General features: G+C 38.4%; 9 protein-coding genes and 4 pseudogenes across 9 annotated transcripts; 7 read left to right on the forward strand and 6 right to left on the reverse strand.

Moving 5' to 3' along the window:
- Positions 1–9,164: 9,164 nt before the first annotated feature.
- Positions 9,165–10,112, forward strand: LOC102960438 (olfactory receptor 56A3-like). The gene has a single exon (XM_007083135.2). The coding sequence runs from the start codon at positions 9,165–9,167 to the stop codon at positions 10,110–10,112; it is 948 nt and encodes a 315-aa protein (XP_007083197.2).
- Positions 10,113–25,667: 15,555 nt separating this feature from the next.
- LOC102953009 (olfactory receptor 56A3-like) lies at positions 25,668–26,627 on the forward strand. The gene has a single exon (XM_007083269.2). The coding sequence runs from the start codon at positions 25,668–25,670 to the stop codon at positions 26,625–26,627; it is 960 nt and encodes a 319-aa protein (XP_007083331.2).
- Positions 26,628–37,121: 10,494 nt separating this feature from the next.
- LOC102953303 (olfactory receptor 56A3-like) lies at positions 37,122–38,069 on the forward strand. The gene has a single exon (XM_007083270.2). The coding sequence runs from the start codon at positions 37,122–37,124 to the stop codon at positions 38,067–38,069; it is 948 nt and encodes a 315-aa protein (XP_007083332.1).
- A 24,247-nt stretch (positions 38,070–62,316) lies between these two features.
- On the forward strand, positions 62,317–63,250 carry LOC102960726 (annotated as a pseudogene).
- A 6,409-nt stretch (positions 63,251–69,659) lies between these two features.
- Positions 69,660–72,831, reverse strand: LOC102953591 (annotated as a pseudogene).
- Positions 72,832–85,341: 12,510 nt separating this feature from the next.
- LOC102954174 (olfactory receptor 56A4-like) lies at positions 85,342–222,323 on the reverse strand. Its single transcript, XM_042959034.1, has 9 exons — positions 222,155–222,323; positions 195,328–195,594; positions 187,997–188,082; positions 187,162–187,193; positions 171,143–171,257; positions 151,296–151,365; positions 130,171–130,299; positions 94,019–94,999; positions 85,342–85,501 (listed from the first exon to the last, which is right to left on the reverse strand). Exons 4-8 carry the CDS (start codon positions 187,178–187,180, stop codon positions 94,022–94,024), a joined length of 1,311 nt encoding a protein of 436 aa, XP_042814968.1. The 5' UTR covers positions 187,181–187,193; positions 187,997–188,082; positions 195,328–195,594; positions 222,155–222,323; the 3' UTR covers positions 85,342–85,501; positions 94,019–94,021.
- Positions 118,866–120,584, reverse strand: LOC102953883 (annotated as a pseudogene).
- On the reverse strand, positions 144,940–146,049 carry LOC122230412 (olfactory receptor 52L1-like). The gene has a single exon (XM_042959035.1). The coding sequence runs from the start codon at positions 145,933–145,935 to the stop codon at positions 144,940–144,942; it is 996 nt and encodes a 331-aa protein (XP_042814969.1). The 5' UTR covers positions 145,936–146,049.
- Positions 167,417–168,382, forward strand: LOC102961305 (olfactory receptor 688-like). The gene has a single exon (XM_007083137.2). The coding sequence runs from the start codon at positions 167,417–167,419 to the stop codon at positions 168,380–168,382; it is 966 nt and encodes a 321-aa protein (XP_007083199.2).
- On the reverse strand, positions 186,129–187,199 carry LOC102954457 (olfactory receptor 52L1). The gene has a single exon (XM_007083272.3). The coding sequence runs from the start codon at positions 187,122–187,124 to the stop codon at positions 186,129–186,131; it is 996 nt and encodes a 331-aa protein (XP_007083334.1). The 5' UTR covers positions 187,125–187,199.
- On the reverse strand, positions 193,923–194,985 carry LOC102954741 (olfactory receptor 52K1-like). Its single transcript, XM_007083273.3, has one exon. It carries the CDS (start codon positions 194,883–194,885, stop codon positions 193,923–193,925), a length of 963 nt encoding a protein of 320 aa, XP_007083335.3. The 5' UTR covers positions 194,886–194,985.
- Positions 215,770–216,734, forward strand: LOC122231313 (annotated as a pseudogene).
- Positions 222,324–230,035: 7,712 nt separating the features above from the next.
- Positions 230,036–231,001, forward strand: LOC122231346 (olfactory receptor 688-like). The gene has a single exon (XM_042959118.1). The coding sequence runs from the start codon at positions 230,036–230,038 to the stop codon at positions 230,999–231,001; it is 966 nt and encodes a 321-aa protein (XP_042815052.1).
- Positions 231,002–250,649: the final 19,648 nt, after the last annotated feature.

A 250,649-nucleotide genomic window follows, 5' to 3' on the forward strand; every position in this document is an offset into this window, starting at 1 on the left:
CATTGAATGCATGAAAAGGGCTACATCAGGGGATTTAAAGCATATACCACCCAAGACTGAGAAAATTTGACACGTGTTGTCTTCCAAACTAGACAGTAAAATTTTTACATTTAAAACTTATATTTTTGAAAGTTTTATATTGTGTTTATATGCAACTTTTACACATTTATGGCTCACATCAAAGCAGTATTGACAGATCCATTTGAGAAGTTCAAAAGATTAATGACGGCTTTATCCCACTAAAATAATTGATACTAAAACAGTGCTGTCCAATGTGAGCCACATCCTTAATTTTAAATGTTTTAGTCACCACCATAAACTATAAAAAGAAATTAAATTGAACTTAATTATGTGTTTTGTTGAATCCAATATCTAAAACTTAATTTCAACATAATACATACAAAAGAATTTAATACTAACATATTTTACATTCTTTTTATGTATGCTAGGTCTTTGAAATCCAGTGTGTATTTTACATTATGTTGACAAAGTACAGCATCCATTCATGATAAAAATGCCCAGCAAAGTATATTTATAGGGAAATATCCTCAACATAATGAAGGGTATCTGTGAAACACCCAGAGCTAACGTCATCCTCGACAGGGAAAAACTGAGAGCTTTTCCCCTATGGTCAGGAACAAGACAGAGATGTCCACTCACCACTGTTATTTAACTTAGTACTGGATGCCTTAGCCTCAGAAATCTGACAACAAAAAGAAATAAAAGGCATCCAAATCACCAAGGACTGATGTCAGAAACAAAGGCAAAAGAAAAAGTTAAATTTTTCTTTCAACTTACAGGCCACTGATAAGTCCTTTAGACATGCAGAGTCACCTTCCTCTAGAAACTCAGCTGCCTCAATGTTGACACTTTGCTAAGAGCAAAAGGCAATCTTAGCTTAACATTACCCCAACCCCCACGATCTTGTGAGTCTACTTTAAACATATAGAAATGCCTTTGGAAACTTGCTTTACCTCTACACCCCAAGATGTATGTTGGCAAACATCCTCCAAGCAAAGGCCCACTGATACGTATCTGAAGGGTCTCTGTCTGAGGGTTTATTAAACAGCAATAAATGACCTTTTTCCAACAATACCTAGACCCCTCAGTGTCCTGGAAACTTTGTTTCCAAAATAGAGACCTGTGCTCTCCCTATTTGAAGTTATACAATCAGTCACCCATCACGACCCCAGTGCAGCTCTTTCTGCCCATGGGTACTATCCCCGTGCTTTAATTAAACCACCTTTTTGCACCAAAGACATCTCAAGAATTCTTTCTTGGCCACTGGCTTTGAACCCCAACATTTCCACATCAAGAAGAAGTAAAACTTTCACTATTTGCAGATGACATAATTCTCTATATAGAAAACCCAAAAGACTCCACCAAAATATTGCGAGAACTGAAAATCAAATTGAGTAAAATTGTAGGACACAATTCAATGTACAGTGTTATATTTCTGTACACTAATATAGAAGCAGCAGAAAGAGAAATTAAGGAATCAATCTATTTACAATTGCACCAAAAATAATGAGATATCTAGGAATATACCTAAGCAAAGAGGTGAAAGACCTGTACTCTGAAAATCATAAAATATTGATGAAAGAAACTGAAAAAGACACAAGGAAATGGAAGTGGAAATGAGCATTCGATGCTCATGGATTGGAAGAAAAAATATTTTTGAAATGTCTATATTACTCAAAGCAACATACAAATTTAATGCAATTCCTATCAAAACACTAACAGCATTTTTCATAGAGCTACAGCAAATAATCCTAAAATGTGTATGGAACCACAAAGTACCCTGAATAGCCAAAGCAATCTTAAAAAGAAAACCAAACCTGAAGGCATCACAATTCCAGATTTCAAATTACATTACAAAGTTGTGGTGATCAAAGCACAAAACTGGCACGTAGATCACTAGAACAAAACAGAAAACCCAGAAATGGACCCGCAACTATAGGGGCAATTAATTGTCAACAAAGCAAGAAAGAATATCCAATGGTAAAATGACAGTCTTTTCAACAAATGGTGCTGGAAAATGGACGGCAATATGCAAAAGAATGAAACTGGACTACTTTGTTGCATCATGCACACAAATAAATTCAAAATGGATAAAAGACCTAAATGTGAGACAGGAAACCATAAAAATACTGGAGGAGGAAACAAGCAGTAACCTCTTTGATGACGACTGGAGCAATTTCTTACTAGATAGGTCTTCTGAGGCAATGGAAACTAAAGCAAAAATAAAACTACGGGGACTTATCAAAGTAAAAAGTTTCTGCATAGCAAAGGAAACCATCAACAAAAGTAAAAGGCAACAGATGGATGGGAGAAGTTATTTGTAAATGATATATCTGATAAAGGGTTTATATCCAAAATCTATAAAGTTTCAAACTCGGGGCACCAGGGTGGCTCAGATGGTTAAGTGTCTGACTCTTGATTTCAGCTCAGGTCATGATCTCATGGTTCATTGAGCCCCACATCCACACTGTCGGCAAGAAGTCTGCTTGGTATTTTGTCTCCCTCTTTCTATGCCCCTCCTCTGCTTTCTCTCTCTCTCTCTCTCTCTCTCTCTCTCTCTTTCAAAATAAATAAATAAACTTTATAAAAACTCAACACCCAAAAAACAAATAATCCAGTGAAGAAATTAGCAGAAGACATGAAGAGACATTTTTCTAAAGACATCCAGATGGCTAATAGACACATGAAAAGATGCTCAACATCACTAATCATCAGAGAAGCACAAATCAAAACCATAGTAAGACACCACCTCACAGCTGTCAGACTGGCTAAATTGGGGCATCTGTGTGGCTCAGTCAGTTAAGCATCTGACTCTTGGTTTTGCCTCAGGCTATGACCCCAAGATCCCTTAGACTGAACCCTGCATCGGGCTCTGCACTGATTTTGGAGCCTACTTGAGATTCTCTCTCTCACCATCTGCCACTCTCCCTGACTGAAGCTCTCTTTCTAAGTAAAATTTTTAAAAATTTTAAGGGGTACCTAGGTGGCTCAGTTGGTTAAGCATCCAACTCTTGATTTGGGCTTAGGTCATGATCTTGTGGATCCTGAGATCTAGCCCTGTGTTGGACTCTGCACTGGCAGCATGATTTCTGCTTAGGATTCTCTCTCTATCCCTCTCTCCCTGCCCTTCCCTCACTCTATTCCTCTCAAAATTAGGTAGATAAACTTAAAATTTTTTAAATATAAAAATAATAAAGTAGTAACATATTCACCTAGGTTATTTTTTAAAGGTCACATCAAATGGTATAAGGAATGTGAAAATACACTTCAGAAATTTCTAGTGAGATTTTTAAATATTTTGGAGAGATATTTGGTAATTCCTAGTAAAATTAAATATTTTTGTATGCCATAAGTGAAAACACAAACCATTCCTACACACACTCTAAGGACTCTAAGAGAAGCATACAAATATATTAACAGTAACAATATTGTTAAGAGTTGATTGTAAGTCATTTTGGTATTGATTACTTACATAAAAAAAGAAAATACATATCATGGGAATTGAACAGCAATCAAAAAGAATGACTTACACAGAACAACATGGACAGTTGTTAAGATTTAGTGTTGAGTGAACACAAAGAATAAGATCAGATTTATGATCCCATATCATTTATAAAATCCAATATCCAAATAATCCTCCAATAGATGAACATGTAGTTGCATAAGCATACATGAGATTAATTAGAAAGACATATTTTAAGAACACTGGAGCTCTCACTTTCCTAAATAGAAGAGAAATAGGAGTGAATTGAGAAATGCCGTTGACAGAGAAATTAAAATAAAGCAAAATAAAGCCTTTAAAAAGACTGATGCTGATGGCACACCATTACCCTTGGTCAGGGGTATTATAATTGTGTTCTACGGTGGTAGAACACAGGTGGTAGGTGGTAGCTGCACCTGTGGTGAGAACAGCATAACTGTATACACTCGTCGAATCACTATGTTGTACAGCTGACAGTAATGCAACATGGTGTGTCGGCTGTAATCAATTTTTTAAAATGAAAAATAAGAAAAAAAAAGAAACTAATGATGCTTGCTCCCATAATTTGAGGATGTGAATAATTCACATAAATCTCAAAATGAAAATGAAAAATAAATTGTGTTCCCTAGCATACAGTTGTAGATACATCCTATTTGAAAAGTCTTTCAATACAGCAAAAATCACTGTAGGATTTTGACTTTGAAAGACACATTGCATTTTCACAGTATTATTTTTTAAATTATTTTTATTAATTTAAATCTTAGTTAACATACAATGCAATATTGGTTTCAGGAGCAGAATTCAGTGATTCATCACTTACATACCAAACCCTGTGCTCATCACAAGTGCTCATTTTAATACCCATCACCTATCTAGCCCCTCTTCCACCCACCAGCAACCCTTAGTTTGTTTTCTATCACTAAGAATCTCTTGTGGTTTGTTTCCCCTCTTCTCTTTTTCCTCTACTTTCCATGTGCTCTACTGTTTTATTTCTTCAATTCCATAAAAGCGTGAAGTCATATGGTATTTGTCTTTATCTGGTTGGCTTATTTTCTTAACATGATACATTCTAGCTCCATCCACATCATTGCAAATGGCAAGATTTCACTCTTTTTAATGGCTGGGTAATATTCCATTATACAAACACACACACACACACACACACACATATATATATATGCGCCACATCTTGTTTATCCATTCATCAGTCAATGGACATTTGAGCTCTCTCCATAGTTTAGCTATTGTTGACAACGCTGCTATAAGTATTGGAGTGCATATACCCCTTCGAATCAGCATTTTTGTATCCTTTAGGGAAATACCTAATAGTACAAATGTAGGCTCATATGGTAGTGCTCTTCTTAGTTTTTTGAGGACCCTACATACTGTCCTGCAGAGTACCTGCAACAGTTTGCATTCCCACTAACAGGGTAAGGGAGTTCCCCTTTCTCTGCATCCTTAAAAACACCTGTTGTTTCTTGTGTCGTTAATTTTAGCCATTCTGATAGGTGTGAAATGGTGTCCCATTGTGTTTTTGATTTGTATTTCCCTGATGATGAGTGAAATTGAGACTGTTTTTATGTGTCTGTTAGCTGTCTGGATGTCTTCTTTGGAAAAGTGTCTATTCATGTCTTCCTTCCATTTCTTAACTGGGTTGTTATTTGGGGGGGTGTTAGGCTTGATAAGTTCTTTATAGATTTTGGATACTAACCCTTGTGCCCTCCATGGGTCCAATAAGCTCACTCAGAAGTTATTATTGGCTTCGTCCACATGATTGTTAGATAGATACCTCCCAAACCATACTATCAAATGGATTGATGTTAACTTATCATGACTTGTATGATGGCATCATAATGATAATAATGCTACAGTAACTTGAAAAAAGAATCTCCTTGCTTTTATAGAGAAAAAAAATAATTTTTTTCTCCAACCTGCCTGCTTATCTGTCCTAAGAGGATCTTTTAAGAACAAGGAAGAAGGGATTGGAGAAGTTCCCAGAGGGTAAAATCCCTTAGGCTCTGGAGTTATAACTACACCCAGATATTTCAGGAACTAACCAGAACTCCGATATCAGTGGACCCCAGCTTCACATCCTCTGTAAGTGAGTCTGGGTATAGAGGGTGCCTGAGAAGCAGCTATACCAAGATTAGCCAGAGCACTGGGGATGGGGAGAGGAGACACCTTTCTCTTCCATCAGATCAGTGCTCCTTTCCATTCCGGAGTCAGTACTGCTGAAGTAATCTGAAAACAGAGTAGTAGAGACTGAACCCTGTCTTACATCAGGAAGCACAAATGAGAACCTGTACGAAGGGACTTTGCCTTCTGCCGCCTCTTGCCTTTTTGGGTCTTTTGCTGGGTGGTACCAGCGAGGCAAATACGCAGTACTTTGTCCACAGGAGATGAATGGGAATGGGAGCCTGGAAAGGGCATTATCTACAGCTTAGTTTAGATGATTTGGAGTTATCAACTGTACATATTGAAACACAGGGACTTTAGGGCAAAATATCTGCCTACAAATGCTTGAATCATGGTGGAGGAATTAAATTAAATCTAGCTAACATTAGAGGTTGAAGACAGAGACGACAATTGGGGATCAGAGGGAGTAATAAAGTAATTCCTCAGATTAAGCTCAATCTAAAGAATTTCTACAAGCTATGCTGTAAAAACAAAAAATTATGCCCAGAAGATAACTGAGGTACCTGTCACTGGTTGCACTCAATAATTTCGTAAACAATATTTGGGAGAAATGGTTCAAGTTCTGTCTGAGTTTCTGGGGTTATGTGGTCCTGACAATACTACTACTACTACTACTAATAATAATGATAATAAACAGTACTATCGGACACAACATAAAAGAAAACTAAGAAGAAAATTGCACTCAGAGCAGTGAAACCAGGAGTCAAAATAGTAAGTGCAAGGAAAAGAGAGATTCCAGATTTCTGGAAAAGTGCCTGAGGATTTTATGGGCATGTGCATGGAGATGAGAGAGAGAAACCTAAAAACATATAAAACAAAATGCCAGATAAGATATGTATTTCTACATCACTTTGGTGACACAGGAAACAGATGTATTCATATAGTCACTGGCTTTAGACCTAACTTTCATTTCTTCCACATCCAAACCCTATTAATTAAACTGTGAAAATATACACAATATCAATGAATTTCAATTTGCCCATTTCAAAAGATAAATTGTTAAAATGGTCAACCTAACCTACGTACTTCAGAATGTTATGAGTCACACATGAAATGTTTAAAATTCATCTCCAAATCGCCAGTCATTACTAACTTATTCTTTTTTTTAATTTTTTTTTAATGTTTATTTATTTTTGAGACAGAGAGAGACAGAGCATGAACGGGGGAGTGTCAGAAAGAGGGAGACACAGAATCTGAAACAGGCTCCAGGCTCTGAGCTGTCAGTACAGAACCTGACGCGGGGCTTGAACTCACGGACCGCGAGCTTATGACCTGAGCCGAAGTCAGCCGCTTAACCGACTGAGCCACCCAGGCGCCCCATTACTAACTTATTCTATTAGCAAGAGAAAAAGAATTGGAAAGCCATCTAAATCTCTTCTACTTATCATGTGAGAGCCATGCCTGGCAGGTGCCAGCTGCACAAACCCTTGCTTAGGAAAGCAGAGGATCAAAGAGAATAGAGGAACCCTGGAAGGGAATGCCTTATTCCCCCTCTGAGAGTAAGTCCCAGACACTAACAGGGTCTCCTGATGCAGAGAATCTAACAGCAGCCAGGTGAGCAAGACTGGAACTGCCACTGGGGAACAGAAAATCCTAACTGGAACAAAAAAAAAAAACCCTATTTGAACCACCCCAAGAAAAAAATTACTAAAGGTATGAAAATATCATTCATCTTTGAGTTCACAGTTTTATTGTAACTTCCCTCATTGCCACCCTGTCCCCATTCCAACACTATTTCTCCTCCATCAGATTCAGTTATCAAAAACATTCATTGTATCATGCATGAAGCTGTTTTCTTTTTTATAGAATTGATGGGGTAAACACATTTTCATACAATTTTTCATGAGATCCAGAGGAATCCTAGAAAATGCTCCAACCCAACTGTATTAAGCAGGAAGATCAGTGTAATACAGTGGTTAAGGTTGTGAGATATAAATTCCCTTTTTGGTAATGTGATATTATAACATATCTCACTACATGCTAAATAACTCGAAAGGGATGAAGTCCTAGGACATTTCAGTACAGTTAGACGAAATGGTAAAAGTTCCCAAATTAATATGCAATTTATGTTGTATAGTGAGCCTAAAGAGTAATAAACAGGGAAGTACTTAAAACCTCTAATGAAAAAGTGTTTCTAAACCCATAAAGTAATGGTTTAACAGAGGCCTTGGTGCATGTAGACAGATTAGCTACAATGGACTGAGAGATTTGAAGTACCCCACAAAGACCTGATCCTTACCTTTGACCAGACTACAGCCATCTTTCAAATCTCTTTCACAATTCAGGGGGACAACCATATTGGAATCCTTCACCCTTAATGTAAAGGAGAGAAGCACCTCACTATATTTACATTGTTTCAACAGCCAATGTCCCTTGTACCTTGTCCCATATCAGAGTTACTCAGCCTCTCCTTCACTCTCCTAATAGTTTGTCAAGACCTGTCATTTGTTCTTATTATTACTCATTGCCCCCTGAATGGTTTCCTTTTACCTCCTGAGAGTAAGGACAGTGTCTTTTTCAATGTTGTGATCCTAACACCTAACAGAATGCCAGGGGAGGATGTTAAGTGATAAGAGAACATGGCAACATTGAATTGTGCTTGGAAACAGAGAAATGTGTACCTGATCATTATACTGAAGATGGAAAAATAAAATTAAAATGGGATGCAAATCTTTAAAGTTAAGACTTCATCACACTATTGCAACCAGAACAGATTTTCACCTTTTCTGATAGCAGGTATGGGTCTCACATAGCTATGTGAAATTTCTCCTTTTCCTTTTAAGTTTCTTTCTTTCCAAAGTTAAGAATCCTACAAATGTGAAGATGTATAGAGGAGGAAAAATTTGACTATTTGGCAAGATCCTCACCTACCTCATTAAATGACTGTTTACAGATTATGAAGATTAAGTACTTTATCTGCAGGGCATCATTGTTTAAATCTGTAATTAATGCAAACTACAGCTGAAAACTCAGAACAGGAGTGGCAGGGAGAGCTAGGGACACTTATCTGAATCCCAATTTTGCCAGGCTGTACTACTTGCCTGCATATATTATTACACTTCAGTTATCATGTGGTAGTCTATATGATAATTAAAGAATAAAACACAAAAGGAAGAAACTTATAAGAACAATTTGGGACACAACAGTCCAAAAGTAGTTTTCTAGGCAATTCTCTCCTTCTCTTTAGTTTCTGCAAAGAAATAACATGTTTGAACAAATCAAACATGTCTAAACAAACCATATATCCTCAGTCCTCTATACTGCTTAAATTGTTAGGATTATCCCAGTAGCATGGCACAAAGGACAAACAGATGAATTCACATGACTCTGGATGACTTGCTAGGACTCAAGCATATCACCTAGGTGAAGCAAATTGTTCTAAATCCATGTGTCATGTGTCACTAGCTAATTTTTATCCTAATTTTACAGACCACTACAAGAAAGCTGTAGAAATATATGACAAACTATGACATCACACCAAAATGGCACCATCTCCTCTGAGGTTTCAGACTTCCTCCTGAATTGTTTTGTCAGGTCCCACACCTGGCAGCTCTGGTTGTCCCTGCCACTCAGTCTCCTCCTCTTCCTGGCCATGGTGGCCAATAGTGTTCTCCTGATCACCATATGGGTGGAAGCCTCTCTGCATGAGCCCATGTACTATCTACTCAGCATCCTCTCCCTGCTGGACATCATACTCAGTCTCACTGTCATTCCCAAGGTCCTAGCTATCATCTGGTTTGACCTCAAGTCCATCAGTTTCTATGCCTGCTTCCTCCAGATGTTCATCATGAATGGCTTCTTTGCCATGGAGTCCTGTACATTCATGGTCATGGCCTATGACCGTTATGTGGCTATCTGTCACCCACTGAGGTACCCATCCATCATCACTGACCAATTTGTAGTCAAGGCTGCTGTCTTTATTTTGGCCAGGAGTAGTATTGTTACAATGCCTATCCCCATTCTCTCATCCCGACTCCATTATTGTGGGAGAAAGGTCATTGAGAACTGCATCTGCACCAATATGTCTGTCTCCAGGCTCTCCTGTGATGATGTCACCATCAATCGCCTTTACCAGTTTGCAATAAGCTGGACTGTGCTAGGATCTGACCTCATCCTCATCTTTCTCTCCTACACCCTCATACTGCGAGCTGTGCTGAGACTCAAGGCAGAGGGTGCTGTGGCCAAGGCCCTGAGCACATGTGGCTCCCACTTCATCCTTATCCTCTTCTTCAGCACCATCCTTCTGGTCTTCGTGCTCACTCTTGTGGTGAAGAAGAAAGTCTCCCCTGATGTGCCAATCTTGCTCAACATCCTCCACCATGTTATCTTCTCAGCCCTCAACCCCATTGTGTATGGGGTGCGAACCCAGGAGATCAAGCAAGGAATCCAGAGATTATTAAAGAAAGGGTGCTAATAAGGACAACAGGATCTCTGCATTCCTGAGTTTTGAATCAATAATGGGTGAGGGGGTTGAAATTCACATCCACGAGTTGCAATCTCAAAGTGGGTAAATTGGATAACGTGTCTTCTTTAATAAAACTTAAGTTTCATTGTAATTTCTTTTTTTTCTCACTTCTCCCTTAGAACTATCATTGACCCCTTTTGATTTTCCCCCAAAATATCCTATTTTGACAAAATACTGGGAATCCTTGGGGGACAGGTTCTGAAGTGAGAAATTTATGTTCCTGAGTATACAGCTGTTAATATGTCATGCCTCTGGAGTTGAATATACAACTGTGGACATTTTGGCTTACAGTTGTATAATATGTAATTCATTCTTATTCTTATTTCCACAGAAGGGAGCATATTAAAGACAAAGACATAGGCGTGAAATTTCAGTCCTGAATGATGGATCATTACTGCTTATCCTAATTGGGTCTCCATTTGGGTGGTGATTCAAAATGAGGTTTGTAAGAGGACAGAGTTTTTGGATGGATTTGTCACTTGTGCAACAATTAGCAATGTATTTGATTAGATTTGAGATACTCATAAATTTTCCTCCCCAAAGGGTTTGTGCTTTGGACGTTTATCTTTTGCATTCAGGATGTCAAAATTTATGGTATCAAAATACAGTTCCTCTGATGAGTTAAAGATTGCAAGAATTGGGCGCTTGGGTGGCTCAGTCAGTTAAGCATCTGATTCAGTCTCAGGTAGTGATCTCATGGTTCGTGAGTTCCAGTTCCACATCAGGTGAGCTTGAGCCCCACTTCAGGTGAGCTCTGGTTATCACTCTTTCCCTCTCGCTCTCTCTGCCCCTCACTCACTTGCATACGCTCTCTCTCTCAAATAAAATAAAAACTAAAAAAAAAAAAGTTTGCAAGTGTTGTTATGTATCGTCCTGTAATAATAATTTAAATATGAAAAATATAATATCTGAACATTGTTTTCATATTAACTGTACAGTTTCTAAGCACTAGATAGAGACTTAAGGTTTGAATTGTAAGTCTTGCACAACTACCAAAAAAAAAGGGGGGTCTTTGGGAACAAATTAGGTGTTCTCGTTGTGTTTCATGGTATATACTCATTGGCTACCCCTGAGAATAGTGAACAATTTGTTTTAGAATATCCTTGCTTTTTAAATTTTTTTTAGAGACAGAGAGAGACAGAGCATGAGCAGGGGAGGGGCAGAGAGAGAGGGAGACACAGAATCCGAAGCAGGCTCCAGGCACCGAGCTGTCAGCACAGAGCCTGATGCAGGGCTTGAACTCACGGAGTGTGAGATCATGACCTGAGCTGAAGTCGGATGCTTAACCGACTGAGCCACCCAGGCACCCCAGAATATCCTTTCTAAATATGAGCTTTTGTGCCTCAATAACAACTTATCAGTGTGTTTCCTTGTTTAGACCATGGAAGGAAAATCTCTTAACAGTCTAAATCAATACTCTCCCCAAACCTGGGTCTTTCAGCCTTAACTGAGCACCTGGATTCATCCTTAGACTACTTAAGCTTTCACTCAGCACAACTCTGTCTGTTTCTTCATCTTCTCCATCTCACAGTGAAGAATAATAAATTGGTGTTTCATTCCTCTGCTTCTGGATATCACTATGAGCTACTATTTGAAAAATAAACCTGTACACACATAATTAAGAAATAATAGTTAAGAGAAGCCTGGGTGGCTCAGTTGGTTAAGCATCTGACTCTTGATTTAAGTTCAGGTCATGAACTCACGGTTTGAGGGACTGAGCCTCCCATATGGCTCTGCATTGAGAAGTCTGCTTGGGATTCTCCCTTTCCTTTTCTCTCTCTGTCCCTCCTCTCCTCATATGCTCTCTCTCTCTCTCTCTCGCTCTCTCTCTCTCTCTCATTCTCAACAAATAAATAAATAAATACAATACCATAGAATACTTAGAAGTACATAATCAACATTCTATTTAGGAATAATATGTTTCTCAAAAGTAAAAAAAAAAAAAAGTCAAGATCCAATTAGGTTCATACCATAAATAACCTCTTTCTTTGTCACTTGAAAAAGAACTCCCCAAAATCCCATTCTCTTGCACATTTAAACTTTAATAAAATGACATGGTTTAAAATGTGAATAACTGGATAGCAACAGGAAGGTCTTATGAATATGAAGATATAATGTGCTAAAGTAAATTTATCCTACTATCTCTAAGGAGCTAATGAAAATCTACTAGCTCAAACACTATCATATATTAACATCTTCTCATCAAGGAACTAAAAACTTTCAGGACTAATCTCTACTAGGGTCACATTGTATAACAAACCCAGAGCTCTCCAATTAGCTGTTAGAAAACTTGAACATTGAATGCATGAAAAAGGCTACACCAGGGGATTTAAAGCATATACCACCCAAGACTGAGAAAATTTGGCATAAGCCATGTCTTCCAAAGTAGACTAGCAAAATCTTTATATTTAAAACCTATATTTTTGAAAGTTTTGCATTGTTGTGTTTATATGCAACTTATACACATTTATGGCTCACATCAAAGAAGTAGTGACAGGGGCGCCTGGGTGGCGCAGTCGGTTAAGCGTCCGACTTCAGCCCGGTCACGATCTCGCGGTCCGTGAGTTCGAGCCCCGCCCCGCGTCAGGCTCTGGGCTGATGGCTAGGAGCCTGGAGCCTGTTTCCTGTTTCCGATTCTGTGTCTCCCTCTCTCTCTCTGCCCCTCCCCTTTTCATGCTCTGTCTCTCTCTGTCCCAAAAATAAATTAAAAAACGTTGAAAAAAAAGTTAAAAAAAAAAAAAAGAAGTACTGACAGATCCATTTGATAAGTTGAACAGATTAACGATGGCTTTATCCCACTAAAATAATTGATACTAAAACAGTGCTGTCCAGGACAATGTGGGCCACATACTTAATTTTAAACATTTTAGTAGCCACATTAATCTATAAAAAGAAAATAAACAAACTGTAAAAAGTAAAAATGATCTTACGTATTTTGTTGAAACCAATATATCTAAAACATTATAACTTCAACACATAATAAATATAAAAGAATTTAATAATAACATATTTTATATTCTTTTTAGGTATTCCAGGTCTTTGAAATCCAGTATGTATTTTACATTTACGGCATATTTCAGTCAGGACAACTGAGTTTCAGGTGCTCAACAGCCACATGTGACTAGTAGGTAATATATGGATCAGTTCAGCACTAGACATCCAGCTTCAAAAGGCAAATGAAAAATGGGTAGGAGAGCAGTTGAACTGAGGAAAAATGTATCCTTCTCGGAAAAGAATTAAAACGATATTGTTTCTTCTTGGCTGTGACTTTATTTTTTTTTATGTTTTTCCATATGGAGGAAAGGAAGCCAGTGTTTTAGAGGATGAATAATGATTTCCCTGTCTTAAAATCTTGCATTACATGAGTGCTTATGTCTTAAAGACCAGTGTGAGAAGGGTAAAGTAAGAGAAAGCCCATCTATTACTTTTTACAATACACAGTCCTCAAATCCTGGAGCAACAGATTTGAAATACAACCATATAAGGCCACCTGGGTGGCTCAGTTGGTTAAGCGTCCTCCTCTTGATTCTGGCTCAGGTCATGATCTCACAGTTCCTGGCATCAAGCCCTGCATCAAACACTGTGCTGACAGTGCAGAGCCTGCTTGCGACTTTCTCTCTCCCTTTCCCTCTGCCATTCTCTCTCTCTCTCTCTCTCTCTCTCTCTCTTTCTAAGAAAGAAAGAAAGAAAGAAAAAAAGAAAGAAAGAAAGAAAGAAAGAAAGAAAGAAAGAAAGAAAAAAGAAAGTCATATGTAAACCTTGGAAGTTACAGAAGCTAAGAAAAAAATGTAAATAAAGACTTTACTGATGATAAGACAGGAATATTAGTGCTAGGGGAAGCAACAGATGATAGTGTCAAAGGTTTATCAAAAGTTAGATGTTAATAATCATACTCTGTCATTCCTTAAACTACTCATAACACTATTTACAGGTACATATGTATGAGTATTTTAAATTAGTTATTTTCAACTCTATTATTTTAATAAAGTATATTTTATTTGAAATGCTTAATAGTGAAAATGGTATAATTATTCAGTAAAACATAGGAGTAGGAAAAACAGTCTCTTAAAACCTAATACCCATATCCACAAAATGTTACAGCTCAGATTTTGTTGTGAGACTTTTCAGTTTACTTACTTATTACCCACAATTAGACCCTTCCTTCAATGTGCAGAGAAAGTGAGACAAATATTTGGGGGCAGACACAGCTGACACCAGAAATTGTGCCAGAAGAACAATGCAGAGCACAACAGAGAAAGGTAATGGCCCTTCAGGCCAACAGTCAATATTATATTATCTGCAAAATATTCATTGATACCTAATATAGACATCTTTGTTATGGTGCTGGGGTTGCAGTAATGAGCAGGACAGTCAAGGTCCATGTTTATAAGTGCAAACGGTCTGTGCCTGGAGGAAGGAGAAGTCCAAGAAGCAAAGGGAAATGTCAATATGTAGGAAAGACATAGCCAGAGAGACTCTAAGGTAGAGGTCTAAGTGGCAGTGGCCACTTGGCAAAGTCAGGACCCAAATACGGAATAGGATTTGAAGGACTAGGCAGAATATTGCATTAGGAACTTGAGTTTGAGCCAAGGAAGTAACACAATCCTATAAACCGAAGCTATACAAGCACTCTCAACAATAGCCAAATTATGGAAAGAGCCTAAATATCCATCAACTGATGAATGGATAAAGAAATTGTGGTTTATATACACAATGGAGTACTATGTGTCAATGAGAAAGAATGAAATGTGGCCCTTTGTAGCAACGTGGATGGAACTGGAGAGTGTTATGCTAAGTGAAATAAGCCATACAGAGAAAGACAGATACCATATGTTTTCACTCTTATGTGGATCCTGAGAAACTTAACAGAAACCCATGGGGAAGGTGAAGGAAAAAAAAAAGAGGTTAGAGTGGGAGAGAGCCAAAGCATAAGAGACTTTTAAAAACTGAGAACAAACTGAGGGTTGATGGCGGGTGGGAGGGAGGGGAAGAAGGGTGATGCGTATTGAGGAGGGCACATTTTGGGATGAGCACTGGGTGTTGTATGGAAACCAATTTGACAATAAATTTCAAAAAAAATAAATAAAATTTAAAAACTGGAAAACAAAAAAAAAACCAAAGCTATACAGAGGAAATTGGGGCTGAAAAACAGGATTCCCTTCATCAGAACCAGGCACGATCCAGAGAAAATGTAGCACAGTACAGTCTAATAGAAATGATAACTCAATGCTAAGACCTCTACCTTCCAAAATATTATTCAAATAATTATACTATGAACCCAGCATGCTTAGATTAGATGCCACATGGGGGAAAGCTGAGACAAGTCATAGAATATTAGATCTGACTGCACACACTAAAACCTAGGAATAAAGTAGCTATCTAATTCCAGGATGCAGGACACATTGTCCTTTGTCAGTGAGAGTTTTCAAATGTCTTGTAGTTACAAAAGTACTTGTTTATATTTTCCTTTTTGTGTAATTTAAATCTTGCTTGAATTTTGTGAGCTCTATTTTGTATATATGAATATGGGGGTACTTGAAATGTATGATATAGTTAATATTTCAATTCTTAAAACTGGTGCTGCCTGTACACAGACTTTGATAGCAGATTTGACAGTATGGGGGGAAAAAAACAAAGAATTTAAAGGTATAGAAATGTAAACTATTTAAACTAAAAAACATAGAGAAATAATGCTGAAAAAAAAAAGTAGAGTGACCTGATGACAGATGAGATAATATTAACCAGTCTAGTATTCATATATTTGGTCATTGAAAGCATAGAGAGGAAGTAGGGGAGAAAAACATAGTGACAATGTATTAGAGTTTATAAACTATGTAGAAATAAAATGTGTGGTAAAAATAGAAGAATGATATGGAGGGGTCAAATGGAAATAAACCTTTATAAATTCATATCTTATATATGAAATAGAATAATATTATCTGAAGGCTGACTGATAATAGAAAGATGCATATATTAAACACTAGCACTGAGAACAGTAGAAATTTTCTTTCAAAAGCCCAGATTTTTAAGGCCACGTAGTTTCTGTTGCAGCTATTCTGCCATATAGAGTAAAAGAAGCCATGAATGGGTTCTAATCACATCCACATAGCAAATGTCTGTGGTTGAAGAAGTACCAGACATTGGAGGAGTTAAGCTGGAGTAGTTGAGGGACCCAGGGCTTGCTCGTCCCTTGAACACAGCTAGATCAACTTCAAATCTTGAACACCTAGTAAATCAATTTGAGGACTGGGAGAACAGTCTGCATAGTTTGAGAGAGAGAACCAGGCAGGTATGAGGTGTGGACACAGGAATTGGGGGAGAGAAAAGCCATGGTGCCATGGAGGGTAGGGAGCTCTTTTCGAGATGAGGAGAGATGGGAGAGAGGCAGCATCTCATCAGGTTAATGCAAGAAAAGCACTCCCCCAAAACCACTGTCTGGGGGACTGGGAAAACTCCAGAAAGTTCTTGCGAAAAGTAGAGATCAAATTCCTAGGTTTTGGAGGTCCTTACCATTCCCTGGAGTCAATTCAGGTGGGTCACAGTGCTTCAGAAGAGGAGGCCTGAGACCTGGGAGCAGATAGCTGACACCATGGGATGGGGATCCTCTGGGTCGCACGTTCCCCTTCCTGGACTGCATTTGGAAGAGGGCATATTGACTCTACAAGGACGAAAGACCCAGCTGGAGCCTATGAGCAGTCTTAACAGCAGGTGACAAAGGCACAGGCAGATGCTCTGCTTCACCATAAACTTCAGGCACCTGCGCAGCAGTGCGACTGTCTTTCTGGGACAGAACAGCACCAGGTGCAGCACTGTGAGGTTCACCTTGGGAAGAGGGCAGTGGGTCTGTATCTTGCCAGGTCCTTTAAGATTTGGAGTTATAAAATCCGGACACGCACCAGAGATAAAACATAGGAGAGCTGTCATGCCAGCCATGTCAACAGCCCAGGCACAGATGGGTTGAGGGCAAGGATCTAATGGAGGTTTGAGACACAGGAGGGGAGATTGTTTGCTTGTCTGTGAGGGCTCTCTGATCAGTGGAAGGCATGAGCTCCCCACCCCAGGGAAGAAAGAGCAGGGTGACACCATCTCCCCCCACCCCCAAGAGTGTGGTTGGACTTCAGTGAGCAGCACAGCACCTCCAGTGGAAGCTGAAGTCACACCAAACCCTGCCCCGATGTGCCCTGCAGGACATCTTTACAAGGGCAGGTCTGACTATGAGCCAGTGCAATGGGCCTCTCACCCACAGGACCAACACAGGCACCCCCGCATGCATGAAGTCTACTGATCATAGAGTTCTCCAAAGTCTCAGCTTCAGTTCTTCAGCTCTGGAGGAAATAGGAGCAAGATTTTTTTTTTTTAATTTATTCTTTTCTCCTCTCTCTCTCTCTCTCTCTCTCTTTAATCAGGCTTATAGTTTTTCGTTCATTTGTTTGGGGGTTTTTGGTGTCTTTTTATCAGATTTTTGGATTAGTCTTATTTTTTTCTTTCTTTCTTTATTTTTCTTTGGAATCAGGCTTATAGATTTTTGTTTGTTCGGGTTTTTTGTTCCTTTTCCATTTTTTTTGGATCAGGCTTTTTTTTTTTTTCAAATCAGGATTATTTTAACAAACAAATCAAGCCACACCTAGTTAAAGTTCCCAAAACCCTCCAATGTAAGCAAGGAGGAACTCTGCAGAGGACTGATTCAGGGGAAAGAGCAAACAAATCACAATAGCAGAGTATACACAGATAACACCAGAAATACTTTCTGAAGTGCTAGGCCCTGGACACTCTATGACTGCCTCCTAATATACCATTATTCTCAGGAGCCGTAAACATGAACAAGCTTTCATGACATGCAAAAGAGAAACCTAGACAAAATGACAAGATGGAAGAATTCTCCCCAAAATAAAGATCAAGAAGAAATCACAAATAGGGATTGGCTCAAAACAGGTAGAAGTAAAACAGTTCAGAAGCAATCTGAACAAGAATTTAGAACAACAGTTGTGAGAATCCTTGCTGGGCTTGAAAAATACATAGAAGACACCAGAGAAGCCCCTGCTGCAGAGATAAAAGACCTAAAAACTAGTCAGGCCAAAATAAAAAATTCTATACCTGAGATGCAAAATTGACTGGATGTAATCATAATGATGATTGAAGAAGCAGAGAAATAAATAGGTGATACAGAAGATAAAATTATGGAAAATACTGAAGCTGAAAAGAAGAGGGAAAGAAAACTATTAGATCACAAATATAGACTTGGGAAACTCAGTGATTCCTTAAAGCACAACAGTACCTGTGCGATAGGAGTTACAAAAGAGAATGAAAAAGAGACCAAAGTTTTATTTGAAAAAAATTAGAGCTGAGAACTTCCCCAATCTGAAGAAAGAAACAGGCGTTCAAGTCCAAGAGGCACAGAGAACTCCCCTAAAAGTCAACAAAAACATGTCAACACCAAGACACACCATTTTGAAACTTGCAACAGACCAAGATATGCATACCAAAAGCATCAAAGCTTAGAAAGGACCAGAGAACACCATCAGAAACTCCAACTCTACAGGCAACATAATGGCCATAAATTCGTAACTTTTCGTATTCACTCTAAACGTCAATGGACTCAATGCTCCAATCAAAAGACATAGGGTAACAGAATGGTTAAGAAAATAAGATCCATCTATATGCTGTTTACAAGAGACCCACTTTAGACCTAAAGACATCTTCAGATTGAATGTAAGGGGAGGGAGAACCATCTATCATGCTAATCGTCAACAAAAGAAAGCCTGAGTAGCCATACTTATATCAGACAATCTAGACATTAAAAGAAAGACTGTATCAAGAGATGCAGAAAGGCATTATATCATAATCAAGGGGCTACCCACCAAGAAGACCTAACAGTTGTAAACATTTATGCGCCAAATGTGGAGCACCCAAATATATTAATCAGTTAATCACAAACATAAAGAAACTCATCGATAGTAACACCACAATAGTAAGAGACTTCAACACCCCACTCATAGCAATGGACACATCATCTAATCAAAAAAATCAACAAGCAAATAACGGCTGTGAATGACACACTGGACCAGATGGACTTAGCAGATATATTCAGAACATTTCATCGTAAAGCAGGGGAATACACATTACTCTCCAGTGCACATAGAACGTTCTCCAAAATACACCATATACTGGGACACAAATCAGGCCTCAGCAAGTACAAAAAGATCAAGATCATACCGTGCGTATTTTCAGACCACAATGCTATAAACTTGAAATCAACCACAAGAAAAAATTTGGAAAGGTAACAAATACTTGGAGACTGAAGAACATCCTACTAAAGAACAAATGGGCTACCAAGAATTTAAAGAGGAAATTTAAAAGTGTATGCAAGCCAATGGAAATGATAACACCACAACCCAAAACCTCTGGGATACAGCACAGGCGGTCATAAGAGGAAACTATATAGCAATCCAGGCCTTCCTAAAGAAGGAAGAAAGATCTCAGACACAAAACATAACCTGACCTTAAAGAGCTGGAAAAAGAACAGCAAATAAAACCCCAAACCAGCAGAAGACAGGAAATAATAAAAAAGAGAGCAGAAATTGATGCTATTGAAACCAAACCAAAACAAAACAAAACAAAACAAAATAGTAGAACACATCAATGAAACCAGAAGCTGGTTCTTTGAATGAATTAACAAAGTTGATAAACCAGTAGCCACTTTGATCAAAAAGAAAAAGGAAAGGACCCAAATAAATAAAATCAAGAATGAAAGAGGAAAGATGACAACCAACACACCAGAAATATAAACAATAATAACAGCAATTATATGAGCACCAATATGAGAAATTATATGCCAATAAAATGGCAATCTGGAAGAAATGGACAAATTCCTAGAAACATATACACTAAATATATACACTATACCTATACACAACTTATGTGTATATACCTATACACAAACTTAAAACAGAAAGAAATAGAAAATTTTAACAGATCCATAACCAGTAAGGAAATCGAAGCAGTAATCACAAATCCAAAAAACCAGAGTCCAGGACCAGATGGCTATCCATGGGAATTCTATGAAACATTTAATGAAGAGTTAACACCTATTCTCTTGAAGCTGTTCCCAAAAAATAGAAATGGAACGAAAACTTCCAAACCCATTCTATGAAACCAGCATTAACTAGATTCCAAAACCAGAGTCCCCACTAATAAGAACTATAGACCAATTTCCTTGATGAACATGGAGGCAAAAATCCTCAACAAGATATTAACCAACCAGCTCCAACAACATTAAAAAATTATTTACCATGACCAAGTAGGATTTATACCTGGGATGCAGGACTGGTTCAATATCCGTAAAACAATTAACGTGATTCATCACATCAATAAAAGAAAGGACAAGAACCATATAATCTTCTCAGTAGATGCAGAGAAAGCATTTGACAAAATACAGCATCCTTTCTTGATAAAAACCCTCAAGAAAGTAGGGACAGAGGGATCATATGTGAAGATCATAAAAGCCATATATGACCGACCCAATGCTAATAACATCCTCAATGGGGAAAAACTGAGAGCTTTCCCCCTAAGGTCAGGAACAAGACAGGGATATCCACTCTTGCCAATGTTATTCAATATAGCATTGGAAGTCTTAGCCTCAACAATCAGAAAACACAAAGAAATAAAAGGCATCCAAATTGGCCATGAGGAAGCCAAACTTTCACTCTCCGCAGATGACATGATACTCTTTATGGAAAACCCTAACGATTCCAAAAAAAAAAAAAAAAAAAACTGCTAGAACTGATTCATGAATTCAGCAAAGTTGCAGGATATAAAATCAATGCAGAGAAATCGGTTGCATTCCTATACACCAACAATGAAGCGACAGAGAAATCAAGGAATTGATCCCAGTTCCAATTGCACCAACACCCATAAAATACCTAGGAATAAACCTAACCAAGGACGTGAAGAATCTATACACTGAAAACTATAGAAAGCTTATGAAAGAGATTGGATAAGACACAAAAAATGGAAAAAGATTCATGCTCCTGGATAGGAAGAATAAATATTGTGAAAATGTCGATACTACCCAAAGCAATTTACATATTCAATGCAATCCCTATCAAAATAACACCAGCATTCTTCACAGAGCCAGAACAAATAATCCTAAAATTTGTATGGAACCAGAAAAGACCCCGAATAGCCAAAGCAATCTTGAAAAAGAAAACCAAAGCAGGAGGCATCACAATCAAGGACTTCAAACTACTACAAAGAGGTAATCATCCAGAGAGTAAGGTACTGGCACAAGAACAGACACTCAGATCAATGGAACAGAATAGAGAACCCAGAAATGGACCCACAAATGTATGGCCAACTAATCTTTGACAAAGCAGAAAAGAATATCCAATGGAATAAAGACAGTCTCTTCAGCAACTGGTGCTGAGAAAACTGGACAGCGACATGCAGAAGAATGAACCTGAACCACTTTCTTACACCAAACACAAAAATAAACTCAAAATGGATGAAAGACCTCAATGTAAGACAGGAAGCCATCAAAACCCTTGAAGAGGGTTTTGACTTGGCCGCAGCACCTTCTTACTCAACACGTCTCTGGAGGCAAGGGAAACATAGCCAAAATGAACTACTGGGACCTCATTAAAATAAAAAGCTTCTACACAGCGAAAGAAACAATCAGCAAAACTAAAAGGCAACTGACAGAATAGGAGAAGATATTTGCAAATGACATATCACATAAAGGGTTAGTATCCAAAATCTATAAAAAACTTATCAAACTCAACACCCAAAAAACAAATCATCCTGTGAAGAAATGGGCAAAAGACATGAATAGACACCTCTCCAAGGAAGACATCCAGATGGCCAACGGACACATGAAAAAATGCTCCACATCACTCATCATCAGGGAAATACAAACCAAAACCACAATGAGATACCACCTCACACCTGTCAGAATGGCGAACATTAACAACTCAGGCAAAAACAGATGTTGGCAAGGATGCAGAGAAAGAGGATCTCTTTTGCATTGTTGGTGGGAATGCAAGTTGGTGCAGCCACTCTGGAAAACAGTATGGAGGTTCCTCAAAAAACTAAAAATAGAACTACCCTACGACCCAGCAATTGCACTACTAGGCATTTATCCACAGGATACAGGTGTGCTGTTTCGAAGGGACACATGCACCCCCATGTTTATAGCAGCACTATCAACAATAGCCAAAGTATGGAAAGAGCCCAAATGTCCACCGATGGATGAATGGATAAAGAAGATGTGGTATATATATACAATGGAGTAATCCTTGGCAATCAAAAAGAATGAAATCTTGCCATTTGCAACTACATGGATGGAACTGGAGGGTATTATGCTAAGTGAAATTAGTCAGTCAGAGAAAGACAAATATCATATGACTTCACTCATATGAGGACTTTAAGAGACAAAACAGATGAACATAAGGGAAGGGAAACAAAAATAATATAAAAACAGGGAGGGGGACAAAGCATAAGAGACTCATAAAAATGGAGAACAAACAGAGTTACTAGGAGATGTGGGAGGCGGGATGTGCTAAATGGGTAATGGGCACGAAGGAATCTACTCCTGAAATCATTGTTGCACTATATGCTAATTTGGATGTAAATTTTTAAAAAACTAAAAGAAAAATAAATAATGCTAACAACTAAAAAAAAAGTAGAATTAATTATTGATCATTTGGGTGTAGATCATTTACATAAAAAAAGAAAAGTACATAATTGTAATTAAACCGAAATCAAAAAGAATGAAGTGGACTTACAAGAGTAACAGGGATAGTTGTTCATGATTTACTGTTGAGTGAAAACAAAGAATAACATCAGATTTATGATCCACTATATTTATAAAATTCAATCCATTCATCTTTCCATAGGTGGACATATAAGCATATTTAAGTATTCCTAAGATTAATTAGAAAGACATATTTTAAACACACTGGAGCTTTTACTTTTCTAAAGAGAAAGGAAATAGGAGTGAAGTTGAGGTATTCAGGGACAGGGAAATAAAAATAGAGTAAAAGAAGACCTTTAAAGAAACTGATGCTGACAGCACAGCCCAGGGAACACGGTCAATGCTACTGTACTTGTGTTATATGGTGATGGCTGGTAGCTATACCTGTGGTGAGTGCAGTATAACTTAACTGTATACACTTGTCGAATCACCATGTTGTACACCTGAAACTAACGCAACATTGTGTGTCAACTACAATCAAGTTTTTACACTGAAACGTAAGAAAGAAAAAACAAACTGATGATGCTTGCTCCCATAATTTGAGGATGGGAATAATTCACATGAGGCTCAAAATGAAATAGAAAAGACTCCTGTTTCCTAGTATACAGTTGTATACACATCCCATTTGAAAAATCTTCCATTACAGCAAAAATCATGATAGGACTCTCTCTTTTAAAAACACATTGCATTTTCTCAGGAATATTTTTTCCAAGTTACTCTTGCATTCTTATCATTATAACGCCATGATGAAAGTCATTATAAATTTACATCCGTCCATTTAATAGCATGGTTTGGGAGGCACCTATCTGCCAATGGGCTGCAGGAAGCCCATTGGAACTTCTGAGTGAGATTATTAGACCCATGGAGGACACCCAGTGTGCCTGTGCAAACGAGTGTGAACGTGGATGGATGGAAGGATGGATGGATGGATGGATGGATATAAGACCCCGAGCCCCAGGAGACCAACTGCCTACAGGACGCAGTCAATGTTGGGCTGGATTACCAGATCTCCTTCCTTTTAGAGAGAAAGAAAAACATTTCCTTCTCCTACCTGCCTGCTTGTCTCCCAGGAGGGCCTTTTAAGCACAGGGAAATGGGGATGGAGAAGTTCCCTGAGGGCAAAGTCCCTGATGCTCTGGAGTTATAACTACACCCAGCTATTTCAGGAACTAGCCGGAACTCCAATATCAGTGGAGCCAGACCCCTGCTCACATCCTCTGTAAGTGAGTCTGGATAGAGGGTGCCTGAGGGGCAGCTATACCAGGAGTAGGCAGAACACTGGGCATGGTGGGGGGAGACATTTCTCTTTAGTCCAGATCTGTGCTCCGTTCCATTCCTGAGTCACTACTGTAAAAGTAGTGCAAAAACAGGATAGGAGAGACCGCATGCTGTCTCAGATCAGGAGGCACGTGTGAGAAACTGTACTCTGGAACCTTCCCTTTTGCTGTTCTCTTGCCTTTTTACGTATTTTTCTGGGTGCTTCCAGAGATGCAGAGGGGCAGGAATTTGTCTATAGGAGATGAATGGGGATGGGGGTAGGAAGCCTGGAGAGTGTATCATCTGGCGCTTACTTAGATGATTCGGAGTTTTCAACTGTACACGCTAAAATGTAGTGGCTTTATGGCAAACAATCTGCCCACAAATGTTTGAATCATGGGGGAGGAATTAAATTTAATCTAAATAACATTAGACGTTGAAGACAGAGACCACAACTGGGGTCAGTGGGAGTAAGAAAGTGGTTCCTCAGTTTAAGCTCAATCTAAAGAATCTCTAAAGCTATGCTGCAAAAACAGAGAATTATGCCCAGATGATCACTGAGGTATCCATCACTGGATGCACACAATAATGTCCTAAACAATGTTTAGGAGAGATGTTTAAAGTTCTCTGAGAGTCACTGGAGTTTGGTGGTCCCTACAATAAAAATTAATACTAATAATAATAATAATAATAACAGAAAACAATAGACACAACATGAAAAGAAACTAAGAAGAAAATTATACTCAGAGCAGTGGAAGCAGGAGTCAGAGTGTAAGTGCAAGAGAAAGAAAGATTCCAGATTTCTGGAAACCTGCCCAAGGATTACATGTGCATGAGGGTGCATGAGAGACAGTCATGTATCTGAGTCCTTACTTGGCCCAGGTTTTGCTACTTATCAGGGCATATTGTGTGCTTATATGTCATATGATAGTCTATGCAGTCAAAAAAAAAATAAGGAAGAAACTTACAAGTACAAATTTAGACACTCAGCTAAAACAAAGGAGTTCCTAAGCAATTTTCCCTTTCTTTATGTTTCTGCAAAGAAATGACTTTCTATTTAAAAGAAAATCAGGGGTGCCTGGGTGGCTCAGTTGGTTGGGTTTGAGCCCTGTGTTGGGATCTGTGCTGATGGCTCAGAGCCTGGAGCCTGCTTTGGATTCTGTGTCTCCCTCTCTCTCTGCCTCTCCTTTTCTCATGCTCTGTCTTTCTGTCTCCAAAATAAATAGACATTAAAAAAAATTTTTTAAAGAAAAAATCTAACACGTATAAATGAACTATATTATCACAGTCATCTATTGTTTAGTACTAGAATTTTCTGAGTAACATACCACAAAGGATGTACAGATGATATCAAATGGATCTGTATGACCTGCTAGGAATCACAAGTTTCACCTAGATGAAGCAAACTGTTCTAAATTCATGTGTCTTAAGTCAGTAGCTAATGTTTATCCTAATTTTATAGGTCACTAAAAGAAAGCTGTAGAAATATATGACAAAATATGACAGCACATCAAAATGGCACCATCTCCGTTCAGGTTTCAGACTTCCTCCTGAATTGTTTTGCCAGGTTCCCCAGCTGGAAGCTCTGGTTGTCCCTGCCACTCAGCCTCCTCTTTCTCCTGGCCATCGGAGCCAATAGTGTTCTCCTGATCACCATCTGGCTGGAAGCCTCTCTGCATGAACCCATGTATTACCTGCTCAGTTTCCTGTCACTATTGGATATCGTGCTCTGCCTCACTGTCATCCCCAAGGTCCTGGCCATCTTCTGGTTTGACCTCAAGTCCATCAGCTTCTATGCCTGCTTCCTCCAGATGTACATCATGAATTGCTTCCTTGGCATGGAGTCCTGCACATTCATGGTCATGGCCTATGACCGCTATGTAGCCATCTGCCACCCACTGAGGTACCCATCCATCATCACTGACCATTTCGTAGCCAAAGCTGCCATTTTTACTTTGGCCAGAAATGCAGTTCTTACTATATTCATTCCCATCCTCTCTGCCCGGCTCCATTATTGCAGAAAAAATATAATTGATAATTGTATCTGTGCTAATCTCTCTGTGTCCAAGCTCTCCTGTGATAATATTGCCCTTAACAGAATTTTCCAGTTAATCATGGCCTGGACTCTTCTGGGCTCTGACCTGACCCTCATCATCTTCTCCTATGCCTTCATCCTACGAGCCGTTCTTAGACTTAAGACAAAAGGGGCAGCTGCCAAAGCTCTGAGCACTTGTGGCTCTCACTTCATCCTCATCCTCTTCTTCAGCACCATCCTGCTGGTTTTTGTTTTTACCCACATTGCCAAGAAAAAAATTTCCCCTGATATCCCTGTCTTACTTAATGTGTTACACCATGTAATTCCTGCAGCTCTCAACCCCATTGTCTATGGGGTACGAACTCAGGAGATTAAAGAGGGGATTAGGAAATTACTGAAGAGGGCAAGAGAGAACAGAAAGTAATCATGCTCTTGCTTGGCTCTTCTCAAAACCACAATCAGAAGGCAGGGACAGGGAGATAGAAATAGTCCTAATCTTCTCATTGGGGCATGCCTGATGATGAAAACGATATGGTTTCCCTTTACCCAGTCACATCACACTTCTTACCCACCATGGGTTTCTGAAGAGACTAAGGATATGGCCCTCCTTTCCCTACCTGACTTTGTCCTCAAGTCCTTTGGTCAGAACTGCCTCCCTAACAGCTTCTCAAAAACATGAGCCACAGTTCCATCTCTGGAACTATTTGCTTATTGTTCCTCTGTCTACATAGCTCCTTCCCTCAGGTCCAATGGGTCTCTATGACCACAGTGTTTAATACCTAACAATATTCCCCCAAAGCACAGAATATGTCCCAACATCTTCTCTGTTTCCCTGTTCTGCACAGCATTTATCACTATCTAATGACCATAAAAGTTCATCAACCTGTTTAGTCAGCCTACATTCACTAACGTTTAAGGAGCACCAGGGCAAGAATTTTTGCCTGATGTATCTCCAGCCCAAACAGTGTTTGGCGTATGGTATAGACCCATGATATTTGTGAATTAATGGTTTAATAAATGTTGGAGAAATAATTGAATGTAGGCTAGTTCCTAGGAATATAATTCAGATATGGTCTGTTTTCTATGTGAGTTTTTGTATTAGGTATCATGTGTGAGGGAGACCCTATTTCATGCCACATTCCATGATCTGAGCATTGTATGGAACATCTCCATAGGGCAGGTGGGGGCTTAGCCGTAAGAGCAAAAGTATATTTTTAGGAACTTTGAATTTGAATACACATGGGATATTCAAGTGGAAGTGTATAATAAATACTTGGACTTATAGGTTTCATACTCAAATAAGATGTACCCTTGGAAGAAATAAAGATGTGCACTTGGGATAGACCACAGATCCTCGTTGAAGCCATGGGAGTAGATGGAATGGCCAAAGGAAAGAATATAGAATAAGAACATAAGAAAGCACACCAAAAAGACCCCATATCATCCTTACCTTCTGGTATCAAGAGATTAACATGGAGATAACATGAAGTAGTGGTCAGTGGATGAGAAGAAAATACAAGAGAATCCCAGAAGAAAGCACTTCAAAATAGACTGTGATCAATTAAGAAGCTACAGTCAACTTTATTCAAGGTTACCTGTAGAAGTATGGGGCCCCTGTGTATATAAACAACTTAGTGTGTAAAATGCATTACAAAATGTATGGGCCCATGTGGTCCCATTATAAAATGTAAGGGTTTATCAATGAAAAGTTAGAACAACGGGTAGAGAAATAATTCTTACGTATGTATCATTGTTCTGTCAGTATACATAAAGATATTTTTGTAGTTTCAAGGCACCATCTTAACAAAAGAGAGGACATAAAATATATTTGAAAAAATTATGGCTGCAAGTTTCCAAATCTGATAAAAATTATAAACCCAGAGTTCCAAGAAGCTCAATGAAACCCAAAAATAAGAAAAATGAATATAACTATACTAGGGGTACATCATAATCAAACTGCTCAGAAGAAATGATAAAGGAAAAAAATGTAAATCCAGATCAAAAGACACATCACATTGGTGCCTGGGTGGCTTGGTTGGTTAAGCCTGGGCTCAGTTCTATTGCCATTCATGGGTTAAAGCCCTGCTTCCAGCGCTCTGCTATCAGCCCGTAGCCTGCTTGAGATCCTCTGTTTCCCTCTCTCTCTGCCCCCGTCCCACTCCCTCTCATGCTCTCTCTCTCTCTCTCTCTCTGTCTCTCAAAAACAGATAAACATTTTTTAAAAAGACACATCACAATTGTCTAAATTTAGGATGACAGTGGATCTTATCAGAAACAATGCAAGTAAGAAGACAATAGAGCAATATCTTAAAACTGAAAGAAAAATCTTGTTAAGCTAGAATTCTGTATCTCTCAGTAATACTCTTAAAACAGATAAATGCTTTTTTTTTTAAACAAAAAACCAGAATAATTTTTCTATAGCAGGGTCACACTACAAACATTTGTAAAGTTTCTTTATCCAGAAGGAAAATATTATCAGATGTAAATATAGATCTAAACAAAGGAATGAAAAGCATTAGAATTTGTTACTACATGGGTAAATATGTAAGGTTATTTTATTACTTAAATGCCTTTACTTGCTTTTTGCAAAAATAATAACAATGAAGTATTTAATTTATAACATACAAAAAAGTACAATGTATGAAAATAATAGCATAAGCCAGGAAGGAATTAGATCACTGTTAAGTTATTACATAATACACAAAATAATATATTATCCCTTGAAGATAGACTGTAATTAGAGATGTGAACTATAATCTCTAAATCTCTAAATCAATCTAATCTCTAAATCTCTAAAGCAAGCCTCCAAAATAGTTAAAACTCATAAGAAAAGAAGATAGAATGAAATGTTTTAAAGAATAATCCAAAAAAAAGGAAAAAGAGGAGAAAAGAAAAAGAGAAAGCCAAAATGATACATTTGAACCCAACCACACCCATGATTCAAAATAAGTATAAATGAACTAAATACCCAATTAAAAGGCAGAAATAGTCAGACCAAGGAGAAAAAACAACTCATTTAAGCACTGCTCACATTAAATGCACCTCATACAAAAACAAACATGTTAAAAGTGAAAGGATGGGAAAATATACAGCACTAATAACAACACCAATGTAAAGAAAAAAGAAAGAAACAAACTAAGAAACAGACTCTGAACTATAGAAAACAAACTGATGGTTACCAGAGGGGCGGTGGGGGGGGGGGGGGGATGGGTGAAAGAGGTGATGGGGATTAAAAGTACACTTATCCTAAGGTGCCTGGGTGGCTCAGTCAGGTAAGCAGCCCACTCTTGATTTTGGCTCAGGTCATGATCTCAGGATTCCTGAGTCTGACCCTACATCGGGCTCCACACTGACCATTGGAGCCTGTTTAGGATTGCTTTCAGTCCCTCTCTCTGCCCCTCCCCCACTCATGCACTTGTGCACTTTCATGCTCTCTCTCTCTCTCTCTCTCTCGCTCTCTCTCTCACACGCGCCCACTCTCTCCCTCTCAAAATAAATAAAACAAAAATAAAACATAAAATAAAGATTTTAAAATTTAAAGAGTACACTTATCAAAATGAGCACTGAGCAATGTGTAAAATTGCTGAACCACTGTATGTACACCTGACGCTAATACAACACCGTATGTTAACAATACTGGAATTAAAATTAAAAATTAAAAAAGAAGAAAACCGGAATGAATATTATAATACCAGAAAAGATGAATTTCAAAGCCAAACACAACAGTAGAATGTACAATATTTCAAACACACTGAACATTTACCAAAATAGGTCATATTCTGGGCCATCATACGAATTCCAGTACAAGTAAAAGAATTCATGCAGCATATATTTTCTGACTATAGTGGAATGAAATTAGATATCAATATGAAGTGATCTCTAAAATAAGACCAAAATATTTGAAAATTTAAAAAGACACTTCTAAATAATCCACGAGAGAAAGAAATCCAAATAAAGAGGCAAAAGAATTTTGAACTAAAAAATAATTAAACTACAACGTGTGAAATTTTTAAAATGCCACTAATGCAATAACGCTGACCCTTGAACACTGTCAGGGTTAGAGGTGTCCATCCTCCACACAGTAAAACATTCAGGTATAAATTCTGACTCTCCAAAGACTTATCAACTAATATTAACTAATATCAACTAATATTATCAACTAATAGCCTATTGTGACTGGAAGACTTGCCAATAACCTAATCAATCAACCAACTCACATTTTGTATGTTATGTATAATATACTCTATTCTTACAATAAACTGAGCTAGAGAAAAGAAAATGTTAACAAAATAAAAAAAGAGAGAAAATACATTTATAGTGTTATATTTCATTTATTGAAAAAAAAATCCCCCTAAAGGACGTCCCCACACTTCAAATCCATTTGTTCATGAGTCAATTCTACTGGACACACATATGTAGCATGAAATTCTTATTTCTGAAACACTACACCTGCAAACAATGACCAAATTCAACCACTAAAAACAACAACATAAAGAAGAATAAATTTAACCCAAAATAAGGAAAAGAAACAAACAATATAAGAGGATCAATGAAATAGAAAAAAGAATATAATAGTAAAAGTTACCAAACCAAAATATCCTACTTTGAGAGGAGTGATAAAATGTCCCCAGAGACTTAATGAAAGATACTGGAAATATGAAGTTGGATATTCAGTTATAAGAAAAAAACTAATTGTTTTAAAAAATAAAGCAGTTGCTATAAAGCAGTCAGGGGATGAGCTGAATAGCAGAATAAATAAAGCTGAGTGCATGTTAATGAGTTGGATCAGACCAAGGACATTTGTAGTCCTGTTACATAAAGTTCAGAAGACACAGAAAGAAGGAGGAGAAAATGGCTGAGAGATGATATGAGAGCATGTCAAAATATAATTTGGTCTAATAAGAGTCACATAAGAAGGTAAATAAATACAACAGGAACATACTTAAAGTGACATGAATAACTGCTCAAAACTTTTTAAAATGTAAGACTGAAGTTGAAAGTATTGTAAAGAAACAAATCAGGTGTTAAAAAAAAACCTTCTGGATATATTATGGTATCAGAGGAAAACAGTCCATTCTAAAGGTTGAGTGAAGGTCACATACCACCTTTGGTGACATCCTAAATGGACTCTGAGAGTCTGATGTATGCTGGTGGTATTTTGGGGATTGGAAGTTGAAAATAAAAGGATGGGTTGGGGTGCCTGGGTGGCTCAGTCGGTTAAGCGCTGACTTTGGCTCAGGTCATGATCTTACAGTTATGGGTTCTAGCCCCACATCTGGCTCTGTGCTGACAGCTCAGAGCATGCATCCTGCTTTGGATTCTGTGTCTCCCTCTCTCTTCTGCCCCCCCCCCACCTGCTTGTGCTTTGTCTCTGTATCTCAAAAATAAATAAACATTTAAAAAAAACTTTTTAAGAAAAGGATGGAGTAGAAATAAAAGTAAGTCAGAAATAAAGCAATTTTAGAAAAAAACAAAAAAATGATTTTAAAAAGAAAAATTAGCATCATATATGGAGGTTTTAATATGGCCACAAATTCTTTAACACTCCTCCCATACAGAAGCTGAGTCCAGTTTCCCTCCTGCTCAATCAGCGCTGACTCCAGTGACTCACTCGTAACCAAATGAATAAGGCACAAGTGATGCTAATTATAAAACACATGTAGAAAATAATAATCTACCAATTTTTGTAAAACCTAAAAATGTTTGGATAGATTCAAATGGGAACTCACCCAACCATAGAATAGTACATACAACAAAGCAATAGTAATACAAATAATGTGGATTGCTGTAGTAAGTGAAAACAAACACACAATGATGGATCATATACACAGCCATATGTGCATGAAATGTGGTATACAATAAAGCAGACTTCTCAAATTAGTGGGGAATCAAATATCCACCTCTATATAGAGTTAGAAAGTTAAAAATATACACAAGATAAAGAGATAAAGATAAGAAAGACAAAAATTAAGTTATCAGTTAACACTATAAGCAGAACTGGTACAGCACCTCCCTCAACAAAACAGAGGGTGTTCAGACCATGCACTGTAACTGCCATTGATGGACCCCACCCTGTTGGCAGTAACCCACACTTCAGGGATCATGAGAAGTCTAGTAGCCACCAGAAGAGTGGCCAGGGTAGTGCTGAGGTACTAGCAGACTCAAAGTAGACAATATTTATAAAACAGGCAACACAGTATTTCATATTTTCACAGTTGTTTTGAATGTATCAGTTTGTAATAACCTAATACCACTCTTACTCTTCACAATGTAAACCAGACTTAAATACATCAATATGAAACCTAATGCACTGAGTTTTTAAAAAAATAAATAAATAAAACCAAATAAAAGAAGCATCTTTGTGATCTTGTGGAATGTTCCCTAAATAAGATCCATGGAGAAACTCTATTCCTAGAAACATAGAGATTTTGCCTTGGTCAAATTGAGAGATGTCCATTGAGTAATGGACTGCAGACGCTAAAATTGAAGGCTTTATAATAGACTAGAGAAGGTATTAGCAATATCTATCCATCAAGAGGCTCTAGTATTTAAAATATGCAGAGGGGAACCAAGCTGGCTCGGTCCATGCGACTCTTGACGTTGGGGTCATGTGTTTGAGCCCACATTGGGTAGAGAGATTACTTAAATAAAAATAAATAAATAAGAATAAAAATAATAAATAAAATAAAATACGCACAGAGTTTTATAAGTATGTAAGCAAAACAAAAATTAATAGAAAAATCAGGTAAAGGATGTGGACACATAAGTCACTGCCAATAATGGCTGAATAGTATATGAACAATGCTCACTTATCAGATAGAAAAATAAATTAAATATAATAAGATACGAATTACATCCATCTAGTTTTTTTAAAGAAAAGATAATAGCATCAAATGGTGTAAGGAATGTGTAAAATAAAGAAAATTTAGGATTTCTATTGAGATATTGAAATACTTTGGAGAGAAATTTGGTAATTCCTAGTTAAATTAAATATTTTTATGTTATAACTGAAAAAATCCTCCACATCTGTCTACTTTAGGTCTATAAGAGAAGGTGTACAAGGAAATTGACAACAACATTATTTTTAGTACAATTATAGTTCACTTGGGTGTTGACTACTTCCATAAAAAGGAAAAATGCACATATTGGAAATAGAACAGCAGTCAAAAAGAATGAAGTGGGTGTACACAGAAAAGCATGGACAGATGTTTAAGATTTAGTGTTTACATCCGATCTATAACCCAATGACATTTATATAAATCCAACATCCAACCTTTTCTCCCCTAAGCATACAAGTAGCTAAATAAGCATACTTAAGATTAATTAGGTGTATTTTAAGAATCCCGGAGTTTTTACTTTCTGAGGGAAAAGAGAAATAAGAGCGATATTGAGATACACAGAAGAAAGAATAAAAATAAATCAAAAGAAGGGCTTTCAAGAGACAGATGACAATGACACATCATAGGGAATATAGTCAATGGTACTGTAAAAGCTCTGTATGGTCACAGATTGTAGCTACACTTGTGGTGACCATAGCATAATGGATAGGCTTGTCAAAACACATTGTTACACATCCGAAACTAGTGGAAATTTATGTCAACTACACTCAAAAAAACTAATGAAAATAAATATATAATAAAGAAACTAATCAATTTGCTCCAATTATGGAAGAGTATGAAAAATTCACATGAAGTTCAAAATGAAAGTTAAAAAAAGGAACAATCATGGTTCCTAATACACAGTTATACATACAACCTACTTAAATTTTTCTCACTAAAGGGAACATTTCTATTGACTTTTCTCTCTGAAAAACATACTGCATTTTCTCAGGAATATGGTTTTCAGGTTTCTCTTGCATTTTCATCATTATAATGCAATGAGAAAAGTCACGATAAGTTAGTATGAATACATTCATTAGGATGGTTTGGGGGGGTACCTATCTAAAAATTGTGTTCTGGAAGCCCATGAGAACTTCTGAGTGAGCTTATTGGACCCAATGGAGGGCACCGAGTGTGCACATGCAAATACTGTGAACATGGATGGATTGATGTAAGACCTCTACCCCCAGGAGACTAACTGCGTACAGAACACAGTCCATGTTGGGCTGGATTACCAGAGCTCCTTCCTTTTAGAGAGAAATAAAATCATTTGCTTTTTCCACCTGCCTGCCTGTCTGTCCCAGGAGGACATTCTAGGCACAAGGAATTAGGGATGGAAGGTTCCAAGAGGGCAAAGTCCCTAAGGCTCTGGAGTTATAACTATCCACAGATACTTCAGGAACTAAATGAAACTCCAATATCAGTGGAGCCAGACCCCTGCTCCATGCTCTGTAAGTGAGACTGGATAGAGGGTGCCTGAGACACAGCTATACCAAAATTAGCCAGAGCATAGAGGAGATCTTTCTCTTTAGTCCAGATCTGTGCTCCATTCCATTCCTGAGTCAGTATTGATGAAGTAGTCTGAAAATAGGGCAGTAAACACTGCATCCAGTCTCAGGTCAGGAGGTACATGTGATAACCTCTGCTCTGAGACCTTTCCTTTTGCCCTCCTCTTGCTTCTTTGGATCTTTTCCTGGGTGAATCCAGATATGCAGAGAGTAGGAATTTCTTCATAGGAGATTAATGAGTGGAAGGAGTCAGGAAAGCATATCATTTGGAGCTCAGATTAGAAATTTTTGGGTTTTCATCTGTGAATATGAAAATTTAGGAGTTATGGGCAAAGAATCTGTCCATAAATGCTTGAATCATGACATAGGAACTAAATTTAATCTGTACAACTACAGGACTGAGGACACAGACATAGTTGGAGCGTTAGTGAGAGTCAGAAGATAGTTCCTCAGATTTCAGCTCAATCTAAAGAGTTTCTAAAATCTACTGCTGCCACAAACAGAAAATTATGCACGATCATAGAGGTATCTGTCACTGTTCAGATCAATGATGTCTGAAAAAGTACTTGGGAGAGATGTCTCACAATTCTGTCTGAGTTTATGGAGTTAGGTCGTCCCTAAAAAGCCTTCCCTTCTTCAAACAGGGCTTCCATAGTGTTATGCTGGGGCCTGTCCGGCAGCCTGGGAAAAAGTTTGCCCTGCAGGTTCTCTGCTTTTGTCATTGACCTTCAACCTCACTTGGCTTCTTCATTCTGTCTCTACCTGGAACCAGTAGTTATTAGCTCTAGGTCCTCAGCCCTCACGCTTCATTGGCTAGCTCTGATTGCAATCCAAGATTGAAAGAGAGGAGAAGAAAAACATACATGGTCTCAGATGCTTTACTTCTAGGGTAGGTCAATGCTTGTTGAATCAATTGTAGAATGAAGAATATGTAGGAACATTCCAGAGAAAAGAGGAGAAAGAGTCAGTAAGTAGAAAGAACAGATAAAAAAAGTCCTCCTAGGCTGTCCTCAGAAATTCTATCCTGGTGCTAGACACAATTATCCCAAAGTACTTCAGGAGAAAAAGAGAACATACTTCTTCCTCTTTACTTCTCCATGGATACTCATGTCTGAATTGCCATTTCTTCCATGTGGCTGTACTCTCCAAAGCCCATTTCAAGACTTTTACCTCTGTGCATTCAAAGAAACCCTAATTCGTTCCAAGAATACTCTGACACCCTTGAAGAAGGAAAACTTCTTGGAGATGGTAAGATTTGTGTCTCTCTTGCAAGGGTTAGTTGAAACAATTCTGTAGAGAGTAGAATCAGAGAATACAGTAAGCAAAGATCAAATGACTAAACCTAAACGATGAAAATGGTGTTTAGGGGAATATTTTAAATTCAGCAGCCTGATATTGTACACGCTGTGGGTCACTGTGGCAAAGACTGGTCTGAGCTAGTGCTATTAGTTATGCCTCAAACCTATATGTGAATGAATCCTATGAGAAGTTTGACAGAAAGACAGAGTTCAATGAACATAGCGTTCAAGACAGGAGAAGGACCTTAGGTCAAAACTGAAGGCTCAATGTTTTTTCCTATGGGTTTTTATCTTCAGAAATCTCCTGCACTTCCAGTATCTCCCAGCCTTTGTGGCCACTCCACCATGGCAAAGCATAGAACTACTAGACAAGAAAAAATGGATTATTATATTGAAGATATAAAGAGAAACAGAAAGGGAATAAAAGAACTTTAAAGGTAGACTTTATCACCTTCACACTATTGCAATCAGAATTATCAAAATTCATCTTTTTCCATGACTGGTATCACTCTCTCATACCTATGTGTGATTGCCTAGGCTCCTTTTAAGACTCTTTCTTCCAAAAGTTAAGAATCCTACAAATATAAACATGTATAGGGGAGGGGCAGTTATTTGGCAGGACCATACCAGCCTAATTACAATCACTTTTTAGACAAAATGAAAATTATCCTACGTTACTTTCAGGGTACCATTTTAAAATATAATTAAACTCCATTTGAAAACTCAGAATGGGGGTGCCATGGACAACTAGGGACATTCACCTGAGTCCCTATTTGTGCCAGTTTCAACTACTCACCTGCACACATTGTTATGGTTAAATTATCATATAGTAGTCTATGTGGCCATTAAAGAAAATCAAAACCCAAAGGAAGAAACTTGTAAGAACAAATTTAGCAACTCACTGGTCACAAAGTAGTTCTAAAGTAATTTTGTCCCTCTCTTTACTTTTGGCAAAGATACAACAATTCTATTAATAATCATCCTTGAAAGAATCAAGCATGTATAAGTAAACCATATTACCTCTGTTCTCTATACTGTTCACTGGTAAAATCATCCAAGTAGCAAGGCACAAAAGATAAACAGATGAAGTCACATGGCTCTGGATAACCCGAGGCTCGTGCATTTCACCTAGGTGAAGCAAGTTTTCTAAATCCAGGTGTCTTGAGTCAGTATCCAATTTTTATCTTAATTTTACAGATCACTAAAAGAAATCTATAGAAATATATGACAAAATATGACAGCGCACCAAAATGGCACCATCTCCTCTGAGGTTTCAGACTTCCTCCTGAATTGTTTTGCCAGGTCCCCTAGCTGGAAATTCTGGTTGTCCCTGCCCCTCAGCTTCCTCTTTCTTTTAGCCATGGGGGCCAATAGTGTCCTCCTGATCACCATCAGACTGGAGGCATCTCTGCATGAGCCATTGTACTACCTGCTCAGCCTCCTCTCCCTGTTGGACATCATTGTCTGCCTCACCGTCATCCCCAAGGTGCTGGCCGTCTTTTGGTTTGACCTCAAGTCCATCAGCTTCTATGCCTGCTTCCTCCAGATGTACATCATGAACTGCTTCCTTTCCATGGAGTCCTGCACATTCATGGTCATGGCCTATGACCGCTATGTAGCCATCTGCCACCCATTGAGATACCCATCCATCATCACTGACCAATTTGTAGCCAAGGCTGCTGTCTTTATTTTGGCCAGGAATGGCATTTTAACAGTACCTATCCCCATTCTATCATCCCGACTCCATTATTGTAGGACAAATGTCATTGAGAACTGCCTCTGCGCCAATATGTCTGTCTCCAGGCTCTCCTGTGATGATGTCACCATCAATCGCCTCTACCAGTTTGCCGTAGGATGGACCCTGCTAGGATCTGACCTCATCCTCATCTTTCTCTCCTATACCTTCATACTGCGAGCTGTGCTGAGACTCAAGGCAGAGGGTGCTGTGGCCAAGGCCCTGAGCACATGCGGTTCCCACTTCATCCTTATCCTCTTCTTCAGCACCATCCTTCTGGTCTTCGTGCTCACTCTTGTGGTGAAGAAGAAAGTCTCGCCTGATGTGCCAGTCTTGCTCAACATCCTCCACCATGTCATTTTCTCAGCCCTCAACCCCATTGTGTATGGGGTGCGAACCCAGGAGATCAAGCAAGGAATCCAGAGATTACTGAAGAAATTGTGGTAATAAGGACAATTAGATCTCTGCATTCCTCACATAAAATGAATTTTGAATCAATAATGGGTGAGTGGGCTTAATCATATCTATGAATTGCAATCTCAAAATGGGTAATTTGAATATTGTGTCTTCTTTAAAAACTTAAGCTTCACTGTTAAGTTTCCCTTTTCTCACTTCTCCTTTAGGAATATCTTTTGCCCCCTTTGCCTTTTCCCATACATATTATCCTATATTGACAAAATACTGAGATTCCTTGGGGGAGGTTCCAAAATGAGAAATTTATGTTCCTGAATATACAGCTGTTATTATGTCATGCCTTTACATTCTTAAATACACAACTGTGGCTATTTGGGGGTAGAGTTGTGTAACATGTAATGAATTCTTATTCTCATTTCTACAGAAGGGATCATATTGGAGAAAAAGATATAGCAGTGAAATTTCACTCCTGAATATGGAAGGTTGCTACTTCTCTCTAACTGGGTCTGCAGTTGGGTGATCATTCTAAATGAGCATTGCAAGAGGACAGGGTTTTTCTGTCCTGGATTTCTCATTTGTGCAACAATTATCAGTGAGGTCGATTATAGTTAAGAGACTCTTAAATTCTCCTCCGCAATGGATTTGTGCTTTGCACATTTATCTTTTCAATCCAGAGTGTCACAGTTTAGTTCGATCTAGGGTGTGCAAAAATAGTTTAACTAATGAGTTAAAGATTTCAAAGACTGTGTATATGATCCAGTAATAATAATTTAAATATAAAAAATATAATATCTGAACATTTTTTTCATATTAACTGAACAATTTCTAAGAACACTTTGTGTCCTGGGAATTCTGTTAGCTATTAAGACTCAAAAATATATAGAAAAATGTGGCTTTTGGGAGCTCAAAGTTTTCTTAGGAGGAATAAAATATGAGTTCCAGGAATATATTCTCAATGGGAAAGAATGGGGAATGGGGTAATGTACCTACTGGTAGTAGAGTACCTGGAAACTTAAGAAAGCACTGGATAGAGAGTTAAAAGTCTGAATTACAAGCCTTGAACAGCTACCAAAAAAGGATGGCTTCTTGGAAACAAAAGAGGTGGTCTCATTGTGTTTCATGTTACTCATCAGTTACTCCTGAGAATAGTGAACAATTGTTTTAGAAAACCCTTTCTAAATATAAGCTTTTGTGCCTCAGTAGCAACCTATAAGTAAGTTTCCTTGTTTATACCATGAAAGGAAAATCTCTAAACCATCTAATGCCAAAATTGTCGCCCAAATCTAGGTCTTTCAGCCTTCACAGAAAGCACCTGGATTCATCCTTGACCACTTAAGCTTTCATTCAGCACAAGTCTGTTCATTTATTTTAGTTCTCTGCCTCACAGTGATGAATAACAAGTTGGTATTTCATTCCTCTGCTTCTGGTTATCACTATGAACTACTATTTGGAAAGTAAACATGTACTCACATAATTAAGAAGCAATGGTTAAAAGCATACAATCAACATTTTAACTGGGAATAATATATTTATCAAAGGTAAAAAAAAGAATGTCAAGATCTAATTAGGTTCATACCATAGATAACTTTTTTCTTTCTTACTTGAAAAAGAATTCCCCAATATCTCATTCTCTCACCCATTTCAACATAAGAAAAATGACTTTGTTGAAAGTGTGCATAACCAACAGAAAGGTCTTATAAATATGAAGAAATAATACGTTAAGATAAATTGAAGCTACTATCTCTTAGGAAATATTACAAGTCTACTAGTTTAAACACTATCATATATTAACATCTGCTCATTAAGGGACCAAAAACTTTCAGGACTAATCTCTACCAGAATCACATTGCATAACAAAACCAGATCTCTCCTATCAGCTTTCAAAAAATTTGAGCACTGAATGTATAAAAAGGGCTACATCAGTCTCCAAATTAGACTGATAAAATCTTTGTATTTTAAACATATATTTTTGTTAAGTACTGGGTGTTGTATGTAAGTAATGAATCTCTAAATTCTACATCTGAAACTAATATCACACTGTGTGTTAACTAACTGGAATTTAAATAAAAACTTGAGAAAAAAATGTTTTGAAAGCTTTGCTTTATTGTGTTTATACACAGCTTTTACAGGTTTATGGCTCACATCAAAGCAGTATTGACAGATCCATTTGATAAACAATGGATCAGTATTGACAGATCCATTTTATCCATCTGATAAACAGATTAACGATGGCTTTATCCCATTAAAATAATTGATACTAATAAGTATCTCCTCTAGAACAATGTTGTCCAATGTGAGCCACACACACAGACTTAATTTTAAACATCTTAGAAGCCACATTAAGATATAAAAAGAAAAGCTAAATGGATTTTAATAATTATTTGTTGAATCCAATATGTCTAAAATACTATCATTTCAAAACTTAATAAATATGAGAATTTAATAAATATATCTCATTCTTTTTTTTGTACACTAGATCTTCTAAATCGAGTGTGTACTTTACATTTATAGCATATTTCAGTCAGGACTATCACATTTCAGGTGCTAGTAGATAATCAGGACTATCACATTACATGTGCCAATAGATACCATATGGATCAGTGTAGCACAAGACATATGGATTTAAACAGCAAATGAAAAATGGCTATGAGAGAAATGAATTGAGGAAAAACATATCCTTCTTGGGAAAGAGCTAAGCAAAATTCTTTCTTCTTGGCTGTGTTTTTCTCTTTTTTATGTTTTTCCACACGGAGGAAAGGAAGCCAGTGTTTTAGAAGATGAATAATGACTTCTTTGTCCTAAGATGCTGCGTTATATGAGTGCTTATGGCTTAGAAACCATTTCTAAACCAGTGTGAGAGGGTAAAATAAGAGAAGGCTAATCTACTGGCTTTATACAACACATAGTCCTCGAATCCTGCAGCAACAGATTTGAAATAGAGCTATGCTTGCCTTGGAAGTAACAGAACCTAAGAAAAAATGTAAATAAAGACTTTACTCATGATAAGGCAAGAATCTAAGTGCTAGGGGAAGCAATAGATGTTAGTGTCAAAGGTTTATCAAAAGATAGATGATAATAATCACACTTTGTAAGACTTTAAACTTTTCTTACCAGTATTTACATGTACTTATGTAGGAACATTTTTTTAAGTTTATTTATTCTGAGAGAGAGAGAGAAAGTGGGGTAGGAGCAAAGAGAAAAGGAGAGACAGAAACCCAAGCAGGCTCCACGCCATCAGGGCAGAGTCCAACACATGGCTCCAAATCATGAACGGAGAGATCATGACCTGAGCTGAGATCAAGAGTCGGATGCTTAACTGACTAAGCCACCCAGGTGCCCCCATATTAGTATTTTAATTCGTTATTTCGTGCCCTATTATTTTAATAAAATATATTTAAAATGAAATTTTTAATAGTGAAAAGTGTCATAATTATTCAATAAAACATATGAGTAGGAAACCAGACTTAATACCCCAATCCACAAATGTTAAAGTTCAGATTTTGTTGGTGAGACTTTTCACTTTTCTCACACATCACCATAATTAGACCCTTCTTTCAATGGCTAGAAAAAGTGAGACAGATATTTGGGGGCAGATCCAGCTGACACTGGATATTGGGCCAGGAGAACAATGCAGAGCACAACAGAGAAAGGTAATGGCCCTTCAGGCCCACAGTTAACATCATTTTATCTGCAAAATATGCATTGACACCTATTATAGACAAACCCTTGTTGCAGGGCTGGGGTTGCAGGCAAGGTCCATGTTTATAAGTGCAAAGGGCCTGTCCCTGGAGGAAGAAGTCCAAGAAGCAAGGGGGAAATGTCAATATATAGGAAGGACACAGCCAAAGAAAGGCTAAGGTAGAGGTCTAAAGCAGTGGCCACTTAGCAGAAAGTCAGAACTCTAATCTAGAATAGGATTTGGAGGACTAGCTAGAATATTGCTTTAGGAACTTGAGTTTGAGCCAAGGAAGTAACACAATCTTACAAACTGAAGATATGTAGAGGAAATTGGAGCTGAAAAACAGGATACCCTTCATCAGAACCAAACACAATCCAGAGAAAATGTACCACTGTGTAGTCTAATAGAAATAACTCAATACAAAGACCTCTCCCTTCCAAAATATTATTCAAATAATTACATTATAACTCCAGCATTCCTAGATTAGGTGCCACATGGGTAAAAATTGAGACAATTTGTAGAAAATCAGACCTGACTACATACACTATAAGCTAAGAAAAGAATAGTGATCTAATTCCAGGACACAGGACACATTGTCCTTTGTCAGTGAGAGTTTTCAAATTTCTTGTAATTAACAAACACTTGTCTATATTTTCTTTTTGTATAATTTAAATCTTGCTTGAATGTTGTGAGGTCTATTTTGTATATATGAAGATGAGGTTACTTGTGATACTGTATAATTTTAGTGAGTGTTTCAATTCTTATAAATCTGGTACTGCCTATAAAAGGGGATTTGATAGCAGATTTGACACTGCAGGAAAAAATACAAATACAGGTATATAAATTTAAGCTATTTAAATTAAAACATAGAAAAAAATAATGCTGAAAAAAATATAGAGTGACCTGATAATAGATGAGATAATATTAACCAATCAAGTATTGATGAACTTAGTAATTGAAGGTATAAACAGAGAGGAATTAGGGGAGAAAAACATGGTGACAATATAGTCGAGTTTATAAAATCAGTAGAAATAAAACATGTAGTAAAAATAGAAGAAGGATAACAAGGGGTGAAATGGAAGTAAACTTCTATGAATTCGTATTTTATATGTGAAGTTGAATAATATTATTTGAAGGTTGACTGTGTTAATAGAAAAATGCATATTTAAATACTACAATTGCAACAGCAGAAATTTTCTTCAAAAAGTTCAGATTTTGGGGGTACCTGAGTGGCTCAGTTGGTTGAGCATCTGACTCTTGATTTCGGCTCAGGTCGTGATCTCACAGTTCATGTGATTGAGCCCTTCCTTAGGCCCTAGGTTGGGCATGGAGCTACTTGGAATTATCTCTTTCCCTCTTCATTTGCTCCTCCCATGCTCATTCATTCATTCTCTCTCTCTCTCTCTCTCTCTCTCTCTCTCTCTCTCTCTCTCTGTCAAAAACAAATATTTTGGGGCTCTTGGGTGACTCAGTCAGTTAAGCATACAGCTCTTGATTTTGGCAGTCTCAAGTCATGAGATCAAGCCTGGCACTGATTCTGCCTGCTTAAGATTCTTTCTCTCCCTGCCTCTCTGTTCTTCCCACCACTTCTCTCTCTCTACAATAAAAAATTTAAAAATAAAAGTAAATAAACATTTAAAAACTAAATTAAAAGCCCAGATTTTTAAGGCTGTATAGTCTGTTACAGCTACCATGCCAAATAGAGTAAAAGAAGTCATGAATCAAGGTGCCTGGGTGGCTCAGTAGGTTAAGCTTCAGCTCAGGTCACGGTCTCCTGGTTCAGTTTGTGAGTTTGAGCCCCGCCTTGGGCTCTGTGCTGACAGCTCAGAACCCAGAGCCTGCTTTGGACTTTGTGTCTCCCTCTGTCTCCACCACCCCTCCCCTGCTGGTGCTTTATCTCTCTCTCAATCTCTCTCTCTTTCTCTCTCTCTCTCTCTCAAAAATAAATAAGCATTAAAAAATTGTTTAAAAAAAGAAGCCATGAATGGACATTAATCACATCAGCATAGCAAATGTATATGGTTAAATCGATGGATCAGGAAGGGGTGGCAATTTTGACCCCCTGGACACATTTGCCAATGTCTCAACAATTTTGCTCATTACAACCATGGGAGGCAGAGGTGAGGATGGAAATGTGCTGACAACTAGTGAGCAGAGGCCAGGAATGCTGTTGGATATCTCACAATATATAGGACAGATTCACACACACAACAAAGAATTGTCTGACCAAGATGTCAATGCTACTTGAGAAACCCAGGTCAAAATAATCCGAATAAAAGCCAGAAATAGACATATGGGATTTGGAAGGGAAAAAAAACAAGTGTCATCTATATGCATCCAACTGGACATCCATCTGCAAAGAGATACATGATAGTTAGATGACTGATTGATACATAGATAGATAATAGGTAGATAGATGATAGAACGATGATAGATAGATGATAGATAGATAGATAGATAGATAGATAGATAGATAGAGATAAATAGAGACAAAGACCTTCCACCCTTCACAAAAATTTACTCAAAATGGATCATGGACCTCAATGTAAAATGAGAAACTATAAAAGTCCTAGAAAGTAACATAGGTCAAAAACCTAGATAACCTTGGGTATGGGGATGCCTTTTTAGATGCAACACCAAAGACACAATCCATGAAAGAAGAATTGATAATCTGGACTCATTAAAATTAAAAACTTCTGCTCTGAGAAAATCAATGTCCAGAAAATGAAAAGACAAGCCATACACCTGGAGAAATAATTCCAAAGAGAACACACCTCACCAAAGAAGATACACAGATGGCAAATAAACATACGAAAAGATGTTACACATCATGTTATCAGGGAAATACAAATTAATACACCAAGGAGATACCATTATACACTTATTAGAATGGCCCAAATCCAGAACATTGACAACAACAAATGCTGGCAAGGCTGTGGAGGAACAAGAATCCTCATTCACTGCTGGTGGGAATGCAAAATGCTACAAGCCATACTAAGTAGATGGGTGGGTGGTTTCTTACCAAATAAAACACACTCTTACTGTTTGATCCAGCAAGTGCACTCCTTGGGTTTTACCCAAAGAAGTTGAAAACTTATGTCTATACAAAAACCTGCACAAGGATTTTATAGCAGCTTTGTTCACAATTGCCAAAACTTGGAAGCAACCAAGGTGCCCTTTAATAGGTGAGTGGTAAATAAACTGTGGTAAATCCAATGGAATATTACTCAGGTCTAAAAGGAAATGCAGCTATCAAACCATGAAAAGACACAGAATAATCTTAAATGCATATACTAAATGAAGAAAGACAGTGTGAAAAGGCTACATGGTATATGATTTTTTCTATATGACATTCTGTAAAAGACAAAACTATGGAGACAATAAAATGAACATGGGCTGCTGGGTGAGGGGGGGAAAGTGGTGGGAAGATGAATAGGCAGAGCACAGAGAATATTTAGGTCAGTGAAAATACATAATAATGTATGATATTATAATGATGGACATATGCCATTATTCATCTGTCCAGATCCACAAAATATACAACGTGAAAATTGGACCCTAAGGTAAACTATGGATGATTATGTTGTGTCAATGTAGGTTCACCCTTGGTAAAAATGTATGATGTTAATAATAGGGAAGGCTATGCATATGTGGGGAGCAGGGATTATATGGGAAATCTCTGTACCTCCCTCTTTATTTTGTTGTAAACCTAAAACTGCTTTAAAAATATTAACTTTAAAAAATCAGAGTAGTAAAAACTAAAAAGGGGGGGGCAGAATATACACAAAAGCAAATGATCATAAGAAAGCTGGAATGGTTATACTAATATCAGACAAATTTCCAATTCTGATATGGTCAGATAAATTCCTAGCAGGCCTGCTAATCTTGCAGATATCCTCTATGTATCTCAGGGCTGAAGGCACTGAAGGGTGAAGGAAAACATGAGGACACTGGATGGAAACCGAGCCTGAGGGAAGGAAATGGTGTGGGCAATTCATCATTTCTTTTGACTTTAGCTTGAATGAATAATAAGGTAAGCACAAAACATGGAGTAATTAAAACCAGAAGTCTTCTTATCTCTCCTAAAAACCTAGAGGAAAGTTTGAGGCAACAACAGCTACTGGAATAGGAAACAAGAATCAAGGAAAGGAGAGAGAGTGTGGAAAACCTAAATTCTGTGTATGAACTCTTCCAAGTCTCTAATTCCTGAAACATGTAGGCACACAGCAAATACAAAGCAGGTCAGACAAAGATAAAAGAGCTGAAGTAATATTTGAGGTGTTTTCCAACACAAGTTTCTATTTCAGGATCAAACCAAGTTAACTGTCTGCTTAAACAAAAGCTTCAAACCTCTTTGGAAGACTGTAACAGACCCCACAGCCTCCATAACATGATATCCACAATATCCAGCATAACCGAGGTAAGACTGAAAATCAGTGAAATAACCATTTTACTATTTACTCTACAACAGTAGAGAAAAAAATTAATGAAACCAGAAACTGATATTAAGATAAATAAAATTAATATATGACTAAGCAAGGGGCACCTGGGTGGCTCAAACAATGAGCATCTGACTTTAGCTCACGTCATGATCTCACAGTTCATGAATTTGAGCCCTTCCTTGGGCTCTGTGCTGACAGCTTGGAGCCTGGAGCCTGCTTCAGATTCTGTGTACCCCCCTCTCTCTCTCTGCCCCTCCCCTGCTTGTGCTCTCCCTCTCAAAAATAAATAAACATTTAAATATGTATATAGAGAGAAGGTGAGTTTGGTGTCTTCCTTTGTTGCCATCTTGTACTGGAACTCAAGAAAAAAAGGAAGAGTTCCAGTACAAGTTAGAAACACAGGAAGACTCCAAACTCACCTCCTCCATGGACACACCAAATCTAAAGCTATTTATAGAGCAATTCCTCCTAAAGAAGAACTGAGTGCTAACTGAACAGCTTATACACAACAAAAGGTATGGAGAACTCCAGGAGAGATGGAGATGGTAATGAAGAGAACCTCCACTCCCAGCGCTGCGAACTGCAGTTGAGATGGACATTACTGAGGGATTAGGAGCAGATATATCTGCCCTGGGGCACAGGGGGGGAAAAAATCCTGAGGTATAAAATAGCAATTTATAAAAGATCCATCCCTAGAAAGCTGTCAAATGGCATGAGTGCTGCTGAAACACGCTATGGTGGAAAGGACTGGCAAGCACTACAGTTTACACTCCCCCTCTACCTTGAAAGGGAAGACTAGGGCAGGGTCTGGAAGCTATAGCCAGCCTGCTATCCCTCAATAACCACTGGGTTTCTAGCCCACACCAACTCCAGACACACGGACACAGAAGAAAAGCTGCGATTTAAAAGAGCAACTAGCATAGAAAGAAGCCAGCCCTAAAATTCCTCCAAATGGCAGGGGCAACTGCTGGAACTCTCTCCAAGATGGAGGGGCTGGCAAGAGCCCCAGCTTATACTCCCTCTCCAAGATGACATCATGAATTGGAGTAGGGTCCAGCCATCCTAACCAACCTACCCAGTGAGCCCAGGGCGCCTAGCCCACACCAGCTGCAGCCATCACACCAAGATAGCCCCAGGGTGGTGAACACCAGGGTACCTCTGGTCAGTGCTCACTACAGCTCCACCCTTCATGCCGAGGTGACACGTGCTTAAAGTACCCTGGAACACTTTAGGTACACACTGCTTCAGCTTCAGATGGCTTACTAGGGCGTCCCCAAGGCAGAGCACTCCAGGACCTCCTAGCTGATAACTGATTAGTCTCCAGCCACTTTCCAGGGTACCCTCATGTGGACTGCCCTGGGACACCCCCACTCATACCAGACTCAGCGCCAGTCACCTCACAAGGGCACCTATGTGCTGAGTACCCCAGGATATCCCAGCTTGAATCTCTTTCAGCTTCAACCGTCCTACCAGAGTGACTTCAGAGTTGAAAGCCCCAAGACACGCATGTTTGTCTCCACCTTTCACCTGTCCTTCCAGGGCACCCTTTGCACAGAGAAGCCAAAGACTACACAAGACCATACCCACTTCAACTACAGCTGTCCTGCCAGTTCATTCAATGAATAGAAAACCCAAGGACCACCCAACCCACAACCTGCCTTGGCTCCAGCCACGCTGTTCAGGATATCCTCTGAGCAGAAAGTCCTGGAAAACTCCAGTTTACATCCATTTAAGCTTTAGTCATTCTACCAAGGAGTCCTCTCTGCATAGATCTCCAGGAATCCCCAACCCCTGCCACCTACTTCAGGTTCAGCTATCCTGCCAGGGCACCCTCTGCACATAAAGTCCAGGGAAACTGCCCCCTCGCCCCAGCCTGCATCCACTTCAAGTTCATCTGTCCTGTCAGGGGCCTTCATCCCTTTCCATCCCACCAGTGCAGCCCCAGCACAGAGTGCCCCCTAACCCTATCCCACATCAGCAACAGCTCCAGCCAGTCAGTGAAAATCACCGAACACACTTGGGCTACACAGAAAATGATCACACACAAGACCATTCCTTCATGTTTAGGAGAAGTAGCAATTCCATCTAATTCATAGGAACAAACATAGAAAGTCAAACATAATGGAGAGACAGATGAAAATGCCCCAAAAGAAAGAACGAGATAAAACCTCAGAAAAAGAACTGATTGAAATAGAGTTAAGCAATATGCCTGATAGAGTATAAAGTAGTGATCATAAATATGCTCACTGGCCTGGAGAGGAGAGTGGAAGAACTCAGTGAGAACTTCAACAAAGAAACAGAAAATATTAAAAAAAAATCAGAGTTGAGGAATACAATAGCTGATATGAAAAACACATGAGAGGGAATCAACAGTAGATCAAAGGATGCAGAAGAAAGGATCAGCAATCTGAAAGATGGGGTAATGGAAAGCACCCAAGCTGAACAGCAAGAAGAAAAAGAAGTTTTTAAAAATGTGGATAGGTTAAGGATCTCTTGGACAGCATCAAGTTAACACATATTTGCATTGTAAGGGTCCCATAAGAAGGAAAAGAGAGAAAGGGCAGGAAACTTATTTGGAGAGATAACTGAAAACTTCCTTAGCCTAGGGAATACAATAGACATCCAGGTTCAGGAAGAACAGAGTTCCAAACAAGATGAACCTAAGGAGGTCCACATAATAATACATAATAATTAAAATGTCAAAGCTTAAAGATAAAGAGAATTTTAAAAGCAGCAAGAGAGAAGCAAGATTACATACAGGGGAAATCCCTCAAGGCTACTAGCTGATTTTTCAGCAGAAGCTTTGTAGACCTGCAGAAAGTAGCATGATATAGTTAATGTGCTGAAAGGAAAAAACTTGCAACCAAGAATATTCTAATCAGCAAGGTTATCATTCAGAATTGAAGGAGACACAAATAAAAGTTAAAGGAGTTTATCACCACTAAATCAGCCTCACAAAAAAATGTTAAAAGGATGTCTTTAAATGGAAAAGAAATGACCATAATTACAAGTAATGAGACTATAAATAAAATACAAAATATGACAACATATACATAAACAGTGGAGAAGAGAATAAGAAAAAGGTTTTTTTTTTAGAATGTGTGTGTTTGAACTTAAATGACCATCAACTTAATATAGACTTATATATCCTTAGTATGTTATATATAAACCTCATGGAACCCAAAACTAAAAACCTGTAATAAATACACAAAAATATGAAGAGAAAGAGAGCTAAACATAACACTACACAAAGTCATCAGTAACAAAAAAAAGAGAGCAAGAGAAGAGAAAAATAAACAGAGAAAGACAAAAACAACCAGAAAACAATTAATAAAATGGCAATTAGTACAAACTTATCAATAATTATTTTAAATGTGAATGTTCTAAATGCTCCAATCAAAAGACAAAAGGTGGAAGAACAGAATTAAAACAAAGAAACAAAAACAAGACCTATCTATATGCCACCAATAAGAGACTCATTTCAGACCTAAAGACACATATAGACTGAAAGTAAACGGCTTGAAAAACATTTACCATACAAATGGAACAGCAACAACAAAAAGCCAGGGTAACAATACTTATATCATAGAAATAGACTTTAAAACAAAAATTGTCCATATATGCAAAAAAAGCATTTGACAAAATACAGCATCATTTCTTAATAAAAACCCTCAAGAAAGTCAGGATAGAAGGCACACTTTAGTATCATAAACACCATATATGAAAGGGCCACAACTAATATCTTCAATGGGGAAAAACTGAGAGCTTTCCCCCTGAGATCAGGAACACGACAAGGATATCCACTCTCAACACTGTTGTTTAACATAAAGTTGGAAGTCCAAGCCTCAGCAATCAGACAACAAAATGAAATAAAAGGCATCCAAACTGGCAAACAAGATATCAAACTTTCACTTTTCACAGATGACATGATACTCTATGTGAAAAACTAGAAAGACTCCACCAAAAAGCTGCTAGATATATGAATTCAGCAAAGTTGCAGGATGTAAAATCAATGTACAGAATTCAGTTGCATTTCTATACACCAATAATGAAGCAACAGAAAGAGAAATCAAGAAATTGATCCCATTTACAATTGCACCAAGAACCATAAAATACTTAGGAATAAACCTAACCAAAGATATAAAGGATCTGCATGCCAAAAACTATAGAAAACCTATGAAAGAAATTGAAGAAGACACAAAAGAATGGAAAAAAACATTCTATGCTCATGGATTGGAAGAACAAATACTGTTAAAATGTCTATACTACCCAAAGCAATCTACACATTCAATGCAATGCCAATCAAAATTGCACCAGCATTCTTCTCAGAACCAGAACAAACAATCCTAAAATTTGCATGGAACCTCAAAAGACCCCAAATAGCCAAGTAATGTTGAAAAAGAACACCACAGCTGGAGGCATCACAATCCCAGACTTTAGCCTCTACTACAAACCTGTAATCATTAAGACAGTATGGTATTGGCACAAAAACAGACATATAGACCAATGGAATAGAATAGAGAACCCAGAAATGGACCCACAAATGCATGGCCAACTAATCTTTGACAAAGCAGTAAAGAGTATCTAATGGAAAAAAAAGACAGTCTCTTTAGCAAATGGTGCTGGGAGACCCAGACAGCAACATGCAGAAGAATGAAACCAGACGCCTTTCTTACACCTTACACAAAAATAAACTCAAAATGAATGAAAGACCTAAATGTGAGACAGGAAACCATCAAAACCCTAGAGGAAAAAACAGGCAACCACCTCTTTGGCCTCAGCTACAGCAACTTCTTACTCCACACATCTCTGAAGGCAGGGGAAACAAAAACAAAAATGAACTATTGGGACCTCATCAAGATAAAAAGCTTCTGCACAGCTAAGGAAACAATCAACAAAACTAAAAGGCAACCGACAGAATGGGAGAAGATATTTGCACATGACATATCTGATAAAAGGTTACTATCCAAAATCTATAAAGAACTTACCAAATTCAACACCTGAAAAACAATTAATTCGGTGAAGAAATGGGCAGAAGACAGGAATAGACACTTTTCCAAAGAAGACATCCACATGGCCAACAGACACATGAAAAGATGCTCAACATCTCTCATCATCAGGGAAATACAGATCAAAGCCACAGTGAGTTGCCACCTCACACCAGTCAGAGTGGCTAAAGTTAACAACTCAGGAAACAACAGATATTGCCAAGGATGTGGAGAAATGGGAACCCTCTTGCACTGCTAGTGAGAATGCAAACTGGGGCAGCTGCTCTGGAACACAGTATGTATGTTTCTCAAAAAATTAAAAATAGAATTTTTAATTCTATGACCCAGCAATAGCACTACTAGGAATTTATCCAAAGGATACAGGAGTGCAGATTCATAGGAGCACATGTACCCCAATGTTTATAACAGTGCTATCAACAATAGCTAAATTATGGAAAAGGCTTAAATGTCCATCAACTGATGAATGGATAAAGGAGATGTGGTTTCTATACACAATGGAATACTACTTGGCAATGAGAAAGAATGAAATCTTGCCATTTGCAACAATGTGGATAGAACTGGAAGGTATTATGCTAAGTGAAATAAGTCAGTCAGAGAAAGACAGATATCATATGTGGAATTTGAGAAACTTAACAGAAGACTATGGGGGAAGGGAAGGGGGAAAAATAGTTTCAAACAGAGAGGGAGGAAAACCATAAGAGACTCTTAAATACAGAGAACAAACTGAGGGTTAATAGGAGATGAGAGGGAGGGGAAAATGAGTGATGGGCATTGAGGAGGGCACTTCCTGGAATGAACACTTGATGTTGTATGTAAGCAATGAATCATGGGAATCTACTCCTGAAACCAAGAACACACTGTATACACTGTATGTTAGCTAATTTGACAATAAATTATATTTAGAAAAAATAAATAAATAAAAAGAAAAGAAAAGAAAAATCCATCCTAGTAAAAGCCAGTGGAAGAGGCTTAAAATTATGAATATTAATTTAATTCTTGTCCTATCTTTCTTACCGTTGTTGGTGAACATTGCTCTTGGGTGAGCAAGTTTCCAAGTGCCTCAAAACAAATAAAATAATAATAATAATAATAATGCAAAAACTGTAATAATAGACAAAGAAGGGCATTACATAATAATAAAGGTAACCACCCAGGAAGATATAACAATTGTACATATCTATGTACCAAACACTGAAGCACCTAAAAACATAAAGCAAATATTATGGACATACAGAGAGAAGTTGATGGTAATAAAATAATAGAATGGAATTTTTTAATGTTTATTTATTTATTTTGAGAGAGAAAGAGAGAGAGCAGGGGGCACAGAGAGAGAGAAGAGAGAGAATCCTCAGCAGGCTTTGCACTGTCAGCACAGAGCCCAACACGAGGTTCAATCTCATGAACCTTGAGATCATGACGTGAAGCAAAATCAAGAGTCAGACACTTAACCAACTGAGCCTCCCAGGCTCCCCAGAATAGGATTTTAATACACCAGTTACATCAGTGGATAGATCACTCAGAAAATAAATAAGGAAACAATGTTTTTGAATGATACATTAGATCGGATGGACATAGTAGATATATGCAGAATATTCCACCCAAAAACAACTGAATACACATTCTTCTCAAGCACACATACAACATGCTCCAGGATTGATCACATGTTCGGCCACAAAATTCTCAGTAAATTTAAGAAGACTCAAATCATATCATGCATCTTTTCCAACCACAATGGTATGAAACTAGAAATCAATTACAAGTAAACACACAAACACACACAAGAAGGGTAAACATGCTACTAAAAAACGAATGGGTTAACAAAAAATCCAAGTAGAAATAAAAAAATACATAGAGACAAATGAAAATCAAAAAACATGTCCCAAAACTTTGGAACACAATGAAAGTAATTCTAAAAGGGAAACATATTTGTCTTTCTCTGTCTTATTTCACTTAGCATTATACTCTCTAGCTCCATCCATGTCATTGCAAATGACAAGATTTCATTCCTTTTAATGGCTGAATGGTATTCCATTGTGTATATATACCACATCTTCTTTACCCCTTCATTATCAAAGGACACTTGGGCTGCTTCCACAATTTGCTATTGTAAATAATGCTGCAATAAACATAGCAGTGTACATCCCTTTGAATTGGGGTTTTGGCAGTAAATATCCAGTAGGTGATTACCAGATGATAGGGGTAGTTCTTTTTTTAATTCTTTAAGAAACTCCACACTATTTTCCACAGTGGCTGCACCAGTTTCCATTCCCAGCAGCAGCGCAAGAGAGTTTCTTTTTCTCCACATCCTTGCCAACACTTGTTTCTTAAATTTTATTTTAGCCATTCTGACAGGTGTAAGGTGATATCTCATTGTGGTTTTGATTTGCATTTCCCTGATGATGAATGATGTTGAACATCTTTTCATGTGTCTGTTAGCCATCTGCATGTGTTCTTTGAAAAATGTCTGTTCATGTCTTCTGCTCATTTTTAATTGGATTATTATGGGGGGCAGTGAGTTGAGAACCATATAAAGTTCTTTACATATTTTGGATACTAACCCTTTATCAGATATGTCATTTGCAAATATTTTCTTCCATTTTGAAGGTTGCCTTTTAGTTTTGTTGATTGTTTCCTTTGCTCTGCAAAAACTTTTTATTTTGATGTAGTCCCAATTGTTTTTCTTTACTTTTGTTTCCCTTGCCTCAGGAGACACATCTAGAAAAATGTTGCTATGGGCAATTTCAGAAAGATTATTGCCTGTGCTTTCTCCTAAGATTTTTATGGTTTCAGGTCTCACATTTATATATTTAATCCATTTTTTAAATTTATTTTTGCTTATGGTGAAAGACAGTGATGCAGTTTCATTCTTTTGGATGTAGTTGTCCAGTTTTCCCAACACTTATTTGAAGAGACTGTCTTTTTTCCCATTGGATATTCTTTTTGCTTTGTCAAAGATTAATCATCCACACAACTGTGGATTTATTTCTGGGTTTTCTATTCTGCTCCAGAGAGCTATGTGTCTATTTTTGTGCCAGTATTGTACTGTTTTGATTACCACAGCTTTGTAATATAACTTGAAGTTTGAAACTGTGTTACCTACAGCTTTGCTTTTCTGATTTCGCTCATGGGGAATGTAAGAAACAAAGAAACAAAAAGAGAGAGAGAGAGCAAAGAGAGAGAGAGAGAGAGAAAGAGAGAGAGAGAAACCAAAATACAGACCCTTAACTATAGAGAACAAACTGAGGGTTACCATAGGGGAGGGGCGGGGTGGGGGCAAGATGGGTAAACAGGCAATGGGGATAAAGGAGTACACTTGTCATGATGAGTGCTGGGTGTTGTATGGAACTTTTAAATGTGTGTACCTGAAACTAATATAACAGTGCATGTTAACTATACCAAAATTTAAAATAAAAATTAAAAAATATAAAGTTTTTAATTTAAAAATAATAAATAAATAAATAAATAAATAGGAAATACATAGCAATAGAGGCCTACCTCAAGAAACAAGACAAAGCTCACATAATCTCACCTTACACCTAAAGTAATTGGAAAAAGAACAAAGAAAGCCCAAGGTCAGTAGGAAAAAGGAAATAATAAAGAAATAAAGAAAGAAATGACAGAGACTAAAAAATCGACAGGAAAGATCAATGAAACCAAGAGCTCACTCTTTGAAAAGATAAAATTTAAAAACCTTTAGCCAGACTCATCAGACAGAGAAATACAAATACCATATGATTTCAATTATATGTGAAATCTAAAAAACAAAACAAACAAATAAATAAACAAAAAGCAGAATCAGACCTGTGCAGAAAATAAACTTATGGTTGCCAGAAAGGAGAGGGGTGGGAAGGTAGGCAAAATCAGTTAAGGAGGTGGGAGATACAAACTTCTAGTTATGGAAACAATAAGTCATAGGAATAAAAGGTAAAGCACAGAGAATTTGGTTAATGGTATTTTAATAGCATTGCATGGTAATAGATAGTAGCTACACTCGTAGTGGGCATATAGAGTTGTTGAATCACTATGTTGTATACCTGAAACTAATGTAACATTGCATATCAACCATATTTAAAAAAAGACAACCCACAGAATAAGAGAAATATTTGCAAATTATGTACCTGATAAAGGACTTGTATCTAGAAAATATAAAGAATTTTTCCAATTCAACATATAAAGACAACCCAATTAATAAATGGGTAAAGGATCTGAATATACATTTTTCCAAAGAGGATATACACATGTCCACTAAACATGAAAAGATACTCAATCTCATTAGCCATCAGGAAAATGAAAATCAAAACCATAATTACATACCATTTTATTCCCTCTAGAATTGCTATAATCAAAAAGGCAGGTCAATAGCAAGTGTTAATGAGGATGTGAAGAAACAGGAAACCTCATACACTGCTTGCAGAATGTAAAATGGTGAAGGCATTTTGGAATACAGTCAGATAATTTCTCAAAAGGTTTTAAAGACTTACCGTATGACCCAACAATTCTATTCCTAGGTATACACCATATATATATATATATATATATATATATATATATACACACACACAAATATATATATATTATATATATATATTATATATACAAAACTGTTACTCAAATGCTGATAGCAACATTATGCATAATAGACAAAAAAGGAGTCAACCCGAATGTCCATTAATTGATGAATGAATGGATCAATAAAATGTGGTATATCAATATAATAGGATATTATTAAGCAATAAAAACAAATGAAATACTGATACACACACTACAACATGGAAGAACCTTGAAAACATCACACTAAGTGAAAGAAGCCAGTGTCAAAAAATCACATATTTCATGATTCCATTTACATGGTATGTCCATAATAAGAAATTCTGTAGAATCAAAGAGTAGATTAGTAGTTGCTTAGGGGGTGGGTAGGTTGGGGGGCTTGGGAAAAACAGGGACTGGTAATGGATATGGGGTTTCTTTTTGGGGGTGACAAAATGTTCCAAAAATTATGATGATGATTGTATAACTCTGAATATATTAAAAGCCATTGAATTTTACAGTTTAAAAAAAGGAAAAGGAAAAAAATCCCACAAATTTCCAATATTTGGAATGAAAAAAAGGATATCACTACAGGGTATACAGACTGTAAAAAGATAATAAAAGAAAATTATCAGCAGCTTTGTGCCAATAAATTTTACAACTATACAAAACGGTCAAATTCATGAGTGGCATAAATTATCAAAATCGATTATGATGTTTAATTTTATTTGTCAACTTGAATGGGCCATCAAATGCCTAGAATTTTGGTCACATATTATTGTGGATATTTCTGTGAGAATGCTTTTAGATGAGATTTACATTTAAATAAATGGAATCTGTGTAAAGCAGATTGCCCTTCATAATATGGCTGGGCTTCATCCAATCAGTTGAAGGCCTGAATGAAACAAAAAGACTGGTGTGGTGCTAAGCATGAGAGAATTCTCCAGCAGACTGACTCATCTAATTTGGCTTTATCTGATTCTATAGCAGATGGCCTTCAGATTTCAAGTGGAAGATTAGCCTTTTTGGATCTCAAGCCTGCCGACTCACCCTGCCAATTTTGGACTTGCCAGCCTCTCTATACCCATGTGAGCCAATTTCTTAATAAATTGATTAACTCTAGCTAATACACTAATACAAAGAGAAAAAGAAAATCTGAATAAAGTTTCATTTATTGAGAAATTTTATTTTACAACCCGTCTACACACACAAAAAAAATTTCGTCACACATGATGTCCATAGTGAATTCTAGTAAACATTTAAGGAAGAAATGGTACTAGTTTTTCAAAAACTCAGAAAAACAGAGTAAAGTAAAAAAATCCTAAGTCGTTTTATAAGACCAAAATTACCCTGATATCAAAACTAGAAAAAAATATCACAAGAACTTTTCAGACTAATTTCAAAATCTTAGCAAATAAAGTATGTACATTTAAAGGGAAAATATAGTATTCCAGGCAGGATTTATCCCAGAAATGCAAGGTTGGTTTACCACTCAAAAATCATTTATTGTAACTTTTCACATTAACTAAAACAATTTTGGGAAACAGAATAAAGTCCAATTCTCCTTTCCAGATATTAATATATTTCACAAGGCAGTTGTAACAAAAACATTGTAGAACTGATTTAAAAATGGTCAAATACACTAACTTAGATAATGATGTGAAGAACAATAGATTCTTATATATGAGAATATAACAAATTTCATAGTTGACCACACAAATCAGTATTACTAGATATCTATTTCTAACCAGTACTAAATAACCATTATTCAGTAAATTGTGTTGACAAAATGGGTTTCCCACTTGCAGAAAGCAAAGTTGATTGAATACTTCAGAAAAATCACAGGTAATATTTAAAATATTTAATAACTAGTATAACAAAATGACACTAACTGATCAAAGTGAATTGGCATCGTGACACATAACTAAAAACTATCAGCTTTCCAAATATGTAACCCTTAATTTCTCGATCCTAAATACATAACAGACACCAGGGCAGTGGTGGGGACAGTCACCCAGAGACATCAGAATGCAGATTTTTATCAACTAACTGTCTTAATGACCAAAATGACTATACCAGAGTAAACAACTTGATATCAGCCCCATGATAGACAGCACAAACCATAAAGACATAAAAATAAACATAAGACTTAAGAGCTTATAGAAAATACAGAGTAACAACTTTGGGACCTTGAGATGGGGAAAGAGTTCCTAAACAAGAGTCAACAGTAGGAAGTATCAGGAGAGATCTAGACAGGGTTGCCTATAGCAAAATTAAAGATTTCTATTAAAGTGGTAGTCATCAAAACAGTATGGTACTAGCACAAAAACAGACACATAGAACAATGGAACAGAAGAGAAAACCCAGAAATAGACCCACAACCCTTCAACAAATCAGGAAAGAATATCCAATGAAAAAAAATCTTTTCAACAAACGGTGTTGTGAACGCTGGACAGAGACATGCAGAAGAATGAAATTGGACCGCTTTCTTATACCATACCAAAAATAAACTCAAAATGGGTGAAATATGTAAATGTGAGACAGGAAACCATCAAAATCCTAAAGAAAAACACAGGCAGTGACATCTTTTACCTCAGCCATAGAACCATCTTACTAAACATGTCTTCAGAGGCAAGGGAAACAAAAGCAAAAATGAACTATTGGTAAAATCCTTCCACACAGTGAAGGAAACAATCAACAAAACTAAAAGACCACCTACAAAATGGGAGAAGATATTCACAAATGACATATCTGAAAAAGGGTTAGTATCCAAAATCTACAAAGAGCTTAATGGGGTGTCTGGGTGGCTCAGTCAGTTAGGCATCTGACTTCAGCTGAGGTCATGATTTCACCACTCATGAGTTGTAACTCCTCATTGGGCTCTGTGATGACAGCTCAAAGCCTGGAGCCTGCTTCTGATTCTGTGTCTCCCTCTCTCTCTGCCCCTCTCTCGCTCATACCATGTCTCTCTCTCTCAAAAATAAACATTAAATTTTTTTTTAAATAAACATTTTTTTAAAAAATTAAAAGAAAGAACTTATCAAACTCAACATCTAAAAAACAAATAATCCAGTTAAGAAATGAGCAGAAGATATGAACATTTTTCCAAAGACATACAGATGGCCAAAAGACATATAAAAAGATGTTCAACATCACTCATCATCAGGGAAATACAAATCAAGACCATGATGAGATACTGCCTCACACTTGTCAGAATGACTAAAATTAACATCACAGGAAACAACAGATGTTGGTGAGGATGTGGAGAAAGGGGAACCCTCTTACACTATTGGTGGGAATGCAAACTGGTGCAGCCACTCTGAAAAACAGTTTGAAGATTCCTCAGAAAGTTAAAGATAGAACTACCCTATGACCCAGCAATTGCACTACTAGGTATTTACTCAAATGACACAAAAATACTGATTTGAAGGGGCACATGCACCCTGATGTTTACAGCAGCATTATCAGCAACAGCCAAATTATAGAAAGAGCCCAAATGTCCATTGACTGATAAATGGAAAAATATGTGGTATAGATAGATACATGTAGATAGATGATGATGATGATGATGATGATGATGATGATAGATAGAGATTATAGAGATACATATATAGATATAGACGATATAGATGATATAGACATAGGTATATACAATGGAATATTACTCAGCCATCAAAAAAGAATGAAACCTTGGGGCACCTGGGTGGCTCAGTCAGTTAAGTGTATGGCTCTTGATTTTAGTTCAGGTCATGATCTCATGGTTCATGAGATTGAACACCACGTTGGGCTCCATACTGTAAGCATGGAGCCTGCTTGAGATTCTCTATCTGCCCCTCTCTCTTTATCCCTCCCCACTCTCTTTCCTTCTCTCTCTCAAAATAAATAAATAAACATTAAAAAAAAGAAGAATGAAATCTTGCCATTTGCAATGACATGGATGGAGCTAGGAAATAAGTCAGAGAAAGACAAACATATGATTTTGCTCATGTGTGGAATTTAAGAAACAAACCAGAGGAACATAGAGAAATGGAAAAAAAGAGAAAGAGAAGGATGCAAACCGTAAGCAACTCTTCACTACAGAGAACAAAGGACAATGTTCTCTATACATTGGGGTTGATGGACAAAGGTGGATGGGAAATGGACAATGGGTGTTAAGGAGGGCATTTGTTGTGATGAGCCCTGGGTGTTTTTTGTAAGTGATGAATCACTAAATTCTACACCTAAAATCAATTGTACCATATATATTAACTAACTAGAATTTAAATAAAAATTGAAATTAAAAAGTACATCATGTTCAAAAATAGACAAATGTGTGACAGATTAGGAGAGGATGTTAGCAATGTCTAAAACAAGAATTAAATGTTCTAAAACTTAAATTTTTTAATATAAAATTATGTACATTATCAAGAAAAAAGAAGAGCAAAAATGAGTAAAAAGTATAAGTAGATAATTCAGAGAAAGGAAAACCAGAATGACTAAAAACTTCATTTAAAAAACACTAAGCAGGGAGCCTGGGTGGCTCAGTCAGTTAATCATCTGACTCTTGATTTCAGCGCAGGTCATGATCTCACAATTCAAGATTTCAAGCACATTGATAATAAATGATTTTATTATTAATATTAATAAATAAAAGCATTAGCATAAAGCTATATGAAGGGCATGATATTAGTATATAACAATGTGAAAAGTGTGGCTATCTCAGTTCAGGGCACCAAAGTCCCCAAAGGAAAATAAAGGAAGGCTTCATGTTTCACAACAATTATTAAGTTAAAATCAAATTACATTTTGTAAGGTCTCATTGTAACAAAAATACTTTCACATGGGTATCCTCTCTGGAAAATGTGTTTCATTTCAAACCACTCTGAAATTTACCAAGGCATTGTTAACATGTGCTGTCCTTAAAAACAGGAAAAGGAGTGGGAGCTTGTTTTGAAATTACTTTTGCTTCCCAAGACAGACACACAGTTCCTGGCAGACACTAATAGGACAACACTCCCTTGGTTTTGAAGCAGAACATCAAAAGGAATGAAGAGGAGTTGGCGAAGCAGAGGGTAATTCCTACTACCTTTCTCTGACCCAGCAATTCCCAGGGCCATTGGTAAGAAGGGTTGAGGTCTAACAAAAAACAAAGTGATCAGGACAGGAAGTGTGGGAGCAAGGACATACACAGATGAAAACAAATGTGTCATTTTAACAGCTACATCCAATGGCTTCTGATCATTGAAAACTAGTTTCAGTTCTTGGTTCATACTTCTATTAAAAATCCTTTCTTATCACCTCAGCCTCCATTCCAAAAATGCCTCGCTATGATGGTAATCAACTTTCAAAAATTGTTGTTACCCTAGGGGGATAGGTTTCTTTTTACAGAGATTGAAGAACGAAACACAATATCATGGCATTATATGGCTCAGGAATTCTGACAGACTATCTAACCAATGTTCCTTTGCTGATTAGAAGTAATACAGTATAGGTGGCTAAAAATTGGGTTTTAAACGAAATAGAACTTTGCATCTAGACTGAGTATTATTGTAAGTGATCTTGGAATTTTCTCAACCTTTCTTCACCTCATTTCCCTCATTTGTAAAGTCAGGTAAGACATACCTCACATAGTTGTTTTAATCTCAAGTGAGATAATGCTCCAAATATAGATTAACACAGTGCCTAGTAAGTATTGAAAATCCATTGAATACACTGCAGACATTTTTATTTTCTTGTTAGCTAAACAAATGCAAAACAGTTAAGTTTAAATACTGAGGAAGCAGAGTAATTTCCACACATGGGATGACATCTGAACAGAACACCAGTGCCAGGTGAACAAATCTAGGGACCCTACACAGCATGATTTTTAAGACTCCAGATATGCTGATCTCAAACATGTTGCAGGCATCTCTCACTGCAACAGGCAACTCTTTTTCATGACTTTCTTTGGACTTGCTTTTAAAAGTCAGCAGGAGAGGAGTCCTGGGAACACTTCACTTTCATGTGAATGAAGTTCATCTTCACCTACCCCCTCTCAAAATATTCTGCATACTGCTCTGTCATGATTCTTATCATTGTCTTTATATTTATCTAACCTTATCACCCCCAGTGGATTGTCACTTCCTTGAGAACAAAGATAATCTTTGTGTCTCCTGTATATAAAGGGTAAATAAAAAGCACACAGAAAGAAAGGAGTCACAACACTGAGCAGTACCTGCTGTGGAAACTGGGGACATTATCTAGGCAACTGGGTAGAGAGATTGAGAGAGGAATTACTGAAGACAAATCTCACCACCTTCACATTGCTGAAATCAGGGGGGTCTATTTTATCACAATGTTCAAAAGTAAACATGCTGCTCCTAGCTAACTGAAATTACTAATTCGATTTTATAAGATTGTTTCATTAAGAAATTAGAAATATTCAGGAAATGAGGAGAAACAAAATTTGCTGAAGATTTAAATGAATTTCTTTTTCTGTATGTAACATGCAAAATCCCCAGTTAAGACAAAATAACCTGCTGGAGCCATAAGTTACATCCAATGAACTCAAATTTTTTTATTTCATTTTAACCACAGTCAGAGGTTAATTTTGATCCTAATTTTTTAGATCATCAAAGAAAATCTGTAGAAACAGAATCCACAAGATGACAACTCATGGAAATGACTCCACTAGGATTTCAGACTTTCTCCTGAATTGTTTTGTCAGGTCCCCCAGCTGGCAGCTCTGGCTGTCCCTGCCCCTCAGCCTCCTATTCCTCCTGGCCATGGGGGCTAATGTTATTCTCCTAATCACCATCCAGCTGGAGGTCTCTCTACACCAGCCCATGTACTACCTGCTCAGTATTGTCTCCCTGCTGGACATTGTTGTCTGCCTCACTGTCATCCCCAAAGTCCTGGCCATATTCTGGTTTGACCTCAGGTCCATCAGTTTCTATGCCTGCTTCCTCCAGATGTACATCATGAACTGCTTCCTTTCCATGGAGTCCTGCACATTCATGGTCATGGCCTATGACCGCTATATCTGCCACCCACTGAAGTACCCATCCATCATCACTGACCAATTTGTAGTCAAGGCTGCTGTCTTTATTTTGGCCAAGAATGCACTTCTTACTGTGTCCATTCCCATCCTCTCTGCCCGGCTCCATTACTGTGGGAGAAATGTCATTGAGAATTGCATCTGCCAAGACGTCTGTCTCCAGGCTCTCCTGTGATGATGTCACCATCAATCGCCTCTACCAGTTTGCTGGAGGCTGGACACTGCTAGGATCCGACCTCATCCTCATCTTCCTCTCCTACACCCTCATACTGTGAGCGGTGCTGAGACTCAAAGCAGAGGGTGCTGTGGCCAAGGCCCTGAGCACATGTGGCTCCCACTTCATCCTTATCCTCTTCTTCAGCACCATCCTTCTGGTCTTCGTGCTCACTCATGTGGTGAAGAAGAAGGTCTCACCCAATGTGCCAGTCCTGCTCAACGTCCTCCACCATGTCATCCCTGCAGCCCTCAACCCTATAGTTTATGGAGTGCGAACCCAGGAGGTCAAGCAAGGAATCCAGACATTACTGAAGAAAGGGTGGTAATAAGGACAACAGGATCTCTGCATTTCTAATACATGATGACTTATAAATCAGTTAATGGAAAATTGGGTTGAAACTCATAGCTCAAATAAATTGAGATAGTAAGTTCAAGGAAAGAAGTAAATTTAAATCTGAAACAATTTCTTGACTCTATCCCTCTGCTTCAAATCCTAATGCTCCCCCAAGAAAAATCTCGCATTTCTGTGACTTTTTAAAAATTTTTCCCAATCTTTGGAGTTCTATTCTGTCCGAAATATGAGAACTCAGGAGGATGAACTCTATAGTTGAGAAATAAATCCCAGTTAATACTGTATTTACATTTCTATACAAGTAATTTTTTAAATATAAAACTGTGGGTATCAATGCCCTTGGTTGTAACATTGTTATTAATTTATTACTGTTTTTAACCTAGTTGCATAATGCAGTTGAAAAAGACCACAGTATTTAAATGTCAGGTCTGAATGATGAATAATAGCTAGAGTCCATAAGTAAATCTCTTTCCATTACCTCCAACCAAGCCAGTAATTTTCTTCTCTTCCCATCTTTGCCCAAGCAAAGACTGCGCCTTTTCTGGTGCAACCCTCAGAGGGCTAAGGCTCTTGCAAGAATTGCTCACATGTGGAGAAATGAGATTTACTGGGTTTCAGAGAAGTTATCACACAAAGCCTCTTCTTTGGTGTCCTCACACCAGTGTCTGTGCTTGAAGCTTCATCTTCAGAATTCGAAGACTCACTCTGCGATGTGCGTATAGGTTTCTGCTTTGGTGTACTAACATGTCACAGCATCAGAAGATGTCCCAGCAATGAAACGTTAAGCTATTAGGGCCTACTATTAATTAAGCAAAGACTTCCTAGGCAATTGCTCTGGTATAGAAACTTTGTTAGAGTTTGAGGGCACAAAGATGCACAGAACAAATATGCAATCATTGAGGAATGCATATGCTATTTTTTAGACAGAATATAAAGCAATCTAGGCCCTATAAAATTGAAGAAATATTTTTTTCCACATAGAAGGAGGTGGAAAGAAATGAGGTATAAATAAGCACAGTAAGCAACTTACAAAAGAGAAAATTCCTGAGATGGTGAGTTAAAAGTTCTGAACTCTAGTACTTGCACAACCACATACAAGATTGTGACTGGAAACAAATCAGTAGCCTCACTGAGTTTCAGCACCTTCATCTGTTACATGAAGACAGTGAACTAGTTATTTTAAAACGTATTGCTTGTTCTAAGAGTCTATGAAACCATGTTTTGCCTTTAGATAGGCAAACCCTCTCCTTTCTCCTTTCTCCCTTTTTTCGTTCAGTCCCTGTGGCTGTTTCCACTTTTCCACTGTCTCTCCAGCTGCTTTTTTGGGGGGTGGGGTGGTGGGGAGGGGTGCTTTTCCCATACTCACACCCACCCACCCACACCCACCTGTCTCCATCCTCTATCCACAAGCAAAAACAGCTCCCTGCCCTCCACGGCTTCTCTCTTCCCCAGTTCACCTCTCTGAGCCGCGTACCTGGCTTGGTTAATCATCAAATCAGTTTTCTAGGTGTGCAAGATGGTTTAGTGTTGATCTGGCTGCATTTCAGAGACAAGAGACGCAAAAAAAACTTCCATGCTTTTCCAACACCTTGCCTCCTCCCCTAACAGGTAGGTGGAATACAGCCATAGAGAGGGTGGGGCAGAAGCCCAGGGCATTGTCCACAGGGGAGATCTGCAAGTAGCAGGGCCCCTGACAAAGAACAAATGGCTATTAAAAGGTGACAATCAGGATGCCTGGGTGGCTCAGTCAGTTAAGAATTCAACACGCTTAGGTTACGATCTCATGGTTCATGTGTTCAAGCTCCGCATTGGGGTTCTGCACTGCTGGTGCTTCTCTCCCTGCCCCTCCCCCAGCTGCTCCCTCTCTTTCCCTCTCTCAAAAGACACAAATAAATAACCTTTAAAAAGTTAAAAAATAAAATTTAGAAAGAAAACAGGTGGCTATCAGTCAAGACCTGGCAAAGGACTAGAGATCAATGTAGAGCTAGTAAATGGGAACTCACATCAGAACCACAGCAGGGACACGATCCTACAAACCAGAGACGTACAGGAGAAGAGGCTGGAGTTCAAATGCTGGACCTATTATTATCATGGTACTATAGATGGAATGCTACAGCACAGAGAACATTATATCTTGGGAAAATTTAATTGGAATGGTGCTCAACATTAAGCATCTTCTTTAAATATTGGTTGATTGCATAATTTCATCCTCATTACTCCTAGACTGGATGCCAGTGGAGGCAGATCTGAGCTGAAGAGAACATTATTAAATCTGGCTAGGGTAGCTGTAAATAAAGGAGACCTAAAACAATTACCTTTTCCCATACACCTTACCAGGTATTCCAGGATCTCAGATGGGGTGGCAGGGACAGCGGCACATTCAGCCTGGCTACCAAGTGGTTTCAAGTTTTCTATTGACTACATATTTAATAACATCTTACTGTATTAATGTCTTTAATTTATATTTTTAGTGAGGTACAATTTACATAACAGTATATTAATTTTAGGGGTACAATATAACGATTTTATATTGTATATATTGCGAAATGATCACTATGGCCAGTCTACCTAACATCTATCACCATACATAGTTACATTTTTTTTTTATGATGAGACCTTTTAAGATATTCACTCACAGCAACTTTCAAATATACAATATAGTTTTATTAACCATACATGCCCATGACTTACTTGCTTTATAACTGAAAGTTTGTACCTTTTGACCCCTTTCACCCATTTCACCCATTCCCCCCACCTCTGGCAACTATTAATCCGTTCTCTGTTTCTATAAGCTCAGGGAGGGGAGGAGTTGTTTGCTGTTTGTTTAGATTTCACATGTAAGTAAGATCATATGGTATTTGTCTTTCCCTATCCGACATATCTCACTTAGCATAATCCCCTCAAGGCCCATCCATGTTGTCACAGGTGGCAAGATTGCATTTTTTTTGGCTGAATAATATTCTATTGTGTGTGTGTATATGTATCACATTTTCTTTATCCATTTATCTGCCAATGTGCATTTAGGTTGTTTCTATCTCTTGGCTATTATAAATAATTTTGCAATGAACATGGCAGTGCATGTACCTTTTCCAGTTAGTGTTTTCATTTTCCTCAGATAAATGCCCAGCAGTGGAATCGAGGGATCATTGGGTGGTCCTATTTTTTTTTTAAGTTTATTTATTTGGGGGGAGGGAAGGGCAGAGAAAGAGAGGGAGAGAGAGAATCCCAAGCTTGCTCCACACTTCCAGCACAGAGCCCAATATGGGGCTCAAACTCACGAACCATGAGATCATGACCTGAACCAAAATCAGGAGTCAATACTTAACCAACTAACTCAACAGGGTGCCCCATGGGTAGTTCTATTTTTAAGTTTTTGAGGAACCTCCATATTGTTTTCCACAGTGGCTGCACCAGTTTGCATTCTCACCAACAGTACATAAGAGTTCCTTTTCTCCACATCCTTGTTAACACTTGCTATTTCTTATCTTTTTTATTTTAAATTTATTTATTTAAATTCAAATTAATTAACATACAGTGTAGCATTGGTTTCAGGAACAGAACCCAGTGATTCATCACTTACAAATCTTATCTTTTTGACAATATCTATTCTAACAGGTGTGAGGTGGTATCTCATTGTGGTTTTGATTTGCATTTCCTTGATAATTAGTGATGTTGAGCACCTTTTGACGTACCTGTTGGCCATCTGTATGTCTTCTTTGGAAAAATGTCTATTAGATCCTCTGTCCATTATTTACTCAGATGTTATTGCTTTGTTTTTTTTTTTTGTTTTGCTTTTGAGTTGTATGAGTTTGTTATATATTTTGAATATTAATCCCCTTATCAGATATATGATTTGCAAATATTTCCTCCTATTTAATAGGTTGCCTTTTCATTTTGTCAATGACTTCCTTTGTTGTGCAGAAGCTTTTTAGTTTGATGCAGTCCCAATAGTTTATTTTTGCTTTTGTTGCCTTTGCTTTTGGTATCAGATCCAAAAAACCATTGCCAAGACTGATGTCAAGGAACTTACTGCTTACGTTTTTGCAACTCTTTAAATGTTAGAGTTGTATCCTCTGGGGTGCCTGGGTAACTCAGTCAGTTAAGTGACTCTTGATTTCATCTCAGATCATGATCTCATGGTTCATGAGCTTGAGCCCAACATTGGGCTCCACACTATAAGTGCAGAGCCTGTTTGGGATTCTCTCTCCATCTCTGCCCCTCTCCCCTGCTCACACTGTCTCTCTCTCAAAATAAACATTTAAAAAAATAAAATACAAAGTTGTATCCTCTATTTTGAATATAAGAAGTCCATTACTCTGCTAAATTATGTTAATGAATGCTTTTATTCTAACAAAAATGACATAACTTTTAATGTTTGCTGAAACCAGCATATGAAATTTCATCAACAAATAGTACTATTTAGGGGGTGGGTTGGTGCTTTTTGTTTTTTTTTTTTATTTGAGAGAGAGAGAGAGAGAGAGAGCATGCCTGAGTGGGGGAGAAGGGAATAAGGAAGAGAAAGACAGAGAGAGAGAAAGAGAATCCTAAGCAGGCTGTATGATGAGCATGGGCTTGATCCCACAACCCTGGGATCATGACCTGAGCCATAATCAGGAGTCAGATGTTCAACTGACTAAGCCACCCAGGCACCCAAAATAGTACTATTTTTAGATCAAGATTCCATAATCCAGATGCCACATAATGTGATCAAAAGTTTTGAGACAGTCAAAATTATTCATTGAAAAAGCACCTGCTATGTGCCAGACAAAATGCCAGATACAAAGAAGAATTAAAGAGCTTCTGATTTTAATGAGATTGTATTCTTTTGGGAGTGGCAAACAAGTATGGATCCAGGATACTCAACACATCAATAAGTTTCTTGAAGAAAGGTATAGAATTAAGTGGATAATTCATCAACATAATTCATATCACTCGTCTAAATAGGATTTAAATCCCACCTATATACTCCGATGACTCAAACTTCTGTCGCTAGCTTAGATCTGGTCCCTGAATAGTGCCATATGTACAGTTGCTTACTTTTACTTCTCTATTTGGATATTTAACAGTCATTTTAAAAGTACAGTCATTTGGAGGAGTTTGGTATGGAAATAGAGTTAGGTGTCCAAAGCCAAATTTCTGATATCACATATAAAACTGGCTCCTCAGTTAATGGCAATTCTGCCTTTCCAACTGTTTTGCAAACAGCCTTGAAGAAGCAGACTCTTCATTATAGAGAACAAACTGATGATTACCAGAGGGGAGGTGGGGGAGGGCAGATGGGTGAAATAGGTAATGGCGATTAAGGAGTGCACTTGTGATGAGCACTGGGGTGTTGTATGGAAGTGTTGAATCACTATATTGTACACCTGAAACTAATATTAGACTGAATGTTAACTACCTGGAATTTACATAAAAACTTAAGAAAAATAAAGGCTTGGAGTCATCCTTTACTCCTCTCCATCTTTTATATCCTACTTATGGACTCTCAGCAAATCTTTGACCCATAACTTCAATTTTTACTCATCACCTTAATCCAAGCCATTATTACATTTCACCTGGATTACTTAAATTAAGTCTTGGGGTCTCTGGGAGGCTCAGTGGGTTGAGTGGGGTTCCTGGGTGGCTCAGTAAATTGAGTGTCTGACTTTGGCTCAGGTCATAATCTCACAGGTTCATGAGTTCGAGCCCCACATCAGGCTCACTGCTTTCAGTGCAGAGCCCGCTTTGGATCTTCTTTCCCTCTCTCTCTGCCCCTTCCTTGCTCACACACACACTCTCTCTCAAAAATAAATAAAACAGGGGCGCCTGGGTGGCTCAGTCGGTTAAGCGTCCGACTTCAGCTCAGGTCACAATCTCATGGTCCGTGAGTTCGAGCCCGCATCGGGCTCTGGGCTGATGGCTCAGAGCCTGGAGACTGCTTCGGATTCTGTGTCTCCCTCTCTCTCTGCCCCTCCCCCATTCATGCTTTGTCTCTCTCTGTCTCAAAAATAAATAAACATTAAAAAAAAACTTAAATAAATAAATAAATAAATAAATAAATAAATAAATAAAACATTTAAGAAAATATTGTCTTCATTGGTTCCCCTGTTCCTACCCACATCCCCCATGTTATATTTAAAGTGCTATCTCATCCTTGCCCTAGGAATTAAATGTGATAGTTACTCAGAATGTAAAGACTAAGAAGTATATGGAAGGTATTAAATAATTATTTAATGAATGGGTATTGAAGGATCATGATGGCAACGGGTTAGAATAAAAAGGTAATTGTTGCCTAAACATGTGTTCAGTGAGGATTTGAGGAGGCGATAATGAGGGTAAATATTATGACAGTGTCTGCAGAAGGTTTAAGTTCAAGATGAGGGTAGCAGCATGGATGTCATATGTGTTCCTCGGGGCATTTAGATGAATCTATCACTAAAACAGACTTTCATAATCTGGATCTTTGACTCATATCTCTCAAAACTGGTACTTGAATAGTTTGAGAATCCCTTGCTTGATTTCCTGGGTTCATACTCCATAAACAATGGGGTTCAGGGCTGGTGGAATGAGGTGGTGCAAGACATTGAGAAGAATGGGTACCTCTGAGGGCGCCTTCTTTTCTGCCTTGTTTGTGAAGATGAAGACAAGCAGCAATGTATAGAAGAAAAGTATAAGAATGAGATGGGAACCACAAGTACTCAAGGCTTTGGTTGCTGCACCTCCTGACTGCAGACGTTTAACAGTCCTCAGGATGAAGCAGTAGGATAGTAAGATGAGCACTAGGTCAGAACCCAGTAGACACCAAACACTCACAAATTGGTAGAGCTTATTTGGGTGAATATCCCCACAGGAGAGCTTTGCTACAGAAATGTTGGCACAGATACAGTTCTCCACCACATTGCTGGCACAGTAGTTGAGCCTGGCAGCCAGAACTGGTGTGGGTAGTGTGGCCAGAAAATTGCAGAAGACAATGAAGATGGCTGCATAAATGACAAATTTTTCAGTGATGATGGACGGGTAGTGCAGAGGATGGCAAATGGCCACATAGCGGTCATAGGCCATGACCAGGAAGGTGGAAGACTCCATAGGAAGGAATGTATTCATGATGAACATCTGCAGAAAGCAGCCTGCAAGGCTGATGGTCTTCATGTTGAACCAGAAGATGAGCAGGACCTGCCAGAATCATTATTCTCAAAAACTGCATTCATTCCCACCCTACAGTACCTAACCTTGGGGGAAACTTTCAATGGCTTCAACCATCTGCATCCCCAAACCACAGCCCTATAATCCCAGCTGGGACAGTATCTTAATTTAAAATACCTTCTATGTGCATCCCAAGTAGAGCCTTATTTATACCCTTTTCTCCCCATCTATAGACCATGCCTCTTGTTTAATGTTTACTTCTAGCCTGTCTTCTCTTGATCCCCAGAGTTCTTACCCAAACTCCAGTTGAATGCATCACAAGAACACCAAACTCAGTAAGTTCAATATTTACATTTGGATACTCTCCACCTTCTCTAGACATATAAGAAATCTCTTTCAATTCTGCTTCCTATCTCACTATATGATATAAACATACATCCAGTTACACTTTAGAGAGTAAATTCTAGAGCTCTTGGATGTAAAGGTGGGATCATTCTGAGTCAAGGAAAATCTCCCTAGAAGTAAAAAGAATGTAAAAACTTGGAATATCATTGACTCAGACATTGAGAGAGGGCCTGTCAGTTGGGAAAGAATTAAATCTTTAAAAAATGGACACTACAGGAAACCATCAAAACCCTAGAGGAGAAAGCAGGAACAAACCTCTCTGACCTCAGCTGCAGCAATTTCTTACTTGACATATCTCCAAAGGCAAGGGAGTTAAAAGCAAAAATGAGGGGCGCCTGGGTGGCGCAGTCGGTTGGGCGTCCGACTTCAGCCAGGTCACGATCTCGCAGTCCGTGAGTTCGAGCCCCGCGTCAGGCTCTGGGCTGATGGCTCGGAGCCTGGAGCCTGTTTCCGATTCTGTGTCTCCCTCTCTCTCTGCCCCTCCCCCGTTCATGCTCTGTCTCTCTCTGTCCCAAAAATAAATAAATGTTGAAAAAAAAAATTAAAAAAAAAAAAAAAAAAGCAAAAATGAACTATTGGGACCTCATGAAGATAAAAAGCTTCTGCACTACAAAAGAAACAATCAACAAAACTAAAAGGCAACTGATGGAATGGGAAAAGATATTTGCAAATAACATATCGGACAAAGGGCTAGTATCCAAAATCTATAAAGAACTCACCAAACTCCACACCCGAAAAACAAATAATACAGTGAAGAAATGGGCAGAAAACATGAATAGACACTTCTCTAAAGAAGACATCCAGATGGCCAACAGGCACATGAAAAGATGCTCAATGTCTCTCCTCATCAGGGAAATACAAATCAAAACCACACTGAGATATCACCTCACACCAATCAGAGTGGCTCAAACGAACAAATCAGGAGACTATAGACGCTGGAGAGGATGTGGAGAAACGGGAACCCTCTTGCACTATTGGTGGGAATGCAAACTGGTGCAGCGACTCTGGAAAACAGTGTGGAGATTTCCCAAAAAATTATAAATAGATCTACCCTATGACCCAGCAATAGCACTGCTAGGGAATTACCCAAGGGATACAGGAGTGCGGATGCATAGGGGCACTTGTACCCCAATGTTTATAGCAGCACTTTCAACAATAGCTAAATTATGGAAAGAGCCTAAATGTGCATCAATTGATGCATGGATGATGGATAAAGAAGTTGTGGTTATATATACAATAGAATACTACTTGGCCATGACAAAGAATGAAATCTGGCCTTTTGTAGCAACGTGGATGGAACTGGAGAGTGTGATGCTAAGTGAAATAAGTCATACAGAGAAAGACAGATACCATATATTTCCACTCGTATGTGGATCCTGAGAAACTTAACAGAAGATCATGGGGGAGGAGAAGGGGGAAAAAAGTTACAGAGAGGGAAGGATGCAAACTGAGAATAAACTGAGGGTTGATGGGGGGGTGGGAGGGAGGAGAAAGTGGGTGATGGGCATTGAGGAGGGCACCTGTTGGGATGGGCACTGGGTGTTATATGGAGACCAATTTGACAATAAAATATTTTTTAAATAATTAAAAAATTTAAAAAATGGACACTGAGAATGAGAGGGGACATATCTGGGAGCTGTGACAGACCCTGTGTGACGGTATGGACCACTCACTGAGGATTGTCCTTCAGGGGTAGTAGGATTTATAGCAGCAAAACAAACCACTATTTAAAGAAAAATAACTGAATGCTTGGAAGTCAATCCAGAAGGGGTCTGACCTTGGGGATGACAGTGAGGCAGAGGATGATATCCAGCACGGAGAGGATGGCAAGCAGGTAGTACATGGGTTCGTGCAGAGATGACTCTTGCCGAATGGTGAGTAATAACACAAAGTTGGCCCCAAAGCCAAAACCAGGAGGGGAGCAAGGACTACAGATAGCCAGTGCTGTGTTTCCTGCATTCCTGGGAAGCAAATCATCAGGAATTCAGTCACCTGGGTGCCTGTGTTGTTGAGAAATAGTACCATGACTGGCAGGTGGGCCTGAAACTGGCTGAAAGGAAAGACATGAATTCAGGGTTTGACTGTTTCATTAACAATCTCCTAACTGATGTATCTGCTTTTGTTCTAGGCTGTCATGTTTCTCCACAATTCTGTCGACATGAAATATGTCTACAATTTAAATTGTACAAGTGACTCTTTGTTAAAACAATGTCCTTAGCATTCATAACCTTATGAATAAAAAATAACTCCCTTCACGAGTATATTCCAACTCCACACATAAACCCAGCCACTGACAGAACATGCTTTGCTCTTTGTCTCAACTCTGTGTTTTTACATGTCATCTCCTTCTCCTAGAATCAACTCTCTTTCCCTCAAATAACTAACTTCTTCTTGTTGCATTCTATCTGGAACAAGAGTTATAGGTCTTAGAAATGGTTTTTCTTAAAAACAAAAACAAAAAAAAACGTTGAAGGGGCGCCTGGGTGGCGCAGTCGGTTAAGCGTCCGACTTCAGCCAGGTCACGATCCCGCGGTCCGTGAGTTCGAGCCCCACGTCAGGCTCTGGGCTGATGGCTCGGAGCCTGGAGCCTGTTTCCGATTCTGTGGCTCCCTCTCTCTCTGCCCCTCCCCCGTTCATGCTCTGTCTCTTTCTGTCCCCCAAAAAAAATAAATAAAAAACGTTGAAAAAAAAAAAAGAAAGAAATGGTGTTTCTTGTTACTCTTTCTGCATCCATGGTTAGATGCCTCCCCTTTCCATTGTTTCCCTATGATCCTTTAACTTCCTGAGCATGCTGCTATTAAAGCATTAATAACACTCTCCTATACAAATGGTATGTCCTATTTGTCTGCCAAAAAGTCTGTGCTCCATTTGTCAGCAATGAAATCTTATCTTTTTATAATAGCACAGAGAAAAGCACCCTGCACCTGCTGACATAAAAGGCACTCAATAAGTACAAGTCAGATATATGAAACTGACAGATTGTTGAAAGCATCATAATACCCTTGACTCTTTTAATTTAGCATCTCCATATCTTGATGTACTGTGAACCACTGGCAGTCTTGCTTAATACTCACTAAAAAGCAGAACAAAGCAGAATGGGAAAGAAAAAAAAAACAATTAGTGGTGAAACCTAGGGGTGGAAACAATAAATACAAAATTACCTGTGCAGTATCTTATTTGCATCTGTAGTCAGTAAGTAGCTGCTTAAAAATAATAAAATAAAAACCATTATATTTCCTTGGTAAAGGAGAAAAAATAAGGAAATAAGGCTTCAAGAACAAGAGAAGAACTAACGGAATAGTTAAACATGCCCAAGGACAGGATGCTGCACAAACTGGAGCTTCAGTTCTCTTCAAGGATCTTCTTAACCATCCTGGACCCTGATGGGAAGAAGTTGCCAGGTTCTGCTGTTGTTCTCCTCTGAGGCAGAGGAAAAACCATCCCACCATCCCTTAGTGATGAATTTTGGCGCATGTTGTTTGGGTGCCCCTGAATACACACACACACACACGCACGCACGCACGCACACACACACACCTCCAAATCGATATTTAGAGCTCTCCATTTTTTTTTCTTCAATATATAGTGCGGGCTTCTTATCAGCCTTTTCTTTTATCTAGACCAGTGGTTCTCAAATGTGGGTGTGTATGAGAATCACCTGGAGAGCTGGTTGAAACACAGATTGCTGATACCAATCTCCAGACTTACCTATTTTGTAGTTTGGGGAGAAAAGTCAAGAATTCACCTTTCTAACAAGTTCCCAGGTAATGCCTATGCTGCTTTTCCAGGGACAATACTTTGAGAATGATAAAGCTACATCCAACTGTCATTAACTGGCCTAACCACTGATTTAGGCTAACCCTAATCCAAGACTGCCACCTCAGTTCAGCCAGCCCTAGCCTCAGCTCTGCTCAGCTTCAGACATCACATTGACTGCTTCTCCCATTATCTTTACTTAAATTTGACCACAATTCTGGCCAACCTCTGATCTCCCAACTTTAAAGTTATCTTCCTCCCAGGGACACCCTGGGAATTCTATAGGTTCCTGTTTCATGGTTTTATCCCTCTGCCTGGATCTATAGTTCTTAGGCACCTTTCCTAGGAGGACCAAAGCTCATTAAAGTCAAGAAAAAGGTACACATCATTTTTCTTTGTGGCAGTTGGCACAAATCCAGACACTTAAAATATGCCTCAAATAATCAAATCAGAGACAAAGCTGAGCTGACCTTCTGTGAGCTCACCTGACCCACAACCTAATGTGTTCATGCTCACACATTGGTTGATCTTCAAGTCTTCACATACCAACATCTGAGGATACAATAACATTCTTCTATATGAGCAGTGAATTAAACTGAAGTGCAAACTCAAAAGTGTCACTTATGCTTGGCTTTCCAACATACTGTTTCCAAAATACCTACAGAGAAATTCTGCCCCAAATGGCAGTTTGATCATCCGGCTGCTATCAGCCAAAGTGTGACTTCTCAACCTCTCACTAGCCCACTGCATATGACTCTGGTAAAACAGGAGATATTTATGTGATCTGAAGAGAAACCAAAGTATTGTGGCTTTGGCCCCTGGACGACTTTATAAAGATGTCTCTATAACAGCCACTCTCCTGTGGCTGGAAACATGAAGAGTTTGTTTGGGCATCCTGCTCCCATGGGTTCCTGCCTCCGTGCAGATGCACACACACATTTCTAATGTAAAAAGAGATTTCTGAATTTATACTCAGATGAAGTGAAAGAGCAGTGATTGGCTCATAGTTTCTTTTGAGGCATCTGCAAGTTACATGAACTGAGATGTATTACTTGTAATAGAAAGAAATATCAATCGGGGACTCAGAGGATGTAACTAAAAGACCCTTGAGAAAGACAAATGACATCAGACTTATGAAATGACTTCATCTTATATATTAGCTGCACTCTAGAAAAAATTGTTTTTAAAATGAGTACTTTATGATGATTTATTTTATCATTAATTTATATTAAGTTTTTCACACAGGGAAAATATGTCACTGAAAGGAAAACAACTATATGGAATCCTGAGTACTTCAAACAGTATACTTAAATAGACTAGTAAGTCAAGAATATCATCTTGACTGATTTTATGCTGGGATTGTCACCAAAATAATACTAAAAAAGATTGCATAAAATTTCATTAATCCAAAATAAGACAAGAAAGTAGAAGGAAATTAATATATTTGAGGTTATATACAAATAATAAGATGGTAGCTATAAAGCAATCAGCAATTGCATTTATGTAGATAGAGCGCATATTCTAAGTACAAGACTAAGACTATCAGATTAAATATATCCATAATACTTACAAAAGATGCATTTTACTTTTTTAAATGTTTATTCATTTATTTTGAGGGAGACAGAGAAAGCGCCTGTGGGATAGGGGCAGAGAGAGGGAGGGAGGGAGGGAGAGAGAGAGAGAGAGAGAGAGAGAGAGAGAGAGAGAGAGAGAGAATCCCAAGTAGACTCCATGCCATCAGTACAGAGCCTGATGAGGGGTTTGACCCCACAAACCATGAGATCATGATCTGAGCCAATATTGAGAGTCAGATGCTTAACCAACTGAGCCACCCAGGTGCCTCTGAAAGACAAATTTTAAATATAAACACCAGAATCACTGAAAACAAAAGAAAGGAAAAAATATATCAGGAAAATACTAACCAGGAGAATGTGAGTAGCTATACTAATCTGATTAATGCAAACATTAAGGCAGGAAGCATAACCAGAGATAATGAAGGACATTTTATAATAATGAAGTGATTATAATGATGAATTGGAAAGTGTAACAATATCACAATTTCTATTAAAATAATGCAAAAACATTAACACAAACAAAAGGTGAAATAAATACACAATCACAGTGAGATTTCAACATGACTCTCCTAAAAGATGATAGAACAGCTGATAAAAAGAAGATCCATACAGATATGAAACATTAGAAGAATGTAATTAACAAACTTTACCCAAATGACACGTGCAGAACATTGTACTCCGTAACAACAGTATTAATATTCTTAAGTAAATAAAACATTATCAAAATCAACTAAATGCTGAAACATAAAAAAATTTTCAATGAATTTCAAACTATTGAAATTATTCAGAATGTTCTCTGACCACAGTGAAATTAAGCTATAAAGCAATAATAATGTATCTGGAAATCCCATACTTCATACAAATTATACATATCTAAATAACCTACGAGTAACAGAAAAAATCAAAGTGGAAAGTAGAAAATATTTTGAACCCATGATAATGAATATAAAACATAAAAGAATACATAAAAATAAAACTATAGTCAAATATATATACATATATGTATATTCTATATTACATTTAACATATTTTAATGTATTACATATGATAAAATGGAATATATTATATATGAATGAAAAGAAGAATAAAAATCAATGATTAAATATGCCATCTGAAAAAAAAGAACTAATCAAAAAAGAAGGAAAGCAATAATTAAGACATCAGAAAGATTTCCCAAAGATAAGAAACCTGAAGAAAACTATGCCAAGGCATATCATGATCAAATTGCTTAAAATCAATGATAAAGAGAAAATCATAAAAGTAAACACAGGAAAAAAAGACATTATATACAAAGAGGAAAAGTTAAGGATAACAGCAGATTTCTTGTTAGAAACCATTCAAGTCAGAATATGGAGAAGCAACATCTTTAAAGTACCAAAAAAAATTTTGTTAACTTGGAATTCTATATTTAGTGAAACAGAACATTCTGAACATTCAGAAAATTCTGAATAATTTCAATATCTTTCAAAAATTAAAGAGAGAAAAATCCTTTTTCAGGCATACAAAAGCTGAAATCATTCACCATCGGGAGCCCTGAACTGCAAAATATATTAGAGGAATTCTTTGGAGCAGAAAGAAAATGATACCAGATGAAAATCTGGATGTGCAGAAAGAAATAAACAGTTCCAGATATGATAATTACATAGGTAAATAAATAAGCAAACTAGTGTAAGATTTTCATACTATATATGAAATGGTATATCACTTGAGGTGCTCTGTGGTAACTTAGTGATGCAGACTGTAAACTCTAAAGCAACAACTAAATTAAAAAAACAAAAAGTTATAACTAATAAACCAAAAGAGAAAAAGAATCACAGTGAAAAGAAATACTCAATCCAATATAAAGCATAAAAACAGGAAAACATGGAACAAATAACAGGTGTGATGTATAGAAAACAAGTAGCAAGGTGGTAGATTTAAATCCCACCATATCAATGATAAAATTAAGTGCAAATAAATTAAACAACCCAATTAAAAGGCCAAAAATATGAGTCTGAATAAAAAGCAAGACCCAATTACATGTTACCTATGAAAACACCACTTCAAATATACAGACAAAAATAGGTTAAAAATGAAAGAGTGGAGGAAGAAATATCATTACAAGAAAAGAATATAAGGGCACCTGACTGGCTCAGTTGGAAGAGCATCCAACAGTTAATCCTTGGGTGGTGAGTTCGAGTCCCATGCTGGATGTAGAGATTACTAAGAAGAAAGAAAGAAAGAAAGAAAGAAAGAAAGAAAGAAAGAAAGAAAGAAAGAAAGAAAGAGAGAAAGAGAGAAAGAGAGAGAGAGAGAGAGAGAGAGAAAGAAAGAAAGAAAGAAAGAAAGAAAGAAAGAAAGAAAGAAAGAAAGAAAGAAAGAAAGAAAGAAAGAAAGAAAGAAAGGAAGGGAAAAAAACTTTGAAAATAAAAAAATTGAAGATATAAAAATGAAGCCTTTAAAAAAGAAATCAATCTCTCACATGAACATGTATATAAAAGTTCTTAAATCATTAGCAAATCAAATGCAATGACATATGACATATGAAAATGGTAAGTGACCACAAACAAGGATAATATAATATTTGAAAACTAATGTGATCTGCTCCATTTACAGAATAACAAATGAAACTATGTGAATATCTCAAGAGAAGCAGAAAAAGCATTTGACCAAAGTAAATACCCATTTAGAAATCTTAGCATATTAAAATAGGAGGGAATTTCCTTGATCTGATAAAGGATATTTCCAAAACACCTACGGAAGTCACAGGCAATCAATGGTTAAATGGTAAAGACTTGTCCTTTAATAAGAAACAAAATAAAAGACAACAAGGTCCAATATCACCACTCCCTTTCAACATGGCACTGGAGAGTCAAGTCAGTGAGTAAATCTGAAAAAAACAGATAGCAAGCAGCAGGATTGAAAAGAAAGGAATAAAACTGTCATTTTGCAAAGCATATAATTATGTACTTCAAAAACCCAAAAGTAGAATACTAGAACTAATACATGATTAGATTTATCAACCAAAACATGGGCAAAACACAATTTAGCTGTGTATGACAATAAACAGAAAACAAAGAACATATTCACAATAGCATCAGAAAAATTAATACCTGGGAATAAGTCTAAACAAAGATTACATAATATTTATCCTGAAAGATACAAAATTGGAACCTAAATAACGTACAGAAATGAGGTTATGGATTGGAAAACTTAATACGGTATGGATGTCAACCCTCCCGCAAAGTTAATCTCTAGATTCAATGCAATCCCAGTCAAATTCCCAGCAGTTTCTCCTCCACCATTTTTTTTACCAACTCCTATGTAAAACTTCATATGGGAATTGAAAAAGTCAGTCTTAAAGATGAACAAAACTGCATGACTTATATTGACTGCCAGATTTCAAAACATTACAGAGCTTTAGGAATTAAGATGGTGTGCTATTGACACAAGGGTAGACATATATATATAGATATATAGATATAGATAGATTATAGATATAGATATAGATATAGATATAGATATAGATATAGATAGATATAGATATAGATATATATAGATATATATATCGATATATATAGATATATATATAGATATATATATCGATATATATATATAGATATATATATCGATATATATATCGATATATATATATAGATATATATATAGAGAGAGAGAGAGATATATAGATATATATATAGATATATATATAGATATATAGAGATATATATATAGATATATAGAGAGATATATATATAGATATATAGAGATATATAGATATATATAGATAGATAGATAGATAGATAGATAGATAGATATAGATATATATATAGATATATAGATATATAGATATATAGATATAGATAGATAGATAGATAGATAGATAGATAGATAGATAGATAGATATAGCCACCTGATTGATGAGAAAAGCAAACTAAATGGGCCCTAGGGAGAAATAGTCATTTTAACAAATGTTAAACGAATTAACTGGATATCCACTATATACAAATATCGCAGATGGACTTCCTTTCTAAATGTTAAAGATAAAAGCTAGTGCCTTCGATGAGGGTCTCAAGGGTGTTTAATTTGGGGGCAGGAGAAATATCCAATGAGGGAGATAATGGTGAGTTTATGGGTCCCTAAAGCACAAAATTATTTCCAAGGGACAAAATTACGAGCGAGGTCATGAGAATAGATTGACAGTGCTGCGTGTCCTGTATCCCTGATAAGTAACTCAAGATCTTGGTCACCTGGGTCCCTGTGTTTTTAGAAAATAGCACCATCACCAGTGGGGAGAAGGAAGGGCTAGGTCTAGCTGAAATACCACAGATATGATTTCATTCTTTGGTGTATGATTCCTTCAATAGTCTAGAATTACCCATCTGCTGCTAGCCTAACCCCTCAAATACTTCTGCAATGCTTCTTTTGGAATAACCAGAATAAAATGTAATTTATCTCATGCCCTTCAAACATCCATCTGTGGTTCCCATGAGTTTATGGCTAAAGAATTAACAAAAAATAACTCTCTTAAGCTCAAATTTTGCTGTTTCCACAAATACATTAATTCAGCTACACCAGTATATAATTTTATGCTTGGCCTCACCCCTGTGACTTTACACACGTTCTTCCCTCATTGAAAATCTTCCCTGTTTTGGGGCGCCTGGGTGGCTCAGTTGGTTAAGCATCCAACTTCGGCTCAGGTCATGATCTTGCGGTCCGTGAGTTCGAGCCCTGCGTCAGGCTCTGTGCTGACAGCTCAGAGCCTGGAGCCTGTTTCAGATTCTGTGTCTCCCTCTCTCTCTGACCCTCCCCTGTTCATGCTGTCTCTCCCTGTCTCAAAAATAAATAAACGTTAAAAAAAATTAATAAAAAAGAAAAAAAAAAGAAAATCTTCCCTGTTTCATTTTCCTAAACCTTTTGTCTCATTTTGTCTAAGTGTTACATATTCCTTGATATCATAGTCCTAGACAAAGTCAGATTCCTGTCCTTGTCTGTTGCTCCTCTGTACCCATTAAAACCTTGAGCACAAACCATTAAATCCATTATCTATTTTATCAGTCTTCTAATGGTCACCAGTTTCAAGCCTCTGCTCCACGTCTCACCTCGCCTTTCTGAAAATTCTCTTGGATGGAAAGCTAAACCCTATCGTCAGTACAGAGCAACAGGATAAAACTGAGTGGTATTGAGGCCAAATCCAAACTCACTCTGCCTGTGTTCAATCTCTCACTTTGTTCATTGGGGAGATGCTATTCTAAATGCTTGGCCCTTTCAGGGTAAAAGATGCAGAGTAAGAGAGTACGCTTTTTGAGACAGGAGCAGACATGGCCAGTTGTCCATAAAAGGATGCTTGGTATGTGAAAATTAATAAAGGGAAACCTCATGAAAATAGAGCGCAGTAGCCAGAAGGGGGAGCCATACCATTCAACATCAATAGAGGAAGAAATGTCAATTTCCCAACAGGGAAAGATCTACATTGCATCTCCTAGGAGAAACTGGCACCCCAGTTTCTCTGGCAACTCAGCCAATGAGAAATTGTCATCACTCTGAACTCTTGCCTTTCTCCAATGGACTTTTGTTCAAAACAACTTATCTCAGCTTCCTCCTTCGTCTCCATAAAATAATGGTCCTCTCCTTTGTTTGTTTGGTTTGCCTATGGTTTTGCCATAGCATGTCCTGCATTGCGATTCTCTGCTATTCCTGATAAACTCATTTGGCTGGTAAAATAACTTTCTGTTTTATTTTTTAGGTTAACAAGTGAAATGTTGAAGAGCCCAGATAAACTCAAGTTGGTGCTTTAGTTCTCTTTGGATGATTCCTGGACCATCCATCATCCTGAGTTACTAATTCTGCCATGTTTCCCCCCAAAGCACAAGCCAACTGTTGTCTCTTATGGAAGGGGGGGAGGTCTTCTACACAGCTCCATTCCACCACAGCTGTGGGGAGAAGAGGAGAGTCTTAAATTAAGACAAATTTTCTCATCAGGAAAGTAACTTCTCCCTTTCCTCAAATCTCTGCATGCGGGCTCTGATTTCAGATTAATGTAGTCCTACCCCTTAGTTAGCACAGGTCTGGACACAGCTTTACGCAGTGTTAGACATCAGACTGTCCAGTGTTCTAATGACATGAACACTAGCATCTCCCTGTCCCTATTCCCTCGAGTTGGACGACCCTTTCCTCCAATCAATGTTTAAAGCTCTACAGCTATCCTTTTCTCAATTTTGTCTCTCTACTTGGAGCTGTAGTTCTTGGTGTAACTGACATCTTCCTTGGTAATATAAAAGTTCATGAGGAAAAATATCAAAGTCTTAGACATTTTGAACATTCATCACTTCACACAGAAAAAAAAAAAAAAGCCAGATACTTATATCTCAAAGTTGGTTTAATGATTTTCCTCTCTCAGTTTCTCCATTCAACATCGCTTCTAAATGCACATCTGAACTACACTTTACATGTTTTGGGCTAACCCACAGACCTTCCACCAAAATTATGTTTAGCGGAATGATGTACCTGTTAGAATAATGTATAGTCTGGTGGGTATTAATCTCTGCATGTTTGGATTCTCAAACATGAATATCTAAGGTGTACATTCTCATTCTCTTATACACAAGGTGGAATGAAAACTCTAAGATAAAAGTACTACTTCTCCTAAAACTGTTTTCATATTGAATAAACTTGACACACAATATTGCATAAATTTAAGGTGTACAGAAAGTATTACTTTGCTACACTTATATATTGTAATATGATTGCTGTTGTAGCAATATTTATCATGTTACATAATTATAGTATAATATTATTGCCTGTATTCCTTATACTGTACACTAGATCTCTATGGCCTATTTACTACTCATTTGAAGTTTGTACCCTTAAACACTATCAATCTTATCCCTCCACCCTCCATCCTTTGGTAACTACCATTCTACTTTCTGTTTTTTACAGGTTTGATATTTTTTAGATTCCACATGCAAGTGATACATACAGTTCTTTTCTTTCTCTAACTGACTCATCTTGTGCTAACTGTTTAAATGGATATTTTGAAGGTACTATGTAAAGTTTCCTCTAAGTGGAGGTCTTATTCATTTAGTAGTCAGCTGCCAGTATGTGACTCTTCAACTTCTTGCCTTATGTTCTTTGCTGGGCTCCCTGAAATTGCTAAAGATATAATGTTGCCTCTCTTGCAAGTCAAAAGATAACAAAGATACTTTGAGTTTCCTGTCCTCATGGTTCCTTGAAGTATTACATCCTGCACAAACATACCTACCTGCCTAAGCCTACACACATTCTTACATAAACCTACATACTTCCAAAGGTGAAGGAAAGATGTATGCATTTAAATACAAAAAGAAAGAAAAAACAGAGGTTTGTAGCACTTTGCCCAGAGAATCCCATGCTTGGAGTGTTTGACTGTATTAGAGATACCAGTCATTTAGAACCACACTCCTAAATATAAAATTTACCTCTCACATTCCATTTTATTATATACTTCATTCCACATATCATTTCATTCTCTCATTTTACTGCATTTCACATTTTGTTAATCTATTTCATATGCATCTGCTAAACATCTTTTATGTGTTTGTTATTCTGCTTGTCTCAGTAGGAAATGCAAAAGTGAGCAACAATCAGTAACCTAATAGGACTTATATAGGAGAAAGCACGGTATAAGGAAATGAGAAATTATGTGGAAAGGGAGTGAATATTATACCTGTTTTAGAACTATCAGTTCTGCAAGCTCCCAAATGGAATATTGTTAAAATGACTGAAGCTAGTACTAGAAATTTAATTCACCAGAAAGTTTCCATATGGGCCCAAGGAAAAACTGCGGGCAAGTGAGAGGGTCTCTTTTTAAAATCCAAAACAGAAATCAACGCTTTCTGTCCCAAGTGGCAGAAGATAGTTTCTTATCAATGAGGAAATTAAGCAAATCTTGAATTCTTATTTATCAAATAGTCTTTAGTGGAAATTCCAAGAGGACTCTAGATTTGGTGACTTTAAAATCCCTATAGATATGAAATTCTGGGTATCCAGAAATTAAAAAAAAAAGTGATTGCCAATGTGGACAATCTACCAAACATTTTTGTGTGCTTTAAGAGGTAAATTATAAAAAAATTAAAACTTCTAAATTAAAAAAAATAAAATAGTAACATAAAAAATTGTAGAAATATATGTAGCGACTCTGTGAGCATATGTTCCTCGCTGGGTAACTTCATATCATTTTTAAAATTTTTTCTGTTCTCTGTTCATGTACAGCCTAGAGTCTTTCATTGTGAATAGAGGTGCTTTTAGTCTGGATCCATTCCAACCAGACTATTAGGCAACTGCCAACATCTAAACTGAGGCAGCAAGACCAAGGTTTTAAAAGATGAGTTAGAACAAGAAACGATTGAGGGTGCCATGGTACAACATGACCCTGAGCTTTAAGTAAGGAAAGGATTTTATAAGACAGTGGTGCACAATAATCAAGAAATTGCACTGGGGAAGAGGAATGACACACAGGGAAAGGCAAAGCATCTCTGAAATGCATTGTGGTATATAAAATAATGAAGAGCATCTTCTTCTGAAGACATTTGAGAAACCAATGTTTATAGGAAAATGATAAAATGAGTTGCCATCTAAAAGTTATTAGCATGTTTAAGTATATGGTTGAAAAGCTTTCCATAGATTGTCAACCAATAATCTGATAAATCACATAATAAAAGTCAGTTATCACTCTTCTTACATGAGAAAACGAGAGCTCAGATCAGTGAGTAAAAAGTTACACATCTAGTCAGTGGCCAGAATGGTATACCTGGGATTCAAATAAATAAAGATTCCTTCTTATCTTATTCCAAGAGAAATAGTCTTAAGTTCTTTGGTATATAACACAACACTGAACTGTGAGCTATATAAGGTTTTTGTAAAGTGTTTTGAAAAATACATTATATTAACAACTTGATCTTCCCCTAAGAAATTTTCAGAAGAAATAATAAAAACATAATTCATATCAATTATTCACTGTAGTTCAACAAAATAACAAATAAGTAAATAATTGTGTTACCAGCTCTCAGTACATAAAGTTAAGAAGACAAATAAAACTCTTCAACAAACTCAGAGGAATTAATAATCTAGTATCAGAGGGAGATACACACGTGGCTAAAAAGAGATTAATTCTGCTGGGGTGAATAAAGGGAAGGATTGTAAAAGTAGGTGGAGTTTCCATTGAAACTTACAGTTTGTCAAATGAAGACACGTACTGGTTTTCTATGTGGGAGAAGATTCTTCAACATAGACTTTAAGAAAAAATATCAGTGGGCATAATCTGAAAATAATGAGCTAAGAGTAACTGAAATGATGGGCGAATAGGACAGTGCTTGAGAAGTTCATACTTTGGTTAGGATCAATCTTTGGACCTGTGGAACAGAGAAGAGAGAGTGGATCAAAGCTACTACTTTGGTGAAAGATAATGCTATAAGAATGATAAATTATTTTATAAATTCCCCCCAAATAACTACCGTCATCATAGATCAGCTAGGTATGTTAGAAGGTATTCTCAAAAGGCTCTTATATGTGACACTCTCAGTATCCAAAAGGGGGATCTGTTGCCAAGGTAAATTAATCCCAGGAAACACTGGCCAATATCTGAGTCCCTACCATTTTCAGGGCATAAGCAGGAAGGGAATTGCAAAGAATGAAACACACTTATCCTTGTTCAAATAACCCACTAATATGGATGTCTGGATCCCAGAGGACACTATTTTGGCACCAGCACAGGATGTGAGGATTGACACAACAGAGCTGAAAGTAGACTGAATAAGTCAATTTACCTGTATAACTAAGATAAACAGAAAAAAAGTGGGGATGCAGATAGTGCCTGAAGGCTGATGGCAGTCATATACGAGAGGATGAAGACAAAAGTTAGTGAAGCACATCTGAATACAGGAGACACACTTTCACTTGAAACAAAGCACAAACTCACAAAAATGAGTCATCTTAAAATGTTTTAATTCATCAAATATTAAAGGAGAGAATTACAGGAAATTCATACTCCAGGGAAGTGGCATTAAGTAAGTATATGGACAATGTCTGGGAGGGCTTAGAGAAGGCAGTGAGTGACACATGTCATTCCCTCACGATAAGAATCAAATTCTGGAGCCAACTTCTGTATCTCCACAGGAGACCCATTCATGACACAAAACCAGCTTGAACTGTGTCAGGTAGAAACAAGAGAAATAATACATATCTAAGTATTAAGCAATTGAGGAAACTCAGAGGCACTGAATGTGAGTGGAATACCGTTACTTCTTTACTTGGAAAACAGTATTGTTCTAATTAAGGTCCTGTAATTATGGCTTGGCACATCCTTCTCACACAGGTGAGGCCAAGAAACTGCCAGAAACTCCATAATGCAAAACTAAGGTTCCAGTCAGTTCAGAGACAACAGGACCCAGGATATGAATACCCCATAATTCAATTGAAAATTTGGAGAATGTGAAATCCAAACTTATTCCTGCAGTAACTGTTTACAGTCCCAGAGGAGCTAAGATGACAGAAAAGCATGGAAGCTTTTTGTGTGTCTCATGTCCATGAAATACAGCCAGACCAACATTAAACCATCCTACACACCTAGAAAACTGATTGGAGGATTAAAACAACAATCTGCACAACCTGAACCACAGAATTCAGCAGGTACGCAGCGCACAGAGCTGAATGTGGGGAGACTGAAGCCGCGAAAGGTAGGGAACCGCTTTTGTGGGCAGAGAGAGGATGGAGACTGGGGGGAGGGGGTGGGAGCATACGGGAAAAGCACCCCCTCCCCAAAAGCAGCTGGAGAGAAAGTAGAAAATTGGAAATAGCCACAGGGACTAAACTAAAAAGGGAGAAAGGAGAAAGGAGAGGGTTTAAATTCCATTAAGACTGTAAACAAGGGAAGCGCAAAGGCTGGAACTCCTCAGCTCGATACCTGGCGGTGCACTGGTGGGAAGGGCAAATCCCCAGGAGCAGAGTGGGGTCCAGGAGGTTCTCGGGCCACATGGGAAAAAGCAGTTCCACTGCTGGGAGGACATTTGGTAGAGACTGGTGAAGCCACCTGGTCCCAGCAGACTCCAGAAAATGGCCACATTCGTTGGTGCTGGAACAAGGTCGTTAAGTGTGAAGCCTGGTGCCAGATGTGTGTTGTGATTTTCCATAAACCCTGCAACACTGCTGCTACTCTGTCTCACAAACTTTTTCTGGGACGGGCTGGCACCTGGCCACAGTCTCCGGGCACAGGCAGCAGCAGGGTCCAGCAAGCATTCCTGGGTGCAGCCAATATTCGGCCATTGCTCATTCGGCCATTGCTCAGTGACACCCTCCCGCAGAGGGGCAGAGCTGGTCAAAGCCACAGTCCTTTGGAAGTAAGGGGCCGGGGAAAATAGCCGCATCTGAGACAAAACTCGGGAGAGAGGTACTGCCTGGGGCCTGGTCACAGAGAGTGAAAAAGCAGAGTCGATGAGAGCTGAAGACAGAGGACCGGGGCACGATTGCTGATCTGGGAGAACAGACTGGGTAGCTGGGTGGTGCCATTTTCACCACTCCCACGCATGCGCGTATGCACCTACAAGCACCGAAACAATCCACCCAAGTAGGCTAGCAGCGCCATCTAGTGGAGAGCAGAGCTGTTACACTGAGCCCCACCCAAATGGGCCAACTTTGGTCTTCAAACACAAGTCTCATTGACAGCTTGATTTATGGACTATAAAGAGCTACATAGACTCACTTCTAAGGGAAAACAAAGCAATTTCAGTCCTACTTCAATCTGTTAGCAAGTTCATCTATTCAATTTTCTTTCTTTTTTTTCTTTTTATCTTTTACAATTCTTTTTCTTGAATACAGAAAGAAAAATTCATTTTTATTTCAATTTTTATTAAAATATTAAGATATTAAAAATATTTTTTAAGTTTTATTACAATATTTTTTACTTTTGTGTAATTTTTTTCAATTTATACTTTACTTCCATCATTTTATTTTAGTCTATTTCAGTGTATTCACCTTTTCAAATTTTCAATTTCCTTTTTTTCTTTTCTTTCTTTTTTATCTCTTTTTCCTTTCTTTTCTTTTTCTTGAATGCAGAAAGAGAAAAACTTCATTTTTACTTTTAATTTCTATTAAAAATATTCTTATTTAATTTTCATTACTGTATTTTTGCTTTTATGGCAATTTTTTCAAATTCTATTTTACTTCCATAATTTTATTTTAGTCTACTACAGTGTATTCACTTTTTCAAATTTTCAAACGATTTCTTTTCTTTTTTTATCTTTTTCCTCTTTTTCATTTTTTCTTGAATACAAAAAACAAAAATATTGATATTTATTTTTAATTTTTATGGAAAATATTTTTCTTTAATTTTTTTCTACTATATTCTTTACTTTCGTGTATATTTTTTCTAATTTATTTTACCCCCATCATCTCATTTAAGTCTACTTCAGTGTATTCATTTTTTCAAATTCTCAAAAGATTTCTTTTTTTTTCTTTTCTCCCCCCTCTTTTTTCTTTCTCTAATCTGTCAAACAACTTTCACTACCCAGACCAAAACACACGTAGACCAACACCGAGACCAAAACACGTCATCTATTCGATTTGTGTGTTTTTTTAATTTTTAATTTTAATTTTTTTTTAATTTTAATTTCAATTTTTCTACCTCCTTAAATCCTTTTCTCCCTTCAAAATGACAAAACAAAGTAATTCATTCCAAAAGAAAGAGCACGAAGAAACGACAGCCAGGTATTTAACCAACACAGACACAAGCAAGATGTCTGAACCAGAATTTATAATCACGATAATAAGAATACTAGCTGCAGTTGAAAAGAGATTAGACTCCCTTTCTGAAGAGATAAAAGAAGTAAAAAATAGCCAGCATGAAATTAAAAATGCTATAACTGAGCTGCAATCACAGATCGATGCAGCAGTGGCAAGGATGGGTGAGGCAGAACAGAGAATCAGCGATATAGATGACAAACTTATACAGAATAACAAAGCAGAAAAAAAGAGGGAGATTAAGGCAAAAGAGCACGATTTAAGAATTAGAAAATCAGTGACTCATTAAAAAGGAACAACATTAGAATCATAAGGGTCCAGAAGAGGAAGAGAGAGAATAGGGGTAGAAGGGTTATGTGAGCAAATTATAGCAGAAAACTTTCCTAACCTGGGGAAAGACACAGACATCAAAATCCAGGAAGCACAGAGGACCCCCAGTAGATTCAACAAAAACCGATGATTAACAAAGCATATCATAGTCAAATTCACAAACTACTCAGGCAAGGAGAGAATCATGAAGCAGCAAGGGAAAAAAAGTCCCTAATCTACAAGGGAAGACAGATTAGGTTTGCAGCAGACCTATCCACAGAAACCCGGCAGGCCAGAAAGGAGTGGCAGGATATATTCAGTGTGCTGAATCAGAAAAATATGCAGCCAAGAATTCTTTATCCATCAAGGCTGTCATTCAAAATAGAAGGAGAGATAAAAAGTTTCTGAGACAAACAAAAATTAAATGAGTTTGTGACCAGTAAATGAGCCCTGCAAGAAATTTTAAGGGAGGACTCTGAGGGGAGAAAAGATAAATATAAATATATATATATATATATATATATATATATATATATATACACACACACACACACACACACACACACACACACACACACAAATAAATAAATACCAAAAGCAACAAAAGATTAGAAAGGACCAGAGAACACCACAAGAAACTCCAACTCTACAAACATCATAATGGCAGTAAATTCCTATCTTTCAGTACTCACTCTAAATGTCAGTGGACTCAATGCTCCAATCAGAAGACATAGGGTAACAGAACGGATAAGAAAACAAGATCCATCTATATGCTGTTTACAAGAGACCCACTTTAGACCTAAAGACACCTACAGATTGAAAGTAAGGGGATGGAGAACCATTTATCATGCTAATGGTGAACAAAAGAAAGCCTGAGTAGACATACTTGTATCAGACAATCTAGACTTTAAAATAAAGACTGTATCAAGAGATGCAGAAGGGCATTATATCATAATCAAGGGGTCTATCCACCAAGAAGACCTAACAATTGTAAACATTTATGTGCCAAATGTGGCAGCACCCAAATATATTAATCAATTAATCACAAACAACAAGAAACTCATCAATAGTAATACCATAATAGTAGGAGACTTCAACACCCCACTCACAGCAATGGACAGATCATGTCATCAAAAAATCGACAAGGAAACAATGGCTTTGAATGACATACTGGACCAGATGGACTTAACAGATATATTCAGAACATTTCATCTTAAAGCAGCAGAATATACATTCTTCTCAAGTGCACATGGAACATTCTCCAGAATAGACCATATACCAGTACACAAATCATCCCTAAGTACAAAAAAGATCAAGATCATACCGTGCATATTTTCATACCACAATGCTATGAAACTCGAAATCAATCACAAGAAAAAATTTGGAAAGGTAACAAATACTTGGAGACTAAAGACATCCTACTAATGAATGAATGGGATAACCAAGCAGTTAAAGAGGAAATTAAAAAGTATATGGCAGCCAATGAAAATGATAACACCACAACCCAAAATCTCTGGAACGCAGCAAAGGTAGTCATGAGAGGAAAGTATATAGCAATCCAGGCCTTCCTAAAGAAGGAAGAAAGATCTCAGATACACAACCTAACCTTACGCCTTAAGGAGCAAGAACAGCAAATAAAGCCCCAAACCAGCAGAAGACAGGAAATAATAATGATCAGAGCAGAAATTAATGCTATAGAAACAAAAAAACAAAAAAACAAAACAAAAAAAAAAACACAAAAAACAGTAGAACATATCAATGAAACCAGAAGCAGGTTCTTTGAAAGAATTAACAAAATAGATAAACCACTAGCCACTTTGATCAAGAAGAAAAAGGAAAGGACCCAAATAAATAAAACCAACAATGAAAGAGACCAACAATGAAAAGATCACAACCAACACAACAGAAATAGAAACAATAATGAGAGAATATTATGAGCAATTATATGCCAATAAAATGGGTAATCTGAAGAAATGCACAAATTCTTAGAAACATATACACTACCAAAACTGAAACAGGAAGAAATAGAATATTTGAACAGACCCATAACCAGTAAGGAAATTGAATTAGTAATCAAAAATCGCCAAAAAACAAGAGTCCAGGGCCGGATGGGTTTCCAGGAGAATTTTGCCAAACATTTAAGGAAGAGTTAACACCTATTCTCTTGAAACTGTTCCAAAAAATAGAAACGGAAGGAAAACTTCCAAACTCTTTCTAGGAAGCCAGCATTACCTTGATTCCAAAACCAGAGACCCCACTAAAAAGAGAACTATAGACCAATAACCCCTGATGAACATGGTTGCAAAAATCCTCATCAAGATAGTAGCCAACCAGATCCAACAATACACTAAAAAAGTTATTCACCACGACTAAGTGGGATTTATACCTGGATGCAGGGTTGGTTCAATACCTGCAAAACAATTAACATGATCATCACATCAATAAAAGAAAGGACAAGAACCATATGATCTTCTCAATAGATGCAGAGAAAGCATTTGACAAAATACAGCACCCTTTCTAGATAAAAACCCTCAAGAAAGTAGGGATAGAAGGAGCATACTTCGAGATCATAAAAGCCATATATGAAACCCAATGCTAATATCATCCTAAATGGGGAAAAACTGAGAGCTTTCCCCCTAAGGTCAGGAACAACACAGGGATGTCCACTCTCGCCACTGTTATTCAATATAGTATTGGAAGTCTTAGCCTCTGCAATCAGACAACACAAAGAAATAAAAGGCATCCAAATCGGCCAGGAGGTGGTCAACTTTCACTTTTCACAGATGACATGATACTCTATATGGAAAACCCAAAGAGTCCACCAAAAACTGCTAGAATTGATTCATGAATTCAGCAAAGTTGCAGGATATAAAATCAATGCACAGAAATCGGTTGCATTCATATACACTAACAATGAAGTGACAGAAAGAGAAATCAAGGAATCAATACCATTTACAGTTGCACCAAAAAACATAAAATACGTAGGAATAAATCGAACCAAAGAGGTGAAAATTCTATACGCTGAAAACTATAGAAAGCTTATGGAAGACATTGAAGAAGACACAAAAAAATGGAAAAAGATTCCATGCTCCTGGATAGGAAGAACAAATATTGTTAAAATGTCGATACTACCCAAAGCAATTTACATATTCAATGCAATCTCTACCAAAGTAACACCAGCATTCTTCACAGAGCTAGAACAAATAATCCTAAAATTTGTATGGAACCAAAAAAGACCCTGAATAGCCACAGCAATCTTGAAAAAGAAAACCAAAGCAGGAGGCATCACAATCCCAGACTTCAAGCTATACTACAAAGCTGTAATCATCAAGACAGTATGGTACTGGCACAAGAACAGACACTCAAATCAATGGAGCAGAATAGAGAACCCAGAAATGGACCCACAAACGTATGGCCAACTAATCTTTGACAAAGCAGGAAAGAATATCCAATGGAATAAAGACAGTCTCTTCAGCAAGTGGTGCTGGGAAAACTGGACAGAGACATGCAGAAGAATGAACCTGGACCACTTTCTTACACCATACACAAAAATAAACTCAAAATGGATGAAAGACCTCAATGTAAGACAGGAAGCCATCAAGATCCTCAAGGAGAAAGCAGCCAAAAACCTCTTTGACCTTGGCCGCAGCAACTTCTTACTCAACACATGTCTGGAGGCAAGGGAAACAAAAGCTAAAATGAACTACTGGGACCTCATCAAAATAAAAATCTTCTGCACAGAAAAGGAAACAATCGGCAAAACTAAAAGGCAACCCACAGAAAGGGAGAAGATATTTACAAATGACATATCAGATAAAGGGTTAGTGTCCAAAATCTACAAAGAACTTATCAAACTCAACACCCAAAAAACAAAAAATCTAGTGAAGAAATGGGCAAAAGACATGAATGGACACTTCTGCAAGGAAGACATCCAGATGGCCAACTGACACATGAAAAAATGCTCAACATCTCTCATCATCAGGGAAATACAAATCAAAACCACAATGAGATACCACCTCACACCTGTCAGAATGGCTAACATTAACAACTCAGGCAAAAACAGATGTTAGCAAAGATGCAGAGAAAGAGGATCTCTTTTGCATTGTTGGTGGGAATGCAAGCTGGTGCAGCCACTCTGGAAAACAGTATGGAGGTTCCTCAAAAAACTAAAAATAGAACTACCCTAGACCCAGCAATTGCACTACTAAGCATTTATCCACGGGATACAGGTATGCTGTTTCAAAGGGACACATGCACCCCATGTTTATAGCAGCACTATCAACAATAGCCAAAGTATGGAAAGAGCCCAAATGTCCATCAATGGATGAATAGATAAAGAAGATGTGGTATATATATAGAATGGAATATTACTCGGCTATCAAACGTATGAAATCTTGCCATTTGCAACTACATGGTTGGAACTGGAGGGTATTATGCTAAGTGAAATTAGTTAGTCAGAGAAAGACAAATATCATATGACTTCACTCATATGAGGACTAAGAGACAAAACAGATGAACGTAAGGGAAGGGAAACAAAAATGATATATAAAAACAGGGAGGGGGACAAAACAGAAGACACCCATAGATATGGAGAACAAACTGATGGTTACTGCAGGGGTTGTGGGAGGAGGGGATGGGCTAAATGGGTCAGGGGCATTAAGGAATCTACTCCTGAAATCATCATTTTCACTATATGCTAACTAATTTGGATGTAAATTTTTAAAAAATTAAAAATAAAATTAAAAAAATATAAAGTCCCTATGCATCATAAAAACAATTACCCACTATCAATTTCTATTCCCTGGGTTAGTTGTTATCCATTTTACCTCTTACAACCTTCTCAGTAGTTTCTGGATTCCCTGCTTGATCTCTTTGGTCCTCACACCATAAACAATGGGGTTCAGAGCTGGGGGGATGAGGTGGTGCAGGATGTTGAGCAGGATGGGGACATCTGGGGGAATTCTCTTCCTGGCCAGGTTAGTGATGACCAGAACCAGCAGGATGGTGCTGAAGAAGAGGATGAGGATGAAGTGGGAACCGCACGTGCTCAGGGCCTTGGCCGCAGCACCCTCAGCCTTGATCCTTAGCACAGCTTTCAGGATGAAGGAGTAGGAGAGAACAATAAGGATGAGGTCAGAGCCCAGGAGGGTCCAGCCTGCCACAAACTGGTAGAGCCGGTTGAAGGTGATGTCATCACAGGAGAGTTTGGACACAGACAGGTTAGCGCAGATGCAGTTCTTGATGATGTTCCCTGCACAATATCTGAGTCGGGAAGAAAGGACTGGAACAGGAAGGAAAAAGAGGCCATTCCGGGCCACAACAAATATGGTAGCTCTAACCACAAAATGGTCGGTGATTATGGATGGGTATCGTAGTGGGTGGCAAATGGCCACATAGCGGTCATAGGCCATGACCATGAATGTGCAGGACTCCATGGCAAGGAAGCAATTCATGACGAACATTTGGAGGAAGCAGGCAGAAAAGCTGAGGGACCTGAGGTCAAACCAGAAGATGGCCAGAACTTTGGGGATGACAGTCAGGCAGAGCACGATGTCCAGCAGGGAGAGGAGGCTGAGCAGGTAGTACATGGGCTTGTGCAGAGAGGCCTCCAGCTGGATGGTGAGCAGGAGGGTGACGTTGGCCCCCATGGCCAGGAGGAAAAGGAGGCTGAGGGGCAGAGACAACCAATGCTGCCAACTCTGGTAGTTAGGGAAGCAGATGAGGAGGAATTCGGAGACTGGAGCAGTGGAGTAGTTGCTGGGTGAGGCCATGTAAAGTATTCTGTACAAGTTAAAAATCCAGAGTCCCTTAAAATGTAGGACAAAATACATTAACATAGAAAATATGTGTTCTATATGTAGTAAAATTCAGGTTTCCATGGGTCTCTTAACCTATCTCAATGAAGTTTTTGAATAATCAATATCGTCACCATCATCATCATCATCACCATATCAATATTTGCTGACATTAACTGAACGGTCACCATGGTGTACACATTATGCCGAATGTTTATATTCATTAGCACATTTAGTCCTTTAAATAAACACTTAAGATTAATAGTATTGTTATCCTAATTTTCCAGATAATTAAAAGGAACAAAGAGGGGCAAACTTTTTTGATAAAAATTATACATCCAGTAAGTACTGAAGCCAAGTCTGTGACAAAAGAGTCTGACTCTAAAGTCTCTGCTTTCAGCCACTATACATTGTTTAGCCTCAACAAGCACAATTACTTACTAAGCCCCACTTTCCTTCAGAGTTTAGGACTAGCTTATGGAGAGCTCTGTTCAGCAGAATACATGGAGGTCCTAGAAAAGCCCAGCCCCCTAATCCATATACTTGGACAGGGCCTGACTTCAGGATTTCCAATTTTTATTCTTTAGGAAACATTGGAATGGAGGTAGGGCATCCCTTGACTCCACCCAAGAAGAATAATATCTTCTAGTACCAAACAGGATTTCACTTTTTTTTAAGTTTATTTATTTATTTCGAGACAGAGAGAGAATGCACAGGAGGGGGGGAAGAGCAGAGACAGAGGGAGAGAGAATCCCAAGTAGGCCTCACATCTAGCATGGAGTCCAATGCAGGGCTCAAACCCACAAATCATAAGATAATGACCTGAGCCAAAAGCAAGAGTCCCACATTCAACCAACTGAGCCACCCAGGTGCCCCAGGATTGCCCTTTTAAAAACACAGTGTTTATCACTCATACTGGGTTATTTCCTGTGTTTCTCTTGTGCTTTGTGCTCTCAAGAGTGCTTTCTTTGGTTTGGATTCCTTAGAAAAGTCTTACAGTTTAAGGGGTACATTAAGAGTCTGACTTGGGTTCAGGTCATGATCTCACCATTTGTGAGTTCAAGCCCTGTGTTGGGCTCTGTGCTTGAAGCCTGGAGCCTGCTTCGGATTCTGTGTCTCCCTCTCTCTCTGCCCCTACCCCTCTCAAGCTCTATATCTCTCTGTCTCTCAAAAGTAAATAAATGTTTTAAACAATTTTAAAAAAGAAACGCCTATGTATTTCATATTTTGGTGTACTGAGGATACACCAGTAGGTTCACCAAAGGTAGATTATGAGCTAGATAAATAAGTATGGTTCAAGTATATAAACCTATACAGGATCTATTTATCTGGTAAGCAGCACTGTCTGTGATTCCTTATAGCCAAAATCCAATTATCCTATCTATATGGAATCTATGATCTGTATGCTCATATACTTTGATTTTTTGTTTCTTTTGTTGGGTACCATCTTATTTACCTCACTACTAAACAAAGAACAGAGTGGCCAAGTACTAAGAAGACTGACAGTAAGGGCTGTCATAGCCAAAGAAGCAGAAGAGGGTCAGGTAGTCAAGACAGACTAAAGAGCTCAGGCAGCAAATAATCAATATAATCAAGTGGGATTATTGACCCTGCTCATATGTCCTATATGACAAATATCTTCAGAAAGAATAAATTGTGTGAGAGAAGGTGTTAGACTAGCTGTCAAAAAAATATAAAATCCAAGGAATTTCACTCCAAAAATCCCAGACTTTCCAAATGTAGATTATATAATGCACACGTGCACACACACACACACACACACACACACACACACACTTTCTACTGATTATAGGGCTTTAAAACAAGCCAAGGATTCAGGAGCTAAAACTATAGAAGGAACAATTATGTATCAGTTCTGTCCTTCATTTTCATATGTGATTAGGAAAATGACTCTCAATGTGAATCAGAAATTTAAGAAGGATTGGGGCACCTGGGTGGTTCAGTCAGTTAAGCATCTGACTTCAGCTCAGGTCATGATCTCACAGTTTGTGGGTTCAAGCCCCATGTCAAGCTCTGTGCTGACAGCTCAGACCCTGCTTCTGATTCTGCATCTCCCTCTCTCTTTGCCCCTCCCCCATCGAAAATAAATAAACATTAAAAAATTAAAACAAAAGAAATTTAAAAAGGAAAGAAAACATAGTTACATTTTTAGAAAATGCTTGTCCTTTCCATGAACCTCAAGTTCTATATCCTCAGAGTGACCCACTCTACTTGAATAAGCAAGAAAATACTCAGTGCCTTCCCTGTACCTGGTCTTAATATTATGCATACAAATGTATGGCATGGATTAACCAAACACTGGTATCCTAATTAATAGAGGAAAATTGACTTAACAACCCTTTTAAGACATTATAGTTGTGACTCTAATAAAGTTGATCTTACAAACAGTGGGAAAGAGACAAAAGCACAGATGAATGAAGCAATGTGATATGGTTCAAAGTTGGCCTCCAACAAATGAATTCCAAGTCTGGCTCTTATACTCATTGTATGATTCTGTGAGCTACTTAAACTCTATGATAGGGGCGCCTGGGTGGCTCAGTCGGTTAAGCAAGTGACTTCGGCTCAGGACATGATCTCATTTGAGCTCACATCAGGCTCTGTGCTGATAGTTCAGAGATGAGAGCCAGCTTCAGATTCTGTGTTTCCCCCTCTCCCTCTCTGCCCTTCCCGCATTCATGCTTGCTCGCTCGCTCTCTCTCAAGAATAAACATTACAAAAATTTAAACTCTATGACATATACATCCCTCATTTACGAAATAGATAAATGATATTTAACTTCATGTGTTGTGGAGAGAAAAAGGGGCTATGATCTCCTGAAGTCCTGTTAGGCCCAGAGACACAAGGAGTTGAGAGCATCAGAGAAGGATACAAAAATGAGGCAAATCCACCTGGGGGAGAAGAAGGACTCTCTGTGTAGGGAATGGTAAGAGAAGAAACATCAATGTGGATGATCAGTATGATTGGTGGTGAGGTGCTAGGGGGTGATAGATCCTAAGTTCTTTGGGGGAAGCAAGCAGGAGAGCAGAGGGTCAGGAGACATGGTTAAGGTGTGCAGGCGCAGCTCTGTGAGGCCCACCTGAGGGCAGGCATTATCACATACACTGTAAGGAAGCACAGAGAACTTGAAACAGGGAAGTGATGTGCTGTAGATGGGACACAGGGAATCACACAGCAGGGAGGCAGGCTTTCAGAGAGTCCTGAACAGTACAAAGGAAAAGTGATGAAGATCTGAATGCAGGCCATGTAGGTGGAGAAGAAGGATGTATTCGAGGTGTGGGGAGAACTACAGGATTTAGTGTAAGAAAGGATGAGCAGGCAGAGAGACTGGAGTCCAGAATGTCGCCAAGCACCTTTTAGTGATACAGGGAAAAATGTCCTTTTCAGACCTCCTATAACACTGGTATTTTCTCCCAGGTAGCAATATACTTTTGGCTCTGTTTTAGTAAATTCCATAAGAGCTGGGACCATTTTTCCTCTCTTTCTGTATTCTCCTCAGTGAAACTGAGGCCTCCTAATGTGAGCAATGAGGACTTGTTGGGTATCTGGGACATTGTTCTGATATTCAGTATCCAGTTCCAGTACTGATGGACTGACATTTACAAAGGGGTGATCCTTGTGCTAAGTACTATTGACCAAACATGGTCTGTGATGATGATACACTGACAGTCTATAAAGGTCAGGCAAGTCTTGAATAAACAAAATTACAAGAGAAGACTCAAGCCAAGACTGGAAAATGGAGTGACCACCTTGACTCATAGATGAATTTAGACGAGGACAGAAAGGAAGATTCTCACCCAGCCAGGCACAGGACCTTGGTCACCCAGCCATGGTATGGGAGGGGGCCTTGGAGTCTACGGAAGTTTGCAAACCTTTATGGACACAAAATGAATCAGCCTCATCCCTGAATGAAATAACAGCATGAGGTCAGTCCCTGCCACTCAGCCTTACACCAGATCTAAGCATCTTAGCAGGGTCAGCATGTACACCAGACCCTATTGAAAGAGTTCCTTTTCCTTTATGTACTAGGTTCCTGGATTTCTCTCTCCTCTCATGATCTCCTTCCTCACAGTTTTCCTGCTTGGTCCAGCTTGAGACTCACCAGTTTCAGAAAGCTGCACTGCTGCTGTTTCTGGCTGTCAGAGAAAGCACTAAACTGACCCCTCCATGAGTTCTGGAGGCTGGTTTTATGAACTCTGGCTCCACTGTGCCCCCTCTCTTTCCATTGCTCACCAGAGGTGGTGCCCTTGTTAAACACTTGGGCCCTCAGGCCCTATGGTCTATTTCCCAAGAGAACGTATTGTAAAAGGCTTAATTCAGCATTTTCAATACAGTAAGGGCAGGGGTCTCTTGGGGAGTCTAAATAAAGAAGCTGTGGGAAAAGAAGGGTAAGGAAACTGCATGATGAGAATCTTCTCAGGGAAAATTTATACGGATGCACCTGAGGGGAAGAAGTGAGTAAACTCTCCTCAGCCCTATAACTCCATGGAGGAGGTGACAGAGGAACATCCCCAGAAATCAAAGGACATGGGCCTCAGAGGAGCATGGACCATGGGCAACCAGGGGCCAAGGAGCACTTTCCCTGTGAGCCCCTCTCCTGCAGTGGGAGCACCAGTGGTCTTGACACAAGCACATCCCTGGGAGGGGTCCTGTTTACACACATGTGGTCTCATGGCCAAGATTTTACCTTCATGGCTGTGCTTGGTTTAAACTCTGTCGCATAAGTATGGTTGCAGAAAGTTCAACTGTTAACAGTCTTCACCTTCCACAAGGCAACACTTGGCATTGCTTCCTTGGGGAACAAGTGGAACTTCCACCAGTGCAGCCACCTCTTTGCACTGATGCACAGTAGGACTTAGAAAATAGCCTTTCCTGTGGACCTTCCCAGATATGTCTTAGGATAGGGACTTTCCAGCTAAATGTGGGATCTTTGGGGTTTGGGGCACAGGAATCTTGGAAAGAGGAGAGCAAGTGGAGTCTGGTTCTAGGTCTCACACTTCTTACCCACAACTGCTGAAGAAGACATCAGGGCAGGAATGTACCTGGAAAATAATCTTGTTCCCTACATGCACTAACTACTCTCCTGGTACCACCTCTGCCTTGCTTCTTGAAGGTGCTGGGGAAAGTGTCAAGGACCTTGTCAGCATCAAATAGAGTTGATAGATGTGCTAAATGAAGAAAACTCTCTCATTACTGAATTATCGTTCAATGAAAGAATGTTGCTAGAGCATACCATTTCCTCTAGGTAAAACACCCTGGTCCCTGAGTTTCTTATAAATTAATAATCCCTCTTCACTGTCAGATTATAGGGATATTGGTAAAGATCATTGGAAGCTTACATTTGAACCCTTGTTCTACGTTTCTTACGTTTGAACCCTTTTCTGGTTACTTTTCCTTGAAGAAGTTTCATTAGCTCTCAGAACAACAATATCCTTACCTGAAATATAGGCATACCAAACTTTCCAAAACAGATTTGTTGCAAGGATAAAAATTACTTTTACTTTTTCATTGAGCAAACACTTTTACCCTACTTTGACAAAGCACTGTATATTTGAAATATGTACATCAAGGAATGGTTTCTTCCACTTTAGAGAGGGAAACCAAGACTTTACATACAGCCACACCAAGGATAATGCTTGTAACAATAAAAACAAATCTTCAGAGTTCTTAATGTGTCATATTACTCTGAATATCACCTGATTTTTCATTTAATGCTTATAACAACCTAATGAGATACATATTACAAAAGGCAACAACTATAGTTACCAATTCCCAATAAGGAATAAAAAAATACATGTTTTGGATTTTAATGTGTCCCCCAAAATGATATATTGAAGTCCTAACCCTCAGGTACCTGTGAGTGTGACCTTATACAGGAATAAGATCTTTGTAGATCTAATCAAATTAAGAGCTACCAGTTAAGATTGGCGGTTGGAAGATGGTGGCATAGGAGGACGCTGGGCACACCGTGCGTCCTGCTGATCACTTAGATTCCACCTACACCTGCCTAAATAACCCAGAAAACTGCCAGAGGATTAGCAGAACGGAGTCTCCGGAGCCAAGCGCAGACAAGAGGCCCACGGAAGAGGGTAGGAAGGGCGGCAAGGCGGTGCACGCTCCACGGACTGACGGGAGGGAGACAGGGCAGAGGGGCAGCCTGCCGGCCAAGCAGAGCCCCCGAGTCTGGCTGGCAAAAGCGGAGGGGCCGGACGGACTGTGTTCCGATGGCAAGCGCGACTTAGCATCTGGGAGGTCATAAGTTAACAGCTCTGCTCAGAAAGCAGGAAGGCTGGAGGACAAAGGGAGGGAGAGCTGCTGAGCCCCTAGACGACACAGCTCAGTTTGCTGGGGAACAAAGGCGCTCGCCAGCGCCATCTCCCCCGCCCATCCCCCAGCCAAAATCCCAAAGGGAACCAGTTCCTGCCAGGGAACTTGCTCGCTCCGGGCAAACACCCAACTCTGTGCTTCTGTGGAACCAAACCTCTGGCAGCGGATCTGACTGCCTCCCGCTGCCACAGGGCCCCTCCTGAAGTGGATCACCTAAGGAGAAGCGAGCTAAGCCTGCCCCTCCTGCCCCTGTGCACCTTGCCTACCCACCCCAGCTAATACGCCAGATCCCCAACACCACAAGCCTGGCAGTGTGCAAGTAGCCCAGATGGGCCACGCCACCCCACAAGGAATCCCACCCCTAGGAGAGGGGAAGAGAAGGCACACACCAGTCTGACTGTGGCCCCAGTGGTGGGCTGGGGGCAGACATCAGGTCAGACTGCGGCCCCGCCCACCAACTCCAGTTATACACCACAGTACAGGGGAAGTGCCCTGCAGGTCCCCACCACTCCAAGGACTATCCAAAATGACCAAACGGAAGAATTCCCCTCAGAAGAATCTCTAGGAAATAACAACAGCTAATGAACTGATCAAAAAGGATTTAAATAATATAACAGAAAGTGAATTTAGAATAATAGTCATAAAATTAATCACTGGGCTTGAAAACAGTATAGAGGACAGCAGATAATCTCTTGCTACAGAGATCAAGTGACTAAGGAACAGTCAGGAGGAGCTGAAAAACGCTTTAAACGAAATGCAAAACAAAATGGAAACCACGATGGCTCGGATTGAAGAGGCAGAGGAGAGAATAGGTGAACTAGAAGATAAAGTTATGGAAAAAGAGGAAGCTGAGAAAAAGAGAGATAAAAAAATCCAGGAGTATGAGGGGAAAATTACAGAACTAACTGATACACTAAAAAGAAATAATATACACATAACTGGTATCCCAGAGGAGGAAAAGAGAGGGAAAGGTGCTGAAGGGGCACTTGAAGAAATAATAGCTGAGAACTTCCCTGAACTGGGGAAGGAAAAAGGCATTGAAATCCAAGAGGCACAGAGAACTCCTTCAGACATAACTTGAATCGATCTTCTGCACGACATATCATAGTGAAACTGGCAAAATACAAGGATAAAGAGACAATTCTGAAAGCAGCAAAGGATAAACATGCCCTCACATATAAAGGGAGACCTATAAGACTCGTGACTGATCTCTATTTTGACACTTGGCAGGCCAGAAAGGATTGGCACGAGATCTTCAGTGTGATGAACAGAAAAAATATGCAGCCGAGAATCCTTTATCCAGCAAGTCTGTCATTTAGAATAGAAGGAGAGATAAAGGTCTTCCCAAACAAACAAAAACTGAAGGAATTTGTCACCACTAAACCAGCCCTACAAGAGATCCTAAGGGGGATCCTATGAGACAAAGTACCAGAGACATCACTACAAACATAAAACATACAGACATCACAATGACTCTAAACCCGCATCTTTCTATAATAACACTGAATGTAAATGGATTAATGCGCCAACCAAAAGACATAGGCTATCAGAATGGATAAAAAAACAAGACCCATCTATTTTCTGTCTACAAGAGCCTCATTTTAGATCTGAGGACACCTTTAGATTGAGAGTGAGGGGATGGAGAACTATTTATCATGCTCCTGGAAGCCAAAAGAAAGCTGGAGTAGCCATACTTATATCAGACAAACTAGACTTTAAATTAAAGGCTGTAACAAGAGATGAAGAAGGGCATTATATAATAATCACAGGGTCTATCCATCAGGAGGAGCTAACAATTATAAATGTCTATGCAACGAATACGAGAGCCCCCAAATATATAAAACAACTACTCATAAACATAAGCAACCTTATTGATAAGAATGTGGTAATTGCAGGGGACTTTAACACTCCATTGACAGAAATGGATAGATCATCTAGACACATGGTCAATAAAGAAACAAGGGCCCTGAATGATACATTGGATCAGATGGACTTGACAGATGTATTTAGAACTCTGCATCCCAAAGCAACAGAATATACTTTCTTCTCGAGTGCACATGGAACATTCTCCAAGATAGATCATATACTGGGTCACAAAACAGCCCTTCATAAGTTTACAAGAATTGAAATTATACCATGCATACTTTCAGACCACAATGCTATGAAGCTTGAAATCAACCACAGGAAAAAGTCTGGAAAACCTCCAAAAGCATGGAGGTTAAAGAACACCCTACTAAAGAATGAGTGGGTCAACCAGGCAATTAGAGAAGAAATTAAAAAATATATGGAAACAAATGAAAATGAAAATACAACAATCCAGACGCTTTGGGATGCAGAGAAGGCAGTCCTGAGAGGAAAATACATTGCAATCCAGGCCTATCTCAAGAAACAAGAAAAATCCCAAATACAAAATCTAACAGCACACCTAAAGGAAACAGAAGCAGAACAGCAAAGGCAGCCTAAACCCAGCAGAAGAAGAGAAATAATAAAGATCAGAGCAGAAATAAACAATATAGAATCTAAAAAAATGGTAGAGCAGATCAATGAAACCAAGAGTTGGCTTTTTGAAAAAATAAACAAAATTGACAAACCTCTAGCCAGGCTTCTCAAAAAGAAAAGGGACATGACCCAAATAGATAAAATCATGAATGAAAATGGAATTATTACAACCAATCCCTCAGAGATACAAACAATTATCAGGGAATACTATGAAAAATTATATGACAACAAATTGGACAACCTGGAAGAAATGGACAAATTCCTAAACATCCACACTCTTCCAAAGTCAATCAGGAGGAAATAGAAAGCTCGAACAGACCCATAACCAGTGAAGAAATTGAATCGGTTATCAAAAATCTCCCAACAAATAAGAGTCCAGGACCAGATGGCTTCCCAGGGGAGTTCTACCAGACGTTTAAAGCAGAGATAATACCTATCCTTCTCAAGCTATTCCAAGAAATAGAAAGGGAAGGAAAACTTCCAGACTCATTCTATGAAGCCAGTATTACTTTGATTCCTAAACCAGACAGAGACCCAGTAAAAAAAAGAGAACTACAGGCCAATATCCCTGATGTATATGGATGCAAAAATTCTCAATAAGATACTAGCAAATCGAATTCAACGGCATATAAAAAGAATTATTCACCTTGATCAAGTGGGATTCATTCCTGGGATGCAGGGCTGGTTCAACATTCGCAAATCGATCAACGTGATACATCACATTAATAAAAAAAAAAGAGAAGAACCATATGATCCTGTCAATCGATGCAGAAAAGGCCTTTGACAAAATCCAGCACCCTTTCTTAATAAAAACCCTTGAGAAAGTCGGGATAGAAGGAACATACTTAAAGATCATAAAATCCATTTATGAAAAGCCCACAGCTAACATCATCCTCAATGGGGAAAAACTGAGAGCTTTTTCCCTGAGATCAGGAACACGACAGGGATGCCCACTCTCACCGCTGTTGTTTAACATAGTGTTGGAAGTGCTAGCATCAGCAATCAGACAACAAAAGGAAATCAAAGGCATCAAAATTGGCAAAGATGAAGTCAAGCCTTCGCTTTTTGCAGATGACATGATACTATACATGGAAAATCCAATAGACTCCACCAAAAGTCTGCTAGAACTGATACATGAATTCAGCAAAGTTGCAGGATACAAAATCAATGTACAGAAATCAGTTGCATTCTTATACACTAACAATGAAGCAACAGAAAGACAAATAAAGAAACTGATCCCATTCACAATTGCACCAAGAAGCATAAAATACCCAGGAATAAATCTAACCAAAGATGTAAAAGATCTGTATGCTGAAAACTATAGAAAGCTTATGAAGGTAATTAAAGAAGATATAAAGAAATGGAAAGACATTCCCTGCTCATGGATTGGAAGAATAAATATTGTCAAAATGTCAATACTACCCAAAGCTATCTACACATTCAATGCAATCCCAATCAAAATTGCACCAGCGTTCTTCTCAAAGCTAGAACAAGCAATCCTAAAATTCATATGGAACCACAAAAGGCCCCGAATAGCCAAAGTAATTTTGAAGAAGACCAAAGCAGGAGGCATCACAATCCCAGACTTTAGCCTCTACTACAAAGCTGTCATCATCAAGACAGCATGGTATTGGCACAAAAACAGACACATAGACCAATGGAATAGAATAGAAACACCAGAACTAGACCCACAAACATATGGCCAACTCATCTTTGACAAAGCAGGAAAGAACATCCAATGGAAAAAAGACAGTCTCTTTAACAAATGGTGCTGGGAGAACTGGACAGCAACATGCAGAAGGTTGAAACTAGACCACTTTCTCACACCATTCACAAAAATAAATTCAAAATGGATAAAGGACCTGAATGTGAGACAGGAAACCATCAAAACCCTAGAGGAGAAACCAGGAAAAGACCTCTCTGACCTCAGCCGTAGCAATCTCTTATTCGACACATCCCCAAAGGCAAGGGAATTAAAAGCAAAAATCAATTACTGGGACCTTATGAAGATAAAAAGCTTCTGCACAGCAAAGGAAACAACTAACAAAACTAAAAGGCAACCAACTGAATGGGAAAAGATATTTGCAAATGACATATCGGACAAAGGGCTAGTGTCCAAAATCTATAAAGAGCTCACCAAACTCCACACCCAAAAAACAAATAACCCAGTGAAGAAATGGGCAGAAAACATGAATAGACACTTCTCTAAAGAAGACATCCGGATGGCCAACAGGCACATGAAAACATGTTCAACGTCGCTCCTTATAAGGGAAATACAAATCAAAACCATACTCAGATATCACCTCACGCCAGTCAGAGAGGCCAAAATGAAGAAATCAGGAGACTATAGATGCTGGAGAGGATGTGGAGAAACAAGAACCCTCTTGCACTGTTGGTGGGAATGCAAATTGGTGCAGCCGCTCTGGAAAGCAGTGTGGAGGTTCCTCAGAAAATTAAAAATAGAGACCTACCCTATGACCCAGCAATAGCACTGCTAGGAATTTATCCAAGGGATACAGGAGTACTGATGCATAGGGGCACTTGTACCCCGATGTTTATAGCAGCACTCTCAACAATAGCCAAAGTATGGAAAGAGCCTACATATCCATCAACTGATGAATGGATAAAGAAATTGTGGTTTATATACACAATGGAATACTACGTGGCAATGAGAAAGAATGAAATATGGCCTTTTGTAGCAACGTGGATGGAACTGGAGAGTGTGATGCTAAAGGAAGTAAGTTATACAGAGAAAGACAGATACCATATGGTTTCACTCTTATGTGGATTCTGAGAGACTTAACAGAAACCCATGCGGGAGCGGAAGGAAGAAAAAAAAAAAGTTAGAGTGGGAGAGAGCCAAAGCATAAGAGACTGTTAACAACTGAGAACAAACTGAGGGTTGATGGGGGGTGGGAGGGAGGGCAGGGTGGGTGATGGGTATTGAGGAGGGCACCTTTTGGGATGAGCACTGGGTGTTGTATGGAAACCAATTTGACAATAAACTTCATATATTGAAGAAAAAAAAAAAGAGCTACCAGTTAACACAAAGACTGATGAACTTTAGTTCAACAACCCCAATAATATATCCCAAGGTCCAGTTTGGAATGTGTGTGTGGGTGGATAGTAATCAGACCCTATTCTTAGTGGGTCCCAGGCCTTGAGTTTTGTCTCCTCAAACCAGAAAATTGCCATTTTTTGCTCCATTTCACAATGATTTCTTCAGGATTTGAAGTCCTCAGAGCAGAAGTAGCTTTAAACCCTGGCATTCTCTCTCAGTTTTTACCTTCTAGATTTTGACCTTTCCTTAACTTTTCAGTACTTTCAAAAACATTTCTCTACTTTTTAAATTCAAAAGGTTTGTGTTTTTTTTTTTAGTGACAATTTAACTGGATAAAAACATGAATATTAACAAGTATTTTATATACATACAAATTGAATAGTATATTATATATGTTATATCTATACTGTATGTATATTTATACAGCTTTCTGATATCTTTTGTTGCTATTGATAAGTATATGACCGCTCAATTGGTATTCCTTTGTAAGTAATGAATCATCTCTTTTGATCTATTCAGAAGACTTCATCTTTAGGGTTTTGTAATGTTAGCAAATGTGTGCAGATTTAAAAAAAAATAGATTTGAGAGCCCAGAAATAAACCCATGTTTATATGGTCAATTAATCTACAACAAAAGAAGTAAAAATATACCACAGGGAAAGACAGTATCTTCAATAAATAGGACAACTATTGCAAAAAAAAAAAAAAAGTGGACCACTTTCTTACATCATACACAAAACTATAATCAAAATGGTTTAAAGACCTTCTATGTAAAAGCATAAAACTACTACCAAAGAACATAGGCGTTAATCTCTTGTACATTAACATCAGCAATATTTTCCTGGATATATATATGCCTACGCCAGGGAAACAAGTGTAAAAATAAACAGGTACTACAAATCTTTTGCACATTGAAGGAAACCATCTTTATTTTTTTTTTTTGAGCATTAATTTTTATTTTGACTCAAAATGTATCTAAATTTTAATATGTAGATAATGTTAGGGCTATTCAAGACTTCAAATTCTTTTTTTTATTTTTTTATTTTTATTTATTTATTTTTAATATGAAATTTATTGTAAAATTGGTTTCCATACAACACCCAGTGTTCATCTCAACAGGTGCCCTCCTTAATGCCCATCACCCACTTTACCTTCCCTCCAACTCCCCATCAACCCTCAGTTTATTCTCAGCTTTTAAGAGTCTCTTATGGTTTGCCTCCTTCCCTCTCTGTAACTTTTCTTTCTCCTTCCCTTCCCCCATGGTCTTCTGTTAAGTTTCTCAGGATCCACATAAGAGTGAAAACATATGGTATCTGTCTTTCTCTGTATGACTTATTTCACTTAGCATAACACTCTCCAGTTCCATCCACGTTGCTACAAAAGGCCATATTTCATTCTTTCTCATTGCCAAGTAGTATTCCATTGTATATATAAACCACTTCTTGGGGCGCCTGGGTGGCTCAGTCGGTTAAGCATCCGACTTCGGCTCAGGTCATGATCTCACGGTCCGTGAGTTCGAGCCCCGCATCGGGCTCTGTGCTGACAGCTCAGAGCCTGGAGCCTGCTTCGGATTCTGTGTCTCCCTCTCTCTCTGACCCTCCCCCGTTCATGCTCTGTCTCTCTCTGTCTCAAAAATAAATAAACATTAAAAAATTTTTTTAAAAAACACTTCTTTATCCATTTATCAGTTGATGGACATTTAGGCTTTTTGCATAATTTGGCTATTGTTGAAAGTGTTGCTATAAACATTGGGGTACAAGTGCCCCTATACATCCACACTCCTGTATCCGTTGGGTAAATTCCTAGCAATGCTATTGCTGGGTCATAGGGTAGATATATTTTCAATTTTTTAAGGAACGTCCCCACTGTTTTCCAGAGTGGCTGCACCAGTGTGCATTCCCACCAACAGTGCAAGAGGGTTCCTGTTTCTCCACATCCTCTCCCGAATCTATAGTTTGTTTCCTGATTTGCTCATTTTAGCCACTCTGACTGGCATGAGGTGACATCTCAATGTGGTTTTGATTTGTATTTCCCTGATGAGGAGTGATGTTGAGCATCTTTTCATGTGCTTATTGGCCATCTGGATGTCTTCTTTAGACAACTGTCTATTCATGTCTTCTGCCCATTTCTTCACTGGATTATTTGTTTTTTGGGTGCGGAGTTTGGTGAGTTCTTTACAGATTTTGGACACTAGCCCTTTGTCCAATATGTCATTTGCAAATACCTTTTCCCATTCCATCAGTTGCCTTTTAGTTTTGTTGATTGGAAGGAAACCATCTTTAAAACAAAAAGGCAACATACTGAATGGGAGAAGATATTTGTAAATGATATACCCAATAAAGGGTTAATATCCAAAATACATAAATAACTATGCAACTCAACATCGATAAAACAATCTTATTTAAAAATGGGCAGAGAGGGGCGCCTGGGTGGCTCAGTTGGTTAAGCATCCGACTTCAGCTCAGGTTACGATCTCACGGTCCGTGAGTTCGAGCCCCACGTCGGGATCTGGGCTGTGGCTCAGAGCCTGGAGCCTGCTTCCGATTCTGTGTCTCCCTCTCTCTCTGCCCCTCCCCCGTTCATGCTCTGTCTCTCTCTGTCCCAAAAATAAATAAAACGTTAAAAAAAATTTTTTTAAATGGGCAGAGGATCTGCCTAGACACTTTTTCAAAAAATGCATACAGATAGCCAACAGACACATAAAAAGATGCTCAACATCACTAATAATCAAGAAAATATAAATCAGAACCACAATGAGATATCACCTCACACCAATCAGAATGGCTAGTATCAAAAAGACAAGAAATAGTAAGTGTCTGGAAGGATAGAGAAAAAAGGAATCCTCATGTTGGTGGGAATGTAAATTGGCACAGCCATTGTACAAAACATTATGCAAGGTGTTAAAAAAAATTAAAATAGAAATACCATATAATTTAATAATTCCACTTCTGGGTATTTACCCAAGGAAAACAAAAACACTAAAATTCAAAAAGATTATGGCACCCATATATTTATTGCAGCATTATTTACAATATCCAAGATATGATAGCAACCTAAATGTGCATTGATAGACAAATAGATAAGGAAGATGTGGTATATATATTATATATACAATAGAATATTACTTAGCCTTTAAAAAGAATGAAATCTTGCAATTTGTGACAATATGGACGGACTTAGTATTATAGTAAGTGAAATGAGTCATATAGGGAAAGATAAATACAATATGATTTCATTTATATGTGGAATCTAAAAAAAACAAAACAAATGAATGAACAAACAAACAACAATAAAAGAGAAATAGACTCAAATATGGAGAAAAGCTAGTGGCTGCAGGATGGGGAGGGGGATAGGTGAACTATATAATTCCTTTGGCTGAGAAAAAAAGATGCTGGTACAAAAGGAAAGTGAAGGTGATGATACTAACCAAGGCAGTATTTGTCCCACAATAGGAAAAAGACATGTAGAGAAGTGCAATCTTACAGTCTCAGAAAAATGTTCTAGCTGATAGTGGCTGGCTGGACAAACATAGTGTACAGACTTCCTCAGACTCCTCCAAAGGCAGTAGCACGCCTGGAAGTCAAGGAAACTGCTCTCACCCAGCTCTGTGGAAACACAGCACATGGACCATAAACAGACTTCTTTTGGCTCCATCTACAGACAAATCAATATTTACTTTTTTCAGAAGCAAGCACAGGTCTAAGGAAACTCGCAGCCTCTTTCTCAAACAGGACACAGTTCTTAATTCTGTTATAAACATCCAAGTAAAGACAATAAATTTAGTAACTTTGTGGAGGAAATCCACCAAAGTCTATCCTTCCCTGGAATATTAACTCATCAGGTCCCCCTCCCCCTGTGTCCTAACAGCAATGTCTCTTGACAGGCCACAAGAACTCTGCATAAACTCAAGGACTGAGCAGAAAATGCCCTGCTCATTTGAGTCCCATGTCAGGCTCCTGATATCATCCTAGCAAATCTCAGGGCAGTTTTCAGGAATATGTTTGGACAGTCCAGTCCTGAGGACTGGATCTGGAGGCGTGGGTATTCAAATCCCTGTACCCATCCACTGATCCAGCATATCAAGTTCCCTTTCTTCATTCATACCACTGACATGGGGGTGACTGGAAAACATGCAAGGGACCTCAAAGGTCCTCTTTTCTTCTCTTTATGAACCTAAAATAAAACCTGATGATCTACTTAACGAGGCTACTGGTGGAGGCAAACAAACAGCAGACCAGGCTCTAGGGCTGACAATGTCTCAGAGAGACCAGAAGAGCCACAAGATCTCCAGAGGTCTCCTACCACTCTCACCCTTCTCACTACACAGCTTGGAGTTCAGCCGACAATCAATGTATATAAATGACAGAGACAAGGCTAAGTTTACTAGAGTTCTTCCTCCTCCCAGATGCACAGATAAATTTACATTTTCCAGGATCACCTATAGTTAGATGGGACTATACGACTGAGCCTGGCCAAAAAGATAGCATGTACCTCTTCCAGGTACAACCTTTATAGCCTCCTTGGTGTGCCGCACCTCTGGCCAGTTGCACATAATCCACTAAAAACATGAAGCCCTAGAAAAGATGGAATGATACAATGGAGGAAGCTAGGTCCCTAAAAGACAGCATGGAAGAGAGACTCCCTCCACATGCATTGGATGGATGTTGTCAAAAATAAAGTTGTATGTGTTAAACCACTGACACATTGGAATTGTTCATTTCAACAGCTGGCAAGTGATCCTGAGTAATGCTTCAGACAATGAGGAAACTGACATCCAATACTAGAAAAATTACACAACAAGGAAAGCTGACATGGCTACTAAATGGTAATTCTAGGGGAAAGGTTGGAACAATTGACAACAATTGTATGTGCTTGCAATTGTTGATCCCATTGACAAGTTATTATGGTAAGTAGATGACCTTAGCAGAAAGTTGGTCAGTCTTCAAGCATATATTACTGTTGATAGAGACAGTCCATAAATGTGGAGTTTTGAAGAACTGTCCTACTGCTTGGAAGGTCAAAGTTTCAGAGAAAGTTTTAGATTGTCTTTAAAAAACAAAGACTCATAGAAACCAGCACTGAGAAGAGAGTAGATTATGTGTACAGTTGTCTTACTCATGTCCAATGGCTTTAGATAGACACCATTACCTACAAAGGAGTGGCATGGAAAAGACAATAAGGAAACAAAAGAAAAATTTTAAATTATGCTTAGGAAAATATGTGGGTGTGATTACTAGTCCATGGAACTGCCCTGATACAAATACATCAGACACCTGTTTGTTTTTTGAGGATGTTTATTGCCAAAGATACCTGAGCTTGGCTTTTAAAGAAAGTTTTTATCAAGAATTAATACAATTATTGATCTTAATATTTTATGAGCTAGAAGCAGCCTCCAAAAGCAGTAATGCAAAAGAAGTCACACATTCCAAAGCCTGTGTGGTATAATGCCATGGAGAACACTGATGAAGACGCAACCCCCCAGAGACAGAACTAGAGGTCGTAGATACGATGGAGAGTTTCACCCAGAGAACATAACCAGTGTCTAGTTAGGGAACTTCCACCACTTCAGTGGGTAAAAATGTTGCAGTGTATGCCCCCAAAATATTCCAGCATTAACATGAACAAGTTCCTGCTAAATGAATTCCATGCCTCGCTTCCAGCTGGGAATCTTAATGACTGGTACCAGTGTCTGCTCCACCATTACATATGTGGTAGGAGGAGGAAAATGGCCTGTGAGGAATCATATCAGGACCTGATGGAGAAGACACTGCTCAAGATCTTGGACTTTGTGTGGCACACAGTGACTGCATGTGAGCTTGGGTGGTCTCCCTTGGGAAGAAGTTAAGTATATATTACATGCAAGAGTCTCTCTAGTATCATTTCTCTTAAGAGATGAATATTCATGGGGCGCCTGGGTGGCTCAGTCGGCTGAGCAACTGACTTCGGCTCAGGTCACGATCTCACGGCTCATGGGTTCAAGCACCGTATTGGGCTCTGTGCTGACAGCTTAGAGCCTGGAGTCTGCTTCAGATTCTGGGTCTCCCTCTCTTTCTTTCCCTCCCCTGCTCATTCTCTGTCCGTGTCTCTCAAAAATAAATAAACGTTTTAAAAAAATTTTTAATGAATATTCAGGGGCACCTGGGTGGCTCGGTCGGTTAAGCATCCAACTTCAGCTCAGGTCATAATCTTGTGGTTTTTTAGTTCAAGCCCCACATTGGGCTCTGTGCTGACATCTCAGAGCCTGGAGCTGCTTCAGATTCTGTGTCTCCCTCTCTCTCTGCCCCTCCCATGCTCACGCTCTGTCTCTGTGTCTCAAAAAAAAAAAAATGAATAGATGTTAAAAAAAATTTTTTTTAAGAGATGAATGTTCAATGATGCAGCCTTTCCTGTAGGCAGTTGGATTTATGTGAGGAATGTGGCCAATGGGATGATAGAAAAAATGATGTAAATCTTTCCCAGATTGAGCCCCTAAAACCTCCTACAAGATCTTGAACATTCTCTCTCTTTGCTTGTATGTCAGTCAGATTCAGAAGTACCTGTTGGAGATCCCTGAGAGCTTAATACATGGAGAATCCACATATGAAAGATGCTTCAGACCCTAAATGTTGACACGAAGCAAAGCCCCCATATTGGAATGGGTTTAGATGAGAAGTAAGCTAGTTTTGTATTAAATTACTGTGATATCCTGCTAGGAATTTATCCAAGGGATACAGGAGTACTGATGCATAGGGGCACCTGTACCCCAATGTTTATAGCGGCACTCTCAACAATAGCCAAATTATGGAAAGAGCCTAAATGTCCATCAACTGATGAATGGATAAAGAAATTGTGGTTTATATACACAATGGAATACTACGTGGCAATGAGAAAAAATGAAATATGGCCTTTTGTAGCAACATGGATGGAACTGGAGAGTGTGATGCTAAGTGAAATAAGCCATACAGAGAAAGACAGATACCATATGGTTTCACTCTTATGTGGATCCTGAGAAACATAACAGAAACCCATGGGGGAGGGGAAGGAAAAAAAAAAAAAAAAAAGAGGTTGGAGTGGGAGAGAGGCAAAGCATTAGAGACTGTTAAAAACTGAGAACAAACTGAGGGTTGATGGGGGGTGGGAGGGAGGGCAGGGTGGGTGATGGGTATTGAGGAGGGCACCTTTTGGGATGAGCACTGGGTGTTGTATGGAAACCAATTTGACAGTAAATTTCATATATTAAAAAATAAAAAAAATTTAAAAAAAAAAAAAGAAATATTCAAAGAACAAAAAAAAAAATTACTGTGATATCTTTGTTGTAATAACTAACTTTACTAGCTTTGATTAATTCTATGTATGGTGGGTTTTGACGTACACTGTCTTTGCTATCTGTAATCTGGAGCACAAAAACTTCAGAAAACTACATAGCTGTCCAGGAGAAGTCTAAAAATATATCTTAATCCCTAGACAAAGTGATAGAAAAAATGGATTTAGTTAACAAACATGCCTGATTTCTCTCTTGATTCTGTTAGTTCAATGACCATTAGTATTTTTACCTTTCTGCTCAATTGTAAAATTGGGAATAATGATAATTCCAAAAACTATAATCATAATTTCTCTAAAAGTAGTTTACCTCTTGGTAACTATCTATGCTAATTACTAACACGTTAACGACACACAAAGCACTCAACTAATTTTTGGTTGAATAGATGAAGAAAGGAATAAATGTTATTATTATATACAGTCCTTAGCCAATATTGCTAATGTAACTTCTTATTAAATACTGAAATACATTCTACACTTATGAATACCTGATTCATGTCATTGATTTGATTTTTATTTTGGATGTCACTGAAGAAAAGAAAATCAGAGTATAAATTGTTATATTCCTTTTATTTTTTTAATTAATCATTTAAATCCCCATATGGCTAATAAGCAAAAAGTACAATATCTTCTACTTGAAGCCACTCCCTACCTCTTTCTAAGTGTTGGAGATCCCAGGAATTTTCACAACACAGAGATGTCAGTCCCCTTTCAAACATCAAGTAGAGATGGAGAGCTGAAATCACCATAGTATTGCTATTCCCGCTGGTAGCCACAAGAGAGCAGTGTTGACTTGCAGGCTATGAAGCATTTATTTACTCCTGGCAATAACTTCAGCCTTTGTAGATTCCCTGGCTACACAGCTTTGATGTCCCACACTGGGCCTCTCAGGTCACATCTCTCATTGTTAACACCCAAAGACTTAGAAAATATCTGAGGAACAGTGTATCAGGATAGATATGTACTAAGAGGCTCCCAAACTCCACTTTATTATATGCAGAAAATGTAGTTTTGTTCTTTCATTGCTTTGAGCACTGGTCATCTTTTTCCTCGAGGTAATTTAATTCCAGGAGATACACTGCTCTTTCTTGCTATTGGCTCTAGATTTAAATCTTCTCTGGTCCTGAAAATCAGTGTTCAATGGCTTCAGATATTCTTTTCCAAAAGTCTCTGTGTTCTTCTTGCAAATGTGACTAACCCGCAAACCAGGGAGTGTGGTGAGGGGCTATCAGTTGGCTTCTTCCTGTCCCCTTCTCATTAATACACACTTTCCAGTACAACTGGGCCATAGTCAGTCTGTGTTAGCAAAGTTACTCCACAGATTTTTCAGTTAACTTACGAAAGACCTTATTTTTTTCTTCCAATTTATTGAGATATGACATACAGCGCTATGTAAGTCTAAGGTATACAGCATAATGGTTTGACTTACGTATACGATTAAATGATTACCACAAATTATCTAGTGTCTCACATGGATACAAAAAAAGAGAAGAAAAACATGTTTTTTCCAGGTGATGAGAACTTTTAGAATCTACTCTCTTAGCAACTTTCAAATATACCAAACAGCAGTATTAACTATAGTCATCGTGTTATACATTACATATCCAGTACTTATCTATCTTAAAACTGAAAGCTTGTACCTTTAAAATGCCTATTTAAAATGCCTTTAGTTTCTGCTACTTCAGTCTATCCATTCAAGACATGTTCAATAACATTTTTTTGCTACAGGAGCCTCATGGCAAAGTTGTGTCTGCCCTTCAAGATCTGGCTCTTTGGGTAATCCTATTCCTCCATCCCCTTTATCTATGAGGACTCAGCCCAAATCTGTCTTAGAGCCATTGTGCCCAGTTCCTTAAGCCACCTGCACTGGGCTTGACAATTCTATGAAAAATTGTGGTCCTCTTAACCTGTCTCTCAAGGACCAGAATTGAGAGCCAACCTCAAGCATATATCTTGTCCATTCTTATGTTGAGAAATCTACTACTTAGAACTAAAGATGCATTGTAGACACTATTGATTAACTCTTCTCTTAGCCACTTCAATAGCATAAGCAAGGGGATATTTCCTAAATCATTTGATGTACCAGAAGATGTGCTTGTCACTGTGAGTAATGACAACAGGTGTGCTGGCCCCCAATCCCTTACAAATCCTTAACACAAGTTGTAGTTTCTGTAACTGTGTATACCCACTCATAATTATGTTGGCGATTTGCACTGATCTAGAAAAGCCTAGTGAAGGGATTAAGATCTGAATATGACCAACTAACAGCGATTCCTCTTTGAGTCCCTTCTGGGTTTGCACCTGGGAGAAGCATAGCAGAGGTAGACAAAGCACTCCTAGAGAGACCACCAGAGTGGACCAAATGCTGGACAATATCACATGACAATCTGTCCTATTCCTATGAATTATATCCTTTCTGTTAGATTTCTTAAAGAATTTTTATTATCATCCACAGAAGAATCATGCACAGATACTGGTATATTGCAAGTGCTCAAAACATTTGAGCTTTTATTTTCATTGTCACGACTATCACTATTATCAGTATATAAGAACATTGGGATTATTAGTATAATTTTAGGCCACAGTGTTTGAAGTTGGCCCTTCTGTCCTCTGAGGGACAGTAGGAAGGTGGTGCTGTATAAAACTCTTCTAACAGCCATGAGATGGAGGGAGCCCTAAGAGAGAATTCTCTTGTAGAAAATGACAAATACTGAGTCACACCTGTGGCTGGGCTTGAGGAAATGAGAGCCAAGTCTAAGGACATTAAGAGTACCTTCTTGTAGACAAATGGATGTCATTTTCCTTTCCTGCTGTTACTGCATGTAGAAGAGTCCGCCCTGGAGCCCACAGCAGCACTGAGATGCAGTTACTCTGTGGAATCCCCATAATGTGATGCAATCACTCTCTATTCCTGCTGACAGCTAACTCCAAATTCTTTCACAGCTATGAAAGCTTCCCCTGTAATATTATGTTATACTGTCATGTCTCTTCGTGTACCTGAACAGGAGAACTTGATTCTGTGTCCAGTCCCTGGGAGCCAGTGAACACTGGCAAGTCACAAGCCCTCAGACTCAGAACCAACAAGAGTTGTGTAATCATTAACTCTTGTCTCTCAGCCTCAAACCTACCCATCCAGATCTGCTTTGGGATGCAGATCTTGTGGGATCTGGGACTTGGACACTGGGACTCTTCTGTTAGTTAGACACCTGGCTCCCTGTTAGAGTCCACCCAGAGAGAACAACAGGAAAAGACTGGAAGGCTGAAGCAGGGCAAGGGATACTTGCTTCTTCCTGTCTGTTCTTATCTTGTCAGTATCCCCAAGCATTGGCTCTTCACCTGGCAGTGGAATTGATTCTAGTCTCCAGGGTTGGTTGGTTGGTTGGTTGGATGGATATTGAGTTTCAGTTTTATTTGGGTTTGGGTTTGGTTTGGATTTGGTTTTGGAACTCCCACGGTCAAATCAGCCTCACTGAGCTCCCTCAGAGGTAGCAGCAGGATAGGGATTCATCCTCAGAGATCTGAGTCCCAGCTCTGAGGGCCCCTCTTCTGAGCTCCTGTGACACTAGTACCAGTTCAAGGCAGCACCTTCCTCAGTGTTGTGAGACACAGCCCCATGGGCCCACTGCCAACCTTCTAGGGCCCAATGACCAAACTCTTCCCAAGTGTAAGGTTCTTCCCACAGGTGCTACCTCTCCATTACTTCAGTATCCCCTGTTTTCGTTTCTAGGTTTCCAATATCCATTTAACCATTTGCTTACATTAAATAATCTGAAAATAACCAGTATGACTTTTCTTCTCCTCACCGGACCCACTATTATCCAGAAACCTGACACTTTGCTATGTCTTCTCACTTTCAACTAGAGCTCTTGAGCAAAAGTCAACAAATCAAATAAGATTTGATTTTCAATTCCCTGGTTGTGTAGCTTAAACATTTAGGGGAAGTGGCCAACCCAACGTACTGGTCAGTTTCCCCATTTTCTGGGAAATGGCTTCCTTTCTCCCCATCTCTCTCTCCCCCAACTTATCCTCATTTCTAAGACTCCCTGAAGATGGTGAGACTGCATAAGATAGAAGAGGAAGTTGGTATTGCTATATGTTATTATGAACGTTCTTCTCCTGTAGGGTTGCAGATGCTTTGTTGGGCAGGATTCTGTCATCTCTGAGAACCCACTAGTTCTCAAGAAAGTAGGTATAGGCGGGAAATAGATATCCAGAAGGACAAACCACAAGCAAAGGAGAGTAAGGTAGAGGTCAGGTATCCAGCATCAATTGCACTTGAAGGGGAATTTCTGTAGAAGGAACCTGGGCTTTGGAGTCTGGATTTTGATCTCTGCCATTTTCCAGATAATGTGGTCTTTAGCAGTTTCCAATCTTAAAAAGCATCATTTTTTTCTACTATGTAAAAAGGAAGTAATGACACCTGCAGAAATGTTGTGAAGATTAAATTTACTTACATAAAATTGCCTGGGCTCAACACAATTAAGGAATCTCAGTTTCTTCCTGTTGCCTACCTTCACCAAAATCAGGTGAAGAGAGGAATGGAAGAAATCTGGGTCAGTTATGAAGTGAGCTTCAGAGTATATAGTAAATACTCATCAAGCTTTTTTCCAATACACTGTCTAGGCAAAATCACTGAGGAGAAGGAAGAAAAGAAATTAGATCTATTTCATATATTCACATCCCTGTCTCCATCAATTTCTTAATTCCTTGTTTTATCTCTTTGATCTGAACCTCATAAACAATAGGGTTCAAGGCAGGGGGTATGAGGTGATGAAGGACATTGAGCAGGATGAGGATGTCCATGGGGACCCTCTTTCTGGACATGTTTGTCAACACCACAACCAGCAGAATGGTGCTGAAGAACAGGATGAGGATGAAATGAGAGTCACATGCGTTCAGGTCTTTGACAGCAGCCCCCTCAGCCTTGAACCTAAGCACAGCTCTTAAGATGAAGGTATAGGAGAAGATGAGGATGAAATCTGAGCCTATTAACGTCCAACCAGCCACAAATTGGTAGATGCCGTTAAGGGTGAAACTGTCACAGGAGAGCCTGGACACAGACAAGTTGGCACAGATTCAGTTCTCAATGACATTTTCCCACAGTAATGGAGGTGGGAAGAGAGAATAGGAATAGGTACAGTGAGTAGGGCATTTCGTGTGATTATGAAGAAATTAGCCTTGGCCACAAATTGGTCAGTGATTATGGAAGGATATTGTAGTGGGTGGCAGATAGCCATGGAGCGATCATAGGCCATGACCCTGAATGTGCAGGACTCCATGGGGAGGAAGCTGTTCATGATAAACATCTGGAGGAAGCAGGCCGAAAAGCTGATGGACCTGAGGTCAAACAGAAGATGGCCAGGACCTCGGGGATGACAGTCAGGCAGAGCATGATGTCCAGCAGGGAAAGCAGGCTGAGCAGGCGGTACATGGGCTCGTGCAGAGATGCCTCCAGCAAGGTAGTGGTCAACAGGGTGGCGTTGGCCCCCATGGCCAGGAGAAAAAGGAGGCTGAGGGGCAGGGACAGCCAGTGCTGCCAACTCCGGTAGTTAGGGAAGCAGATGAGGAGGAATTCAGAGGCTGGAGCAGTGGAGTAGTTGCTGGGTGATGCCATGGAATGAATCTGGAGCTGAGGTTTTTCTGGACTCTTTGTATGGGCAGATACAAGAAGCAATTTTTTTTAGTCCACTTCAAAAGTGTGCCTCTTACTCTTTAGGCAGCTAGTGATATATAGGAGACTCTTCTTGAATAGGCAAATCCCAATCAATATCATAAAGAGAGACTGGTGAGACTCAACAAATAAAAGCTATGGTCTACGAAGGAAAAGGAATCAGTGAATAAACTAAGATTTGAAAGGTGAATAGTGATAAGGAATAACCTCACAACATTAAAAATGTGCAACAAATTACGTCAGTATGATACCAGTGTAAGAAAATAAAATGTTAATAGTATAAAAAAGGCCAAAAGCACATCTAGTTTTTACAATTATCTAGTGTACGATGAGGGTGGCATCAAACCTATGGTGGAGAAAAATATCCTTCAATAGGCGTTTTTGAGATAATTATTGGCATTGATGTGGGATGGAAAACCTTTAATTACCTGCTCACCTACTACCATATCCAATATGATTTTGGATTGATAATTTTGTTGTATCCCCTCCACAAACTCATGGTATACTAGAAGAAAATAGAATGTCAAATTGATTAAGCCAGTCCTTTGCTAAAACCCCAATCTATTTGAATACAACAACTCACCTTTCAGCATCTGTACCTGATCATCCCAAGTGGTCTTAGAATAAGCCTAAAGTAACAGAAATGGCTGCTTTTACTATATTGTTACCAACTTTAAATGAGACCTCAATGCTTCCTGTCCATCCTAAAAAACTTTCCTGATCAACTTTCCCTTCTTCCAAAACCTTTTTCAAAACTTCTTCATTCTGTTCAAACCTCAAACTCTACTTCTTCTCTTAAAAGATGACATCAACCACTACCTTGCAGAGAAAAAAGGTGTGCAATGAGATTTTTCTTCAACTTCCCAAGATAAAACTTACCAACCTATTTGCACATTCTCCCATCCTTTCCTTATTTCCCCCCATTGATATAGAATCTGCCCATACTCAATGCATCAAACCTTCCACTTCCTACACTGAATCGCAGCCCTTCTAGCCTTGCAATTACACTATCAATTGTTCCCTAATTTGGGGTCATATTTCCTTCTTCAGTGGATCTGCCTTGTCTTTCAAACATTCTCCAGTATCTTTCATTTTTAAAAATAAAAATAAAAAGGCTCTTTATTTCCTTCCAGCTATTTTTCCATCTCCCTCCCTTCACACCCAAATTTCTTCCAAGCACTGCCACACTCACTGTCTCCAGTTCTCACCTCACATCCATTCTACAGTTCACATCAGCATGGCCTCCTTCTCCATTAGTTCCACAAAATGCCTCTCAAAAAGATCACCTGTTGGGGTGACTGGGTGGCTCAGCTGATTAAGTACCCAACTCTTGCTTTCAGTTCAGGTCATAATCTCACAGCCCTTGAGAGGGAACCTCCTGTTGGGTTCTATGCTGACAGTGGAGAGACTGCTTAGTATTCTCCCTCCCCCTCTCTCCCTGCCCCTCCTCCATGCTCTCTCTTTCTCTCTCTCAATAGATAAATAAACTTTTTAAAAAATCATCTGTCGATTCTAAATCTTGCTAAAGCAATGGACCAGATCCTCTTCCTGACATACTCCATTTGGTTTTGTTTGCATCACAATCTCCTGGTTTATCTCACACTCTTGGTGTCTTCATTTTCTCTTACATGTGTTTTTTTATCCACCACTTTGACATCGGTTTTAAGGTTCAGTCCTGAGTTCTCTTTGATTTTCTTCTCTCCTCCGTGCTAATCTCTTCTACCCTGTCTTCCATTTCTTTTTTCCATATGCTCAATTACCATCTCCATGTTGATGATTACTAAATTATATATCTTGCCTACACCTCCTAAATGCCTACTCGATATATCAACTTGCATCTTTCACAGATATCCAAAATTCACCAACTCTAAAATTAATTTACCATTTTTCTTCCAAGCCTGGTTGTCTAGCATCTCTTCTCTCAGTGAATAGCATATGTGTATGGGCTATTCCACAACTCATAGGCTAGAAACCATCTTGAACATATCCTTCACCTATACTTCCCATTACAAACCCACCACCAAAACCTGTCAAATATGCCTTTTAATTAGCTCTCGGATCTACATCTCCATCACCACTGTCACCAGCCAAAAAAAACAGTATCATTGTCTCTTGAGTGAAATTTACTGGAATTGCCTCTTAATGCATTCTAGGTTTCATTATAAAACCCTTCTCTACATTGAAATCAGAGAAATATCTTCAAATATAAATATTATCTTGCCACTCATCAGCTTAAAATATGCTATTGGCTTCTCATTGTTAATAGGCAAAAAACACAAAATCCTTAACTTTATTAGATACAAGTTCATGAGAGAAGAAACCATGTCTGTTGATGTTTTTCATCACTATATGTACAGTGTATAGGTAGATTCCTTTATAGGTGCTCATAGTTACTTGAATAAATTATTTAATAAATAAGAAAATGAATGAATGAATGAATGAATGAATGAATATATCATTTGCCTCCTTTCCCATTTTCCAGTCTAATCTGATCTCTCTCTCTCTCTTCTGAGGCTTCCAGAGCCCCAGCCACACTGTCCTTTTTTTCAGATCTTCAAATATAACATGCACTTTCTTCTCCCACTTCTCTTGGAAGACTGTGCATCCCATGTTTCCACACATACATCCCTTTACTTTTTTCCATCCTTAATATCTCAGTTTGAATATTCCATTCTCTGGGAGGTTTTCTCTAATCCTCTCCAGACAAAACCAAGCTCTCCTATTTTATGTTCTCACAGCACTTTGTACCCCCTCAACACAGTTGATGTGTATGTAATAATTTGGTTAAATACTCCTTCCCCCAAGTCCAGTTAGACATTTCATGCCATGACAGTAGAGACCATGTTCACCAGTTGGCGCAGTACTTGGCATGAAGTGGTGCCAAATAATATTTGTAGAATAAATTAATTGTTAGTTTTATGAGCAGAGTGATGGAGGGACACAAAATAAAATTTCCTAAATCAGCCTGAGACGAAAAGTTTGGAAGCCTTCACAAAGTTACTAACATCTTAGCTGAGCTTTGATGGATCTGGAAAACTTAGATGTGCACCAAAACTGTGGGCAGTGTATTTAAGGCATATGAAATGGGTTGTGTAAAAGCATGGAAATAAGTTGAGGAATTTCAGGGGGAGATCCTATGAAATATTTAATTTGACTGGAGCCAAGAGGGTGGGAAGTTGAAAGAAAGAGCAGAAAATGATGTTGGGGCGGTGGGGGAGAAAAGCAGATCATGATAGACCTTTTCTATGCTAAGGAATTTAGAATTAATCTTACATATAAAGAGACTATATACACACACACACACACACACACACACACACACACATAAAGAGAATATAAAGAAATATTTTCATTAGTGGAGAGAAGTGACTGGGTATGGACTATAGGAAGTTCACTTTGGATACAATGCTATGGATTATTTGAGTAAGTAGAGACAGTAGCAGCAAAAAGAATGGAAGCCACAATATCTCTGATGAGAAGTGTTGTCTGAAGAAAGTTTGAGCACTGAGGATGGGAAGAAGTGGCATATTCCCATGGTAATATAGACAGTTATGAAAGAGACAGTAGGTGAAAAGCCTAGAATTTTCTGACTTGAATAAATAGAATCACCAAGATGTGAAACACAGGAGAATTAGCAGGTTTTGTGTGTATGAGTATATATCAATACTGAGGTGTTTACAATTCTATATAGAGAATTATCTTAGACTGTTGGAAATGAGCAGTTTGAACAAATTAGAAGGATCTTATCCTAAGATATAAATTCAAAAAAAATTATATACCTGAAGTAGTCAGAATAGCATAAGGCTGAGATTGAAACCTTGGAAAATGGCAATTGCAAGGGTGAAAAAATAAAAAAGGGCCATAGAAGGAGGGTCTGGAAAAGTATGAAGAAAATCAGAACAATATGATGATCTAAGAAAAATTGGGGAGAGAATTTTAAGTAATGTATGGCCAACATACGGCAGAAGTTCAATAACATGAAAATATGAATAACCATTAAATTTTATGGTGACCTGGACAAGAGTAGTTCATTGGACTGGTGGAACAGAACTCAGAAGGAAGGGCAATGAAATTAATAAGTGAGGAAGTGTAAATAGGGAGGGTTGACTATACAGCTAAGAGCCTCATTTCAAGTTTGTAAGTGAAGAAAAAAGCAAGACAGGAATGAAACATACTGTAGCATGCTTAATTGTTTAGAGAAAGGTTAAAATTCAGAAAGAAAGTAAGATAACAAGTAGTTTATTGAGAAGGCAATTTTATTACCATTATTATCATTTTTCTCTATAACACTTAACATATAGGTTTTGTACCTATTTGTCTCCCTCCACCCCCTGTGAAGTAACTAAGGATAGACAAGGTACACTTTTGTATTTATACACACCAAATTCCTCTAACACCCCACAGACTCTTAATAAAAATCTACTGAAACGATTTTTGAATTATTGGGCTTTGGTGTTCTACGTTAATGGAAAATTTCAAGGAGGGAAAATAAAAGGGGAGATTTAGGAGAGTTTCAGTGTGCTAAGGAGGACACTGAGGAATGGAAGGGAGAAGTCCTGATCAATACCACTAATGGTGGTCACTGAGGGGGCAGGGCAAGGCACAAAATGCATGTGGGAATTCAGGGACTTCTGCATGCCACTCTTTACAGGTGTGCCTCAAGAGCCTGCTCCTTGGTTAATGGTAAAACCCTGGGCTAGGTATCTGACATAAGAAACCTTTTGCCTTTGCCTCAATACAAACACAAAACAACTCTATTGCTCCTAACATGCTGGTAAGAATTTTCTTGAATTTCCTCGGTCTGATCATTACTAAAGGCCTTTGAGAAGAAGCATAAACAGGTGTGAAGATTATGTCAAACAATGCTAGAAGAGGACAAAGTGCTAAGAAAGGCACTCAATAGGGATGAGAAAATAGGATATAGAGAGGATAAGAGTCAAGGAGGAGAGGAAAGACTGGTAGAGGGTGACAGATTTTGTATGGATAGGTTGGTAATGATCAGACTATCGAGATCCAATTCAGTCTGTCCTATCCCCTCTTGGCCCTGGAACTTACAGAAGTTATAAAGGATGAGTCCTTTGTGATATATCAGCTGTATTGGTAAACGTGTAAACGTGCTGGAATTTTGCTGAATACATCTGAAGAGTTTTATGAGTTCCTATTCCACTCCTACCCTCTCTTTTTTGGACCCAGCTGGGAAAAGATGGCTTGGGAAGCAGAGACTTAGGGGATGAAGAGCTGAGTCCTTTGGGACCTGTCTTATGGTACTCCTGCAGGTACAGAGTTGGGGTGTGAAGAATGGAGTGGTTTGAAATTAAGGTAAGAACTTGTCCAGAGGCCAATGATCTGGTGCACAAACCTGACATGCAAACATGGTCAAAAACTATAAGAAAAGAGGCTATAGAACAACCCCTTTTATTATAATTCTAAAGTTTTGAATGACATTTCTGAGTGACCTAAACTGTTTAAGTTCTTTTTTGTTATTTTTTTAATGTTTATTTATATTTGAGAGAGAGAGAGAGAGAGGAAGGGAGGGGCAGAGAGAGACAGAGACAGAATCCGAAGCAGACTCTAGGCTCTGAGCTGCCAGCACAGAGCCCAATGAGGGGCTCAAGCTCATGAGCTGTGAGATCATGACCTGAGCCAAAGTCGGGCACTCAACCAACTGAGCCACCCAGGCAATCCATAAACTATTTAAGTTCTTTTATATTTTTTCTCATTTAATCATCTCCCTTAGATATGAATGAGCAACTCTGAAGTAGGAACTATTATCCCCACTGGGTACGGGATAAATGGAAAGATGAAGCCTTGCCCAAACTCACTGCAGTTAGCCTACATTCAGAGCCACATCAATCTGATTCCAATATCTGTGTTCTAAATGACTCTTATCTACTGTCTCCACTATACTGATGAATATGACCATAGGTATTAATATCCTAAACAAAATCCTAGCAAGTTGAGTTTAGTAAACTTAACATTTTTTTAACTGACAACTATATTTATCTTTTGAAGAATGCAAGGAGAGTTCAGTATAAGGAAATCTGTCAACCTAACACATCAAGATTCTGGATAAGATCATGGGGATAAAACCATTCAAGATTTGAACCCTAGCTCTGGCATTTGCTATTTGTGTGACCCATTCATTAAACAACTACTAACTACCACCTATGCTCCACAAACTGTATTAGGCACTGTATACAATGGTGAATAAGGCAAACATGGTTCCAGTCCTCACCAAGAGTTCATTCTAATTATGTGCTTGTTAAAAGAAAACAGGCAACTTTAAATGTACTTATTTGAATAATTTCTAAGATATATTGTTAAGTAAGGAAGAGGCAAAAACTTCAGAGAATGAACTTGTGTACAAAATAATTCTAATGCTATACAAAGAATACATATAAATAAATGTATAATATATACATACTTTATTATATATATTCTTATATATAATATATATATTCTTATATATAATATATATCCTTATATATAATATATATATATTCTTACATTATATATATATATATATATATATATATATATATGTGTGTGTGTGTGTGTGTGTGTATAATATTCAAATTACCTCTGGAAGGATAAACAAGAATCTTGTAAGAACAGTTGCTTCTGGGAAAGAAAATTGTGTGCTTGGCAGACAAGAATAGAATGGTGTCTCAGAGATTGCTGGTTGTTTACCCAATGCCCCTATTCTTCCTTAGTATCAAAAAACATAATTTTATTTGGGTACCCATCTATACTGCTAAAATACTCTACCTCTCAGATTCTCAGATTCTGAATGTTAGTAGATGTCCTTTGGTGGGGTTTCCAAGAAGACTCTTTAATGTGAACTCAGTTGAGAAACAAAGGTCATTAGCCCTCACTCCTTTCCCATGGAACAGGCACAGGATTGACACCTGAATTTCCAGCTTAAACCATCAGCAACTATTTTTTTTAATGTTTACTTACTTTTGAGAGACAGACAGACAGAGTGACTGTGTGTGTGAGCTGGGGAAGGGGCAGAGAGAGGGAGACACAGAATCCAAAGCAGGCTTCAGGCTCTGCACTGTCAGCACAGAGCCCAATGCAGGGCTCGAACTCACAAACCGCAAAATCATGACCTGAGCTGAAGTCGGATGCTTAACAGACTGAGCCACCCAGGTACCCCAAACCATCAGCAATTTTGAGGATGAAAGTCAGATTCTAAGTATGATAAAGAAGTAAGAGAGAAACTGGTGAAGCTGTGGTTCCAGCCTTGGATGTCTATCTCTGAAACTCTTCTACATGAAAGGAAAAAAAATCGTAATTTGGTGGTCACTATTATTTGGAGCTTCTACTATATGCAGTCAGAAATATACTAACTGAAATGGAGAATGAATTTCTTTTACTGAATATTCTTTTTAAGGTTTAAAATTTTGAATCACATACAAACACTATTTTTAATTAAATATTTTTAAAAGTCTTTCCTTTTGACCATACAGATAAAAGTATAAAACAAAGAAATGCCAAAAGTTTTGGTAATTATACAAAATAAAGTATACAAAATCCTATCATGTACCATCATAGAGCATTACCATGGTAGCATTAGTTTAGGTAATGCAAATCAAAAAAGTCTTAGCAAAAAGAGGTATGAATAAGAAGGAAAACAGGGTAGAAGCAGAAAAGTCAGGCAGAAGACCATTACCTGGTCCAGGTAAGACATGGTAGTGGCATGGACCATATTGGTAGCAGAGGAAATGACTTTGAATAAACAAATTTTGGAAGAATAGTCAAGTCAATATACTTATGATGAATTAGAACTGAAGTATTTAATGTAGAAATCAAATATAAATCTTAGAATTCTGTCCTGGACAACTTGGTGAATATGGGCTCATTTACTGTAATGATATCACACATTTAAGATTTCTGGGTATTGAAATTACATCTGACGTTTCTAATAATAAATTTAATGTGAAATCTGTAAGTTCATTTCAGGGATTTTTTTCCTAGCAAATTTCAGTCTTTCACAGAGGAAACAGATATTTAAACAGAATTTAGTTTTTTTTTAAACAACTTCAATGGAAGGAGCAAACAAAGGAGGTTATATTATTTCCAAGAGTGTAGTTAAATGATGGGCTATAGAATCTAAGCTAGACAAAAAATAAAGTCAGGACAAGAAAGGGATGAAAGATAGCATGAAGGGGATTCAACCAATGGCTTGTGACTCTTGATGTCCAACAATTGTGACTGTCCTAAGGAGAGTCGAAAATTTGAGCCCAAAGGTAGAAGGTGATAGTCAGAAGGTAGATGTTTCAAATCTGTATTTTAGAGGTGGATCAACCACAAAAATGAGATGTCAAAATTGAAGGTTTAAACAAAAAAGGGTTAAGTTTTGAGTACAGGTTGAGGTAAGTCCTCAAATATTTCATTTTCCCAGCAATGAAAATCCATTGAAAAATAAATATATATAAAGTAATTGATAATTACAGGAGATACATATGGTATAGTTACTTAAATAAAGGATACCTCTGAGAGGAATTTAGGAAAGGCTTAGACTTCAAGCAAAGAATATGTTCAAGAGAGAAATAATTTGAGATGTGAATATTTATCCCATATGATCTCCCACTGATTTTAGACAAACAATTTAGTTAGGTAATAAATATTTAATTTCCCTATTGCCTCATCTGATCTACCTATAAACATAATTCACCTGGAAGCTACCTTACATTAGAAAATGGGCAGAAACTTATTCTCCTAGTGCCCTTTATAAATTTGTTTGGGATTGGTGTAATTGTAGCAGTCTGGAGCTTCCTGTGGGTTTATATTGCACAGGAGGATTGGGTCCATCTGAAATAGATACAATGAGAACAAAGAGCTAACCACTCAGCTGGCAAGCAGGGTGTGAGCTGTTTCTGATGGGAACCCAATAACATCGATCTATTCACTTGTGCTGGGAAGTATGCACCTGGAACACAATAGGGCCATGCAAAGATAGCACCGGAACAAACTGATGGCCAAAACTGAAATTCAAAAGAGATGCTACAATCAAGCCAATGAAAAGTGAAAGAACTGCTTTGTAGTTCCCAGTCCTCCCACCCTTATGTTTTACTGGTTCTCCACAAGTTCCTAACTGGTGACCTTTAAATGTGTCCCTGAATTCACTGACTTCTTACATTTCTTTTCTACTGACATAAACTGACAGTTTTTCTCCTCAATCTGATACTCATCCTTTGAATTCTCACTCTGAACAATATAGCCCACCAATGGCAGTTTTTAATTTTTCCTCTGATTATGAAATAATATACTGACATTATAACATTCAAATCGTGTAATACTGTCTACCATTTAATGTCCAGCAAAATGTCACCCATTAGAAATAACTGGTATTTACAATCTACTGTGTATATTTCACCTGTGTTTCTATGTGTATATTAAGATCATATACATGTAAATGATATTATCCCATATCAATTTAACTCGCATACATGAGCCTGTTATAAACTCTGTGTTATATCCATGCTTTCGTCCTAGGCACAATCATTTGATATACAATGAGTTTGTAGTATGGTTTATTATCTGGTAAGGTGTGACAAATCTTTTTAAAAATTCTCTTCCATTTGGTGAAATTTTAACTTGCATATATATTTTACATTTCAGAATAACTGTACCAAACATCCTCTGAAAATCTTTGCTGGAATGTTTCTTGAAATTGCATTGACCCTATAAGTTAATTTGAAAACAAGCATCTTTTGTTTTTAACTTTATTTATTTACTTTGAGAGAAAGAGAGAGCGTGAGCAAGCAGGGGAGGGGCAGAGAAAGGGAGAGAGAGAGAATCCGAAGTAGGCTCTGCACTGTCAGTGCGGAACCTGATACGGGGCTCGAACCCACGAATCATGAGATCATGACCTGAGCCGAAGCCAAGAGTCGGACAATTAACTGACTGAACCATGCTGACACCCCTGAAAACAGACATCTTTAAAATGTTCATGTGTCTTTCATTTACATGGTTTATCTCAACACTTAATCAGGTCTTCACTGTAATACTTTAAGCATAATTTTAAAATAGCATTCTTGTGTATTTAAAGATGCCAATTTCTATAAGTTAATAAGTTTTCTATTACATAAATGGCGGATGATGTCTATTATTTCTAGATTATTTTTGTTGGTATAAAGACAACTATTGATTTTTTTACAGTTTATTATATCTAAACATCTTATTGAACATATAACTACTTCTAAAACTCTATTAAGTTTACTGATTATATCACATAAAAATAATTACAGTTGAACCATTTTTACTCTGATCCTTAAAACGCTTCTTTCTTCCTTGACTTACTGTGTTGGTCAGGATGTTCTCTTTCACACTGAACAGTAACAGTGATGAGGGCAGGGTATTCAGCTGTGTTCTTCTAGGGGCACTGCCTTTGCCAATGGGAGTTGTCTTCTCCAAGGTTTTGCTCTCCCCCTGGGCAAACCCCCATCCAAAGATGAGTTGATGAGAGAATAAAAGGGTCTGGCACACAAGTCTCATAGTTTCCACACATGCATGTTAGAGAGCCCTCTGTAGATCTTTGGGAATTCTCTTTCTATGCAGTTCTCTCTGCACTAATACTCTACCCTGTGAACTCTAGATACTTTGGCCTTCCCTGATTCCCATGTCCTTTTCCTGAATACAGAAAGACTACCAGACTACACCTAAGTTCACCCTTTCTTCAAAATGGCTTGGAATCTCTCTCCAATAAGCTGTAACAATCTTTGTCCAATAAACAGGACATTTGTTTCCTATCTCTCAGGGATCATTGTCTTCCATTTCTTCAGGTCCAGTGTCTTCAGAACCATTATTTCATACACTTTGTCCAATGTTTTGTTGTTGCTTTGGTGAGAGGATAAATCTACTCCTTGTTGTTCATTTCAACAAGCTAAAGTTCCTCTCAAGTATGTAAATTCATGTTGGCCAATCAGATGAAAGCACCATCTAACTTCTGACCCTTCCCTGGGCTCAGGGTTGGATGTGTGACTACATAAGCCCCATACCCTCACCACAAATCAGAAGAGATCTGTTTTATAACTGATGCCTTAGTATCTTAGGAGACTATGCACTACAATATGCAGACTATGCAGCCCTGGCTGCAGTCCCAGGGCACCGGCAACAGCAGGATGCAGAAGGCATTCCTGGGTGCAGCCGACATTAGGCCGTTGCTCATTCAGCCATTGCTCAGAGAGACCCTCCCACAGAGGGGTGGAGCGGGTCAAAGCTGCAGTCCTTCCGAAGTAAGGGGCCAGAGAAAACTGCCGCATCTGAGACAAAACTTGGGAGAGAGGTACTGCCTGGGGACTGGTCACGGAGAGTGGAAAATGCACCTCTGGGGGAACCTGAGGTCATAGTGATTTGGGGACTACAAAATTCACCTAAGGAATTTGGAGAAAATAGAATTTAGGACTAGATGAAGGACAGTAGTATACACATGATATGTGGGAAATCACATATGTGACTAGTTCAGGACCTTGAAGATTAAGAATGGCACTTAGATTTATTTTTAAGGGAAGAATCTATCAAAATGTTCTTCTTCGTGTGTGGAGACAATAGGATGTATACTCAGAATTAACATGAGCATCTCAGGAAATACCGTGTACCTAGGAATCTTATTTTCCACAGGGTTAAGCAAGGACAGCTCTATGACCAGGCCACCAGATTAATTATGTTTGGCTCTAAGGAACCCAACTGCTATCTTTACTCATAAGAAGAGAACTTTATGCCAATATTCCTTGAATAAACAAAAACTGGAGATAACAAAATCCACACAATTATCAGTATGCATATATAGTCATCTTTCCCTCCTTCTCACACATCTCAACACATCCAACTAATAATCAAGTTCTGCTCATTCTTTTAAAAATTTCCTTAAAATATTTTAAACCACATTTTCATACTCTTTATACTTAAAGGAATCAAGCAGTTCTCCAACTCTCCACCTGCTATATAGTATATTCCTTTATATCCAATATTTGCAATTTACCAGTCAAGAGATATTGCAAAGACAAGATAATATTTGTTGAAAACAAGAAATCAGTACTCTCAACATTTCGAATGCCTTTAAGAATTTGGGAATCGGGGAGGAGCCAAGATGGTGGAACAACGTGGAAGCTCTTTGTGTGTCTCATGTCCATGAAATACAGCCAGACCAACACTAAACCATCCTACACACCTAGAAAACCAATTGGAAGATTAACACAACAATCTGCACAACATGAACCATAGAATTCAGCAGATATGCAACACGAAGAGCTGAACTTGGGAAGCAAGAAGGCCTGAAAGGTAGGGAACCGTTATTGCAGGTGGAGAGAGGACAGAGACTGGGGAGGGGGGAAGCATATGGGAAAAGCACCCCTCCCCAAAAGCAGCTGGAGAGAAAGTGGAAATTGGAAACAGCCGCAGGGACTAAACTAAAAAGGGAGAAAGGAAAAAAGAGAGGGTTTAAATTCCATTAAGACTGAAACAAGGGGAGAGCGAAGGCTGCAACTCCACAGCTCAATACCTGGTGGTGCTCTGGGGGGAAAGGTGAATCCCCAGGAACAGAGTGGGGTCCAGGAGGTTCTCAGACCACACGGGGAAAAGTGGTTCCACTGCTGGAAGGACATTTAGTAGAGACTGTTGAAGCCACCTGGTCCCAGCAGACCCCGGAAGGCAGCCACATTCGCTGGTGCTGAAGCAAGGTTGTTGAGGGTGAAGCCTGGTGTCAAATGTGTGTGGCGATTTTCCATGGTGCCTGAAATGCTGCTGCTACACTGTCTCGCGATTTTTTTGGGGGGTGGGCTGGCACCTGGCTGCAGTCTCAGGGCACCGGCAACAGCAGGATGCAGCAGGCATGCCTGGGTGCAGCCGACATTCAGCCATTGCTCATTCAGCCATTGCTCAGAGAGACCCTCCCGCAGAGGGGTGGAGCGGGTCAAAGCTGCAGTCCTTCGGAAGTAAGGGCCAGGGAAAACAGCCACATCTGAGACAAAACTTGGGAGAGAGGTACTGCCTGGGGACTGGTCACGGAGAGTGGAAAAAGCGGGGAGTGGACGAGAGCTGAAGACGGAGGACCAGTGCGCGACTGCTGATCCAGGAGAACAGACTGGGTGGCTGAGTGGCGCCATTTTTCAACGCTCCCACGCATACGCACCAACATGCACCTCAACACTCCACCCCAGTAGGCTAGCAGCGCCATCTAGTGGAGAGCGGAGCTGTTACACCGGGCCCTGCCCAACTGGGCCAACTTCACTCTTAAAGAACACAAACCTCACCGCCAGCTTCATCTATGGACTATAAAGAGCTACATGGACTGACCTCTAGGGGAAAATGAAGCAATTTCAGTACTACTTCAATCTGTTAACAGATTCATCTATTCAAATTTTTTTCTCTTTCTCCTTTTTCTCTTTTACAATTCTTTTCTTTTTCTTGAATACAGAAAGAGAAAAAACTCATTTTTATTTTCAATTTTTATTAAAAATATCTGTCTTTAATTCTTATTACTATATTTTTTACTTTTGTGTAAATTTTTTCAAATTCTACTTTACTTCCATCAATTTATTTTAGTCTACTTCAATGTACTCATCTTTTCAAATTTTCAAACAATTTCCTTTTACATTCTTTTTCTTTTTATCTCTTTTTCATTTCTTTTCTCTTTCTTGAATGCAGAAATAGAAAAACTTCATTTTTACTTTCAATTTCTTTTTTAAATATTTTTATTTAATTTTTATTATTATATTTTTTGATTTTATGTATATTTTTTCAAATCTATCTTACTCCCATCATTTTATTTCAGTCTACTACAGTGTATTCACTTTTTCAAATTTTCAATTTCTTTTTTTCTTTTCCATTTTTCTTTTTTTATCTTTTTTCTCTTTTTCATTTCTTTTCTTTTTTCTTAAACACAGAAAATGAAAAAATTCATATTTCTTTTTAATTTTTATTAAAAATATTTTTCTATAATTTTTTCTACTATATTCTCTACTTTTATGTATTTCAGTCTACTTTAGTGTATTTATTTTTTCAAATTCTCAAACGATTTCCTTTTTTTTTCTTTTCTCTCCCCCCCTTTTATCCTTTTTGTTTGTTTGTTTCTCTAATCTGTCAAACCACTTTCTCCACTCATACCAAAACACACCTGGATCTAGCGTCATCTATTCGATTTGGTGTGGGAATGTTTTTAATTTTTAATTTTAATATTTTTTAATTTTAATTTTCTTAATTTCAATTTTCTACCTCATTAATTCTTTTTCTCCCTTCAAAATGACAAAACAAAGGAATTCACCCCAAAAGAAAGAGCATGAAGAAATCTCTTCTTACGAAAGAGATTGAAGAAGACACAAAAAATGGGAAAAGATTCCATGCTCCTAGATAGGAAGAACAAATATTGTGAAAATGTCGATACTACCCAAAGCAATCTACATATTCAAAGCAATCCATATCAAGTAACACCAGCCTTCTTCACAGAGCTAGAACAAATAATCCTAAAATTTGTATGGAACCGGAAAAGACCCTGAATCCAAAGCAATCTTGAAAAAGAAAACCAAAGCAGGAGGCATCACAATCCCAGACATCAAGCTATACTACCAAGCTGTAATCATCAAGACAGTATGGTACTGCCACAAGAACAGACACTCAAATCAATGAAACAGAATAGAGAGCCCAGAAATGGACCCACAAACGTATGGCCAACTAATCTTTGACAAAGCAGGAAAGAATATCCAATGGAATAAAGACAGTGTCTTCAGCAAGTGGTGCTGGGAAAACTAGACAGTGACATTCAGAAGAATGAACCTGGTCCACTTTCTTACACCATACACAAAAATAAACTCAAAATGGATGAAAGACCTCAATGTAAGACAGGAAGCCATCAAAATCCTTGAGGAGAAAGCAGGCAAAAACCTCTTTGAACTTGGCCGCAGCAACTTCTTACTCAACACGTCTCTGGAGGCAAGGGAAACAAAAGCAAAAATGAATACTGGGACCTCATCAAAATTAAAATCTTCTGCACAGAAAAGGAAACTATCAGCAAAACTAAAAGGCAACCGACAAAATGGGAGAAGATATTTGCAAATGACATATCACATAAAGGGTTAGTATCCAAAATCTATAAAGAACTTATCAAACTCAACACCCAAAAAACAAATTATCCAGTGAAGAAGTGGGCAAAAGACATAAATAGACACTTCTCCAAAGAAGCCATCCAGATGGCCAACCGACACATGAAAAAATGCTCCACATCATTCATCATCAGGGAAATATAAATCAAAACCACAATGAGATACCACCTGATACCTGTCAGAATGGCTAACATTAACAACTCAGGCAACAACAGATGTCAGCAAGGATGTGGAAAAAGAGGATCTCTTTTGCATTGTTGGTGGGAATGCAAGCTGGTGTAGCCACTCTGGAAAACAGTATGGAGGTTTCTCAAAAAACTAAAAATAGAACTACCCTACGACCCAGCAATTGCACTACTAGGCATTTATCCAAGGGATACAGGTGTGCTGTTTCAAAGGGACACATGCACCACCATGTTTATAGCAGCAGTATCAACAATAGCCAAAGTACAGAAAGAGTCCAAATGTCCATCAGTGGATGAATGGATAAAGAAGATGTGGTATATATATACAATAGAGTATTACTTGGCAATCAAAAAGAATTTAATCTTGCCATTTGCAACTACGTGGAAGGAACTGGAGGGTATTATGCTAAGTGAAATTAGTCAGTCCGAGAAAAACAAAAATCATATGACTTGACTCATATGAGGACTTTAAGAGACAAAACAGATGAACATAAGGGAAGAGAAACAAAAATAATATAAAAACAGTGAGGGGACAAAACAGAAGAGACTCATAAATATGGAGAACAAACTGAGGGTTACTGGAGGGTGTGTGGGAGGAGGATGGGCTAAATGGATAATGGGCACTAAGGAATCTACTCCTGAAATCATTGTTGCACCATATGCTAACTAATTTGGAGGTAAACTTAAAAATTTTTTTTAATAAAAAAAATAATAAAAATAAATAAATAATAAATGAAAAAAAAAAAAAGAATGAGGAAAAAGTCCTCTGTTCTCACTCTTCTTGTGACTCAGCCTCTGTGGGCCTAGCACGACATGGGCTTTCCTCCCTTAACCCTGAAACTTACCAGTGACACAACAGATTGAGTCCTACTTAAGGAGTCAACTGCCTGTATCCAGTAACCAGAACCAGAGCTCCTTCCTTGGCTCTGATGAAAAAATCTAGAAGGTTTTATGATCTGCAGTCAGTTCCTCACGTTGTTCCACCTCCTTTTCCAAATCATCTGAGAACAGTCTTAGTTTGGGTTACTGGGACCATGGGGCTGATGAGCTGGATCTCATAGGAACCTTCATCTCACTTTAACTTATGGTGCTACTGGGTGCCAGTAGTTGTGATGTGAGGGACAGGATTTGAAACCGACTTGAAATTCAAATCTATATCAATCTGCTCAATTTCATAGGCCATCCTCTTAAACATTATAACACTTTCAATATCCTGAAATGTTATATTGAGCTTTTCCAGAATTTCTTAATGAAACTATACTACTTCCTGTTTTTTATATTATCCTGAATTCAACTCTGCTGTTTAGTGTCTGCATGGATTTGGGAAACTAATTTACACTATGCAAATCTCAGTCATTCACTAAATATTTACTTATTATCAACCATATGGCCAGCACTAAGATAGTCACAGGGATAAAAATGTGAACAAAGTAGTCAAGGTCATTGCCTTTATCAAGATTCCTTTACAGTAATCACATTACATTATATCAGTAGTTTCCCATTGCCTATAAAATGAAACTAGCTTTCTTAATACGGGCTACTCAACACTAAACATTAACTGGGTGGCTAGATCCATGTCAGTTTTCTTCCCCACTAATGTGGTGTCTCATACCGTGTTTAGAATGTAGTAGAATCAACACATTTTTACCTAATTAGTGAAATCAAGGTCATACATAATCTGACCCCTTTCTACCTCTCTAGTGTATTTAGAACCACTTTTCTGAGCAGGCAATTACTCCAGTCACAAACATTACTGAATATCTTTTGGGGTTTATGATGATTAAATTAATGTAAAACCGCTCAGATTCATTGTGTGATTTTTTCTCCTTTACCAAAGATAAAGAAAAAGGAAGGAATGTAAAGATTTCTGTTTAGGTTTTTTTTTTTTAATCATTTCTGTTTCTTTACTAATATTCTCATTTTGTTAATGCACTGTTAATCTAATTGTTTGGTTGTATGTCTATGTGTTCTTGTAGTTCACTGAACTTCTTTAAAAGGATTGTTCTGAATACTTTGTCAAACAGTTCATAGTGTAAGATCACCATTTTCTTAGGGTCAGTTATTGGAGCTTTATTAGATTTCTTTGGGATCCTAGTATCCTTGCATTGCTATCTGTGCATTGGAGTAAGCAATGTCCTTTCCATACTCTACAGGTTTGCTTCAGAAGGGTAAGACCTATACCAATCAGCTTAGCTTTGTGTACAGGACAGATCAGCTGGTAGCAACAGTGGCCAGGCAAGGCTTACTATTGTGATTGGGCGGATCCATTGTCCAGACTTTCCGGTTAGGTAGCCCACAGACTACCTAAATCTTCAACTGCTTCAACTCTTCAACCTGCTCCTCAACTGGGCAGAGTTACTGGCTGGGCTCCCTGCTTGGGCAAGGCCACAGGATATGCTCAATAATCAGTCAGGGTCATAGGCTAAGGGAGACAATAGGCTAGGCTCCAAGGCTAGACTAGGCCCAGGGTCACTGTTAGGTTATGCAGGTCAGAGGCTATACTCAACAGTTGCACAGGTCTCCTGGCTTTCTGTTTGTTTAAAGTGGTTTTTTTTTTATCATTTTTTAATCACCTTATCATTTTATCATTCTTTTTAAAATCTTTTTTTTTTTTTTTTTTTTTTTTTTTTTTTTTTTTTTTTTTTTTTTTTTTTATCATTTAACCAGGACAAGACTTCCTGGTCATGCACTGGAACCTATACTCAACAGTGAGTGGGGCTATGGATTTGCTTCCCTGTCTGGATGGGGTCATAGAATAGACTCCAAGACTGGTAATGCCTATTGGTTGGGGTCCTAAATCAGGAAGAACTGCCAACTGAGCTCACTGCAAGATGGAGCTGAGCCATGAGCTCAGCTTTGCAGGTGGACTGACCACTGCCTGAGATATCTACTCAGGTTCCATTACAGCAGGAAGGCTGTCCTCCAGCATCTGAGCACTGGTTGCCAGAAAACTCTGCCCCCTTTTCCATCCCTGTCTGATGCCCAGTGATCAAGCCATGCAGATTAACTCATGATCCTTATGAGACAAGACCTGAGTGGACCTCCCAGAAAGCATCCTGCAAAGTTGATGGAGCTGGATGTCCACACTGGGCTCTCCTTTCCCACTAGAGGAACTGGATAGGCTTTCTCAGAGCAGTGCTGTGCTGCCCTGGGAGAGAGGCAAAGCAGGCAAAGTGAAACCTCTACTCTTACTCTTCTAATGCAGTCTTTCTGGGTCTCTGTGGTCCAGGAGGATGCCTTGGGTTATGGGATTAATGGTGTCTTATCTATGATAGCTGCTAGTTGGTCTTCTTGTGAACGGGATTAAAGTCGAGCAACTTCTGTTGCCATCTTGATATCATCTCCCTTTCTGTTTTTCTTTGATAAGTGTTATTAGGGCTTTATCGATTTGATTGATCTTTGCAAAAAATTGACTTTAAAATTCCTTGATTTTCTTTATTTCTGTTTTCAATTTTATTGATCCAACTTTTATTTTTTATATTTTTTAATTTTTTAAGTTTATTTATTTTGAGAGTGTGTGTACACACACGCGCATGCGAATGAAGGAAGGACAGAGAGAGAGGGGGAGATAAAGAATCCCAAGCAGGCTCCACACTGTCAGTGCAGAGTCCACTGGGGCGCTGGATCCCAAGAACCACAAGATCATGACCCAACCCAAGATAAAGAGTCAGATGCTCAACCAACTGAGCCATCCGGGCACCCTGATCCTATCTTAATCTTAACTAATTCCTTACTCTTTTTTTTTACCTTAGGCTTAATTTATTTTCCTTTTTCTAAATTCTTGTCACCTTAGATAATTGATACTAAGTCTTTATTTTCTAATATAAGCCTTTAAAAACATAATTTTTCCTCCATATTCTCTTTACCTGCATTCCCACAATTTTATTATATGTCATTATCAGTTAGTTTGAAATATTTTCTAACATTCTCTATAATTTCTTATTTGAGCCATGAATTATTTAGATATATGTTATTTAATTTCTAAGCGTTTGTGCTAGGAATTTATCCAAGGGATACAGGAGTGCTGATGCATAGGGGCACTTGTACACCAATGTTTATAGCAGCACCTTCAACAATAGCCAAATTATGGAAAGAGCCTAAATGCCCATCAACTTACAAATGGATAAAGATATGGTTTATACATACAATGGAATACTACTTGGCAATGAGAAAGAATGAAATCTGGCCATTTGTAGCAACGTGGATGGAACTGGAGAGTATTATGATAAGAGAAATAAGTCAGGCAGAGAAAGATACATGTTTTCACTCACATGTGGATCCTGAGAAACTTAACAGAAGTCCATGGAGGAGGGGAAGGGGGAAAAAATTTACAGAGAGGGAAGGAGGCAAACCATAAGATACTCAAATACTGAGAACAAGCTGAGGGTTGATGGGGGGCTGGGGGAAAGGGGAAAGTGGGTGATGGGCATTGATGAGGGAACCTGTTGGGATGAGCACTGGATGTTGTATGGAAACCAATTTGACAATAAATTATATTTAATATAAATCATGAATGTAAATATAAAAAAATGTCTATGTGCTTGGGGTTTTTCATGACATCTTATTATTATTGTTTTCTAATATAATTACATGTTGGTAAGAGAATATACTGTGTAAGTTTTTTATTCTTTCAAAATTTATTCAGACATAATTTATGACCCAGTGCCAAGAAACTGTCCTCTACCTCCTCACATTTCCCATCCCCCATGTAACATTTTCAACCTCACCCAAAGAACATGAAAAGAGTCATCTACTGCCTATTGGGGAAGAACTTTATTTCCTCCACTCCACTTCCAGAGCAAGGCTTTTCTTCCTCACATCACAAGACGGAAGTAATAGGAGTGAAAGTTCCTGCTCTATCTTTCCCCCTCTCCTCTCCCTTGTTTTCTTTTCCATATGAGAAGAAGGATCACCAATACAATTGGACAGGAATGGTTGGGAGCAGTGGGTGGAATTCATGCATCTCAAACATAGGAAATATGTTCTGTCTGTTTTACTGCCAACCTGGAGGATGCTGTAAGTACAGCAGTGGACTCTATTTTGTTTTGTATCCAAGTATCATAAATTCACCTGGATAGAGCTTATGATGTCTTTCATGGACAGAATTCTGAAAGCAACCATTCTTTTTGCATTTTACATTCCGCTATGGCTTCACCCAATTTATGGAGAGTATACAATCCTCCTTGTAAATTACTGGGTATTTGCATTGGAACCAAATTTTCAAATAAAATCTCACCATATCTGAGCAAAGGGAGGGAGTGGTTGGAGTGTTAGGACCTAAAATTTAGGGAATGAAATTGATGGCCTCCTTTTTGTCCTCAGATCTCACCTTCATTTTCTAATCATGACTTACCAGAGAGCCAAGCATATGACATTTATTAGGTCCTAACTATTCTCACTTTAATTCCTCTTTAATTCCTTGTGGGCATTCTCCACTGCTAGGAATGCAGAGGGGATAAACAGTGAGAAATCTGCATTTTCCATCTTCAACAGCACTCCTGAGCTTTCTCCTCTCAGGGAGGCACTCTGTTTCTCTCAGGTGAGGAGCAGCTAATTCTTGGATGGAAAATCTGTCCCACTAGTCCTAAACAGAAAATCACATAAAAAATTAATAAAAGGAAAAAAAATTCACTGTGTGAAGTTTGTGCACTGGTTGAATCTAGTATCACAAATAATTATTGAGGATGTTTGTTATGCTGAGGAGTAGGTCAGACACTTGGAGTTGAAAAGTAAATTGGAGTCTAGTCTAACATGGGATATATACAACACAAGTAATGTTACAAAATTACACTGAAATTATAATAGTTCTGATTCAAGATATTGGACTGACAACATGATTTACTCCCCCCTCCCCTCAAAGTTATCATACTTTTTTATACCCACTCCCAAATCCTACTTGTGGAAATCACCAATTTGTTCTCGTTTCTGAGTTTTGTTTTTTTTTCAGATTTTACATACAGTATTTGTCTTTCACTGACATATTTCACTTTGCATAATGCCCTCAAGTTCCATCCATGTTGTTGGAAATGACTGATTTCCTTTTTTATGGCTGAATATTACTCTATTGTGTGTGTATATATACAACTATGTATATATATCACATTTTTGTTATTCATTCACAATATATACATACATCACAATATATATGCATATATGTGTATACCACAATATATGTACTACAGTAATATACCATGTCTCACACACGCACACACACACACACACACACATACACACACATATATAACACTATATATCTCACATTTTTGTTATTTATTCATCTGTTGAGGAACAATTAGGCTATTTCCATTTCTTGGCTATTATAAAATATGCTGCACATGTAACCTAAGGATGCAGATATCTCTTTGAGATAGTGATTTCACTTCCTTTGAATATACCTAGAAGTGGGATTGCTGAATTATATGGCAGTTCTACTTTTATTGTTTTGAGGAACCTCTATGTTGCTTTCCACAGTAGCTGCACCAATTTACATTCCCACTAACAGTCCATAAGAGTTTCTTTTCTCCACATCCTTGCCAACACTTGTTATCTCTTGTCTTCTTGATGATAGCCATTTTAATAGATACGAGGTGATAGCTCATCGTGGTTTTGATTTGCATTTCCCTGATGATCAGCGATGCTGAGCTCCTTTTCATGTACGTGTTGGACATTTGTATAACTTTTTTGGAAAAATGTCTATTCAGCACCTCTGCCCACTTACAATTGGACTGTTTGGTTTTTTGCTATTAAGTCATATAAGATCTTCATATAATTTGGATATTAACCCATCATCAGATATATGATTTGCAAATATTTTCTATAATTCTATAGATTGTCCTTTCATTTTGTTGATAGCTTTCTTGCTATACAGAAGATTTTTAGTTAGTCTAATGTTCTACTACTTGTTTATTTTGGCCTTGGATGCTTTTTCTTAAGGTGTCAAATCCAAAAATTCTTTATGAAGACTGATGTCAAAAAGTTTACCCCCTATGTCTCCTTCTGGGAGTTTTATGGTTTCAGGTTTTACATTCAGATCTAAATGGTCTTTAATCCATATTGAGTTGACTATTGTGTATGGTGTAAGATAGGGATCCAGTTTCATTCTCCCACATGGGAATATCCAGTGCTCCCAACATTATATATTGAAGACATTATCCTTCTACCATTGCATATTTGTGACTACTTTATTATAATTAAATTATACATATAGGCATGAGTTTATTTCTAGGAACTCTGATCTGTTCCACTGATCTATGTGTCAGTTTTTATGCCAATACCATATTGTTTGATTACTATAGCTCTGTGATGTAGTTTGAAATCTAATGACTAAAAAGACACAAAAGTAAGAGTAATTCAATAAAATTACTAGAATTTGAGGAATTGTTCTAGGGTTGGATCATACACTTTCAAATATTTCTGGAACTTATAAGTCAGATTGTATTAACTTTATAAACACCAGAATGAAGAAATCTGCAAACCAGTGTAGGTATGTATGTGTGGAGAGTAGACTTATGAGTTAGGAAAAGGAATGGGTTACAGCTTGATACACACCTGAGAATTGTACTTATTAAGAGATTCAAGAAATAACACAAGCTTGGAATCAATCGAACTGATAAATTGAAATTTTAGAAATTGAAAGCAAACCTTTAGTGAACTGATGAGGGAATTGTTCTTGTATTGCCAGGGCAGCTATGTCAGTACAGTCTTTTCTGCACAATATATGACAAGAAAGCTAAATCCAAAAAGCCAGTGCTAACATTAAGTTGAATGGCTATGAGTCTAAACATTTAAATATTTTCATAATATCGATAAATGTTTGGCACAGGTGAGCAAGGAAATCAGTGAAGGCACAAATAAACACTGCTAGGGATAAAATAGGGGATATACTATAACCACAGTAGAAAATAAAACAATAAGATATGATATGAATATTTTCTGATAATAAACTTCAATGACAGCAAACAAGCAGATATTTAGGCCAAAAAAAGGTTTAAAATCTTTCAAAAGGAAATTCTAAAAGACATCCTTCAAGCATCATACATACCCCATTTAGATGATCTGAGATTTAAAAAAAAATCTACTTTTTAGCCTATAGGTTAGTCAGCACCAAAAAGATTCTCCAAAATATAGTGGGGTTTAACCCAGATACAAGTTTCTATCTCAGGTTTAAGTCAGGGTTGGTGGCCCAGGCAGCGTCGGGAACACAGGCTCTTCTACAGTGTTGTTCTGCCATCTTCAGTACATTTTTCCATCTTGTGATCCAAGAAGCTCTTCAGATCCCACCATCATACCCACATCCCAAAAATCCACAAATAGTGTAAATGGGATGAGAGAACAAACAGCTACTTTGAATAAAACAAAGTAAACAAAGTACCTAAACAAAGTACCGCTAGAGCCAACATAGTTGTTTTCTAGTGAATGGGATACAACATACACCACAGCCTGGGCTTCCTCAGGACAACTCACCAGAGATCAAGTCCTGCGCCTACAACCAACGTGATGAGAACGTGTAATTGTTCCTACAATAAGAACTCATACAATTCCTCCCTAATTCACCCATGTGCGTGCACCAAACTGAAGACTTCATACTCAAGTCTCTGTACCTGAAAACTATTAGGAGTGAAATTTACCAAGAAAGGAGAAACTGGAACACTAACTCATCCATTCCCCCCTTTTGACCACTATGGAGTCCATTGATAGAGCCCTCTCAACACCAGAGCATCCTACCTCAAAGCAGCAGTGACTTGCTTCCTCCAGAACAGAACAAAATGTGCTCCCTTTTAGGAACACAAAAGAGTTAAGCCAGATTTTAGGGCAATATCCAACAAACAGGATGCAATACACCAATTGTAACAATCTTCTTATAAGTTTTACCCAGTTCCTGTTACCAAAAAAGTGGGGACAGGGGTCTAACTGACATCATTCCATATCCACATTTCAGAAATAGAAATTCTTTCAAGTGCCAAAACTACATCTACATGTATGAATAAAGCTATGTTTACCAGTATCAGACTCTAGCACATTTTGTGGTTATTAAATAATATTAATATATGGGTGTTTAGCTTTGTTAAATTAAGACTTACAAAACATACATACATTCAATACTGGTCTTATTCCTTCTTTACCCTAATAAAAAATATGAATAAATTAAAAATACTGACCTTTTCAAAAAGAAATGCACTCTACAATATACATTTCTTCCTTGAAAATAGCGTTTGTATCTCATTTTTCTAAGAACCCATTACCATGTCTCCCCACTTAGGTTAATTTAAATATGTGAGTAAGAGTCATACTGTAATAAAAAGGTGTTTTCTGACATATTGGTAGTATCAAATGGTTAGAGAGAGACTCTGTTGCTACATGGAAGCTGAGTGACCTAGAGCTCATAGCAATAACATTGAGGGTGTGAAGACACTCTAAAACTAAAACAAAGAAGAGGCTGGGACTTCCCATTCCCTTACTGAATGATGTTCCACAATCATTGGGTGAAGGCAGAAAAAAATGGCATGTCCAAAGATATATCTTTTCTCCACTTCTCAAGTCCCCTTGATAGAGGAATAGAGAAATGTTAGAATCAGAAGCAAAAGAAAAGAAAATAATAAAAGATCCAGATATTCAGGGAGTCCAAACAGTGATGGAGCCAAGTGCCCAGGGGTGTTCTCTGCCGTGAGATAGCAGGACTGGAAGGACCCCTCACTGTGCAATGGTCTCTACCCACATAGCTTACACCAGCCATGGACTCCAGGCAGTACCTTTGACAGGAGCCTCAGAAAATAATAACTGGGATGTGGTCAGATCCATCCTTTTAGGGAGAATACCCTGAGTACTCGCTGGCGGATCTGCTGAGTCTTCACCCCATAGACAAGAGGATTGAGTGCAGGTGGCACGAGGAGGTAGAGTGTGGCCAGAAGAACATGGACATGATGGGGTACATGGTGGCCAAAGCGGTGAGTGAGGAAGGAGAACATTCCAGGAACATAGAAGATCAGGATGACACAAATGTGAGACCCACATGTGCTAAAGGCCTTAAGTCGGGCCTCACCCCCTGGTACTTTCAGCACTGTCTGGAGGATGAAGGCATAGGAAATACCGATGGCCACGACATCTAGCCCAACCACAAGCAGGGCCACTGCCAACCCATAAGCTCGGTTCACTGTGGTTTCTGAGCAGGCAAGCTTCACCACAGCCATATGTTCACAATAGGCATGGCCTATGACGGTGGCCTGGCAGAAGATAAGTCTCCGCAACAGGATAGGGAAGGGGAGGAGGAGGAGTAACCCCCGTACCAGCACTGCCATTCCAATGCGCCCTATGATCCCTGGATGCAAGATGGTGGAATGGTGCAGAGGGTGACAAATGGCTACATAGCGATCCAGAGCCATGGCCACAAGTACACCTGACTCCATGGAAGAGAACGCATGGATGAAGAACATTTGGGTCAGGCAGACAGTGTACCCAATCTCATGGGCATGAACCAGGAGCACTGCAAGGGTTTTGGGTGCAGTGGAGGACGCCAGCACCAGGTCAATGCCAGAGAGCATGGCCAGAAAGAGGTACATAGGCTGGTGCAAGGATGGGTCAGTCCAGATGATAAAGATGATGGTGACATTGCCCATTACAGCAAAGAGATAAAGGACACTCAGTGGCATTGCTATCCAGTGCTGGCTTTCCTCTAAACCGGGGATGCCCATCAGGAAAAAAGAAGGCTGCAGTAGCCTCCAGCTGGAATTACTAAGGGCCATCGTCAATGGCTTAGAGAAGGAAGAGAGAAAAGAAACAAAAATCATGATTTCTCCATTGCTGGGGGGTTATCACAGTGTCTACCTCTGGCTACCACCTTCATGAGAAGAGAGAACCTGAAAGTGAAACACAAAAGAATAAAGTGAGATACAAAGAAGAGAATCCCCTGTTCTGTTCTTGAGATAATGTCTTTAAGGTGAGACATCCACATGCCTGAATTAAGATAGGTCTACTTTCATTTACAGGTAAGAGTAATCATGCTGCTTAGAGGTGTCTAAACTACCATTCAATGACTTCTAATTTGGAATGTCCACTTGAATGGATCCTCTACATCACCTCTTGCCATTACTGGACACAATAAATCAATCTGTTATTTTTTTTTAAGTATTTTCCCTTAGTTTCCACGACACAGCACTCTACTGTGTTCCTCCTATGTCCTCCATCCCAACACCTTCTCCATCTATCTGTCCACTATATGTTATTGATTCCAGGGCTTCATCTTCTACTCCCTTCCCAGTTCTGTACATTTTCTCTGACTGAGTTCATGATTTACAATATTTTAATCATATATACTTTATTTTCTTCCAAATCTAGGTTTCTAAGTCAAATACCTTTCTGAAATGCAAATTCACTTTCCATTTGCTTACTAAATATTTATACCACACATGCAACATATTCAAGACTGAATTAACTCTACTTTCAGAAACCTGAAATGGTCCTTATTCATTCTTATCTCTCATCCCTTTTACCTTTTCACAGTTCCTGCTGACTAAATGTTTAACTCCTTAATATTCACTCATTCTTCTCAACCCCAGTATCACTGACTAGTGCACACTCGTAACTTTTATCACCTGGAATACTTCCTTAGATCTCTTTGACTTTGATTTCATACCCTTCAAACGAGTCTACACTCTGTAGTCAGAGGGTTTTTCCTAACATGCAGATGTCATCTTGTCACTTCTGAGGTTAAAATCCTTAGTCCATTTAATCCATGAAGTAAAATCACACATTTCAAACTAGTATACAAAGTTTTCAAAGGTTAACTCATATACATTATCTTAAATCAATTATAGTTAGCATTATTATTAACATTTATAAGAAAAGATGATTGAATATGAGATCAGTGACCTCTTTCCTTTTTACTTGTCCACATGGATCTGTTTCTTTATCTCAAATTTCTGCTATATCTATCTCTTACCACAAAGTAATTCAGTGTTTCTGAAACCCCCATATTAGCAAGTAGTACCAATTAAATAAGTGTTCTGTTTAACTTTCCCAGTGTGACTCACTTCTTGGGCATTAAAATTAAAAACTTGATATTGGATGTGTTTGCATATATGTTTGTCTTAAAAGACAGACACAGTCTAAAAAATAATTATATTTTTCTACGAAAAGGAAAGGTTCACATGTATATGTATATATAAAAAGAGTTATGAAAGACTCAGCTCCTTCAGATTATTCATCTATAGATCACTCCGTGTATCTTTCTTATGAACCAGTGAGGACTACAGTATTGTTCCAAACTTTTGAACATGGCAGCTACAAATTCTGAAATGCCAGATGGGCACTTAACTCTCAGTCTTTGTTTTCTTTTCAGAGTCAAGTCCACTTATAAATCCAAGTAAGAGTAACTAACATATTTTTATCCAGACCTCCAGAAGAGGTGAATTACAAAAATTCACATTTCAGTGCTTAACATTCTACATAGTAAGAAACTTAAGTCTTTGTCTTAACTACACCCATTCCACTGCAGGTTTTAGCCTACGTCTCATTTTTCACTGGAGGAGTCAGAGAACAGCTGTGCACTTGTGGAAGGTCACCCATCATTTTGATAGGAGCAGTGTCAGCAGAGCAGTGGAGGATAAAGCCAAATACAGTGGGTAAGGGAGAGAAGCAGACCCACAGGTGCCTGAGTACAATCTGCCTTTTTATGTTGTGTGATTTGTCAATCTGGAGGGACAGCCTAGGGCTGTTTTTTAAAAATTAATTGCTGAGGTCAACAAGAGATCCCCCAGTGATTCTTAGAGAAAAAGCAGACTGAACTTTATTCCCAAGAACCTAAGTGAAAATATATTTTGCTCTCTGACCAGGAAGCAGAGGACAATTAGCAAAGAAATGAAGTTGTAAATTCCTACTTATTCATATAAATTCAGTCCAAGCAACCTATCATCCATGAAGCTATACCCAAATTCTGTAAGGCAGCATGGCATATCTCTTTTTCTTTCCTATCAAATCATTTCACTGCTGTGTCATGGCATTAACTCCCTTGCACTGGAAAACCCATCAGTATGTCAGTCCTTGAGGAGCAGGGACTATGCCTTTCTTAGGGCAGCAGTCCCAGGACAAGTTCCAGAAGTGCCAGAATCTAACTGGTACTCAGTAATGTTTGCTTAATAAATGTCTCTATGATTACATTACAAATAAATAGATGAATATGTAAAACAACCAGGAATCACAGGAACTTGGCAAAACAGACAAAAACTGGAGAGACAGTGGTTATTGGCATACTATGGTGGGTATCTATGAGGGATGAGCTGATTGGGCTTCAATGCTCCTCACTTAAAGTGATATCCTGGGTGCTTCACAGCAGAAGGAACCCAGCTGAATCTCTCTGCCAGAAGGTGGGTATAACCGAATCCCAGGTGTGTGTCAGAATTGAGGGACTCCTGTGGTCACATCTGGTCACTTCTGCCACTGTCTCTGTCACTGCAGACAGGGAGGGCTGACATCCCTCTGCGGGCTGTGGCCTGTCCCTGTTTCCTTAATCTCCTCTGTAGTGGCATGGACTTTATGATAGTGGTAAAAGGGAGATGCAAGGACACAGAGATTATGGGAGATCACAGAAACAGTGGGTTCACAATGATGACTTACTAGGAGAGGGAGAAATAGAAATCAAACCGTCAGTGTCAGAGTTCAGGTGTCAAACCCAAGATGCATAAACAATCAGTAAAATATGTCTGGTACAGGGATGCTGTTCTGATCTCTGGGCTGTTTTTGAGGATGCATAATTCACAGTCTTGATTCAGGGTTGAGGGAAACTCAGCAACTTGGAGAGAGCTTAGAAAAAGGATAAAATTGCCAGACTCAAAAGTTCCATTATGGTCCTCTCTGCTCAGCTGCAAAAATATCCTGAATCCCCAGTTCAGTCTCCATGATGATTGTCTGCCCTAGCACAGGAGTAACAGTGATAAAAGGGATTTTATATTCAGAAGGGTTATGCAGCAATCTCTGGATACCAAAGAGGAAACCAAACATATCACTCAGGTCAGGAAGATAAAGATTTCCAGGATGACTCCTTCCAGCTCTGGCAAGACTTGGGTAAAGTAGGTAATTAGCTATGTCTACATATATCATATATGATGATCAGAATGTCAAGCTAGGATGCTAAAGTACTCTGTGCATGATCATGAAGATTTAACTATGGCACTGGTAAGTATGGGCAAACTCAAAGGCTACCTTATAGTAATGTATGGTCTGAAGGGCAGAAGCTAAGGGGAATGGGACTAAGAGGGTTAGTTTTAAGAAGTCAGACCTGGGGAGAACAGCTACTCTGAGGCAAAAGGAAATAAACTTAAGAAGCAGCTGGGTAGCTCGGTCAGTTAAGCGACTTTGGTTTCGGCTCAGGTCATGATCTCGTGGTTTGTGAATTCAAGCCCCATGTTGGGCTCTGCACTGACAGTGTGAAGCCTGCTTGGGATGGACTCTCTCTTTCTCTCTCCCTCTCTGTCCCTCCTTCACACTCTCTGTCTCAAAATAAATAAATAAACTTTAAGAAAAGGAAATAAACTTAAGAAAACTAAGGCATCAATCCAGATGTAGTGAAACACTCAGCCATAGTAGCCAACCAAGAAATAGCTCCTATCACAAGGGCTATGAGAAAGGCAGAAGTCAGCTGTCAATAGTCTTCCTCAAAACTGTAAGCCCCAAATGTGACCTCATATTCCACACCTGAAATCTAAAACACTAAAACACTGAGACATAATCATAGCACTATGGAACACTTCTCCTTCCCCCACACCCCACCACCACATTACTAAGGTCTATATAAAGTTTTTTCGGTTGTGGTTGTTTTGGGTTTTTTGTTTTTGTTTTTGTTTTGTTTGTTTTGTTTTTTGCCTAATACCTCATGTCCAGATGTCAACAAAAAATTACAAGGTATATAAAAGGCAAAATACAATTGAAAAAGATAAACCACAAGACCAGACATGGCAGGGTATTTGGAATTATCAGGCTGGGGATTTTAAACAATTATGAGTAACAGGCCAAGGACTCTAATGGACAAAGTAGACATCATGAAAGAGCAGAGAGGCAATGTAAGCAGAGAAATAGAAATACTAAGATGAAAACAAAAATAAATGCTAGAAATTAAAAACAACAACACTGTAACAGAAAGAATGACTTTGACAGGCTTATTAGTAGATTGGATATGGCAGAGGAAAGAGTCTCTGAGCTTGAGAATAGATCAATAGAATTCTCAAAAACTGAAAAGCAAAAAGAATGAAGACTGAAAAAACCAGAAAAGACATCAATGACTATGGAACAACCACAAAAGGTGTAACATGCACATAATGGTATTCCAAGAAGAAAGAAAGGAATATTTGAAACAATAATGACAGTATTTCCCCCAAATGAATGTCAGACACCAAACAACATCCAGGAAGCTCAAAAAACACCAAACAGGATAAATACTGCCCCCCAAAAAAAGGCCTACATCTAGGCATATCATTTTCAAGATACCAAAAATCAAAGATAAAGAAAAAATAATGAAGGAAGCTAGAGGGGGTAAAACACCCTACCTATAGGGAAACAAAGATAAGAATTATACCTGACTTCACCTCAGAAGACATGCAAGAAAGCAAAGAGAGAAGTGAAATATTTAAGCAGGTGAGAGACAGAAAACAACAACCCAGAATTCTCTACCCTGTGAAATTATCCTTCAAAAGTGAAGGAGAAATAAAGGTTTTCTCAGACAAGCAAAAATCTCACTGGGTATGGCACCTTACAAAGAACCACACATCTCTATCCCACAGGTTATTGCAATGTAACATTGACAATTCCTCACCAAGAGATTAAATCTTATTAAACTCCCTCTTGAATCTGAGCTGGACTTAGTGATCCACTGACAATCAACAGAATGTGACAGAAGTCCAGGCCAGAAAAAGCCGAGAAGCATCCACCTGCATGTCTTGGCATTTTTCCTCTCTGTATGCTCACTTCAGGAAGCTCTCTCTTACAATCCAGCTGCCATGCAATGAGAAGTCTAAACGATATGAAGAAGCTTTGGGGAGGTCCTCTAGTCAACATTCCCAACTAAGCCCAGTCTTAAAATCATGTCAACCCAGGAACAGATATGTGAGTCAAGATGCCTTCCACTGATTCCAGCCCATAGCTATTCAATTATCCCCACCTGTTTGAGTAGAAGAAAGCCACTGCACTCCACTCCACTGTATTCTTTTTGAATTCTTGACCCACAAAACCTGTGAGAGTGATAAAATAGATGTTATTTTATGCCACTATGTATATGATTGTTCGTTAAAAAGAATAGATAGCAAGAACGCTGGATTTTACTGAAATAATTTGGGGGTTTACTTCTGATTCATTATTGATGATTTTTTAAAGCATATCACTTTTATTTAAAAAATGTTTTTGAATTTTTAATATACTTTACAACTCAGTTGACAAAATTCATTTCTATTTGACTGTAAATCTTCACTAAATCATTTGTTCACACCAAATTCCAATATGTTTTGTTCCTCCAATATATACTATTCTGGTTATAATCAGGGGAGACAAACCACATGATAATTTAAACAGGGAAAGTTTATATAAATAATTTTCAACTGTAACAAGGATTGGATTATCAAGAGATTGGCTAGTAATGAGAGAGAATTCTAAAGAATATAGCAATAGCAGATGTAAGGAACAGCCCCTACCACTAGAGACAAGAAGGATTGCCCAGGAAGACCCACCTTGAGCTGAGAATCAGGCCCTGTTGGAGGGGGCACAAGATGATACACCAAACAGAAAAGAAGTTGTTGTGATGGTATGTCAGTTGAAATTGCTGGAAATCCACAATCTAGGGTGCTGAGGACAGTTGTTCACAAGAAGGTACCTCACCAGACGCTCTGTCATAAACCCACCCCAGGGAGATGGTGCAGGAAGCACCTGACCACTGGGTACTTCTAGCTGCCAAGCACCACAGGAGCTGGGTGCTTGGGAAGATGTGTAGGTCCTGGGCACTAAAGAAGCTGTGCATGCTGCAGCAAAGCCTTCCAGACAAGCATGTAACAACCAGAAAGTAAAACCCTTTCTGGTTACCTCAGTGAAATAGAATACTAAGGAACTACAGGGGCTTGTCCCCCAACAACAACAGAAAATAAACTATCACAAACTGTTATAATTCCAGAACCCTGGAAACTAGTCAAAGATTTGCAGAAACCAGGTGACATTTAATCAAGAAAAAGTTGACTGAATCTCAGCAAGAGAACTCGGTGATATTTTAACTCACCCTGGCCTGATTCCTCCCTCTTTAGTTCAGCAGTGGTCTTAAAAATGGCAGCTCATGTTCCGCATGGGAGGGTCCATGGTGCTGGAAGAAGCAGAGCAGACATTGCTCTCAAAGAATTATAGTTGTTTATTTTGACCCGTCTTGTGATTTCTTGAAGGACACATGCAAAGAGGTTGCTTTTATTTCACGTAACTCAGAACTCTCCCAGGATAGGGTGGTGGTTACTTATGACCTTTTGTCAAAATCATTTAAAGACAAATGGAGTAGCCTCTGCCATCTGAGAGAAGAAATTATAGCTGGAGAAACCACAGATTTACCAAAAACATTAGAGGAAAGGCTGGGGAGTGAGATATCTCACTGGAATAAGTGCTTACTTTGAAAAGCTTCCATATATTCCTGGGACATGTCAAACATGTCCAGGGCTGAGTGCATATTCAGAAAAGACCGTAAAATGCCCTTAACTCTTATCTTGGCTGACCTTCAGTCTCTGTACGGTAGAAAACCAATATTACAGTAGCTGTATAAAGTGCCTAGTTGACTGTTGAAGGCATACTTCAACACACACACAGACCCCACCTGCAAAGAATGGAGTATTTTCATTCCAGACAATTAAAGAAAATTCTGTTAAATCACTAGCTGACCACTAAACTAATCAACAGAGACTTCAGTAACCACAAACAACAAAAAATATAGATTTGTAAATTTTATCTGGAATCACTAAAGAGCCAACAGTTCTGCCACAAGGAGTCACTGCTTAGTGTCCTTTCATTTCATCCTGAAAGACTCATTTCATCCTAAAGGCCACACAAACCCCAGGGAGGGGGAGAATTTGAATTCCAGAGTCGTTTCATTATAATACTCAAAATGTCCACTTTTAACCAAAAATTATGATGTATCCAAAGAAATAATAAGTATATCTCATACATAGGCATAAGAAAAAGACTTAATAGAAACTGTCTTCTTTTAAGTTTATTTATTTATTTTTGAGAGAGAGAGAGAGAGAGAGAGAGAGAGAAGGGAATGGGAAAAGAGAGAGAGGGAGAGAGAGAATCAAAAGCAGGCTCTGTACCATCAGCATGGAGACTGACACGGGGCTCGAACTCACGAATAGCAAGATCAGGATCTAAGCCAAAATCAAGAGTCAGATGCTTAACCAAGTGAACCACCTAGGTGTCCCAAGAGAAACTGTCTTAAAGATGCTCAATGAGCAAACGATAACCATGAACAAAAACTAGAGCAAACCAATATTTGTCACACCAAATCAAGAATATCAATTAAAAAAGAGAAATTATAAAAAGAGACCAAATAAAAATTCTGGACTTGAAAAGTACAATAACTGAAATAAAAATTCACTAGAGGGGTGCAATGGCAGATGTAAACAGGCAGAATTTAGTAAATTGAATACAAGTCCATTGAGATTAACCAAAATGAGAAGCAGAAAAATAGAATGACAAAAAGTGAACAGAACCTAAAAGAACTGTAAGGTGCCAATAAATCACATTAACACAAACACAATGGGAATGCCAGAGAAGAAAAAAGAAAAATTAAGAATATTTGAAGAAATAGTCACAGCAAACTTCCCAAATTGGATGAAAGATTCGAATCTATACATTCAAGAGCTCAATAAATTTTTGTAGGATAAACTCAACAAGATCCACATTGAGACATATTATACTCAAACTTTGGAAAGACAAGGAAAAAGAATCCCAATGGTAGCAAGAGAAAAGTCATAAGAGAGCCTCAATAAGATTAATGATTTCTGATGAGAAATCATGAAGACTAGAAGTCAGTGGGATGGCAAATTAAAAGTTCTGGAAGAAAAATGTCAAGCAAGAGTTCTGTATCTGCTAAAGCAATCCTCAACAATAAAGGGAAAATTAAAATATAACCTGCCAACTACCAACAAAACAAAAACAGAGTTCATAGCTAGAAGAACTATTCTACCAAAAAAATCCAAAAGGAGTCTTTTAGGATGACATAAAAGGATTCTAAACAATATCTCAAATCCATACAAAGAAATAAAGAATAGCCTTGGTCTGGCCAGCAGGCATGAGGTTGGACAGAGGGCCAGTCCACTGAAATACAAAGGGAGGAGCCTGAGCCACTGCTGCCAGAGAAAAGCATGTGTACAACCTGAGCCATGAAAACGAAGATGGCCACCAAATCATGCCCCGATTGCAACCAACATGCTCCTGTTGTATGTAAATCTTGTCCTTGTGGTTATGCATTTGTTAATAGGAAACTTCTAAAAACAAATCACTAAGAGAAATCATCATCTTTTCAGATGTGAACATTATCGTATCTTTGAAAGATTTCTCAATACTTTTTTATCTGATCTTAAACTAGGATTTCATGCACCTATAGGAAGTAGACACATCAAGTCTGTCTTTAGAGAAGGCTCTGTTAGTAAAAGGACTATACTTAGTGGCTTGAAATTTTTGTTCTGGGATGTGAGTCTGAAAAATGAGCTTTGAGGGAGACCCATATCTGTTTTAAATGAAGACCAGTTGAAAGCCATGGTGGAAACTTACTCCCAAACAGCAATTCAAGGCCTTACAGCAGACTTCAGAATTTCTGCTATCCAGCTTCTGGCTGCCATAGGAAATGTGAAAACACTGGACAACTAGGTAGGTATCACACCACAATGGATGATCACAAACAGATGATAGGAGAAGTACTTATCTCTCTTTTTTTTAAGTTTATTTATTTATTTTGAGAGAGATAGAGAGAACACAAGCAGGGGAGGGGTAGAGAGAGAAGAAGAGAATATCAAGCAGGCTCTGTACTGTCAGCGTGCAGCCCCAAGCAGGGCTCAAACTCACAAACCCTGAGATCATGACCTGAGTCAATGAAATCAAGAGTCAGACACTTAACTAACTGAGCCACTCAGCCACCCCAAGATCTCTTGGTCTTAAAAGAGCAGAGACCTATCTTGAAGAGGATCATGGGCTTTGACAAAAAATAAAATTGAAAGAAATCTGGACAATAGTCGGATGTTGATGAAGTTTCCAGATATGTGTTATAGCCATCATTGCAAACAAAAAAGTGTCCAGTAATGTATGGTGGCCTGCAAAAAGGGCATTTCATTACTGCTTTCTAAACCAGCTTAAACTAATTTCTTATTGTCAAGAAATTGAAGTTACATATCAAAAAATGTTTTATAAGTACTCTGCTTTGGTTAGGAGACATGGACCTATACTTCTTCATGACATTTCACTACAGACTTCACAAAATCACCATAGTAAAGTTAACTGAATTGGGCTAAAAATTTCTGCCACATTCATAATACTCACTGGAACTTTTTTTCAGTGGATTACCACTTTTTTTGTCATTTGGATCTCTTTATATGAAACAGAACATTCTCTAGGTGCCTGGGTGGCTCAGTTGGTTAAGCATCTGACTCTTGATTTTGGTTCAGGTCATGATCTCACAGTTTGAGAGTTGGAGCCCACATTACGCTCCTCACTGAAAGTGCAGAGCATGCTTGGAATTCTCTTGTTCTCTCTGCCCCTTTGCTGCTTATGCATGCACACAAGTGGATGCTCTCTCCCTCTTTCACAAAATAAATAAAAGAGAAGCAGCAATTGGAGAATTTGAATAAATTTTAGCAATGTTTAATTAATAAATATGGTATATACTATTTAATATTTGGAGAAATTTATCATTTAGGGAAAATGTTTAATGCTAATTGTACATAGTTTGGTAGAATGAAGCTTTTCTTTTTCGAAAGAAAGAAAGAAAGAAAGAAAGAAAGAAAGAAAGAAAGAAAATATAAGAAGGAAGGAAGGAAAGAAGGAGGGAAGGGAGGGAAGGGAAGAAGAAAAAGGAAAGAAAGAAAGAAAGAAAGAAAGAAAGAAAGAAAGAAAGAAAGAAAGAAAGAGAAAGAAAGAGAGAAAAAAAGAAAAAGAAAGGAGGGAGGGAAGGAAGGAAGGAAGGAAGGAAGGACACAAATAAGTTTACAACATAGGTAAATATAAAAGACAATAATGTTCAACATCACTAATCACCAGGGAAATGCAAGTCAAAACCACATGAGATACCACCTTACACCTGTTAGAATGACTAAAATCAAAAACCCAAGAAACAAGTATTGGTGAGGATGTGTAGAAAAAGGAACCCTCATGCACTGTTGGTGAGAATGCAAACGGATGTAGCCGCTGTGGAAAACAGTATTAAGGTTTCTCTAAAAGTCAAAAATGGAATTACTATATGATCCAGTAATTCCACTACTGGGTATTTACCCAATGAATATGAAAAACTAATTCAAAAAAATATATGCACCCCTATGTTTACTGAAGCTTTATTTATAATAGCCAAATTATGGACACATCAGAGTGTCCATGGATAAATGAATGGACAAAGAAGATATGGTATAAATATACAATGGAATATCACTCAGCCATAAAAAATAATGAAATCTTGCCATTTGCAGCAACATGGATGGATCTAGAGAGTATAATGCTAAGTGAAATAATCCAGTCAGAAAAAAGATATATACCATGTGATTTCAATCATTTGTAGATTTTAAGAAACAAATCAAAGGGAAAAAAAAGAGAGAGATAAACAAAAAAACAGACTCTTAACTAGAGAAAATAAACCGATGGTTACCAGAGGGGAGGTGGGTGAAAGACGGGTAAAATAGGTGAAGGAGATTAAGAGTACACTTATTGTGATGAGCACTGAGTAATATATGGAATTGCTGAATCACTGTATTGTACATCTGAAATTAATGTAACATTATGTATGTATATATGGTAACCACAACAGACTTAATTTTTTAGTTTTATAAAAAGGCAATTATATATTTTAGTAAATACCTTTTTTTCTATATGATTTAAAGTACAACTACCAAACAAAATTCTACATGTATGTTGAGGGACTGACATAAAGATGTAATTTGTGACAATAACAAGATAAGGGGGATGAAGCTATAAAAAAGCAAAGTATTTTTAATATTATTGAAACTAAACTGATATTAATTCAAACAAAATTATTATAAATTAAGGTGTTAAATGTAATCCCCAGGGAAAAACTACAGAAATAAACAAAAAAATATACAATAGAAGAAGAAGGAAAAAAGAAATGAGAAGAGAATCAAAGCAGTATACTCTAAAATATTTATGTAACACACAGAATTGAGAAATCCAGGCATACAAAAGATATAAGATATGTAGACGACAACTAGAAAAATGGCAGAAGTCCTTCCTTATCAGTAATGACTTTAACTAGACTAGCAGGCAGAAATTGGCAGAAATTGGTTTTTAAAACCAAAAACACAAGTAAATTGAAAGTGAAAGAACAGGAAAAGATAATCCATGCAAATAGTAACCAAAAGAAAGCTATGATATATATTAGTATACTTAATATAAGAATAGACTTTAGGCCAAAAAAAAAAAAAAAAAGCTATGTGAGATATAAAATAATGGCAAAAGGTAAGTCCATCAAGTAACTATGACAATAATGCATATACATCCACCAAACAACAGAGCCTCAAAATATAAGAAGCAAAAATTGACAGAATTGAAGGGAGAAGTAAAGAGTTCAACAATACTTGGGGATTTCAACAACCACTTCAATAATGGATAGAATAACTATACATAAGATAAATAAGAAAATAGAAAACTGGAATAACATTATAAGCCAACTAGACCTAATGGGTATATATAGAACATCCAACCCAGTAAGAGCAAAATGCACATTCTTTTTAAGGGCACATGAAACATTCTCCAGAACAGGTCATATGTTAGCCCACAAAACAAGAGTAAATAAATTTAAAAAGACTGAAATCATGCAAATTATCTCCTCTAATCACAATGGAATAAAATTAGAATTCAATAATAGAAAGAAAACCAGAAATTTAAAAGGGTGTGAAAATTAAGTGACACACTTCTTTAAAAATTTGGGTGAAAGAGAAAATCAAATAGAAAATACTTGATAAGAATAGAAATGAACACACACCATACCAAAACTTATGGGATAGAGCAAACACATTCCTCAAAACTTATACCTATAACACCTACATTGAAAAATAAAATAAATTTCAAATCAAAAACATAACTTTCCTGCTTAAGTAACTAGGAAAAGAACAGCAAACTAAACACAAAGCAAGAAGAAAGATGGAAAAACCAAAGATCACAATAAGATAAGTGAAACAGAGAATAGAAAAGAATTAAAAAATCAACAAAACCAAGACTTGGTTCTTCGAAAAGATCAACAAAATTGACAAGCCTTTAGCTGGACTGACTATAACAATTAGGCAACAAAATTACGTAAAAAGGATCCAAATAAAAAAGGAAGAAGTGAAACTATCTCTATTCACAGATGACATGATCTTATATATAGAAAATCCTAAAGAATACACCAAAAAAAAAAAATCATTAGAGCTAATGAATTCAGAAATGTTGCAGGATACAAAAAAAAAGTTGTATTTGTACACATGAGCAAAGAACAATTCAAAAATAGAATAAGAAATACTTCCATTTACAATACCATCAAAAATTATAAAATACTTAGGAATAAATTTAACCAAGGAGGTGCAAGCCTTGCTCATGAAAACTACAAAGCATTTCTAACAAAAATTAAAGTAGAACTAAATGAATAGGAAGACGTCTGTGTTCATTCCTCAAGACTTAATATGGTTCACAAGGCAATACTCCCCAAATTCATCTACAGATTTAAAATAACCCCTAGCAAAACACAAATTGCTTTTTTTTTTCTTGAAGAAATGCACAAGCTGATCATAAAATTCATGTGGAATTTCAAGGGACCTTGAATCAAAACAATCATGGAAAAAAATCAAAGTTGGAGCATTCACACTTCACAATTTCAAAATAAACCTCGAAGAAAAGTAATCAAAACAAAGTTGTATTGACATAAAGGCAGACAAATAGTTGGATGCAGAATTGAGAGTCCAGAAATAAACTTGTATGTTCATGGTCAACTGATTTCAATAAGGCTTGTGAGATCATTCAATGAGAATATAATAGTCTTTTCAACAAATGGTACTGGGACCACTGAATACCCATGTGCAAAGACAGAAGTTGGACCCTTCAACATGCCATATACTAAAATTAACTTAAGATGAGTCACAAACTTAAATATCAAAACTAAAACTACCAACCTCCTAGAAAAAAATGTACAAGTAAATCCTCATGATCTTTGTTTAGGCAAAGCCTTCCTAGCTAATACACCAAAAGCACAGGACAAGGGTTGGGGGGAGGGGGGAGAAATAGAAAAATTGGACTTGATCAAAATTAGAAATGTTTGTGCTTCAAAGGATATCATCGGTATATTATATATAGGATCCTGGGAAGATGGCGGCGCCTCACCTATGGTCCTTGGGCCCGTAGGTCACTGGGCGACCCGCAGCCAGGCCACGGCTGGGGAGGCAGTCTGACCTCCGCATGGCAGTTCATACCTTCTAACAAGCTATTTGAAAAACTAAAAAAAGGAGGACAGCCAGGACCCGATCCTGGGAAGATGGCAGCGTAGGAGGACGCTGGGCTCACTGCGCGTCCTGCTGATCACTTAGATTCCACCTACACCTGCCTAAATAACCCAGAAAACCACCAGAAGACTAGCAGAACAGAGTCTCCAGAGACAAGCACAGAGGAGAGGCCCACGGAAGAGGGTAGGAAGGGCGGCTAGGCGGTGTGCGCTCCACGGACTGGCGGGAGGGAGCCAGGGCGGAGGGGCAGGCCTTCGGCCAAGCAGAGCTCCCAAGACTGGCTTGCAAAAATGGAGGGGACAGAAGGAGTGTGTTCCAACAGCAAGCGGGACTTGACATCTGGAAGGTTATAAGCTAACAGCTCTGCTCGGAGAACAGGAGGGCTGGAGGACAACAGGAGGGAGAGGTGTTGAGCCCCGGATGACAGAGCTCAGCTTGGCGGGGAACAAAGGCGCTCGCCAGTGCCATCTCCCTTGCCCATTCCCCAGCCAAAATCCCAAAGGGAACCAGTTCCTGACAGGGAAGTTGCTTGCATCACAAAAACACCCAAGGCTGTGCTTTTGCAGATCCATCTCTCCAGTGGGTCTGACTCCCTCCCGGTGCCACAGGGCCCCTCCCAAAGCGGATCTCTGAGGGGAGAAGCGAGCTGAGCCTGCCCCTCCCGCCCCTGTGCACCTTGCCGATCCACCCCAGCTAATACGCCAGATCCCCAGCACCACAATCCTGTCAGTGTGCAAGTAGCCCAGACGGGCCACGCCACCCCACAGTGAATCCTGCCCCTAGGAGAGGGGAAGAGAAAGCACACACCAGTCTGACTGTGGCCCCAGCGGTGGGCTGGGGGCAGACATCAGGTCTGACTGCGGCCCCGCCCACCAATGCAAGTTATTCAAGACAGCACAGGGGAAGTGCCCCGCAGTCCTGCACCACTCCAGGGAGTATCCAAAATGACCAAACGGAAGAATTCCCCTCCGAAAAATGTCCAGGAAATAACAACAGCTAATGAACTGATCAAAAATGATTTAAACAATATAACAGAAAGTGAATTTAGAATAATCGTCATAAAATTAATCACTGGGCTTGAAAACAGTATAAAGGACAGCAGAGAATCTCTTGCTACAGAGATCAAGGGACTAAGGAACAGCCAGGAGGAGCTAAAGAATGTTATCAACGAGCTGCAAAATAAAATGGAGACAACTACGGCTCGGATTGAAGAGGCAGAAGAGAGAATAGGTGAACTAGAAGATAAAATTATGGAAAAATAAGAAGCTGAGAAAAAGAGATAAAAAAAAATCCAGGAGTATGAGGGGAAAATTAGAGAACTTAGTGATGCACTAAAGAGAAATAATCTACACATAATTGGTATTCCAGAGGAGGAAGAGAGAGGGAAAGGTGCTGAAGGTGTACTTGAAGAAATAATAGCTGAGAAATTCCTGGATCTGGGGAAGGAAAAAGGCATTGAAATCCAAGAGACACAGAGAACTCCCTTCAGACGTAACTTGAATCAATCTTCTGCACGACATATCATAGTGAAACTGGCAAAATACAAGGATAAAGAGAAAATTCTGAAAGCAGCTAGAGATAAACGTGCTCTAACGTATAAAGGGAGACCTATAAGACTCGTGACCAATCTCTCTACTGAAACTTGGCAGGCCAGAAAGGAATGGCAGGAGATCTTCAATGTGATGAATTAAAAAAAATATGCAGCTGAGAATCCTTTATCCAGCAAGTCTGTCATTTAGAATAGAAGGAGAGATAAAGGTCTTCCCAAACAAACAAAAACTGAAGGAATTTGTCACCACTAAACCAGCCCTACAAGAGATGCTAAGGGGGATCCTGTGAGACAAAGTACCAGAGACATCGCTACAAGCATGAAACCTACAGACATCACAATGACTCTAAACCCATATCTTTCTATAATAACACTGAATGTAAATGGATTAAGTGCGCCAACCAAAAGACATAGGGTATCAGAATGGATAAAAAAACAAGACCCATCTATTTTCTGTCTACAAGAGACTCATTTTAGACCTGAGGACACCTTCAGATTGAGAGTGAGTGGATGGAGAACTATTTATCATGCCACTGGAAATCAAAAGAAAGCTGGAGTAGCCATACTTATATCAGACAAACTAGACTTTAAATTAAAGGCTGTAACAAGAGATGAAGAAGGGCATTATATAATAATCACAGGGTCTATCCATCAGTAAGAGCTAACAGTTATAAATGTCTATGCACCGAATACAGGAGCCCCCAGATATATAAAACAATTACTCACAAACATAAGCAACCTTATTGATAAGAATGTGGTAATTACAGGGGACTTTAACACCCCACTTACAGAAATAGATAGATCATCTAGACACATGGTCAATAAAGAAACAAGGGCCCTGAATGATACATTGGATCAGATGGACTTGACAGATATATTTAGAACTCTGCATCCCAAAGCAACAGAATATATTTCTTCTCAAGTGCACATGGAACTTTCTCCAAGGTTGATCACATACTGGGTCACAAAACAGCCCTTCATAAGTTTACAAGAATTGAAATCATACCATGCATACTTTCAGACCACAATGCTATGAAGCTTGAAATCAACCACAGGAAAAAGTATGGAAAACCTCCAAAAGCATGGAGGTTAAAGAACACCCTACTAAAGAAAGAATGGGTCAACCAGGCAATTAGAGAAGAACTTAAAAAATATATGGAAACAAATGAAAATGAAAATACAACAATCCAAATGCTTTGGGATATAAAGAAATGGAAAGACATTCCCTGCTCATGGATTGGAAGAATAAATATTGTCAAAATGTCAATACTACCCAAAGCTATCTACACATTCAATGCAATCCCAATCAAAATTGCACCAGCATTCTTCTCAAAGCTAGAACAAGCAATCCTAAAATTCATATGGAACCACAAAAGGCCCCAAATAGCCAAAGTAATTTTGAAGAAGACCAAAGCAGGAGGCATCACAATCCCAGACTTTAGCCTCTACTACAAAGCTGTCATCATCAAGACAGCATGGTATTGGCACAAAAACAGACACATAGACCAATGGAATAGAATAGAAACCCCAGCACTAGACCCACAAACATATGGCCAACTCATCTTTGACAAAGCAGGAAAGAACATCCAATGGAAAAAAGACAGTCTCTTTAACAAATGGTGCTGGGAGAACTGGACAGCAACATGCAGAAGGTTGAAACTAGACCACTTTCTCACACCATTCACAAAAATAAACTCAAAATGGATAAAGGACCTGAATGTGAGACAGGAAACCATCAAAACCCTAGAGGAGAAAGCAGGAAAAGACCTCTCTGACCTCAGCCGTAACAATCTCTTATTTGACACATCCCCAAAGGCAAGGGAATTAAAAGCAAAAATGAACTACCGGGACCTTATGAAGATAAAAAGCTTCTGCACAGCAAAGGAAACAATCAACAAAACTAAAAGGCAACCAACGGAATGGGAAAAGATATTTGCAAATGACATATCGGACAAAGGGCTAGTATCCAAAATCTATAAAGAGCTCACCAAACTCCACACCCGAAAAACAAATAACCCAGTGAAGAAATGGGCAGAAAACATGAATAGACACTTCTCTAAAGAAGACATCCAGATGGCCAACAGGCACATGAAAAGATGCTCAACGTCGCTCCTCATCAGGGAAATACAAATCAAAACCACACTCAGATATCACCTCACGCCAGTCAGAGTGGCCAAAATGAACAAATCAGGAGATTATAGATGCTGGCGAGGCTGTGGAGAAATGGGAACCCTCTTGCACTGTTGGTGGGGATGCAAATTGGTGCAGCCACTCTGGAAAACAGTGTGAAGGTTCCTCACAAAATTAAAAATAGACCTACCCTATGACCCAGCAATAGCACTGCTAGGAATTTATCCAAGGGATACAGGAGTACTGATGCATAGGGGCACTTGTACCCCAATGTTTATAGCAGCACTCTCAACAATAGCCAAATTATGGAAAGAGCCTAAATGTCCATCAACTGATGAATGGATAAAGAAATTGTGGTTTATATACACAATGGAGTACTACGTGGCAATGAGAAAGAATGAAATATGGCCCTTTGTAGCAACGTGGATGGAACTGGAGAGTGTGATGCTAAGTGAAATAAGCCATACAGAGAAAGACAGATACCATATGGTTTCACTCTTATGTGGATCCTGAGAAACGTAACAGAAACCCATGGGGGAGGGGAAGGAAAAAAAAAAAGAGGTTAGAGTGGGCGAGAGCCAAAGCATAAGAGACTCTTAAAAACTGAGAACAAACTGAGGGTTGATGGGGGGTAGGAGGGAGGGGAGGGTGGGTGATGGGTGTTGAGGAGGGCACATTTTGGGATGAGCACTGGGTGTTGTATGGAAACCAATTTGACAATAAACTTCATATATTAAAAAAAAAAAAAAGACAAAGGATATCATCAAAAAAGTAAGACAACCCAAAGGGAATGATTTTAGAAATCAAAATGACAAAGAAGTAAGTCCATAATTTGGCATGTTGTGATGACTGTCCTAGAAATAAAGCAGAGAATGATAGAATTGGGACTGCCATTTTAGATAGACTTATCAACCAATACATTTCTCATTAAGAAGGATTTGATCTGAATACAAGTTAAACGTCACTCTTTTATTTCAGTTTAATTAACACTAAAAGTACCACGTCATGAAATACAAGAGAGGCAGGTGGTACTAGAAGGAACTGATCAACACAGACAAACACTAGAGAGGGTTTGAGTGAGATTACATTCTAAAAAAAATACATTATTTTTGGCAATTTAAGAGTATTAATGAGAGAAATTTCTGTGCAATATTGAAACAAAAATTAAATTGTAGTGAAATAAACATCAAGAAGATGAGGAAGAGTAAACAAAATAAAGAGGTTACTCACAAAGTTTGTGAAGGGGAAAATAAATAGAGGCAATCTCTGGGAGGGATATGAAGTAAACATACATTTGAAGGTGGGGGCTACTTCAGAACTGTCATACAATTTGAGGAGCATTATTCATCAGTTAAACTCTGAGGAGTCTGGAGTAGAAAGCTGTCCATCTGGGGAACTGCCCTAAGATTAGTGTTGGATGTGTCTACTCCCTGAAATTACTTGGCTAACCCCCAAGGGCACCAGAGGCCTTATTTTGATTAAAAAAAAAAAAAGCATGACACCCTGGAGGACGCTTAGAGTAGAGTGGGGAGGGCTTATAGACCAGCACACCAAACCAGGCATCACCAGGATCTAATTTATTCTAAAACCCCACACTCCAGGGATGACAAACAAAGTTACAGATCTGCTCTGAACAACGTATGGCTGAACACAGGTAGCTGAAGCCAGGAGAGCAGAAACAGCTACAGAAAGCACTGTCAGTGTGAAAGCCTCTTCAAAGATCCTCCTGAAGTAGTAAGGAAACCAACCAATGATCTACATCCTGAGAGGTGAGGGGATTGATGTGTCCCACATTCCAGTAATTCTGTCCTGACTCTGAATTTGATTAGTATATGCCTTCCACTTCCATGGCTGGCTTTACTTATTTGATCTTCACCTTTACTACCTCCCTTCTTACAAGCTCTTCTCATCTATAGAGACTATGGTCTATGATCAGAAAATAGGAGAGAAATGAGGCAGAGCTCTAAGATGATGGGACAACCTCAAAAGGATGGGACTTCCCAGTCAGGCGACCATGAAAACACTTTTTACCTTACCTCTCAAGGGAGAAACTAAGAATTGGATGGATTCCTCCTGCGTGTACCATGCTGCATAAAGGAGAGGGTGAGACAAGAGTGAGAAAATACCATGAAAACTCCTGCAATTTTGAGTGTGGCATTTCTTCGGTTGGGCATTCATTCACTTGGTCCCTATAGATTGTAACTTAGTTTCTCAGTTTCTAGAACAACCACAAAGCTATTTTGGTCAATCTGTTGCTTGATTAGTGATCTGTGGTAGAACAAAGACCTACAGTTTGCTAGCACACTATTTTGCTGACATCAGTCTCTCAGGTACAGTTTTAGATACAATTGCTTGAAAAGTTCTCCAAAAATTAAAGAATTAATAAATCAAGAATATGTTAAAAAAGAGAACCAAGAGTAAAAGCAAGCCACAAAATTACTTAAGCAAAGAAAAAAAAAAGGCTAAATGTGCGTGCTATATTTCCAATTTGTACCATACAGAAATATAGAAGCTGTTAAAAGTTTGTTGCCATGGGGCGCCTGGGTGGCTGTAGGTTAAGCATCTGACTTGAGTTCAGGTCATGATCTCACAGTTCATGAGTTTGTGTCAGTCGGGATCTGTGTTAACAGCCTGGAGCCTGAGACTGCTTCAGTTTTGTGTGTGTGTCTCCCTCTGCCCCTCTCCCGCTCTCTCTCTCCCTCTCTCAAAAATACATAAACATTTTTTTTTAATTTAAGATTTTTGCCACTTGTTCCTCCTCCTACCTTTTGTTAATAACATAAGGGATTTAAAAATACAGCTCTAGGTATGTCTTTAACATTCCTTTCATAATCAGAAAAGGAAACAAATGCTATTCCATAGGGTAGTAACCTTTTGGCTAAGATTTTATGAAAGGAGTGTTGGATTTAAATGCATAACATTAAAATTTTGCTGTAGCTTTGACACATATTAGTGATTTTGATACATGATCCTTATCTAGACAAATCATTCAATCTGTTTCCTCACCTGTATGGTAAAATTAAATGAAGTGCTTTATGTCAGAAATTATTCTCCAACAACAGGGCACTCAAAAGGCCTGGTCAGAGTTCTAACTGCCGCCACTTATTCTCTTTATGAAATCCCTAAGAATGGAGACATCACCTCTACTCCCTAACTTTACTTACTTGTTAGGGATCAGTTGTATGCTTCACTTCAGGTATTGAAATCCTTGTCTCTAGTACCTCAGAATTAGCAGTTTCGCAGAAAAAGTCTTTAAAGAGGGAATTAAGTTAAAATGAAATCTTGACCATGGACCCTAATCCAATGTGACAAGTGTCCTTAAGAAGAAATTTGGACACAGACATGTGCATTTACAAACAATAGACAATGTGAAGACATCAGAAGAAGACAGTCATCTATAAGCCAATGAGAGAGGACTGAGAAGAAAACAGGACCACCAACACCTTGATTTTGGACCTCTGGCCCACGAAACTGTGAGAAAACAAATTTCCATTGGTTAAGTTACCCAGTCTGTAATATTTTGTTTGGCAACCACCGAAAGCTAGAACAGGCCGGATATGTATGTTTCTTTAAAATGTATCTGTCTCCCGCATTATGTTCATGTCCCCAGCATATAAAAATATATGCTGGATTTCAGGCACATAGAATCAGTAAATCTTTACTTGTATTATATTAAATCTTTATCTTTTATCACACTGGACCTTCTTTTATTCTTAGGTAAACTTTTTCCCAGAGTCTCAAGGGGATAAAGGATGCATTATATTTAACAGAACTGAATTATTGTGGTGAATCTTATACCTGCACAGAAATTTTAACCTTTAGCTAAGCTAACCACACACTATCCTTGCTTCCCTTAATCCGTAGGCAGATGCTGAGAAGAAGACATCCCATGATATGGATACCACCCTGAGTATAACCAATAGCTCAAGGCTTCAAGTGTCTGAGTTCATCCTGGTGGGGCTCCCAGGCATTCATGAGTGGCAGCACTGGCTCTCCCTGCCCCTGGCTCTGCTCTACATCTTAGCTCTCATTGCCAACATCCTCATCTTGATCACCATCCAACATGAGCCTTCCCTGCACCAGCCCATGTATCAGCTCCTTGGCATCTTGGCTATCGTGGACATTGGCCTGGCTACCACCATCATGCCCAAGATCCTGGCCATTCTCTGGTTTGATGCCAAGGCCATCAGCCTCCACGAGTGCTTTGCTCAGATCTATGCTATCCATACTTTCATGGGAATGGAGTCAGGCATCTTCCTCTGCATGGCTGTGGATAGATATGTAGCCATTTGCTACCCCCTTCAGTACTCCTCCATAGTCAATGAGGCTTCGGTGATCAAAGCCACCCTGTCCATGGTGCTCAGGAATGGCCTGTTGACCATCCCATTGCCTGTACTGGCTGCTCAGCGACACTACTGCTCCAGAAATGAAATTGACCACTGTCTGTGCTCTAATTTGGGGGTCACTAGTCTGGCCTGTGATGACGCCACTATTAACAGAGTATGCCAGTTGGCCTTGGCATGGGTTACACTTGGGGGTGACATGGGTCTGGTCTTTGCTTCCTATGCTTTGATTGTTCGCTCAGTGCTGAGGCTGAACTCCGCTGAAGCAACATCAAAGGCCCTGAGTACCTGCAGCTCCCATCTCATCCTCATTGTCTTCTTCTACACAGCCGTTATTGTACTGTCTGTCACCCACCTGGCAGGAAGAAAGGTCCCCTTCATCCCTGTTCTCTTCAACGTGCTGCATAATGTTATGCCCCCAGCCTTTAACCCCATGGTGTATGCCCTACGGACCCAGGAGCTGAGAGTGGGCTTCCAGAGGGTGCTTGGTTTGGGTGAGAATGTGTCCAGGAAGTGACCCAACTTTTGATGGCAGAATTTTACAACTGGTATTACAGAAAGAGCACAGGCTTTGGAGCACAACAGCCCTGGGTTAAAATTCCATGTATCCCAGTTGCTAGCAATATCGATTCAAATTAACTCACCTGTTTTGTAAAGTGTATACTATGTGCCAGGCGCTGTTCTAAGCATTTCTCAAATATTAACTCATAGAATTGCACAACAACCCTATGAAACACGTACAACTGTCATTTACACATTCTGCAGGTGAGGCAAGAAAGTTGAGACACTTGGCCAAGGTCAAATGGGAAGGAAGTTGCAGAGTGAGGTTAGAACCTAAGCCTTCAGGCTCCAGAGTCTGTGTTCTTAACCCTTACCTTTTTCTCTCTATTCAACCTTGCTACTAACTTTTAAAAACATAAATTAAGATGACAATAAAAAGGAATGATCTCCAAGTGAAATTATACATCTCCTGTCTTTTAATAAAACAATATTCCATTTAAAAGGTGGCAGCAATTTTCCTGTCCAATAGTAAACACGGCACATTTTAAATCCTCTATAGTCACTCTATAGGATCCCTATCAGTTATAAGAATGTAGGTCAAGTTGGGACACTTGGGTGGCTCAGTCAGTTAAGTGTCTGACTTCAGCTCAGGTCATGATCTTGTGGTCTGTGAATTCAAGCCCCATGTCTGGCTCTGTGCTGACAGCTCAGAGTCTTGAGCCTGCTTCAGATTCTGTGTCTCCCTCTCTCTCTACCCCACTCGTACTCTGTCTCTCTCTCTGTCTCTCTCTCTCTCTCAAAATAATAAATAAACATTAAAAAAAGAATGTAGGTCAAGAATTTGACAGTAATTATTTTGTTATTTTATAAAGTTTTTACCAACTCTTGAGTTTATTTGCATTAGAGCCTAAAGAGGAATATTCAATTTGTTCTATTCAACATTACTTGAATTTCTCTAATGAATTCAGAAAATCCTAATGATGCCCAATGGTTCACTGAAATTATAAAGGACACCAAAAGTATCTAAAGAGGATTTTTTTCTGTAAAAGAAATGATATTTGTTTGGGGACAAAAAGAAGGAAAGGTGGTCTAATGTTTTTTATTTATTTCAGTGCCAGATCAATAAGGGTGGAATATTGGCTCTAAGATAGCATGCAGATATGACATTTCTGACCCAATCACATGGCATTATGGCTGACTTCGAAAGAAGAAGCCTAACTTGTGCCAGTAAATTTGGAAGTTCAAATGTGACAGCATTAGGCCATTAACCCTCAAGGAACTGAATAATCTTTCCTTTGACAGAGTGAGTTAGAGTTTCATTATATCTAATGTCAATACAGAATTGGACCATGTGCTTTCACCTGTTTTTAATTGTGATTCCAGACACCAAAAACAAAAGCAGTGACAACGGATAAACAGTAGTGTACTAATGGATGGGTCAAAGCCTGTTACTCTTTCCACATGATGTTTAGACCAAGTCCCTGGGATCCTTTGACATTTCAGGGAGAAAGAAAAAAAACAAGTCCCAGAAAAAAAGATACTAGAATCTCCTCTAATATTGCCATCCAAGAGATTGGATCCATTTCTATTAATGGCTGATAGGATAATTCAAGCAAAGTCTCCTGCTGAGAACAAGTAGAAATCATGGATGAACATCTTTAAATGGGTATAGACATTGGAAAACTAACAAATTAGTAAAAATTATGTGAGACTCAGAGAGACTTCTTTTCAGGTTAAATGTGTAAAGAAAGTTTAGAAGTTGTCATTCCCATCCTCACACCAAGAAAAAGTTGAACAACTGAAAATCAATCACTTCCTGGACCCACAAGAAAACTGAGGTGACAGGGCTAACTGACTTCCTGGTGTCAGAGGAATCCCTTCCTCTAGGTGGGAAATGGCTGTAATAAAGTCTCTTCCCCATGGAGATGAGGCCTTTATCATGGAGAATGCTCTGGGATTATTTCATAATGTTAACTTCTCCCCTCCTCCTGCCAAAATCCAGGGGCCCATCTTGGATCTATACTGTGAGAATCTGCTGGAATTGCTGGATATTAAGTGCGGGGCTTCCCTAAGACTGTAGTCCCCAAATATTTCTCATTTTCATACTAAACTTCACTCATACTCCAGCAATATGCCAAAATTACCTTTGACGTCTTCCTACCAGTTTGTGACTCCAGCAGCTTCTACTCTAAGTAAACTGATTCTCTGTGTTTTCCTATCTCTCCAAATTTTGGGGTGGCACTTTGCCCTGCAACAATCAATTCCCTTATGGATTCAAGAAAAATTATTAATATGCCTTTTTTTCTAATTTTTCTTCTTGTAAGGACAGGAGTGAAGACTTCTAAGTTCTTTACACATCAGAAGTCCTGGTATGGGATTAATACCCAATGTACAAAATAAATATCCATAAGTCTACACTGATATAAGTAGATGATTCAATAAATAAATGGAGAATAATAGACAAATCTCCCATGTAAAAATTTCCAAATAATTTATGTATATACACCATCCTCAAATAGCTGGAACATAATTATTTACTTCTTAAGTGCATAACTCGTTATTTCTCTCCCAAGAGTACAGTATGCGAAGTGGGAAAAAGAATCAGTTTACAAATGAAGAAACTAAGGTGCCTGGGTGGCTCAGTCGGTTAAAAAACAAATGAAGAAACTCAACAAACACTATGTCAGTTAGGTGATCAAGTTTACATCAACACTGACAAATCATGTACATAATAAGTATCTCTGATATGATATGATATGATGAGAATAGACTTTACCTCTTTGGCATTTCTCCAAAAACACATAATCCTGGTCCAATCATAAGAAAAGTATCAAAGCAAAAGGACTGTGGAGACCTGGCATCTAAATGTAATGTTGTGTCCTGATGGAATCCTGGAACAGAAAAAAAGACATTAGGTAAACATTTTAAAAATCTGAATAAAGCATTACTTTAGTTAATAATACTGTGTCAATATTGGTTAGTGAAAGGTGACAAATGTACTGTACCAAAGAAATTAATAACAATAGAGAAGGTAGGAGTGGGATATATGGGAATTCTACACTATCTTCACAACTAACACTATTCTAAAAATCTAAGACCATTCTACAATAAAAAGTCCATTTTTCATTTGCTTTTATCTATCTTTTTTGATTAAAGTATCCTAGGTGGTGTGAGGTGGTATTCCATTGTGGTTTTTGATTTGAGCTTCCTGATAGCTAGTGATGTTGAGCATGTATGTGTTCACATGCATACTGGCCACGTGCATGTCTTCTTTAGGGTAATGTCCATTCAGATCATTTGTCCACTTTTAAACTGGATTTTTAGTTGGGTTGTTTGTCCTCTTATTATTAAGTTGTAAGAGTTCTTTGAATATTCTATATACAAGTTCCTTATCAGAGATATGATTTGCATGTATGTTCTCTTATGCTGTGGGTTGTCTTTTTAATGTCTTGATGGTATTCTTTGAAGCATGGACGTTTTTAATTTTGATGACATCTAACTCATATATTTTTCTTTATTGCTCATGCTTTTGGTCTCATAGGTTTTACCTAATGTCAATGTCATAATATTTGTTCCTATATTATCTTCTAAGGGTTTTATAGTTTTAGTTCTTGCATTTAAGCCTATGATTCATTTTAACTTTTATATATGATATGTGAGAAAATGATATGCATCCTGCATATCCAATTATCCCAGCACCATTTGTTGAAAAGGCTATTCCTCCCATCAAATTGATTTTATAACTTTGTTAAAAACCAGTTAACCATAAGTATAAGGGTTTATTTCTGAATTTTCAATTCTATTCCATTGAACTATATATACATCCTCATATTAATACCATGGTGTTTTGATTATTATAACTGTGTAGTAAGTTTGGAAGTGTGAGTCCACCAACTTTATTCTTTTTTTTAAATATTATTTAGCTCTTCTTGGTCCCTTGAATTTCCATATGAATTTTAAGATGAACCTGTCCATTTCTGCCAAAAGGCAGTTGAAATTTTGATAGGGACTTCACAGAATCTGTGGATCAATTTCAGGAGTATTGCCATCTCGATATTATCCCTTCTCATGAACAAAAGATATCTTTCCCTTTATTTAGTTTCTCTTTAATTTCTTCTAAACATTTTGTAGTTTTCAGAGTACACATTTTGCCTTCTGCTTGTTAAGTTTACTCTTAAATATTTAATTATTTCTGGTGTTAAATGAAATTGTTTTCTTATTTGAATAGTTCATTGCTAGCATAAAAAATACAAATAATTTATGTACAAATTACCTTATCTCCTTGTTTATTACTTGTTTATTACTTATAATAGCTTTTTTCTACGTACAAGATCATGTTGCCTGCAAATAGAGATAGTTTTACTCCTTCCTTTACAACCAAGTGCCTTTATTTTAGTTTTTTGCCTCTGCCCTGGCTAGAACCTCAGTATGATGTTGAATAGAAGTGTGGGAACAGACCTCTGTATCTTATTCCCCATCTTAGAGAGAAAATCTCCAATTTTGCATCATCAAGTATAATGTTAGCTGTGGGGTTTTAATAGATGGGCTTCATCAAGTTGAAGGAGCTCCCTTCTATTCCTAGTTTTTAAGTGTCTTTATCTTGAAAGAGTACTGGATTTTGTCAAATGCTTTTTCTACATCTTGAGATGATCATGTGGTTTGGGTTTATATTCCATTGATATGGTATGTTACATTAGTTGATTTTCACCAGTCTTAAATTTTTTAGATAAAACACACTTGATTATAGTATATAATCATTTTTATATTTTGCTGAATTCTGTTTTCTAGTATTTTGTTGAGAATTCTTTATCTAAATATGGATTTTGAATGCTTTTTATATTGTTTCAATATACCCTGTTAATTAACCAAATGCTAACAATGTCTTGAATCAAATGACTCTCCCAAACTGCTGAGACATAGGACCCTGAAGACATAGGACCTTTACAACTGGAGTTACCACATGGCTGAGAGTCATAGAGACACATGTTGCAGAGACAAGAAGAGAGAAAGGGACTGAGCTCTACATGCCCATTTTTTCCTCCTTTACATCAATCACTAATAATAAGATACTCCTACTCTGGAAAGTGAGTGAAGAGTGAACAGAAGCAAGAAGTGTCACAACAATGTACTATCCTGTACAAGGCACAAAACATCAAAAAGGGGAAACATTAGTCAACTGCCAATTAGGGTTGTGCTTAGCTGTATAAAACACACTAGATTATAGTGGCTTAACCAAATTGGAGTTTCTTTATCTCACCACACACACACACACACACACACACACACACACAGGTTCAGGTAGTTGAGTTGTTATAACACTTCTACTATACCAACAAAAGGCCAAGCTTTTTCTACTTCTCTGCTCTGCCATTCAAAGCAATGACCACCATCCTCCACATTAAACTCCAGACAAGAAGAAGAGATGGAAAAGGAAGCCTCTACAGACCTTTATATCTGATTGGTCATAAATTAATCTGATGTTAATCTCCAATTACAAGACTCCAAAGTTGAGTATTTTTTGTTTCCCAGTCTCTATGATAATGGAAAGTTATACAAAGGTGGATTTGAATGAATGCTGAATAGCTAACACCAAGTAAAAACAGATAATACACATCATGTTCTTTTCATGCATTATTTTCAGGAAATGATAAAATAATAAGCTATCAGGAAAGTCTCAAAAATTCTAAAGAGTAAATAAGTTCCAAATATTTCTGGATCAACATGACAAATTCAGCACTCACTGCACCTCCCTACTCCCATTCCAAAACCTAACAATACTGACAAGATATTCAATAATAAATCAACCCATAACATGATACAAAACAAATGGAGAGTCATTTATGAAACAAAAAAATATGAGGAAACTCCAAAAGACAAAAGACTATTGTGATAGAATTATGGAAAATAATGGGAGCCCAAAAGGTACACAGGAAAAAAACTGCTACAAAAATAATGTTGATTCAGATTCAGAGACGTCTGATACTAAAAGAAGCAGAAGGTCATGAGAAAATCAAGCTGCTAAAAAATGAGTAGCATAGGAGTAGTAGTCAAGCAGGTCTTCTATCCTGCATGTATACTCCTGGACAAGGAAGTAGGCCAAAAGTCAAGAAACAGTGGTGAGTATTCCAGAATATTAAAGATTGGGTCAGAAAACAGGACAGTGACCCACATGGCTATAAACAATCATGCCCCATCAAGCATGAGGCATAAGCTCAGGCATAAATCAAGCTATTAGGACACCCTACAGTTCCTAGACAACATGATACATCAACCAAATACAACAGCATCCTCACATTGCCTACTAAGAGAAAAAACAAACAATCAATGACCAAGGTGGCTAAACTTTAGAAAGTTTTTTCTGAGTATAGGCCCCTGGCCTGTGCTTTCTTAAAACACTTGTTTAAGCAAATGTGTAATTATAAATTCTTTCTCTGCCCCTTTGCAGTGTATATAAATCTTCTGTTAACCTCTGGTCAGTTTTACAACCTAGGAAATGTCTTTCTCAAGGATCTGGGAACTATCTCCTGAAATGTAAACATTGAAAGAGATGGCACCCCATCTTCCAGTCCCTGTAGCGGGCACCAGCCTAACCTCTAAGGGCACCAATTAGCAAATACAGATGGCCTAATCATAGACAAAATCATTGGTAATCCTCAGGAGTAATTCAATGTGTTAGACACATCCTATTGATTAACTTCCCACTGAAGTCCTCCAATACTTTTTTTTTTTAATTTTTTTTTTTTAACGTTTATTTATTTTTGAGACAGAGAGAGACAGAGATGAACGGGGGAGGGTCAGAGAGAGAGGGAGACACAGAATCTGAAACAGGCTCCAGGCTCTGAGCAGTCAGCACAGAGCCCGACGCGGGGCTCGAACTCACATACCGCGAGATCGTGACCTGAGCTGAAGTCGGACGCTTAACCGACTGAGCCACCCAGGCGCCCCACCTCCAATACTTTTCCACTTGCTCACCCCAGGGTTTAAACCTATTCCACCTGACAACTTGCCCCAGCTCAACCTTGCCTTTTGACAATTGAGTATCCAGACTTAATCTGTGCTCTCTTTCCCCTTGCTGGCAAAGACATAAGAATAAAATCAACTTCCGCTTGTGCATCCTGTCCAGTACAATTTTATCTAACACCAAATACAACCAGATATTTGAACAAAATCAACAGAAGAAAGTGGCATTAAAGTTCACAAACATGTGGCACCTGGGTGGCTCAGTCAGTTGAGTGTCCAACCCTTGATTTCGGTTCAGGTCATGATCTCATGGCCATGAGATCAAGCTCCACATCAGGCTCCATGCTGAGCATGGACCCTGCTTGGAATTCTCTCTCTCCCTCTCTCTCTCTGCCCCTCCCCCACTCATGCTTTCTCTCCATAAATAAATAAATAAATAAATAAATAAATAAATAAATAAACAAACAAACTTTTTTTTAACTTCACAAACATAACTCATGCCTGAAGAGATAGAATAAATTCAACATCAATCAAAAAAGGTCCTCTCAAGGTAACCTTCTCTATGCCAACTCCTTACTTCAAAAATCTAGTGACTCATCCCTTCACATCTAAAGCTGGTGACAAGTGCTGTTACTAACGCAACATAATTGCACTATCACTTGGGATCTTTTATTGGTGACATTTTTATAAATAGTCCCTTTGTACATAAATCTTTCTCTATTATTTTTTTTATTTTTTATTTTAGAGACAGAGAGAGCTCGCACAAGCAGGGCAGTGGCAGAGAGAGAGAATCTCAAACAGGCTCCATGTCTAGCGCAGGGCTCCATCGCAGGACTCTAGGATCATGACCTGAGCCAAAATCAAGAGTTGGGACACTCAATTGACTAAGCCACCCAGATGCCCCACTAATTATTCTAATTTGAGTGGGTCATCTGTTCCCTGTTGGGACTCTCTATAATTCAATGTTCATTCAATTAGGCAATATGGAAGTTATTAACAAAAGCAGGTTCAATGCAGCCACAGGACATATTTTTATATGGTTGTAGATTAAAACGGTGAGGAAGTGAGGGCAATATACAAAGATGACTCTTACAGGATGTGCGTGCAATAGAGATTTTTTTTTTTTGAAGTCCTTAGTCCTTGGAATCTTCAAATACTGAGGTGGAAGGTTCAGGAGAGTGGAAGACTGTTGACACAGGAAAAGGGAGATACAGTCAGTTCTGCTATGTCACTTGGTTTAAATGTACAAACATGGTCCAACACCACTGATACATTATGAAACGATTTGAGGATAAGTGAATTTCACATTTGCCTTTGTGCAATCCAAACACAGAAACTGCATCAAGCTGAGTGAACATCACAGAATACACCACACACACACACACACACACACACACACACACACACACTGCTAACACCCACCAGCCACCTTCCCTCACTTTACAATTTTCTGTCTGATTTCAAACAAATCTCCTTTTATCACTTCACCATGACTCACCAGCTGCAGCCCTTCCATCCACGTCCACAAGCAACTTCATGTCCTTCTCAACATAAAGTGTTGTGTTCATTGTAGCATTTGTATTTCTCTTAAACCTCTTAACGTGTCAAATTCTGCTACAGTTTATCCTTGTTTTCTATCTTTTTTTATGTGTCACTGACAACTTTTTTGAGTACTATGCTAACTCTATTTTTCCATAAATCCTATGGTATCTTGTGTGGGGTTTTGCATAGCATGGTGATTTTTCAGAACTCCTGTGTCCCATTACAACAGAACTGACTACTTGCTAGACTGAGTGGAGAGGAAACCAAGCTGAGACAAGAAGAACACTTTTTATTCTAATAATTCAACCTGGCAGAGCTGTCCACCTGCAGGGCCCATGTCCTAGGACTAGGTTTGTTCCCAGAGTGGCCAAGAGAGGCCTCCAAAGTCACTGCAGGCTCCTCCTGCTGGAGTGAGATGACCTGCCCCAGAGGCAGTTGGGTGACACTTGAGGAGTGCCATGGGGTGGGCCCAGGGGAGTCAGACTGAGACCAGGTGATTTCATGGCTATGATTTATATTCCAAACCCAGGAGTGGTACGAGAGGGACAGACAGATCTGCTCTCAGCAACAAAAGGCCCAGCACAGGCAGCGATAGCCAGGAGAGGGGAAGGAGCCCAGAAGGAAGAACCAGCCTGGGGGCATCTTCATGGCCCCTCCTGCAGTAGTAAGTAAACCAGCCACTGTCAAGGACTCTGGGAGGGATCAATGGAGGCAGTCCACCTCCCCAGGGTTCTGTCCCAGTCTATGAATCTGGCTCACTGTTGAATTTCTCAACTGGTCTTTCTTTACCTTCCATTGGTCTCTCCACCTGGGAAAGGGTTAAAAGTTGTATCTGGGAACGAGGGCAAAGAGTTGGGGCTGAGCTTGGACATGGCCTTGTTGCACACCGTGATGCTCTCCAGCCAGGGGAATATGCAACGAAACAAACAAACCCTGGCTGTCACAGTGTCAGGCATGCAGGAGGCTCTGTCAAAGTTTTATAGTTTCATGATCTAGGGTAACTCCTCACACTGTACTACCCCCTTCTCCAAGCCATCTGGGAATAGTCTTAGCTTGGGAGTCTAGGATCCTGGGACTAATGAGCTGGATCTCTTAAGAACCTTCATCTCACTTTATGGTATGATGCTACTGGGTGCCTATAGTTGCAATGTGAAGGACAGGATTTGAAACTGACTTGAAATTCAAATCTATATCTGTCTGCTCAACTCCACAGACTATCCTCCTAAACATTATACCACTTTCAACATCCTGAAATCTTATATTGAAACTTTCCAGAATTTCTCAACAAAACTATACTTTTTCCTGCTTTTCACATTATCCTGTGTTAAGCTCTGCTGTTTGGTATCTTCATGAATTCATGCAGCTAATTAACACTGTGTAAAATTAGTCACTGGATAAGTATTTATTTATTCAAGTATAGTTGACACATAATGTCACAGGTGTAACACATATTTACTTTTTATTATCAGCTATATGTCCAGTTCTAGATTTGTCACAGGTATAAAGGTAAATAAATTAGTTAAGGCCCCTGCCGTCATCAAGATTCCTTTACACTAATTACACTACATTATAGTATCAGTGGCTTTCCATTGTTCATAAAATAAAACTAACTTTCTTAACATGCACTATTCAACATTACACATGAATTAGATCCATGTCAATTTTGTTCCCCATTAATGTGGTGTTACACATAGTGTTTAGAATGTAGTAGGTTCAAAACATGTTTACCTAATTAGTGAAATCAAAGTCATATATAATCTGACTCCTTCCTATCCCTTCAATGTATTTAGAACCACATTTCTGAGTGGGTAATCATTCCAGCTGCAGACATTGTTGAATATCTCTTATGGATTTGTGATAAAGAAGTTAAAGTAAAACCAGTCAGATTCATCATGTGATCTTTTTCTCCTTGACCTCCTGGGTCCAGCCACAGAAAAGGCAAACAGTTTGTTCAACCTAGTGTGCTGTTTATTCTCTATGTGGCTACAAATCCATTTCCTCTTTCTTTGCTCTGCTCTGTGTTCATGGAGGCTGATCTCTTCTATGTCCTGCTTCAGCTCTGTTCCCCAACCTGACTCTAGGACTTCCAGTTCAGACAACAGTAGTCACCTTTAGGACATCAAATATAGGAGGAGAGAGGGGCTGGGGTACTTATTGCTACCCCCGCTTTTTGGTCTGATACAGTTCTAACCATGGTTGTGTTTCTCCCTAGCCAGAGATCCTAGTAAGAAGCCCCTCTTCCACAGCTCCACAGCCCCCCAGGTTGGAGTAATACTGCTCCCTCCCCTTACCCCTGGGTAGCAGTGGCTAGCTCCTGGGTACTTCTTGTTGGTACTTGACCCTTGCAACACCTCAATAAATATTCCCTTTTTAAACTCCTTTCAGTTAAACCCTTTTGTAGTAGTTTCCTGCTTATACCCTGCATGATACAGTAACTGGTACTAGAAGGGGGCTCAAGAACAGACCCTCAGAATAAGATTCTAGAATTTGGTTACTCACATATTCGATGAGCCTGTGGAAAATCTTATCAGCACAAAATGGAACATCAGTAAAATGTAGCATGGAGTGATATCTTAATAATGCAAATTACCACCAATGTGGTTTAGAATGGAGGGCAGGGTGCTATGATGAAAAAGACTGTAGGATGGGCTACCTGGGTTAAAATCCCAGCACAGTCACTTATAAGCTGTGTTACTTAACAAAATCACTTTGTGTCTCTGAGTCTCAGTTTTCTTATTTAACATGAAAATAATAATAGTTCCCCTACATCATAGGGTCCTCACGAAGGTTAAAAGAATCAATATATAAATACCACTTAGAATAGTGCTGGGCTCATATTTTAAACATAAATTAATTCCTTCATGCCCTTATATTTTCTTTCTCATAGAGGCTCTCACACACTATTTAGACTTTCCTTCAAGTTGAAATCAACTAAAAGTGTAAACCTTGACAGCTAATGCCTACTTGCTCCATTTATATATATTTTTCTCATTATACGGTCATTAGCATAAAGAGAGAGTCCAGGTCCAATCTACATTTACAGATCACATTTCTTGGAGAAAAAACACAAAGCCAGGGAGGAGAAGGAAGAAGGAAGGAGTCTGTTGGGAGTTCATATATCTGATGGTTAGTTTTATGTGTCAAGTTACCTGGGCTAAGGAATACCCAGATAGCTGGCAAAACTTTACATCTGGATGTAACTGTGAGGGTGTTTCTGGAATTGATTAGCATTTGGTTCAGTTGATTAAGAGACCCACCCTCATCAATGTGGGCCCACATGAACCAATCTATTGAAAGCCTTAATAAAACACAAGAAGACAAAGGAAGGGGAAATCCCCTCTCATCTTGAGCCTCAATGTCAATTTCTTCCCTGCCTTTGAACATCAGAGTACCTGGAACCTCAGCCTTCAGACTCCTATACTTAGACTAGCAGCTGCTGGCCTCAGACTAGGATTTACACCAGTGCTCTCCTGCTTCTCAGGCCTTGGGACTCAGAATAAATTATACCACCAGCTTTCCTGGTTCTCTTGCTTGCAGACAGATTGTGAGACTTATCAGCCTCCATAACCACATGAGCCAGTTCCTATAACAAATCTCCTCTTATATCTATCTATATCCTATTACAGTAAAACCTTGGTTTGCGAGAGTAATTAGCTCTGGAAACATGCTTGTAATCCAAAGTACTGGTATATCAAAGCAAAATTTAAGGCCCCTTGGCTCAGTTGTGATCATGTGACATTCTGCATCACTTACTACTTCTATTGCAAGACATTGTTTGTTTATCAGGTTTAAAATTTATTAGAAATGTTTGCTCCATCTTGTGGAACACTTGCAGAACAAGTTACTCTAAATAAATCCAAGGTTTTACTGTAGTTCCATTTCTCTGGAGAACTCTATTACAATACAGTCTCCCTTAAGGGGAGAAGCTGAGAAGGAGACATTCTTAGTTGATAATTAAGGGAAAATCATAAAAAAGAAAAAAAGGAAGGAAGGAAGGTGAGATGGAGAGAAGGGAGGGAGATAGCAAGAGAGGGAGGGGAAGAAGAAGAAGGGGGGAGGAAGAAGAGGGAGAGGAGGAGGAGGAGGAGGAGGAGGAAAGAAGGAGGAAGGGAATGGAAGACAAGGAAAAAAATATTTTCTTTGAAAAAGAAAACGCTATCCCTTGAGAATTCCTAAAGACAAGCCTGCAATTAGTATGTATGGGGGTTAAAATTCACATAGTGTGTGCACTAAAATCTAATAGGTAAATTTGTTGGGTTTTTGAGTTTAAAGTTGTAACAACCCTTTATTATCCTTTTAATATTTTGTATTATCTGTATCATAACTTCTTAAATCACCATATTGATCTTCTGTGTTTCTCTCTTTTTCTTTTATAAGTCTTATCAGGGCTTTATTAACTTTATTAATCTTTCCAAAGAATCAACTTTGTTCTTTTGTTCATTTGATTTTCTCTATTGTTTCTCTTTTCAATTTTATTGATTCTAGTCTTATCTTTATTAATTCCTTACTCCTGGTTACCTGGGCTTAACTTACCCTTCTTACTTTAAATTGTCAAGTCATCAACTTAAATAATTGCTTTTAAATCTTCATTCTTTCTATTATAAGCAGTGAAAATTATAAATTTGTCTCAATTTTTTTTTTTTGGGGGGGTGCTGTGTCCTACAACTTTTGCTATGTTACCAACAGTCAGTTTGAAATATTGTCTAACTTCTTCTGTGATTCTTTTTTAAGCCATGGATTATTTAGATGTGTGCTATTTAACTTCCAAGTGCTTAGTGCTTTCCATGGCATCTTGTTATTGTTTTCCAACTTAATTCTGTGTTTGTTAAAAGAGTATATTCTGTTCTCTTGAAATTTATTGAGACATAATTTATGATGTAGTACACACACAAAAAAATATCCTGCCCCCATCCCGATGCCCTTTTTCCCACCCCACCCCCAAGCCCCCATGTAACATTATCAACTTCATTCAGAACGTGAAAGGAGCCATCTGCTGCCTACTAGGGAAGAACTTTATTCTTCCACTCCACTTCCAGAGGAAGGCTTTTCTTCCTCTCACCACAAGGGGGAAATAATAGGAATGAAATTTCTGCTCTATCTTTCCCTCCTCCTCTCCCTTGATTGGTTTACCATATGGAAAGAAGGATTACTAATACAATTGTGCAGTGTGTGGGGCTAATGCATCTCAGACATAGGAAATATGTTCTGTCTGTTTCACTGCCTGCCTGGAGGATCTGTAAGTATAGCAGTGTACTCTTGTACCTTGTATTCAAGTTATCACATACACACCTGCATAAGAACACTAAGGTCTGTTTCCCTGAGAGAAAGCCCTAGAAGCCAATGATTCTTTTTACATTTTACATTTTTCCATGGCTCCGTTTATGGGGTTCCTGCAATCCTCCTTGCAGATGGCTGGGTAATTGTACTAGTAGCCCAATTTTCACATTAAATCTACCCATGTCAAGGTGGGGGGAAGAAGTAGGAATGGATCTCAAGATCTAGAAGTAAGAGAATGAAATTGACAGCCTCCCCTTTGTCCTCTGGCCCCATCTATATTTTGTAGTCATGACTTACTGGAAAAGAAAGTTACTAGGTTCTAACTGTCATTACTTTGATCACCCTTTAATTCCTTGTAAGCAATCTGAACTACTAAGAACAGAGGAGATAAAGAGTGAGAAATCTGCACTTTCAATTGCCCATAGCATTCCTGAGCTTCTTTCTATCAAGAGTCACCCTGTCTCCCTCAAATGAGGAGCATCTAATTCTAGGATGGGAGATCTGTCCTCCTAAACAGAAAAGCACACTAAAAGTTACCAAAAAAAGATAGAAAGAAAGCATTCACACCAGAGATATCAAGTTTGTGCATTCATCCTGTACCACAAATAATTATTAATAGGTTTGTTGTGTTGGGGAGTAAGTCAGGCACTTGGTATTGAGAAGTAAAGGACACATAAGAGACTCCTGTCTTCCTGGTGTCTAGTCTAGCATATAAAATGCATGCAACACAAGTAATATCACAAGATGAAATTAAAATTGTAATAATTCTGATTCAAGATGTTGGACTGAAAACATGATTTACTTCCCACATCTGCCAATGTTTCTCTTTAATGGCTAAAGAAATATGAAAATAAGATAATTAAATACCAGTACTAGATATAGGAAAGTGTACAATTATCAGTTCAAATACTTGGAGAAATTTCTGGTATTCATAAGCCACAGAGGATTGGCTTCACAGAAAAACCAGAATGAAGAGGCTACAAACCAATGTCAGTGGTTGTGAAGAGAATTATGAATTAGGGAAGGAGAAACTGGACAAGTTAAATCTTGATGCAGAGATGGGAAATGTGTTCATTAAAAGATCCAGAGAATATGCCAAGCTTAGAGTCAATGGAAATGGTGACAGAAATTGAAAGATATCCTTCGTGAATTGATGAGGTCATTATTCTTGTATGGGCTGGACAGCTGTATCAGTGTAGTGTTCTATGTACACAACGTGGCTAGGACATAATCTCCCTATATAAAAAGAAGATGCTGCTGACCCCCAAACCCTGTCATTGCAGTGAGGCCAGATGCAATCAAAATCAATTCCAAGGTAGGGTACTCGCTAGGAATGGACAAGACGTATGGAGAGGTAGCTCCACATATCAGCATAGTATACTGTACCATCTCTGGTTCCAGGTATAAAAGCTTCTCTATTTCAGCAGAAAAAGAGGGAACTTGGTACACCTTTCATTTTCCTCTTAACGACCAGAGGGGAATTCTACCTGTTAGCACACCGCAGCACAATGACCTACAGAATCTTACAACCAGAGAACAGGAGCTGTAACCTTCACAGGTTCTGAGGAAACTGTCACCACCTATCTAAACCAATAAGTCTTATCGATGAACAGACAGATAAAAGAATCTACAGACAGTTGAAGAACACTGGTCTCGTGAAAAGGAAGGACGATGCTAAACAAGCAGAAAAGCTAATCCTTTACAGATAGGAGTGAAAGTAGAAAAAAAATTTATAAAATATGTAGTAATATTTTTAAATGTCCTTTTTTTTTTTAGTTTATTTATTTGAAACAGAGACAGCATGAGTTGGGGAGAGGCTGCTGACAGCCAGAGCTTATTTGGGATTTGGGAGCACCTAGGTGGTCAGTTGGTTAAGCATCCAACTTCAGCTCAGGTCATGACCTCATGGCTCTTGAGTTCAAGCCCTAAGTCAGGCTCTGCGCTGACAGCTCAGAGCCTGGAGCCTGCTTTGGATTCCATGCCTCCTCTCTCTCTGCTCCTCCCCAACTCACATTCTGTCTCTGTCTCTCTTTCTCAAAAATAAATAAACATTAAAAAAAAAGATTCTCCAAATTATAGTAGGGGACTTAACCTACTAAACAAGTTTCTGTCTCAAGTTTAAGTCAGGGTTGGTGGCCCAGAGAGCGTCGGGAACACAGGCTCTTCTACAGTGTTGCTCTGCCATCTTCAGTACATGTTTCCATCTTGTGACCCAAGAAGCTCTTCAGATCCCACCATCATACCCACATCCAAGCTTCCACAAATAGTGTAAATGTGACTAGAGAACAAACAGCTACTTTGAATAACCTTCCTAAACAAAGTACCTCTAGAGCCAACATAGTTGTTTTCTAGTGAATGGGATACAACATACACCACAGCCTGGGCTTCCTCAGGACAACTCACCAGAGTTCAAGTCCTGCGCCTACAACCAACGTGATGAGAACGTGTAATTGTTCCTACAATAAGAACTCACAATTCCTCCCTAATGCACCCAAACTGAAGATTTCCTACTCAGTCTCTGTACCTGAAAACTATTTATTAGGAGTGAAATTTACCAAGAAAGGGGAAACTGGAACACTAACTCATCCATTCCCCCCTTTTGACCACTGTGGAGTCCACTGACACCAGAGTATCCTACCTCAAGGCAGCAGTGACTTGCTTCTTCCAGAACCGAACAAAATGTACTACTTTTTAGGAACACAAAAGTTAAGTCAGATTTTAGGGCAGTGTCCAACAAATAGGATGCAACACACCAATTATGACAATTCTCTTGTAAGTTTAACCTAGCTCCTGTTACCAAAAGGTGGGGTGGGGATCTAATGAACATCATTCCATATCCACATTTCAGAAAGAGAAATTTCTACTCTCAAGTGGCATAACTAATTCTATATTTATTAATAAATATAATAATAATCTATAATTATAATAAAAATTTACCAACACCAGCTTCTAGCACGTTATAGTTATTAGATAATAATAATTACATGATTACTTTTGCTTTGTTAAATTAATATTCATAAACATAGTATATTCAATACTTGGTCTTATTCCCTCTTATCCTAAGTAAAAAATATAAATGAATTTAAATATAATAAATAAAAAATATAAATAGAACTTTTTAAAAAAGAAATCCACTATATACATATATCTTTATATTTTAAAAATAGGGATCAGGGGCACCTGGGTGGCTCAGTCAGTTAAGCACCAACTTCAGAATGGGTCATGATCTTGCGGTTTGTGAGTTCCAGCCCCCGTGTCTAGCTCTGTGCTGACAGCTTGGAGCCTGCTTCAGATTCTCTGTCTCTCTCTCTCTCTCTGCCCTTCCCCCACTAGCACTCTGTCTCTCTCTCTCTCAAAAATAAACATTTTTTTAAATTTTAAGCAAAATAAAAAATAAAAATAGGGATCATAACATATTATTTATAGAGCCTATTACACTATTGTCCCCCTTAGGTCTGTTTAAATAAATGAGAAACATATTGTAATACAGGTGTTTTCTCACATAGTGGACATCTCAAACGCTATGAGAGACATTCTCTCACTACAAAGAAAACCAGTGCCCTAGAGCTCCAGCTTTTTGAAAGTTCAAGACACTTTAAAACTAAAACCAGACAAAGGTTGGGACTTCCCATTCCCTTACTAGACATTGTTCCACAATCATTGGGTGAAGGCAGAAAAAATGGCATATCCAGAGCTATTATCTATTGACATTATCTCCCAGTCCCTCACCACAAGGAGTATATAAATATTGGTATCAAGAGTAAAAAAAAAAGGATGGATGGGGAAAATAATCACAAATCCTGCTATCCAAGTAATCCAATAAGTGATGGAGCCAAGTGCCCAGGGGTGTTCTTTGCCATGAGATAGCAGGACTGGAAGGACCCCTCACTGTGCAATGATTTCTATCCACATAGCCTAAACCAGCTATGGGTTCCTGACAGTACCTTTGGCCTGAGCCTCAGAAAATAATAACTGGGATGTGTTCAGATCCATCCTTTTAGGGAGAATACCCTGAGTACTCGCTGGCGGATCTGCTGAGTCTTCACCCCATAGACAAGAGGATTGAGTGCAGGTGGCACGAGGAGGTAGAGTGTGGCCAGAAGAACATGGACATGATGGGGTACATGGTGGCCAAAGCGGTGAGTGAGGAAGGAGAATATTCCAGGAACATAGAAGATCAGGATGACACAAATGTGAGACCCACATGTGCTAAAGGCCTTAAGTCGGGCCTCACCCCCTGGTACTTTCAGCACTGTCTGGAGGATGAAGGCATAGGAAATACCGATGGCCACGACATCTAGCCCAACCACAAGCAGGGCCACTGCCAACCCATAAGCTCGGTTCACTGTGGTTTCTGAGCAGGCAAGCTTCACCACAGCCATATGTTCACAATAGGCATGGCCTATGACGGTGGCCTGGCAGAAGATAAGTCTCCGCAACAGGATAGGGAAGGGGAGGAGGAGGAGTAACCCCCGTACCAGCACTGCCATTCCAATGCGCCCTATGATCCCTGGATGCAAGATGGTGGAATGGTGCAGAGGGTGACAAATGGCTACATAGCGATCCAGAGCCATGGCCACAAGTACACCTGACTCCATGGAAGAGAACGCATGGATGAAGAACATTTGGGTCAGGCAGACAGTGTACCCAATCTCATGGGCATGAACCAGGAGCACTGCAAGGGTTTTGGGTGCAGTGGAGGACGCCAGCACCAGGTCAATGCCAGAGAGCATGGCCAGAAAGAGGTACATAGGCTGGTGCAAGGATGGGTCAGTCCAGATGATAAAGATGATGGTGACATTGCCCATTACAGCAAAGAGATAAAGGACACTCAGTGGCATTGCTATCCAGTGCTGGCTTTCCTCTAAACCGGGGATGCCCATCAGGAAAAAAGAAGGCTGCAGTAGCCTCCAGCTGGAATTACTAAGGGCCATCGTCAATGGCTTAGAGAAGGAAGAGAGAAAAGAAACAAAAATCATGATTTCTCCATTGCTGGGGGGTTATCACAGTGTCTACCTCTGGCTACCACCTTCATGAGAAGAGAGAACCTGAAAGTGAAACACAAAAGAATAAAGTGAGATACAAAGAAGAGAATCCCCTGTTCTTGAGATAACATCTTTAAGGTGAGACATCCACATGCCTGAATTAAGATAGGTCTACTTTCATTTACAGGTAAGAGTAATCATGCTGCTTAGAGATGTCTAAACTACCATTCATTGACTTCTAATTTGGAATATCCACTTGAATGGATCTTCTGTATCACCTCTTGCCATTACTGGACACAATAAATCAATCTGTTATTTTTTTTAAGTATTTTCCCTTAGTTTCCACAACACAGCATTCTACTGTGTTCCTCCTATGTCCTCCATCCCAACACCTTCTCCATCTATCTGTCCATTACATGTTATTGATTCCAGGGCTTCATCCTCTCCTCCCTTCTCAGTTCTGTACATTTTCTCTGATTGAGTTCATCCATTTACAATATTTAAACCACTTATATAGTCTAATATCTTCCAAATCTAGGTTTCTAATTCAAATACCTTTCTGAAATACAAATCCATTTTCCACTTATCTATACATCAATGTCTATAGCACACACTCAACATATTCAAGACTGAATCAACTTGTTTATTCTCCCTAAATACACTCTACTTCCTTTATCTTCTCCCTATATAATCACTATATCTATCTATCTAACCCAATGTAGAAACCTGAAATCATTCTTATTCATTTTTATATCTCCTTTTACTTTGTCACCATTCCTGTTGACTGAATTTCAACCCCTTTTGATCCACTCATTCTTCTCAACCCCTAGGGTCACCGCCTAGTGCATACTCCTAACGTTTATCACCTGGATTATTTCCTTAGATCTTCTGGCCTTGTCATTAACCCTTTCTTCCACACTGCATTTTTAAGGCAGAGGATTATAAAATATATCTGAAATTCAAAAGTCATCATATCACTTCTGAGATTAAAATCCTTTTTTCCATTTAATCCATGGACTAATATCATAACTGACTGGCAAGCAAAGTTTTCAAAGGCTATCTTTTGTATTAATTTGACTTATACTTAGCACTTTTCCACACATATGTTTTGCTTGAACGATTCCAATGTTGGAATCATACGAGCACACCAATTTATTTTACATGTAACTTTAATGTATTCTTTCTTCCTCTTTTATCTGAATTGGTCTTTCTCATCCTTCAAAATTCATAGGCTCTTGGCTACTATCTTTTAGAAGGACTCATTAGCTGTATTAGGAACATACTAGTCATGTCAGAAGCACTTTATTTTGTGATCTTTTTATCTTCATCCACAGTTTTCTGTTTTACATAATTACAGAAATCTTTTCAGTGTCTTAATGGTTTGTCTTATGAAAAGGACAATTTCTTATTAAACTTGATAATTATAAGCTGGCTGGCAGAGGCTTCACAATACAGTGGGATAAACACAAGCTTTGTAGGCAGACAACTAAGGTTAAATTCTGCCCTTTTCATATTCTACAAATGAAACCATGGCAGGATACTTAAACTGAGTATAGATTTTCTCATCTGATTGTAGAGCAAATAACATAAATCACACTTGTTTATTATAAATACTAATTAAATGGTATGTATAAAGTTCTGGTATATAGATTATTCTATAAATAATGCACAAATTTATACCTAGTTCTGTAATCTTACCATGAAAGACACATCCATTCTTGCTACTTCCCCAAGGTAGGGCCGGTGACTGTGAATAAGGTATTGGGCAGGCAAGATGTTATTACCAATTGTCAGATCCCAGAGGACACACAGACACCTCCGGACAGAGCCAAAATTAGCATCCAGATTGGCTGGGGACACACAGAGCTAAGTCAACCACCCCAGGGATAGCTGGTTGGGCAGAGAGGCAGAGCAGGGAGTGGCACATGCACCTGATCAGGTGGCCCATCTGTCCAGTGTTGGTCATCACCCCTAAGCCTGTCCACCTTGATGTCTGCCATAGGCAGCTTCATTCTCAGTGAGCTAGGAAAGCCCACATTTCACTTGAAACTCAGGTTTCTCATTCACACAGGTCACACTCAGAGCAATAAATTCTTTAAAGGCTAAACATGTTCATTCCTCCCATCTGCTGAGAGTGTTGGCTGCTAAAAGCTCACAATTGAATCGCTCTCCCTTGGACAAAGAGCTGACTCATTCAAGATTACTTTTCCTTTCTGAGTGCAGCTCTTACCCAATAACCAGTCTAAGTACAAATACAAAGACCTGAACCTCTCTCTTTTGAAGCAATACTGAAGGACCATCTCAGCCCAAGAGCAGCCCCATGGAATCAGCTCAGACAGCTGGGGTTACAGGATCAGTTTAACTTTTTTGTATTTTCTGTCCTGTTTCCCTCACTCCCTGACAGATGTCACTCCAAAGTATACTTCACAATAAGTTTCCTGCATGCAAATCTCTGCCTCAATGTCTGTTTCTAGAGGATCCAACCTAAGTTAAATACCACTTGTCTCAGGTGACTTAAGCATTCTGCCTCTCTTCTGAGAGACTGTGACAGGCCCATGAATATCAACTCCAATGTCATGGCAAGTATGGGGAAAATACTGATTCTCAGAGTTCCTAATGAGATGGCTAAGACCTCCTTTATAATATCTCCCCAATATCAAGCAGACCCTTCCCTTGGTCCACCTCTGATACAGCACTTATGGTCCACCTCAGTGGCCACATTCTCCTTTGGAATAATGCTTCAATTGCAGTCTTTCCATTCATCCAGCCAACATGTATTTAATTCATAGCTAGTGCAAAGCCTCATTTATTCATTAAGTCATTCAATACGTATTAAATATCTACCAAATCCATATACACTAATAGATGTGAAACAAAACAAGTAATATGATAACTCTTGTCATCATGGCTCATGACAGAGTATACATTATATATGTGATCACAGAAACCTAGTAACAGTTACAAGGGTTATAAATGAAAACTACAGTATGACAATCACATAATACTCTTATTATATGAACTTCTAATTCTAGGGAGTGCAGAAAAGCCCCCCCTAACTCAAGTTAGTGACCAGAAGAATGGGTTAAAAGTGAAGGGAGGTATGGGAGTATGCTGAGGATACAGAATCTCTGAGGCGAGAAGGAAGGGAGCTTGGTTTTGCCAAAGACTTGAAAGAATCATGAAATTTGGGATGTAGTACTCAGGAACTGAGCCTGGTTCATAAGCAGAAACCATAGTAGTATTTTTTAGGTCATGTTAAAAAACAGTGGAAAGTGGAGATACTGAAGATTTCAAGCACAAGTTTGAGACACGATCAGAATCTCAGTATCATGCTTAGGAATACGTATAGGAAGAGGTAAAGCACAGATGCTAGGAGATGTGTTAGAGACACAGTGATCTCCAGAGAGGTTCAAGGATATGTTGTGAAAATGGGCAAATGAGGTAGGGATATTTGGAAGAAAGAAATCAAGAATATGAAAACAGAGTGTTCAATGGGTCATTCGCACGATTCCTGAAGTCTCACACCAGGGTAATGGGAGGCCAAAAATAGGGAAGACATTAACTTAGTCATCATTTAATGAAGAAGAGCAACAAGGAGAGACACCAGTACCAAAGAGTGGTAGAGAATGATCTGTATGAATGACATGAACAGCAAAAGCACCAGTCCATGCTTGTTTGCTAGTCTGTTTTTCCAGGGGGAAAATCCTAAAAATTGCTTTGGGGAACAAGAACAGTGAACATACTACCAAACCAGAGTATGACAAGTGTGAGAAAATGTAATGTCCTCACTTAGTAGAAGTATAAAATTTTTGTCAGAAAAAAAATGGATATAATGAGAGAACCAGCTTCATATACATTTTGTAAAAATTAAATGAGAGACTTTATGTGCAAAGATTTTTTTCTCAATGGTTCAAGGTACCATGCAGTAAGAGCTGAACAACAGTACCTGCTCATATCATGAAGATTTTATACTAATACAACATATTCATATGAATATTGTTTAAAATGAGTTTAGTCAAAGCACATAGAAACTCTACACCCATTGGTAATAAATGTCATTCATCCTCTTCCTCTGCAATCCTATAGCTACTGTGCATCTCCAGCAGCCCTTTCTTCCACTCCTGCCCATGAAGCAAAGTCATTTTTTATTGTGGTAAAATATATTTAACATAACATTTATCATTTTAACCATTTTTAGTTACAAATTCAGTGCCATTAGGTACATTCACAATACTGTATAGCCATCACCAATATCTATTTCCAGAATTTTTCCATCATCCCAAACAGAAGCTCTGTACCTGTTAAACAATCTCCATCCCTCTCTCCTCTAAGCCTTTGGCAACCTCTATGCTACTTATATCTCTATGAATTTGCCTATTCTAGGTACTTAATATAAGAGGAATCATACAATATTTGTTATTTTGTGTTTGGCTTATTTCACTTAGCATAACGTTTAAGGTTAATCCATGTTGTAAGCATGTGTTAGAAATTCATTCCTTTTAACACTGAACACCGATGTGTGTATACTACATTTTTGTTAATCCATTCATTAGCCAATACACATAGGTTGTTTTCACCTTTAAGCTACTGTGAACAATGTTTCTGTGCTATCTTCTTAGTAATAATATTGAAGATTAATATTTGACTGAGGAAACATGGGACCATTGAGTATGGCATAGAGCAGAAGCCACTTAGGAAAGACTGAAGCAGACTCCCTTTAGAGACCATAAGTTTAGCCCTAACCCTCCATCTACCCACTCGGCAACTCAGGCCCATACTCTTCTAAACCCTGGTCACTCATAGCATCTCTAACCTGACCCAACCTATGTCCCTTTCTTGCCCCTCACTTCCCATTGAGAACTAAAGTCCCTTTCTTGCCCCTCACTTCCCATTGAGAACTAATCTGTGACTTGGAACCAACATCTACCGCAGCACTGTCACATTTTATCATACTTCCTATATTTTCAAGTTTATTTCATCATCACACCAAGAGTCTGGTAAATACTCAGCATGAGGAAGACAATAATGAAGAAAAGAAGAGAATAATGAAGAAATAAAGATAAGGAGGAAAACAAATTCTATTTTTCTGCTTGTTCTGTGTTTATACACAGCAGTGAGGTTGCCTTATTAAAAATAATCACATTCTCCAGTGCACCTGCACAGTGTCCAAAATATCACAAGTTGAAATTTTTAAAAAATGAAATAACATTTGAAACTTAAGGTAGTGTTCATCACAGTGATAGCAATAAAGACATTAGTGTTAAGAGTGATTATGACTGCAAAAAAAAGCAATTATGATTTCAATGCTAGTTTTGTGACAACTTATTTCATTTCTTCAGTAAAAAGTTACTGAGTGCCTACCGTGCCACACTTTGAGATTAATGTACTCATTTAATCCAAAATACACATATGTCAATACGACTAATGAAGAAACATGCTAGTAATGATATAATCCATTAAAATAATAAAATGCATTTATTGAGAAAACATTTATTGAGTGCCTATCATATGAGTACTATGTTAAGGATACAATGCAATTCACCATTTAGTAGAGATGGGGGACAAAGATCATTAAACCAATTATTATATATTTATTTAATATATGTTTAATTAAGATATATTTAATTAATATATAATTAATATGTATATATTTAATTAATATGTATATATTTAATTAAATATACACATATTTAATTATGATGGACAATTAAAGAAAGATACATGGAGTTCTGAGTTCATAAAGTGACCTGATCTATCTTATAAAACCTTCTTCAAAGAGGTGAGGTTTAGACTGAAGCTCAAGATGAGTAGGAATAACAAGGAAAAAGACAGGGAGGTGCACTCCCAATAACAAGAGCCCAGACTACCCATGGCTGGAGGAAGCATGGACACTTGGGGAACTAAAGAAGGAGACTTATGTATATTACATAACATACCACCAACACTACATATGTTGCAAGGATACATATATACTTAGGAACATACAACAAACACATTAAAGTGAGTGCCAATAGTAGGAACTGGATGAGAATGGCCCAAAGAATTAGGAATCAAGACAGAAAATAAAGAATTAGAACAATAATTATTGTGTGAAATAAACTTTAACTCAAGGCTCTGCACCTAAGACTAAAAATGAAGAAATAAAAGAACAATTATCATTATTCTCAGAGCTTAAAAATACATGATACTACAGGAGTCATAGAGGGTCATCCATCTCAAAAACAGAATCAAAGCACGTGAACTAAAGCACTTCCAGAATCAGATGGAACATGAATATTTTTTAAAAAGTTTCTCTCGTGAACCTGAAACTCTAAAGAATCTCCATAGTTTGTCACCTTTATTTCCGTGATGCCAAAATTTTACCCAAGGCCTATCCACTCCCACAGACTGCCTGTGTCAGTGTCATGGTGGGAAGTGGCCCATGTTCTCATATGTACAAATAGGCATCCAGTTCATCTCTCCCTAATCTCCTAAGTTACTTGCTCCAGGTCCATAGATACCTTAATTATTTCTTAATTCCTTGATTCATTTGTCTTCTCAACACAAGTAAATCACAAACTCTTAGAATAAAAACATATCCAAAAAATTACTTTCTTGAGATACCCCTGTCTTCCATCCCAATATCTAAACACTATATAGACCTCAGAAGAGATTTCCCAACTTTCAAACACTCAAGAAAACTTCATTTTTCTTTTGAATGTCCCCACCAAGTAAATGAACTAGGCTGTGGGGCTCCCACTCCAAAGGGAAAGACCACCGTTGCCTCTGATGTCCAGTTCATGAGAACTGCACTCAGGTGGGGTCAATCTGCTTGGGCCTTAGCATTTTAAGCAGCTGCTCCCGGATCTGCTTGGTCTTGACCCCATAGACAATGGGGTCCAGTGCAGGGGGAAAGAGCAAGTAGAGATTGGCAAGCATGACCTTAGCAGCAGAGGCTGTGGGTGGGCCAAAGCGCTGCATGACTACAGAAAGAAAGCCTGGTCCATAGAAGAAGAGGATGACACAGACATGAGCCGTACATGTGCTGCCAGCTTTAGCACGTGCCTCAGGTGAAGGAAAATGAATCATGGTCCTCACAATCTGCCCATAAGAGTAGGCGATAAAGGCCACATCCCCCACACCAAGAAAGATTGCCACAGCAAAGGCATAGAGGTTATCCACAGTGGTGGCCCCACAGGCCAGCTTCACTACTGCCATATGCTCACAGTAGGTATAGGCAATCGTGTGAGAGCCACAGTAGGACAGCCGACGGGCCAAGCCTGGAAATGAGATGGTCAATCCCACACCTCGCAGCACTACCAGGCCTCCAATCTTGGCAACAACAACCGGGGTAAGAATGGTTGCATAATGTAGTGGGTTACAGATGGCCACGAAGCGGTCCACGGCCATGGCCACCAGCACTCCTGACTCCATAGCAGAGAATGCATGGATGAAGAACATCTGGGAAAGACAGGAGTGGGAGCTGATAGCTGTAGCACCAAACCAGAAGATGGCCAGCATCTTGGGCAGAGCAGAGAGGGAGAGAACCAGGTCAACAAAGGAGAGCATGGCAAGAAAGAAAAACATGGGCTGGTGAAGGCTGTGCTCTGTCCGGATGAGAAAAAGCAGGACACCATTCCCAGTCACTGCCAGGAAGAACATAAAGCAAAAGGGAAGTGAGATCCAAATGTGGGCAGCAGTCAGTCCTGGGATGCCAGCCAAGAAGAAAGTATGTGGGAAGTGATGAGAATTATTGGAAAGAATTATGGTGATCATCTCACTTAGAAGCGTGAAGGGCTACTAGAAAGAAAGGAAGCAGGTTAAAGTCAGTTGATGTGGAGATTGGGAGCTCAAGATCTATGGTCTCACTAACAGCACCAGCACCATCACTCTTCCCCCATTGGTCTCAGTAAACAGTCAAAAATGATTTTCAGCGTAACTAATATTTCTGCAAGAACCTCAAACACAGAGGAGGCAAATTAGTTTGGTCCAGTGGGAAATGTGTTGGACAAGAAGTTCAGAAACCAGTTTCCAGAATTTGATATCCTAGTATATCTATGACCTGGAGCAAATGACATAACCAGGTTTAAGCAGATGCCCAGGAATTAATGTTAAATAAAAACCCTTCCCATCAAGCTCACATTCCCAAGTTCTGAATATTGGCACTGGATTTAATCAGGGCTGACCTTACACATTCCTTAAGTCTTATACCACTAACCTTCATCTGAAACTGCCAAAAATCCTAACACCTGGAAACTTTCTTAATTTGGAGATACCTCACTCCTCCAAACTTCACTTGACTCCCAGGTTACAGAATAAATGGTCCCTGATGACTCCAACATTGATTAGGTTCTTCCTTGGATTATTCCCCAACCATTTCACAAATGAATGTTTTGTTTTTCTCCTCAGTATCTCATCCTGTAGCTCCCTCTCCTTTAAGGTGGTGGTGTACAGAGGTAGACACAAAGTTCAGAGCTGTAGTGACCTGGAAAAAAACAGAAGCTCTTGGTAATAGCTGTCATGTGAAAGCCAAAGAATTCTAAATTGCGCCAAATTATTGAGAACGGAAGAAAAAACGGGCATTCCCTCCAGTTCTATTTATCACATAACTATAAAAAGTGTACAGAATTATTCAGATCTGCAATATATCCTGTGCCAAATACTATTGTTTTTTAGGTTAGAAAACTGCAGTCTAGAAAGAAGCAAATGGCCAAGGGTCACAGATCTATTTAGTGACAGAATCAGACAAGGCCTTACATCCACCAATCCCTGATCCCTGAGCTAGAAGGTCATCACCCTGTCTCTGTGTTAGCAGTGACTTCTCCAGGGCCAAGGAAGAACATTCAGGGCTGGGTGGCCACGGGTGAGCAGTAGAGCAATCAAATATCGGGGCAGATAAGGAATTATTTAGGGAGTACGTGTCTCTCTAACACCCCTTAATACCTCCAGTGCCACGATTCGCTCATGTGAAAGTAAAAACACAAGGACACACAGAGGCCTGGGTCTGGGGTCAGAGAGGGCTTTGGAGCATAAGATAAGTGATTCACATTCCAGGCAGAAAAGATGCAGCTGGATTGATCTCACAGTTTCAGTGACAGCAGGAAGTGGTCTATAAGCATGAGGGAAAGGAGCAAAAGTCAGCACGGAGCATAATCCAAGAAAGAAGAAACAGCACAGATTAAAATGGCCAAGAACATTTGCTTTTTTCTCCAAGAGAAACCACATGATTATTGCCCATACCTTTACCACAGCCACTGAGGAAACTATGTAACCTCAGGAGAAGGCATGAGGGATGGGAAGATGGGAGATTACAGGACACCTATAGTTTTAGTGCCATGTAATAAACTCTGGACCAGAAGTCAAGGTCCTGATTTGAGGTACTATTTCTGCCATATGTCAGCTTTGTGACCATAAGCAAAGCTAACCATTTTCAAGCCTTAGTTTCCTTACATGTGAAATGAATAAATTAAAACCTATCTCACAGGATCATTATGAAAATTCAATGAGATATTATATGTGAAAATCTTTTGTCAAAATCTGAAAACAGTAACATTATTTTCACTGAATTATAAGAAATAAACAATTCATTTGGAGGAATCTGGTTAAGAGCAACAGAAACTTCAGTGATTCAGAGACAATGCATTTGATTTGACAAAGAATGGTATGTTGATCCCATGGGTAGATGTTGTGTAGTAGTAATCCAGAGACACATAGTCAAAAATACCATATCCTCCCCAACACGGCTCCTTTCTTCCCTCCTAACCACAGACTATTCCCCTCAGCACCCTCAGGGAATGATGCTGTGTGTGTTGGTAGTGGGGGAGGAAGGGGTTGGCTGGTGTCAAGAAATGTGGTTCTGACCTCCTGAGCATCTGCTTCAAATAATTCTCAAAATTGCCCATCCTTAAGCCTCAGCCCACCTTGTGGAACCTAACAGTATCTTCAGAACAGTTTAAGAAATAATTACTTCTGATCTCCCAACTGTCTCCTGAGGACCCAGCAAATGTCCCTCATTATAACCTCGTGCCTCAAGGAAAAGTCTGACCCGGTAAGCTCAGCTCCTTTACTTCCATCAGGAAAGAGGGTTAAGGGAGGTAAGGGGTCCTGGAGCCAGAAGAATCCAGGACACATACTGAGGTGCCTCCATAATGTTTCCTTATGACTCACTCAAAGAGGAACATATTTATAAATAGCTTATTATTGAGCCAGGATTGGAAAGATGTTTGCCTACTTGGAAGGAAGTAATCCTAATATACCTGATCCCTCTCTTGCTTATATCCATATAATACAAAAGGTCCAGATAGACTTCTGATGATGTACACATCATCAATATTGATATTTCCAATTTTCTTCAGTGATACCAAGACCATGCATTTCCACCCCAGACAGCCTATCAGATTATGCAGATCTGGAAATGTTGGGGGAAAGCTAATTTGTGGATGAAGTCTGTATGTATCTCTTTTCCTTGGGCCTACCCTTGGTCATTACTCACCAAAGATCTGCACTGTTTAACCTACAAAAGGATGAGAAAAAGTTAAGTTACCAGTCAAATCCCAAGAACAGGGTATTTAATGGGCACCTTTTCAGGCATTGCCTGTAGGGATCCAAAATGAAGTTCCCACCAACAAGACACCAATTAGCACTTCTGCCTCTTCTTCAAAAAAAGATTTAACAAGGTCTCTTCCTCTTATTGGGACCCCAGGGAACAGGCCCAGCAGGGAATATTTTGAACCGCATACTCCAGGGTGTCATGTCAAGAGAGGGCCAAGGCCCTGCAGCCAGAAGCAAGGTGTGGCTTCCTCCCATAGGGAAGGGGACCACCTGGTTTGATGAACAAGCAAGATCTGATCTAGGGAGAATGAGGAAGAAGGCAGGGAGATTGGAGGTGTGGGGGGCGGTGGGCAACACCAGGTCCAACATACAACATTACCTAGATGACCCCTCCACGACATAGGTGGAACCATGAGAGAAAGAATGGATTAAAGGTATAAGCTTTTAAGAGAAAAGAGAACCTGGCCTGGGAATAAGAGTGAAGAAAATGTCAAGTGCCTGAACTCAAAACAGTAGGTACAAAGGTAAACCAAGTCTTGTAGGTATTTCCATCCATACATTATGTCACCTTAAGTGAAACTACCTACAATTCTCTCCATTCTTAACCAATCTCTCTACATTTGACTCTCATCTCAGCCACCAAAATCACTCCTGAAAATGGTGCCAGATTAATCTGTGGAGGATGTTCAATAGTATGAAGGATCTGGACATTGCCTTGGATTGAGAGAGTTTTGAAAAATTGAGTGTGTACAGCTTACACAAGAGAACACTTGTGGTGGCATGCATGATTTTTAATGGGTTCTTCAAGTCCAGGAAGAAACTCCCTATGAGAGAAAATTATTTGTTTTATGAAGCCAAAGGAAAAAAACAAGAACAAACACATTCAAATTTATGGTTCAGAACTCAGCAAGACCTTTGTGTCTTCAGAATGATAAACCTTATCAGAAAGACAGAGGTGTACACAGGGTATACTGGAAAGGAACAGCACAAGGTTTACAGGAAGAGTCAGTATGCAAAATCAGGTCATCCATTTCTGACAGCCATGCTCTAAGGGTACTATCCAGTTCCGGAGGGGAAAAGAAGACATAGCAGGTGTCATTGCAGGTACAGCCAGGATTATGAACGCTAACATGAGGCATTCAGTTTTCTAACAGAGAAGTCAAGCTGGGTAACAGTGAGCTTACAGGAGATGACGCTATGATGTGTATGAAACTGTAGAGAGATGTATTATGAAGCAGAAAATATCAGCACAGAACCCTAGTGGAGGAGGAGGGAGTAGGCAGGACAAGTAGCAAGAGCAATACAAAGTTCAGTCTAAGAGGCACTGGTAACAATCACAGGAACTTCAGTCCAGGAAATAAACAAAAGTCTCAGAACTAGAAATCTAGATTAGTGTGAATATGGACTGCCTGACTGAAACTCTGAACCCTCACCTTGCAAAAAACATCAAGAGACTGGAATTGTCCAAAGATCCAAAAATAGTCAAGGGATTGGAATCAATAATTTGGATCAAAAAATATATTTCCTGGGTTCCTCTTAAACTTTAAACCCCTTTTAAACAGGGTCAGGTGGAAGATACACATCAAACTAAAGCAAAGCATGACCAAAGGCAAAGCAGAGGCATATGCAAGGATCTGTAGCCACACCACGGAGAGATGGGAAAACCATGGAGAGAGACATCTGATTATGCCTGTGGGGATCACAGAAGGCTTAAAAAATGAGGTAACATGAGAGAGGAAAGTTGAATAATGGAACAGAATGTTCCAGAATGACTCACTAGCACTAAAAGGAACTCCAAACTCATAAAGTATGGAATTCTTGATGGAAAGCTAAGAAGAGATCAATATTAATGAAGCAGTGCAGAGGGATGAGATTTGAGAGGAAGGTTGGCCCCAGACTATGGCAGGTCTTAAGTGCTCTTCTAGATGGCACTACATGTTAATAAGAGGTCAAGGAACTTGTTTAAGCACAGCAGTGACACGGATAGGTTAGTGCTTTAATAGATTTCTTTCATAGTGTTCTGGGCATAGGAAGATGATGTGATAATAGAGTGAAGTAAGCATTAGATCAAGTCTTTACTGGAAAATTCTATCAAATATTTAAGAAAGAAACAATGACAATCCTTACAATAGAAATAATAATGCAAACTTTTAGAAAACAGAGGAAAAAGGAACACTTTCCAATCCATCTTACAAGGCCAGTATTAATCTGATGACGAAATCATATAGACAGTACAAGATAGGAAAATCCAAACCAAAGTCCCTCATGAGCAGAGATATAAAAATCCTTAACAAATGATTAGCAAATACTATCCAACAATATATAAAAAGATTATTATATCATGAGTAGGTGGGGCTTCCCCAAGAATGCACAGTAGTTTATCATTCAAAAGTAAATTGTCATATTAACAAAATAGTGAAAAGTATACATATCATATCATCCTAATAGAGACAAAAATAAAATCATATGAAAACAACATTTATTCATAATAATAATAGAAAAAATGCTCAGCATATGGGAAATAATAAGGAATTTCCCAAACATGGGAAAAAAAGGCATTAATGTAAACCTTCAATATCATACATAATAGTAAAAAGTTGAGGACTTTCTCCCTAAAATCAGGATTATCAATGGATATTCATGATTGCGCTACAGGTGTTAACCACTGAAATAAGACAAAAAATAAAATCTTAGGGATTGGAAAATAAGAAGTAAAATGTAATCACTTGCAAACAACATGGATGTATGTAGGAAAGCCTAAGATCTGTACTAATAATTGAATTTAGCAAGATAACACGATACAAACTCAATACAAAATTGATTTTCTGCATTTCTACAAACTAGCTATGAAAAAATTGGAAAACTAAATTTACAGTTATTATGTACAATTAAATCAAAATATATCAAATATTCAGGGATAAACTTGATAAAATATTTCTGAGTCCCTAAATCACTACTAAGAGAAATTAAAGATCTAACTTAATGGAGAGAAATACTATATTCATGAATTTGTATCCTTGAAAATTGCTCCAACTGTGAGAAGGATGGGCAGAACATATCATACAAATTGGTGTCAAAAGAAAGCTGGAATAGCAATATTTATACCGGACAAAATAGACTTTAAAACAAAGACTATAACAAGAAACAAAGAAGGGCACTATATAACAAAAGAGGACAATCCAACAAGATATAACCACTGTAAATATTTATGCACCCAACATAAAAGCACCGAAACACATAAAATAGTTAATAACAAATATAAAGGAACTAATCAATAATAATATAATAGTAGGAGACTTTAATGCCCTACTTACATCAACAGACAGAGCATCTAAACAGAAAATCAACAAGGAAACAATGGCTTTGAATGACACACTGGAACAAATAGTTTTGACAGATATATTCAGAACATCCCATCCTAAAACAACAGAATATAAATTATTCTCAAGTACATACAGAACATTCTCCAGAATGGATCACATATTAGCCCACAAAACAAGCCTCAACAAATACAAGAAGATCAAAATCCATGAATATTTTCTGAGCACAATGCTATGAAACTACAAATCAACAAGAAAAAAACCAGAAGGACCATAAATACATGGAAGCTAAATAACATGCTACTAAACAATGAATGGGTCAAGCAGGAAATCAAAGAAGAAATTAAACAGTACATGAAAACAAATGAAAATGAAAACGCAATGGTCCAAAACCTCAGATGCAGCAAAAACAGTTCTAAGAGGGAAGTTTACAGCAATACAGGCTTACCTCAATAAGCAAGAAAAATCTCAAATAAACAACCTAAATTGCACCAAAAGGAGCTAGATAAAGAATAAACAAAACCCAAAACCAGCTGAAGAAAGAAAATAATAAAGGTTAGAGCAGAAATAAATGATATAGAAACTAAAAAACAATAGAGCATATCAATGAAACCAGGAGATAATTCTTTGAAGAAAACATCAATACAATTGATAAACCATTAGCCAGACTTACCAAGAAAAAATGGAAAGGACTCAAATATATAAAGTCATGAATGAAAAAGGAAAAGAACAAACAACACCACAGAAATACAAACAATTGCAAGAGAATATTATGAAAAACTATATGCCAACAAATTGGACAACTTTGAAGAAATGGATAAATTTTTAGAAACATATGAACTACCAAAACTGAAACAGAAAAAAATCTATAGAAAATTTGAACAAACCAATAACCAGCAAAGAAATTGAGTAAGTAATTTAAAAACTCCCAATAAACAAAAGTCTAGAAACAGATGTCTTCACAGGGGAATTCTACCAAACATTTAAAAAAGAGTTAATACTTATTTTTCTCAAACTATTCCAAAAAATAGAAAAGAAATGAAAACTTCCAAATTTATTCTATGAGGCCAGCATTACCCTGATACCAAAACCAGATAAAGACTCCACTACAAAAGAGAACTATAGGGGCACCTGGGTGGCTCAATCGGCTGGGCATCTGACTCTTGGTTTCAGCTCAGGTCATGATCTCACAGTTCACGGGATTGAGCCTCACATGGGGCTCTGTTCCAGCAGCGTGGAGCCTGCTTGGGATTCTCTCTCTCGCTCTCCCTCTGCCCCTCTCCCGTTCTCTCTCTCCCAAAATAAATAAATTTTTAAAAAGAGGAACTACAGGCCAATATCCCTGCTGAACATAGATGCAAAAGTTTGTCAACAAAATGCTAACAAACCAAATTCAAAATACACTTTAAAAAAATCATTCACCATAATCAAGTGGGATTTATTCCTGGGTTGCAAGGGTGATCCAATACTCACAAATCATTTACTGTGATACATCACATCAATAAAAGAAAGAATAAGAACCATATGACATTTCACTAGATTCAGAAAAAGCATTTCACAAAGTACAACATCTATTCATGATAAAAACCTTCAACAGAAAAAGGGAACATACCTCAACATAATAAAGGACATCTATAAAAAACCCACAGCTAACATCATCCTTACTGGGGAAAAACAGAGTTTTTCCTCTAAAGTCAGGAACAAAACAAGGATGTCCACTCTTACCACTTTCATTCAACATAGTACTAGAAAGTCCTAACATCAGCAATCAGACAACAACAAATAAATAAAAAGCAGCCAAACTGGTAAGGAAGTAGTAAAACTTACACTATTTGCAGATAACATGATCCACACATAGAAAACCCAAAAAACTCCACCAAAAAAACTGCTAGAGCTAATCAACAAATTCAGTAAAGTCTCAGGATACAAAACCAATGTACGGAAATCAGTTACATTTCCATACACCAATAATGAAGCAGGAAAAAGAGAAATTAAGAAAACAATACCATTTAAAACTACACCCAAAAGAATAAGATATCCAGGAAAAAAACCTAACCAAAGATGTGAAAGACCTATACTCTAAAAACTATACAACACTGATGAAAGAAATTGAAGAGGACACAAAAGAAATGGAAAGATATTCCATACTCACGGATTGGGAGAACAAATATTATTAAAATGTCCATACTAGCCAAAGCAGTCTGCACACTTAACACAATCCCTATCAAAATACAAACAGGATTTTTTACAGAACTAGAACAAACAATCCTAAAATTTGTATGAAACCACAGAAGATCCTGAATAGCCAAAGCAACCTTGAAAAGAAAAGCAAAGCTGGAGGCATCACAATTCTGGACTTCAAGTTATTTTGCAAAGCTGTAGTGATCAAGACAAATGGTAATAACACAGAAGTAGATATATATAGATCAATAGAACAGAATGAAAAATACAGAAATAAACTCACAATTATATGGTCAATTAATCTTCAACAAAGCAGGAAAGAATATCCAATGAATGAATTGGATGAAGACAGTCTTTTCAACAAATGGTCTTGGGAAAACTGGCCAGCCGAATGCAAAAGAATGAAACTGGACGACTTTCTTATACCAATCACAAAAATAAATTCAAAATGGATTTCCAAATGACATATTTGATAAAGGGTTAGTATCCAAAATAAATAAAGAACTTACAAAACTCAACACTCAGAAAACAAATAATCCAATTTAAAAATAGGCAGAAGACATGAACAGACATTTTTCTGAAGAAAACATACAGATGGCCAAGAGACACATGAAAAGATGCTCAGCATCACTAATCACCAGCGAAATGCAAATCAAAACTACAATGAGATATCACCTCTCACCTATCAGAATGGCTAAAATCAACAATACGATGAAACAACATGTGTTGGTGAGGATGTGGAGAAAAAGGAATACTAGTGCACTTTTGGTGGGAATGCAAACTGGTGCAGCCACTGTGGAAAATAGTATGGAGGTTTCTCAAAATTTAAAAATAGAGCTACCACACAATCCAGCAATCACACTACTGGGTATTTACCCAAAGAATACAAAAATACTAATTCAAGGGGATACACGTGCCCTTATGTTTATAGCAGCATTACTTACAATAATGAAGATATTGAAGCAGCCTAAATGTCCTTTGATTAATGAATGGATAAAGATGTGGTATGTATCTATCTATCTATCTATCTATCTACTCTATAGAGAGATCTATAGATAGATAGATAGATAGATAGATAGATAGATAGATATAGGTATAGATATAAATATATATAATGGCATATTATTCAGCCATAAAAAGAATGAAATCTTGCCATTTGCAACAGCGTGGATGGAGCTAGAGAGTATTATGCCAAGCAAAATAAGTCAGAGAAAGACAAACACCATATGATTTCACTAATCTGTGGAATTTAAGAAACAAAAGAGACAAGCAAAAGGGAAAAAATAAGAGAGACATACACACAAACCAAGAAACAGGCTTAATTATAGAGAACAAACTGATGGCTACCAGAGGGGGAAGTGCAGGGAGTGGGGGGATGGGTTAAATAGATGATAGGGATTAAGGAGTGCAATTGTCATGATGAGCACAGGGTGATATATGGAAGTGTTGAATTACTATATTGTACACCTGAAATTAATATATAACACTGTATGTTAACTAACTGGAATTTTTTTTAAAAACCTAAAATTAAATTAAAAAAAAAAAGTAAATGGTTAACCTAAAAAGACTTGAGTGACTACCTACTGGTGCTTTCCATGGGACTGGGGGCTGAGTACTTCTATTCCCTAAGCCAAGCCTTGACATACATCTAAGATCATTGGGGGCTATGGCAAAAGACATCAAGCCTTGATACACACAGGAAAAAAGATTAAAAAGAGCCTCATGGAGGACCTAGGGAGTACACAAGAAGGTCTAGGGCAATTCTGGGCTCCAATTTGTGCAACAGCCCAGGCCCCAGGGGAGAGGAGAAGTTGTACTCTCAGCAACAAAGGCATAAAAGACAGGTGTAGCCAAGAGAATAGAAGCAGTTACAGAAGGCAGTTCCATTTGGAGAGGATCTCTCCAGGACCTCCTAGCAGGGAGTAACCAGGGGCCAAGGGGAGGGGAGGGCAGGGGGCTGTTTTCTTGCTCTGTTTTCCTAGGTCTTGGTTCCAGTTGCTCTGCCTCTCTTTTTCCCACTCCTTTGGCTTTCTCATCTTGCTTCCTTCATTTAATCCTTCTGACTTTGGCCCTCTTTTTCCTAAGATCTTGCCTACAGAGACAAAAGCCTGAGATCTGGAAAACCAGTGAGAAAAAGGAGACTCAGGTCTCCTCTGGACATGTTAGAGGGAGTAGAAACCCCTGTCTTACAAACGAGCAACCAAAGTCTGCCTCACAGAGCCTGACACAGGGGAGGTTTGCTGTCAAAGCTGAAAGAACGGTGCCAGCAGGAGATCCTCCCATTTAAATTATGGATCCAAGATCCTAAAAAGAGATAGCGATTGAATTTACCCATATCTGATTTTTTTTAAATCAATAACTAGAAATAGACATCAAATTATCATAATAATAGAGAACATTGCTCAGAAAAGTATTAGCCAGCAGTACACTGAAGGGAAAGTTCTAAAGACATTCTACTTCAAGTCTAGACATAGACACAGATGTTGACTATCACTCTTTCTTTATATTGTTTAGAAACTTATAAATGTTTTACTTTAAGATGCAAAATAAAAATTTACAATTGTCAATCTTATCTAATGATAGGAAATACATTCTTCTACCAAAAAAATGTGGGGAAAAAAATTACTGAAAAGCAATTTGCCTTGGAAAGTAAAAGAGCTGTATTTTGAGAAATGTCTTAAAATTTTAACAATAGTCATTAGAAGGTTTCGTAGGTAACAAGCCAATTAGGAAATACAAAGAGAGACAAAAGTAATAATAATAGAAAACATCCCCAAAATATCTATAACAAAAAGGAAAAACACAGATTTCTCAATGGAAAGAATCAATCATCTCGGGTCGTGATCTCATGGTTTGTGATCTCATGGTTTGCGGGATCTCAAACCCGCATCAGGCTCTGCGCTGACTGTGCAGAGCCTGCTTGGGATTCTCTTTCTCCCTCTCTCTCTGCCCCTCCCCTGCTCTCTCTCTCTCTCTCTCTCTCTCAAAATAAATAAATAAAGTTTAAAAATATATATAATATTCCAACAAAATAACATTTAAATTAATTAACATTAATTTAAAACATTTTTTGAAGTTATTACTAAGAATTTCCCCTACCATGTGGTAAATACATGTTTTTAGTGACACTAAAAACAGAAAAGATTGTCCTGGGAAGCAGTGACCTTTGAATATATGTTGGAATTTAATATAGGACTAAAAAAGTGCATTCAGGATAGTGGGAGAAAAAGGCTTATTTACTGAATGGTGCTGGAACAATGGTTTAACTATTAGTGGGGTGAAATTAATGTACTTTTTCACTCCATGTGAAATTTCAAATTCATTTAAAAATTAAATTTAAAATAAACTTCGGTAAAGAATATGCTAGTAAATACTTATTGAAATACTAGATTTTATGTTATTAAAAGTTTAAAAGTCATGAAATAATATTAAAAAGTACAATTGTTATGACCACATAAAAGTTTGTGTATGCAGGTGAGTAAATCATTTTTTAGAAAAGACAGAATTTAATGGAAAATGAATTGGAGGAAATACTTCCAGAAAATTCAACAGAGGTAATACCCTTAAGATATAATGAAATTTTTTTAAGAAGATATAATGAAATCCATACAAATTAATAAGACTGTATACTCCAAACTGAGCACTTGAAAAACATTATTGCACTTAATACTACAAGGTAAGTTGCACATAAAGACAAAAGAGAAAACTAATGAAGAAGCCCATGAATGGAAAATATATCTTTGAAAATGTCAAAGCTCACTCAACAGTGAAGTGAAAACTTCAACCAAAATTGAAATATCACTTTTACTCACTCTATTAATAAAGACTTTTAAGTTAAATTTCCTAATTTGGAATGTGATGAAATGGATGGATATGATGAAATAAACACAGTCTTAAACTCTGGGTGTGTAAAGTACTACAATGTCTCTATGAAGCAACATTTCAGTATATTTCAAGATTATTTAAAATATCCATATTCTCCTACAGGGGCAGAATAACCTCTTGAAAGACAATTTGGGGGAGGAGCCAAGATAGCAGAACAGCATGGAAGCTTTTTGTGTGTCTCGCATCCATGAAATACAGCCAGACCAACACTAAACATCCTACACACCTAGAAAACTGATTAGAAGATTAACACAACAATCTGCACAACCTGAACCACAGAATTCAGGAGGTATGCAGCACAGAGAGGTGAACTTGGGGAGCGAGAAGCTGTGGTGGAAAGGGGGCCACTTTTGCGGGTGGAGAGAGGACGGAGACTGGGGAGGGGGGAGTATACAGTAAAAGCACCCCTCCCCAAAAACAGCTGGAGAGAAAGTGGAAAATTGGAAACAGCCACAGGGACTAAGCTAAAAAGGGAGAAAAGAGAAAGGAGAGGGTTTAAATTCCATTAAGACGGTAAACAAGGGGAGAGCAAAGGCTGCAACTCCACAGTTCAATACCTGGCGGTGCTCTGGTGGGAAAGGTGAATCCCCAGGAACAGAGTGGGGTCCAGGAGGTTCTCAGGCCGCACGGGGAAAAGTGGTTCCACTGCTGGAAGGACATTTCGTAGAGGCTGTTGAAGCCACCTGGTCCCAGCAGCCCCCGGAAGGCAGCCACATTCGCTGGTGCTGGGGCAAGGTTGTTGAGGGTGAAGCCCAGTGGCAGATGTGTGTTGCAATTTTCCATGGTCCCTGAAATGCTGCTGCTACACTGTCTCATGATCTTTTTTAGGGCCGGGCTGGCACCTGGCCATAGTCTCAGGGCACCAGCAACAGCAGGGTCCAGTGGGCATTCCTGGGTGCAGCCAACATTCGGCCATTACTCATTCAGCCATTGCTCGGTGAGACCCTCCCGCAGACCAGACGGGCGGAGTGGGTCAAAGCCGCAGTCCTTCGGAAGTAAGGGGCCGGGGAAAATAGCCACACCTGAGACAAAACTCGGGAGAGAGGTACTGCCTGGGGACTGGTCACGGAGAGTGGAAAAGAGGAGAGTCGATGAGAGCTGAAGACAGAGGACCGGTGCGCAATTGCTGATCAGGGAGAACAGACTGGGTGGCTGGGTGGCGCCGTTTTTCACCACTCCCTTATATGCATATGCGTGTGCACCAACAAGCACCGCAACAAGCCACCCCAGTAGGCTAGCAGCGCCATCTAGTGGAGAGCGGAGCTGTTACACCGGGGCCTGCCTAACTGAGCCAACTTCACTCTTCAAGAACACAAACCTCACCGCGGGCTTAATTTATGGACTACAAAGAGCTACATAGACTGACCGACCTCTAGGGGAAAACAAAGCAATTTCAGTCCTACTTCAATCTGTTAGCAGGTTCATCTATTCAATTTTTTTTCCCTTTTTCCTTTTTCTCTTTTACAATTCTTTTCTTTTTCTTGAATAAAGAGAAAAAAACTCATTTTTATTTTTAATTTTTATTAAAAATATCTCTCTTTAATTTTTATTACTATATTTTTTGCTTTTGTGTAAATTTTCTCAAATTCTACTTTACTTTCATCCTTTTATTTTAGTCTACTTCAGTGTACTCACCTTTTCAAATTTTCAAACAATTTCCTTTTTTTCTTTCTTTTCTTCTCTTTTTCCTTTCTTTTCTTTTTCTTGAATGCAGAAACAGAAAAACTTCATTTTTACTTTCAATTTCTTTTAAATATTTTTATTTAATTTTTATTACTATATTTTTTGCTCTTATGTAATTTTTTTCAAATTCTATCTTACTCCCATCATTTTATTTCAGTCTACTACAGTGTATTCACTTTTTCAAATTTTGAAACGATTTTTTTGTCTTTACTTTTATGTTTTCTATTTTTTATCTTTTTTCTGTTTTTCCTTTCTTTTTTCTTAAATACGGAAAATGAAAAAGTTCATCATCTCTTTTTAATTTTTATTAAAAACATTTTTCTATACGTTTTTTGTACTATATTCTCTACTTTTGTGTATTTTAGTCTACTTTAGTGTATTCACTTTATCAAATTCTCAAACGATTTCCTTTTTTTTCTTCTCCCCTCCTTTTTTTTTTTTTGTTTATTTGTTTGTTTCTCTAATCTGTCAAACCACTTTCAACACCGACACCAAAACACACCTAGGATCTAGCATCATCTATTCGATTTTTGTGTGTCTGTGTTTTTAATTTTAATATTTTTTTAATTTCAATTTTTCTACCTCATTAATTCCTTTTCTCCCTTCAAAATGAAAAAAACGAAGGAATTCATTCCAAAAGAAAGAGCACGAAGAAACGACAGCCAGGGATTTAACCAACACAGACACAAGCAAGATGTCTGAACCAGAATTTAGAATCACGATAATAAGAATACTAGCTGGAGTTGAAAATAGACTAGAATCCCTTTCTGCAGATATAAAAGAAGTGAAAAATAGCCAAAATAAAATTAAAAATGCTATAACTGAACTGTAATCATGGATGGATGCAGTGGCGGCAAGGACGGATGAGGCAGAACAGAGAATCAGCAATATAGAGGATGAACTTATACAGAATAACGAATCAGAAAAAAAGAGGGAGATTAATACAAAAGAGCACGATTTAAGAATTAGAGAAATCATGGGGGGCCTGGGTGGCTCAGTAAGTTAAGTGTCCGACTTTGGCTCAGGTCAAGATCTCAGGTTCGTGAGTTAGAGCCCCACGTCGGGCTCTGTGCAGACAGCTCAGAGCCTGGAGCCTGCTTCAGATTCTGTCTCTCTCTCTCTCTCTGCTCCTCCCCTACTCATGCTCTGTCTCTCTCTCTCTCTCTCTCTCTCTTCAAAAATAAATAAAAACGTTTTAAAAAAAAAGAATTAGAGAAATCAGTGAGTCATTAAAAAGGAACAACACCAGAATCATAGGGAAGACAGAGAAATAGGGGTATAAGGGTTATGTGAGCAAATCATAGTGGAAAACTTTCCTAACCTGGGGAAAGACACAGACATCAAACTCCAGGAACCACAGAGGACACCCATTAGATTCGACAAAAACCGACCATCAACAAAGCATATCCTAGTCAAATTCACAAAATACTCAGGCAAGGAGAGAATCATGAAAGCAGCAAAGGAAAAAAAGTCCCTAACCTACAAGGGAAAAAACATCAGGTTTGCAGCATACCTATCCACAGAAACCTGGCAGGCCAGAAAGGAGTGGCAGGATATATTCAGTGTGCTGAATCAGAAAAATATGCAGCCAAGAATTCTTTATCCAGCAAGGCTGTCATTCAGAATAGAAGGAGAGATAAAAAGTGTCGCAGACAAACAAAAAGTAAGTGAGTTTGTGACCAGTAAACCAGCCCTGAAAGAAATTTTAAGGGGGACTCCCTGAGGGGACAAAAGATGAATATATATATCTCAAAAGCAACAAAGATTAGAAAGGACCAGAGAACACCACCAGAAACTCCAACTCTACAAGCATCATAATGGCAATAAATTTGTATCTTTCAGTACTCACTCTAAACATCAATGGACTCAATGCTCCAATCAAAAGACATAGGGTAACAGAATGGATAAGAAAACAAGATCCATCTATATGCTGTTTACAAGAGACCCACTTGAGACCTAAAGACACCTTCAGATTGAAAGGGGATAGAGAACCATCTATCATGCTAATGGTCAACAAAAGAAAGCCTGAGTAGCCATACTTATATCAGACAATCTAGACTTTAAAATAAAGAGTGTATCAAGAGATGCAGAAGGGCATTATATCATAATCAAGGGGTCTATCCACCAAGAAGACCTAACAATTGTAAACATTTATGCGCCAAATGTGGCAGCACCCATATATATTAATCAATTAATCACAAACATAAAGAAATTCATCGATAGTAATACCATAATAGTAGGAGACTTCAACACCCCACTCACAGCAATAGACAGATCATCTCATCAAAAAATCAACAAGGAAACAATGGCTTTCAATGACACATTGGACCAGATGGACTTAACACATATATTCAGAACATTTCATCCTAAAGCAGCAGAATATACATTCTTCTCAAGTGCACATGGAAAGTTCTCCAGAATAGACCATATACTGAGACACAAATCAGCCCTAAGTAAGTACAAAAAGATCGAGATCATACAGTGCATATTTTCAGACCACAACGCTATGAAACTCGAAAACAACCACAAGAAAAAATTTGGAAAGGTAACAAATACTTGGAGACTGAAGAACATCCTACTAAAGAACAAATGGGCTTACCAAGAAGTTAAAGAGGAAATTAAAAAGTATATGACAGCCAATGAAAATGATAACACCACAACCAAAACCTCTGGGACGCAGCAAAAGCAGGCATAAGAGGACAGTATATAGCAATCCAGGCCTTCCTAAAGAAGGAAGAAAGGTCTCAGATACACAACCTAACCTTACACCTTAAGGAGCTGGAAAAAGATCAGAAAATATAACCCCAAGCCAGCAGAAGACAGGAAACAATAAAGATTAGAGCAGAAATCAATGCTATCGAAACCAAAGTAACAGAAAAGATCAATGAAACCAGAACCTGGTTCTTTGAAAGAATTAACAAAATTGATAAATCACTAGCCACTTTGATCAAGAAGAAAAAGGAAAGACCCAAATGAATAAAATCAAGAATGAAAGAGGAGAGATCACAACCAACACTACAGAAATAAAAACAATAATAAGAGAATATTATGAGCAATTATATGCCAATAACATGGGTAATCTGGAAGAAATGGACAAATTCCTAGAAACATATACACTACCAAACTGAAACAGGAAGAAATAGAAAATTTGCACAGGCCCATAACCAGTAAGGAAATCGAAATAATAATCAAAATTCTGCCAAAAAAGAAGAGTCCAGGGCAACAAAGCTTTCCAGGGGAATTCTACCAAACATTTAAGGAAGAGTTAACACCTATTCTCTCGACACTGTTCCAAAAAATAGAAATGGAAGGAAAACTTCCAAACTCTTCCTAGGAAGCCAGCATTACCTTGATTCCAAAACCAGAGACCCCACTAAAAAGGAGAAATATAGATCAATTTCCCTGATGAACATGGTTGCAAAAATCCTCAACAAGATATTAGCCAACCAGATCCAACAATACATTAAAAAAATTATTCACCACGTCCAAGTGGGATTTATACCTGGGATGCAGGGCTGGTTCAATATCCACAAAACAATTAATGTGATTCATCACATCAGTAAAAGAAAGGACAAGAACCATATGATCCTCTCAATAGATGCAGAGAAAGCATTTGACAAAATACAGCATCCTTTCTTGATAAAAACCCTCAAGAAAGTAGGGATAAAAGGATCATACCTTGAGATCATAAAGCCATATAAAGTGACCCAATGCTAACATCATCCTCAGTGGGGAAAAACTGACAGCTTTCCCCTAAGACCAGGAACAAGACAGGGACGTCCACTCTTGCCACTGTTATTCAACATAGTATTGGAAGTCTTAGCCTCTGCAATCAGACAACACAAAGAAATAAAAGGCATCCAAATCGGCCACAAGGAGGTCAAACTTTCACTCTTCGCAGATGACATGGTACTCTGTATGGAAAACCCAAAAGATTCCACCAAAAAACTGCTAGAATTGATTCATGAATTCAGCAAAGTTGCAGGATATAAAATCAATGCACAGAAATCGGTTGCATTCCTATTCACCAAAAATGAAGTGACAGAAAGAGAATCAAGGAATCAATCCCATTTACAGTTGCACAAAAAACCATAAAATACCTAGGAATAAATCTAACCAAAGAGGTGAAAAATCTATACACGGAAAACTATAGAAAGCTTATGAAAGACAATGAAGAAGACACAAAAAAATGGAAAAAGATTCCATGATCCTGGATAGGAAGAATAAATATTGTGAAAATGTCAATACTACCCAAAGCAATTTTCATATTCAATGCAATCCCTATCAAAGTAACACCAGCATTCTTCACAGAGCTAGAACAAATAATCCTAAAATTTGTATGGAACCAGAAAAGTCCCTGAATAGCCAAAGCAAACTTGAAGGCATACAAACTTGAGGCATACAATCCCAGACTTCAAGCTATACTACAAAGCTGTAATCATCAAGACAGTATGGTACTGGCACAAGAACAGACACTCAGATTAATGGAACAGAATAGAGAACCCAGAAATGGACCCACAAACGTATGGCCAACTAATCTTTGACAAAGCAGGAAAGAATATCCAATGGAATAAAAACAGTGTCTTCAGCAAGTGGTGCTGGGAAAACTGGACAGCGACATGCAGAAGAATGAACCTGGACCACTTTCTTATATCATACACAAAAATAAACTCAAAATGGATGAAAGACCTCAATGTAAGACAGGAAGCCATCAAAATCCTTGAGGAGAAAGCAGGCAAAAACCTCTTTGAACTTGGCTGCAGCAATTTCTTACTTAACATGTCTCCGGAGGCAAGGGAAACCAAAGCAAAATGAACTACTGGGACCTCATCAAAATAAAAAGCTTCTGCACAGCCTGTCAGGCAACTGACAGAATGGGAGAAGATATTTGCAAATGATATATCAGATAAAGTGTTAGTATCCAAAATCTATGAAGAACTTACCAAACTCAACACCCAAAAAATAAATAATCCAGTGAAGAAATGGGCAAAAGACATGAATAGACACTTCTCCAAAGAAGACATCCAGATAGCCAACCGACACATGAAAAAATGCTCCACATCACTTATTATCAGGGAAATACAAATCAAAACCACAATGAGATACCACCTTACGCCTGTCAGAATGGCTAACACTAACAACTCAGGCAACAACAGATGTTGGCGAGGATGCAGAGAAAGAAGATATCTTTTGCACTGTTGGTGGGAATGCAGGCTGGTGCAGCCACTCTGGAAAACAGTATGGAGGTTCCTCAAAAAACTAAAAATAGAACTACCCTACGACCCATCAGATGCACTACTAGGCATTTATCCACAGGATATAGGTGTGCTATTTCAAAGGGACACATGCACCCCCATGTTTATAGCAGCACTATCAACAATAGCCAAAGTATGGAAAGAGCCCAAATGTCCATCGATGGATGAATTGATAAAGAAGGTGTGGTATATATATATACAATGGAGTATTACTCGGCAATCAAAAAGAATGAAATCTTGCCATTGGCAACTACGTGCATGGAACTGGAGGGTATTATGCTAAGTGAAATTAGTCAGTCAGAGAAAGACAAAAATCATATGACTTCACTCATATGAGGACTTTAAGAGACAAAACAGATGAACATAAGGGAAGGGAAACAAAAATAATACAAAAACAGGGAGGGGGACAAAACAGAAGAGACTCAAATATGGAGAACAAACAGGGTTGCTGGAGGGGTTGTGGGAGAGGGGGTATGGGCTAAATGGGTAAGGAGGATTAAGAAATCTACTCCTGAAATCATTGCTTCGCTATATACTAATTTGGATGTAAATTTTAAAAAATAAAAAATAAAGTTAAAACAAAAAAAAAGAAAGACAATTTGGCAATATCAATCAAAATCTTTCTTTTTCCATTTCACTCTGCAATTCATTCTTAGAAATTATCCTATAAACTTATGCATAAAGATATATGAACAAGTAAATTGAGTACATGTTTTTTACAGTAGCAAAATACTAGAAACAAATTGAATGTCAGAAGTTCTTATTAAATTATCAGATATCCATGTGGTAGAATATCATTCACTTAGCAATGTGGCATATCTAGTTTGTGATAGGGAACAGTCCCCAAGATAATTAAGTTAAGAAAGAAAAGGAAAGGAAACAAAGGATAAAGGATATGATTAGTATGCTAACATTTGCTTTTGTCTTTTATGAGAAAACATATACATATATTCTTGTTCATGCAAAAACTATCTCTGGAAGGATTCCTAAGAAACTGGGTTACTGGCTGCCTCTGGTGAAAAGGAAGAAATTTGGGAGTCCTAAGCACAGAAGTCTTAGTAACCATCGTTTATATTTTTTTAACTTTATTTGAATTTGAACAATCTACATGTATGACAGTTAAAATCAAAATATTACTAAAAAGAGTATTTTAAGATGTTCTTTGTATGTATCACTTTTGTATCATTTAAAAAATCCTACTCAAAGGAAACAATCTGAAAAGTAAAATAGTGGTGAGTAAATTATGGAACAGCCAAATATAGAAATATAAGATTCCACATTGCTTTTAATGATCTGGAAAGTTTTGGTTTATTTATTCATCCATGTCATAATTTTTTACTGAGTTCCTATTTTATGTCCTAGAACACACTACTGAAACACAAAGGCAGGATACAACATTATTTCCATATAATGATGTAAACTGGAAATACAAATATAATTATAAAATGGAAATAATGGAAATAAATCAAATAGTAGTATTTGTTATCTGTTAGCAATAAGATTATTCTTGATACATATGTATTTGAACATACTTATTAGAAACACGAGTGGTAATAATAAATGGCTAATTCAAACTTTACCTTTAGAATAAATTTTGACTTGTTTTAGTGCTCCTCTGTGGAATATTTCCAGGAGCCAAAAAAGGTGGAGGGTTATGCACACATAAAAGAAACTGAGTCATTTGGGGGGAGTCTCTACTATCAGGACCCTGAGCTAAATTCTCAAATGCAATCTTCCTGCCATTTCAGTTTTATGGACAGACACTGCAAATGGGGCACCTGTGCTATGGATACTCCCACCAGTGTTACCAACAGTGCCAGCCGCCAGATTTCCCACTTCATCTTGATGGGGCTCCCAGGCATTCATGGGTGGCAGCACTGGCTCTCCCTGCCCCTGGCTCCGCTCTACTTCTTAGCTCTTGGTGCTAATCTCCTCATCATGATCACCATCCAACATGAGGCCACGCTGCATGTGCCTATGTACCATTTTCTGGGCATACTGGCTGTTGTGGACATGGGCCTGGCCACCACCATCATGCCCAAGATCCTGGCTACCTTCTGGTTTGATGCCAAGGCCATCAGCCTCCCTCAGTGTTTTGCTCAGATCTATGCCATCCACTGTTTCTTCTTCATGGAATCTGGTATCTTCCTCTGCATGGCATTGGACAGATATATAGCCATCTGTCACCCCCTTTGATACCTGTCTATAGTCACTGACACTTTTGTGGTCAAAGCCACAGGATTCATGGTGCTCAGGAATGGACTGTTTACTATCCCAGTTCCAATACTGTCTGCCCAGAGACACTATTGCTCCAAGAATGAAATTGACCACTGCCTGTGCTCTAATTTGGGGGTCACCAGTCTAGCCTGTAATGACATCACTATGAACAAATTTTACCAACTGATCTCAGCATGGATCCTGATTGGGAGTGATATGGCTCTGGTTTTTTCTTCCTATGTGTTAATCCTTCACTCTGTGCTGAGGTTGAACTCACCAGAAGCAATATCAAAGCTCTGGGGACCTGTAGCTCCCACCTCATTCTCATCCTCTTCTTCTATACAGGTATCACTGTGCTGTCTGTCACATACCTTGCAGAGAAAAATACGCCCCTAATCCCTGTGCTCCTTAATGTACTGCACAATGTCATCCCCCCTGCACTCAATCCCATGGTCTATGCACTCAGGATGCAAGAGCTCAGACTGGGCTTCCAGAGACTGCTTGGACTGAGTGAAGATATGTCCACTAAGTAACTCCAGCTTTAGAAGTCCACTAAGGTGTGAAGAAAGGATAGAGCTTTTAGCTGTCGATAGACCTGGGTTGTGATGTGCCTTTATCTCTCACTAGGAAAAAAGTAGCCAATAAAATCATGAAAACTGTCAGTCTCACAGATCAAAATATACATATATGAAAATCACAATGAAATTTCCTTTTACTATAAAATAAGTAAGAATAGAAAAGTGAAATGTTGCTGACCACTGATGCAATTCTGAGATTGATACTCATACACAGCTGGTAGGACTGTAAATTGGCCCAAATGTACCAAAAAGCAATTTGACAAAATTTACTGGAGTGTTTGTAAATGTTAATATTCTTTCATCTAGTAATTCTATTTTTAGAAAAATATCTAAAAGAAATAGTCTAAATTGGGGCAACCTGGGTTGCTCAGTCAGTTGAGCATCCAACTGTTGTTTTCGCCTCAGGTCATGATCCCAGGATCATTGAATCGAGCCTTGCATCAGGCTCTGCACTGCGCATGGAGCCTGCTTGAGATTCTTTCTCTCTCTCCCTCTGCCCCTCTCCCCATCTCATGCTCTCTCACTCTGTCTCTTTATCTAAAATAAATTAAAAAATAGTCTAAATGTAAGCAAAAATGTATTCATAAAAAAGTTATTGTTAATAGTAGTAAAAAATGAAGACTTTAAAACTGTTTATGTGAATTTACTCTAACTTGTACATATTTGTTTTTCATGTCATTTTCATAATAAGAAAAAGAAAATAAATGTTTATTCTAAAAAGACAGAGAAGGGGCGCCTGGGTGGCTTAGTCGGTTAAGTGTCTGACTTCAGCTCAGGTCACGATCTCGCGGTCTGTGAGTTCGAGCCCCGCGGCGGGCTCCGGGCTGATGGCTCGGAGCCTGGAGCCTGCTTCCGATTCTGTGTCTCCCTCTCTCTCTGCCCTCCCCCATTCATGCTCTGTCTCTCTCTGTCTCAAAAATAAATAAACGTTTAAAAAAATTTTTTTAATAAAAAAATAATAAAATAAATAAAAAGACAGAGAAAAGTTTCGTTTTTGTAGCAGAGAATTTCAATAATAATAATTAATTAATTAATGGTTAACAAGTGCTAAGTACTTCTCATAAGCCAGAAAACACACACACAATCTGATTTAATACTCACAATAACCCTGTGAGGTGCATACGGTATTATTCCTAACGTATAGCTAAGGGATCTAGGGCCCTGGAGGTTACAGAGCATGCCCCATCAGCACAATTTTCAAGTGGGGGAGCTGGGATTCTACTCCTTGCAAGTGTGATCGCACAACTTTTGCAGTCTTCTCCCTCTTACTCTTGCTCTGTTCCAGAATTTCTATATGACTCTGAGCAACTTATGAAATCTCCCTCTGCTTCAATTCTTCAAGTTAAAAGTAGTGACAATCAGAGCATTTTGCTGAACTAAGTCACAGCATACCATGCGAAGCAAAAGAGATAATAAAGAAAACAGGCTTTGAGATGTGATATGCACATGTAAAAACTGATCTAATTATGTAGTAAAACCTTCATCTAGGAAAGAAAGAAAGAAAATTATCCTAGAAAATACCTTAGAAAAGTAGCTCCAAATAACCAATTAATTAAATCTAAATGAAATTTTACCGATTGCACATCTAACAGATATGCATACTTTTGAGTACAAAAATGTTGATCCATGTTCATTTTTTACCTTCTCCAAGCCTAGTACAGAACTTTGCACACAATGTACACTTAATACTTGATTCATGATGTGATTGATCAGTAGTATAACATGGTCTGCCGAACTATGTATCAAATATACCAGACCATGGTACGAAGAATGACTTCAGAAAGTTTTCATGAGTCCACTTTGGAGAACAAGCTCTCAGAAGACAGCCCAGGACTGAAGCAACACCATGAACTCATCCCACCAGGGAAGTGACTGCTGGGCAGCAGAGCAGACCTGCAGGAAGTTAACCCATAATGTGGGACCATCCTAAGAGTAATGCTTGGAAACTCACCCAAGAACAGGGACTATAAACTTTCTCCAAAAGCAGCTGTTACTTCACCCTTGACGGACAATGACCACTGATTTAGATTGAGGCAATCCTCCAATAAGAAAAGGTATGGGAGAGACAGTTATAGAATAGGGCTTGAACTTAACCCAACATCCACTGTTTCTAGTCCAAAGGAGCAGGATAATAACAACATCTAACCTTCAAGAGTTTTGTACAGTTTGCAGAACACTTTCCCACAGTGGATCAACTAATTTCATGCAGTCTTCATAGCAGCCTTCTTAGTTAGGAAGCATTACTGCTTTAGTACTGCATTAGTACTTTTTCACAAAGAAATAGGCGCTCAGGTTGAATGATTATACAAGTTCATCAGCTGGTAAATAGCAATATTAGCCATCCTAAAATCTAGCTCCAAACTTTCATTCACGTATATTTTAATTTATTCATTCATTCAAAACACACAGCATGAGTCTATATGTAGGAGCCCAAAGCGTAGACCACTCTCAACAGCTCTGTGGGGATGTGTCTCTCAGTCCTTTTGAAAATATGTAAACATCTAACATCCAACCTGGAGTTTCAGCAAAAACTCTGACACAACAGAAAGATAAGAGCAGTTAATTATTCTCTCCACTCTATGTGCCATGAGTATAAAAAGGGATGTGCTTTCTGTTTTATCTTTATAAATTCTTCCTCTTTGCCATGTGTGTTATATTTACTCATTTGCTTTGCCTTATATGATTTTAATACCATCACACTATTTTATTTTCAATTGCCTATTGTCTTTTCTAGCACATTTATTTTCACCTCTGGTTTATAATTTAATTTGGCTCTGTCTTTTCAAAACAACATTAGCTGTGTCTTCATTATTGTACAAATCAAAACCACAATGAGATATCACTTCACACCCACTAGGATGTTATAATTAAAAATACAGATGGTAAGTGTCGGTGAAGTTATGGAGAAAAATACTGTTGGTCGGGATACAACCTGGTGCAGCCATTTTAGAAAACACTCTGGCAGCTCTTTGAGTGATTGTACCACGTTACCCAGCAATTTTCCTCTTAGGTAAATACCCAACAGAACTGAAAACAGGTACAAAAATTTGTACCTGAACGTTTATAGCAACATTAGTCATAATTGCCAAAAAATAAAAATAACATAAAGGTACATGAAGTGATGAATGCAGTAAAAAAAAAAAAAAAAAGAAAGAAAAGAAAATGTGGTGTACCCATAGAATGGAAAATTATCCAGCCAGAAAAAGAAAAGAAGTACTGGTAGATGCTACAACATGGGTGAACCTTGAAAACATTAGTCTAGATGAAAAAAAGTCAGACAGAAAAAGACACATATTATATGATTCCGTTTGTAATAAATATCTAAAATAGGCGAATCTATAGACAGAAAGCAGATAAGTGATTACCATGGACTAAAGGAACAGGAAAATGGGAAACAACTGTTTACAAAAGGGTTTCTTTTGAGAATGGTGAAAATTTCTGTAATTAGAAGTAGTAATTGCAATACAATAGTATTGTGAATGTACTGGAAGCCAATGAATTATATACTTTAAAATGGTTTAAATACCGAATCTTATTTGAATTTCACCTCACCTAAAGACAAACAAAAAAAAAAAACCTTTCTTCTTACGATGTCTCTCCAGTGCCCTCTACTGCCAAAGTTTGGCATCATTACAGTGGACAAAGGCATATTATTTAAAGAACACTGATCCATTTTCACAGAGCTGGCCAAAAAGAATGGTTTGTAACTTCGTCACAATAAACTGATTAACAGCATAGTTCATACCTTTGACTACTCATCTTCCACATGCACCATTTTACACACCTTTGAACTCCCATACAACAAGAAAACAATTTAATACTTCTATTTTAAAAGATACAACTATTCCACATATAAAGAAGTTCTCACCTTTTCCCCAAAGTAACAAGATGCACAATCCCGAGAGTCATTGTATACACTGCTGGATATAATACCATATTCTTCAAATTCAGTCAAAGTCCAATCAAATATTCTGTTACCTAAACACTAAACTGTAAAGTTAACTTCCAATAACTTGTACATAAAAAAGAGAAGGGTTCACATGCAAAAATAAAAGTTTGCATATGAAAAGCAAACAGAAAATATTTAAAGTTACTACAGTTCTAATTACTATAACTGTTCACAGCAACAGTTGTAGCCTCGGCCACAGCAACTTCTTACTCAACACGTCTCCAGAGGCAAAGGAAACAAAAGCAAAAATGGACAATTGCGACCTCATCAAAATAAAAATCTTCTGCACAGCAAAGGAAACAATCAGCAAAACTAAAAGGCAACCGACAGAATGGGAGAAGATATTTACAAATGACATAACAGATATAGGGTTAGTATCCAAAATCTATAAAGAACTTATCAAACTCAACACCCAAAAACAACTAATCCAGTGAAGAAATGGCCAAGAGACATGAATAGACACTTTCCAAAGACATCAGATGACTGACAGACACATGAAAAAATGTTCAACATCACTCCTCATCAGGGAAATACAAATCAAAACCACAATGAGATACCACCTCACACCTGTCAATTGAATGGCTAACATTAACAACTCAGGCAATAACAGATGTTGGTGAGGATGCAAAGAAAGAGGATCTCTTTTGCACTGCTGGTGGGAATGCAAACTGGTACAGTCACTCTGGGAAACAGTATGGAGGCTCCTCAAAAAACTAAAAATAGAACTACCCTACAACCCAGCAATTGCACTACTAGATATTTATCCAAGGGATACAGGTGTGCTGTTTCGAAGCGGCACATGCACCCCAACGTTTATAGCAGCGTGTCAACAATAGCCAAAGTATGGAAAGAGCCCAAATGTCCATCAATGGATGAATGAATAAAGAAGATGTGGTATATATATATATATATATATATATATATATATATATATATATATATAATGGAGTATTACTCAGCAAACAAAAAGAATGAAATTTTGCCATTTGCAACTACATGGATGGAACTAGAGGCTGTTACATTAAGCAAAATTAGTCAGAGAAAGACAAATATCATATGACTTCACTCATATGAGGACTCTAAGACACAGAACAGATAAACACAAGGGAAGGGAAGCAAAAATACAATAAAAACAGGGAGGGGGGCAAAACACAAGAGATTCCTAAATATGGAAAACAAACAGGGTTACTCGAGGGGTTGTGGCAGGGGGATAGGCTAAATGGGTAAGGGGAATGAAGGAATCTGAATCTACTCCTGAAATCATTGTTGCACTATATGCTAACTTGGATGTTAAATAAATAAATAAATTAATTAATTAATTAATTAATTAAAGATTCTCTCTCTCTCTCTGTCCTTCTCCCCCACTTGCTCTCTCTCTCTCTCTTTAGCTATCTAAAATAAAAAAAATAAAAATTTAAAAACTCACCTCCTTGTTGGATGCTAGGCCAATTCTAAGTTCACAAAAGGGTTTTGCTAATGAGTCTTAATATGCCCCCTTTGCATTCTCTTTTTCCACGTTCATAGTGTTTCAGAATTTTGGATGCCATACTGAGATTCCTCTTATTATTCTGCCATCAAGGATCCATTCAGGCCACATTGCCAATTCATTGTCTATGATGGAAAATAAGAATAGTTCCATCCCATTATACTGTCATTATTATTTAGTTTCTCTGATGCTGTGAAGAAACCCACTGAGCAGACTTACCTTCCTTTGGGCAAGTTCATTGGTGAAAATTATCAGACAACAATCTTTCCCAGAGCAACTGATATTCTATTAGTGAAGGTTATTTTACATATTTGTAGATTTTCTGAAATACCTTGTGATTTCAGTATAGAGATTTAATGCTGTGAAATGCTTATCAATGTTGTTCCTTTGAAAATCTACACCATTTCTCGCCATAGCATTTCCCACAAGGTCCTGAACAACACATTGTTATTCCCCAGTCCTTCTTGGTTGTGACATCAAATTTTTTATCAGTATATAAATTCATTGTTAGCAAAGTTAAGAACATAAATAATTGCTGTTCTACCAGAACTGTTACTTCTCTTGCTTATTTACAATCAAGAAGCAAAGAAGCAAATTTCCCTAATGTTCTGATAAATCTGTGACTTTCTTTGGCTACAGCTTGACAATAATAATTTATGACTCAGTATATCTTAATTTTAGCAAGCTAAACCTCACTTTGCAACATATTACAAAACCCAAACACAATAATATTCTATTAAACAAAATTGCAGAAATATTAGGTATCTTTTGTTGTAGCAAAAAAAAAAAAAAAAAAAAGAATTTCACACATTGATCAAAATATTGATTCTATTCCAAAACTGGACAGCAACATGCCAAAGAATGAATCTGGACCACCTTTTTACACCATACACAAAGATAAATTCAAATGGTTTAAAAACCTAAATTTGAGACCTGAAACCATAAAAGTCCTATAAAAGAACACAGGCACTAACTTCTTTGACATAGGTCATAGCAACTTCTTTCTAGATAGCTCTCCTGAGACAAGGAGAAGAAACAAAAGCAAAAATAAACTTTTGAGACTACTCAAAGATGCTTTCTGCACAGCAAAGGAAACTACCGACAAAACTAAAAGGCAACCAACAGAATGGAAGAAGAATTCAATAAAGGATTAGTACCCAAAATATATTTTTAAAAAAACTTACAAAACTCAACACCCCTCCAAAAAAAATCCAATTTTAAAAAGGGCAGATGGCATGAACAGACATTTCTCCAAAGACATACAGATGGCCAACAGACACATGAAAAGATGCTCAACATCAGTCATCATCAGGGAAATACAAATCAAAACTACAATGAAATATCACCTCACTTTGGCTAGAATGGCTAAAATCAAAACACAAGAAACAACAGGTGTTGGTGAGGATGCAGAGACAGGGGAACCCTCTTCAACTGTTGGTAGAAGTGAAAACTGGTGCAGCCACTTTGGAAAATAGTACGGAGGTTCCTCAAAAAGTTAAAAATAGAACTACCATACAATCTATCAATTTCACTACTAGCTATTTATCCAAAGAATATAAGAACACTAATTCAAAGGGATACATACTATGCTTATAGCAGCACTATCAACAATAGCCAAATTATGGAAAGAACCCAAATGATATACTGATGAACTGATGATGAACTGATATAGAAGATGTGGTGTATATATATAATATGGAATATTATTCAGCCATAAAAAATGAAATCTTGCCATTTGCAATGACATGGATAGAGCTAAAGAGCATAATGCTAAGCGAAGTAAGTCAGCTGAGAAAGATAAATACCATAGAATTTCACTCGTGGAATTTAAGAAACAAAAGAAACAACAAAGGGGAAAAATAAGAAAGGGAAGGAGGGCGGGAGAGATAGAGAGAGAGAAATCAAGAAACAGACTCTTAATTACTGAGAATAAACTGATAACTACCAGAGCGGGGGGCGGGGAGGGGTGTGCTGGGGATGGGTTAAATAGGTAATGGGGATTAAGGAGTGTACTTATCTTGATGAACACAAGGCAATGTATGGAAGTGTTGAATGACTATATTGTACACCTGAAATTAATAGAACACTGTATGTTAACTAACTGGAATTAAAATAAAAATCTAAAAAATATATATTGATTCCATTCCATTGCAATTTTACTGTGCTTCTAGTAATTTTTGACTATTAGAATCTGACAGTCTTTAAGTAACAAAGAAGTAAATGGGTGTTTCTAAAGCTAATTTAAGAAAATTAAGATAAAATTAGTTTTATTTAATGATAGTATATGTAGATAGAATACAGAAAAGAGTAAAATGTCACTGCATATGAACAAAAGCATCACACTTTGAAATTCCTCTAGACTGCTTCTTTATTCACTCTTCTCAATATTCATTCATTTATTTGACAAATATTCATAAAATACCTACTATGTGCCAGGAATTGGTCTAGGTGCTGGGGATAGAGCAATGAACAAAAATTATAAAAAGCATGCTTTGGGGGAGCTTACATTTTAATGTGAAAAAGAAAAGAAAAACAAATGACGTCATAATATGACATGTAATATCGGGCATACAGATCGATAAAATAGAGAATTATAGGGTCAGGGACTGCTATTTTAGGTAAGATGATCAGAGGATGCATCTCTCATTAAGGAACATTTGATCTGAATACAAATTCAATAGCATTCTTTTATCCAATTTAATTAACACTAAAATTTTGATGTCATGAAAGACAAGAGAGGCAAGTGGTCTTAGGAAAAGGAACTGATCAACACAGACAAATACCAGGAAGTGTTCAGGTAAGATTACATCTTTTTTTAAATATATATTTTTAAAGTTTATTTATTTTTGAAGGAGAAAGAGAGAGAGAGCATGAGCAAGGGAGGGGTGGTGGGGGGAGAGAATCTCAAGCAGCCTCCACACTGTCAGTGCAGAGCCCAACACAGAGCTCAATCCCATAAACCATGAGATCATGACCTGAGCCAAAATCAAGAGTCAGATGCTTAACTAACTGAGCCAGTCAGGCACCCCCCAGGTAAGATTACTTCTAAAAAATATCCAATATTTTTGGCAATTGAGATCATTAGAAAGAGCAATGTCAATTTGATGTTGAAACAAAGGTTAAATTGCAGTGAGACAAGAAATCTTTAAGAGGCAAGGATAAGAAAGCAACATAAAAGAGGTTACTTCCAATATTTGTGATGCAGGAAATAGATAGAGGCAATCTCTGGAAAAGATATGGAGTAAAGACATATTTTGAGATAGGGAGATTTCAAAACCTTCCCACAATGAGAGGCACTATTCATCAGACAAAACTGAATTACTCTGTGAGGATCCTGGAGTGAAAAGCCGTCCATCTGGTGGGCTGCCCTGGGACTAGAGTTGAATGGACCCAACATTATGTGACTAACCACTAAGAGTACTTGGGATGTATTCCCATTGCAATGCCAAAAAAAAAAAAAAAAAAAAAAAAAAAAGACCCTGGAGGATGCTTGCTATAAAGTAGGGAGGGCCTAAAGAGTACCACACCAGGATCAGGCATCTCACCGATCTAATGTATACAAAAACCACAGACTCCAGGAGTGGCAAGCAACGACAGGAATTTGTTCTGAACAACAAAAGGCTGAACGCAGACAGCTGAAGCTCAGAGAGCAGAAGCATCCATAGAAGGCATTGCAGCCTGAGAGCCTCTTCAAAGACCTTCCTGAAGTAGTACATAAACCAGTCAATGACCTGCATCCTGAGAGGTGAGGGGATGGATGTTTTCCAACTTCCTGCAGTTCTATCCTCCTCTCTGAATTTGATTAATAAATATATACCTTATCCTTGCCTTCTATGGCTTTCCATATTTGATTCTTCACCTCTACTACCTCCCTTCTCTCAGTCTTCTCACTTTTGTAGAAACCAAGTTCTGTGATTAGGAAACAGCAGAGAAATGAGGCTGAGTTCCAAGACTGTTAGTAAGTCAATGATAAACCAAGGAGTCTAGAATAATAAATTCTATATCTAAGATTCCTAGAACAAAACACTAAATGATCATACTTAATTTACTTAATTTAATCATACTTAATTTACTTAATCATACTTAATTTACTTAATTAATCATACTTAATTTACATTGATCATGAATTTCCAACCATTTCACTGAGATATGAAACAAAGATTAATATATATTTATATTTGTAAAGAGAGAAAATAGCATTGTTTGCAAGCAATTTTTAAGTTATTTGTTGTGCTTCTTTTTTCTTTAAGATTTTTTAAAGTTGATTTATTTATTTTGAGAGATAGAGAGACACAGTGTGAGCAGAGAAGGGCAGAGAGAGAGGGAGAGAATCCCAAGCAGGCTCAGCACTGTCAATACAGAGCCCAGTATGGGACTCAAACTCACAACCATGAGATCATCACCTGAGCTGAAATCAAGAAGTGGATGTTTAACTGACTGAGCCACCCAGGCACCCCTTCAAGATTTTATTTTTAAGTAATCTCTACACTCAATATGCGGCTTGAATTTACAAACCCGATACCAAGAGTTGCATGCTTTACCACCAAAGCCAGCCAGACACCCTTGCAAGCAACTTTTTGTTCTACTTAGAAAATCAGAAAAAGAGAATCAGTGGTAAAATTTAAAAATGTATAATAGTTTGGCAAATGATGATACACAAGACAGAAATGACAAAACAAATAAAATTGCAATTTATAAAATAATAAACCCAAAATGTTTAGTTTACCAGCAGCCATTAATTTGTTGAGGTAATAGAAGAAAAAAAAACTCACAAAATGTGTAAAACTAGTACAAGTTTAGCAAACTGAATGAATGCAAAAGGAAATAACAAAAATCAATATAATAACACTAAGAAAGATAAATATTTGTTCAGAATATCTCCAAATACTAATAATCATAAGAACAGTGCAGAAATAAAATATTTTAATAACCATGTTTTAAAGATTTAAAGATTTGAAAGATAAACAAAGGCAGAGAGAATCCACATTTGCTGAATGTAAGAACTTGATAGTATGTCAACTTTTGGCTTTTCAAAATTAAGCCACAAATTTAACATGATCCCAACCAAAATTGTTATTTTAGAAACCAATGCAGGAATTCTAAGTTTAATCTGGAAAATAAGCACATAAAAAGGCCTTTAAATTTTAAGAGAATAAATAATAAGGGAATATATTTCTCTTCTGTATTAAATTTATTATAAAACTAAAATTTTTAACTCAGTTTGATATTGGCACAAAATTAATCAGAAAAAAATTAAAAAATTTGAGTGCCCAGATACAATTTATACATACAATATTTCTATGCAACAAAAGAGGCATAATAATCACTTGTCAAGGGATGTAGAAGCCATTGTTTAATTATGCAAAATCACTTTATTTACATACCTCTCATTAACAGCAAAATTAATTCCATGTAAATAAGTTGCATCACAAAACTAGAAGGGGGGTGCCTGGGTGGCTCAGTCGGTTAAGTGTCAGACTTTGGCTGAGGTCATGATCTCACAGTTTGTGAGTTTGAATCCCGCATCGGGCTCTGTGCTGACAGCTCGGAGCCTGGAGTCTGTGGAGCCTGGAGCCTGCTTCGGATTCTGTGTCTCCTTCCATCTCTGCCCCTCCCCCACTTGTGCTCTGTCTCTCTCTGTCTCTGAAAAATAAATAAATGTAAAAAAAAAAAAAAAACCCAGAAGGTCAAGCATTAAAAATTAAAAGTCATAGGGAAGTGAATCTTGGCCAAAATTTTGAGTAAAGAATGGTTTTCTGTAACTGTGTTTTGATTGAATAATTGAATGTTTTGAGAATTTGATAGAAGCCAAACAGATCTCCTCAGAATAATGTAAAAGTTTTTCCACATAAATTTAAAAAATTCACAGATTCCTATGGAGACCACCCATAAATTCTTATTAAAAGAGGGAGAATCTTATGCAGGCTCTACACTCAGCACGGAGCCTGCAGCAGGGCTGGATTCCATGACCCTAGGATCATGACCTAGCTGAAATCAAGAGTTGAGGGGAACCTGGGTGGCTCAGTCTGTTGAGTGTCTGACTCCTGGGATCGTGGGATCCAGCCCCACATTGGGCTCCATGCTCAGCATGGAGTCTGCTTAATATTCTCTCTCTCCCTCTGCTCCTTTCCCTTACTCATGCTCTCTTTTTCTCTCTAAAATAAATTAAAAACTTTTTTAAAAGATTTTCTTTCAATGAAGAAAAATGCTGAAAATTAAATATTCTAAAATGTTAAAAACCATTACCTTTGTTTGTTGGGATTTTGATTTATGATTATTTTTCTCAACTTTTTTTTGTTTTCTAAAAGTGCTATGGTTTTATTTTTTCTTATTTGTCTTTATCAATTTCATGGTACTATATGTTTATTATAATTATAAATGGCATAGCCATTCATTCTTCACACAGATGGTTAGGGCTGGAACCTTGATCTTATACTTAATGCCATCAAACACAGCACAGATACAGATTTGGAAGGGAAATATTGATACCTAAATATTTAACAAGGCAAGGTATTATTCATAAATAAAGGTAAAAAAAGAAAAAGAATTCTCAGGTATTGTCAGGTATTAAAGGCTCCTGAAACCATAATGCCTGTACACATTTTGATACAAACTCTGAGAGATAGTCCACACAATTCAAGAGTGAACAAAATTGAGAATGAGAGAATGAGGTGGACTGAGTATCAAAAATGAGCTGTGAACTTACCCAAATCAGTCTAAACTGTGTCATAAATGCCTGCTGCTTTAAACCTATACCATACAAAAATCTGGAAGTGGTGGGAAGTATGGTGGTAATATTGTCTCCTTAGATCATCTATTAATAAAATTGATGATTTTAAAATATAGCTTTATATATGCCTTTAACATCACTTTCATAATCAGAGGAGGAAACAAGTGATATTCCTACATAGTACTGACCTTTTAGCTATGACTTCATGCCAGAGATTAAAATTTTGCTGAAACTTTCTCACTTATTAGTGTTTTCAATATATAGGACTCTTACCTAGTGAAATCATTCAACCTCTATATCCCTATATGTAAATAACAACCCCTGTCTGGGGAAGATCAAATGACACGATTTTTGTCAAAACTTATTTGTCAACTACAGGCACTGTTTAAAACAAAAACATGGTCAGCATTCTCCCTGTGGCTGCCTGGTCTCCTCCTGAAGATCCCCAACAATGGAGAAAACAGCTCTGCCCTCTAACTTTGGGATCTTTATAATGTACTAGTCTTCTGGTTTGTGTCTGTATTCCCTGACGCATGAAAAAATCTATCCAGAATTTCCAGAAAACAAAGCCGGTAAATCTTCACTTTTATTCTGCTACAATCATTTTCTTAGAATCTATTTTGGCTCTTCCGCTGTTCTATCTATCTATATCTATCTATCTATATGTCTATCTATACAATTTGGGTGTCACTATAAATATATATATATTTATTTTTGAAGGAGAGAGACAGAGTGTGAGCAAGGGAAGAGCAGACAGAGAAGAGAGGGAGACACACAATCTAAGGCAGGCTCTAGGCTGCAAGCTGTCAGCACAGAGACCAACACGTGGCTTGAACTCAAAAACTGCGCGATCATGACCTGAGCTGAAGTCTGATGCTTAACTGACTGAGCCACTCAGGCATTCCTCTTCTGCTGTTCTTATCTGAACTTTTTCCAAGGGTCCAAGTGGGTTGAGGATACATTATGTTAAAAAGGACTTATCTGAATCTTCTACCTCTACACAAACTTTGAGCCTCAGCTGAGCTTACTACTGCCTATTCTTATTTTCTCTTAATCCATAGGCAGATGCTGAGAAGAAGACATCCCATGATATGGATACCACCCTGAGTATAACCAATAGCTCAAGGCTTCAAGTGTCTGAGTTCATCCTGGTGGGGCTCCCAGGCATTCATGAGTGGCAGCACTGGCTCTCCCTGCCCCTGGCTCTGCTCTACATCTTAGCTCTCATTGCCAACATCCTCATCTTGATCACCATCCAACATGAGCCTTCCCTGCACCAGCCCATGTATCAGCTCCTTGGCATCTTGGCTATCGTGGACATTGGCCTGGCTACCACCATCATGCCCAAGATCCTGGCCATTCTCTGGTTTGATGCCAAGGCCATCAGCCTCCACGAGTGCTTTGCTCAGATCTATGCTATCCATACTTTCATGGGAATGGAGTCAGGCATCTTCCTCTGCATGGCTGTGGATAGATATGTAGCCATTTGCTACCCCCTTCAGTACTCCTCCATAGTCAATGAGGCTTCTGTGATCAAAGCCACCCTGTCCATGGTGCTGAGGAATGGCCTGTTGACCATCCCACTGCCTGTACTGGCTGCCCAGCGACACTACTGCTCCGGAAATGAAATTGACCACTGTCTGTGCTCTAATTTGGGGGTCACTAGTCTGGCCTGTGATGACGCCACTATTAACAGAGTATACCAGTTGGCCTTGGCATGGGTTACACTTGGGGGTGACATGGGTCTGGTCTTTGCTTCCTATGCTTTGATTGTTCGCTCAGTGCTGAGGCTGAACTCCGCTGAAGCAACATCAAAGGCCCTGAGTACCTGCAGCTCCCATCTCATCCTCATTGTCTTCTTCTACACAGCCGTTATTGTGCTGTCTGTCACCCACCTGGCAGGAAGAAAGGTCCCCTTCATCCCTGTTCTCTTCAACGTGCTGCATAATGTTATGCCCCCAGCCTTTAACCCCATGGTGTATGCCCTCCGGACCCAGGAGCTGAGAGTGGGCTTCCAGAGGGTGCTTGGTTTGGGTGAGAATGTGTCCAGGAAGTGACCCAACTTTTGATGGCAGAATTTTACAACTGGTATTACAGAAAGAGCACAGGCTTTGGAGCACAACAGCCCTGGGTTAAAATTCCATGTCTCCCAGTTGCTAGCAATATCGATTCAAATTAACTCACCTGTTTTGTAAAGTGTATACTATGTGCCAGGCGCTGTTCTAAGCATTTCTCAAATATTAACTCATAGAATTGCACAACAACCCTATGAAACACGTACAACTGTCATTTACACATTCTGCAGGTGAGGCAAGAAAGTTGAGACACTTGGCCAAGGTCAAATGGGAAGGAAGTTGCAGAGTGAGGTTAGAACCTAAGCATTCAGCTCCAGAGTCTCTGTTCTTAACCCTTACCCTTTTCTCTCTATTCAACCTTACTACTAACTTTTAAAAACATAAATTAAGATGACAATAAAAAGGAATGATCTCCAAGTGAAATTATAAATCTCCTGTCTTTTAATAAAACAATATTCCATTTAAAAGGTGGCAGCAATTTTCCTGTCCAATAGTAAACACGGCACATTTTAAATCCTCTATAGTCACTCTATAGGATCCCTATCAGTTATAAGAATGTAGGTCAAGTTGGGACACTTGGGTGGCTCAGTCGGTTAAGTGTCTGACTTCAGCTCAGGTCATGATCTTGTGGTCTGTGAATTCAAGCCCCATGTCTGGCTCTATGCTGACAGCTCAGAGTCTGGCGCCTGCTTCAGATTCTGTGTCTCCCTCTCTCTATTCCCTCCCTTGCTTGTGCTCTGTCTCTCTCTCAAAAATGAATAAACATTAAAAAAAAAAAAAAGTTGGCAGCAGGGGTGCCTGGGTGGCTCAGTTGGTTAAGCATCCAACTTCAGCTCATGTCATGATCTCGCGGTTTGTGGGTTTGAGCCCCACGTTGGGCTCTGTGCTGACAGCTCAGAGTCTGGAGGCTGCTTCAGATTCTGTTTCCCTCTCTCTCTGCCCCTCCCCTGCTCATGCTCTGTCTCTCTCTCTCTCTCTCTCTCTCAAAAATAAACATTTGAAAAATATATAAAATTGGCAGCAGTTTTCCTGTCTAATGGAAAATACAGCAGATTTTAAATTTTCTAGAAAGAGTCACTCTAGAAAGTGTCACTCTAAAGGACTCTGTTAGTTATCTAAGTCAAGTATTTGACAGGAATTATTTTGTCACTTTACAAACTCTTTGATAACTCTTTTTTGTTTGTTTGTTTAAGTTTATTTATTTTGAGAGAGAGAGAGAGAGGAGAGACAGAGTGAGTGTGTGAGTGAGGGAGGGGCAGAGAGAGAGAGAGAATCCCTAGCAGGTTCTGTGCTCTCAACACAGGTGGACACAGGGCTCAAACCCATGAACCATGAGATCATGACCTGAGCCAAAATCAAGGGTCAGATGCTCAACCTACTGGGGCGCGTGGGTGGTGCCAGTCTTTAACAACTCTTTAACAACTCTTTAACAACTAATTCTTTAACAACTCTTGAGTCAATCTGCATTAAAAACTAAAAGTTTCTTTTTCAACATTCAACATTACTTGAACTTCCCTAACGAACTAAGAAAATCCCAGTGAGGTGCTGCAGTTCATTGGCATATACAGGTCAGCAAAGTTCTCTAAAGTAGAACTGTCCCCATAAGAGAAATGATATGAGTTTGTGGACAGAGAGAGAAGAAAGTTGGTAAAATTATTTTTTATTTATTTTAATGCCAGAATATAGACCATCAAGGGTGAAATTTTGGCTCCAAACTAACATGTGAATAAGTTTGAGAAAGTCCCCCGACCTAATCATATGGCCATCGTGACAGACTTTGGAAAGAAAAACCTAACTTGTGCCAATAAACTTATAAGTCTCTTCTAGAGTTCCCAGACCCAATTCCAACATAGAGCTGGAGGGGAGGGGTTTCTCTCTCTCTCTCTCTCTCTCTCTCTCTCTCTCTCTCTCACACACACACACACACACCACCTAGCAACACACTATAGTGTGTCTGAGAATTCAACTCAATTCTAACACTATCTACTGGGGAATAGCATCAAAGTACCCTCCCCACCCTGCTTCAGATGCCCAGTTGCAATTCCTGACCAACAATACAGACTGGAGTTTCTAAAGACCCCTACTTGAGTTTCAGACACCAGTCACAAGTCCAAGATGTTACCTGTACTTCTGACAGACTGGCTCTACATCAGATGCTTCCAGGACCTCTTCCCTGAGTTCCCTTAATTTGCTAGAGCAGTTCACAGAACTCAGAGAAATATTTTACTTAGTAGACCACCACTTTATTATAAAAAGATATAAGCAAGAAATAACTAGACTGACAAGATGCAGAGGGCAAGGTATGTGTTAAGGGCATAGAGCTTCCATGCCCGCTCCAGGTGTCTCCATGTGTTCACCAGCTGGGTAGAGATCTGAACCCAGTCCTTTTTTATGGGGATTACAGTTCCTCCCTCCTCCCCAGAGTTTGGGAAATAGGGGTGAGACTGAAGTTCCAACTCTCTAATCACATGGTTGGTTCTCCAGGCAAACAGCCCCCATCTTTAGATTACTTAAGAGCTTTCCAAAAGTCACCTCATTAACATAACAGAAGACATCTTTATCTCTCTTATCACAGGAAACTCCAAGGATTTTAGAAGCTGTGATACAGGAACCATGGATAAGACCAAATACAAAGGAAAAATATATTTTGGTCATCTGAATAACCAAATATATATTCCTTACAAATCACAAAATCACAAAGCCCAAGACTGAGAAACTTAGTTTTAATAAACTCAAAGAACTGAATCATCTTTCTTTTGAGTTGGATAGGAAGGCCTTTATTATATCTATAGACAAGGCAGAATTGGACCATGTGCTTTTACCTGATTTTAACAGTGAACTTGATGAAGGATAGAAGCATAAAAATGTTCACCTGTAGCCCAAAAGGCTGACCTATAGCCTGCATAGTTCTGATAGGGATTAAATATGTGCTAGTTGCTACATCCTTAAAGGGTCTCATGAGTGCTTACATATCTTACAGACAGTTAATATTAAACCGAATGATAAGTGAAGTGGAAAACAAAGGCAAACGAAAAGTTAAATTTCCTTACTGCCTACAGCTCATTGACAAGTCCTTGAAACAAGGAGACATTCTTCTAGGAGCTCAGTTGCCTCCATGTTGACACTTTGCTAGGGGCAAACGAGCCCGTCCCCCAGGATCCTACAAGTCTACTTTAACATATAAAAATTCCTTTAGAAGCTTCCTTTATCTCTGTCCCCCCAAGATATATATTGGCAATCATACTCCAAGCATATGGCCCACTGATATATATCTGAAGGGTCTCATGACTGAGTTTCTACTAAACAATAATAAATGACATTTGCATAACACTAGCTAGCCCCCCACAAGGTCTGGCAAACCTTACTTCCAAAATTCCTTAGCGACTTAGGCTATCCCTAACCCCCTGCCAACTTGAAAGTATATAATCAGTTACCAGTCACAACCCCACTGCAGCTCTTTCTGCCCACTTTTTTACACTCAAGTGTTGTTTCTTGGCCATCGGTCCCAAACCCCAATATTTTCCACATCAATAAGCACCTAAGAAATCTTGCGGAAGTAGTTTTTACAAGTAGAAATTTGAGGAAGACATTTATGATCTAATACTCCCTGTACATCCCCTCTCCCTTAAGCACTAACCATATAACCACCAGCTTCACATAGCAAAAAGTGCAGCTCTTTCTGCCCACAGGTCCTGTCCCCTGCTACTCAAATAAACTTACTAAATTGCACCTTACAAAGTCTCAAGAATTCTCTCTTGCCCCTTGCACTCAACAACCCCACAACAATCCCACACACCAAGAACAGAAGCACTGACTGTCGATAAATAGTAGTGCACTAATGGACGGGTCAAATTGCCTGTTACTCTTTCAACACAGTGTTTGGATTAAGTACTTGAGATCCTTTTGACATTTCAGGGAGAAAAAATAAGTCTCAAAAGAAAGATACTAGAATTTCTTCTATTCTGGCCATCCAAGGGATTGGATTTCCACTTCCACTAATGGCTGACAGGATAACTCAGACAAAGCCTCCCAGTGAGAACAAGTAGAAATGATGGCCAAACATCTTTAAATGGGTATAGAGAGACTAGAAAACTAACAAATTAAAAAACAATTGTGAGACTCAGAAAACTTCCTTTTAGCTCCAACTTGCAGAGAAAGTTTAGAAGTGTCACTCGCATCCTTACATTAAAGCTGGAAAACCAACCACTTTTCTTGGATCCATCAGAAAACTGAGGTTGACAGGGTTAACTCACTTCCTGGAGTCAGAGGAATACCCTTCCTCTAGGTGGGAAATGGCTCTGATGAAGTTTTGGGTGATGGTGGGGTGGTCCGGAACTGACAGCCAAGAGAGAATTATTGAAGACGTATTTGGTGCAAGAAAGTGATTTTATTAAAGCATGGGGACAGGACCCATGGGCAGGAAGAGCTACACAGGGGTCGTGTCAGGTAACTCATTATATACCCTCAGGTTGACAGGGGGTCAGGGATAGAGTAAGTCTCTAAGGAATTTTGGAAGCAAGGTTTCCAGGACCTTGAGGGGCTAGCTGTTGCTAGCTATTTATTATCATTAAATAAAACCTCAGTCATGAGACCCTTCAGATGCATATGGAATTTTGGAAGCAAGGTTTCCAGGACCTTGAGGGGCTAGCTGTTGCTAGCTATTTATTATCATTAAATAAAACCTCAGTCATGAGACCCTTCAGATGCATATGGGGGGCGGGGCATAAACTTGGAGTATGATTGCCAGCATATATCTTGGGGCAGTTGAGATAAAAAGAAGTAGACTTAAAGGATCCTAGAGATTGGGATAAAGTTAAGCTAAGGTTCTCTTTTGCCCCAAGCAAAGTGTCATCATCAAGGCCACTGAGCTCCTAGAGGGAGGTCACTCTGCCGGTTTCAAGGATTTGTCAATGGGCTGTAGGTATTAAGGGAATTTAATTTTTATTTGCCTTAGTTTCCCACATTACCATGGCAAGCACTTAAATCCCTTTCCTTTGTTCTTGGATAGCCAGGAGTGTCTGAGGAATAGCACACATATTCTACCTGGAGGGATGGGGGGTGGGATCTGCTAGCCTGTATTTTGCTCCAATAATATTTCTTCCTCTGGAGATGAGGAAAATGCTCTGGAATTATTTCACAATGTTAACTTTCCAGGGGACCCCTCTTGCATCTTTATTGTGAGAATCTGCTGGGATTGCTGGATATAAGGTATAGAGCCTCCCTAAGAATGCAGCCTCCAAATACTTCTATCTCATGCTAAACTACACTTGTACTCCAGGATTTGTAAAAATTACCCTGGAAGTACCTACCAGTCTATGCCTCCAGCACCTTCTCCAACTAGCCATATTCTCTGTATTCACCTGTCTCTCCAAATTTCAGGGTGGCAGTTGCCCTGCAATGTCACTTCTTTGATGGTTCTATGAAAAGTCCTTGAATTTCCTTTTCTTCAGCTTTTTTTGGTGTAAGGACAGGAGTGATGATTCAAAGCTCTGCATGTATCAGAAGTTCTCATATTAGATTATAACTAAAATATAAAATAAGTATCCATGAGTCCATGCTGATATAAATAAGTGATACAATAAATAAGTACATAGGGGAGAATAAACAAACCTCTCATGCAGAAAATTTCCAAATAATTTATGTAACTATACCACTCTCAAGTAGGTGAAGCATGATTCCTCACTTCTTTTTTTTAATTTTTTTTAATGTTTATTTATCTTTGAGAGACAGAGACAGAGTTCGAGCAGGGGAGGGGCAGAGAGAGAGGGAGACACAGAATCCAAAGTAGGCTCCAGGCTCTGAGCTATCAGCACAGAGCCTGACGTGGGGCTCAAACTTATGAGCCTTTGAGCAGTGAGGAGGTGTGGAGTCTGAGCCAAAGTCAGCTGCCCAATCGACTGAGCCACGCAGGCGCCCCTGTAATTCCTCACTTCGTAAATGTATAGCGACTTCTTTCCAAAAGCCTGTATTGGCTATAAGTAGGAAAAGGGAAAAAAAATTAACCACCAAAACATGTACTTGGGGTGCCCAAGTTATAGATTTTTATACCCTCTTCCTCAGTATGCTCTGTCAATTAACTAAATGTTAACAATTTCTTGGTAGACCTTTTTTTTTCTTTTTCACATTAACTTCTCAGATTAAAACACTCCCCTACTCCAGAGAGCGAGTAAAAAGTAAACAGAAACCAGGAGTTATGACAATGGACTGGCCAGCACAAAGGCACAAAACACCAAAAAGGGAAAACATATGCTTCCTTCTGTGAGTAAAAAAGCTGTCAATTAGGATTGTGTTTAGCTGTATATAAGACACAACAGAATATAGTGGTTAGCCAAATTGGGTGTTTATTTATCTCATGATATATGCATGCACACGCACACACGCACACACACACACACACACACACACACACACACACACAATCTGGCAGTTCAGAGAGATTAAGGCAGCTCTACAGTGCCATCAGGTGACCAGGGTCTTTGTACTTTCTGCAGTGCCATTCTAAACTATGCTACTGTACTCCATATATAATTCCATATTCCAGAGAAGAAGAAATTTAAAAAGAAAGCTCAACAGATTTTACTCACATATGATTGGTCAAAAATGAGTCTGCTGCTCATCTCAAGTTGCAAGAAAGACTCAAAAGACAAAACTTTTAGATTCCCAGCCTCTATGATAGTGGAAAGTTATGCAAAGGTGGGTTTGAATGAGTGCTGAATAAACTAATTCCCAGTAATAACATAATACACATCATATTCTTTTCATGCAATATTTTCAAAAACTAATAAAATATTGGGTAATGAAGAAAGTCTCAAAAATTCCAAAGAGTAAATAAGTTCCAAGGATTTCTGGATCAATATGACAATCTCAACACTTACTACAGCTTCCTACTCCCACTCCAAAACCTAGCAATCACTAAGAACATATGTTATAATAAATAAATTAATAACATCAACTAATAACACAAAACAAATGGAAAGCCACTGATGAAACACAAAAAATATGGGAAAACTCCAAAGATGAAAAGCAACTGTGGTGGAATTATGGAAAAATGAAAGCCTAAAAGGTGCATGGTAATAGATTCAGACAGAGAAATGTCTGACTAAGAGAAGTAGAGAGCCAAGAGCAAACCAACCTAGTGATGAATGGGTAGCACAGTAAGAGTGCTACCAGGCAGGCACTCTTACACCAGTAAGAGTAAGACCAGGCAGGTCTCTCCTGATGCACATGCACTCCTGAACCAAGAAATAGGCCAAAAGTCAAGAAACACTGGTGAGTGTTCCAGAACATTAGAGATTGGGTCATAAAACATGACAATGACCCACATGGCTATAAGCAACCATGCCCCATGAAGCATAGGAAATAAGCTGAAGCATAAGTCAAGCTATTAGTATACCTCATATCTCTCTTAAAACAGGTTCCACCAAACAAATGCAGCAACATCCCAAGATTGTCTACTAGAAAAAACAACCAACCAAAGATGGAAATGGCTTGGTCTAAACTGTACACAGGTTTCTTCATGACTATAAGCCCCTGGTCTCCCTTTACTTCAGGTATTTGCTTCAGAAAACTAGTCATTATAGGGGCACCTGGGTGACTCAGTTAAGCATCGGACTCTTGGTTTCAGCCCAGGTCATGATCTTGCAGTTTGTGGGTCCGAGCCCCTGCAATGATAGTGCAGAGCCTGCTTGGAATTCTCTCTCTCCCTCTCTCTCTCTGCCTTTGCCTTGCTCGTGCTCTTTCTCTCAAAATAAATAAATAAAACTTAAAAATATTTTGTTATTGTAAACTCTTTCTTTGACCCTTTGAAGTGGATGTAAGTGTTCTCCTAACCTCTTGCTAGTTTTGCAACCTTGGAAATCTCTTTCTCAATGACCTGGGAACTATCTCCTGAAATGTAAACGTTCAAAGAGATAGCACCCCATCTCCCTGTCCCTGTAGAGGGCACCAGCCTAACTTCTGAGTGCCAATTAGCAATCACAGATGGCCTAATCACAGACAAAAACATTGGCAGTCCTCAGGAATAATTCAATGTGCTTGACATATCCCATTGATTAACTTCCCCCTGAAATCCTCCAATACTTTTCCACTGTCACCCCAGGGCTTAAATCTATTCACCCTGACACTTTACCCCAGCTCAACCCTGCTTTTTGTGTTAGTGGAACTGGGTATCCAGACTTGATCTGTGTTCTCTTCCCCACTGCTGGCAATAACAGAAGAAAAAAAAAATCAACTTCCGCTTGCTCTTCTTGCCCAGTACAATTTTATTTAACACCAGATACAACCTGATATTTGAGCAAAATCAACATGAAAAAGTGACATTAAAATCAATAAGCAAAACTCACACCTAAAGAGATAAGATAAATTCAACATCATCAACCAAAAAAGCTACTTTCAAGGTAAACTTCTCTGTGTCAACTCTCTACTTCAGGATCCCAGGGACCCATGCCTTCACAATAGAGGTGGTGATAAGTGCTGTCACTAGCCCTAGGTAACTACACTATCACTTAGGATATTACTAATGGCATCCTTATAACAGTCCCTTTGTAAGTAAAGCCTTCTTAAATTATTCTAATTAAATTAACTGGAAATTTTCTATTTATTCTAATTTGAGAAATAATTACTGTTGGCAAGAATGTAAAGAAAAGGGAACACTTGTGCACTGTTGGTAGGAATGTAAATTGGTACAGCCACTATGGAAAACAGTATGGAGGTTCCTCAAAAAAAAAAAATAGAACTACTATATATTTCATCAATTTCATTTCTTGGTATTTACAAAAAAAAAATGAAAACACAAATTCAAAAACATACATACCACCATGTTCATTTCAGCATTGTTTGCAATAGCCAAGATATGAAAGCAACTTAAATGTCCATTAGTGGATGACTGGATAAATATGTGAGATACACACACACACACACACACACACACACACACACACAGAAATACTCTTCAGCCATAAAAAAAATAAAATCTTGCAATTTACAACATGATGGACTTTGAGGGCATTATTCTGAGTGGAATTAAGTCAGACAGAAAAAGATAAATACTGTATGGTCTCACTCATATGTAGAATTAAAAAAAAAAAAGCTCACTGATACGGGGAACAGATTCATGGTTGCAGAGGCAGGGGTGGGATGGCAAAATGGAAAAGGGAGTCAAAAGTTAAAAACTTCCAGTTATAAAATTAGTAAGTCATGGGAATGTGATGTACAGCATGGTGACTATAATTAATAATATTGTACTGTGTATTTGAAAGTTGCTAAGAGAGTAACTCTTGAAAGTACTCATCACATGAAAAAAAATGTAATTACGTATAGTGATGGATGATGGTAACTGGATTTATTTTGGTTATCATTTCCCAATATATACAAATGTTGAATCATTATGCTGTACACCTGAAGCTAATATAATGTTCCTTGTCAATTATACCTCAATTAAAATTTTTTTAATTCAAAAAAAATTTTTAATTTGAGTGGGCCATCTGTTTCCTATTAGTTCTCTATCTACTACAGTGCACATTCAATTAGGCAATATGGAAGTCATTAGCAAAAGTAGTTTCAGTGTAGCCATAGGACAGATTTTTATAGTTACAGATTAAAAAGGTGAGGAAGTGAGGGCAATATACAAAGATGACTCTTACAGAGGCTGAGTCAGTGAAAGGCAGATCCTGAAGATACAGGGGTGCAACTGGGAAGTGCCATGGAAAGATACATGCACAAGTGTGTGCAGTGAAGATTGTTATTTTAAGTTCTTGGTCCTTAAAATCTTCAAATATTGAGGTGGAAGATTCAGGAAAGTGGAAGACTGTTGACACAGGAAAAGGGAGATACAGTCAGTTCTGCTATGTCACTTGGTTTAAATGTACAAACATGTGCCAACACCAGCAATACATTATGAAACAATTTGAGGATAACTGAGTTTCACACTTGGCTTTGCGCAATCCAAACACAGAAACTGTATCAAGCTGAGAGTGAGCAATACAGGATACACAACACACACACACACACACACACACACACACACACACACTGCTAACACCCATCAACTACCTTCCCACACTTCACAACTTTCTATCTGATTTCAGACAAAGCTCCTCTTATCACTTCACCATAACTCACAAGCTGCAGCCCTTCTTCTGTCCATGCCCACAAGCAAACTTCATGGCCTTCTCAACGTAGAGTGTTGTGTTCATTGTAGCATTTGTATTTCTCTCAACCTCTTAACATGTGTCAAACTCTGCTATGGTTTACCTGGTTTTCTATCTTTTTATGTGTCACTGACAATGTTTTTGAGTACTATGCTCCTAACTCCATTTTCCATAAATCCTGTGGTTTCTTTGTGTGGGGTTTTGCATAGCATGGTGATACTTAAGAACTCCTGTGTCCTGTTACAACAGAACTAACTACTTGCTAGACTGAGTGGAGAGGAAACCAAGCTGAGACAAGGACACCCTTTCTTCCAACAATCCAACATGGCAGAGCTGTCCACCTGCGGGCCCCATGTCCTAGGACTAGGTTTGTTCCCAGAGTGGCCAAGAGAGGCCTCCAAAGTCACTGCAGGCTCCTCCTGCTGGAGTGAGATGACCTGCCCCAGAGGCAGTTGGGTGACACTGAGGAGTGCCATGGGGTGGGCCCAGGGGAGTCAGACTGAGACCAGGTGATTTCATGGCTATGATTTATATCCCAAACCCAGGAGTGGTAAGAGAGGGACAGATCTGCTCTCAGCAACAAAAGGCCCAGCACAGGCAGCGACAGCCAGGAGAGGGAAGGAGCCCAGAAGGAAGAACCAGCCTGGGGACATCTTCATGGCCCCTCCTGCAGTAGTAAGTAAACCAGCCACTGTCAAGGACTCTGGGAGGGGATCAATGGAGGCAGCCCACCTCCCCAGGGTTCTGTCCCAGTCTATGAATCTGGCTCACTGTTGAATTTCTCAATTTGCCTTTCATTACCTTCCATTGGTCTCTCCACCTGGGCAAAGGGTTAAGAGCTATATCTGGGAATGAGGGCAAAGAGTTGGGGTTGAGCTCTGACATGGCCATGTTGCAGACAGTGGGGCTCTCCAGCCAGGGGAATGTGCAAACAAACAAACAAACTCTGGCTGTCACAGTATCAGGCATGCAGGAGGCTCTCAGTAAAAATTTGGTAAGTAAATGACCAAGCTAAGTGAGTCTTGAATAATAACTTACGACACACAGAGTCCCAAAATAAGAGGGTTTTATTAAACATGAGTCTCAATTCTTTCATGATTTGGAACTTTGGCAGTATATAAAATATATTATTTTTTAAAGTTTATTTATTTTGAGAGAAAGAATGCAGGTGTGTGAGCAGGGGAGGGGCAGAGAGAGAGGAAGAGAGAGAATCCCAAGCAAGCCCCTCACCGTCAGCACAGAGCCCAATGCAGGACTCAGTCTCACAAACCATGAGATAATAACCTGAGCCAAAACCAAGAGCCAGACACTTAACCAACTGAGGCACCCTAAGATACATTTTTCATTGGTTTTATTTGTAAAACACAAAAACGAACACCATTCTTAATATAAAATATAAAAGATTGTATTAAATCAATCAATGGGGGAAATGAGATTAGCTGCTACTATTGTTTAAAGTCGTTCTCATTAAAACAAAACAGAAAACCATAAATGAGAGGTATATTTGGAAAAGAAAGCCCAAATTATCATTTTTATAATACTAATGATGTTTTACTGAAAAATCAAAAGAATGAACTGAAAAGTATTTATAGCGGACACTAAAATAATGAAGCTAACCCAAAGCAAAATAACAGAAATCAGCAAGTTTCCTCTGTACTAGCAACAGTTAAGTAGAAAATAAACTCTAGAAAAATATTCCATTAAAAAAACGTCAAGTAGAGTTGTTTTTTAAAAATGTGAAATGTTGAGACATATAAATTAATGTCCTTTAGTGACACATGTAAAGGAAAATTTAAGTAAAGTAAGCGACAAATCAAACTGCTAAACAAAAAGGAAAACGTTTTTTAACTAAAAATACAACTACTGGGGCACCTGGGTGGCTCAGTCGGTTAAGTGTCTGACTCTTGATTTTGGCTCAGGTCATGATCTCATGGTTTGTGTGTTTGAGCTTTGAGCTGGCAGTGTGGAGCCTGCTTGGGATTCTCTCTCTCTCTACCTCTCTCTCTGCTCCTCCCCTGCTCTCTCTCTCTGTCTCTCTCAAAATAAATAAATAAACTTGAAAAAAATAGAACTACCATATGAACCACCAATTCCACTTTGGGTATTTATCCAAGAAAATGAAAATACTAATTCAAAACATAGACATATCCCCATGTTTATTTCAGCTTTATTTACAATAGCCAATTTATGGACTGTGTTAATTTTTATAAATTAATTTTCATATCTTGTAGGAATCCAATTAAATTTGGATACTTTGGAAATCAACAAAAGAATTTAGATGTTGCTGGCAGTCTAAATATAAGAGTTTAAAATTTTTAAATGTAAAATATTAGTGGAAAAGAGAGCTATTGTATGTCAAATCTCTTATAAATCTAGAGAAGTTTTGTTCACTATGGTAATCTCATCACAATGCACAGGTAGAAAAAATAGAACAGAATGAGGAGACCCAGTGTACATAAGAACTTGCTGTACATAAAAGGAGGTATCAGTAGTTAATGGGAAAAGAAATTAAAAACATTATTTTACAGGGTGCCTGGGTGGCTCAGTCAGTTAAGCGTCGACTTTGGCTCAGGTCATGATCTTAGAGTTTGTGAGTTCGAGCCCCGTGTCAGGCTCTGTGCTGACAGCTCAGGGCCTGGAGCTTGCTTTGGATTCTGTCTCCTTCTCTCTCTGCCCCTAGCCACTTGTGCTCTCTCTGTCTCTCAAAAATAAATAAATGTAAAAAAAAATTAATAAAAAAATAAAACCATTGTTCTACTATTTGGAGAAAAATAAAACAATACAAATATATTCCTCCCACTATAGACTATATCTCTTCAAGATAAATGAGTTACATCTTTTGTAATGAACCAATAAAAAAAAGGAAAAAAAAGAAAAAAAAGCAATGAGAATAGCAATCAAAATTCTGAATTAAAGATGATTTTCTAATTCATTCAAGGTATATTGCCTATTTTCCCTTGCTGATAAAATAACTTGAAAATGTTCTATAGCCATGCGAGATTTGAACTGAAATAAAGACCCCACAAATGGGGAGGTACTGTTACAAAAAGATATATGGTGAACAATGATTTTAGTTAAGTACACATATCTAAATATTTAAATGTAACTATCTATGGCAATTATGGTAATTAAATCTAGTACATGTTAAAATTCATTTAAGGATATATATGGTATTACATATGTTTAAAATAATGCTCTTGGTCATTAAATTCTATTTCTAAAATCATTATTACACTATATGTTAAATAACTTGGATTTAAATTTTTTAAAAAAGTTACAAAAGGGGGAACTTTAGCAAAACTTCATTATTTTTCTCATTTAACATTTCTATGGTATCCATCAGTTTTGTCAGTTAAAATCTAAATGACTACTACATGGGAAAAATAATCCTATTTAATAAAAATATTGAGTAAAATATTTAAAATTAAATAAATAAATAATAAATAATGTTCTTGGAAAAGTCCTACTAAACTCTGGAAGTGGCAGGAAATTATTGCTAACTTAATCATCTTATATATCTCAGTATTAAAAATGAATAAGTTGAAAAATATAGATTTTAATATGTTTTCAATTTAACTTTTGCAATTAAAAAGGGAAAGAAGGTTATACCTTGAAAGAACCGTTTTTATTAAGCTATCAACAATAGTTTAACAAAACATGCATAACAGCTAAATACCGAATACTAAGATTTTAGCTCCAGCTCATTTATCATTTAAAACTCTGACCTCAAATAAATCACTTTTTTTCTGTGAACCTCAATTTCCTCAAACTTGAAAAATACCTTTCAAATGTGTTTTTTTGAAAACATCTAAACCATATCCAAAAGAATACCATTATGATAATTCTTGTTTTGAATTCTTGTTCTTCCTTGAAAGACCTCCAAGAAGGGCTGTATCTATTTTGTCCTTAGTGTTTACCTCCTGAAAAATCAGAATATTCATGTTTACATCTGCTTTGTCCATATCTTCTTGCTCCATGTAAAAAAATACAACTGACACGAAGCCATGAACTAATTCCCCTCTGACTTTCTTTGCTTCTCCTGTAATCTTCCTTTCAGGACTTATTATGGCCATCTCAGTTGCTCTTTTCTGAACATTTTCCAGAAACAAGAGACATGGTATAATAGCACAATGAAAAATAATGAGTTAATCTTAGACCTTTAAATTAAATCCAAGACACCCATTTCAAGGACAACAGTAGCAGCGAAGAAGAGAAGAATGGGGCCAGCCTCATAGAGCTGCTGGAGTCTCTTAGGCAGTGCAGTGGCAGGAAACCTTGGAGCAGCTCCTTGAGAAACAAGAACTCAAAAGAAGGAGTGCCCAGGTTAAGCGAACGACTTCAGATCAAGTCATTATCTCACAGCTCATGAGTTTGAGCCCCACATCAAACTTTGTGCTGAAAGCTCAGAGCCTGGAGCCTGCTTCAGATTCTGTGTCTCCCTCTCTCACTGCACCTCTCCTGCTCATGCTCTGTCTCTCTCTGTCTCTCAAAAAATGATTAAACATTAAAAAATGGTTTTAGGAAACAGTTTGGAAGATAGCGGCACAGGCGGACGCTGGGCTCACCGCGCGTCCTGCTGATCACTTAGATTCCACCTACACAGCCTAAATAACCCAGAAAACTGCCAGAGGATTAGCAGAACGGAGTCTCCAGAGCCAAGTGCAGACGAGAGGCCCACGGAAGAGGGTTGGAAGGGTGGCAAGGTGGTGCGCGCTCCACGGACTGGCAGGAGGGAGCAGGGGCAGAGGGGCAGCCCACCGGCCAAGCAGAGCCCCCGAGTCTGGCTTGCAAAAGCGGAGGGGCCGGACGGAGTGTGTTCTGACAGCAAGCGCGACTTAGCATCTGGGAGGTCATAAGTTAACAGCTCTGCTCAGAAAGCGGGAAGGCTGGAGGACAAAGGGAGGGAGAGTTGCTGAGCCCCGGGACGACAGAGCTCAGTTTGGCGGGGAACAAAGGCGCTCGCCAGCGCCATCTCCCTCGCCCATCCCCCAGCCAAAATCCCAAAGGGAACCAGTTCCTGCCAGGAATCTTGCTTGCACCGTGCAAACACCCAACGCTGTGCTTCTGCGGAGCCACCGCTCAGGCAGGGGTCTGTCTCCCTCCCGCTGCCACAGGACCCTCCTGAAGTGGATCACCTAAAGAGAAGCAAGCTAAGCCTGCCCCTCCTGCCCCCGTGCACCTTGCCTACCCACCCCAGCTAATACGCCAGATCCCCAGCACCACAAGCCTGGCAGTGTGCAAGTAGCCCAGATGGGCCATGCCACCCCACAGTGAATCCCGCCCCTAGGAGAGGGGAAGAGAAGGCACACACCAGTCTGACTGTGGCCCCAGCGGTGGGCTGGGGGCACACATCAGGTCTGACTGCGGCTCCGCCCACCAACTCCAGTTATACACCACAGCACAGGGGAAGTGCCCTGCGAGGTCCCCACCACTCCAGGGACTATCCAAAATGACCAAACGGAAGAATTCCCCTCAGAAGAATCTCCAGGAAATAACAACAGCTAATGAACTGCTCAAAAAGGATTTAAATAATATAACAGAAAGTGAATTTAGAATAATAGTCATAAAATTAATCGCTGGGCTTAAAAACAGTATAAAGGACAGCAGAGAATCTCTTGCTACAGAGATCAAGGGACTAAGGAACAGTCACGAGGAGCTGAAAAACGCTTTAAACGACATGCAAAATAAAATGGAAACGACCACAGCTCGGATTGAAGAGGCAGAGGAGAGAATAGGTGAACTAGAAGATAAAATTATGGAAAAAGAGGAAGCTGAGAAAAAGAGAGATAAAAAAATCCAGGAGTATGAGGGGAAAATTAGAGAACTAAGTGATACACTAAAAAGAAATAATATACGCATAATTGGTATCCCAAAGGAGGAAGAGAGAGGGAAAGGTGCTGAAGGGGTACTTGAAGAAATAATAGCTGAGAACTTCCCTGAACTGGGGAAGGAAAAAGGCATTGAAATCCAAGAGGCACAGAGAACTCCCTTCAGACGTAACTTGAATCGATCTTCTTTACGACATATCATAGGGAAACTGGCAAAATACAAGGATAAAGAGAAAATTCTGAAAGCAACTAGAGATAAACGTGCTCTAACATATAAAGGGAAACCTATAAGACTCGTGACCGATCTCTCTACTGAAACTTGGCAGGCCAGAAAGGAATGGCAGGAGATCTTCAATGTGATGAACAAAAAAAAAAAATATGCAGCCGAGAATCCTTTATCCAGCAAGTCTGTCATTTAGAATAGAAGGAGAGATAAAGGTCTTCCCAAACAAACAAAAACTGAAGGAATTCGTCACCACTAAACCAGTCCTACAAGAGATCCTAAGGGGAATCCTGTGAGACAAAGTACCAGAGACATCGCTACAAGCATAAAACATACAGACATCACAATGACTCTAAACCCGTATCTTTCTATAATAACACTGAATGTCAATGGACTAAATGCGCCAACCAAAAGACATAGGCTATCAGAATGGATAAAAAAACAAGACCCATCTATTTGCTGTCTACAAGAGACACATTTTAGATCTGAGGACACCTGTAGATTGAGAGTGAGGGGATGGAGAACTATTTATCATGCTACTGGAAGCCAAAAGAAAGCTGGAGTAGCCATACTTATATCAGACAAACTAGAATTTAAATTAAAGGCTGTAACAAGACATGAAGAAGGGCATTATATAATAATTACAGGGTCTATCCATCAGGAAGAGCTAACAGTTATAAATGTCTATGCGCCGAATACGGGAGCCCCCAAATATATAAAACAATTACTCACAAACATAAGCAACCTTATTGATAACAATGTGGTAATTGCAGGGGACTTTAACACTCCACTTACAGAAATGGATAGATCATCTAGACACATGGTCAATAAAGAAACAAGGGCCCTGAATGATACATTGGGTCAGATGGACTTGACAGATATATTTAGAACTCTGCATCCCAAAGCAACAGAATATACTTTCTTCTTGAGTGCACATGGAACATTCTCCAAGATAGATCATATACTGGGTCACAAAGCAGCCCTTCATAAGTTTACAAGAATTGAAATTATACCATGCATACGTTCAGACCACAATGTTATGAAGCTTGAAATCAACCACAGGAAAAAGTCTGGAAAACCTCCAAAAGCATGGAGGTTAAAGAACACCCTACTAAAGAATGAATGGGTCAACCAGGTAATTAGAGAAGAAATTAAAAAATATATGGAAACAAACGAAAATAAAAATACAGAATCCAAACGCTTTGGAATGCAGCGAAGGCAGTCCTGAGAGGAAAATACATTGCAATCCAGGCCTATCTCAAGAAACAAGAAAAATCCCAAATACAAAATCTAACAGCACACATAAAGGAAATAGAAGCAGAACAGCAAAGACACCCCAAACCCAGCAGAAGAAGAGAAATAATAAAGATCAGAGCAGAAATAAACAATATAGAATCTAAAAAAACTGTAGAGCAGATCAACGAAAACAAGAGTTGGTTTTTTGAAAAAAATAAACAAAATTGACAAACCTCTAGCCAGGCTTCTCAAAAAGAAAAGGGACATGACCCAAATAGATAAAATCATGAATGAAAATGGAATGATTACAACCAATCCCTCAGAGATACAAGCAATTATCAGGGAATACTATGAAAAATTATATGCCAACAAATTGGACAACCTGGAAGAAATGGACAAATTCCTAAACACCCACACTCTTCCAAAACTCAATCAGGAGGAAATAGAAAGCTTGAACAGACCCATAACCAGTGAAGAAATTGAATCGGTTATCAAAAATCTCCCAACAAATAAGAGTCCAGGACCAGATGGCTTCCCAGGGGAGTTCTACCAGACGTTTAAAGCAGAGATAATACCTATCCTTCTCAAGCTATTCCAAGAAATAGAAAGGAAAGGAAAACTTCCAGACTCATTCTATGAAGCCAGTATTACTTTGATTCCTAAACCAGACAGAGACCCAGTAAAAAAAGAGAACTACAGGCCAATATCCCTGATGTATATGGATGCAAAAATTCTCAATAAGATACTAGCAAATCGAATTCAACGGCATATAAAAAGAATTATTCATCACCTTGATCAAGTGGGATTCATTCCTGGGATGCAGGGCTGGTTCAACATTCGCAAATCGATCAACGTGATACATCACATTAATAAAAAAAAAAGAGAAGAACCATATGATCCTGTCAATCGATGCAGAAAAGGCCTTTGACAAAATCCAGCACCCTTTCTTAATAAAAACCCTTGAGAAAGTCGGGATAGAAGGAACATACTTAAAGATCATAAAATCCATTTATGAAAAGCCCACAGCTAACATCATCCTCAATGGGGAAAAACTGAGAGCTTTTTCCCTGAGATCAGGAACACGACAGGGATGCCCACTCTCACCGCTGTTGTTTAACATAGTGCTGGAAGTTCTAGCATCAGCAATCTCAGACAACAAAAGGAAATCAAAGGCATCCAAATTGGCAAAGATGAAGTCAAGCTTTCACTTTTTGCAGATGACATGATATTATACATGGAAAATCCGATAGACTCCACCAAAAGTCTGCTAGAACGGATATAATGAATTCAGCAAAGTTGCAGGATACAAAATCAATGTACAGAAATCAGTTGCATTCTTATACACTAACAATGAAGCAACAGAAAGACAAATAAAGAAACTGATCCCATTCACAATTGCACCAAGAAGCATAAAATACCTAGGAATAAATCTAACCAAAGATGTAAAAGATCTGTATGCTGAAAACTATAGAAAGCTTATGAAGGAAATTGAAGAAGATATAAAGAAATGGAAAGACATTCCCTGCTCATGGATTGGAAGAATAAATGTTGTCCAAATGTCAATACTACCCAAAGCTATCTACACATTCAATGCAATCTCAATCAAAATTGCACCAGCATTCTTCTCAAAACTAGAACAAGCAATCCTAAAATTCATATGGAACCACAAAAGGCCCCGAATAGCCAAAGTAATTTTGAAGAAGAAGACCAAAGCAGGAGGCATCACAATCCCAGACTTTTAGCCTCTACTACAAAGCTGTAATCATCAAGACAGCATGCGTATTGGCACATAAAAACAGGACACATAGACCAATGGAATAGAATAGAAACCCCAGAACTAGACCCACAAACGTATGGCCAACTCATCTTTGACAAAGCAGGAAAGAACATCCAATGGAAAAAAGACAGTCTCTTTAACAAATGGTGCTGGGAGAACTGAACAGCAACATGCAGAAAGTTGAAACTAGACCACTTTCTCACACCATTCACAAAAATAAACTCGAAAATGGATAAAGGACCTGAATGTGAGACAGGAAACCATCAAAACCCTAGAGGAGAAACCAGGAAAAGACCTCTCTGACCTCAGCCATAGCAATCTCTTGCTCGACACATCCCCAAAGGCAAGGGAATTAAAAGCAAAAGTGAATTACTGGGACCTTATGAAGATAAAAAGCTTCTGCACAGCAAAGGAAACA

The sequence above is a fragment of the Panthera tigris genome, chromosome D1, assembly GCF_018350195.1.
Source record: "Panthera tigris isolate Pti1 chromosome D1, P.tigris_Pti1_mat1.1, whole genome shotgun sequence".
NCBI classification, from domain to species: domain Eukaryota; kingdom Metazoa; phylum Chordata; class Mammalia; order Carnivora; family Felidae; genus Panthera; species Panthera tigris.

Coding starts and splice junctions, on each gene's coding strand:
- LOC102954741 (XM_007083273.3), bottom strand. CDS start 194,885: ATGATCACCATAATTCTTTCCAATAATTCTCATCACTTCCCACATACT.
- LOC102953303 (XM_007083270.2), top strand. CDS start 37,122: ATGACAGCGCACCAAAATGGCACCATCTCCTCTGAGGTTTCAGACTTC.
- LOC102960438 (XM_007083135.2), top strand. CDS start 9,165: ATGACATCACACCAAAATGGCACCATCTCCTCTGAGGTTTCAGACTTC.
- LOC122231346 (XM_042959118.1), top strand. CDS start 230,036: ATGGATACCACCCTGAGTATAACCAATAGCTCAAGGCTTCAAGTGTCT.
- LOC102954174 (XM_042959034.1), bottom strand. Junction 151,366..171,142: donor TTTGGAGAAATGCCAAAGAG/GTAAAGTCTATT, acceptor TCACTCTCACAG/GTTTTGTGGGTCAAGAATTC. Junction 95,000..130,170: donor AGAACATCCTGACCAACACA/GTAAGTCAAGGA, acceptor CTACATTTTAAG/GGACTCTGGATTTTTAACTT.
- LOC122230412 (XM_042959035.1), bottom strand. CDS start 145,935: ATGATTTTTGTTTCTTTTCTCTCTTCCTTCTCTAAGCCATTGACGATG.
- LOC102953009 (XM_007083269.2), top strand. CDS start 25,668: ATGACAGCACATCAAAATGGCACCATCTCCGTTCAGGTTTCAGACTTC.
- LOC102954457 (XM_007083272.3), bottom strand. CDS start 187,124: ATGATTTTTGTTTCTTTTCTCTCTTCCTTCTCTAAGCCATTGACGATG.
- LOC102961305 (XM_007083137.2), top strand. CDS start 167,417: ATGGATACCACCCTGAGTATAACCAATAGCTCAAGGCTTCAAGTGTCT.